At 48.5% G+C, this 287,205-nt stretch overlaps 3 protein-coding genes, 3 long non-coding RNA genes and 2 pseudogenes across 13 annotated transcripts in view; 5 read left to right on the plus strand and 3 right to left on the minus strand.

The window, feature by feature from the left end:
• Positions 1 to 799: 799 nt before the first annotated feature.
• Positions 800 to 25,012, minus strand: SLC35B4 (solute carrier family 35 member B4). Of its 2 annotated transcripts, XM_002712001.5 has the most exons (10): positions 24,638 to 25,012; positions 18,812 to 18,925; positions 14,827 to 14,929; positions 13,702 to 13,751; positions 10,827 to 10,908; positions 10,550 to 10,613; positions 9,025 to 9,134; positions 7,682 to 7,757; positions 5,462 to 5,537; positions 800 to 4,703 (listed from the first exon to the last, which is right to left on the minus strand). In XM_002712001.5, the coding sequence occupies exons 1-10, from the start codon at positions 24,712 to 24,714 to the stop codon at positions 4,457 to 4,459; spliced, it is 999 nt and encodes a 332-aa protein (XP_002712047.1). In that variant the 5' UTR covers positions 24,715 to 25,012; the 3' UTR covers positions 800 to 4,456. The 2 variants fall into 2 exon arrangements, with proteins under 2 accessions (XP_002712047.1, XP_017198174.1); XM_017342685.3 differs by lacking the exons at positions 13,702 to 13,751; positions 14,827 to 14,929 and having other exon boundaries at positions 24,638 to 24,917.
• On the plus strand, positions 25,004 to 141,984 carry LOC127491822 (uncharacterized). The gene is made up of 4 exons (XR_011387461.1): positions 25,004 to 25,110; positions 52,759 to 52,925; positions 138,316 to 138,578; positions 141,719 to 141,984. It is a non-coding gene; the product is annotated as an uncharacterized lncRNA (long non-coding RNA).
• Positions 42,442 to 45,318, plus strand: LOC138849072 (uncharacterized). Its single transcript, XR_011387462.1, has 2 exons — positions 42,442 to 42,642; positions 43,747 to 45,318. It is a non-coding gene; the product is annotated as an uncharacterized lncRNA (long non-coding RNA).
• On the minus strand, positions 138,705 to 153,003 carry AKR1B1 (aldo-keto reductase family 1 member B; the record flags this gene model as incomplete). Its single annotated transcript, NM_001082287.1, is given in 10 exon segments — positions 138,705 to 139,070; positions 141,078 to 141,160; positions 143,369 to 143,452; positions 144,013 to 144,094; positions 144,414 to 144,520; positions 144,998 to 145,120; positions 145,334 to 145,411; positions 146,212 to 146,328; positions 146,926 to 147,093; positions 152,908 to 153,003. Coding segments are annotated over 10 exon segments (951 nt in total). The 3' UTR covers positions 138,705 to 139,027.
• Positions 153,004 to 159,551: 6,548 nt separating this feature from the next.
• Positions 159,552 to 160,979, plus strand: LOC138849117 (protein lin-28 homolog A pseudogene; annotated as a pseudogene).
• Positions 160,980 to 164,525: 3,546 nt separating this feature from the next.
• LOC100341004 (protein lin-28 homolog A pseudogene) lies at positions 164,526 to 166,088 on the plus strand (annotated as a pseudogene).
• A 26,819-nt stretch (positions 166,089 to 192,907) lies between these two features.
• Positions 192,908 to 287,205, minus strand: part of LOC103348646 (uncharacterized) — a 105,799-nt gene continuing 11,501 nt past the window's right edge. Inside the window, exons 3-7 of one of the 7 annotated variants that reach the window (XR_011387472.1) lie at positions 243,162 to 243,342; positions 239,814 to 240,417; positions 238,353 to 238,506; positions 195,068 to 195,200; positions 192,908 to 193,167 (exon numbers count right to left, since the gene is read on the minus strand). This is a non-coding gene — a long non-coding RNA (uncharacterized lncRNA). Of the gene's footprint in view, positions 193,168 to 194,379; positions 194,685 to 195,067; positions 195,201 to 221,762; positions 222,325 to 238,352; positions 238,507 to 239,813; positions 240,418 to 243,161; positions 243,343 to 287,205 lie in introns of those variants that run through there. The other 6 variants (XR_011387463.1, XR_011387465.1, XR_011387464.1 and 3 more) reach the window with 6 other exon arrangements.
• Positions 223,131 to 234,029, plus strand: AKR1B10 (aldo-keto reductase family 1 member B10). Its single transcript, NM_001267588.1, is given in 10 exon segments — positions 223,131 to 223,247; positions 225,794 to 225,961; positions 227,949 to 228,065; positions 228,966 to 229,043; positions 231,212 to 231,334; positions 231,573 to 231,679; positions 232,079 to 232,160; positions 232,760 to 232,843; positions 233,381 to 233,463; positions 233,715 to 234,029. Coding segments are annotated over 10 exon segments (951 nt in total). The 5' UTR covers positions 223,131 to 223,181; the 3' UTR covers positions 233,758 to 234,029.

Here is a 287,205-nt window from a genome sequence, read left to right on the forward strand (position 1 = left end):
AAGGGCTTCCGGTAGGATGGTTAGCAATTTTGGTAGCTCCAGCTCAGGGAAGGAGTCTCAGCAGGACAAGGAGACCAGACAAGGCAACAGCAGTCCGCAGGCAGAGGCACGGTAAAGTAATTGCGCCGGCCACGGTGGGGCGGTCACTCGGGAGGCTTACTTCACACACTTTTAAGGAAGCTTTCATGCTCTGACGGGCATCTCCTTGGACTTTCTTCCTGAGCAGCAAACCTGCAAGGTGCTAAATCTATAACGCCTTTGCCTCCTACCACTAGCCAATCAAGAGAGCAAAGACCCCGGCGGCATGGAGTTCTGGTACCCAGCCCAGTAACCCTCCATTCCTTCTCTTGCTTGCAAGCCTAGCAGGGTCTCCTCTCACTTGCTTTTGTTTTTTGTTTTTTTGTAAATTTCTTTGAAAGGCAGTTAGTGAATGAGGGCGAGAGCAAGAACGAGAGGGAGGATATCTTTCATCTGCTAGCTCACTCCCCAAATGGCAACAACAGCTGCAACTGGGCCAGGCCAAAGCCAGGAGCCAAGAGCTACAGCTGTGTCTCCCACGTGGGTACGGAGGCCCAAGCACTTCGCTGTCCCAGTTGCATTAGGAGACAGCTGCATTGCAAGTGGAGCAGCAGGGACACGAACTGGGGCCCGTATGGGATGCCAGCATCGCGGGCGGTGGCTTTACCTGCTACACCACGACGCCCACCCCATCCCTTGCTTTCTTGCCAACCACAACAGTGGGGACAGGTACCAGGAAACATTATCAGACAGTTTCTCAGAAAGTTGAGGGAAGACGAGATCTTGGTCAAGCATTTGTTTATTCATATAAGATAAATCAGACACTGTGCCAAGGGCTGGCAACCCAGAAAGGAGCAGGCTGGGAGCGCTGTCCCCTGCAGCCCCTGGAATGTGTGTTGTGAGCAGGCTGCAGGAGACAGAGCACAGAGAGGGGCGTCTCCACCGCCCCGCTGGGACCTTTATTTGCACACGGTGTTTGCACTCACTTTCAGAAGTCACATCCAGGATTCCATCACAGTTCTCTTCAGGACAAAGACCAACATGCTTTAGCTATCTGCTAAGGTCAAAATTACTCAGAATTCTATTTCGAGTCAAAGAGAAACAAAACACAGCAGATGTAGGGTCTTGGCGTCAGCTCTCTGCAACGTGGTTCTTCTCCAGGTGTATTTGTGTGCCTGCTGCGGTCATTGTCGCCAGCGGGCACAGGGCGGACTCGCCAGTTTAGAATTCTTTCTGACCTGATGTTTTTTTCCTTCCTGTCTCCACTCTCTCCATAAGTATCTGGCACCACGGAATGAAGCCAGCCAGAGGTAGGGTAAAAACAGCAAAATAAACAAACTCTTTTCCAAATACAGAGGGAAATGGCGGCACACACACGCAGCCCCCACTTGGAGCTGCACCGGAACAGGCAGCATTTCTTCCTGCTCACACGCACCCACTCACACACTGCCCCCTACTCTTACCCGCGGAGTTGCATGCTTCTAACAGCTTCTAACAGCAACGTTTATAAGAATTTGTAACAAAATACATGGTGCACAGATATAAATACCCTATAAAAATCTACAAAAACACCCAGGCGCCCCAAAGAACAGAGGCAGACACAGGTCCAAGGTTAATTACAGGTCCTGCTCAGGAACAAACGCAGGTGCAGGGAAGCCAATGGAAGGTCAGTAGGGGTGAGGAGGAGGGGGAGAAGGAAGTAAGGGCATCAGAGAGGAGAGGCGCTCAGGCCATGACCTAAGTTGGTCCTTTACAAGTATCCGGGAAACACAAGAGGTCTGTTATGGGTTGGCACCCACCAACTCAGCTTACAGCACTGACCGATTCCAAATGCTGCAGCATTTCCTCTGGCTAGCTGGGCGGTTAGAGGGAAACAGCTCTCTGAAATGTGTCCACATCTACAGAACTTGGTATCAGCTCAGCCAGTGCCTAACGGGTGTTCTGGCTGGATGAAAAATAAGCCTCCAAGAAAGAATTATTGGTTAAAAAAAATGAAAAATCACTTATAACGTGCCAACAGAATTTCAGTAAGGACACGTGGATTCAGACATCCGCCGTCTTCTCCTGCCACCTCCCCGGTCGCTTAGCCAAGCTGTTGAGCGCACACAGAGTGGCACGCGCCTTGCACTTCCTGGCCAGGGCCTGTCCTTTGCCATTTGATCTTTGCTCCGGAGAGGAGTGTTGGGCATCTCAACCACCACACTCTTTTGTAAGCAAACCCTCTGCTGTGTCTCTGCAGCACAAAGCACATGGTCCTGACCCAGGCAAAGAGGAGGAGCCACTCGTAGACATTTCTCCTGCAGGTGAGAATGGTCCTCTCACAAATGACTTATTTGCCCTTTGAAGAAAGGCCGAAAACAATTTCAACTTGCCTTTAAAAATCAGTTAGCCAAAGGGAATGTGGGCATGTGTGTGTGTGATAAATGGTTAAGAGAAATATAGTAACTGGTGCCAGGCATACTCCCTTCTATCTAGCCAGTGCCAGGGCCGCGCAGGCACCTGTCCCACAGCAGCTGGACTGTCTCTCCTGTCCACACATGTTCCCTCTGTTACAAAGTGCAGAGTCCCACTGACAAGCTCTAAATCCAGCACCTAAAGCCTCACGGGCCCAGTTAAATGCTGTCTGTGTGCATTCACCTGTCTCAAGCAAAAAACCCAATTCTCCGCTTTAACACGGAAAGGGTGACTGGAGCTGCACAGCAGTCAGCCAGCCGCTCGGGGCGGGCTCCTCTGTGACTGCTGCCTACAGGAGGGGGTTCCCGGGCTCCTCTGTGACCGCTGCCTATGGGAGGGGGTTCAGCACTTGGCATTCGCGACACCATGTCTGAGGAGGGACCCACACGTAGCTCAAAGTGAGGAGGTTTGATTCCAGGAGATGGACTCCCACCTATCCTGCATTCGAGGAGAGACCGCCAGTGGCCCTGGCGAGTGCTCAATGTCCAGGACAAACAGGCCTGCCAGCCCAGGGAGCGGGGTGCAGAAACAGCACCCACATTTTATGTAACAGAGACACACCTGCGGCAGGGCTGGGCCCCTCGCCTGCTGCCACAGCTTCTCAGCCCACAGAGCAAGGCTCCAGTCAGTGGGATACACACCCAGGCGACCCCCAGGCCACCCAGCAAGCATCCGGATCTCAGAACACAGCCTGCACCCGGCCGGAAACGCAAGGCCTTTGTCTGCAGGTGAACGCTAGGAGGCCTAGCTGCTTCCGGTGCTTCCGGGAGAGGATGCGCTTGGCTGAGGTTAACAAAGGTCTGGGGTAGGAGAAGAAAGGGGAGATGCGAGAACACTGACTCACTGACTTCCTGCACTGTGCTGACGGCATTCCGCTCCCAGGATCCCTCGCTGGGAGGAAACCAGGCCCCTGAAATGATCAACGAGAGAGAGAGAGAGAGAGAGAGAGAGAGAGAGAGGGAGGCAGGCAGGCAGGTAGGTTTCTCCTAACAGCAAACCCTTCCCCCAACACCCAGTGACCATATAAAGGACCTTAAACAAGAGAGTGCCTCTCGGCGTCCTTGGGATTTGACCTGATTGACACCCGCATGCCCGCCCACCGCACAGCCTAGCCTCTTCAGTAGCCTGACAGGTCAGGGCTCTGGGTGACAAAGTCTTCCAGAGCCTAACCCTCCCACGTGGCTGCCCTGGGAGCACCTGGTTGGGCCCACAGGGGGGCCGAGCAGGGCCAGCTGTCCCGGGGCCACGCTGCCCTCCCCACCTCAGCCCCAGGCTAAACAGCTGCACAGCAAGGCTGGGGGCCTCTCCCTGGCGATCCGTACACAACTCTCCTCTCCTCTGAGCGCTGTCCACTGCAGGACTCCCCGAGCACAAAAAGCAAGAGGCAGCTGATTTCTGCAGGGGAAATAAAGCAAATGGGGGCAGGGCAAAGAAGCCCCCCTGCTCGGCTCACAGGGACACCACTGCTCTCCAACACGTGGGAGGAGGCCGGGCCGGGGGCCTGGCGCTGCCGCTTGCTCGGGCACTCAGCTCGCCCCGCTGACCATGGTGTGTGCAGCGTGACTGACTGTGCGGGGCTGCGTCGGGAGAAAAAAGCCATGGATGACAATGACGATGATCATGACGGCAGGGAATCACCAGGATGGCAACGGAAGGCGTAGCTGTGTCCCAAGACTGTGCATATAAAACTAGTAGCTCTGGGGGTGTGGAAGTCCATAAACAAGTATAGCACTGAATTTTTTTTTTTTGTAAACAAAACAGACATAACCAATGAAAGGGCTGTCCAAAAGTACAGAACTGGCCTTTTTTTCTACTTTGGGATTCACGGATTTCTACTCAGAGTCTACGGATGTCGTCTGTACGGCCAGGAGACACTGAGGCGTCGTCTCCTGAGGACCTCTGGTCCCGTGCTGGGGGGAACGCGATGACCTGGTGGCCAGACCGTCACCAGGACCCCTCTCACGGCGACACTCCCGGGCAGACCTCAGTTCTCCTTGTGGCCTTTCTGGGGCTGACTCTCTGCGGCCCCCAGACTGTTCCACACCTCCGTGTACAGCAGGGTCCCGATGAAGACAAGCGAGGTGCCCAGCCAGTGCCAGGCGGTGAAGGGGTTCTGGAAGTACAAGATGGAAAAGATGAGGCTCACAAACTTGCGCAGAGTCACGACGAGTGTGACCGTGAGCGAGGCACATTCCGTCGTGAGGATGAACACGCCCCGGATGCACACGTACCTGGGGGGAAGGAGTTAAGGCGGCGGCTTGCACCTGGGAGATCAGGGCGGGAAGCCTGAGGGTCTGCGAGGGTGGCCCCGAGGCTCCTCCTCGGTGGACGTCCTGCAGGATTCCTGCTCTGCCACTCCACCCACAGAGCCCCACCCACCCACCCAAACCGGCCAGAGACCTCCTCTTATCCTGGAGTCTCTGAGCACTTGGCCCCCTCCCAGCTAACGACAGGTGCCACTCTCAGTAAGGCGGACCCCAGCCACCTTCGTCTGATCTGGTCCCCACCCTTCCACAGCTCTTCTTCCTACAAGGGACTCACAGCGCCCTGTGAGGTGGCTTCAAGGGTGGGGTTGATCTCAATCTGTTTCACTGTTTCAAAGCCTTAGCGACTTCTACAAGGTCGTTCAAAATAACCATTTAAAAAAAAAATCAAGCGTTGATGTGTTTGAGATTTCAGAACTTTGTGGCAGCCTGTGGTAACTGGAAATTATTGTAGGATACTGGAAAACTCCGGGTAGAAATCAGTTTGTAATCAGTCCGTGGGCTCCTACATATCTACCTGGGGGAGCTTCTCCCCATCGCTCCCCGTCTGACCGACTAGCACATCACTAGTATCTCTTCTGCCCTCCACGAGACAGCGCCCTTTCCTGCTCTAAGCACGTGAAAGCAAGGCAAACCCCACACTCATGGTAAGGAGAAAATAACACATCCCTCCGCCAAAGTCACGTGGAGGAGACACAAAGACAGCAGAAGAGTGCGAAGGATACTGAGTGATGACGTTCATGAGGAGGTAGAACCACATGATGGGCATGGTCACGCCGACGACTGGGATCTGATAGGATTCTGCGAGGGTTGAGAGGGGACAAGGTTATGTCACTTGCGGATAGCTTCACCATTCTTCCGAACAAGGCAGGGCAGCAGCCTGCACGTGAACAGGACAGCAACCCCCTCCTGCTCACAAACGGCTGTGGGTTAGGGATCGCGTTACTCGCCGCGGTTCCCGTCCACCACAGCCACAAGGGTCATGGCTATGTGCGGACAGACAGAGAGCTTCAGGACCGTCCTGCTGACCGCCGGAAAGGGTTCTGAGCAATTCAGAGCCTCACACACTTCCTTACGTGCTGTGAATCTTTATCACACACACACACACCCCTTTTTTTAATGCCAGATGGGAGAAGCAACACAGCAAAGGCAAACCGCTGTTGTAACTTCACAACTCACGTTCAGGTAGCAAACAAATATCTGCTGACTCCCTACCGTCATTCTCAAAATGCAGTTACCGTGGGATGAATGTGCAATGGAAAGCCTCGATAATTAAAAATTAAGTGGGGGCTGGCGCTGTGGTGCAGCAGGTTAAAGCCCTGGCCTGAAGCACTGGCATCCCATATGGGCGCCGGTTCGAGTCCCGGCTGATCTACTTCTGATCCAGCTCTCTGCTATGGCCTGGGAAAGCAGCAGAAGATGGCCCAAGTGCTTGGGCCCCTGAACCCATGTGGGAGACTCAGAGGAAGCTCCTGGCTCCTGGCTTTGGGTAGGCCCAGCTCCAGTCATTGTGGCCATCTGGGGAGGGAGCCAGCAGATGGAAGACCTCTCTCTCTCTCTCTCTCTGCCTCTGCCCCTCTGTAACTGTCTTCAAATAAATAAATAAATCTTAAAAAAAAAATTAGTGACCGGCGCTGTGGCATAGCAGGGTAAGCTGCCCTGTGTGATGCCACCATCCCATATGGGGAGTGGTTCCAATCCTGGCTACTCTACTTCCAATCCAGCTCCCTGTAAATGCCACCCGGGAAAGCAGAAGATGGCTCAAGTGCTTGGCCCCTGTACCCACGTGGGAGACCCGGAAGAAGCTCCTGGCTCCTGGCTTCAGCGTGACCCAGCCGTGGCAACTGAGGCCATGTGGGAAGTGAACCAGAAGAAGGGATATTTTTGTCTCTGTCTCTCCCTCTCTCTCTGTAACTCTGCCTTTCAAATACATAAAATAAATCTTTAAAAAAAATGTTTATTTGGTCCTTGTGTGTTCATCTGTCTTCCAACACACCACATCTATGACTAGATAATTGAGTTCTTTCGAGTTAACTGACAATCTATAGTGACTTTCTCCAACAGCCACTTTAAAAAGCCATCGCTTACACTGCAGATGCCTGAAGCCATTCTGCTTCCTCCTGCTGCCTCTCTCCTCTGCATCACTCTGCTCCCCTCCTGCTCTCTCCAAGGCAGCTGGAGTGCGTGTGTGGGCAGCTCTGCCTCTCACAGAGGGGTGGGGTGAGCAGCAGCAGTGGGAGCCGGACTGCAGCCCAACTCGGCCAAGCTCTGCTCTCCGCACTGGGCCACGACCATGGGCTTTCATTTTCTAAACGTCGCATACCCCACTCCAGTGCAAACCCCAATACCAAAGCAATACAGAAAATCTGAAGGTGCTTGCTTCCTCCATTTCTTTTTCTTTTTTTTGACAGGAAGAGTGGACAGTGAGAGAGAGAGACAGAGAGAAAGGTCTTCCTTTTGCCGTTGGTTCACCCTCCAATGGCCGCCACGGCTGGAGCGCTGCAGCCGGCGCACCGCGCTGATCCGATGGCAGGAGCCAGGTGCTTCTCCTGGTCTCCCATGGGGTGCAGGGCCCAAGCACTTGGGCCATCCTCCACTGCCTTCCAGGGCCACAGCAGAGAGCTGGCCTGGAAGAGGGGCAACCGGGAAAGAACCCAGTGCCCCGACCGGGACTAGAACCCGGTGTGCCGGCGCCGCTAGGTGGAGGATTAGCCTATTGAGCTGCGGCGCCGGCCTGCTTCCTCTATTTCAATAGCTGAGATGCACCTGTAAGAGGTTCTCCTCGCGCGACTGCTGACTAATGCCCTGTCCTCCTGGAAAGTGGAACGGGGACGGTTTCAAGAGGATTTGGGTAAGATCATGAAAACGTCCTGGTCAAGTCGAGTAAAACGGAGACTCTGCTTCAGAAACCGTCAGGCAGTTCTACCAAACGATCCCCAACTCACCAGACTTATTAAACAGAACCGCGTGGTCATAGATATCAGAGGCCAAGAAGATGAAGCCAGGAAGCGGAAGGGCATGCTGTGGGGAAAGAAAAACAGTTCATATACATTTAGATGCGAAAACATCGTGGAATAATCAGAACAGGCTTACAGTGACTCCGAGTGGTCAAAGTCATCTGGCAAGCGATATGAAGAGGCGCGAGGGAGACTGACGCCCCAGACGTCCAGTCCCTGCCCTGTGCAATCTGACAGCCACTGCAGACAGAGCACGAACTGGAGCCAGTGTCCTGTCCTCGGTGAAAAAGGCGGAGAAATTTAAACACGGATCATTCTGCTCGAAGGGATTCCCTACATTCTACTATTTTTGAGAAAAGTGAAGCCAACAAAATACACCCTAAAACGATCAAGAATGCAGCAGCCATTTCTAAGAGTTCAGAAAACTAGTGGTGAAAGACGGAGAACAATCCGAGGTCAGGGACAACGAAATGAAGACAGGAATAAAGAGATGGACGAGGAAGAGGAGACAGTGGGGGAGCCAAGACAAAGGGCCTGACCCCACTCCCCAAAGTAATAAGAGCCCACGGCTCACAGCCACGGAGCTCTACCACGTGGCACGCATTGTGCTGAACAAAACATGTGAACAAAGTAAAATGTTTAACGTTTTCAATTATCAGCCACAGACTCCAGCTCCAGTTAACTCTCACACTGCTTGCCTGCACCTTCAGTGCAAACAGTTGGCAGTGAAGAATCCCGGGTGGATACAGAGCACAGAGCTGACCCCCTCGCCCTGGCCTTGGGGCACTGGACTCGGGTGCATCTCAGTAGGAGAGGGGTGAGCGGGGAGAGAGGCGGGGCAGGCGGTGTCAGGTGCACATCTTCAAACAAAGAGGCTCAAACACACCTCATTCATACACCAAACTTTCTGTCAAATGCAGACGGCCCACCTGGCAGGCCTCTGCCTTTCCACCGCCGCCGCCGCCTCCCCCAACGATCGCTCCGCTGCCGGCCTGCACGCATGCGCCGCCCGTGGCATGTGGCTTCTGGGACTTGCTTTCAGTCATTTCTAGGTGTGCATGTTGGTCTTGGCCTGATTTCAGCTATAGGAACACTGTGGGCCAGGGTTCCTAGTCCCTGGGGGTTGCCCCTGGCTAAGGGACAGGTTCGACTCACACCAGCTGTTGTGACCATCCTGTGGGAGAACACTGGGCCCCGCGTGGACACTATCACTGTGTCCCAAAGCTGTGCACCAGCAATAAACGGACTTTCAGAAGGACAGCACGTGTCGCTTGGAGTAACCCGTTACAGCTTGGGGGTTTCCATCCTCCCATGTTCGGGGAGTTGCTTACGTTATAGAACAAGGCCTCCTTGGAGTGTTTCCCAAACTGTTTGTAGAGGGTCTCCTGAAATATACCCATCCTTGCTGACATCAAAAGGGCAAAAGTCAGTGCACCGATACCTGAAAAAATAAACACTGGGTTACAAGAACTAACACTTCCAGATGTTTTCTTAAAGAATACTTATTGCTTAAAGTTCTACAAATTTTGTATACTAATTATAGAACAGGTACAAAATATTAAAAACAAAATCAGTCACAATATTACCATCCAGTCCTCTATAATTTTGTACAACTCTATATACATATGTACATATTTTTTGCACTGGGACAGGATCAAATTATACACATAATATTATAACTCATTTTTCTCACCATTTTTCCCTTGAAGTCATTAAGGTTTTTTCAAAAGTGTGGGTTAATGATTGCTTATCACTCTATCAAGTGGCCGTACCATACGTCAGTGTCTTACAGTAAGAGAATCATTTCCAGTTATTTTATCATTAACATCAATGTATCCTGTACACAAATCTTTAAATAGGATGTTGATTATTTCCTTAGGATAAGCTTTCACAGATGCAATTACGGAGTGGAAAGGCTGCGGACATTTTAAAAACTCACCCCCCGGTACTTTTCTGGAAAAGCTGTGTCAGCTGATACCCTAAACAGTTCATACGGAGTGGCCCTCTTACTGCGCCCTTGGCTGCACTATGACCATCATTATCATCTTGCCAATGTGACAGACCAACAACGAAAAGGTTTTGTATTTTGCCTTCAATTTGCATTTCTTTTGTTAATGTACTAGTGAGGCTGAACCTAAAATTACTGAACAAAATTTTTCCCCATGAACTGTAGTTCACAGCCTTTGCAAATTTTTCTCATCACGCAAATCATTTTCCAAATAGCCCATAAAGACCTTCCTGTGCCAAGAAACAAGGAGGACACAGTTCTTTCACGGCTGTTTCTCTTTCGTTGGTCAGTCTCTGTCTGTTACCACTACCTCCAAAAGCCCCTGGAGAAAGGTTCCTATCTGGATGATGCAGCGGGTCAGCACATCTCTACAGGAGTTGTCTAATTCCACAGAGATACTTGTCTTTTCAGAAGTCCCCAGGAGATTCAGTCCAGTTGGGAACACTGCCATATGGAACAGCTAACCTAAGAAATCCAAGATTTTGAAATGGGTCCCTCGGAAATCGAGTCAGTCGCTCTCATGTGCATCATGAAGACACATCATGAAGAAACGGGCAACACTCCAAGCACCGCATTCTAAGAATGCGATGAGCGTGCAGACACACAGCTCCCTCTCCATGCCGGTGGCAACCAAGGAGAACGTGGGTCCGTGCTGCGGGACACACTGCCTTGACACTCGTTTTCCATTCCTTAGACGCCAAGCTACAGGGGTGTGTGATCCCATGTGCCCCCTCTTCCGTGGGTCATTTGTTTAGCAGCAGCTTTTGCCAAGAAACATGTCCCTTAGGAGAAGACTCGGCAAACACAGCGGCAGAGGCAATTAGCTTTACCGTAATTACTGTACTTGCCTAGTAACCACCATGCAAATGCCTGGAATCCATCATTCTCACTCACGCTGGACTGGTGGGAAGTCTAGGGAATAAGAAAATAGACTAGGTACAGAGACCAGAACTACAAGGAAGATGCCAAAATAGGAGGGAAATATTTATGCTATTCATTTCCCTCTCCTCTTCTCTTTCAGAGATTTGAATCCTTCTATTACATAATTTATTTTATTAATAAGTGCCTGGTAGCTGGCCCCCACGGCAAGTAGTAAACATAAATGATTTTTGAGCTGATTCTTACCACCTGCTTTGCTGACATGAATGTGCAAATAAAAATCCCCACGGACACCAGGGCAATGGAGGTGTATTTGAAAATACTGTACCTGCAAAAATAAGAATAAAAACACTTTAGGAAAACACAGATGCAAATGCGAATTTCCCGTGCTATTTATAGTCGGATGGTCCACGTCGGTATGTACACACACGAAGGAAGCCGGGTGCTGACTGCTTTCCAGACATCTCACCTTAGTGTTGTTTGCTCGTTTCCAACAGTTTACTGACCAACAGATGGCTTCTCAGAAAACAAAAACAGATAGAGACCAGACCCCACACTGCACTCTTCCCTCAAGAGGGGCCAGCGCTGCGGCATACTGGGTAGAGCTGCCGCCTGCAGTACAGGCATCCCCCACAGGGCGCTGATTTAATTCCCAGCTGCTCCACTTCTGATCCAGTTCCCTGCTAATGTGTCTGGGAAAGCAGCAGCAGATGGCCCAAGTGCACGGGCTCCTGCAACCATGTGAGAGACCAGGAAGAAGCTCCTGGTTTCGGATCAGCACAGCTTCTGGCTGTCTGGGGAGAGAACCAGCGGATAGAAGATCTGTCTCTCTCCCTCTCTCTCTTTCTCTGTAATCCTGCCTTTCAAATAAATGAATAATTTTTTTTTAAAGAGGCCAAATGAAAGGTTGACCCCATCTAGACTGAGATCATTTGTCACTTCTCCTATCTCTGGGGGGCCCATACCTGAGTCAAGAGACATCTATGCCACTCAAGAGATTATCAGAAAATGATCCCATTATCCATTCTCTGGGAAGGATATTTTGGTCCTAATCTCTGAATGACTTAAATGTTATTTCTAAATGCTGGCCTAGTTGGAAGAAATGCAGTTTCTAGAGCTATGAGCAATAGTCACAGTGGCGTGTCACATTAACTAAAATAGCACCATTAGTATCCCTCTCGGATTCCTGCTGATCAAGCAAAAGGCTCCTGGCAAAAATTAAAATAAATTAAACTCATAAGAAGAACCATCTGAGATTTCTATTTCTAAGATTTATTTATTTATTTGAAAGGTAGAGCGACACAGAGAGAGAAAGATAGAGCTTCATGTTCCATCCACTGGTTCATTCCCCAGATGATGACCACACTAGCTGGGGTTGGGCCAGGCTAAAGCCAGGAGCACAGAACTCCATCCAGGTCTCCCACGCAGGTGCAGGGGCCCCAGGACTTGGGCCATCTGCTGCTGCTTTCCCAGGTGCATTAGCAGGGAGCTGGATTGGAAGTGGAGCAGCTGGGACTTGAACTGGTGCTCATGTGGGATGTCAGCACTGCAGGTGGCGGCTTAACCCACCGGACCACACCACCAGTCCCACGTGTGAGCTTGTTACCCACGCCATTGTACTGTTCTGGTTACAGGAACTCCTAAAAGGCCAACAGGAGTATCTAAGAAGCTGAAAAAGAGACAATAGCTGTGAGCGCTCAGAGGACTGTGCAGGAGGAGAAGGCTGGGTGGGGCAGCAGAAACCACCAGGGGCAGACCCAGAAACAAAGAGACTTCAGTGTGGAAAGAGCAAGATGAGGAGGTTTGCAGTTCAGACCAAACAGTGAAGGAGCTGGGGAGGTGAATACAGATTTGCTCTCCGAATCCTGCAGGGAGCAACATACTATGAACTCTGGCTAACATAAGTCATTAGTTCACTCTTTTAGGTAACTTAGGGAAATTTGTAGCTCTATGTGTGATATGCACAGAAAAATCTAAAGGGGTTAAATGGATAGATTTAAGATGACAGACTCAAAAAAGTTCTTAAAGGAAACCAAGATTTTAAGAAAGGCCTCCAAATTTAAAAAAAAAACATTTATTTATTTGGTGGTGGGGAGGAAGGGGAGAGACAGACAGACAGACAGATCTCCTATCTGCTGGTTCACTCCTCAAATGCTCCCACTAGTCAGGGCTGGGCCAAAGCTGGAAACTGAAAACTCAAGCCAGGTCCACATGGGTGGCAAAACCCCAAGGACTTGAGCCATCCTCTGCTGCCCTCCAAGGTCTACAGTGACAGGACACTGGAGTCAGGAGCTAGAGGTGGGAATGGAACCCAGGCACTCCAGTGTGGGACACACGCATTGGAGTGGGCATCTTAACTGCTGGGCCGCACACCTACCCTGCCCCTGCCACTTTGAGGCAGTATCAGCAGAATACGATTCCTTTTATAACATGTTCTTTTGTATTCCTGTTATGACCCAAAATCAAAGGTTGGGAGGGATCCCAGGTGTGTCCCAAGGCGGAGCCTACGCTAACAAGCAGCTCAACAGTTACTTCAAACGTGACCATTACATATGCGTGCTTAAATGCAGATAACCTACAAGAAGTACCTTTTGGGAGACCACTGTTAGGAACAGTCGTTTTAATATCTCTGATGATTCTTCAATTCACTAAGCTGTTCTGATAAGCACCTCCTAGGCCAGCACTGTCCCACAGAACTTCTAGGACACTGGGAACTTTTGTCACCAGTCATTCGTGGCCAGTGAGACTGAGGACTAAATGTTTAATTTTATTTAAATTTAAATCAGTCACATATGGCTAGAGGCAACCATACCATATAGAAGTTCTACGTCAACCGGCTTTGTAGGTTAGTATGATATTAAAGATGCATTCACTAACAACAAGAGCTAACCAGCTTACACAGAGAGGGCGCCGCGCCAAAGCTACAGACAGGCCTTCTTACCTGGTCAACTGCCTGGGAAAAGTCCACCACTGGGGATCATTGTTAGAGAAAGAACTAAGGAAAAAGGTAGATTGCCAAGAGCAACCTCACCAGCACCGTGGGAAAAGGACTCCAGGTGACTAGTTTATGGATGTGGCTTAGAACATCATCCTCACATGCAGAATTCAAGGCGGTGTTTACCTTTTCTTCAGAATGATAATTCCTAGAATCATATTGGCAATCAGAGAGCCCTGTGAAGGGAGACAACCGTGCATTAGGGAAAGAAAGTTCCAGAGGGATACGAACATGGACAAAGGCAACAGCAAGAAGGCGCCTGGCAGGAACAGCTCATAAGGTTCAGTCGTTCTTATCACGGCAAAAAGCACAGCCCCTATATATCGAACACGTGAAATAATAAACAACTTAAGAAGGACAGTGAGCAGATGGTCACCCTCAATAACTGCTTACAGCCGACACTACAACTAGAAGGAATAAACCATCGTACACTTCTTTTTGTCAAGGTTCTCGGCTGTCTTGTTTGTAAGAACTTCTAATAAGTGTCTCCACAGCCCCAGTTTCAATACAAGAAGTCATGCAGGGCTGTCTTTCTTCCCTGGAAAGGTGTCAATCAACCAACACATGTTTACTACAAGTCTACTAGGAGTTCAGTGCTTTGAAGGTCACCAGAATTATAATCAGTTCTGGAAGGTCCCTTCGGAAATAGCACATCCAGTCTCACAAAAACCTCAGACTACAGGAAATGTTATGGCTCCAACGATCGCCCATTCTGCCTTCTTCTATAATCCCAAGTTCATCCCCCTGCAGGGGTGGTTGCTTTTCAGGGAACATTCTGTTCTCGTTTAGATCCACGTTGCACACACATCTTCCACCACACCGCAGCCAAAGAGGAAAGCCTCACTGCTCTGGGAGAAACCCTATCTTCATCAAGAATGTCCTTTTATTAACTCAAGTATCTGCTTTGTGCACAAGAAGTAAATGTCATTTTATGGAAGACCGAAACGAGAAGTGGCAAGAAACATGTTAAATCACATTCGCAGCAAGCATGAATATAAAATCAACCAGAGGAAAGAAACTGAAGGTAAACTGTCTCGGGGACATTTTCATCGTCTCTTCATCAGTCGCCCACGGAATCTGAGACGAATCCAAGGAAATCATCCCCTTTCAGGTTCTCCCTTCTCTGCCTCCTGCCTTCTCAGAGGAAAGTCGTGCCTGCTCCGCACGTGGCCGCCCATCCTGCTTCCCTAGACTTCTACTTCTGCCACATGTTCAGACTTTCCACTGAATGGAGGAGCACGCAGCACTTACAGATCTAAACACCATATGCAGGGGCATGGCAATGTTGAGGTTGAGGGCATAGTTGTTGACCACGCTGACGGTGAAGAACATGGTCACCATGATGGTGTAGTATCTGAAATGCAGACAGCAGCACATCACACAGAAGCCACAACTCCAAGAAAATCCAGCAGGGAGGCAACAGCTGATTTAAAACATATTAACCTTATTTAACATTAACCTTATTCCTGCTGCATTAAAGGACTGTATCATTATTATTGCATAAAGCCAAATACCGAGTATGTAGAAACATGGTAAAAGTGTGAATTGTAGAATTTTTAAAAGGAAATTGAACTTTAATAATTTTCAAGTATATGCAGCAACTCAAAACCAGGCTTTAACATTATGTTACCTAATAGGTATCGGTGGTTATTTTTGCCTAAGTGCACAGATGATTTTATTTTTATATTAATTCTTTGTATATCATTTTCAAATCCCACCAAAGAACTTGAAAATGGCAAATTCAAATATTTCCTCTTTGCGCAGGTTTATGCTATTTATTTTTACTATTTCTAAAGAAAAGATTTGCCATGTCAGAGCTTACTTTCAGTGTAGCAAATGTTAAAATTTTCCCATATTTTGAACCAGTGGCTTCCAAATTAATGAGGACACACAGGACCTACAACCTTATATTAAATAATTGAGGACCCTGTTTTTTGAGAATTTAGGGGTCTTAAAAATAATTAAAAGAAACATGTAAAACATCCAGTAACTGTAATAACCTGGAAAGATACAGGGGCCAATACAAATGGACAATTATGAAAAGATAAATAAGTAATTTCATATTTGTATGTCTCCATTTGATCTTGAAAATACTTAAGATGCCTTTTAAAACATACTAGGTTAAACCATTCAAAATCATCATTTTCTTTTTTTTTTTGGTAGATCAAAAAGGGCTGAATATCAGCAATTTCAAGATTTAATCTAATATATTCAATGTGAGAAAAAATAGTATTAAAAATAAATGGCCTGGCTGGCGCCACAGCTCACTAGGCTAATCCTCCGCCTGCAGCGCCGGCACCCCGGGTTCTAGTCCCGGTCAGGGCGCCAGTTCTGTCCCGGTTGCCCCTCTTCCAGGCCAGCCCTCTGCTGTGGCCAGGGAGTGCAGTGGAGGATGGCCCAAGTGCTTGGGCCCTGCACCCCATGGGAGACCAGGAGAAGCACCTGGCTCCTGCCATCAGATCGGTGCAGCGCGCCCACCACAGCAACCATTTGGGGGGTGAACCAACGGAAGGAAGACCTTTCTCTCTGTCTCTCTAACTCTGCCTGTCAAAAATACATAAATAAATAAATGGCCCAAGAATGCAGGGCCAGGGTATGTACGTGGTTCCATGTCCATCAGGGAATGTTGTTGCTTGAGCAGTAATCCCAATCGTTTTACACTTTTGCACATCTGCCAGCTACAGCAACACTGAGAACCCCAGCAATGCAGACCCATCACGACAGCAGTCCAGCAAGGCTGAAGTAGCAGAGTGCCAAGTCAGAGGAGCCTGACAAGGCTGAACCAGCAGAGTGCCAAGTCAGAGGAGCCTGACGAGGAGCGCAGAACACAGCGTTGCACACAGGCAAAGTCGTGGGCGTGCAAAACCGCCCCGACGGCTTCCTCACCACTCACAGGTAACTTGCTACTGGGGGCTGACGAGGCTTCCTGCCAAGTGTTCTCTGTTGTCTTGAGGAGAGGCATTTGGAGATCAAGGTCTTTCAGGAGAATTAACTCAACTATTCCACATTGCTGCCTACAGCGCACTGCCTGGACACTGCTTATGGGGACGAATGATATGCACGAGATTTTGATTAAGGTTTCACACACGGACAATAACAATAGCCATCCCAGACAGGACAGTATGGCTGGTAGGCAGGATCATGGGTAGCCTCGAAGAACAAGCTGCCTGGTTTGGTCTTCATGGCCAACAACATGGTAACTCCCAGGAGGAGGGTGACGCGCTATAAGGTGGAAACAGACGTGGAGGGATGAAAGAGGGGGCAGCCAGCTAGGTACAGCCATAAAAGTTACGGTGACAGTGAACGTGCCCCTGCCCTGTGCAAGTGACTGGGGGCATGGGCGGTGACAGAGCAGGGAGGCAGGAAAGCCCAGAGGACTCAGAGATGCGGGGCTTCCACTGGGACATAATCGCTGATCTACAGAACAGCAGGTTTTAGGCAGCTACCATAACCAATGAAAAGCAAACAAGAAAGTATTTAGAATGCTTGGCATCACCCTGGGAAATAGACTTCCAATCCAGCTCTGTGCTGTGGCCTGGGAAAGCAGTGGAAGATGGCCCAAGTCCTTGGGCCCCTGCACCCACGTGGGAGACCTGGAAGCTGCTCCAGGCTGCCGGCTTCGCATTGGCCCAGCTCCAGCCGTTGCAGCCATTTGGGGAGTGAACCAGCCGATGGAAAACCTCTCTCTCTCTGCCTCTCTGTAATTATGCCTTTCAAATAATTTTTTTTTTTTAAAGTATAGCATTAATAACAAGGTCGAGGCTGACTTTCCAAAGCAGGCTATTTAGGAATGCTGCACAAAGACCCCAGCAGGGATGAAGCTTCATGTTAGTACTTGATCTGTTCACTCCAGAGTCTCACTCTCTGGGCGGGCACCATGGCACAGTGGGTTTACCTGCCTCTCTGCCCCCGGACAACTGCATCACATATCCCAGTGCCTGAGATCGAGGCTGGCTCCTCCACTTCCAACCCAGCTTCCTGCTAATGCACCTAGGAGGCAGCAACTGCTGGCCCAAGTACTTTTATCTCCAGTCTCTCCCAACAAAAATGCTGAATTTCAATATCAATACACTGTTTGTTTATTTATTTATTTATTTATTTAACAGGCAGAGTGGACAGTGAGAGAGAGAGACAGAGAGAAAGGTCTTCCTTTGCCGTTGGTTCACCCTCCAGTGGCGGCCGTGGCTGGCACGCTGCGGCTGGCGCACCATGCTAATCCAAAGGCAGGAGCCAGGTGCTTCTCCTCGTCTCCCATGGGGTGCAGGGCCCAAGTACTTGGCCCATCCTCCACTGCACTCCCTGGCCACAGCAGAGAGCTGGCCTGGAAGAGGGGCAACCGGGACAGAATCCGGCGCCCCGACCGGGACTAGAACCCGGTGTGCCGGCGCCGCAAGGCGGAGGATTAGCCTAGTGAGCCGCGGTGCCGGCCTCAATACATTGTTTATGAGAAGAACCCCCCATTCTCTATTTGGCCCCATGAAGTATAAATATCTGTACAGCAAATTTGGACTCATAGGTGGAAGTCGACAATTTTTTAAAAATATATTTTTAAAAATTTATTTAAAAGGCAGAGTTACAGAGAGGGACAGACAGAGGTCTTCCATCTGCTGGTTCATTTCCAAAATGGCCACCACAGCCAGGGCTGGGCCAGGCTGAAGCTATGCACCCGGGTCTCCCACGTGGGTGCAGGTGTCCAACCACTTGGGCCATCCTCTGCTGCTTCCCCAAACACATTAGCAGGGAGCTAGATCAGAAGTGGAGCAGCCAGGTCTTGAACTAGCGCCTACATGGGATGCCGCCGTCACAGACGGAGGCTTAACCTACTACGCCACAATGCTGGCCTCGATGTCAACAATTTTGATTTGGCCTTTCATTTTCTTTTGAGGTGAAATTCAAAAATAGTGAACAACGCAGTGGCACTCAGTATACTCACAATGCTATGTAACACTCATTCATCACTCTTAGCATACTTGATAATATTATCAACACAGGAAAGCATCCAAGACTATTAAAAAGTTGTGGTCACACCAGGTCTTATGTCTGATCCTATCCGCTCTCTCTCTGAGAGTACTTCAAACTGTCAGTGGGAAATGGAATTAAAAGATACATTCGTGTTTGATGGGAAAAAAACAAATGAAACCTACACATACAGGGGTCTTCAAAAACTTCATGGAAAATGTATACTATGAAAACAGAGTTGAAACCCAATGTTTAGTGAGACTTCAGTGTGTCATACCGTAGTGGGATAGCTGGTGGCTTCCTTCCCAAATCAGCTTCAAAGAGGAAGCCTTCCACAGCAATAAATAAAAACTGTGCAAACGTCACAATGTTCCCACATCCTGGATGCTTCCTGTATAGGGAGGAACAAAAAGAAGACATTAGGCACAAAAGCTGACCTGAAGGGCACTCACATGGGTGACATCCGTGGTTCCAGCCAAAGAGGAGTAGGGATCTCTACCTTGGTGTTCCTAGCCCACGGATCTCGTGGATTCGGCACCGCACCCCAAGAGAGGATGTCAGGCTGTCCTTCATCACTCTTCACTAGGTGTGGCAGGTCACTCTGACATACTCCTGCCTCCTCAAGTGCGATCAAGCCACCTTAGTAAGTGGAAGGAAACTGTCATATATTCTTACTGGGAATCTCACTTAACAAAAAGCCCTCAGTCAGGGTTCTAGTTAGCATAGCCCGAGGACAAACGTGCTAAGGTCTTCAAGAGTGTCTTTATATCCCTCCTGAATAGGGATCAACTAGAATGCTGTCGAACAAAGAAATGTGTGTTGACTACATGGACACTGCTTTAGACAGGTGCCCTCAAAGGGGCAAAAACTGGTTCTTGAGGTGGGTGGAAAATCTTGATCTCATGTACAAGTATAAAACAGATATGCATTTCTCTGCATAAACCAGTGTGCACTATATCCATGGAGGGGTGTAAAAAAATGTCTAGGGCTGGGCATTGTCGCACAGTGGATTACGCTGCTGCTTGGGATGCCAACATCCCGTATCTGAGTGCTTGAGATCAACTCCTGCCTCCACTTGCAATCTGGTTTCCTGCTAAAGTGCACCTTGGGAGGAAGCAGCTGATAGCTCAAGTAGCTGGGCTCCTACCACTTACGTGGGAGACCCCCATGGAGTTCCTGGATCCTGGCTCTGGCCTGGTACAGCCGTGGCTGTTATAGGCATTTGGGGAGGGAACGAGTGGATGGGGATCTCTCTCTCTCTACCTTTCAATTAAACAAACTTTAAAAAAAAAAAAAAAAGAAAAAGAAAAACATGGCTACAAAGGGATCAGGGAGGCAACCATGGAAAAATATGGAGAAACATTCGTCTCCACAGCCATTCCTGCGGTGTCTCATACACATTAGGAACTTTTACGCTCATTGACCTGAACGGATTCTCTCTCGTCATCTAGGTAACAGTTGGAGAAATCTTCCAGTGAGTGTTAGGAGCAAGTTTACAGAGTAGAAGATGTCCTGCTGACATCCCTCTTGGGGCGCCTGGTAAACACGAGGCCCCCAAGGTGTGTGAGCGTCTCTTAAGCTTGCACTTTACCCCACTCGGCTCAGTCACTCCAAGAGGCATATAGAGAAAGCAGTTATCCTTGTTCACCTGACCCTCCCAGATTACCTATAATATCTCTCTTCCGACCTTCATTGTTTGTATTTTCAAGACATTTATTTACCTGAAGCTAGTGAAGAGAGAGATTTAGCTATATTATTACACATTAGCACAACGCTATGTATCAAAATCAACGCCATTCTCTATTGGTGGTATCGCTATTAAGCAGCAATGCCGAGATAAACAAATTCCTAAATACGCTATTCAGGCATAGAAGTCGACAACGGCAGGCGCCCACCAGTGTTGCAGTTAGGGTTCACCCTCGGAGGCAGAACTGCTGCCTGCGAAGGTTTTCTTACATACCACTGTTCTAGATGCAATTTCTCTGTTGGCCCTTAAGTTCAAGGGACAAGGCTAACCTTTGCAGGAATCCATAAAGAATCATGGGAGGTGTTTACCTCATTCAAAGAGCTGGTGTAAATCACTAGCCTAAATACGAGTGACCTGAGGAGGGACTTGCGTTCTGGACGGTTCCTCGCACAGTGCTTTGTCAACTCTGGCCAGAAGGCTCTTTGAAAAAAGACTCATTTGCTCAGCTGAGCTGGGGCCCTGGAATCTGCACTTTGAAGAGTTCCCCGCTTGACTGCAATGTGCAGCCAAGTTGAGAACTACCAGCCTTGGTCTGGGGAAGTGGCTGGGAGTGTACGTGGATGATGCGCAGGCAACCCTCGTGCTGCCTCAGGGCTGAGAATCAACGTGTCTCCCCATGGTCACAAGTACTCCCGGTGACATACAAGGTCACTTATCATGCAGCAGAAGTCAATCAACTCATCTCTTTTTTTTCTTTAAAATGGGATCAGTATTAGTAGTTATCTTAATGGTGCATTGTAGGATAAATCAGTCCCTAGAAAGTATTTAATACAGTGCCTGCCACAGAGTGAAAAAAGCAAACTGTAGTACCACATGATGACCAGTATTTAGGATTTTGCCATATTGAAAGGTCTTCAATCTCAGTATAATCACACTTGCAAAAGACATTCACTCAGATTGGCCATTTTCCCCCTCATTTATAAAAGCGGTATATGACTGTTGTAGTGAGGATTCCATGAGAAAATACACATGAAACGCAAAGCATAAGACTTAGCCCTAGAGACCCAAAAGTTCCCTTGTTTTGCCTTCCATTTTCTCTCTACCAAAAGCTTAGGCCAATTCAATGAAAGAACAATGACTGAGAATGTTTCATGAACAAAGTTAGGCGCCAGTTTGGAGGGAGCTTCCAACATGAACAAGATCACATCCCTGCCCTTGGAGAGATCACAACAGGATGAGGGAGCAAGCTTGAGACATGAGCCAGTAAGAGCCCAGCACCCTCACACCCTCATGGGATGGTCAGGGGCCAGATGCGCCCCATTCGTTTGTATGCCGCACACTCTGGTTTCCAGTGAATGGATGCGGATGCCTGACTTTAAGCAAAGGTGATGCGGATGATTAACATTTGCACACAAGATAAAAAGCAATCATTTATTTCCAAAAAACAATTGATGTATTCTCTATAGGACTTCTAAAAAGTTTTTTTCTGTTTTATCTTTTTTTATGGCGGTAGGTTTTATTACACCTCTATCATTGCTAAAGACACGAAGGCTGTGTCTTTAGCACTCAGTGAGGTCAGTCTCCCAGGGCCTCATGATAAAAAAATGATGTCTGCGCTTGCTCTTATCATTACTTTTACAATACAGTGGCTTTTAGTATGGGTTTTTAGTTGTGCAAATATCACCACTACAGAATCTTACAGCATCCCCGAAAGAAATCCCATGTCCACTGGGAGCCACCCTCTTATTTGCTCCCCGAAGGACATGTTAACAACTCTCCTCTCCCATCTCTTACTTCTACAGGATTTTAGACTCCCAGCTTTTTTTTTTTTTTACTTTAATCAGCCTTTAAGCATTTTAAGAACACATACCATTGTATAGCTTTATTTATTTTAATTTAAAAGATCCATTTGAGAACTTCAGAGTAAAAGCTTGCGCTGTCACCCTTCCATTTCTTTAAATAAAGTTTGCGTTGAACTTTACTCCTCAGAAGTTAATCAATGACTGCAAATAGTTCCACTTTGAATTGTCCTTGGGAAGAATTTTGCTTTCTTAATCCTCAAACACAAACTTTGAAGAGAATAAGTTGGGCAGATAGTTTATGGCTTTTCTTTTTCTAGAGAGAGAAAACTTTACCTAATTCACCATCACACACTTGACTGCAAAATCAACGGGAAAAAGAAAATGTCCCAGACGGTTTCCCTGACGTGAGACGGACACGCCACGTCATCAGCTAACGTGTTACACATGGGGTAGCGTGAGCTCCCCGAAGGAGAGGATCACACACTCATCCAAGCCTACGAATCTGCTCAGTAGGCTGCACTGTGTTTCACACATTTCCAATGGCTCCACATAACAATTCAGAAAGAAAAACCTAAATTTCTTTTTCAAGTTGGAGGAATGGGAGAAAATACACTAATCTTCCTACAACCCAGTCACTTTAGCTTTTATATTTAGTGCACTAAATATAACTGATTAAGGCACCTACTGGTTTTTAGGAAGCTGAATTAAAAAACACAGCTTCTGCTGTGAAAACTGACGGGTTTTTCAACAGCGATGTCCCAAGTTAAAGGCAAAATTCCACGGCCGTCTCGAGAAAGAGCCTTAAGGGCCATCTGGCCTACCCAGTTCTCATGGGACTGATCTGGAACAGAGGCTGTGACCTGCCCATGCAACTTTGGGAAGGGCTGCTGGCGTTATCACTGATTATATTAATAAATTAACCTCACTGTTTTATGGCAATCCATTATTGTATGCAAAAACGCAGATTTACAAAAAAAAAAAAAAGGTACACATGGGATGATGACCTATTAAAACAATTATCCAAAACCTGTAAACTGAAGCGCCCATCATGACAGGAAACATTTCGTAAAGTCATGTTTATCCAGACTTTGCAGGCTCAGCTCATAAAACGAGATCTGCCTACAGTGAAGCAACATCGTAAGACAGGCCAACTACCCTTGGTGTGCTTTAGGCTTTACCCGTGCATCTCATTTAATCCTTCACAACTACAGGGCTCACAGACCCAGCACACCTCAGACTCAGCTGCGTTCACCTAATTCATCCAAGAGCTCACAAATCAGAAACGGGGCACGTCGGCTGGCAGCATAGCCTACTGTCAGAAAGCCTTTGGCAAGATTTAATGCAATGGTGTATTCAACACAGAAATTACACTGTTCTTCTGTGACCTTCATTTCCACAGCTGGCCTGATTATATCATCTTATTATATGTTAAAATCAATTTCCAAATGGCCCTCCTGTGACATATATCGGACTGACAGCCAGTAGATTTTTTCATTTTCATTTCTCTCGTCCCCTGCTCTTAAGAGAAGTAACAGATCTTTATCAACACTCTCTGCCTTACAAAACAGCAGACTCTGTAACAGCAAAAATTAACCTTATACAGGTCACCTTAAGTGAACCGGTTGCTTGGGAGTGACTTAATCAATGGTATCAGAGTGACTTAATCAATGGTATTAGATAAGATAAAATGGATTTCTAGGAGGCACCCCGTGAAGACCTGGGTGATCAGAATCGACGGGCCGCTCACGTGCAAACCTAACAGGTGGTTGGGAAAAGGTACTGGAGTGAGGAGGTGGACATCCTGGGTTCCGGTTCTGACTCCGGCACTTACAGGTGCTAAAAGGCCCCCCAGCTTCTTTGGCCAACAGAGACAGTTCTCGATTTATCTAGATGATTCTCGACTTTGATGGTCAATGGAGATCAGGTAAGATGCAGCAACCCGGGCCGGACAGCACCACGGACGCTGCTCAGGGAGCCGAGACGGGGCTAGCCAAGACTTTAATCCCCCATCTGAGCCTGCCGGTCCTCAGCCTGCGGTCCCTTCTGTGACCGCTTCTAGCCACTGGCCTCTACACAACTCTAATGGCCAGCCTCCTCCACGAAGCCCACCTGGTTTCCCTTTTGGGAAAGGGTCAGAAAGTAGCACCTCAAAAATGCATGCTTCCCAAATTAGCCTGTAACACCCTAAAACCAGAAATGCTCTCTCGGGTCACCTGGACTGATTCCCTACACATCTACATCTTTGACAAGGGGGTATGTCTGGGCAAAGTAGTCACGACCCTAACGCCAATTTTAAAATAACGTTTTGCAGTTTTGCAGCCCACTGTAATACAAAATAACTTTTTTTTTTTTTTTTTTTTTTTGGCGGCGCGTCCCAATCAGACGTCTTGGCTCAAGAGAAAAGTCCAGGGACGAGCTCGGACGGGAAGTGGGCAGGCTCCCCGGGTGCCGTCAGCCCCCTTGGCCTTGGCCCCAGCCCCACAGGACCCCCCCGGACTCCAGTCCCCGGGGATGGCCGGCTTCGGGGGCGACAGTAACTGAGGGCCCCGGCCGTCCGCCCCCAGCACAGGGGGGGCTCCTCGCCTCCGGCACGGGAACGGGACGCGTCACTCACCGGGCCAAGAGCTCGAGGAACACCACGTTGCTGCAGCAGCCCGCGAACACCAGGCTCACGGCCAAGGCCGGGTGCATGGCCGCTGCGCGGGCAGGGGGCGAGCGCGCCTAAGACGCGCCGCCTAATCCTCGGCCCCAGGAAGCCGGCCTGAGGCCCCCGCCGCTGCACAGAGCATCGGCAACGTTCCTGAGCGCCGCTCTCCCCGGGGGCCGCCACGACGCTGCCGGCCGGGGAGCCGTAGTTCGCAGTCAGCCCGGCCCCATTCATCCCAGGGGGTGTCTAAGGCCAAGCTAGACTACATGTCCCAGGATGCCGCGCGCGCACGTCTGTCCGTGACGTGACCTCGTTGCCCGGCAGCTCCGCGGCCGCCGAGAGGGCGAGGTGCCCGGCATGCCTCACGCGACCGGCGACCGCGGGGCCTGCTGGGAAGTGAGGGCCGGCTTTCGGTGTTCGCGCGAGACCGAACGTGTTCGGTGAGTTCCGTACGGGGCTCCGGGCGTCTGCGCTGCTGTCTCGGAGCGAGCGTGATGGAGTCAAGGTGTGAGGTGAACCTGGACCGGTTTAGCCGACCTCCCCGAGTCCCGGTCTACCGTAGATGCCTGCTCCGTGGCTGCTGTGCGTGGTAAAACACTCGATACGTGGAGCGCCTCCTCGCTGACAAGTTCACAGTTACCGGTGGGGCGCCCTGCACACGGGTGCACCTGCTGGGGGCTGCAGGGTTAGGGCGTTCTTTAGTTAAGTGTGGCGGGGTCGCAGCCCCGTGCCGGGTGCTTCCAGACGCTGAACTGAGCCGATTCGGGCTTTCCACCCATGCTAATTCTTGTTCCCACTCTGCTTAAAGGAGAATGCATTAGAATTACTTAGGGTTACTGTTTAAAATACAGGATTCTCACTCAAACCCAGGGATTCTGATCCAGCTGGTCTGACCCGGGGCCCACAAGCCCCAGATGTTTCGGATATAGTCTCCAGGCCCCAAACCGCGGGGGAAAAAATTTCTATAAAAAGTATGTTGTGGGTCCTGAGAAAGATTTGGGACTGCTCACGTCTCCCAGGAAATAAGCCCAACACAGCGTTTTGGTCGCGTTCCAAAGCCCTGCTTAGCTCTGCGTTCGCGTTCTCTGCTGTTGGATGCAATTGCTACTTAAATGTGTGAAAGTGCTGAGCTGCAGAGCTAACGGGGAGTGGAAAGGAAGTGGAGACGTGTTGAGTCCGGCCGAAAGCGGCCTTGCAAAGTGGACAGGGCGTGCACGCGTATTTTACAGATGCAGACCAGGGGTGTCCTGTGCACGGAGCAGGTGCCTCCCAACATGGGTTGATTCTCTGAATTAGGGTTGCACTGAGTGCCCGGGAGTGGAAGTGCTCCGAGAATCCCATGGGAAGATAGGCAGTGGGCCTCGTCCCCACCTGACGGCTGGGCTGGCGGGGGCGTCTTTGACAGAAGGGCTGGGACCTCGGCCGTTTGCCAGGCTCTCCCAGTGACTTGACAGCAGCGAAGGCTGAGCACCGCTAACACAAAGCAAGGGAGTAGCTTAGAGGGCTGCGATTAGGGACAGCCCCTATAGGTCACCTGTGAGACTGTGCCTTAGCCCAGCTAAGTCAGCGTCCCTGGGGAGGGGCCCAGGAGATTCCAGTGTGCTGCCTCTGCTGAACTCTCTGGTTCTCAGTTCTGACTGCGCAGCAGAGCAACACAGGGAGTTTTATTTAAAAACAGAAGCAGGCCCACTGCAGACCAGCTATGGAGCAGACTGTCTGGGGGTGAGGCTCCAGCCGTGCCGCCCTCGCCACCTCCGCTGTGTGGGTGTATCCCTGCCCCCAGGAAAGCCGAGCAGAACACCTTCTTCTCTGATTTCGCTGGAGGGGATTCCGCATCGCAAAGACCTTCCTTCCCCCCTAGAGTTTAGTAGCGCTTAACGGGTGCGTGACATCTATAAACACCAAAACATACCAAGTGACTGAACCAAGACAAGGCCTGAGTGCTGCCCGCGTAGGTTCTGTTCCCTCCTCCCATCCTCCATGTTTGCTTCGACCTGCCGCAGTGCACACTGATTTAATGTGCGTATTACTTACGTGGGATCTGGTTACAATGCGCATCCTGGTTTACAGGCCTGGAGTGTGGCCCCAGCGTCTGCATTTCTAGCAAGTGCCCAGGGGGTGCTGACGCCATCTGTGGCCCACCCTTTAAAGAACACAGCCTATAATACCGTTCATTCCAGACACCTCACTACCTTTTTTTTTTTAAGATTGGTTTATTTTTTTGAAAGGCAGAGTTAGAAAGAGGAAGAGACAGGGAGAGAGAGAGAGAGAGCTTCCACCACTGGTCCCACCCCCACCCCCGAATGGCCACAACAGCTGGAGCTGGGCGAATCCAAAGCCAGGAGTTTCTTGAGGATCTCCCATCTGGGTGCTGGGGCCAAGCTCTTGGGCCATCTTCTGCTGCTTTCCCAGGTGCATGAGCTGGGAGCAGGATCGGGAGTGGAGCAGCTGGGAATCGAACCGGCGCCCACATGGGCCGCCGGTGCCGCCGGTGGTGGCTTTACCCACTGCGCCACAGCACCAGCCCCACCTCGCTACCTTTCCCTCCCAGTCAGCATACGTATGCTTACGCCTGTCCTTTCCCTCACCCCCTGTCATGCTCAGTGAAATGCACTTAGCTTTCTTCTACCTTCACTGTACTAGCAGACATCTCTGATTAGTAACCTTTAGTCACAGTCTGATTTTTAAGTTGCCCATCAGCTTCTTCAAATACTCTAATCAAGGTCAGATTATTGAAAGTAGCCTTATTAGGGTAGTTGTTTGGCCTGGTGGTTAAGACAGTGATTGGAGCACACGTGTACCCATCTGGGTTTGATACCTGCCTCTGGGTCCTGATGCCAGCTTCCTGCTAATGTGTACCCCAGGAATCAGTGATGGCTCAAGTCATTGGTTCCTGCCACTCGTGTGGGAGACTAGATTGACTTCCCAGCTCAGCTGTGGCCAGTACAGGATTTTTTTGGGGTTGTGAACCTGTCGATAGGGGTGTGCTTTCTCATCTGTCTCTCAAAGAATTAAATAAAAATAAGGAAATCATTCTCACGGAGAGCCCTAATGCCTTCTTGAGAGTCAAAGCCATATATATATGGCTATATATATATATATATATCACAGAAGAGCCTACAGTGGCTCCTGGTGAGCAAAGCCCCACCCTTCCTGACACTCCCTGGGCCTCTGATGATGAGACACGAGTCTCCTCCTCCCACTTCTCCTTTCTGGGCTGTTCCTCCTCTGCACACCGAGCTCTCCTTTCGAAGTTCCCTCATTTGGAGCTTCCTCGTCCTGACCACTTCCTGCCGGGGACTCGCCGCCCATCCAGCCTGCTTCACCGTGGGTAACTGTGATCTCGTGGGTGTGTGCACACGGACAGCCCATATCTCCACATCGTCAACATCAGTAACGAGCATTTCCTTAGCTACAACCTCTTCTAGGCCGCACTTCTGTTAATGGCCTCTTCTCTTTGGGCAAAAACTTGGAAGGTTTTCAGTCTTCCTCTCTTTCCTGCCACGCATTGCTTGCTCTTTATATCCTATCAGTTCCACCTTAACCTCTTGGAAGGTTCCAGGCTGTCTTTTTCCATTTCCCATTGATACCCACTTAGGCAAGGGCCTCCTAACCTCCTGGTACCTCCAGCCTCTGCCTTCTTTAACCCATTCTCCATGCTGTCTCCAAGCAGTTTTTCCAAAGACGAACCCCAAATCTGCAGGCCCCACTGCCATTCTGAGATGTCTGTTCCAGTTATCTCATGCTGTGTAACACACCACCCCCAAATGTAGTGACCTAAGGCAAACCAAGACCCCCAAGCTGCCTTTTTTCTGTCTCCCAGTTCTATGTTTTTCCAAGCTCAGCTCGGCTGGGGTCTGTCATGCAGTTTTGTGCCCTGGGGCTGGAGCCACCTGAGGCTTGGCCAGGCTGACATCCATGATGGCTGGGACGGCTGTCCTCCTGTGGTCCCTCTCGTCCTGTGCCTTGTCACCGTGTGGTAGACTCAGGATAGCTGGACTTCTTAACTACTGATGGGCTTTCTCTGGAACAGGTATTCTAAGATTATAGAAGATGCAGTGGCCTCAGAAGTCACACAGTGACACGGGCACCACAAAGGGCTGGCCCAGATCCACTGGGGAGGGGACTAGGAAGGACCTCCGTGGTGGGGAGGTGAGGTGCAGCTGTAGCATCGGCTGCACAGTGTTTGCCGGCTCCTTACTGTGTAAAACCCACATTCAGCAGAAGACACACAGCACATTCCTAACCAAGCCTCAGCTTCCCTCTCCTTCGCCTCCTGCCATTCCTCCCAGTGCTGCCTGCACCCCAGACACATTAAATGCCGTTCTCTGAGTGGACAGTGACTTTCAAAATTCCTGTCCGTGAACATGCTGTTCTGAGTGCTTGGAATACCCTTTTATCTCGGGCCAACTTCTTTTTATCCTTGTATAGCAGTGGGGCACAGAGGGAAGTAGCTATCATTACACTGTGGAGGGGGAGGGGTCCGTGGTCAGATGTTGCCTTTCTGTGTGTAACTTCAGCGTCCCATTCCTGACTGCCATCTCTGGATGTCCAGCCTTCTGTCCACTAATCCTTTAACCATGTCGCACTACAGTTGTTTGTTTTCATGTGGGTCTTGCCTGCTCGACTGCCCATTGTGGACAGAAACTACGCACAACTAATTAGCTAGATCTTCCACATCGTCCACGGTGACCAATACAGAGTATGTACATGTATTCCATGTTGAATGAATGAATGAGTGAGCTTGACTTAGTCAAATAATCGACACCTCATAAATATGTATTATTTTTTAGTCTAATTTAGTGTAAACATGACGGGGCTGCCATTGTGGTTTGGAAGGGTAAGCCATCGCCTGCAACACCGGCATCCCATATGGGTGCTGGCTGGAGTCCCAGCTACTCCCCTCCTGATCCAGCTCCCTGCTAATGGCCTGGGAAAGCAGTAGAAAATGGCCCACGTGCTTGGGCCCCTGCACGCATGTGGGAGACCAGGAAGAAACTCCTGGCTCCTGGCTCCGGCCTGGCCTTGTCCTGGCAGTTAGGGCCACTGGGGGAGTGAACCAGGATTGGAAGACCACTCTCTCTCTCTGTGTCTCTCCCTCTCCCTCTCTGTAACTCTGCTTTTCAAATAAATAAGTAAATTTAAAAAAAGAAAAGTAAACATGATAAATGTACTGCTCAATGAATTTGCATGCACAGTGATATAAAGTCAACACTCAGGTCAGGAGGCAGAGTATTACCAGCATTCTAGAAGCACTTTGTGCCCCTTTCACTGAACCCCTCCAAGAGTAACTACTATTCTGAGGTTCCAATACCAGAGATGAATTTTGCACATTTTTGGACTTAACACAAATGGAATCATACGATGTATTTTCTTCTGTTTTTGCTTCTTTCATTCATCAATATATTTGTCAGTTCATCCACGTTGTTGTGTATGTCTGTAGTTCATTTATTATTACTCTGTGGCATTCTCTTGTATGAATATATTACATTCATTATTCTCTTGGTGAGCATTTTGGCTTTTATGAATAGTGTGACTATAAAAGATCTGTTCATGTCTTGGTGAACACAGTGAGATATGGTTGACTCTCCACATGTAGTCAAGATCCAGGCAGGAGATAAACCATACAGCAGTTTGAACGAGATAGTTTAATATAAAGAATTCTTGGCTAGTATCAGAGGATTAGCTACTAGCAAGGGTTGAGAGAATTATGCCGGCATCTACGTGAGTGCAGGTTTGAGTCTTAGCTCCTCCTCTTCCAATCCAGTTCTCTGCTAGTGAGCCTGGGAAGGCAGTGGAAGATGGCCTGAGTGCTTGGGCCCTGCACCTATGTGGGAGAGCCAGATGGTGTTCCAGTTCCTGGCTCCATCCTGGCCCAGGGAGTCAGCCAGTGGATGGAAGGTGGATCTCTCTCACTCCCCATCACTCCCCGTCTCTGTAACTCTGCCATTCAAAGAAAAATAAAGTAGGTCTTTAAAACAAGAGACAGAGAACTCCCAAGATTATAGAAGCTGTTTCTCCTGAAGACCCAGACAGACCCCAGGAAGGGACCAGCGTGGAAGAGGGGTCTTTCTCCTCCCCTCCAAATAGGATTCAAGCCTCATTGAGGAGGATGTGGTGGTAGCCCTCTGGCCAGCAGAGAAGTTCAGCTGCTCCCTGGGGTACAGCTGGGGTACAGCTGGGGCACTGGCCAACTCATGAGGAAGCTGCTGATGGAAGTGAGGCACCTGCTAGGGAACTGGCTGGACTCAGGCCCAACTTGCCTGGCGCCACCTGTCAGGATCCTGATGAACTGACCAGGGTGAATGCTTCATAGAGCCCCGCATGCTGGCCGAGCCCTGCAGGCACAGGAAGAGGACGGCACAGCCAACCCAGGACGAGAAGTCACCTACGGCGGACCTGCAGCCCGTCCGTGACAAAGCTCCACGCCGTGCCCTGTGCAGAGGCAGATGTTCACAGGGTCCGGCCCCGGCGTCAGAAGCAGGGCCATCCAGGGAGGGTCTGGAGCTGAGAGGCTGGTTCAGGAGCTCCCGGCGTTTTCTTAGGGATCACGTCAACTTCACACTCTAATTATTTCATTAGTAAACCAGAGTCACAAAGTATAGTTGCGGCTTCTCACAGACACTTTTTTCCCTTCTCCCCCGAGTTCAGAATTTCCAACATGTTTGAGGGGATAGCAGCTTCTTAGGCAGCAGCTGGGCCCCGGGGGTTTAAGCCTGCTCACTGCCTCCTCACCTTGTGAGGCAGGACCCGTCACTTGGGGGATGTTCACCGTCTTTGCCCTAGCGTCAGCAGGAAGAGCACGCAAACTTGTTTTAAAAGCCATTCTTGCTTCTGGTCCCAGCATCTCAGACACCTTTTGAATCACTTATAAAATCCACTTAACTGAGTTGTTGACACAAAATTAAGTAGGATGCCTCCTGTGGGATACTGCTTGATAAATCTCAAGTTGCCAATGCTGCAGACATCTGCCATTTGGTTTTTTAAAACCTGCTTTCCATATCTATCCCAGGAGCATGATTTTTTCATCTCTACATCACATAAATCTGGAAATGCTTGGAGCTATGCGCAGGACAGGCATTCTTTATAAAATCAAAATAACCTTGTGGCTTATTTCATAGGTCATGTTCAAGCAATGCCCTGGTATATTGATAGGTGTAGATGCTTTAACTCCTTCAAGAGTGTTAAGAGATTTTCTAGGGCCGGCGCCGCGGCTCACTAGGCTAATCCTCCGCCTAGCGGCGCCGGCATACCGGGTTCTAGTCCCGGTTGGGGCGCCGGATTCTGTCCCGGTTGCCCCTCTTCCAGGCCAGCCCTCTGCTGTGGCCAGGGAGTGCAGTGGAGGATGGCCCAAGTGCTTGGGCCCTGCACCCCATGGGAGACCAGGAGAAGCACCTGGCTCCTGGCTCCTGCCATCGGATCAGTGCGGTGCGCCGGCCGCGGCGGCCATTGGAGGGTGAACCAACGGCAAAGGAAAGACCTTTCTCTCTGTCTCTCTCTCTCTCTCACTGTCCACTCTGCCTGTCAAAAAAAATAAAAAAAATAAAAAGATTTTCTGTTTGTCCTTTTTACGGAGTGTAGAGTTTTTGCTAGGAATAAAGTTTAACTGCATTGTGAATGGCACAAGGACAAATCGTCTTAATGGCCACCGTCTCCTCCACATCTGAATGGTGTCTGGTTTGCAGTAGATGCTCAGTAAGTCATGAATGGAAGGAAGGAAGGAAGGGAGAGAGGGAGGGAGGGAGGAAGGGAGGCAGGACAGGCCTTTCGAAAATCCAGCTTCTTTTTCAGAAATTCTTACATGCAAAACGCGTGCGGAGTTGACCGTGGCACCTGGTCTGGGAGGAGCCGAGTGAGGACAGTCACCTGAAGACACAGACCTTGGTGCCCTTGGCTGTGGACGGCTGCTGAGCACATAGTGATTATCAGTGCACCCCACCGCTCTTCCCTTCCTCGTCGCTGAACTGACAGTTGTTGAATTGTGTCATTGAGTCGCGGCAACAAATCCTACGCAAGGAAAACAGATCGTCCTGCAACCTTTAGACAAAGAGTGATCTCTGGGAACGGAGTGGTCTTGGTTTTTCACCCAGGACAAGTCTCAAAGTTCTGTACTGTGTTTCTACCTCCCCGCTGTGTACACAGCACGCCGCCTTTACCTGCAGGGGACTCCCACAGTGAGAAATTAACAACAATAATACTGAAGTAGAATGATTACAACAGTGCACTGCAGTCAAATCACCAGTGTCGCTGCCTGTGTGACTTGGGGCTGTTAGCAAGTCAAATAAGGCTTCTTTGGACCTTGAGAGCTTGTTTGGAGGTTCTAGCAGGGGAGCGCAGCTGCTCGTATACCCCTGACCGAAGACCGGTCCTCCTCTGGCGGGGAAGGTCAACCTCTTCGACCCAGCGCGCGGCTTCGGGAGGGACGCACGTGGAGCGGTGAGGGAGGATGGGGACACCCGCCTCGCCAGCCAGAGCAGCAGAATGAACCCTGGCGATCAACGGGGTGACAGATGTCGCAGCCAGATCGCCCTCATTCCAAATAAGGGTTCTTTGGACACAAACGCTGAGACTCAGTCAGACCGTCGACCGTCTAGGTGGCTGTCTTCATCAGTGAGGTGTGCAGCATGGAGATTCTGGACTCAAGGATGGTTCCCATCCCAGTGGGCTACGGTGGAACATCATGAGGTTACTTTACACTGCCTAGACGGAGCACAATTTAAAATTGTTGTTGTTGTTGTTGTTTATTTCTGGAATTCTCCATATATAATATTTTTTTGACTGTGATTGACTGCAGGTAACTGAAACCACGGAAAATAAACCTGTGGATAATGGAGAACTACTGTATACCTCATTTATTGTCTCAAAACTACAGCCTAACAGTGATGCCTCATAGGTCCAGTATCAATGGGGAATAATTAGTTCAAACTGAGCAAGAATTTCCAAATAATGTATCTAGGTTTTTTTTTTTTTAATGATTTGTTTATTTGAAGACAGAATAAAAGAGATTTTCCATCTTCTGTCTCACTCCCCACATGGCCGCAACAACCAGGGCTGGGCCAGGCAGGAGCCAGGTACTCCATCCGCATCTCCCACGTGGGTGACGGGGGCCCAAGCACTTGGGCCATCTTCTGCTTCCTTCCCGGGCTCATCAGCAGGGAGCTGGGAGAGCGGGGACTCAAACCGGCACTCCGATGTGAGATAGCCTTGCAGGTGTTGGTTTCACTTGCTTTGCTGCAATCCACGGCACCAATTTTAGAACTGAAGTTTGCTGTACTGAGAATTTTGAATGGAAATCTTCGTGTAATTCCCTGCTTTATCAGCTGTACAGTACTGAACAGTGGCTGTCCTTCCCTTGTGTACTCAAGGTCGTGGTGTTGGGCAGTCCCTACTGCAGTGTGCAGATTCCCACTGAGCCACTGGATGGTCCCAGGGCCCTGATAGCAAATGGCCCCTAGTTCTTACTGCAAACTGCTAATGGTTAAAGACTGATCAGTGCTCCTCCAGCGCCCTCTAGTGTCATATACTTGTTCCCAGCCTATCACTTAAGACTATTGAAATCATTCCCTGCAGCTGGTGTTTGGCACCTTAGTTATAATGCATTTTTTGACACCAGCATCTCATATTGGAGGGCCTGGGTTCAAGTCCCAGCTCTGCTTCCAATTCCAACATCCTGCTAATGTACACCCTGGGAGGCAGCAAGTGATAGCTCACGACCTGCTACCTACAGGGTCATGTTACTTGGCCAACACCATGCCAGGAAGGATGGCATTATTCATCACAGTTCTTGCATGAAGTAAGAGATTAATACGTGCTTCTTGATAAGCAAAATACAAGCAGAGAGCATGTTCGCAGTGCCCTTAGAACAGTAGATGGCATATGAAGCACAAATGCAATGCCATGCGTTTCACTCATTATCTCATTCATCTTTCTGAAAATCCACTAAGATAGATATTATTATGATACCCACTTTCTACAGGAGGAACTTGAGATTTAAAGAGAGTAAGAGACGTTCCAAAGTGGTAGGGAGTTGTGAACTTGCTGCTGGCACGAGACTCTTCCTCCCCTGACCCCTGGGGTCTCAGCTTCAGCAGAGAGGGAGATTAAACACACAAGAAGCTACCGAGATTCCCGCAAATGTTCCATGCTGGGGCCTGGGCCCTCGTACCTCTCGCATACTCCCCTGCTCCTCGCTGTACAGCCTGCCCTCTGGGAGACCTGGATTCTTTCTGTTGCTGCAGCACAGAGCCGCCCTTGCAGCAGAACAGCACTCTTTCCCCTGGTCTATCTGTGGCTTCCACCCCTCTCTTTCATTCGGTTCCCTGCTTACATGTTTCTTCCTAAGAGACTTCCTGACACCTTGTCTAACATAGCAACCCCCACCAGACACACTGTATCTGGCTTTATCCTGCTTTAATTTCCTTAATTCCCACCTCCTTATTTGACCATCTTGACCAGGGTTTTAATTATCTCTTTTTTTTTTAAAAAAAAAGATTTATTTATTTATTTGAGAGGCAGAGAGATCTTCCGTCTGCTGGTTCACTCCCCAAATGGCTGCAGTGGCCGGATCCGAAACGAGGAGCCAGGAGCTTCTTCCAGGTCTCCCACATGGGGGCAGGGGTCCAAGCACTTGGACCATCTTCCAGTGGTTTCCCAGGCCACTAACAGGAAAGTGGTACAGCCGGGACTCAAACAGGTGCCCCTATGGGATGCCAGTACCACGTTTGCAGGTTTAACCTACAAGGTGCTGGCCCCTTAAATGTCTTTTTTTTTTTTTTTTTTTTTTTGACAGGCAGAGTGGACAGAGAGAGAGACAGAGAGAAAGGTCTTCCTTTGCTATTGGTTCACCCTCCAATGGCCGCTGCGGCTGGCGCGCTGCAGCCGGCACACTGCGATGATCCGATGGCAGGAGCCAGGTGCTTCTGGTCCCCGTGGGGTGCAGGGCCCAAGCACTTGGACCATCCTCCACTGCACTCCCTGGCCACAGCAGAGAGCTGGCCTGGAAGAGGGGCAACCGAGACAGAATCTGGCGCCCCGACCGGGACTAGAACCCGGTGTGCCGGCGCCGCAAGGCAGAGGATTAGCCTAGTGAGCCGCGGCGCCGGCTCCTTAAATGTCTTTTTATACATTTAGTTTTTATGGCCAGTCTCTTCCATTCAAGAGGAAACTCCAGGAAGTAAGGGCAAAGTGTGTACCCCCAGCACCCAAAGCAGTGCCTAGCATATGGTGGCATTCAGTATATACCCACTGACCAGTAGCACTCGATATACACCCTTTGCTGTCTGTCAGTGCTATTGAAGATAACTGACATGTATTGAACAGCAGTTCTGAGCTGGGCATTTTCCCACGTGGTTTATAGTACAGGGCTCACTTTGCCACAATTCTCTGAGAGATATGTTTTGTTTTATTTCTACACTATACACACAGATAAGAGCAAACCAAGTTCAGGGAGGTTGAACAGTGTGATCCCGGGCAGTTAGCATCTGGGCTGGGATCTGAGCCTCAGAGTCTGACCTGCACACCGTGAGTGCCCTTTCCCACTATAAATTGTGCCCTACAGGTTCGTTCTCCCAGGGTTAGTTTTCTTACGGGCCTGCAGCCTGTATCTCCAAGGCTTTTAGCAGCAAGTAGTTTCCCTTCCATTTTGCACTGGTAGTATTTCTTTTTCTCTTTCAAAAAGATTTGTTTATTTATTTGAAAGGCAGCATTAGAGAGGGAGAAACAGGAAGAGATTCTCCATCTACTGGTTCACGTCCCCAGATGGCCAAAACCACCTGGGCTGGGCTAGGCCAAAGCCAGGAGCCATGTCCAGGTCTCCCATGTGGATGCAGGGGCCCAACCACTTGGGCCATTCCCTGCTGCTTTCCCAGGTGCATTAGCTGGGAGCTGGATCAGAAGTGGAATGGCACCTGTCATGCCGCAGTGCCTGCCCCACACTGGTGGTATTTCAGCAAGTTCCATCAGGCAGAGCAGAGACTGCGTTACGAGCTCTTCAAACTCGGGTATGGGTGGGGACTCAGGACAGCTGCTTGTCCGGGGTTGGGTTTCATCTGGGGTTCTTCAGAGCCTGCCTTATTTTCAGCCAAGGCATGTGGCTTATATGGAGCAGATAGCTTTGTGAGCAGCAGTGGGGAGAGAGCTGAGCGGAAGGTCAAGGCAGAGCAGGTTTGTTCTTGTCCTCATGGGCACAAGGAGCCGGCGATGTGTCTGCTGGTTTGGCTCAACACAGTTTGCACAGGCAGTGCCCTTGCCCTGCTCTGGTTGCTGGCCACTACATCACGCCCCTGAAAATGCAGCAGTGTAGAACCTGGAGCAGGCTGGGACACACCTACCCCATTTACTTGAGCTTGCTCCTGCGGGGAGGGCAGAGGGAAGGTGGCTCTTTCATGCAAGATGGAAGCAACTCACTTAATATCAACTCTGAGTCCTGTGAGACATCTACATGATGGTCTGGGCTTGTGCTAAAAATGAAAGGATTTTTTTGAAAGATTTATTTATTTATTTGAAAAGCAGAGAGAGAGAGAGAGAGAGCGGACCAGGCCAAAGCCAGGAGCTTCTTCCCAGTCTCCCATGTGGGTGCAAGGCCCAAGCACTTGGACTATCTTTGGCTGCTTTCCTAGGTGTATTAGCAGGGAGCTGAATCAGAAGTGGGTCAGGCCGGCGCCGCGGCTCACTAGGCTAATCCTCTGCCTAACGGCGCCGGCATACCGGGTTCTAGTCCCGGTCGGGGCGCCGGATTCTGTCCCGGTTGCCCCTCTTCCAGGCCAGCCCTCTGCTGTGGCCAGGGAGTGCAGTGGAGGATGGCCCAGGTGCTTGGGCCCTGCACCCCATGGGAGACCAGGAAAAGCACCTGGCTCCTGGCTCCTGCCATCGGATCAGCGCGGTGCGCCGGCCGCAGCGCGCCGGCCACGGCGGCCATTGGGGGGTGAACCATCGGCAAAAGGAAGACCTTTCTCTCTGTCTCTCTCTCTCACTGTCCACTCCGCCTGTCAAAAAAAAAAAAAAAAAAGTGGGTCAACTGGGCCTGAACCCTGTGCCCATATGGCATGCCGGTGTCACAGGTGGTGGCTTAACTGCTGCACCGCAGTGCCAATTCCTAAAAATAAAAGCATGGGCATTTCTTTCATTGGCAAAGCCTCTGGCAATAAAGATGACCCCTTGGTTGTCATAGGGTCAGCTCTTCCTCAGACACCCACAGTTTCATGAAATGGAGTGGGGGTGTTGCAGAGACTGGGTGGGTTTGAGAACAGGAACTTGGGGTTTGTGTTGCATGGAGCCTGTGGTGCTGATCGCCCAGGGTGCCTCCAGGACTATCGGGCACTAACACTGACTGTGCAGTGACCCTGCTGTGGGTCAAGTGGGCAGCCCTCACAAGGACATCCGGTCTGCAGTTCTCAGTTCTCAAAAAATGAAAGGCAAGCTCAGAGAGGCTGGTGGTTAATGCACTCAGAGAGCCTAGTGGTTAACACGCCTGTGATTCATGGTCTGTTTAGAAGCTGTCAGCCATCCCTTATATCTTCATGAATAAAAAATCCACACTTCCTTCCATTGCCCCTCCATACCTACATTTCAGCCCTGCTCCACACATCCCCAAGCATGAAACCCTCCCACACTCAACATCGGCAGTTGATCATTTTCCATTTCCAGCATCTTATTTTTCATAGCATTGTTAACTCTCAGTGTTCATTGAGTCGGTGTTCATTGTTGAGGTTTTTTTTTTTTCAAGATTTATTTATTTGAAGGCGAGAGTCAGTCTCTCTCTCTCTCTCTCTCTCTCTCTCTCTCACACACACACACACACACACACACACATACACAGAGTGAGCTCTGGCATCTGCTGATTCATTCCACAAATGGCTGCAACAGCTAGGACTGAGCTGGCTGAAGCCAGGGCCAGGAACTCTATCAGGTCTCCTATGTGAGTGGCAGGTGCACAAGCACTTGAACCATCCTCTGCTGTTTTACCAGGCACATTAGCAGCGAGCTGGATCAGAAGTGGAGCAGCTCGAAAACAAACCAGAGCTCCAATAAGGGATGCCGGCATTGCAGTTTCTATTTGATAGGAAGTGGGCGTAAGTTTCTCTCAGCAGAGGGGACAAGGGACAGTTGCGTGACTGTGAATGAAGGGAGCCAGCTTCATTGCAGAGACTGATTAAGTTCAATTGGGAACTACATGGTATGGCCCGAGCCCTCCCAACCCACCCCCCTGCTCCTTTGTAGACCCCCAAGTCTGTGCCTGTGGTCCTAGCTGTGTTAATTGCAGCACCTCATGTCTGGGGAAATGACCTTCATTGTGACCACTGCCCCTGTGTCCATTGGTGGTGGCCCTGCTGTGTTGAAGGTGACTTGTGCTTTATTTGGAGGGCATCACTCCAAGGCCAGCCAGCTGTATAGTTCAAGTGAGGAGATGCAGCTATTGGGCATTATCTTCCGCTTCTGTCTGCCTCACTGAGCTGGGATCTCGTGGTTCGTCTGCAATGGCATCTCCCGGATCACATCATCAAAAAGATTTCTACATACTTATTGGCATTCTGTAGCAGCCTTAGTGACAATACCGGGCTGATGGAAGGGTCTTATGCATCATGAATATGAATATCATTATTCAAATCACTCTGGTAGATGTTGAAGATAAAAGGAAATGTTTTATTTTGTGTTCATTAAGCACTTGAGGGGATGTTTCCCCGGCTGCCGACTCATTATGCCTGTTATGGTTAATGGGAGTTAAATTCCAACATCACATCAAGGGGGAGAAATGATCCCTCAAGTATTTGGAAACTTTTCCCTCCAAATTGCAGATCAAAGCTAGGTTATGAACTTCTACGCTATCTTGCTAATGGATTAGACTAACTGCATTCTTTGAATTTTTTTCCTCCAAACACTAACTTTCTCTAAGTAGAGATGATTACAGAAACGTAAGCGTGAGAGACTGTGAGATCTGAGAGAGCCAGACGCCATTGTGGATTTCCTCTGCAGGAGAGAAAAAATGACATCGCATCAGTGAAATGTCTTGGGTAGGAGCAGGGAGGACATTCCAGGACATTCTGCAGGTGCCCAAAACCCTGGATTGTACCAGACCCTAAACTGTTATGCATATATTTCTATGATAAAGTTTAATGTATAACTTAGACACAGTAAGAGATTCAGAACAACGAATAGTAAAATAGATCAATCATATCAATATACTGGAATGAAAGTTATTTATAAATTATGAATTGTTTATTTCTGGAATTTTCCATTAAATATATTTGGACATCGGTTGACTACAGGTAACTGAAACCGTGGGAAGCAAAACTGCAAATAAGGAGGACCAATGAATGAGTCCATGAGGAGATTGAGGCCTGAGATGGTTAAGCAGCCAACCTGCGATCCTGCAGCTGTCAGGAGCACAAGGCACAAGCCCAGAGCATTCTGGTTGTAAGACATGTGAATCCAGGGAGGGCACTGGCTGCAGTGGTTAAGACTGCTTTGGACTCCTGCCTCCCATATCTCAGTGCCTGGTTTGAGACCTGGCTTCTGATTGCAGCTTTTGCTGATGCACACCCTGGGAGGCAGCAAGTGAGGGCTCAAGTACCTGGGTCCCTGCCATCCATGTGGGAACCCTGGTTGAGTTCTGGCTCTCGCCTGGCCTATTCCCAGCTATTGTGGACATTTGGGGAGTGAACCAGTAGATGGAAGTTCTCTCTGGCTCTTTATCCGTGTCTTTCTGTCTCAACATGAAAACAAATAAGTAAAAATTTAAAAACATGCAAATACACTGTTGTAGACCACCTCTGTGGTGTGTGTCAGATGCATGCTCCGTGATAGTATTGAGTAGATATGGCCTGGAGTAGGCAAACGAGAGGAAAAACTTAGCCAATAAACTTGCCAGAGAGGGTGACTGAGTCACATGAACTCATACAAGCTATCTGCACGTGCGCTTTTCTCCCTTTCCATAAACCTGGGGTAGGAAAATGAGTTAACTCCAGGCCACTGGGGGTGGTAGCCAGGGAAGTGTGCTTTATGTGGCTTGGTGCAGGGGTGAGGCAGTGTAGACATGAAAGAGCATGTGGCTGGGCTGGGGCCTCGGCTTGCTCATGGGAGAGGAGGCTGTGCCATCCCTACCACCTGATTATAGAGGAGGCTTCCAGTGACTTCCAGGAGAAAAATCCTAGAAAGCTCAGCCTCCTTCAGGTTTTTATAACATTTAACAAAATACCTCTACTGCAACATAAAACCTGTTCTCTTGTTGCCCCTAAAGATGGAGGAGGAAGTCCCTGCCCTCCTCCTGCTGCGTCTCCCAGGGACTGCATTTGGGCTCCAAGCAACACAGCCCAGCGCTGTGTTTTCCTCCCAGGCCCCATCTGCGGGGCCTGGGATATATTTGCGTTGTCGTGCTCTGTGCTGTCTGTGGCTGGCTTCTGTGTGGAGTGAAATGTGGGGCCCACGAGGAAACGGAAATGGATCTGCTCACAACACTTGGAGCAGCAGATGACGCCGCCGAGAGCCCACCTGCGAAGCTGTGCTCAGCAATAAGCACCTGATTACCGGCAGGCACAGACAAATGGGGTGGGTGTTCAGGGAGTGATGGAGAAGGACAACTTGATTTATGGAGGAAGATTAAAAGAGCTGAATTGATAGTGCTCAGTAAATGACCATCTCGGGAGCCAGGGACTTATATCTGGAGGCTGTAAACAGTCCGCAGAGTGAGAATTATTTTGGCTAAAGCTCAGAAACATAACACAGAGTAATGAAAAGAAATTCGTGACAAGGATAGACTGCCATTTTATACCTATTCCCAGCCCACGAAACCTCAAAACATCTTGTGGCTAAGTATAATAGACCCACCCCAACAGGGTGTCTTCAGACTGTAAATGGTTTATAATTTAGCTAAAACCTTTGCGAGAAATAATATTTAGTGAGAGGGTGGTGGGTGCTTTATGTGTGAAGTGCAGGGCCCTGGCTTGGTTTTGCCTGCTGCCCACTTGCAGGTGCAGTGCAAGTGGAGAACGGTGCTGCATTGTAGAAAACTTCCAGAGTTTTCTGTTACCCACACAATTAAATCCCCCATTTTACAGAAAAAGAGTAGGCATTTCCCCCCCTGAAATTCCTCTGTTGAAGTTCTGTCGTCCAAGGTGGCGGGATAGGAGGTGATGGGAAGATGGGGGCTGAGCCCTCGGGAGTGGGCTCAGTGCCTGTGCGGAAGAGGTCCTTCAAGTCCTGGCACAGAAGGAGTAGTGCGGACTGTGGCCAAACCTGCTGAGTCGTCACCCTCTCCCTTTGCTTTCTCTACCTCCACCTGAGGAGGCAAATCTTTGTCTCTTTTCTGATTATGAGCCTGAGAGATGCCTGGCTCTTTGCTTTTTGGTCTTCCCTGCACGCCGGGTGCTCTGTCCTCAGATACCTACTCTGCTCACTTTATTCAGATGCTGCTCAGGGGCCTTGTGTCAGAGCTGCCAAGACTGCAGCATCCCCACTCCTCCCCTCTCCAGCCCTTTACTCTTCACTGGTATTTCAAGTCTCCTTAGCAACACCTGAAGTTATTGTATTTGTATTACGTTCCTGTTCATTTCATTCTCCGCTGACTTGCACACAGACACCTAAGGACAGAAACTGGATCTGTTTTGTCCACTGCTGCTGCGTCACCAGTGCCCGTGATGCTTCCTGTCTGTCCAGTACACATGCTCAGTGAATAGCAGCAAAGGGCACGGCCTTGCTGTAAAACTTACACATCGCATGGGTTACGCATATCTGCAGTGATTATTTATCTTTGTATACTTGAAAGGCAGAATGATGAGACAGAGAATGAGGGAGATCTTCCATCTGCTGGTTCACTTCCCAAATGCCCACAACAGTCAGGGCTGGGCACACTGAATGCAGAGTTCTTTTTGGTCCCTGGGTGCCTCCTACTATAGCCCAGGTTTTATGTCTATAAACTCCTTGTGAACTTGTAGAAAGTCGTAATGGGATTTTTAAAGAAACTCATCATGCAGAATTAGGTAAGTGTCTAAAGTAATGATCTCATTAAAGGAAAATCTATAAATCCAGGCCATCTCCCCTCAGCCACTAATGACAGGAGCCTGAAGTCTCTGGCATGGCTGCTCTGCACGCGATGGACTTCAGCGGCCGTGGCCTTGCCGTTCCAAGTAGCTGGGAGCGTGGAGGAGGTGCTTTGCTGCTGTGCGTTTCCTGCCTTCCCTCTGGTTACAAATCTTAATGGCCGTGTACAGGGCTGGCAGCGTGTTCTGCAGCCTAAGTTTGCACTGATAGACTTGAACTTGCAGTTCGCTGATGCAGTGAGAGGATTCTGAGGTTCCCATTCCCGTTCCTTTATTGGCTTGAGTCAGCATTACTTTTACTTTTGTCATTAATATGTCACCAGCGGTACACCAGAGAGCCACCTGGAGACCCAGAAGAGGCAGGGACCGCCCTTGGCTGGAGACCTCACCAGAGAGTTCTAGCAGGAGATTGGGAAGCAGCGTGCCCTGGGAGATGAGGTCATTGTGTGGACCACTGCGGAGGGGGCCTTGGCAGACACCTTGCTCAGGAGCAGGGAGCTGCAGGGGAGGGAAGGCTGGAGATCATTTGGCTAAGGGGAGTCTGAGCAGAAGCAGCCCCAGAAGCAGCCTCCAGGGCACCTGTGTGATGGGACCCTGGAGCCTGGCCTTTCCCCTCCCATGAACTGAACGGTGCTCTGCACATTCCAAGAGCTGATGCTTTCCTTCGTGTTTGCAGCTCAGCAAGGCCAGCCCTCTTAGCCCTACTTAGGCCTATGTGTGGCAGAACAAAAATGATAAACAGAGATGCTGGAACCCATTGACTTCTCTCAGTTTGCAACTGATCCTTCTCTTTGAAGCACCCCCACCCCCCGCCACCCCTGATGTTCTTTTAGACCCAGATACCATTTGGGAAGTTCAGATGAGAAACATAAGAACAAAAATGTCAGGTGCCAGCTACGAACTCCCTTTTTAGAAAGAAAGCATGAATAGAGCCCACCTCAGATACTCTGTGCAGGCTTCCCAGAGTAGTGATGAAGTCACCCTCCACTTTCTTGTTAATCAAAGATTTTTTGGTTTCTTTTTGGCCCTTTATCCATCCCCTAGGAGATTTCATTAACTCCGTGAACAAACAGAACACATCTGGACGATGTGCCTAGAAGGGCAGGGATTAGGTTCATTGGCTGTGCGTCTGCTTTTGGGGAAAGACTTCCATGGGTAGATTTGCTCTGGCTCCTGACACAATGCATGACAGCTTTTGGGTGCACAAGCCTGCCATGTGATTTGGGCATCTCAGCCTCCGAGAATGTTCTTCAACTTGTTTGAGCCCATGTGGAGGTGGGCTTGGACCACCATGTTCCTGGGAAGAATTACCATCTCCATTGGTAGAAGAAGTAGATTTGACTTGGATGTCTGAGGCCACAGTCATTTTCCCACCTGTACATGCCCAGGAAAGAAAGAAAGGAGAGGTTGAAGCTGGCTGACCACGTGCAAGTTTTTGAACAATGAGTGAATTGATGATTTTAGATGAATTGGGTGTGAGCAGTTTTTTTCCACGAACTTTCAGTTTATTTTTAAAAGATTTATTTATTTATTTATTTGCAAGAATTACAGGGGCCAGCACTGTGGTGTAGCAGATAAAGCCACTGCCCACGGTGCCAGCATCCCATATGGGCACCAGTTCGAGTCCCAGCTGCTCCACTTCCAATCCAGCTCTCTGCTATGGCCTGGGAAAGCAGTAGAAGATGGCCCAAGTGCTTGGGCCCCTGCACCCACGTGGGAGACCCGGAAGAAGCTCCTGGCTCCTGGCTTCAGATCAGCACAGCTCCATCTGTTGTGGCCCTCTGGGGAGTGAACCATTGGGTGGAAGACTTCTCTCTTTCTCTGCCTCTCCTTCTCTCTCTGTGTAATTCTAACTTTCAAATAAATAAATAAATATTTAAAAAGAGTTACAGAGAGAGAGGGAAATAAAGAGAGAGGGAGAGACATGCATAAAACCATGAAGATTGGGAGAGACTGAGGTTACAGGAATCAGATGGATCTGACTTTAAATCCTGACTCTGCGTGTGCTTAGCAGTTGAGACCACACAAGTTGCTTTTAAAATCTTCAGCTTCAGTTTCTCTATCTATAAAAAGGGAATGACAGCACCTGTCCAACCCTGAGAGTTCATTCAGGTGGCCTAAGGTGAGCTCCACACATGTGGCACGCACCCGGTTGACTTCAGTCTCCTCCCACTCTGTGTCCATGTCCAGGAGCATTGATGTAGTGCACAGCAGGCTTAGAGAGGTGGCCCCACTAACTAGAGAGCTGTTGCTGACCGCAGCTCTCTTAGCTGCCAGACCCTCTCGCAGATGCCAGACCAAACCCAGAGGCGCATGAGGCTTTGTGGGCTCTGTGGGAGTCTGGGCGGTTGCTCACTGCACACCAGCTTTGTTTTGAATCCAGGCCCTTGAATGCTTTGTTCTGCCCCCCTGACCTGATGTGAAGGCAGGAGGAGCAGTTGCAAGCCCTGCATGTGGCTCTTCTGTGCCACCACCTGTGTGCCCGGGTAGAGGGAAGTGCAGGGAGCTCCATTACGTTCTCAGGACTGCACACAGCCCTGCTTTTGTGGTGATGGTGAAGAGACCCAGGGACCTGAGGGGGTCGGTGAATAAAGTGTGTGTGATTAGTGACCCTTCTTTCCTCCCAGTGTGGTTGTGCTGAGCTGTTGTTCCCTCCCTGCTTTGGAAGGACAAGAACCGATTCAGTCTTGCAAAGAGGAGAACCTGGCCTGTCGTCATCTTCTGCTGCTTCCTCAAACTTTCAGAGTCTCCTGTGATTTTTTTTCCTTTAAATTCAAGTTTTTTTTTTTTTAAATACAAGTAGGAAATATCACTTCCCCCAAGCTAACTGCCTCTAGCATCCTTAGAATTTTGAGAAATGCCTTGCGTGACTTATAAACAATTAGGGAAGCTGCCCCTGTAGGAGGCTTTCTGGTTGTGGGCAGGCTGGAGGCGGTGAGGAATAGGGATGGTGGGAGCCAGGGGCTGACACAGGGCATTTAGGCAGAGTGGCGAGGTGGGGCTCCAGCATGAGGTGGGGGCATTGCTTGAGGAGGAAAGAGAAAGGCTGGGGAGCTCACTGGCTGTCAGATGGACCGTAGTCCCCCTCTATCAGTGGAGGAGATGTCCCAAGACTCCCAGCAGAAGCCTGAAACCATGGATTTTATCAACCTTATATGTATTAGCTCATTTTCTGTTGTTCTTACAAAAAAATGCTTTATAATGAAAAGTTTATTGAGAGCACAGTTTTGGAAACTGAAAGTCTAAGGGTGACCCCATCTGTTTGGCCTGTGGCGAGGGCCTCCTGGAAGATGGCATTGCATGATGGGAGTGTGTGTGAGCTGCATACGTGCAAGGGAGCCGTCACCTGGGAGATTCAAGGACGTGGCCTGCTCTTTTTATAACAACTCACTTTTGTGGGAACTCTTTGGGGTCCAGTGAGTACTACACTGATCCCTTCTGAGCAGCACCCTCTGTGTATGACAGTTTCCACGAGGCCTCACCTCTTAAAGTTTCTACCAGTGTCAATGTGTTGGGGACCAGCCTTCCTTAGACACACGCTCAAGCCATACTCAACCACAGCACGACATATGCTTTGGTTTTTCCCATATAGACCTAGGCTAAAGTTTAATTTTTTTTTAAAAGAGAGAAAAAGTCTTCCATTTTTCAATTCACTCCCCAAATGACTGTAACAGTTGGGGCTGGGCCAGGCTGAAGCTGGGAGTCTGGAACTCCATTTGGATGTCCCACAAGCATGGCAGGGGCCAAGCACTTTGGTAATTTTCCACTGCCTTCCCAGGCGCATTAGCAGGGAGATGGATCAGAAGTGGAGCAGCTGGGACTCGAATTTGCACTCATGGGTTGCTAGCGTCACAGGTAGCAGCTTAACCCATTCTGCCACAATGCTAGCCAAAAATTTAATTTATAAGTTAGGCACATTGAGAGATTAACACATTAAACCAGGACAATTATAACAATATACTGTAATTAAAGTCATGTGACTGATCTCTCTCTCTCTAAAAGACTGCATTTTCATCTTTTCACTTAAAGGAAGCATTTTATATTTCATTTTGGCATATCCAAATTGCCAGCGTCATTACTGTTGGGCTTTTGGGGTCATTACTAAGTAAAATCAGGTTTATTTGAACACAAGTACTGCAGTACCACAATAGTCCACCTGCTACTGACAAGGCCACTGAGTGACCGACAGGAGGGTAGCTTATATGGCATGGATACACTGGGCAAAGGGGTGATTCCCATTTGGAGCAGGATGGAGTGGAATAATGAGAGGTTTCATCACACTACTCAGAATGCATTGCAATTTAAAATGTATGACTTGTTTATTTCTGGAATTTTCTATTTAATATTTTCAGACAATGATGGATTCAGGTAACTGAAACCTAAAAAGTGAAACTGTGGACAGAGCGGGAATACTGTCATGCGATTTCTTCTCCACCTCCTTATGACACCTTCAGACATTTGTTGCAAAGCTTTCTGTGAAAGAAATTGTAAAAAAAAATACCAAACAAACTTGTGTTTCCTTTAAATGCTTCCTTGTCCTAAAACAAGCTTTAAACGAAACAACACAGCCAGTCTCAGGGACCTGGAGTAGTGCATTTTATGTTTAATACACTACAAGGAAAAAAAATACCTGACACTAGTAAACACTTCATGTTCTCTCACTCACTTAACCCTTGCAGCAGTCTTACATTTATCTCCATTTCACAGAGGAAGAACCAAGGCTTAGTAGGGATTGGCAATGTGTGAGGTCACATGGGTGAGCAGTGGTGCTGGGGTTGGCTAGAAGCCCAGGTATGTCTGGGCTCAGAGGCCGGGCTCCCTCCTTTGTGACAGAATGTGTCATGCCTTTGGAAGGCAGCTAGATCCACCACGTTGCCACCAACACTGTGCTGTGGCTTCAGGTGTCTCCCTGGTTCCAGACTTACTACACTGTGGGAAGAGCAAGTGCGTTGCTTGAGTAACACACACCGCATTCATCTGCAAGTACATCTGTTCCGAGCAGGGGGTTAGGGTCAGTCCTCTTTGGACTTTAAGTTCAGGAGGATCACAGGAATACCCCCTCTCAAGCAGAGAATTCTATGGGAGCAGGTGCATCCTGTTTTCGGTATAAAAATAGTAGAATATCAGACTATTAGACTGAATATGTGTATAGACTCCAAAATATGCTTCAGGTGTCTTTTTGGGAGTATACAAAAAGTCTAGCTCACCCCATCAATAAACTCAGGGCAACCAAGAGGGAGGGTGGACGTGGTCCAGCACGACTGTATTCCAAGTGCCTGAAGTCATAGAGCAGAGTGGGGAGAGATGAATGGCAGAACTCAGCCCTGGAAGAGATTTTGAAAACTCATCTAATGTGTTCTCCTAAATCATCTGAGGCAGGTTGGTTTTGTTCTGAAATAGTCCAAGGGAAAGCCGCTATTTGGGTGTAGACATTGCAGTATAAACAACTCCCACTTGCTGGAAGTCAGATCTCTCTACTTCATCACCTGCCACAGCAAACACAGGCAGATGGACTCTGTTTACTGAGATTTATGCCTCTGGCTACTTCCTGGGTGGTTGGGAGGCAATCTGCAGGTGGGGTTGGCTTAGAGCTTAGGGAAAAGAGAAGTGAAAAAAATACCCCAGCACTCTGTGATATGTTCCCCTACAGAGAGATCAGGGATGGCCTCAGGTCATGGAAAATTTGGGCTGGACTGTACAGGACTGGGAAGGGGTAAGTGCCTGAGAATAGAAGCTGACGGGCTGTGACTGGTGCAGAGCCGAAGATTGCTTTGTAAGTGGCTCTGACCCAGTCTAGGGAAGCAGACAAGAAAGTGCTGGTTGGTGAGTTCTGACACAGCAGATTTGAGGAAGGACTGATGGCAGGGAGGGTCGTTTGGGAATGTGTGTCAAGGGAGATGAACTGCTTGCTGTTCCTAATGAGGGTGAATAAATGACATGTGAAAGGCAAGCCCAACAGGTAGACCCCACTGGAGAGTGAGGAGCTTGTGGCGCCAGTGGTGGCAAGAGGGAGGGAGGGAGGAAGCCATGGGCAGGCATGTCTGTTAGGCCAGGACGTGCAGGAAGAGAACAAGGCACGCTCTCAAGTGCAGCACGACAGATCTGTCTCTGGAGAAAACAGCCTCATCAGTCTTTGTGAAGCTACTGCATTGACCTTTAAGGCATCACTACCTAAGGGCTTTTCATGCTGACAGGCCGGAAGAAAATGCAAATGTTGAAAGAAACTGAGTTAACTGGATAAAGTAGGCTTAGATGGGTTAAAGGCAATCAGGCTGTTGAAAACACAGCATGGTTAATTTGGAAGCTAGAAATATTCCTCCTGTTCATTAAAATTCAGATTGTTCCATTCGTAGTGTTAGTATTCTTGCTGTTATTGCAATACTACTAACAACACAACTAAGCTGGGACTTGAGATACTTCCCCAAGACCAAATAACACTATGGGTATTGTCGTATGTGCACGAAGCAAATCTTGCACATTTCTTCCAGAAGCAGAAAAGAAAAACCAGTAGGGAAGGGCAAGTGAAAGAAAAAGAACCGAGGTAGTCTTGTTTTGCACTCTTGTAAGCCTCGAACTTTACTGGGAAGTCTGGGAGTTGAATGGATACATGGGTAGGTAGATGGGTAGGTGAGTGGGTAGGTGGATGGATGGATGAATGCATAGGTGGATGGGTGGACGAGTAGGTGAGTGGATGGATGAATGGGTGGATGGGTAGGTGGATAGGTAGGATATAAATAGATATGTATGTTTATAGTTTATATATAAATAATATAAATATATATATATTTAGAATAAAATGGTCACCTGGAATAATTATTTATTTTTAAAGATTTATTTGTTATTTGAAAGTCAGAGTTGCACAGAGAGAGGAAAGGCAGAGAGAGAGAGGTCTTCTATCTGATGGTTCACTCAACAGATGGCCGCAACAGCCGGAACTGCACCGATCCGAAGCTAGAAGCCAGGAGCTTCCTCCAGTCTCCCAAGTGGGTGCAGGGGCCCATGGACCTGGGCCATCTTCTACTGCTTTCCCAGGCCATAGCAGAGAGCTGGATAGGAAGTGGAGCAGCCGGGTTGAACTGGCGCCAATTGGGATGCCGGCACTTCAGGCAAGGGCATTAACCCACTGTGCCACAGCGCCGGCCCCCTTGGAATAATTATAAGACCTGAAGCAATTGGAAGGAAAAAAGGGATAACGCTACCACTCTCTGTGTGTAATAGATACCTTTTAATGCTCTGCCAGTCCCACACCTCCACAAATGGTTAAGTGTAGGTCAGTGTTGGCTGGCATGACCAAATCTCCTGGCTCCTCCTCTCCCTGTGTGTGACAGCCTGCTTGCCCTGTTTTCCTAATTCTCTGACCATTCTCTCTCACACTTTCTAGTTGGTTTTCCTCTACCTAAGTTCTAAACATTGCTGTTTTCCAGGCTCGATCATATCCCCTGTTTGCATTTCAATCTGTACTTTTTCCCTGCATGACTCCACCCACGCCCAAGATTAAAAAAAAAAAAAATCTCTTGTCCTGCTGGCTCCCAAGTGTATCACTCTTGGTCCAGACTTCTCTTCTGAGCACTGAGTTCTTGGGTCAGTGACCTGCTCTTCAGCTCCACTTTGCGGTCTCAGAGGCAGCTGAAACAGTGTCTCCAAAAGGGAGCGCTTCTCTCCTGCCCACCTGCTGCTGCCCAGGGGCTACCTTCATGGTACGGGCACTGTGTCATCCAGTGGTGCAGTCCAGAGGCCGAGGGAGCATTCTTGGTTCTGCCCTTTACCTCGGCCGCAAACACACGCAATCCTTCCCCAACACCTGTCATTTCTGGGCTCGCAGACTTGTTTTGAATCCTCCCCATCTCTGCTCTCGTGACCTGTGACTTAGACCAAGAAGCCAGCGTGATTTCCCCTCCCTGACGTGGACTCCTCATGAAGCTCCCTGCTTCTGTCACTGCTTCCCCATTATATCGTTCACACTGGGTACGGAATGACCTTTTGAAAGAAACAAAATGACGCACCTGCTTGCAGTTCTCTCATAGCTTCCCACTGTACTTTGAATAAAAATCGGATCCTTAACCTGACTTACAGGTCCTTGCTTGGTCCTGCTTTTTAGAGCAATTCACTGTCTGCCTCATTCACTTCACTCTGGCCACACTGGCGTGGAAAGTCTTCAGATAGGCTCAGCTTTTCCCTAACTCTGACTGCTTTTTCAGGGTTCAACTGAGATGTCACTCCCCAAGGATAACATTTCCCAACATCCCCCCACCCTGCCCACAGCATCACCGTCTACCATGGCGGTCTGCACTGTGGCACGCTACCTCCTGTCACCTCGCGATTTGTCTCTCTGTGTCTACTAAACGATCACTCCACAAAGGCAAGGCTGTGTTCTTCACGTTCACAAGTTTCTATCCTCCTGGATTCCGGTGTTGAGAATCCGAGATGGATCAGTCTCTGCTGATGGAAACTGTGCTGGAGACAAGTCCACCCAGAGCCATGGCATCTAGTCTCCTGCCCAAGAGGAGAACCCGGAGAAGACACCCACGTCGGGGGAGACACAGGCACAGAGAAAGGCACAGACACATACACAGAGCCAGGGGTGGCAACTAGGTCCTGTTCACGCTGTGTATGTTCCCCAAGAAAACAAACACAAGGGGCCAGCGCCTTGGCTCACTTTGTTAATCTTCCGCCTGTGGCGCCGGCATCCCATATGGGCACTGGGTTCTAGTCCTGGTTGCTCCTCTTCCAGGCCAGCTCTCTGCTGTGGCCTGGGAGGGCAGTGGAGGATGGCCCAAGTGCTTGGGCCCTGCACCCGCATGGGAGACTAGGAGAAGCACCTGGCTCCTGGCTTTGGATCGGCGCAGCGCCGGCCGTAGTGGCCATTTGGGGAGTGAACCAATGGAAGGAAGACCTTTTTCTCTGTCTCTCTCTCTCTCACTGTCTATAACTCTGCCTGTCAAAACACACACACACACACACACACACACACACACACACACCGCACAGGTGCCTTTTTGGCTTGGGTGATGCTGAGCACATCTCTGTAACCTGAAACCAGCATGGCCTGGTTAAAGATGGAGAAGGAGCAACTGAAAGACATTCCTCCAGCAACTTCAGCAAAAGAGATACACCCTGAATAAATGCTTGCTATTGGTCCAGGGACACATTTCAGAGCCCTGAGCTCTCCCCACGCCACTTCATGTGGCTGCTGCCTGTCTTCGACTTTGGAAGACGCTTCTCTGGTCTACCATTCCTCAAACAGTTTTTGCGCTGGAGTGAGGCTGTGGGCTAGAGGAAGGCCCAGGCTCTCACAGCCCCAGACACCTGTCACCTCGCAGCAGAGTTAGATGTAAGCCCCGGAGCCTGTTCTCTGTGCAGCCACTGCACCGTGGCAGGAGCTGTCCAGGGCAATGATGGATTTTGCGTTTCTTCCTTTGAAGGACGGGGCCTGCCTAATGCAACACATCCTTCCTGAAAATGATGCATTTCTAAGTTTCTGGCTTGAGGGTATGTGATTTCTGAAGGGTAAACATGGCCTTAAAGGGGGAAAATTGTTCTGCTTAACTATGCAGAGAATTCCCAGCAGTTCCCTTAATTTGGTTTTCGGAATAGGGCACATTTGCATTCATGGACTTGTGGCTTTTTAGAATAGCAAATGCATCGCTCTCTTCTCTATTCCATTAAGTGACTGGGTGGTCTGCAAGCTACACTGCCATTAGCCGGCACCCCGAGATGTGGAGGTCCATCCAGCTAGCCAGCTTGCTTCTTTTTCTCTCTTCTCCCAACCCCATCTTTTTTTCATTTTAAATCCTTTCTGTTAGGTGAGGACTGGGTCTCAGATATATGTGTGTGAGCGTGCAGGTGCATGTGTGTGCAACACACACTTGGAGTAGGGGAGGAGGAGGAGAGGAGAGAAGGGAAAATATATAAAATCTTGCTTAGCATTGAAAATATTGCACTGGTTTACAGCTGAAGTTAACAAAGGGAAGAAGATGGATGTTTTTGTTGTTTCACAGTTTAATATTTTATTATTAGCACATGACCACATGGCGCTTTGTATTTGGTGTAGTACAGGCTACCCAGTGGTGACTCCTCCGTGAGTCATTGAGGATGAGGACGTTTGAGAAAGGAATCTGTCACTCCACGGTTCCAAGGCCCATGGACTCCTGTCTCAGTCTGGATGGAGGAGGCCGGAGACTGCACCCAGCACTGCTTGGGAACTCACCGTCCAGAGGGCTCAGGTGAGTGAACGGGAAGACAGAGGAACTGTCTGTACTCCAGTAGAGAAGCCAGCATACTTAGGATGCTCCCATACACCCTCTGTGGTTGGCCAGTAACTTGTCAGTTACTATGTTCTCCCAACTACAAGTAAGGCAGCCCAGAGATCACTGGTTGAGAATGAAGTGTAAGTAAACTGTGAAGGAATTGAGACTGCCTCCCCCAAACTCTGGAGTTACATACTTCCCTAAACGTGGTAAATGTGCAGGAACAGTCCTCTGACGCTCTACATGCTAATACACTGATTCCTGATATAGCGGGTTTACTTGAGCTGCATTTATATCCACATTGTCCTTTTGGTCTGTTTAGGTAAGTTTCTTAGGCTCAGATGGTCTAAAGCTGTGGATGACACAGCAGGGGAGAGCTAGCCTGGGAGTTAGAAATTCTGATTTTGAGACACAGTTTGCCCCCCCAGCCCAGGCGAGTGGGAATATTCCTGAGCCTCCTTTACTGAAATATCTACCTTATCTGATTGTCGGAGGAATTTGATCATACGATGATCTTTGTGGAAGTGTTTTGGAATCTGTGAGCCATGGAGATACTACTGTTTTTTGATAATCATAATAGGGAAAAATTGGACATGGTGTAAATGCCGGCATTAAGGGTTTCTCTGCAGAGTGTGGCACCTCCATAGGGAAGAATGATCTGCAGGCATCAAATGTGATGGCTTCATTCATCCGCTGACATGGGCAGCTGACCCAAATGAACTCCTGAGTACAAAGTGTATTTTTCTAAAATGAAATAATGTAATATATGTGCTAAAAGACATCTGGGAGGATTTACCTAGTGCCTTCTTCTAGAATAGCATGTGTTATTAAGGAAATATGTAAGTAACACTAAAAGGATGGTTGGAATTTAGATGTACCCATTGTTGAAAAAAGGGACAGGAATTTGCTGTATACAGGGACAGGAAAGGGGTCACACCTATTTTGGATCATAAAGGGTTATGGTCAACACTCCTGTTAGAAAAGACAAGTTCATAAGAGCAAGGCGTAACAAATTTACTTGATCACCGTTTTGCATAACACAGCAGCCTTCAGACTGAAGGCTCAAAGATCCAAGGTGAATGATCCATCTTTATGCTTAGGTTCCGTGAAGTGCACAGCCTGTGTGGAAATGTGATTATACCATAGGGGTGTATGACCTAAAAGTGCCAGACTGAGGGAGGAAACCCAGCCAGGTCCATGTGTCTGATTGACTTCTGGCCCCTCAGTTGGCAGTCTTTCTTCCTTTTTCCATTTTTTGGCTGGCTTTGGGGAAAGGGCAGGAGGGCCCCTCTCTGGTCCACCCTGAGGAATTCTGGTATCTGTGGCTCCCCTTGGTGGGGAGATGAGGGGCGGGAGACAGGTGGACTGGAGAAGGACAGGGAGAATCTACTTCTGGGCTGTCACACTGGGGGATCGTTTGCTAACCCCCAACTGGGGACTTACAATCCCCAATTCTAATCTCTGCTAGCCACAGAGGTGCAGAGATATTGGTAGCCATGGAGGCTGAAGGCAGAGTCATCTTGTTAGAACCAAACCAGAGCTCCCTTTAGTCGGTGGCTGCCCTATAGTCCATACACATCCCCCTACGTAGAGGAAGTCAGAGTTGGGACACTTGTGTACAGCATGCCCCCTGTGTCCAGGCCTAAGACCAGGCCAGGTGTCCTGGATCCACTCTGGACCACGTGAACTCAGTAGATCAGCTGAGCAGATTCCTCCTGTGGGTTTCAGACAAGCTGTTGCAGGGTCATCTTCAGACCTGCTGAAATGTCTCAGCACCCTGCTAAGTGCTGTTGACATTAAAGGGACCATGTAACTGTGGCTCCTTTGGTAGAACTGTGTGTCCCTTGCTCCAGGCCTGGCTGCCGTATATTTATCCTGGAGCCTGAACCCTCACTGTTTAGCCACTTTTTTTTTCTATGTCGTCTTTTCCTTGAATGATTGTAAACCTACCAGGCACAAAACCTGTGCATGCACTGGGATCTGGAGTGGGGAAGGGGGGCAGATGTGAAAATGAGCCCAAGTCTCTCCGGCCCCAAGGACTTTATGGTCTAATGGAGGAGAGAGGTACACAAGCAATGAACCAGAAGGCAAAGCAAAATGAAATCAATGCTGAATCGGGCTCAGATAGATTGCTGTGAACTATTGAAGTGACACAAGGCAGCATCTTTGACCTCAGACTCTGGACCAAATCCAAGGATAAGGAGTAGCCCGGTCTCTCCATGCTAATTCACTATGCAGGTCTGGAGCTATAGACAGAAGGTTAGGGTATCACAGACCATGAGATCTGTAACTTTTTTTTAAAGATTTTATTATTTATTTATTTGAGAGGTAGAGTTACAGACAGTGAGAGGGGTCTTCCATCTGATGGTTCACTCCCCAAATGACCACAAAGGCTGGAGCTGAGCTGATGCAAAGTCAAGAGCTAGGAGCTTCTTCCGGGTCTCCCATGCAGGAGCAGGGGTCCAAGCACTTGGGCCATCTTCTGCTGCTTTCTCAGGCCATAGCAGAGAGCTGGATTGGAAAAGGAGCAGCCGGGACTAGAACCAGTGCCCATATGGGATGCTGCTGCCACAGGCGGAGGATTAGCCTACTGTGCCACGGCGCCAGCCCCTGGATCCTTAACATTTTACTCTGCACCAGCATTTCTGCTGCTTTATGAGTATTTTGTGGACCAACACGGAGACCCCTTTTCTTTTTTTTTTTTTTTGACAGGCAGAGTGGACAGTGAGAGAGAGAAACAGAGAGAAAGGTCTTCCTTTGCCGTTGGTTCACCCTCCAATGGCCGCCGCGGCCGGCCGGCGCACCGCGCCGGAGACCCCTTTTCAAGAACATGTGATCCAATCGACACTCTTTTCAAATAGCTGTTGTGACATTTGCTAGAAGGTCCACCTGGCATGATACTAGGTCTCTGTGTCAGAGTGGTGAGCCCTTTTCCGTGTCTGCTGCTTGGGTGGGGTGGGGGGCAGAATCTTGGGTCCAGCTCCTGGAAGCTGGTCATTGATGCCAAGAACTAACATGGGCAATCCCTTTCCTTAGTGTGAGCTGCCCCCTTCTCATCGGCAAAGTGTATTAAAATGTCCACATCCGTTGACCCCTCCACACCAAGGTCCATCCATGGGAAGTTGGGGATGGCACCAAAACAGAACCATCTACAAGGGCTTCTGTTGTGCGTTTCAAGTTTGCATTCTCGCTGCACCCCCGCAGCGAAGAACTGGTGCCCCCAGGAACTCCGTCCAGGGGAGGTGCCGGTTCAGGGTTTCTTTAAGCTGCTAGATGCAGGGAGCGTCACGGCTCCGGCCTGGGCTCTCCGAAAGCAGATGTTCCGATGTTCAGATGTTTGTTAGGGATCAACACCTGTAGAAGCAAAGGGGAAGATGAGGCAGAGGGAGACGCTGGACTCATAAAGCCCAGGCAACTCAGGGGAGAGTGACGGAGCCAGTGCTGCCCCCAGCCAGCCCAGCCTTTGTGTATGGGCCTCACACAGTCAGCAGGTGTAGGCTGCTGTAACAGTGTCCGGCAGCTGAGGCTGACGTTGAAGTTGCTGACAGCTGGCGGCTGCCTGCTGCCCACACTCTCCACGGCTGGGCTGCAAGCCCTTCCTTTACGTGGCTCCCACATCATCGTGTCTGCTGCCTTGGAGGTCTGTGTTCCCTGAGCATTAGCCACTTGCACAGCCCCTTGCGGGCACCCGACACCCAGTGTTTCTGTGCTTGTTTCTGTAGCGGCTCTGTTGCCTTCTCCGGATTCACCCTGAAGCCAGAATTCAGCTTGTGCCAGGGTATTCCTGGGCCAGGCATGTCCCTGCGCCTAGGAGTACGGATCTGGGATTGTGAAGTAGAATTCCAGTGATTTGATTCCTTTCACCATATGAATCTCCTCTGATCACCTTCTTATTCTCTCTTGTAGGCTTAAGTGGAGGGCTGTTAACTCAAGGGCACTACATCAGTAAGATTTCCTACACAGTAGATGCCGCGAGAAATTTCCCTCAAGGAGTCTGCCCCAAAGGAGAATTCACCCACATTCAGGAATGTCAACGGGCTGTATTCAAACCCATCTGCAGTGTAATGCAACATTTGTTACAAACCCGCATTCTGTTGTGTAGGGGCCGGTGTTAGGTCCTGTGGAATATAGAACACAAGTACTTATCCTGTCCCAGACGGAGGGGTGCATACCATTTCCCTCCTGATAGGGCTGTTGTGCTACCGAAGGGCTGGGAGGCCCAGTTTTGGGGAAGGGGTCAGGGAGGGAATTCTCTTCCAGTAAGAGCTGGAATGGCACTGTGTGAGAGCGAGCTGGGATCTGTCCTGGTGCTGCTTTTTTGTTTTCTTCTAGGACCCAGCTCTTGGCTTCCTGATGAGAGCTCTAGAGAGAGCAAGTGAGGGCTTCCCTCTCTCTCTCTTTTCTTATATTTATTTGATTTATTGGAAAGAGTGACACAGAGGAAGACAGAGAGAGAGAGAGAGAGAGAGAGATCTTCCATCCACTGGTTCTTTCCCTAAAATGGCCATAATGGCTGGGGCTGGGCCAGGCTGAAGCAGGAGCCCGGAGCGCCATCCTGGTCTCCCACCTGGGTAGCAGGGGCTCAAGCACTTGGGGCATCTTCTGCTGCCTTGCCAGGTGCATTATCAGGGAGCTGGGTCGGAAGCAGAGCTGCTGGGACTAGAACCGGTGCTCTGATGAGGGGTGCTGGCTTTGCAGGAAGCAGCTTAACCTGCTGCACCGCTGTGCCAACCCCTCCGTCTCTCTCTGTGTCTCTCCCTCTCTCAGTGCCTCTGCCTCTCAAATACTGAATAAATCTTAACAAACAATAATAATGGAAGGAGGTGCCTGCAGCAGTGCCAGTTGAGGCAGGCTGGATCCTCCTCCTCTACTAGCAGTGCCGTGCTCCTGCCTACTTGCCCGGGGCTCCTGGCCCCTGACTCTGTCTCCTCCTGCTGCTGCTTGCCCTGTCAGTGCAGTGGACCCATACCTACCCCTTTGCACCTCCTGAGTTTCTCCGTTCTGCTCAGACCTTGGCTTTGGCTCCATTCCCCCCACCCACCAACGCACTGCAGTCTTCCAGATATTCAGGGTGAAACATCGCACCGCACCATGCAGGAGCCCCCCACTGCCTGGCTGACCTCTGCCCCTCCCTGGGGCGGGTATACTGGTACAGTTGATGCTGTTCAGGATTAGCCCCAGGAAGGGCGGTGACTGGCAGAGCAATACCTGGAGGCAGGAAGGGAGCGCTGAGAGCCTGAGATGATCTCGTGTGGAGTAGGGAAGGCCTCACGCGCCATGTCCTTGTCCCTGGAGTCCCACAGAACCGCTGCCACTCTACAGTCCTCTAGCTCTTCTCTGAGTCTCCTCTCTACTTTCTCTGTCCTGGACTGACACAGTCACCTCCCTGGGGCTGTGCTCCCAGAAGCCCTTAGAGTCTTAGCAAACCCTCCCTGACCTCTTCTACTGCTCTCTGCACCTGCTCTTTTCTCAGCACCTCCTTGGCCCTCAGAGTGGTGGGCCCCAGGGAAGTTGGGGGGTTCCTGGTGGGTCTCCAGGTCCCCTGGGGCCTGGCCCCCTCTCCTCCTCACTGAGGGGTATCTGGCTGCTCCTGTCCCCATGGCTGAAGTTCAGGAAGCACCACGCTGAAAGAGCTCCTGCCGGCCAAACCCACAATTGCATTCAGCCCTCACACTGGGCGGCTCTCGCCTCGAGTGTCAAGGAGGTTCAGAACCTGGGCATCCACGGGACATGGCCTTGGCTGAGGGCTGACTCAGCATCCACGGGACACGGCCTTGGCTGAGGGCTGACTCAGCATCCACGGGACACGGCCTTGGCTGAGGGCTGACTCAGCATCCACGGGACACGGCCTTGGCTGAGGGCTGACTCAGCATCCACGGGACACGGCCTTGGCTGAGGGCTGACTCAGCATCCACGGGACACGGCCTTGGCTGAGGGCTGACTCAGCATCCACGGGACACGGCCTTGGCTGAGGGCTGACTCAGCATCCACGGGACACGGCCTTGGCTGAGGGCTGACTCAGCATCCACGGGACACGGCCTTGGCTGAGGGCTGACTCAGCATCCACGGGACACGGCCTTGGCTGAGGGCTGACTCAGCATCCACGGGACACGGCCTTGGCTGAGGGCTGACTCAGCTGTGCATTAAATCAGAAGAAAAGGCAGCACACAGGGGCTCTTCAGGAATCTCCCCCGTGGGAACAATGAGGGTTTTTTACACTGCCAGACCCGGGCCTAAAACTCTAGTTCTACCTCTTAGGCATGGTGTGCTCTTGAGCTCGTCACTTAGCCTCTCTGAGCTTCTCTCTCCCCATCTGTAAACCATGGAAGTTAAGGCTGAGGTCACTATAGGAGGAAATGAGTTCGTGGAGGGATGGCTCCCAGTGCCCAGTGAAGTTCTTGGAGGTGGAGTGGGAGCCACGGTTGAGACTGACTCTCATGTGCCACTGCCACCTGGTGGGCAAAATTTTAAATTGCAGACAAAAAGCTCCAAAAACAGTTTTCAAGATTCTGTGCTGTATAAACTCAACCTGATTAAGTAGCAGCGAGTATAAAGATAGGTAGAAACTTGGGAAATTGAATAAGGAAGAGAGGGTGAGGAGACCTATCCACGGGGGATGATACGGTGAATATGCTGAATTTCAGGTCGGAGCTTACAGTAGGAAGACGTTTAATAGGGGACTCAGGGGTTCTCACCTTGTCATAAACCCTGCAGAAGTAGCCAGTGTGCAAGGGCACTGCTGGACCCAAGAGCGGGGTCTTGTTTAACATTTCTCCTACTATCGAAACCCCTGGATTTTCTAACCCGACATCCTGTTCCAAGGAGGGTGCTGTAGTGGTTCTAGCACCAGTGGTTGATAGTCAGGGGCTAGGCTTGGAGTTATCTCCAGATCCGACAACCAAGCAATCACAGTCTCCCATTCCTGCCCTCCCTGACAACTGTGGTCACTGACTTTGATTACTGGAAACCCAGAGAGTCACTGGGAAAGTCTGAGTGGATGCAGGGGAGCTGGGAGCGTGCTGTTAGGGTCTGGTTGGTGGGAAGTGGCCGCTGCTGGGGCATTTCTGGCTCCATGGCATACTCTGAGTTCCCATCACAGAAGCTCCCTCCACAGTGCTCAGTGCTGTGCACGGCTTCTGTGTCCCTGGAGAACTTGGACAGCCCTGAAGATGGATGGCTGGGCTGTGCCAGCTGAGGCGAGGGCACTGTGTGGCATCACTGTTTGCAGTTGGACTCAGCACCCCTGTGTTCTAAAGACTGAGATCATCAACTTAGAGGCAAACGTTAAACACCCTCATGCGTGCACGAGGACCTTGGAATGCCAAGGAGAAATGGAGCAAGCTCATGACGAGCAGAGTCGGGGACAGCTGGAAGGACGTGGCCGCTGCCTCTCTCCCCCCGCAAGGCTCAGACCCTTTTTCTTCTCCCAACGGAAAGGCAGTCCTGCTGACTTCGCAGCGAAAGCCACGGGGCCTAGAGAAGCTCCCTCCTGCACAGAAAGCGTCAGACCTGTAAGTGATGCCCTCTCGGGAAGCGAGAGAGGCAGCCACATGTGCTGCCAGCTGTCCTCAGTCCCATTAAATCCACTCTGAGCCTGGGGAAATCAAGGCCATGTGTGGCAAATCCTCTGCTAATGTGTCACGACCTGACACAGGTCCTGGCAAAGACACTTCGGGGCTTCTATCGGAGGATCTTGGCAAGTCGGGGTCCCTGCTGACCATAGCTGCTGTTTGGTCTAAAGTAGCTGAGAACCACATGTTCATGGGATTTAAAAAATCATGGTAGGGATTGGCATTGTGGTACAGCAGGTTAAGCCACCACATGGGACACTGGCATCCAATATCAGAGTGCTAATTCCAGTCCCAGCTGCTCCCCTTCTGATCCAGCTCCATGATTATGTGCTTTGAGCCGCTGCTACCCACATGGGAGACCAAGATGGAATTCCTGGATCCTGACTTGGGCTTGGCCAAATCTCGGCCATTGCAGCCATTTGGGAAGTGAACCATGGATAGAAGATCTCTCTCTCTCTCTCTCTCTCTCTCTCTTTCTCTCTCTCTCTCTTACTCTGCATTTCAAATAAACAGATCTTTAAAAAAAAAACTTATAGTAACATATGCATAACAGAAAATGTATCTTTTTAGCCATTCTAAATTCAGTGGCATTGGGTATATTCACAATGTGTGTGGCCATCACCACTCTCCATTTCCGGAGCTATTTCATATTCCTCAACTGAAACTCTGTCCACTCACATACACATATCCACATCCTTGCCTGGCCCAGCACACTCCTGCCTGCCCTCCATGCTGCTGATAGAAATCTGGGAAGTATCTGTTTATCGTCTGCGGAGTGCCAAGTGCTGCTGTGTTTTGACATCCCAAGAACTCTTCTGTTGATCTGTTGATCTTGTCTTAGGAAAATAGACTCTGGAACTCAGGGCCTGACTGCAGAGCAATCCAAAGTCAGTAAGCAAATACGTACTCGGCCGTGTAGCTTTGGACACCACCAAGGGCTCCTGGCAATGGGAGTGGGTGGGATCGGTGGAGTTACTGCGTTCATACAGGCTTAACCCAGACTTGAAGGCCAGGGGCCCCTGAGCAGCTGAGGGGAAAGGGATTGGTAGGCAAATATGAAAAGAAACAGGCATCTGTGAGAATCGAAGTCCTGGACTGATGTCCTTGTGCTGTCATCTCTTCTGGTGAGGTCAGTGATTTGGTGAGAACCCAAGTTACCTTGGAGTCCTGCAGGGGAATCATAAGGATCAGGAGAGATTTTAAATCCTTCTGTATCTATGCATCTGTCTCTCCACTCATAGAGATAGGTGTCTATTCTTTGGACGTCATAGCATACAACACAAATGTAGACTCCATCTTCCTTATTCACCCCTGCAGACCCAGTGCCTCACTACCCTGCCCTGCCCCTGACTCCAGTGGGTAACATCCAGGGACCCCCTTGTTCCGTCTCACCCCTGATTGGGTTCAGCCAATGGGAGGCTTCCAGCGAGAAACTGGAGGGTGAAGAGAGAAAGGTCAGGGTTAATTTTCCGGCTCCCTCTGTGCCTGGCGCACTGCAGCTTTCCAGTGCTGAAGGCCACAGCTTCCGGATGGCAGCCACGTATCCCCTGGAGCCCGAGCTCCGTTCAGGTCGCCGTCAGGGCTCCAGGTTTGGGGCAGTAGCCCGAGGTCCTGCACCAGCCCTGCTAGCTTCCCTGTACGCTGCCCACATCGTCACGGATAGTCCCTTCAGTGGACCTCCCTTGAACACCCTTCTAGGATGCGCCATCTGTTCTCTGCCATGATTCTTGCTGTCAGAGAGTGTAAGCTGCTGTATTCCAGTTCCCTTCTCCACTAAGAACCTGTATGTGTTCCCTGGTACTTCATTAGCCCAAGTCCAGATTCGTTCCAGTAGCACGTGGAAGATACATTTAAGGGAGGAAACCCACAGGACATGATTTACAGATTGCACGGCTGCCCGAGGGGCCTGAAGCCTAGGGGTGGCCGTGGCCGTCAGCGGGGTCGGTGGCACACAGCTGTTTTTCCGTTGGTTTTGTTTCAGTCGTCTGCTTCCAAGCCAGTTCCAGAGAGCCTTTCTGCCCTTCTCTGTCCCCTGGCTTCCTTTCCCCCATTTCTGTGCCCTCCCTCACTCTTTCCATCCTGAAGTCCACAGGTGGGCGCCAGGAGGCGGGCGTGGTCTCACGTGAACCTTTGGAGAATGTCTTAGCTGATGGATCCCAGGGGCTTTTTGGGGCAGCTGACCTAGCAGGTGAGGGCTGCCTCCACAGACAGGAAGCCACGTGGTGAGGAGGGTGGGGAGAGGGACAGAGCCCAGGAGCTGTGTGTTCGAAGCCTGACTCAGGGCTTGTCTGGCTGGGGCGCACTCTCCTTTCCTGCAAGGAGAAAGGTCAGAAATTTGGACTCCCTGCTCATGAAGTAATGGTGAAACTTTTTGCCGATAGAGCAGTTGCCCCTATGCCTATGGTGACTCAAAGCGTAGAAGAGTTATTAGCGATTACCTCTCAGAGGAAGGAGCTCAGAGACGTAGTGTCTGAATCAGGAGAGGCAGCAAGATACAGTGGTGAAGGTGGATTGGACGTGAATGCCAGGCTGTCTGTCCCATCCCATCTCACCCCACAGTTCATGGAGCACCTGCCCTCACAGGGGCCCTCGCTAGGGCTCTGGCTCTGGCCTGGGGAATAAATTTTACACAAAGCCTGCACTTCGGCCGTGGCTCACAACAGGAAATGTTGCTTGCCAGGGGCCTTTGCTGGGTGGTTTACTTCAAGGATCAGCAGAAATCTCGCCTCTTCCTGGCTGTCTCTCCCTTATCTCTGGCTGGATACGGTGGTGACCCCTCATGTGCAGGAATGGGAGACCAGTCCACGGTGTCTTTTCTTACCTCCAAAGGTGCCGAAGGATGGAGATTATGGTTTATTTTTAGACAGTTTCCAACGGTGCCAAGCACAGGGCGTTGTCATTCCACATACGACTGGGATTAGACAACCACAGGAGTTGGAAGGGAACTCAGCAGTAGCCTGGCCCCAAGCACTTCAGTTTCCAGGTCAGCAAATACAACCAGGAAGAGACAGAGACAATCAAGTTAATTACAAAACCTGTACAAGAATCCAGGTCATCTGGTGTTCTGTTCTGTATTCTTCCACTGCACTGCAAAGCCTCTGGCAACTTGGAAGCTGGCTGGCCCCAAGGCATTTATGCCCATACCTCAGCTCAGAGGGTGGGGACAGATCACAGGGGGATGAGTTACCGTGAACCTGTCCCCTCTAAAGATTCCAGAACATACTTGGCCTAGTAGGTCAACTTGGAAAGATACCGGGGCAAAGTAGGGGCTGATTCACAAAGTGCTGGGAAAAACATGTGGGGGAATGTTCCTCTAGTGAGTGTCTGGTAAGAGACGGATCTGAGATGTCACCTCCCTGGACATGGTTCCTTTTGCTCCCCAAGCTCTGATGCGATTCCAGTCTCCAGATGTTGCTGGGCCTCAAAAGCCGGCACCCTCACCCGCTCTTCCACGGCTAATCCGTGGGCGTGGGAAGGACCTGCTGGAGGCGGGCATTTCCGTCTTCCATTTGAACGTGCTGTCTAGCGAGGGGTGCATTCCCCTCCTCCCTCTGGGTTCTCTCACTAACCAGAGCCCTATGCATTTGACCTTGATGTTCTTGCCACTTGGGCTGAGGTGTATCATCATCATCGTCAAATCAGGAAAAGTAGTTCAACGAAGTGGCAGCTCCTCCTGGATCCACAGCTGCTCGTTTCTTGGGTGCTTTGGTTTGTTCACATCGGAGCAGCAAGTCATATAGTATAACCATAGATTGTGTTTGTTTTTTCCAGATTTATTTGTTTATTTGAAAGAGAGCCAGAGAGAGAGAGAGAGAGAGAATGAGAGAGAGATTGCCCATCTGCTGGTTCACTTCCCAAATGGCCACAACAGCCAGGGCTGGGCCAGGCTCTAGTCAGGAGCCAGCAACTCCATGCAGGTCTCCCATGTGAGTGGCAGGAACTTGATGTACGTGAGCCACCATCTCCTGCTTCCCGACCACATGAGCAGGATTGGACGTGGAGGTGGGACTTTATCCCAGGCATTCTGGATGCTCTGCTGGCGTCCCGAGCAGCTTAACCTGCTGCGCCACGACGCCCACCCCCTAGGCAGTATTCTGTTCCGTCAACAAACATTTATTCCCTACTTCCCATGCGCCAGACTCGGGTATGCAGGAAGTGGCAGGGTGTTTAAAGTTGTTAGAGCCTGAAGCTCAAGGGCAGAATAGCAGGAGATGAGACCCAACGGGTAGGGTCAGGCGAGGGAATGCACAGCCCTGCAAACCCCAGGGAAGAGACTGCAAATTATTCAAATGACAGTGGTGGAAGCAGTGGGGGTGTGGCAGGGTTCCAGGTGAGAAGTCCTGCACAGCTAAAAGCCTTGTAATGGTGATCACGATAATCATCAGTGGTGGTGGTACCAGTACTGAGTGGCAGGATAATTTCCCTGATTGTGCAGGTGAGTTGAGACAATCAACTTTAATCCAGTTCTCTGTGACCATTTTCATCAGTAACTGTTCTAGGAATTTTCCTAAGGAGAAGAGGCAAACAGAGCTTCTGGCAAAGATATATATCAAAGCATTATTTATATTTTAAAATGAAGAACATTCAGAATTTACAAAAAGATTTAAGTCAATTACATTATACTTCTAAAATGAACTGTCAAGCAGCCATTCACATCAAGTCCTCAGAGGTTTTTTTTTTTTTAAGACAAAGGAGATGTTAATAAGTTGGGAAGGCAAGATCTTATGTATGGCACGAGTGTGTGTGAGTTACATCTAGTTTCTGCTTTTTAATATTTTGTAATTTTATATTATACATTTTTCTTATTATTTAAAATATTATATAGAATGAAAAATGTTGGTGGCAGCGAGTGTCCCAGTAGGGGAGTCCCGAATCCCCAGTCTGGGGTGATAGGCAGTTGCACACAATGATAACTGCTGGCCTCCCGTGGACCGGTCCACCCCCTGCCACACTGGCGGCTGTAGATTCTGAACACACCCCTGGAGAAGAATTTGTAGCACTGGAAGCTTCATTTCCAAAATAGCATCCTCGTTGGGCTGTATATGGAGTTGCAGTGGGAAAGTCACAGGCTCTACTGCTGGTCCTCACCCTCTGGAGGCTCTTAAGCGGATTACTTTAACCTAAGGTCCAGCTGTAAAATGGGAATAAAAACACCCACCCCAGAACCTCTGCGAGGTGGGCGTGAGAATAAATGAAGTACAGCCTCGGCCCCAGGGAGTGCTCCTAGGCCTCATCCTCCCTGTGTGGATCAGCGGTGCCATATTCCTTGCTGGTGGCTCATCTTGTAGTCCTGGTGCCTTCGGGCGGGCCTTGCTCCAACCCTGAATTCACAAAGGGTCTGTTCTGTGTGCATATGCGTTCAGGCGTCCCCCGGAAGCTGCTGAGTAATTCTCCAAGAATCAGTGTCATTCTGCAGGGTCGCCTTGGCTTGGGCTATGGTTGGCATGCGGCATTACTCAGCGACAGAAAGTTCTTCCGGCACTCTCCCCAGCATGCCTGCAGCATGAGCCTCGCCACTTGTCCTGGCTGGGCACGAACAATGTCTGAAATACGCAGGAAAGCCAGCTTTCCTGGGATTTTCCATCACAGTAGAATCAAAGCTACTCCTTGGTTCTCCTTCAGCCCCAGCGAGCTTCTCTGGTGGTTTTAATACTTTAGGAAGGGATATGTGTAGGAAATGTTGTGATGACTCAAATCTATTGACATGGAAAATTCCACTGCTCCCTAATGATCTACCTCAGATTTCCCAAGATCCTGTGTTACAAGCAGGATTTGTTGTTTAGTTACGATAGAGCTCTTTGTGTGTGTGTAAAATGCATGATGTCTATATTAACTAATAGAATCAATTTGTAGAAAAGAAATAGATTGCAAAGATTTTTAAGTTTATTTTTATGTATTTGAAAGGGAAAGAGGAGAGAGAGAGAGAGATCTTTCATCTGCTTCTTCACTGCTCAAATGCCTATAATAACTGAGGCTGGGCCAGGTCGAAGTCAGGAGTCCAATAATGCATCCAGATCTCCCATATGGATGGCAAGGGCCCAGGTACTTGAGCCATCATCTGTTGTCTTCCATACACTCAGCAGTAGGAAGTTGGATTGAAAGTGGAGCTGGGGTCTGGCGCTGTGGCTCACTAGGCTAATCCTCCGCCTGCGGCGCCAGCACCCCGGGTTCTAGTCCCGGTTGGGGCGCTGGATTCTGTCCCGGTTGTTCCTCTTCCAGTCCAGCTCTCTGCTGTGGCCTGGGAAGGCAGTGGAGGATGGCCCAAGTGCTTGGGCCCTGCACCCACATGGGAGACTAGAAGGAAGCACCTGGCTCCTGGCTTCGGATCGGCACAGCACGCCGGCAGTAGTGGCCACTTGGGGGGTGAATCAACAGAAAAAGGAAGACTTTTCTCTCTGTCTCTCTGTCTCTCTCTCTCTCACTGTCTAACTCTGCCTGTCAAAAAAAAAAAAAAAAAAAAAAAAAAAAGTAGAGGCGGGGCTCAACCCCAGGCACTCAGATACGGGGTGTAGGCATCCCAAGTGGTGGCTTGACCCACTGTGCCACAGTGCCCACCCAGACTGTAAATACTTAAAAAGCATTTTGTATCCTGAAAAGTCAGCATGTGAACTTTAATGCTACCTCTATGAGAACACAGTTGCAGTGCGCTTCCCTGCTGGGCCCAGGATGGTGATCTGAAGTTGTCCGTGAAGGATGAGGTTTTGTGGCTGTTGTACAAGCCAGGGTAGCTGTTAGAGGGAGGAAGGTTGTCCTGGCCAGGGAAACCTGCTGCTGGTCAGTAGGAATTTCTGAATTCTGGGGGAAGGAGCTGCCTCATTTTTCTCAGTTCTGAATCACAGGGAACCAGGGCCGGAGTAGTCGCCTGAATCACAGCAGGCACGCTAAGTCTTCATGCTGGCCTTTGGGTGTCAGTGGTTTCTTTCTCTGCATCATTTAACATGCCCACACACTGCTCAGACCTGGCCAAGACCCTGTGGATGGAGGGATGTTGTTCCCTTGCACCCTACAGCTCTCAACTTGGAGATGTAAGGGGTTTGGTCCCTGGGTGTAGGCCATGGTCATCTTGTAGCAGCTACACAGAGGGAGCACTCCAAGCTAAATCACTGCTGGGGCTTTGGATTTCTTGCTTGCAATAGACTCTAATCTGGAAACTGGAGAGAGGCTTGTAGAGAGGAAAGCATTTGATGTGGGTGTCTTGGGACTGGAAGAACCAGCGAGAAGTCTGACAACTAAAGGCGGCAAGAAATCTGCACTCAGCACAGAGCCGTGATGTTGCTTGTGCAATCACTGATACGCACCTCTACCAGCTTTTCTCTGCAAAAAGGCAGAGGGTTTTATACATTTCAGAAGGATGTCAACATTGTCATCAGTAACAAGGAGAAATTATTTTTCTATTTTTAGAAGATGGGCAGTTATCAGATAGTGGGAGAAATAGAAGGCAAGATGCCTGCCAAGGGAAGGTAGGCATTTGGTAGGTAGAAGAAGGAACTTAAAATGCAGGCTGGCTACTACCAAGTGACAAATAAATGATTTAGGGGGTAAGTGCCTTGGAATTGAAAGAAATGAAAATAATCAGGGCTCCTGCGCCATCTGCTCCTAATGCCATATGACCAAACTTCCCAAGGAGGGAAAAGATATTTATTGGAAACATGATAGAGCTGTCAAAAATCCAAGAAATCAATTACATAAATTGCAAAGCAGAAGCCACAATTCCATTTGTTCTGCAAGAGGGTAAAATTTGCAATTTTTCATTAAGATGGAAAATAAGACTCCCCCACAGCTTCTGCCCAGACTCAGGCGCCCTCACGGTCCCTTTGGTTTTAATCAGGCGGTGTCTGGCAGGTGTTTCCACTGCTCTCATTTGTCATGCGAGGTATAGGAGAAGCCGTGGGTCAATAGGTTAACCCAAGGGTAAATTTCACTTTTGCATCTTCTGATCAGATCTTTGGCCCAGACTTGTATTTAATGAGGCAATTAAACAGAGAGAACGACGCAGGGTAGGGTCAATGGCGCAACACCTGGAGTGTATGACGTTGGCAGATTACTTGTCAGACGTGTCAAAGACTGGCCTCCTGACTCTTGAAGGACTTAGGCAGGGACAGAGGCTGGGCGGCTCTTCCAGGAGGAGAGACTGTTAGGAAACACGCGGAGGCGGGATTAGGCAGCCTTGGAGGACGGTTGGGGCAAGGCTACGACTCAGGCGGAGGTTTCACTCCAGGGGTTGGGAGAAATGGATTTGGGGGTGGGTAGGACGCCAGTGATTTTGAGGAGACATGCCATCTTGGTTTGGGTTCCTTCTCAAGCTAACCTTGACCTAGGAGTTGGGTACAAGGAGTCATCTCAGGGGAGGGGTTGATCCTAGGGAGGCTGGTGAGCAGGGGGAGGGTGAAACGGGAGGTGGGGACATGGGCAAAGGGAGGAGGGAGGGTTGTCACTGTGGGCGAAGGTGACTCGGTTTCCCTGGGGTCCTCTGCGAGGAGCACTCCCAGGATCACTCCACTGAGGCCCGAGGAAGCCGGGGTTTTGAATCCATCTCCATCTCTTACTGGGGTGACGGTTGCTGCTGCAGCTCTGTGGCCCTGGTGTTTCCTGCCTCTGCATGAGTAAGCTGAGAGTGCTCCTAGAAGGAGGCCAGAGAAGGGCTCCAGCAGAGAGGAGCAGGTGTGAGAGGGAGCTCCGTGCCTCTCTGTGTGTGAACTGTGCAACAGGCCGCAGGTGGGCCACCACCAGCCTGGGCCGTGCGTTCTCCCCACCTGCAAGGAAGAGTGGGGGAAGGGGTGCTGCTGCTGGGGTCCCCTGCTGCCCCCCCCTCCTCCTCTTCATGTCCTTGCAGTTCTTTTCCCATCCCTCCTCCAACCGGGGTCCCTGCTCCCTGCGTCTTCCCAGGCGATTGGGTGGGGGGTGAGGGAGGGGGCTCCAGGGAAGCTCTTGTCATGAGCGAATGACCAAGTGAAGAATGTTGAACTGTGACATTTCAGCTGATTGACAAAATTGCTCAGAGAAAGAGAGAGAGAGGAGGAGAGAGAGAGAGAGAGAGAGAGAGATCAACCGAGAGCCATGGGTCAGCAGTTATCCTCTAGGATTTTGCTGGTCACATCCCTAGGGAAGTGTGTGTGTGTGTGTGTGTGTGTGTGTGTGTTTCCATGAGTGCTTTGGAACCAGAGATGATCTCCTGTCATTTGGGATAGTCCCAACTGTATAATGACCGTGACTTTAGGCGCCATTTCGGTGAACCAAGAATAAGAATGAAATAATTTTTAAAAAATATGAATCTTAAGAATTCTTTTTGCTCTTAAAAAGAGCAGCAAAAGAACCCAAACTATCACAGAAGCCACCAGCCACGGATGGAGTCAATCACCAAACACCTGAAATTATGAAATTCTCTATTCTTGACACATGCATTCATCTCCACAGCGACTGACTGATCAGACAAGAATGCAAACACAAAGAAGAACGGCCTGAGTGCACACACTGCGAGTCTGCTTCGATGCAAATCCTCCAAGTCAGAAAAAGGAAGAAAAATCTCTTCACATGAAAGCAGAATTACCTAGGAAGGGTTTTTTTTTTTTTTAAACCTCAGGTAGCATCTTTTTTACATAGATTATTTTTCAAGTTGATTTTTAAATTTTTTATTTATTTATTTTTTGGGTGGTATGGGGGGAGGGCAAGCTTGTTAGAGAGACCAGAATACTAAAACCCATCAATCTGGAATGAGCTCACGGGGTCACCTTGCTCGGCTTCTGGTTCAGGTGGAGATGGTGAGTAACAAGGCATTCTGAAAGAGCCTGCAGGAAGAGTGATGCTCGCACAGTCTTTTTCAGCATCTCCGCTTGCACGTTTTAACCTCTCCAATACGACAATCCCTTCTATCAGTCGTGTGTCTCTGTCCTGAATTTTAAGTCCGTACTTTGCATTCCGTTCTCACTGGCACGGTGAGAACAGCTGGGCACCACGCATGCGCCCCTCTGCATTGACGTCCTTTCTCCCACTGGGGTGCTCTGCGTTCCTGCATGAGAGGGAGCAGGGGATATCCGGTTGGGGTGGGGGTGGCAGGCTGCAAGTTGTCTCCCTAAGTTTGTGAGCTTCCTGCGCCTCAGGCTGGAACCCCCCTCTTCTCTCCCAGCCTGGAGGTCATGGCGATGGCAAGAGAGAGTGAAGCCCACACTCAAGTATTACAAATTTTGGATCATTCACAAACCCCTGTGGGTGAAGCCACACTGTCGGGAGCGCTTTCCCTCGGCAGGTGTCGCAGATTCAGGGCCTTGAGCAAAGCTCTAAGAAAAGGAGGAGGCAGGCCATGGAGCAGTACTGTCCATCGAGTTCTCATTTTTGTTCTAGAGTAATACTTCCACCACTTTCCAGACCCTGCCACACTGTATCTGCTCTGATTCTCATTGCTGGCTGAGTCTTAGAGAAAGACAAGGAACTAAGATCCCAGGGCCCCAGCAGAGGGCACCACCAGTCCTCGGGCCTTCCTTGCAAGGGGTGCTGCCCGTGATGTGGACCCTAGGAAGCATTAACCACCCCCTCTGCATGGTCTTCTTCCCCGGTGAGCTGGCCTGGGCCAGGATCCTTGTTAATGAGCCCATCTGTCCCCTGGCTTAGGCCTGGTCCGGAGCCTAGGGAAGGGCTGTCTTTGTCCTGTTTCCGTGAGGCTCACACCATGATCTGGCCGTCCGGTTATGGCACTCGGAGTCTTTCTTCCTAAGCCCCAGACATCGCATGAGGCCTCCCCTCCATGGGACACCAGCCTGATCCTCTGTGGCTCCCAAAGGCGGCGTCCCTCTAGGTAGGAACAGCCTTAGATCCTGTGCCTGGGAGAGAGAAGAAAATAAAGCCTTTTTAAAAAAAAAAAAAAAAAAAAAAAAAAAAAAAAAAAAAAAAAAAAAAGAAGAAGAAACCGTTAAAAACATCCAGGTGAGAACAGTTCTACACCAGCAAGGCCCCCTAAGGAAAAGGCTTGCCACTTAGAAAACAGGAATTTGACCCTTTTTGATCTTCCTCCTCAGAGTTCCACCCTACAGCTCCAGGTCCAAGGGTTAGCTTTGGGCCCAGTTCTTCTCCCCACAGGGTGGCTGGGCTGGGTGTTGGAAAGAGAATACCTTGGGATCCTAGTGGAGGTAGAAAGGGAGAACACTCCTAACAGCCGTTAGGTAGCAGGGAATATTTATTATCCCCATTCTACATGCACAGGGAACTGAGGCCTGGAGAAGGGAAATGATTTGCGCAAGATTGCATGATGATTCAGAGGCAAAACCACAAATAGTTCAACTTACCTGACTCCTGGTCATTTTCCACTGTCCTGGGAAGGTCACAGCTTCCCCCAGAGACTTGCTTTTTACTATACATTTAGATGTGTGCCCCAATAATTATCTGCATTAATTAACTCACCTGTCTCCATATGCAGACCATCATTTTTTTTTTAAAATAATTATGTATTCATTCGAAAGGAAGAGTTACAGACAAAAGGGAGAGACCAGAGATAGAAAGATCTTCCATCCGCTGGGTCACTCCCCAAATGACTACAACAGCCAGGGAGGGGCCAGGCTGAAGCCAGGAGCCATAAACTTCATCAAGGTCTTCCCATGTGGATGGCAAGGGCCCAAGCACTTGGGCCATGTTCCGCTGCCTTCCCAGTCACATTAGCAGGGAGGTGGGTCAGAAGCAGAGCAGCCAAGACTCAAACCCACGCTCATATGGGATGTCAGTGGTGGCTTAACTCTCTGTGGTGCAATACCGGTCCCATGCACTCAAACTGAAGTCCACCTTCCTTGGTTGAAATTGTCCTGGAAGCAGAGTTAGACAAGGTCTTCAGTGTGGACGGTCTTTGAGGGGAGACCCCAGGAAGCAGAAGTGAGGGGGTACCTGGGAGGAGGAAAAGCCCATCAGGGTGTCACGGGACTGGTGACAGCTGGGAGCAGCTGGGCTCAGTCCCACTGGCATCTCTGAGGACCTTGGAGAATGCACCATACATTTCCTCTCCAAAATGGCAGCGGGCCATCTATCCTGCACCTCTGCCCCCTGTTGGTGGCAGTGCATGATGCGAGCTTTGATGCCTCCCACCTGCACTTTCTGGCTGAGCAAGAACCAGTGGCTTCAGAAGAGGCCTCAGGGTGGACAAGAGACGTGCTGGGTGCCTGAAGCAGGATGTGAGTCAGTGACTGCCCAGTCAGGCCGTGGCTGAAGTCAGGAGTGGGCTGTGTGCAAGGCTCCCCGGGCATCACAGGGTTGGCTTTACAACCTGAGAGGGAGCTGAGGTCAAGAAAGGGTGCCGTGAACCTCGAGCGAATGGCTGGATGAGAAGATGCACGCAGGTGGCAGGGGCGACCTGCTGATGAGGAGAGGTGGGAGTAGTTGGCATCCTGCCAGCCACTGTTCCCGGAGAGAGCTCAGGCTCTGGCATTAGGTGGAGGCCTAAGCCCCAGCACTTCCCCTTAGATGAGGCTCTTGACCTGTCTGTAAGCAGGACAAGTTATCGTGTTTCCCCCAAGTACTTCATGTGATGTGGAGAAGCTCAACTGAGCTGATGCACACACACACAGGGCCTCCTGGGTGCTGATGTGCCTAACACAGTGAGCCAGGGGATGCACCTCGGGCTGCGTGGTCTGGAAATCTCAAGTTCTAGTGCAGCCAGCACGCAGCCTCTCCATTTCTAACAAGTAATGCAACTTTAACCCACAGCATGCCAGTGTGCCTTACCCATGGCTCTGCCCACTCTCATTCTTTATCCTCCTTTGTCCTTTGTTCAGTTGCTGTCAACCCACTTGTTTCACCCTCTCAGCCTTTGCTGTTGGGAATAGAAAAATGGTAGGATTCTTATGAAGACCAAGCTGACAGTATCTACCCAAATGATAAGTACATTCGCCCTTTGGTGAATGGTAAAATCACTGAGAAGTCCTTCTCCCGACTCTCTGCACACAATATGAAATGCTTAAGTACAAAATCATGGATTCAGTATTGCAGAAGATCGGAAAGAGCGTAAGCCAGTAAGATATTGGCTGAATAAACCCAGGGCATGTGCACAGTTTAATTCTATGCAACTGTTTTCAAACAAATAGAAACAATCCTAGAAATTCTGTATGTTTTAATTTGGAAGGAGCCCTTTGACATGTGGTTAGGAGATAAAAGCAGTGTTTATAGTGCTATAGATGGCATGCTACCTCTTGTATATAGAAAGAAATAAACCAAATATGTAAGAAAATAATAAAACTGATTCTGAGTGAGGGCTGGAGACTGAGGAATAGGGTGGTGAGGGTGAGATGAGAGTGAGCAGCCTGTTCAATGTGTGACTAGTTATTCATTTTGATATTTGATATTGGAATGTATTTCATATGTGTTGCCTACCCAACAATAATAATAAAAGTTGGAAAAATAAGAACAGTCCCGTTCCTGGGACTCTGTTGTTGAATGGAAACAAGCTAGGAGGTAGATGCTGACCTGGTTTACCAGATGACTGATGGCAGATGAAGGGCTTGGGGAAACTCATGGTCACCCATGTGACTCAAGTGCTGAACTAGTGCTCAGAATTTGAAGTTAGTGACCAAAACATGCTCCAGTCAAATCCATGACATATGTAAAGATTATGGTGAGAAATATGAAGCCTTAATAACATTATTATCATGGTGGTGGTATGATTTTTAACAAGATTGTATTTATTTATTTCAAAGTCAGAGTTACAGAGTTGGAGGGAGATCTTCCATCTGCTGATTCACTCCCCATCCAGGCCAGGGCTAGCCCAGGCTGAAGCCAGGAGCCTGAAACTCCATTTGGGTCTCTCATGTGGGTGGCAGAGGCCCAAGCACTTGGGCAGTCGGCTGCTCCCTTCCCAGGTGCATTAGCAGGGAGCTGGATTGAAATTAGAGTGACCAGGACTCTAACTGGTGCTCAAATGGGATGCTGGTGTCACAGGCAGAGGTCTAACCTACTGTGTCACAGTGCTAGTCCCTATTATTATTGATAGGAGCTTTGACATACTTTACCTCATTGGGTCCTCAGTGGTGCTGTGAGGTTGTCATTGCTGACATCATCATCATCCTCATTTTATAGATGAGATAACGAAGCTCAGATAGGCCACAAAACTTGCCCAGGCCACAAAGCAAGTTGGCAGTGTTTCTTGGACTCGAAACCAGGCCTGTTTTGTCTCTGAGAGAAAAAAATGTCCGATGGAAATCTAAACTAGCTCACACAGCTATTTGTCCAAAAAAATACTTAATGAACACCTATTAAGTGGCAGGCACTGTGTTAGAATCTTGCCACATATCCAGTTATTAACTTTTTAAAAAAAAAATACAGAAAAAATGCCTTTTAGAGCTTGCTTCCTGAATTCTCTGTCTACCTCCTGTTCTGCTTGCAGTAGGGGAAGAGATCCAGGCAGCCCCTTCCTCCTTCCCTCCCACCTTCTTACTTTATTCATGGTTGGTTAAGCCCCTCAAGAATACAGAGGAGAAAAGGGGGCGCCCAGGATACTGAGAGCCCCATCTGTGCTAATATGTGGCTCAGTGAAGGTCCTGTATTCTGATCAGTCAACCCGTGGGGAGGCGGAGCTAACCAGAGGAGTGAGAGGAGTCAGGAGTAGAAATATGGAGGAAGGGCAGAGTTTTCTCCCCCTCCCCCATGCACGGACTCATGTCTGAGCCGCATTTCCCTTCAACTCCTGGAGGAGAAGTGTAAATCTTTGGTGAAATCCCCGACAGCTCAGAGAGAGACATCATTTTATGTTTTCACTAACAATCTAAAAGAGGGATTGCCAGAGAAATGAGAAGATTTTGGTAAAATGTGATGCTGATAAGTATTTGGGGTCTAAATGAAATTTTTTTTCAGAGATATTTCTTAGGCGGTGCCTAAAATATCTGGTTATGGGTGTTCTCCTACTTGGGTGAAGCTTGTAGGGCTGGAGGGCTACTTTCCCCAACAGCCCCTGTGTTCCAGAAGTGGAAAGAAGCATTGAGAAGTCCGGGGGAAATGGGCCACATCCCATGACGTTCACCCCAGAGCAGCTGACAGCACTTCCTAGTTTGCCAGTGGGAAGATCTGGAGCAGAGCCTGCTCTTAAGGACTTTTCCCAGCAAACCTCCATATGGCAGAGCTTTCGCAAGTCTGAGACGTCTGATCTGCCTGGGTATCTTATTCCCAGTACCTCTCCCACACAAGCTACATCCGGTCCCTCCTATCTTAACCAAGTCCCTGATTCAGTTTTCCTTGCAAGGCACTGAGCTCAGGGAATCAGTAGTCACAGGAAAGACCGTGGAAAGCTGGCCAACCCAGGAGACTTAACCATTCGTGAAAGGCAACTCTTTGAAGGTCCACTAGGACTAGAGCCATGGCTGTGTGAGTCAGTTTCCAACTCATATTCATTTTATTCAAGGCCTCCTAGTTCTTTTCAGCAGGAGTAGGTAATGCCCCTCACAGCTTTGCCACTTAAAGAGAACGCTGGGTGCTTTCTCTGTTGGCGTATGTGGCCGAGACTCTGGTGCTCACCTGGGCACAGACTTCCTCTCCTTGGGACATGTTGGGTTATATGGCCCTGCTCCCCTTGCAGTAGGCAAACTCTGTGACCAGTGCGGGTCAATGAGTGGTCTGTGAGGGGGTTGTTGATGTCAGGAACGATTGTCCAGTTTTTGAGGTGAGAACATCTAACTCCTTCTGTTGTCATGGTGGTCATGAAAGCCTGCATTGAAAGGCGGCACAGAACAAAGTATCTGGGACCCTTGAGCCTCTACCGAGAGGACAGCTACCCTGAGCACTCAAAGTGGATTTTGTGCAACTAAGAAGGAACCATTGACGCCCCTGAGATGCAGCAGCACCCACCTTGCCTTAGCAGATCACACATGCTCTCCTCGCTGGACACAGCCATTGTCGACCCTCAACATGAACAGGAACCACACATAACATTACACATCAGAGGCTCAGCTCCCAGCAGCATTCTCAGGGAATAACCAAAACACCTGTGGCCATCATTTTTAACTATTCCGACAAGAAAAAGGGGAAGCCACTAATCCCCATTGGGGTTAGTGGCATCCCTGCTGGTGGAAATTAAAGATACAAATTTTAGCAACTCTGGGAATAAAGAATTCGGTTGTGGCAAAAATTTAAAATTTTGTGTAGCAATAGATTTGTGAAATACTTTATAAGTCTAAACGTTTTAGAGCGTGTTGTAACACATGACCCACCCCGACCCCGCTACTGCCATTTCTTCTACCTCCTTTTTGTGTCATGTGCTGCTAAGATCTCTGTCCCCAACTGAAGAAGACAGGACTGAGAGTCAGGATGTTTGGGCTGCCAGTGCAAGCCTCCGCAACTCATTGATTGTAAGCAGTCAACACATGACTGATTTGACGTTACTGCAGTCCCAGGACTTCACGTGCCCAGACCAGCTCATCTCAGGGGCTCTTACAGGCTGACAGCCACATGGTACAGCAGTTCCAAATGTCACGTGCAGACAGATGGGGCACTGTCCCCAGGAAGAAGAGGGACTGTCCCACCTGGTGTTTCTCGCTTAAGGGAAGGAGATCTTTTCCAGAAGCCATTTTGTCATCGGCCAGAAGGGGCCACAGGCCCACTCTCACCGCGATCGCTGGTGAGGACAATGAAATGGCTCAGTGAGTTTACACCCATTCACCTGCGTGTAAGGGAAGAGTGTTTGGGGGGCTTGGGTGCTGGGAGCACACTCGAGGCTTTGTCCCTGTTTCCTTCTGCATAGTCAGAATGCTTCCCTCTGCGTCCCCAGGCCACGCAGTCACTCCTCTGCCTGCTCTGGCACCTGCGGTCCTTCTCCAGCCCACTCCTAGACCCCTTCAGACAAGGGTTCCTGAAGCCCTCTTGTCGTGGTCGCATCCCTGTCCAATAATGTGAATTTGCCCTTGGTTTGGGTTCTTCTAGATGCATTCTATCACGGTGATCCAATCCCTCGTCAGTACACTACCTGCACTCTATCAGCTGCTCTAACCTCTGCTGCCCTCACCCAATACAGTACTTCCTGTTGTTTTCCCCTTCTCCAACATCCTGCCCCATTTCCTTTGCCTACTCAGGTTCTTCCCTCTCAAACATTCTTCTCCAGCACACTTGCGTCTTGAAGACTTTCTAACTCCGGTCGACACCAGTCTCTCTCCTCATGGAATTGCTTCCCGTTGAGCCACTGCTGTAACTGTAATCTTTCACTTGTGTTAAGTTGCTCTCCCAAAATAAATGGGATGTGTCTGAAGGAAGAGAGAGCGTGGAATGGGCTTCCTTTCTGTCCCATACCATCCCTAGCCAACGTTTAGCACATCTGATTGATGTGTTCATCATTCAGCAAACAATGACTGAAACCCACCCCACCCCCCACCCTCCTACACTACCCCCACACCCCCACCCCCATCATGGTTACACTGTGACTTCACCACAGATGGAGGCAAGCCTCTTGATCCTGTAGGGGAAAACTCTACCCACTGTGCACATTTTGACACTCCTGTGAGACAGACCGACAGGCAGACAGAGGAAAAAATGAGGGAGAATGGCAACGACAGTGTTAACGATTGGTAATTCTGGTTAAAGATTATATGAGAGTCCTTTGTATTGCAAATTTTTTAAAAGTGTGAAAGTGCATAAAAATAGTTTTTTTTAACCATCAGGGTTTCATGAATCTTGGTCCACACAGTGTTCTTAGAGTATAGGAAAAGATCTTTTTTTTCACTTAAAAGTTATTCCAGATAAGAAACACATCAATAAATCCTATACTTCCCTACCCACCGATTAATCATTGGAGAGGCCTCTCGTCTAAACTGCAGCCATTTTCCTTTCCTGCTTGGAATTTTCCACTGGCCCCTGAACTCAGGCTCCAAGCCTCAGCTGTTCTGCAAGGCCCTCTGGGACGGAGCCCTTGGCCAATCCCAACTGTGGCTGCTCTTTGCCTTTCATTTCAAAGCATCAACTGCTTATGGCTTCCTTTGAACACCTTGTTACTCTACTCTTCTGTGACACTGCCAGGTTAGTTACTTTATCCAAACTGTCAGTCCCTAAACCCTCTCCTCACACCAGACTTCTTGAATCCTACCAGGCGAAGAATCCATTTTGGGCTCCTGAAGTCCCCACGGAACCCTTCATCACTGTCCTGCTGCTGCTGCCTGTGTCTCTCCTGGCCCTGTGAGCTCCAGTAAGGCAGAGACATCTGCTCGAGCATGCGCTTTCTCTCTCTCTCTCTCTCTCTCTCTCCCTCTCTCCTCCATCCCAAGCAGTGATGAGGAGCTAACAGGATGTTTGTAGACAGCTTAGTTGTGGTCCCATGGGCAGGGCCCCGACACACGACACACACACGTCGGCAGAGGATGTGACTGTTTTGTAAGGGTTGAGCTGGAAAATTCCAGACCTGCACCCTTTAGATGCCTGCTGCACTCCTCTGCCACCACGTTTGAAATGTCCCCACCAGTGTCCTTTGTTCATAGGGCTTGTTCTAGAGAGCCAGCATTTAGTCCAGCAGTTAAGATGCGCACATCCCTTGGCCAGCACTGCGGCTCACTAGGCTAATCCTCTGCCTGCGGCGCCGGTACCTCGGGTTCTAATCCTGGTTGGGGCGCCGGATTCTGTCCCAGCTGCCCCTCTTCCAGGTCAGCTCTCTGCTGTGGCCCGGGAGTGCAGTGGAGGATGGCCCAAGTGCTTGGACCCTGCACCCCATGGGAGACCAGGATAAGCACCTGGCTCCTGGCTTCGGATCAGTGCGGCGCGCCGGCCGTAGCGGCCATTTGGGGGGGTGAACCAATGGAAGGAAGACCTTTCTCTCTGTCTGTCTCTCTCACTAACTCTGCCTGTCAAAAAAAAAAAAAAAAAAAAAGATGCACACATCCCACATCAGAGTGCCGGGCTTCAGTTTCTGGCTCCAGCTGTTTTCCTGCCAATACAGACCCTGGGAAACACAGCCGTGGCTCAGGTACTTGGGTTCCTGCCACCCTAAGTTCTTGGTTCCTGGCTTCAGCCCCCAGCCCTGGCCATTGCAGACATTTGGGGAGTAGACTAGTGGATCAGGGTTCTGTCTGTCTCTCTCTTAAATAAACAGATTTTTTAGAAGTAACTGGTTGTAGAAGGAGACTGTTTAATTGCACTCATGTTTTCTGGTGTTGGTAACCTATTAACATGCATTGTTATAACAGCATACATTATTGTCACTAGTGAGTACACTCTGTCACTTTTTTATGGTTTATAAGTGGTGTAGATTCTTGAGAGTCTCAACAGTCTTTACATATAATTTATAAATTTTTCCGAGTCCCATGAAGCTCCTGAGCGTAATAAATGCTCAATAAAACTGTGTTGAATAATTAAAGGGATGAACTACTTTCACTCAAGTTCTCTAATTCAAGGCTCACATATGAAACCTGAAAGCTGACGAGACCCAGACTGCAAACTTCCTGATGTCATTTACCAAGGGGTAGGCTGTGGGGAGTCAGGGCGGCAGTGACCCTAGGTGACACAAGCGTCTCGTGGGTGTCCATGTTCCCTCCCGATATGGAGCAAGCTATGTGAACACTGGTGGTTTTCCTGAGCCCAGAACAGTTGCTGAGATCCAGCTTTTGAGTCCTGTCCATTCAGCAAGGGGTTAATGGAAGCTTTCAAGCGGGCTAGATAATTAACGGGATTAAATCTCTACCTGTCAATTAAGCCAATATATTTGAGTATAATGCTATTTAATTCTGTACCAGGAACAGTGCAATAAATCACAGTTTACAGATGTCTTCAGCAAACCCTTGATGGATGAAACACTGTAACTCAGAGGTGCATAGAAAATCTCAAATAAGATAACCTCCCATGTGATTAATATAGCTGTCTGCACCGGTATCGGCTCCAGAAGGTTCCAATCCAAACATGTTTAACATCACATACTTTATTGTGACAGATTTAGACACCTGAACTAACTAACCAGGCAAATGGTGCTTAATTATACTGACTCATTATGGACTTAAGCAGTAAAGCTGGACACAGAATTATGTGTTCATTCCCATCATAGTTGCATACAACAAAAGCTTTCCAGTGTCCAGAGGGTCTTCTGGGGTCTGGTGCGCAAAGCACAGGACAAAATCTGATTCTCCCAAGGACTGCGTTCCTCCTCTCAGTGGTGCTCGTGAGACCAACTGGCCAGCAGATGCATATCACTGACCCTAAGGAGAAAAAGGCATGTGAACAGAATGTCTCCCTGATCTGCAAAAAGAACTGCAGATCAAGTCTTCCTTGCCTGCAAGGGTAGTGGCTCTCTAAGAACTTGGGCAAGACCAGAACTCTGTTGTTTTAAAGAGGCTAAATGCAAAGCTTATCAACCTTCTGCATTTTCTAGGATACAGTTCCAGAAGTGAGGGCCTCTGAACAGGTATACAGATTAGAGTTATTAGACGTGTGCTAGAAACTTCCAGACCCAAAATTCAACTCCCAGTCCATTGATACACTTTATTGAACTAATTGAGAGGAATTTGCGGATGGAATACCTTTGTTCATATTCATAAATATTCCGATGCCTGTTTCCTAAGAACAAGAACTTTCTCTTGCATAACAACAAACATCAAAATCAGGAAATGTAACATTGATACTATTCTCCTATCCAATTTTGCTAATTAGGGTAATAGCCATCATGATGTTTTTAATAGCCGTGATTTAAACAAAATCTGATTCAACGCAAATATCTTTTAGCTGTCAATTATTACTATAACAGAGGTTAATCTGTACAGTAATAATATTTTTGGCTATCATAAAAGCAATAGCACAGAATTGAAAAATTCTCATAGAACTCCTGGATCCACACATTTGAGAAAACTGGTTAGAAACCAAGGTGGAGAAAGGAGGAACTCTATGCATGGTGCCACGTTGATTGCCATTCTCTGGTCACAGAAAGGCAGGGAATGGGGAAAACAACGGCTTCGTCTCTGTTCAGCAGAGTTGAATGCAAGATGCCCGATAGAATCAACACAGGGGTCCTATGTTGATGCACAAGCCAAACACAGGGCCGAAAAGGGGCTGTGACCAGTAGCGACTAGTAAGGATAAGGGGGAGGAGACTTGAATTTCCTGCATTATAGCAAGCACCACAATGGGAATAAGTTTAAAACAGAGAGAAATAAGGGTGGGGGGAGGGACAGAAAGGACACAATTTCCATGACTCTGTAGGAAAGCAGAGCTCTGGAAGCAGAGGCAAATTGTGGAGGTGAGTCTGACATTGTAGTGCACAAGGAGCCAAGATGTCCACTGTGAAACAGCAAAGCAGTGGGAGGAGACGCTGAGACATTTAAAAGGCAATGGATGAGGTACACACGGAGCTGGTAGACATAGAGGGCCTTGCACAGAAACCAGGAGGCGGCGGGCGCCGCGGCTCACTAGGCTAATCCTCCGCCTTGTGGCGCCAGCACACTGGGTTCTAGTCCCTGTCGGGGCGCCGGATTCTGTCCCGGTTGCTCCTCTTCCAGGCCAGCTCTCTGCTGTGGCCAGGGAGTGCAGTGAAGGATGGCCCAGGTGCTTGGGCCCTGCACCCCATGGGAGACCAGGAGAAGTACCTAGTTCCTGACATTGGTCCGGGCACCGGCCATTAGAGGGTGAACCAACGGCAAAAGGAAGACCTTTCTCTCTGTCTCTCTCTCTCACTGTCCACTCTGCCTGTCAAAAAAAAAAAAAAAAAAAGAAAAAAAAAGAAACCAGGAGGCAAGGGGATTTTTAAAAACTCACTTGGGAGGCAGCAAAGGATGGAATGGGAGCTGTGGAAAATGAGCTCAATGATGGGCACATTTCCACGATATATGAAGGCCTTCTTGTTGGCAGACACAAGCAGGAGAAATTGCTAGGGACACAACCACTGGACTTTTACCAAGCACGTAATAGGAGCATTACCATTATTTTGGGGGTCACATTATCCTCAATAATAAAAATTTAAAGAAGTAAACTCCCCATCAGTTAAGACACAATAAAACAATTCTCAAACTACTATTGAGTGAAATAGAATATCACCACTATAATTACAAGTCAAGGAGAAAATATGACCACATATGAAGCCTAATGAAAGACAATCAAAGCTCTACTGATAGATAAACTCAGAAAAACACTTTTCTTATGTGGGAAGAAAAAGAATAGTAAAAATATAACAAATCTTAGGAAAACAGAAGGAATGAAAACAAAAGGAATTTTCTTCTTTATTTTGAAGGTACAAAATCAACATAATTTGGGAGATAAAACCACAAAACATGTTCAATATTTACAAATTAAAGTTTTCAAAAGATGGAGACATATGCCGTGCTTCTAGATAGCAAGAATAAATGCTGTAAAAATATTCCTTCCAACTTAGGCTATTCATTTCCCCAAATTCAATCAATATTCTGATGGGATATTTTTTGGAACTTGACAGTAATTATATAGTTCACCTGGAGAACAGGTGAGGATGGCTAAGAACATTTCGAGAACATTCTAATGAAATTAGTCTGAACAGCCTAGATTTGGAAGAAAAGTTATTTTGAGAGCAGACTGACATCAACATGAAAAGAATCTTAGGCAACCTGAGGCCTTATTGAATCACTAATTGCCTCAGACTGGGATGCACCGGTCCTCAGCCCCAGCCGCAGGGTGTGTTTGCCTCTGTGGTAAACAGACATTAAATCCAGTAAGGGACAGAGGCTGACAATGGACCGCTCTTGTGCCCTCCAGGTGAGCCCAGGAAAACAATAAGACCCTGAGACAAGATATCTTTGAGTCTTACTCTAATGAGACCATGTGTGTGTTTTGTTATTGATCTTGCAGATTTTAATCATAAAGGGAATTTGGTGGGCATTAGCCACTAGAAATCCTCTTGACTTCTTTTTTAAAAAAACAAGGTCTACTTATTTTTAATTATTTGAGCGAGATTTTTCACTGACTAGTTCACTCCCCCAAATGCCCACAGCAGCCAGGGCTGGGCCAGGCTGAATAAAGCCAGGAGCCAGGAACTCCATCCAGGTCTCCCATGTGGGTGGTAGGGACCCAAATACTGGAGCCGTCGTCTGCTGCCTCCCAGGCATGTTAGCAGGAAGCTGGAGTGGAAGTGGAGCTGGGCCTGTATCCCAGGCCCTCCTATATGGGACGTGGAGTGCCACGTTGGGCTTAACCTGCTGTGCCACCACACCTGCCCTTTTCCACTATTTTCAATCCACTATTTTTGTGATTTTCAGGCTTGGAAATTTTGAGAGGTCATATTAAAATTTTAACTTTGTTGGTGGAGGACAAACACCACTACCATTCATGAACTGTTTCTAAGTAACTGTTTGGAATGATTCTTAAAAAAAAGATTTATTTTGTTTATTTGAAAGAGTTACAGAGAGAGGTAGAGACAAAGAGAGAGGTTTTCCATCCGCTGGTTCACTCCCCAGATGGCTGCAATGGCTGGAAGCCAGGAGTCAGGAGCTTCTGGGTCTCCCACATGGGTTCAGGGGCCCAAGGACTTGGGCCATCTTCTACTGCTTTCCCAGGCCATCGCAGAGAGCTGGATGAGAAGAGGAGCAGCTGGGACCAGAACCGGCACCCATATGGGATGCTGGCGCTTCAGACCAGGGCTTTAACCCACTGTGCCACAGTGCCGGCCCCTAGAATGATTCTAAATGTGGGCTTGGTTTATAGTTTGGGTCTAAAAATAAAGCAGGTTGCCTGCTTCTGATGTCTGAAGGAAGAAATGGATGATGGGGACTGAGAGGCAAGTAGGGTGAAGGTAGAACAGAGTACACACGGTTGCCTACCCTACCCACAAATAAGCAATCAGCAAATCAAGGAGCAGAGTAGTGGGTTGGAGGGTGGACAGTCTGGACACATAGGAGGCAGAAGACAACAAGCAACTGTAGGTGTCAGGACTGATCCCATGTGCTTGGTAGCCTCCTCAGGCCGTGGGCTAACAGAACATGTTCTAGAGTCAGGACGACCGTGAATTAAATCCTATCTCTGCCCCTCACCAGCAATCAAGTGTTAGGCAAATTCCATCAGCACTCAGATTCCCTGTTTCCTCAACTCTGCATTAGGAATGACACGGATTTCAACAGCTGGCATCCAGTCTTACTTGGTATAAGAGAGCATAGTTACTCTAAGGTTCTCACCCCAGTAGAAAGTGAGACCGGAAATACAGGTAAAAGGAACCCTAACAGGTGAAATATTGGGTAGAGATATTTTTATTGTGTGTGTGTGAAAGAGAGAATTTAAGAATAAAAAGATTGGCCGGCGCCGCGGCTCAGTAGGCTAACCCTCCGCCTTGCGGCGCCGGCACACCGGGTTCTAGTCCCGGTCGGGGCGCCGGATTCTGTCCTGGTTGCCCCTCTTCCAGGCCAGCTCTCTGCTGTGGCCAGGGAGTGCAGTGGAGGATGGCCCAAGTACTTGGGCCCTGCACCCCATGGGAGACCAGGATAAGTACCTGGCTCCTGCCATCGGATCAGTGCGGTGCGCTGGCCGCAGCACGCCGACCGCGGCGGCCATTGGAGGGTGAACCAACGGCAAAGGAAGACCTTTCTCTCTGTCTTTCTCTCTCACTGTCCACTCTGCCTGTCAAAAAAAAAAAAAAAGAATAAAAAGATTAAAAATTGTGTGGTGCACACTAGAAGGGAAAGCTAGAAATATTGATGCCGGTTAAAAGTACTGAAGAAATCCACTGCCAAGAAAAGCCACAGAAGTTTGGTGTGGAGAAGAGGAGGCAGGTGGCATGGATGGTCCGGACAAGAGCTTGCAATTCTGTTTTGGGACAAAGAAAAGAGGCTGGAGCCCAAAGACGCTGTCTTTGAGGACCTGATTGGAACTTCATTCCTGCATGTGTGGGAGGAGGCAGGAGATGGCCTGAGGACTGAGGGTCTCTGGCTGCATATGGAAGCTTCTGGCACCATGAACTCAGTACAAGAGTGATCGCCACAGACTTACCTTTACTCCACGCTTGCTCCCACGCACAGCGTGAGAAAACAAATTAACATTGACACCAGCCACAGCTTCCAAGGACGCTGAACTCTCAGCTGCTTTCCAGTGTCCTTACCTGTCCCATGTGGGGCTCATCTATTTGCAACTTCAGGTTTTTAGGGTATTGATGCCAACGCAATGAGTGTGGTGCAGATAGGAGAGTGGGTTTCTAGCTTGCGCGCTGTAAAAATGATTAAACTAATTCAGCAGGCCCCAAAGCCACTGGCTTGCTCTAAGTTTTATTGGAACTGGACTAACAGAAGCAGCACCTAAAATGCCTTACCTCTGTGCACCAAGGTCTTGGGTCTGGTGGATCAGCCAAGTCGTGTGGGGCATCTGGGAAAGAAGGAGGGGTGCAGATGTTGTTATGGAGATATGGGAGTATGTTAACTCAGAGATGGAACTGTCCCTCAACCGTTAAAGAACATTTGTAATGTTGTCCCCATATCTGTCCCCTGGAGAGGAAGGAGAGAGGGAGATCAGAGAGCAGTAGAGAGGGAAGAGAGGGCCAGACTAGCCAAGGCTGTCTTTGCCCCACACTTCCAAGTTCGTGTGAAATAACCTTGAGCAAGACAAGCCACGCTGCTGTGTGCTGTGAAGACAAATTGACCAAGCACATGTTTCACGGTATGGATTATTTCCCATTCGTTATAGAAGTCTGCCATGGAGACCTCCATTAGATCAGCTGGCGCTCCCCTACTGAGAATGTGGGGTAGTTCATCTTTTTAATGCTCAGATTCCTCTCAGAGCATTCCAGGCACGTTGGAGGTGAGGGTCCCTTGTGAATTCCATGCATTAGTCCTCTTGGTCATGCAGAGGTACCTGTGGTTTTCCTGTGTACTCAGTTCTTTTGAAGCATAGCTCTTCTCTGGTGTCAGGTTTCCACGAAAGAGCCGCAATTATTCTGTGTAAGAAAAGAGGAGAAAACACGTCTGTATGTTTTTATTTTGTCTTGGGGAAAGGAAAGAAAGAGTAAAAAGGAGGAAGAAGAAGGGAACAAGGCGGTGGGAGGCCGTGTGTTGCTCCATGTCATTCATGCTCACTAATGTCTTTAGAAACCACAAATGCCTGATTTGATTGGATTTCCTATGGAAAGCCGTGAATGAGGGCTGACTTCGCATGTAAGCTGACTCTGGAAAAGACACATGCAAAGAAGGGGAAACAGAGACCCCACTTGCCATCAGTACAGCTGGACCAGGCCTCTTGTCCCGGATCTGACCTGGGCAGTCCACCTGGACCTTGAATATGCAAATTGATCTCAAGGATATGTGCCCCATCGGGGCCCAGGATGAGCTCAGATTGGTCTGTAGCCCAGCGTGGATGCAGCTTAAGATCCACAGAACTAGGGCTGGCCCTGTGGCATAGCAGGTAAAGCCGCCGCCTACAGTGCCGGCATCTCATTCTCATATAAGTGCTGGTTCGAGTCCCAGCTGCTTGCCGGCATCTCATATAAGTGCTGGTTCGAGTCCCAGCTGCTCTACTTCCAATCCAGCTCCCTACTAATGCACCTGCGAAAGTAGCGGACGATGGCCCAAATGCTTGGTCCCCTGCACCCAAGTGGGAGGCCCAGAAGAAGCTCCTGGCTCCTGGCTTTGGATTAACCCAGCTCTGGCTCTTGCAGCCATTTGGGAAGTGGACCAGCAGATGGAAGATATTCTCTCTCTCTCTCTCTCTCTCTCTCTCTCTCTCTCTCTCTGCCTTTCAAATAAATAAGTCTAAAAAACAAGACCACAAAACTGTTGAGAACCTATGGAGAATGGAAACAAAATTGACCCTAGTGACGACTTCCTGTTTGTAATACCATTGCCTTTCCTCTGTGAAGAGGAGCGTTTCCAGGATCAAAAGAACCTCAGCACCTGCCAACTGCAAGGAACCAAATCAGTGCAGGTTTCCGTATATGCTTTGTTTCTGTCTCATCATCTTATCCCATGCGATCCCACCCATCCTACTCTATCCTGTCTCATCCTATTCGCATGCCATGCCATCCCATTGCATTCCATTCTGTTCCATCCTTTTCCATCCCACCCCATCCCATCCTGTGTCACTTCGCCCACTCCGCAGGCATGCACTCAGCACCTAATCTCTGCCTAATTCTTCACTGGCCCCTGAACATACAAAGTGAAACATCCACAGTCTATGAGAAAGGAGTGCTTACTTTTTCTGTACTGTTACCAATCCCAGGTTCATTGGCTGCCTTGTAAACAGAAATTGAAGAGAGACCAATGCGCAGCTCAAAGTTCACTGGGCTCATGCTGGAACACAAGGGAGACAGCTTGGCAGGAAGAGTCCCACTAACTGGCTCCGTCATGGGAACTGAACAGCTTCTCGTTTTGGGTTGGGAAGGCTTGCCACTTTCCCCTCAGCACATGCATTCTGGCTTGCACGTGACTCGGTGCTGTGCTCAGGTGCTGTTTTACACGTGTGACACACTAAATGGTGGTGTTGCTCGTTATCGCTACTCCAGGAGAGTCGTATGTCGCTCACATGGACTGTTCCGGGCATGCACGCAGGTCAGGAACGTCTGCATTAGCAGGGAGTCTTTTGCACTTAGGGTTCAGACACTCCTTGTGCCTGATTGGTTTGGAGCTGGAGATGGGCGAATGTCAAGTCGGGAGGGGCCTGATTCGGGGAGTGCTGTGTCCTTGCTGTCTCAGCGCCACTGTAGCCTGAGTTCCAGGAACTGTAATTTGAAGTAACAATGAGATACCACTACAGTCCTATTGGAATGGCCAAAACCCCCAATACCGACAACACCAGATGTTGGCAAAATATGGAGCAACAGGGACTCCCATTAATTGCTGGTCAGAATGTAGAATGATGCCACCGCTTTGGAAGACAGTTTAACCATCTCTTACAAAGCTGTCCATAGTCTTAGCACACGATTCAGCAAGCGTGCTCCTTGATGTTTACCCAAATGTGTTGAAAACTCATGTCTACACAAAAATCTGCACATGAATTTTTTAAAAAGATTTATTTATTTGAGAGGTAGAGTTATAGACAGTGAAAAGGAGAGAGAGAAAGGTCTTCCATCTGCTGGTTCACTCCCTAAATGGCTGCAACGGCCGGGGGTGTACCAATCAGAAGCCAGGAGCCAGGAGCTTCTTCCGGTCTCCTACATGGGTGCAGGGGCCCAAGCACTTGGGCCATATTCTACTGCTTTCCCAGGCCACAGCAGAGAGCTGGATTGGAAGAAGAGCAGCTGGGACTAGAAGCGGTGCCCAGATGGGATGCCGGCACCGCAGGCGGAGGATTAACCTACTACACCGCAGCGCCGGCCCCATGAATGTTTATAATTACCAAAAATTAGAAGCAACCAAGATGTTCTTGAGTAGGTGAATGGATAAAACCCCTGCCATATATCAGACAGTGGAAACTGTTTAGCATTAAAAAGAGATGGAGAAATCTTAAAGGCATACTACTCAGTGAAAGAAGCCAATCTGGAAAGCCTATGTGCTGTATGAGTCCAACTCTGTGACATTATGGAAAAGGCAAAACTATACCAGGGGAAGATCAGTGGTTGCCAAAGGTTTGAGGAGAGGAAGAGGAATCCTGGATCCTGAATTTTCCTAGAAACCCTAGATTTCTAAGGCAGTGAAAGCATTCTGTATGATGGTGCATGGTAGTCGCATGATAGTATGCATTTGACAAAACCCATGGAAGTACACAGCGCACAGAGTGAGTCCTCACGTAAACTGTGGACTTTGGTTAATAACAGTGTGTCAGTATTGGTTCATCAGCTGTAGTGAATGTGCCACACTAGTGCAAGATTGTCAGGAACAGAGAATCCATATATCTGTGGGGCAAGAGGGTACGTGGGAACTTTCTGGACTTCTGGCTAATTTTTCTATAAACCTAAAACTCATGCAACATTAAAATCTACTACTGTAACAATACATAGTATTTCAGGTGGTGATGTGTTCTGTGAAGAAAAATAAAGCAACATAAAGTCATAGTGCCATGCGCTGTGTATGTATACATATGCGTGTATATGTATTGCAAACTTTTATTACATGTGTGCATGTGTGAACATGTGTGTGTATATGTATGTATGTGTGTGCATACAAACTATTTTTTGGTGGTTAGGGATGGCTTCATTGATGCCATGATGTTGAGAAGAGCTTTAAAAGGGTGACTAAGAAAATTATATGAACTTGTGGTGGGAGAGAAAACTTCCAGGCCAAGAAAGTTGGTGCAAGGGCCCTGCGGCTGGCTTAAGAACTAATGTAGGAGTGGGTTTGTCAGAGTGCCTTGTGGTTCACTTTGAAGACTTGACATTCTACCCTGAGTGGGCTGGGAGCCCCTGGAGCTTGTGAGCAGAGGAGTGATACCATCTGACTCGTCCTTTAAAGCATTCCTCTCACTGCTGTGAGAGGAAGAGATGTGGCAAGAGGCAGCGTGAAGCCAGCACTGGTCTAAGTCCTGTGGACCTGGTGGACAAACTCTCACAGCTAAGCCGAGAATAGGCTCATGTCCTCATGTTGGAGTCTGATCCATCTATAGGAAGAAATTGGCTCCAAGAGCAGCTGGGTGGACTGAAACTCTGGGGACAAAATTGTGCCTAAGAGAACTGTCTGGAAACTCGTATTTAAATGATGCCACTTCAGCTGTTTCTGTTTCCAGCCAGGAGTTGCCCTTTTGATCAGACCTACAACTTCAGTCTCCAAAGCGGGCACTTACCTATCAGTTTCCAAAGAAAACGTAAATTGTGCGTCCTCGTATTGGCCAGCAGATGTCTCATCTCTTTGGTTGACTGAAGACCTGATCTATTCCAAGTTCTTCTAGAAGTTACTTTACATTCATCACTTAACTTAATCCTCGCTATTATCTCCTTAGTAGGCTCTATAATTGTCCCTCTTGACAAAGGAGAGAGAGGGGTTAAATAACAGCTGGAAGTCACCCATCACTCTCTGATGTGCTGGAGATGGTGGGGTAGGCAGGAGCCGCAGGCATGGAGGTGACCTCTACAGACACCCACAGTACAGGCCTAGCTGCCGAGGGCCAGAGACACAGTGTGGAAGGCAAGATGTCCACATCAAACTCTGCTACCCCAGATTCCCAAGTGTTGAGGGCAGTGCGGAGGTGACGGAAGGAAGGGGGTGTTGAAGGCAGGATGCTGACTTGAGTCCAGAGCAGCACATTTCTTTACTTTTATCTTTTCTTTCTGGCCAGCTCCCAAGGGAAGAGATTGATGGCTAAGGTGGGAAAAGAGAAGCCACTTTCCTCTGCAAAGCTGAGGGGACAGGGTGGGTGTTTAGGTTTTGTCTTCTCTTCTAAGCCAGGAATGTGGAAAGGTAGATGGGATGTGCCAGGTGGGGAGTGAGGCCAGGTGGAAGTGACAGGCCAGGGGGGCATGAGACGAGAAGGAAGTCAGGGCAGGTGGAGGCACAGGCCTGGCGGGGGACCCTGCTGGCCTGGTGCCCAGGTCCCTGTGGTCCTCAGTGGAAGGGTTTAGCAAGCAGGACGCTGACTTGAGTGTCAAAGGGGCAAATTGCTTCTCTTTTCACCGATCTTCCTGGAGTCCCAGAGACCCCCAGCTTTGCCCCAGGCTACTTGGAATAGAAAATCCTTCTCTAGCCAGCGCCACAGCTCACTAGGCCTGCAGCACCGGCACACTGGGTTCTAGTCCCGGTTGGAGTGCCGGGTTCTGTCCCGGTTGCTCCTCTTCCAGGCCAGCTCTCTGCTGTGGCCCGGGAAGGCAGTGGAGGATGGCCCAAGTGTTTGGGCCCTGCACCCCATGGGAGACCAGGAGGAGGCACCTGGCACCTGGCTCCTGGCTTCGGATCGGTGCAGCATGCCAGCCGTAGCGGCCATTGGGGGGTGAACCAATGGAAGGAGGATCTTTCTCTCTGTCTCTCTTTCTCTCTGTAACAAAAAGAAAGAGAGAAAGAGAGAAAGAGAGAAAGAGAGAAAGAGAGGAAGGAAGGAAGGAAGGAAGGAAGGAAGGAAGGAAGGAAGGAAGGAAGGAAGGAAGGAAGGAAGGAAGGAAGGAAGGAAGGAAGGGAAAGGAAAAGAAAGGAAAAGAAAGGAAAAGAAAGGAAAAAGAAAAGAAAAGAAAAGAAAAGAAAAGAAAAGAAAAGAAAAGAAAAGAAAGCCCTTCTCCAGTGACCTAAACTGAACACAGCTTCCTAGAGGGATGGGGGAAGACTTGAAAGGGCCCCAGCTGACAGATGTCTCTGGGGTCGGGGATCTTCCCATCTGTTCGCCTTGAACTAGCTGGGTTACAAAGCCCCCAAGCAGAAATGCTGGCTGGTGACAGAGAGCGGGAGGCCCCGACTTTCTCACCGCCCTCCTAACCCTGAAGGCTGTTTTAATTAGCTTTCAAATTGCTTTGGTACTTCTTGGTCTTTGAGTTTGTACTTGTGGCTACACATACCCACCCATACATAATCCCATTTTAATGAAATCAGGGGAACATCAAAATCACTACATTGTATCAATGTCTCATTAAAATGGACAGCTCTTACCATAGCCGAGTGAAAGGGCTGCTGTATAGTTTATTTTTAAATTATTTAAAGCAAATGTCCACGTGCTGTTGTGAGGATGAACAGAGGTCACCTTTTTATTTTACTTATTTTTATCAACAAGAAGGGCTGCTTTCTGTCTTTCAAAGCAAGCTGCCAAAGAAGGAAAGGCTGAGACTAGCTTTGAATAGGCTATCAGATTCCTGGTAAGGTTGGACACGTTTTGGAAAATGTACTGCTAATATTTGGAATGCAGTTATAAATATTTATGGGACAAAGAGGGGCAGGAGCCACACTAGGGGACCAGGCAGGAAATGAAAGGACACAAGGATTAGGGTGGGTGGGAGTAAACGGTGTAGAGTTGCAGACGGCCATGCTTGTGAATGCCCACATCTACAGAAGGGATGATAGCAATTTAAATAACCAAAGTAAACGTTTTGCTTGTGTGCGCGAGGGAGGGTGAGCAGGGAGCTGCTGGCGGAGATGGAGCTGGCTTCCGAGGGCCGTGGGTGCCAGTCCCCGCCAAGGGCATCAGGCACAGAGCACCAGGGAGGAGGGCACAGGTTGGTGGCACAGAAAGGAGGAGACGACAGGGACCATGGAGAAGTGGTGGTGAGGGTAAAGGGAGACTTGGGGGAGCTGAGTCCAGCACCCTCGCCTTCAGGAGAGGAGGGGGATTTGCTGGGTTTCCCAGAGGGCTGGAGAGCTTGGAATGCGATCGCCTGGGGGTCTGGGAGATGTGATGCAGGCAAGCCCTTGATGCTTTCCTAATACAAGTTTCAGGACAGCCACCAAGTGCAGATTCTCTGTTAAGCTGTGTTCTCTAGCTCCTGTGTCACAGAGTCCCAGTAGGAGACTCAAACTGGCACGAAATCTGCGTAACCAAAGGGAGTTGAGTGAAGGGACAAAGATAGGAAGACCACATGGTATGAGGAAGCTACAAGGGCCAGGGAGAACTTAGGGGAGCGCCATCACCCCACTGCCTGGGTTGGGGCTAAGCAGTAGAGAGGCCCACCTCGGGGGACAGGCACAGGAGCGGGGGGCTTTCTACCAGGAGAGAGCCAGGAATGTACACCCTCCACCCTCCACCCTCCAGTCACCTGCTGACGCGCGCTGGCCAGTCCCAGCTTGAAGCCAGATGCTGTTGTTGGGGCCGGCGCATCCCAGGTCTGAGGGGACCTCGCAGGCTTGGAGATGCAGGCAAGAGCGGAAAGGCTGGGAACTCCGGTCTGGGGTTAGGGCTCCTTCTTCTGCAGAAAATCTTTGTCTTGAAAATCTTCAGCTAATTGGATGAGGTCCCCTCTTACTATGGAAGCTAACCTGCTTTACTTACGGTCTTCTGGCTATGCAGGTTAATCACAGCAGGTGTATTTGGCACAGTGGGTAAGCACCTCGTACATACAACACTGGCATCCCATGTTGGAGTGCTACTTTGAGTCCTGGCTGCTCTACTTCTGATCCAGCTTCCTGATGATGAGCCTGCAAAGGCAAGGAGGGTGACCCAAGTGCTGGGCCTCTACCATCCATATGGGAGACTAGGCTAGAGTTCCTGGTCCTGGCTTCAGCTTGGCCCAGACCTGGCTGTTGTAGCCATGTGGGAAGTGAAGCAGCAGATGGAAGATCTCTGCCCCTCTTTCACTGTCACTCTGCCTTTCAAATAAATAAGTAAATATTTAATAAAATAAGATAAAAATATCTTTTTTTTGACAGAGTGGACAGTGAGAGAGAGAGAGAAAGGTCTTCCTTTTCCATTGGTTCACCCCCCAGTGGCCACCGCGGCCGGAGCACTGTGGCCGGTGCACTGCGCTGATCTGAAGCCAGGAGCCGGGTGCCTCTCCTGGTCTCCCATGCAGGACCCAAGGACTTGGGCCATCCTCCACTGCATTCCTGGGCCACAGCAGAGAGCTGGACAGGAAGAGGAGTGACCGGGACAGAATCCGGCACCCCGACCGGGACTAGAACCCGGCGCCCCGACCGGGATTAGAACCCGGGGTGCCAGCGCTGCAGGTGGAGGATTAGCCTATTGAGCCACAGCGCCAGCAATAAAAATACCTTTACAGCAACAACTAGACTAGTGCTTGGCTAAACTGGTCTCAGTAGTCTAAGTAAGTTGATAAACGAAGTGAACCCTACAGTCCCTGTGGTGGGGTGAGATGGCAGCTGGACATGCAGAGCTCCAGCTGAGACCTTGTAGTTTAAATGCCACACTCACATGCAGTGACTTACCCAACCCTCACCAGCACATGTTGCAGTAGGTATTACTACCCCTAAATGCACAGGTATTACACCTGAGGCTTAGCATTTGTTGCCCAAGGAAACAGAATTGGATAATTATAAAAGTGAGACTCAAATTCAAGTTTCCTGATTTCAATTCTAGAGAGTGTCTAAGCGGATCATATAAAATTTTTAAATCCCTTTATGAAGTCATGTGACATCAGGAGTTTAGTTAAAAAAAATCAATAAATTAACTGGGGGAATGAGTGAGAGTGTGAGTGAAAATGATGGACCGTGTGCGGTTACTTGTAGGCCCGTTATCTTTTCCTCTCTGGTTTTGAATATGAGTATTTCCACCATAAAATATTGGGTATATTCTCTTGCCTTTTGTGAGCAGTTTGCTGTCCTGTAGAGCTATATCCACACAAGCCCTATCATTTGTAGCCTTGTAACACCACACCCTTGGAATCTAACCCTATGCTTCATCTCTGCTTTTGAAGGGCACTCTTTGCGAAAGGGGTGAGGGAGGTCATGACGAGTGTCTTTGCTGTCAGGTTCCAGACCTGAGCATCCTCTGATGACGCCAGCCCTTTCGCCCTGGGAGCTGACATGCAGGTCTTGCCACTGTGCTGTGTGTGCAGCCAGGCTGTCTGCCTTTGACTTCTGTCTGCTGCTTCCCAAGTCACTCAGCTCCTCGGCACCTCGCCTTTGCTGACTGAAGAACAGGACATTGGTAGTGTCTGCCTCTCAGGAGAACTGAATGACTTGTGTCTGGTGTAGAGGAAGTGTGGTCTGTGTTTTGAACAAAACCATAGAACTCTCCCCCTGAAAGAGAACTAATCCTTAGCTATACCTGGTTTCTTTGTCTTCCAATGCTGGAAGAGAAAGCAACAGACAAACCATACCTTCGTTCAACAGTTACAGAAGCCCTGTTTCAGACCTGTTAGGTTGAGGATCATAAAGATGAGATTCCATGACAGTGACAGTGGAAGCACAACTTTCAGTAGTTCTGCCCTTATCTGCAGGACTCACCTTCTAGGACTCCCAGTGGAGCTGTAGACAGTGCTGCATCCTACACACACACACACACACACACACACGCAGGCACCTCTATGATGTTTAATTTGTACATCAGGCACAGTAAGGGGGCTAATAATAAAATAGAACAACTGCATCCATATGCTGTATTAAAAGTTATTTAAGGGGCTGGCGCCGTGGCTCACTTGGTTAATCCTCCACCTGCAGCGCCGGCATCCCATATGGGCGCCGGGTTCTAGTCCCGGTTCCTCCTCTTCCAGTCCAGCTCTCTGCTGTGGCCTGGAAGGGCACTGGAGGCTTGGCCCAAGTGCTTGGGCTCCTGCACCCGCATGGGAGACCAGGAGGAAGCACCTAGAACCTGGCTTCGGATTGGTGCAGCGCCGGCCATAGCGGCCATTTGGGGAGTGAACCAACGGAAGGAAGACCTTTCTCTCTGTCTCTCTCTCTCTCACTGTCTATGGCTCTACCTGTCAAATAACAACAACAACAAAAAAGTTATTTAAAATGCATGAGTTGTATATTTCTGGAGCTTTCACTTAATATTTAGGTTGGCAGTTGACCACAGATAACCAAAACCACAGACAGTGAAGCCATGGGTAAGAGGGAACCACTAAAGTTGGGAGACCCAGGCCATTAACTCAATCACTAGCTCTTGACATTTATTAAGACATAGACCTATAGAGAATTGGATGAAGATTGTGAATCTTCTCCATAAAACACTCAGACCTGTAAATTCTTGTATGTAATTGAGCCCTGGACAGCAGGTTAAGAACCTCTAAAATAAACAGTGTGAGATGTGCTCTAATAGGGACCAGTGTAGCGGACTTATCTGCCCCTTCTAATTTCCCGGCACTTCCCTCTGCTGTTCCCCGGTTCTACTGTATTGAACATCATTCAGTTTTTAAAGCAGTGGTATCCACAATCTTGCATGCATACCTTGATGAAAAAACAACAAATAAATAAACAAAAACCTTGTAGGCACCAGAGGATATCTACTCACTATGCCAAGGCATTTAGGTTTATTTCTAAATTGTCCCTGTTCACTAATATATCAAGATGAGAAAAGCTGTAAGCAGAGCAAGGGTCAATACCAACAACAGAGGATACTAATCAGTATTTCAAAAGATCGTGGTGATAACTTGGTATTATTTTGGAAAGCTTGTCTGGTCTGATCAGGCGTTGTTTTTCTCATACTGTGTCTGACAAGGAGCTTGTCTGAGGCAGGCACAGTGTCCGTTCCCTTGTAGTTGCATCATCGTGTTTTCTTCAATCTGTGACGCCTTTGCCAGAAACCCTTTAAGCCAATTTTCACTTTGTGAGGGTCAGTTTAGACTAAGCAATATAATCTACCAGCTCACATAGTAGACACTCCCAAGCCACCCAATGGGGCATGGCTTTTCTGGTTTTAATCTATTTGTTAGACAATAATAGTGTTTAATTTATTAATCAGACTAAAAACTCAGCATCAAAATAACTAATTTTTCTTGATTCCTACTGGATCATCTTGGGGAACACGTACCCTACCTTGGAGACCTCTGATTGAAAACACTGGGCAGGGGTGGGTGTTTGGTGCAGTGGTTAATACACTGCTTAGGATGCCTGCTCCCATACTGGAGTGCCTGCTTTGAGTTCTGGCTCCGCTTCCATTCCAGCTCCCTGCTAATGCACAGCCTGGGAAGAGGCAGAGAATGGCTCAAGTACTTGGGTTCCTGTCACCCACCTGAGCGACACAGATGGAGTTTCTAGCTCCTGGCTTTGGTCTTGCCCAGCCCTGGCTATCGGGGAATGAAGCAGGGGATGGAAGATCTCTCTCTGTCTCTGTCTCTCTGCCTTTCAAATAAATCAATGGAAGGAAGAGGAGGGAAACCGTGGGGGGAGAAGGAGAGACGGAGAAGGAAACACTGGGCCTTCTGGTTACAGAGCCTTTGGAAAGCTGGGTTTGTTCCTTGGACCACTGGTGCCCACTTGCTCTTGGCCTGGTTCCTACACTTTCTCTGGGCAGCTCCACCCCAACCCCACTCCCACCTACCCCCTTAGGCTGCAGTGAGTTCTGTTGTTCACTTCCTGCCAGTCTTAGCAGGTAAGCCACCTGGACAGCCTGGCTCTGCACTCAGGAAGTTTGCAGTCTAGAGGACTTAGTTGTCCTTAGTTAAGTAATGGTGCAAATAAATATAAAACTGCAATTGTGTTAAATGCTTCAGGAGATAAGTGCAAAATATGACAAAAACATAAAACAGGGGTATTTGATCTAGCCTGGGGAACTAATTGTGTCTCAATCCGAAGGAGTCCTAGACAAGGGGGAGAGTTTTTTGGGGGGGATGGGGCACAGCATATGTCAAGGCCCTGTGGCAGAAGGGATGCATTTATTTTGATAAATATTTTTATAGAAAACTTTTATTTAATAAATATAAATTTCATATGTACAACTTTTGGATTATAGCAGTTATTCCTCCTATACCTACCCTCCCACCCCAAAACCGTCCCATCTCCTACTCCCTCTCCCATCCCATTATTCATTAAGATTCATTTTTAATTATCTTTATATACAGAAGATCAACTCTATACTAAGTAAAGATTTTAACAGTTTGCACCCACACAGACCACAAAGCATAAAGTACTGTTTGAAGACTAGTTTTACCATTAATTCTTATAGTACAGCTCATTAAGGACAGAGGTTCTACTTGGGGAGCAAGTGCACAGTGACTTCTGTTGTTGATTTAACAATTGACTCTTATTTATGGCGTCAGTGATCACCCGAGGCTCTTGACATGAGCTGCCAAGGCTATGGAGTCCACAAACTGCAACATTAATTACACAGGGTCATAATCAAAATGGAAGTTCTCTCCTCCCTTCAGAGAAAGGTACCTCCTTCTTTGATGGCCCCTTCTTTCTCCTGGGATCTCACTCATAAAGATCTTTCATTTAGGTTATTTTTTGCCATAGTGTCTTGGCTTTCCATGCCTGAAATGCTCTCATGGGCTCTTCAGCCAGATCCGAATGCCTTAAGGGCTGATTCTGAGGCCAGAGTGCTGTTTAGAACATTTGTCATCCTATGAGTCTGCTATGTGGCCTGCTTTCCATGATGGATCATTCTCTCCTTTTTAATTCTATCTATTATTATTAACAGACACTTGGTCTTATTTATGTGATCCCTTTGACACTTATTCCTATCTTTATGATCAGTTATGAACTTAAACTGATCACTTTAATTAGTAAGAGGGCATTGGTACCTGCTAACTTAATGGGATTTGGAGTCTCATGGCACGTTTTTAGCTTTACCCTTAGGGGTAAGTCCGAGGGAACTTGTGCCAAACTGTACGTATCCTCCCTCTCTTATTCTCCCTCTTATTATTAACAGAGATCAATTTTCAGTTGGATTTAAATACCTAAGAATAATTCTGTGTTAAGTAAAGAGTTAAACCAATGGAATTAAGTAGAAAAAGAAAATACTGAAAAGAATAAAATAGTAAGCTGTTCCTCAACAGTCAGGACAAGGATTGATCAAGTCATTGTTTCTCGTAGTGTCAGTTTCATTTCTACAGGTTTCCTTTTAGGTGTTCAGTTAGTTGTCACAGACCAGGGAAAACATGATATTTGTTCCTTTGGGACTGGCTTATTTCACTCAGTATGATGTTTTCCAGATTCCTTCATTTTATTGCAAATGACCAGATTTCATTTTTTTATCACTGTGTAGTATTCCATAGAGTACATATCCCATAATTTCTTTATCCAGTCTTCTGTTGATGGGCATTTAGGCTGATTCCATGTCTTAGCTATTGTTAATGGGGCTGCAATAAACATGGAGGTACAGTTAGCTCTTTAATTTGCCAATTTAATTTCTCTTGGGTAAATTCCGAGGAGTGGGATGGTTGGGTCTTGTGGTAGGGCTATATTTGGGTTTCTGAGGAATCTCCAAACTGTCTTCCGTAGTGGATTTACTAGTTTGCATTTCCACCAACAGTGGATTAGGGTACCTTTTTCCCCACATCCTTGTCAGCATTTGTTACTTGTTGATTTCTGTATGAAAGCCATTCTAACTGGGGTGAGGTAAAACTTCACTGTGGCTTTGATTTGCATTTCCCTGACAACTAGTGATACAGAACATTTTTTTCATGTATTTGTTGGCCATTTGGATTTCCTCTTCTGAAAAATGTCTGTATAACTCCTTGTCCTATCTCTTAAATGGGTTGTTTGTTTTGTTGTTGTGGAGTTTCTTGATCTCTCTGTAGATTCTGGTTATTAATCCTTTATTAGTTGCATAATTTGCAAATAATTTCTCCCATTCTGTCGATTGCCTCTTCACTTTCCTGACTCTTTCTTTTGCAGTTCAGAAACTTCTCAGTTTGATGTAATCCCAGTTGTTAATTTTGGCTTTGGCTGCCTGTGCCTCTGGGATCTTTTCCAAGAAATCTTTGCCTGTGCCAATATCTTGCGGGGTTTCTCCAATGTTCTCTAATAATTTGATGGTGTCGGGTCATAGATGTAGATCTTTAATCCATGTTGAGTGGATTTTTGTGTAAGGTGTAAGGTAGGGGTCTTGCTTCATACTTCTACATGTGGAAATCCAGTTTTTCCAGCACCATTTGTTGAATAGACTGTCCTTGCTCCAGGAATTGGGTTTAATATTATATATATATATGTACACATATATATTTAAAGATACAGATATTTATTTGAAAGGCAGGGAGAGAGAGAGAGAGAGAGAGATCTTCCATCTGCTGGTTCACTCCCCAAATGGCTACAATGGCCAGGGATGGGCCAGGCTGAAGTCAGGAGCTGGGAACTCCACCCAAGTCTCCCACGTGGGTGCAGGGGACCAAGCACTTGGGCCATTTTCCACTGCTTTTCCAAGAATATTAGCAGGGAGCTGGATCGGAAGTGGAGCCCCCAGGACTTAAACTGGCAGGATGCCGGCATTGCAGGCAGTGGCTTAACATGCTGTGCCACAATGCTGGCCCTGAAAACTATTATACTTTTTATAATTCCGTATAAACTCATCTGTGCCTCTCATTGGGTGCTCAGCTCCATGAGAGCAGAGATTCTGCCCGTTTTACCCACCCTAGCTCGCTAACACCTGCCACATAGTAAGCTCAATAAAGGCTTGTTAAATGAATGAATGAGCATATAGGAACAACAAACAGGCTGGGGGTATAGAGAAATCCTCTCAGAGAAGAGACAGAACGGGTAGCATTTCACTATAAGAAGAGGAGAGAAGGGCGGGAGGTAGCAGGAGCCACGGGGACTTCTATCAGGAGAGCAGGCTGTCCTCGAGGGACTGCGGCACTTCCTTGGAACCAAGGCTAGGATCCAACTGGAACTGGAGATCACGGCAAGGACTTGACCAAATGGAACAAGGTAACGGGAATTATCGCAACCAAGCCTGATAGGGACTAATGCCCAAGTGCGCCTTGACCCTTGCTACTGGCTATAGGCTCTTAAATTTCTCTGACTGGGTAAAGAATGGAAATGGATAGATATAAAATTCTGGTTCTGTGGCCTAGTTGGGAAAAAAAGAAGTGAAAGTTTTAGTTACTTATTAAGGTTAATTTTTGCAGGAAGAACTTTACAAGTACGGAGGGGGGAGAGAGAATGGAGTCTCTGAGGACATCTGCACAGAGAGCAGAGCCAGCAGAGTGACATTCAGGGCTGGCTGTGTGTCTGTATCTGGAATCGTCCTCGGAGAACACGCAAGTGAGACTTTTCACACAGCAGCACAATGAAGGAAGTGCTTAGCTGGCCACACCTGAGAGGCTTATCAGAACTTTACACAGATGCCAAAGATGTGCCATCAACCGGGAGGAATGAAGGACAACTCAGCGATTCACGAGCAGAGACATTCACACCTACCAGTGTGTCTGTGGCCCTCATTTTGCAGGAAATAGAGAGCGTTTGTATCAGTGCTGAGCAAAATCAGACAGCTGCCTCTTTGGAGTGCGAAGCAGGACAGGCACGGGGCTTCCCCAGAAGATCCTGTTATTCCTTTCCTGGTCCACTCACTCTGCTGCATCACTGCTTCCCAAGGGAGGCTTCAGCAAGAACTCAACAGGGGTTTGGATCCCCAACCAGTGTCTCCTGGATCAGCTGTGTGTGGTCTCCACTTCTGATTGCACGCTGTTCAAACTGTACAGACACCACTTTGGGGGAGGGGTATCTAGGCCAGCAGTGAAGACGCCCACGTCTCACATTAAAATCCCTGGATTCAGTTCCCATCTCAGTCTCCTGACTCCAGTTTTCTGCTAACGTGCACCCTGGGAGGCAGCAGGAGATGCTGACACCCATGGAAGACTTGGATTGAGTTCCAGGCTCCTGGCTGCAACCTGGCCCAGCCCCAGGCCATTGTGTGCCTTTGGGGAGTGAACCAGATAATGAGAGCTCTTTCTTACCTTTCTCTGTTTCTGTCTCTCTCTATGTCTGTTACTCCACCTCTCCCTGTGTGCGTCTCTGCTTCTTGAATTAAAAAAACATAGTCTGGCATTCCTGTTTGAGTGCCATCCTCTTTATCTTGCTTACTTGGTTAGAGCACCATTTCCCGACATGTGCATGAGTGTGTGTGTGCATGTGCGTGTGTGTGTGTGTGCACAGGTTCACACATGAACCCACCAGCTTAGTGGATGTGGAGGCAGAGGCTATCTCAAATGGTAGATAGCCGAATTCTTTTTGTTTTCCCTTCCTTCTGATGCATGCTCAGAGAATGCAGTAGTGCATGAGTTGGGACCACACCAAAGGATCACACCAAAGCACCAGAGACGCCTCGTTCACACCGGGACCTGATTTGGGTGATGGGATTTTGAGTTGTCATGAGCTGAGACTCTGGGGACCCCAGGGAAGACTGAGTGCATTTGCAGGTGAAATGGATGTGGATCAGTGGGGTCAGGAGAAGACTGGGAGGGGCAGCCTCGAAGAAGGACCCAATGAGCCCCACCTCCTGGTATTTGCCCTACATGGATCATACCATATTGTATCACCACTTTCCCATGTAGTTCCTGACCTACGGAAAGTGTGTGATAATAAATGTTTGCTTAAAGCTTCCAAGGTTTGGGGAAATTTTTAGTGCAGCACTAGGTACTGAATATACCCAGCACATGGACAACCTGTTGGTCACCAGCCCCTTGGCCCTGTTCCAGGAAGGAGATAAAGAAGGTAACAACAGGGAAGTGTGGAAATGCCTTCATGAGGGAAGTGGTGACTTTCTGATAGTATGCATTGTCCATGAGCTGTTGGAAGACCCCCTCATATGTGTTAAAACTCATTTGTGTTTGAGGGTACTACACATTACACGTGGGCTTTCCAACCCTCAGCTCATCATGGCACATGTGGGGCTGGCTGGGGTGAATGCCGCTTGCAGCCAAGGCAACTGGCTTGGGGACATGGACTGACCCAAGGGCTGAGGGCATCAGTGTCAGTCCAGGTAACAACCAGACCCTGACTCCCCAAAGAATAGTGGCATTTACTTGGGAATAGCAGGGCATTGCAGTGGGAATATGTGTTCCCAGTAGGCTATGAGTATATTCCGAAGAACCTGAGGCCAAGGTAAATCGTTAAAGGCAAAATGAGGAGGATTACACGATTTGTTTCGGAACAGTAATCCTTGGCCACAAAGATGAATTACCAAGGGTGGCGCTGGCCCAAGGCTGGGCAGTGGCTGGGCTGGTGTTTGTGCGGGAGTATTCTTAGAGTAAGGCTGTGGTTCCGGCTGTCTTTGGTGGTGGTGACTGCCAGGAAATTGTGCACAAGGACACTTCCTTCACAACCTCCCAGCTTTGTGTATTTACTTTTCTTGTTAGGGTTAACCCCAGCAACTCTGTTTTGAGCCTGGCAACCTTCAGAGCAGTAACCCATTCACAGTAAAGTAGGAGGAGGGATCCCAGGTGGTACTTCTCAGAGAGTGACTGAAGCAGGGGCTTTGTTAAGCGGGGTTCACGGGGAGAGCACCTGTGACAGAGTGGACATGGCACAAAGGAGGACATTGGGCAGCAATAAAATTGCTCCATGGCTCTCTGAGGCTTCTTAGAGGATGCTGGAGCTGAGAGTCCTCCCACCTGGAGATAAGCTGGACCTGGGCCACCCCTCCGGCCACTGCCCAGGCACTGGGTATAGGAGGGGCTTGTCTTTGGGCGAGGAGCTTCCTTAGTTTGAGGCAAGGCCCACAGGGAGCCTCAGATGAAAGCCATCAGCCACCCTTATTCCCAGAACCCCAGGGGCACGGGTACCTCAGCCCCCGAGAGCTGAGAAGGTTTGAGAAGAGGGGCCCTGGTCAGCTTCTGTAGCCTTTGATTTTGCACCAGCCCAGGGGACAGACAGTCGCAGCCCCACAGAATGGGCCTTGCTGTGACCCAAGAAGAGCAGAGAACTTGGATACATGAAATCAAGGTCAAACTCCAACTGGCATTGGTGGTGCTCTTAGGCCAGAGAATTCCGCAGGCCTGAAGGACAGTTCTGCCTGTTGTTAGCAGCCTTAGAGAGCTGACAAATGTAGTTCACGCTGCTGCCTGTTTGGATTCTGCCAGCCTCTTCTGCAGCATTTAATTGTCATGGACATCATGTAGCACGAGGCAGCTGAGAGACTGAAATGAGCTCCCAATTTGTATTTGGAAAATTTTCTCCATTATGAGACTAGAAAGATTAAAGGGATAATAATACCTTCTACCCATATCATGCTTTTCCTGCTAGCTAAGAGCTTTCATATGCACATTATCTTATTTAAGCCTCATGATGGTCTTGTGAGGTAGTCAGAATGGGAATTAGTATTCATTTTAGGGATAAAAAATTGTAACTTTGGAAATTTGTGCCTCTACCCTACATATCTCTTGACTTTTCAAAATCAACCATGATCCTCTCCATTGTCTCAAGATCCAAGAAAGCAAATGAGGAAAAGAATTTGCCTTCCTCTGGTTTATTTTTTAAGATTTATTTATTTATTTGAAAGTCAGAGTTACACTGAGGAGAGGCAGAGAGAGAAAGTCTTCCATCCGCTGGTTCACTACCCAGTTGGCCACAACTGCCGGAGCTGTGCTGATTCGAAGCCAGGAGCCAGGAGCCTCCTCTGGCTCTCCCACACAGGTGCAGGGGCCCAAGGACTTGGGCCATCTTCTGCTTTCCCAGGCCATAGCAGAGAGCTGGATCGGAAATGGAGCAGCCAGGACTCAAACTGGCACCCATATGGGATGCTGGCACTGCAGGCCACGGCTTTACCTGCTACACCACAGTGCTGGCCCCATTCCCCTGGTTCATAACATCTTCCTCCAGTCTCTAAATTTACAATTCAAGGGTCATTACATTGACATTAAACTCTCAACAAACAAAAACAGACGGTATCCAGCAGCTTCTGGGATTAAATCACTTATTCATTGTGCCCCTACTAGATGCAACAGATATAAGCCACCGTGTGAGTCAATGCTTGGAGGTAGATAGAAATCGTGGTTCTTGGGGCTAGCGTTTGACACAGCAGTTAAGACACTGCTTGGGACACCCACATCCCATTTCGGGGTGTGTGGGTTTGAGGCCTGGTTCCACTCCCCGCTCCAGCTTCCTGCTAATGCACACCCTGGGAGGCAGCAGGTGATGGTTCTCGTATGTAAGTCCCTGCCACGCATGTGAGAAATCTAGATTTTGAGTTCCTGGATCCTGGCTTTTGCACGGCTTAGCCCTGGATGTGGTGGCCCTTTGGGGAAGTGAACTAGTGGATGCTAGACCTCTCCCTGTCTCTGTCTCTACACCTCTCAAATAAATAAAAAGTGGAGCCACTGCTGTGGCACAGTGGGTTAAGCCGCTGTCTGTAGCACTGGCATCCCATAAGGGTGCCAGTTTGAGTCCCTGCTGATGTGCCTGGGAAAGCAGCTGAGGATGGCCCAACTTCTTAGACCCCTGCAACCATGTGGGAGACTCGGATGAAGCTTCTGGCTCCTGGCTTTGCCCTGGCCCAGCCCTGGTCTCTCTGTCTTTCCCTGTCTTGCTGTAACTCTTTCAAGTAATAAATAAATCTTAAAAAAAATAAAAAAGAGGGGCCGGCGCTGTGGCACAGCGGGTTAACGCCCTGGCCTGCAGTGTTGGCATCCCATATGGGCACCAGTTCTAGTCCTGGCTGCTGCACTTCTGATCCAGCTCTCTGCTATGGCCTGGGAAGGCAGTAGAACATGGCCCAAGTCCTTGGGCCCCTGCACCCGTGTGGGGTATCTGGAAGAAGCTCCTGGCTCCTGGCTTTTGGATCGGCGCAGCTCCTGCCGTTGCAGCCATCTGGGGAGTGAACCAGTGGATGGAAGACCTCTCTCTCTATCTCTACCTCTCTCTGTAACTCTGTCTTTCAAGCAAATAAAATAAATCTTTAAAAAAATAAAAAAGAAAAGAAAGAAAAGCATAGGTCTTGTGGAGCCAACAATCCAGTAAGGAACATGATAGACATAGGACTAACATCAGGGAAAAGAAGTGTGGCCAATTTTATAGGAGTTCAGAGAAGGCACGGGTGCTCGAAGCCTTTGTCAGAAGCAGTAGCATTAGAACTGGTCCCCGATGAGACAGCAGTGATGATCTCACGGCCTAGCACAAACCCTGGGCTCCCTGTGTGCCAGGCATTGGGCTAACACAAGGGCTGTGGCATTCACCTAGCTGCTAATGCATCCAGACCAATATCCAGTCCACTGGACAATCATAACCAGTTGGCCAACTAATCAGCCCATGCCTGCTTGCTCTTCCATTGGCCTGTTCTCTTACCATGTTTAGTGTTCTCAACTATTTTGTTGAATTTCGCATTAGTAGGTTAAACAACAACAACATTTGGTTCTGCTTTTCCTAAAGGAAGAGATTCCTCAGGCTGGGTTCTTGTGGGATCCTTGGAAGAATTCAAAAGACCACGGATACAGCAGATGCTCTCCTGCCCGCACCAGGTCAGGCATCCTGTGTGCACCCAGGTGATGGGTAAGCTGTGCCCGAGAGACACAGTGGGCCTTTGAACGAGGTGGTATTTATTGTTCAGATCTCCTCCTTGTCTTGCTTTTCTGTTCCACCTTTCTTCTTCTCCTGGAGAGAATATTCCTAATGGGATTAATAAATGAAAAATGTAAATAATGTGATGTCTGAAATGTATCTTTTCCAGGAATGCAATTTATTACTGGCCTTGTAGAGGCTAGGTCACGTGATGCCATCTGTTAAATGGCCACTCCGCATGCCGTCAAGAGGAGAGGATTTCACAAATTAAGGGTCAGAGCTTTCAGCTGCTGGCCTGGTCAGCCATTTGTGGCTTCCAAGTGTCAGTCATCCTAGGGGAAGAGGTGAGGGGGAGGTGCTGATCCTGGGAGCAGAAGAACCTCCAGTTCTGACACCAGTGGCTCACAGCACAAGGACCCCCGTAGCCTGGACTGCACCACGTGATTTTTCTCTTTATTCTAGAATAATTTTATTTGCCCTGCTATTGAGGAGAGCACTGCTGAAATGTTTCACAAGTCTTGGACTGGTGTGGCCAAGAACCTTGTTCCCTGAACTCTAAATAGTCACTTGAGAGCTTGAAAATGTTGGATAAAAAAAAAAAAAGTGTTTTCACTTTACTTGAGAGGCAGAGAGAGCATCTATCCACGGGTTCACTCCCCAGATGCCTGTAGGAGCTGGAACAGGGCAAGACAGAAGCCAGGAACCTGGCAGTCAACCTGTGTCCCCACATGGGCGCAGGGATCTGAGTACTTGATCCATTATCTGCTGCCTGCTGGGGTGCATAAGAGCTGGAAACTGGTTTGGAAGTGGAGCCAGGATCTGAACTAGGTACACCAAAAAGTGGTGGAGATGCCCCAGGCTGGGTCTTAACGAGTGAGTCAATGCTTGCCCTGAGATGTTGGATTTGAAAAGAGCAGGAGTAGGGAAGGAAAGGGAGAGAAGAGGATGATCATTTGGGGTAAATATGGCAGGTCATTAGGTGACAATTCTAGGATCCTGGGGTATGTTGCAGGATATATGCCATTCGGGGGAATTATTCGCAAGACTGAATGAACCCATGTATACTTTGGGAACTGCACTTCCTACCGGAGTGAATCTTGGTGTCCCAGTGGAGCTGTGCTGGACAGCAGCTCGGGAGACTTCAAGATCTGGCTTTGCCTCTCCCAGCTCTGTGACCACAGCCAAGTAACTTAGGGTCTCTGCCCCTTTGTCTCCCCATTGACCAAGTGAGAACACAGGTGATCTGGTCTGATAATCATTTGCTATTTTGTTTAGGGATCAAACACTTTGTCAAATACTCCTTTGCTAGATGCATTCAATGTCACCTTCGGTGCCACCTGAAGGAAGGGACGGAACCTGTGAGGACCCTAACGCCTCTCACAATTCACCTTCCATCTTCTTCTCACAGCGGGGACTTGGAGACTCAAACAGGCCACCTGGAGAGCTGGGGACAGAACGGGGAAGCCATGCCTCCCCCAGGGAGGGCGGGAAGACGGGACTCCAGTGTCCTGGCTGGAGAGGGGAGAAGTCCCCAGAGGCGGCCGAGGCCTGCCAGCTTCAACAGGACCACTCCCCGGCCCCCTCTGCCCTTTCGCCCTTTTCGCCTGTGGCGCTGTGAGCTGGGGGGGGGGGGCAGCTCGGTTGTTCAGGGCGGCGGTGGGGTGGGGAGGGGAGGGAGGATGCAGTGAGAGGTGGCCGAAGCTGGGGAGGCTTCAGAGGAGTGAGACGGCCGCGGGACGAGGCTGTTTTGGTGGAGGTTCGGAGGAGAGGAATGAGGCCGTGAGCACAGGTCTGCCACGGCGGCCAGTGGGGGCACAGTGTGCCAAAGGCTCTCGTTTCTTCAGAACCCGCTGAATTCCATGCTTCTGTCCCTCATTCATTCGTCCGACAAGCAGTTACCGCGAGTCTACAGGTTCCAGGCTCCGGGTGTCCTCAGGAATCTGGTGTGGGCAAAAAAGATCGTAAAAGCCCTGCCTTCAGGGTGTGGTGTTACAGTAGAAGAGACAGGTGCTCAATGGAGCAGGGAAAAACGGTACCGTGATATCAAGGGGTGAAAATGCTAGGAAGAAAAGCAGGCAGGGAGTGCTGCCTCCGTCCCGTGGTGAGAGCAGGCCCCTCTGCAGAGGTGGCCCTGGGGCTGGGAGTGAGATAGGTGCAGTGAGAGAGTGGGGCCTGTTTCTGTCTCTGGGGGGTGGGAACACATCTCCAGTGCAGGCGTGTGGATCAGGAATCACACCTGTGTGACTCCAGCCAGGAAGAGAGCAAGAGTAGTGGGGAATGACTTCCTGGGCGTGACCAGCCCAGCCCTTGGGCTGCACAGGAGGGCTCTGTGCTGGGAGCTGTGGACATTTGGGAGTGGATGCCAGGCTGGCGAGGGCAGCAGTGAGGGGCAGGCTAGTACAGCAGAGATAACAGACATGGTGCGTCCTGGAGCCATTCAGACGGTCAAGCCTCCTGGCTCACTGGTGAATGGGCTCTGCGTTGTGCAGAAAGAGAGGAGTTGAGCACAACCCAGAAGTTGGGTCTGAACAACTGGAGACATGGAGGGACCATCCAACAGAGGGAGAACTGGGCAGAGTGGGTGGACTCCTGAGGCCCTAGATGCCAGCAGGCCTGCAGGTGCACACAAACAGCAGGCAGGTGCGGTGGGAAGTTCCTTATTTCTCTCTGCAGGAGTGGCAGGGGCAGAATTGCCCAGAATGGACCCTAGTTGATCCAGATCAAGACATGTAGATGATGATCTTGGGGTAAAAAGAAGCATTTTCATTTTCCTTGTACTTACTTATTTGAGAGAGAGAGAGAGCGCGCGAGCTCGTCCATCTACTGGTTTACTCTCTGAACACCCCAAAAGAACCATGGCTGGACCAAGACTAAGGCCAGGAGTGGGGAACTCCATCCAGGTCTCCCACATGAGTGTCAGCGACCCTGCTACTTGAACCATCACTGCTGCCCCCCAGGGTGTGCACCATCAGGAAGCTGGCACTGGGAGCAGAGCCAGCACTCTGATAGGGGATGCAGGTATCCCAACCACCATGTTAAATGCCAGCCCCAGGAACATTTTCATTTCCAGGCTTTCCAGGTGCACGCAGCCTGGAGCTCACGGCAGCGTCTGTCTAGGGACAGCTGTGGGGTAGGCACCTCATGTGTAGCACAGCTGTGGTCCTCAACAGCTGCCTGCATCTCTGGGGGCAGCTCTGTGGCTGCAGGCTCCAGCCAGGCTCTGGAAGCTTCTTCCACTGAACAGACTCTGGCGTCCCCACCCAGAACGTCCAGCCGTTTTCCCTGGTGTGAAGAGCCCCGCACTCCCCGTGGCCCCTCGCCACAGGCCCACCAGGTCACACTTCCTCCCTCCCACCTGGGCTGCAGCTTCACGGGGGGGGGGGGGGGGGGCTCTGAGCTCATGCAGCCGGCAGGTTCACTCCCAGCAAGCAGCTGGTTTCTTCTTTGACACAGCTCTTGGCTACTCTGGTCACTTTTAGACCAGCTGCCCATCTTCGCTGGTCCGCTCCCTGCTGCTCCCCTGTGGTCTTTCCTGTTTTCCCAGATACCTTATTTCCGCCTGCTAATAGCTTGGCTTATTTTCGGCAGAAGATCTTTCATGAACTAATTCTCAGCTTCTCCTTGAGAAGGCAATGATCACCCCCCAAAAACACCCAGTGATGATCAATGACTTGATAATCAGCCACAAAATCCACTGTGTTTTCTGGAGGTCTCTATTGATCTGCTATTGTCCAAAAGACAAGGACAATGACTCTTTGAGGGGTGACTTACCCATTTTTGCACCCCACTTATAAGAAGATAGCTTTTCCCATCCAGGCCCATAACTTTGGTTACCAAGCCACATCTGCAGCTCTTCAGTTGGTCTTCAATGAACCTGTGTGAATTTTCAGTCCTGTTGTTTAGAGAGACTTTTCAGTCCACATGTTCTGGTCAGTTTGCCTATTGTTAGGGTTTTTGTTTTTTAAAGACTTGATTTGCTATCTTCGGTTGTTCCAGCCCTGTGCCCACCATTCTGTGGAAGCCAATGGCAAACAATGGTCTGGGCTGAGTGGCACGAGCCATGCAGGGTTGAGCGGAAAACGCAAAGCTTTGAGCTACAAGGATCTGTTTCCTTGTCTGCAGGTGCAAGCCAAGGTACCTCTGCAGTGCTCTGCTGAGCGCTGGAGAGGGGATGCAAGTACGCAAGCCTGTACAACAGAAGAAGCAGAAATCCAGTACATCAGCTAATAGGCCAAGTGGGGACTTACCTACTGAACTCTAAGATGATTAGCCATCTTAGTATAATATGGTCTAGTGAAAACCTACGTTTTACCACATCAGTGATTTGAACCCTATGACAGAGTCCCATCATTTATGGGTTTCCATTTTCCTCATTTTCTGTAGACCAAGTTTTGGGTATGCACCTTGTACCTAGGTGGACAAGGCTTTGGGACACGCCCTCACGGAGGCTGGCTGGCCTTGCAGATGCCTTCCCTCTGCTGCAACTGAAAATGGACTGAGAACCACAGCTCAGCTCTTAGATTCCCCAGTCCCATCTTTGGCCATTGTTAGGGGTGTGGATTTGCTCTGTGTCGCTCCCCCTCTTCGTGGAGGAACGACACAGGACCCTGCGCTGTTCTTTTGTCTGCTTGGCCCTCCCCGGGTTTGCTGCTGGTTCTTCCCGGGTTGGCTACCGTCCCTTCCACCTCCGTGGAAGGGCAGTTCCCCCTGCCACTTTCCCCACTTCCGCGGGGGAGCGGCACACCGCCGGCCGGCTCTCTCGGGGGCTGCACAGGTGTTATTCGGATAGATGTTCCCGGTGCATGTTGTCTCTCTCCTCCTTTATAGTCCTCTTCCACCAATCCCAACTCTGCTACCCACACGCCGAGTACGCTGCTCTCCTCCAATCAGGAGCAGGTCCTGCAGCTTGTTGGTTGAACTGGAGGCAGCTGTGTAGAAGCTGTTTCCTCCTCTCCCAGCGCCATATTGTGGGAGAGCAGATGCATAGAATAAGTCTTAATTCGAGTAACTTAGTCTAGTCCGAGTTGCTCCCCACACTCTGTATGAAGACTTCTGGGCCAAAATCCTTGCTTGGCTAAGCTTTTGTGGTCAAGGCTGATGGATGGTTGATAACTTCTACATCTACTCCCTCTCCTCTTCTCAATGTCCTGTCATACCAGGCATCTCTTAGGGACCATATATCCATATGGTCTATGTCCCTTTGTTTCGCCCACAGATGAAAAATCCAGCCTCCTACTCATCTTTTTATAACACCTATTGAAGTCCAGAGGCCTCCTCGGAGCCTTATAAGCCAGCTAGCTCAGACTTCCAATACTGTGAGTACCTTCTGCATTTGCATCTTATACCCCTGTGCGAAACCAAGTTGGCAATTTGACTTCTGCTCTTCACCGGGTATGAGGATGAATTATGATCCTCAATAAGTATTTGACTAGTTGATTGATCAGGTGATCAGTCCCAGGCCTTTGCCCCAATTGAGGGACCATGTGGTAAAATGAAGGGGAAAAAGACAAGCTAGGGTCTGGTCCGGGTCTGACTGCTAGCCTGCTGGTGTCAGAGCCAGTGTCGTGGCGTGTGTGCAGCTGCCATCTGCAATACCAGTTCATGTTCTGGCTGTTCTGCTTCCTGTCCAGCTCCCTGCTAATGCACCTGGGAAGGCAGCAGAAGGTGGCCCAGGTGCTCGGGCCCCTGCACCCACGTGCCAGCCCAGATGATTCCTGATTTCCGGCTTCTGCCTGGCCCAGCTGTGGCCATTGTGGCCATTTGCAGAGTGAACCAGTGGAAGATTCTCTCTCTCTCTTTCTTATCTCTCTCACTTTAGCTCTGCCTGTCAAATAAATAAATCTTAAAAAAAAAAAAAAAAAAAAAAAAAAAGCTTGCTAGTGTCCTTGGGCAGGCCATTTAATTTTTCTGGCTCTCAGTTCTACAATTACAAAATGAATCATGATCCTAAAGGTCCCTCCAGCCTTAAATCAACATGAAATGTTTTTCCTTCTATTCTCTGCTCCCACCATGGGAACTGAAGGCTACTGCAGGGTTCACTGCCTCCATCTTGGCCAGTGTGCTACTACTTAATGTATACAGAGCACAATTAAATAAATCTGGGTACAGAACATACTGGTGGCCCTGCAGGGCAAGGTCAGAGACAGGCGGATGCACCCGAGACAGCCCCTGCGCTCCCAGGACAGAAATCCTCCTCCAAATGAGCTCTGGCGGCCTTTGTAAGCTATTGGGTTGTCCGTTTGCTAATAGAGTAGAGAGAGAGTTTTGGAATCTTCTGTTTCAAGAGCAGCCATTTACGGGGAAACCTGAAATCTAGAAATTCAATTGAAGTTACTGTCAATTTTCCCTTTTCGTTCCTCCTTTTTTTTTTTTTTTTTTTTTTCCTCCCAGAAAATAAGAGTGCCCAGGAGGGAATGAAAACAGATTTTTTTTTTGGTCTTCAGGGAAATACCTCGTTCCTCTCTCCCCCCACGTTTCCTAATCTCTCATCCCCTTTTCCGTCTCTTTTCTTCCCTTCATTTCTTCATTACTCAATCACCAGATATTTACTGTGGCTTACTGAGGGCAAGAGGCCGTGGTGAGGCTGTGCGGTTCACAAGGATGGATGAGAAACGGCTTCGAGCATGACATCCGTCACAGCTGTCAAGATGCCGCCTGCGATGCCCACAGCCCGTTCCAGGGTGCCCGGGGTTCGAGTCCCGGCTCTGCTTCCCATGAAGCAGTGATGGATCAAGCACTCGCATCCTGCCACCCACGTGGGAGACCTCCATTGAGATCCCTGCTTCCGGCTTGGCCCAGCAGTGGCTGCTGCGAGCATCTGGAGAATGAACCAGAAAACAGAAAACCTCTCTTTGTCTGTCTGTCGCTCTGACCTTCAAATAAACAAAAATACAGATTTTTTTTTTTTAAAGAAATGCCTCCTGGTGACAGATACTACTCAGAGCTGCAGACATTTTAGGTTAGTTCCTTACCCTCACGGTGACGCACAAGGGAACTCCCAGCTTGAAGGGTGTGTGGAGGAGTGTGGGCTGATGCAAGTCTCTGTCATGGAGGAGGTGTTCAGTAGCAGTGGCAGTGATCTTGCTACCTTCTGTTGGTTGCATAAAAATTCATGGAGTACAGGAGGCGGCTGTGCGGTGTGGTGGTTAAGATGTAGGTTAAGACACGTGGCACGACAGCCACGTGCCGGGGCGGAGTGTCTCAGTCTGGATGACAGGCACGTGCCAGGGCGGAGTGTCTCAGTCTGGTACCTGACTCCAGCATCTTGCTGCTGTGTGTCCTGGGAGACAGGAGTGATGACTCAATTAGCCAACTGGGTTCCTGCCACCCTGTGGGAGACCTGGACTGAGTGTCCAGCTCCTGGCTGTGGCATAGCCCCATCCTGGCTGTTGCAAGGGGTGGTATTTGGGGGAGTAAACTAGCAGATGGGATCTGTGTGTGTGTGTGTGTGTGTGTGTGTGTCTGTCTTTTTGCCTCTCAAATAAATAAAATAAAAAATTAAAGCAGTTAGGACATCTCTCTCCCAAAGTGATTTGTGCACAGCCATGAATGGAACCAGGAACCCAGAGAGTCGGCTGAAGTTATTGTCAAGGTTTCCCATAGCCTTCTTCCCTTTTCCAGAAAGGGGGGGGCGGGGTGAGGAGGTGCAGCAGGGGAGTAGAAGGCTGTCGTTTGACAGCCAACAGTGTGACGTCAGAGTAACTCGCGCAGCTGCCCAGCCTCAGCCCTTTCATCCTGGTTCTTTACAGCCAGGACCATCTGTGACTGTGAGCTCAGATGATTCCCCGTCTCCGGCTACCTCTGCACACCAACTGTGGCTGCAGTGGCGCTGCCTCAGGGCCCCCTTCTCCCCGAGAAGACAGTGCCAGCACCCACTTTCCCTGGTGCCTGTCTCTTGGGAAGGGGTGTAGCCGGGGGAAGATGTGCGTGGTACCCAGGGACAGATGTGACTCCTTCTAAACTAAGCCCTGATCACATTGGGTCACTTCACATTTCTTTTTTATTTTTAAAGATTTATTTTTACTTATTTGCAAGGTAGAGTTACAGAGAGAGAGGTAGACAGGGAGAGAGATCTTCCATCTCTGATTCATTCTCCAAATGGCTGCAATGACCAGGGCTAGGCTAGGCCAAAGCCAGGAGCCAGGAGCTTCTTCCAGGTCTCCCACATGGGCTCAGGGGCCCAAGCACTTGGGGCATCCTGTGCTACTTTCCTAGGTGCATTAGCAGGGAGCTGGATCGGAAGTGGAGCAGCCAGGACTCAAACTGGCGCACACATGGGACGCTGGCACTGCAGGCCAGGGCTGTAACCCGCTGTGCCACAGCACTGGCCCCTCACCTCACATTTCTGTGCTGCCACCTGACTCTCATCTCCGTGTGATTTGCTTGTTTGTTTATTGTTTGTCTCCTTCACCTGCGCAGAGGAGCTCAGTGTCGCCCCTGCCAGTGGGGCCTCCTGTGCCGAGCAGCAGCCGAGCACAGAGCAGGCCCGGTGTGAGCCTGTGAATGGGCGGTGTCAGCCGGCACATCCAGGCTGGGCCACAGGGTGCCGACGCAGGTGCAGGCGGGGGCAGACGCCTAACACAGGAGCAGCCATGGGGAGCCCCAGCAGCGCAGCCTCCTTCCGGGGGTGCTGAAATGACTTTGGCAGGCAGTTTAGAATCAGGTAAATCCAACGAACCAGTCTCTCCGTGCCATGTCACCCGAACGGGTTTTGGTTAGTTGGTGTCTTCTCCCTCCCCTGGTGTAGGTGGACTTGGGCTTCTGCACAGAGCTGTGTAGGCAGAGGAAGGAGGTACAGATACTGGAGGCTGACCTCAGGAAAGGCAATGCTGTGGGCTCAGCTGCTGCCCATGCGGGGGACCCCGGTCTGGTAAGGGGATGGGAGGCTTGTGGAAGAAGACCAGTAAGGCAGACGGCCCCTCTCCCCCTCCACACACACACTGAAGATAAGAAATAGGGGCAGGCCCGGGGCTTGGCAGCTAAGACAGTGCTTGGCGCGCCCAGGTCCCGTGTCCGAGCACTTGCGTTCAGGTCCCGCTTCTGACCACAGCGCCCTGCTCATGGGCGTCCTGGGAGAAAGTAGGTGATGGCCCAAGCACGTGGGTTCTTGCCACTCATATGGGAAACCCAGTGGAGTTCCTGGCCCCCAGCGTCAGCCTGGCCCAGCCCTGGCTGTCATGGGCATTTGGGGAGTGAACCAGTGGATGGGAGATTCTCTCTCTGTCTCTCTGTCTCTCTCTCCCTCTAAACCTTTCACATAAAATGAGAATAAATAAATAATTTAAAATAAAATAAGAACATATGTGCTCACCTAAATGGCAGGGGCGCGACTGCCTCACTCACCCATCTCTATGTCTCCTTCCTCTGGTTCTGCTCAGAGGTGGCCCCTTCCCACCCTGCCGTCTCCCACCTGCTTTTAGTTGCTCCTTCAATGTCATCGTGTTGTCCCTAAGCATAGCCTTCTCAGTTCTATTTGTGGTTTACCCTGTGCCCTCGCCGGACAGCAGGGACCAAGCAGAGACTAAGGGCGGCCGTGTTTCTCGTTGCAGGTGATCCTGCTTCTTCAATCCAGATTGTATCCCCAAAACCCATGGTGAGGGTGAGAGGGAATGCAACCCCCTTTCCAGGAAAGCTACTCCCCACTGTGCAATTGAAAGAAGCAGATCTAAGTAAAATTCCTCCTAAAAACCATCAACAGTGAAAGCAAAGTGGAGCAATGGCTCCCCCAAGTGGTGTGACTGTGAATTGCAAGGCTGGCTCTTCATTAACTCCGTCCTCCGCGCCACCTGATCCGAAGACTTGAGTTTAGGGTCAACTGGGCCGGCTAACACCAAGGAAACTTCCAGCAACTGTGCTTGCAAAAATAAGCAGACAGAAGTGGGTCCTCTCTGGTGGGAGAATAATGATCATCTTTCTGTTTAGTCAGTGGCCCATGTTGGTGTTCTGAGGCCATGTGTGTGAGAAGTGACAGAGGTGCAGATCCCTGGGCCCACCTCGGCCCTGATTGGCTCCTCTGCGAATGGTGGCTGGGAGCTTCTGTGGTAGCCTCTGTCCCCGCTGAGTGAGGCAGGCTCAAGTTTGGGACCCGAAGCCAGGGATGAGACGCCGTGGAGTCCGTCGTCGGTTCCTTCTGTAGACAGAAAAAGTGAGAACAAGAGACAGGAAGGAGGAGATCACATTTACAAGAGACAGACCCGGGGAGGGAGAGGAGCCCTTCGTGCTGGGTTGGGGCATGCACACATGCTCGCGTGTGCGTGCTCTCCCCCTCCCTCCCCCACCTCACATGCAGGCTTCCTTTATGTCAGGTGCCAGTGGCCATGGCTGTCTCTCCAAGCCCTGCCTGGGTGTCCCCTGGAACGAGGAGACTCGGCCCTGTGAGCACACGGTGCAGTCCTGGGTCCTTTGTGGTGGGTGAATGTTTACTGCTGCAGTCATGGGTGAGTCTCCGTCAGGCACTGGCCCAGGAGCCGGAGGAGCTGGGTTCTGGTCTTGTTCTGCTGTTGCCGGGTTGTGTGACTGGTGCCCAGTGCCCAGCACTCTTCTTCCTGCCCTGAGGCCCTGACTTGGCACTGACCTAGTCAGCTCACCCTCAGGGGTCAGAGGTCACAGATGGGGAAGGGAGCCTCTGGCCCTGGGGCCACTGATGGAAAACTTTACCCAAGAACTCAGCTGCCCCACTGGGGGCAGGATTTCCCCCAGAAATTCCAGAAAGGGGTGTGGCTGTGCCCATGGGCCGGGGCAGGCCTTTCGGCCCCTGGCCTCGGGTGGGCTCAGAAACATGGCAGGGCCGCGTCCAGCGCAGCCCCTCCTCGGCCCCCAGGGGAGATGCAGCTGTGACCGGAAGCCACAGGGACCTCACAGCAAGTGAACGAGGGGAATCCTACTTCATCTGAAGACTTCCCAAAGCAAGGGAAGCAGAAAGAAGTCCCAGGCAGGCTCTCGGGGCAGAGACGGGGGAAGGATTCTCCAGGATTCCTGGAAAAGTCCTGTCAGACAGGAACTCAAGCTGAACGCGTTCATGCCATGACTCGACTTACCATGTGGGATAATTAGGATTCCCAAGGACTGAGTCCTAGAAGAGAGGCCAGACAGAGGACGAGAAGCCCAGCCCAGCCCCGCTGGGTGAGGGGACGGCCCCACCCTCCCAGACAGCCCTTTCCCTCGGCCTCAGCTCCCAGCTGAGTGGCAGCTGGGGGCGCTGGGCCCCCTCCCAACCAGAACCCCTGTGGAAAAGTCCCTTTCCCTTTGATGCAGCTGGAAGTGAGCTGGAAATTTCCAGAAGGAACTTCTGAGAAACCCAGAGGGGAAAGCGAGTGGAAGGTCTTGGGAGAAAGCAAAGCACCACGTCCACCACGGCCGGCCAAGCCAGACTGAGGCTGGCCACCGGGACCCCTCCCCTGTGCCCTGGCCTTCCCCGAAATCCTGCACCGGAGTCTGGAGCAGCCACACCCCCTGGGGCTCGGGCAGAGCTGCCCTGGTGCGGCCGTGCACAGGCCGCGAGGGCTCGGACAGGGCAGGTGTGGTGGGAAGCCAGCCTCCGCCCTCACTCTCTCCTGATGCAGTCCCTTGGCCCAGTCTCCTGCCCGAGATGGCCCTGGAGTCAGGGCTGGAGGGTGCTGCGTCACCTTGGAGCCAGGCCGTTCCCGGTCCTTCCATGGCTTCTCAGGGACTGGGGCTTCAGAGGGCAGAAGTCATTGCCACGAGACGGGCGGTGACCTTGAGGCTGGTGGGAGGGGAAGGGTGCCCATGCTAGCCGTCCTTGGGACTCTGCTTATCAGAGCTCCAGCCTGGGATCTGGAGGGAGATTGGTGGTTGGCAGAGCCCAGGAGCCTGTGTGCTGGCCACTCCCCCAACTTACAGCCACTGAGTCTGAGATCCCAGACCAGCAGAGGCCGCCCTTGCAACCCGCACCCCAACTCCCAGGCCACCTTCCGACGACCCGGCCACAGGGCTCTCTTGCCAAAGGTGCTCCGAGATATATGTGACTCGGTCTGGTGGCCACTTGCTCCCTGTTTCTCCAGCGCCTGGCAGCCCTGCTCTGAGCAGGTGCTCCCTGGGCGGGCCTGTGCCCCTCCTGTGTGCCTCCCCTACTCCCATGGACGATAGTTCCCCCGCCCCAGTGCTGCGTTCTGAGTAAGGTCTGTCTGCCTGTCTCCGTCTCGGTCTCGGTCGCTCGCTCTCTCTCTCTCTTTCACACACACACACACACACACACACACGTATACACGCTGCCATTTCTCTGGAGGTACTGCATCAGAGCCACCAGGCCTGGGGCAGCTAGCACGCCCCTCCTCGGCCCCTGCTTGGATCTGGCTCATCAGGCCATGGACTGTACTCAGGTTTAACAATATGCCCTGTGGTCTTTTCCAGGGGCCTTTTTAAAATGTGGCTCTGTGTGGGGCTACCTCATTTTTGGGACTTTCTAAGGATTGCTTTGTTTGAAAGGCAGAGCAGTGGGGTGAAGAGTGAGAGGGGAGAGACCTTGCATCCACTGATTCACGCCCCAGATGGCCATAGCAGGCGGGCCTGGGCCAGGCCCAAGCCAGGAGCCAGGAACTCTATCCTGGTCTCCCACGTGGGTGGCAGGGCCCAGGAACTTGGGCCATCATTTGCAGTATCTCCAGGAGCGTTATCCGGAAGCCGAGTTGGAAGCAGAGCAACCAGGACTTGAACCAGCCCTCTGGTATGGGACGCTGATGTCGCAGTTGGTGGCATCACAATGAGGGGCCCCGTGGGAGTTTTTTCTCGTTCTTGAAACACAGTAATGAGTTATACTTCAGATCCCTTTTTCTCCAGGGGACATTTTTTTTTTCATCCAGTTGATGGATTGAAATAGGCAGGTAGGACAGAACCCTTGGCTCAGCTGTATGCCCAGGGGAGGTACATCCCCACCTGGGATGCTGAAGACCAGTGGGCAGTGCACCCAGCCGAGGCAGCTGCTTTGGCTCCGCTCACCAGGCTGTTTCTGGAACACGAGGTGGAGCGGGAGAGAACTGGGGGAGTGAGGTCTGTCCTGTCCCCAGCAGCGTGTGTCTCTGCTCACAAGCCACTTTGCTCAGAATTCTTTGATTGTTGAAACTGTTTGGGATTGGGCCTGTGCCGCGGCTCACTAGGCTAATCCTCCACCTGCGGCGCTGGCACCCCGGGTTCTAGTCCTGGTTGGGGCGCTGGTTCTGTCCCGGCTGCTCCTCTTCCAGTCCAGCTCTCTGCTGTGGCCCAGGAGTGCAGTGGACTTGGGCCCTGCACCAGCATGGGAGACCAGGAGGAGGCACCTGGCTCCTGGCTTCGGATCAGCGCAGCGCGCAAGCCGTGGTGGCCATTTGGGGAGTGAACCAACAGAAAAGGAAGACCTTTCTCTCTTCTCTCTCACTCACTGTCTAACTCTGCCTGTCAAAAAAAAAAAAAAAAAAAAAAAAAAAAAAAAAAAAGTTTGGGATTGGTCTGAGGCTCCTGGGGCAAAGGTATTTGTGGAAAGCACTGTGGAGCCATGGTGCTGTCTGCCTGTGGAACCCTTCTCAGAGCCTTACAAACCATAGCCTGAAGCAGGCGGGGCGGGGCAGGACTGCAGAGCAGATGGATGCTCTGGTGGGTGACCCCTGTCAAGCCAGCGCAGGCACTGAGCCCTCTGGAGAGACCCACCTGCTAGAGGTCATGGCTCCTGCGCCCACGTGCAGCTGGTGTCCATGAGCCGGCTCTGCTCCGAGAGCCGAGGGTGCATAGAGCTGAGCGGGGCCTGACTCTGGGATGGATCAGGATGGCCTGGCAGAACCTGCTTCTTCCGGCTCAAAGTCCTCATCAGGTGGGGCCCGTGCACGGCTGGGACAATCTAGCTCCCCTTGGAGCTGCCTGAAGCTTGCTCAGAACTTGGTTTGCAAGGTGTCTGGGTGCTAGGCCTCTCTGGTGTCATGACTCCCTCCAGGCCAGACCATCTGTGGCGGTTATCGTTGGCTTGGCCCCAAGCCTGCAGGAGCCCGGGGTCTTGGTGATATCATTTAGCTTTGTGCATAGAGCTGTCGTGTGCTTGTCAAGGCAGACTTGCGCAGTGTAAGCCTAGAGAGAAAGGCCTGCTGTGGTCTGAGCTACGGGGCAGCATGGTGGGAGAGAAAGGGCAGCACTTACAGGGGGCAGAAAGGGAGCAGGGGAGTTACTCCAGGTGCAGGGCACAGGTCAGCCACCAGGCCACGCTGTAACCATCTGCACATCTGTAAAGACCAATAAAACTCTCCCAGGAGACTCGAACTAGAGGAGTACACAAAGAGTGCACAAAAAGTGAATGAGAAGTGGGCATTGTGCAGAGGGTAGGCGTGGGGACTGGTGCAGGGTCACGCAGCTCCCCGGGGGACCTGACCCCGTATTGGAGTACCCGGCTTTGAGTCCTCCTGTCCAGCTTCCTGCCAGGCACACCCTTGGGGGCAGCAGGTGACGGCTCAAGCAGTTGTGCCCCTGCCATGCGTGTGGAAGACCTGGACGGAGCTGGGCTCTTGGCTTTGGCCTGGCCCAGCCTGGCTGTTGCTGGCACTTAGGGAGTAAACCTGTCTCTGCCTCTCTGTGCGTCTCTCTACCTTTCAAATAAATAGTAGAAATAAATAATCTTTTTAGAAACTATGTATGGATTTAAAATTTTCTGGGAATCCGAACAAACTTACCCTTTAATTCCTTTTCCCAGGAACTTTTTTTTTTTTAACTTTTATTTAAAGAATATAAATTTCCAAAGTACAGCTTATGGATTACAATGGCTTCCCCCCCCACAACTTCCCTCCCACCCTCAACCCTCCCCTTTCCCGCTCCCTCTCCCCTTCCATTCACATCAAGATTCATTTTCAATTCTCTTTATATACAGAAGATCAGTTTAGTATATATTAAGTAAAGATTTCAACAGTTTGCTCCCACACTGAAACACAAAGTGAAAAATACTGTTTGAGTACTGGTTATAGCATTAAATCACAATGTACAGCACATTAAGGACAGAGATCCTACATGAGGAGTATGTGCACAGTGACTCCTGTTGTTGACTTAACAAATTGACACTCCTGTTTATGGCATCAGTAATCCCCCTAGGCTCTTGTCATGAGTTGCCAAGGCTATGGAAGCCTTTTGAGTTCACCGACTCTGATCATATTTAGACAAGGTCATAGTCAGAGTGGAAGTTCTCTCCTCCCTTCAGAGAAAGGTACCTCCTTCTTTGATGAATTCCCAGGAACTTTTTGAGGCCCCTGTGGCATCTGGGATTCACCGTGGTACTGCACAGAGTATGACGTACTATGTTCTGATTTTTTTTTTTTTTTTTGACAGGCAGAGTTAGACAGTGAGACAGAGAGAAAAGTCTTCCTTCCATTGGTTCACTCCCCAAATGGCCGCTATGGCCAGCACTGTGCTGATCCGAAGCCAGGAGCCAGATGCTTCTCCTGGTCTCCCATGGGGTGCAGGGCCCAAGCACTTGGGCCATCCTCCACTGCACTCCTGGGCCACAGCAGAGAGCTGGCCTGGAAGAGGGGCAACCGGGACAGAATCTGGCACCCCAACCAGGACTAGAACCCGGGGTACCAACGCTGCAGGCGGAGGATTAGCCTAGTAAGCCGCGGCGCCAGCATGACGTACTGTGTTCTAGCAATACCAATAGACAGGGGCATCGTGGCTAGGCATGAACCAGGGCGAAGCTGTCACAGCCTGACGGGAGCCAGGCTGGCATACATAGGACCTCCAGCTGACCAGAACACCAGGTCAGAGGGCCCGGCAGAGGGCATAGCGTGGCCGAAGCACACAGAATAACAGGCCCTGGCATGGCAGAGAATTCACAGTGAGGCTGGGGTCTGGGGAGGCTATGGGAGTGATGAGGCTCAGCTGGCCTCAGGGGTGAAGAATTGGGACCCCAGGAAGCAGCAGTCACCATGGGCTTTTTTTTTTTTTTTTTTTTGACAGGCAGAGTGGACAGTGAGAGAGACAGAGAGAAAGGTCTTCCTTTGCCGTTGGTTCACCCTCCAATGGCTGGCGCGCTGCGGCCGGCGCACCGCACTGATCCAATGGCAGGAGCCAGGTACTTATCCTGGTCTCCCATGGGGTGCAGGGCCCAAGCACTTTGGCCATCCTCCACTGCACTCCCTGGCCATAGCAGAGAGCTGGCCTGGAAGAGGGGCAACTGGGACAGAATCTGGCACCCCGACTGGGACTAGAACCTGGTGTGCCGGCGCCACAAGGCGGAGGATTAGCCCAGTGAGCCGTGGCACCTGCTTCCATGGGCTTTTAAGTGGATGTGATGTAAGCAAGGGGAGCCAGGTCAGTGGGCGGGTTGGGCTGGGGTGTTCCAGCCATCATGGCCGCCCACCCATAGGGCAGTGCAGCCGTCTGGCGAGGGTGACACAGACGTTCTGCAGGTGGTGGGAGAGGGCATCAGGGGAGGCTGTGAGTGCTGGACCGCCTGGGAGACAGAGGTGTCAGCAGGTGGTGCTGGGAGAGCAGTGAGGAAGGAGGAGGAGCCCAGGAGGGTGACTGGGCAGAGCACACGGCGGGAGACGGGGAGTCCATGGCCGAGGGTCTCTCTCCACCCTGGTCTGCTCCCAGCCTGGCAGCGTGGGGAGCAGGTTTTCCATCAGGAGAGCCCGCGTCAGAATCATCTGGTCTGGCTGCTGTGGGGGCAGCTTCCCGAGCCCCACTCAGACCTCTGGGGAGGAAAGGTGACCTGGGCTTAGCGATGCACGGCTGCTCTCCTCCTCCCCTCCCCGACTTCCTCCCCTTGAACTTGAGAACTGAAGCAGAAGGAGAGGCCATGGGGGCAGGAGGAGGATTGGTGTTAGAGACTTCTGCAGGTCTAGCAGGCAATGAGAGGTTAAAAACCAGAGCTCAGAAAGTTGTTCGGATCAGGGTGCTGAGACAGTGCAGAACATAACCAAGGCCTGATTAGTAACTGTATGTAGTTGTCTCATTCGTCTTCGTGAGTCTGTGAACTTTCCACCCGGTCCGCCCTGGGCAGCCATATCTGTGCGAAGAGATTAGAACTTGTCATAGAAAGACGGCATAGAAAAAGCCCAAGTCCATGTTCAGCTTTTGCCGTTTAGAATAGGATTGTGTGGCTGGCAGCCGACTTCCAGCCCGGTTAGGATCCTGAGAAAGGAGTCATTAACCTTAACCTTGACCTCCCTCTGCCTTTATTGCTCATCAGAAGGAGGTGTCCTGTGCTGTTTGAAGGCCCAGCTGGAAGCTGGAAGATACTGCAGTAACATTAAGGAGGTAGACAGCCTGCTCCTTTCAAGGCAGAAAAAGAAGTTAGGGCAGGGGGCTACGGCTCTGCTGCTGGTTCTGGTTAAGATGGGGCTTAAGGCTGGCGCTGCAGCTCCTAGGCTAATCCTGGGTTCTAGTCCCGGTTGGGGCGCCGGATTCTGTCCTGGCTGCTCCTCTTCCAGTCCAGCTCTCTGCTGTGGCCCGGGAAGGCAGTGGAGGATGGTCCACTTTGCTAGACCCCGAGCGAGCAGAACACAAGCTGGGCAGCATGGGAGCCAGATCAGAGGCCATAAAGGCTCAGTGACAGGCTGGGCAGAGATCACCCGGAGAGCAGGAGAGGCCCCAGAGGACTGGACCAGCATCTCCAGGCCACAGAGGCTGGAAGGTTGAGCACTGGGTTCTAAGAAGGACTGATACCTAAAGGACTTTTGCAGTTATCCAACCTGACTAGTCCTTGCTTGTTAGAGGCCTCTTGTAACAAAGGCACTTTTTGCTGCTGTACATCCAAGATGCATTGTAAATTGAGTTTGTGATTTCCTGGAGGAGCCATGTGGCAGTAGGAGATGTGGGAGGAATTGGGTTTAGCTGAGCAGAGTTGTGGGCCACAGGACAAGTGAATGGAAGAGAGGAAGGCAGAGGGGGCCAAGGCTGTAGGAACAGGAGAGACGGTGCTGGTGAGACTGAGTGCAGAGGTTTAGGAACATGATGGAGTGCAATATGACTCAACTGAGAAGTTAATTCATTGAGAGGATGAAGATGAAGAAAGGATCACTCAGTCTGACAAACAAGAGATCAAAATGACATCCAAGAAGCCAGATGAGGGCAGCGGTGAGACACCTTGGGAACATCACTTGGGTAACCAATGGAAACAGCAGAGCAAGCGTGTCCTTAGAAGGTTGTGAGTGGAATAGGTGAGTCCTAGTAAGACAGTCTCAGTGACAATTGGAGTGGATTGCACGACTGTGAGTAAGGAGGACCTGGGCTTGTCTGGGACACAGATCAAGGAGGCTTGGACAGAGAGGGGCTTTGGAGTGTGATGGTTAAGTGGGATGTCTTACAGAGAGGGCAGAGGGACCTCTCTGTCTAAGAAAGGGGCAAACGAGGACACGGCTCTGCCCAGGTGGAGGTTTGCTGATGGAAGACACCAGCGATATGCCCCCTTCCTCTGTTCCCTTCGGTAGCTAAAAAGCGGGGTTGAGGCTGCTCAGGTGGGGAGGGGAGCTGGGACCGCGAGGGCGGAGGGCAGGGTCATGAGCACACCCACTGGGCTGGTGAAGGGGAGGGCTGGTGCTGACTTAGCAGACTGAGCACTGTTGGCTGGACGTGAGGGCTGACATTTCATTAACGAAGGAGCCCTGGAAATGATTCCTCATTGGTGTGATTTTATTGGTAATTTTCTACCCAATCAAAGAACATGGTCAGAATGATAAAGCAGGATTGTTCTCTATGAGGTTAGAAGCGGATTGCAGAGCGTTGAAGGCTGTATTTTCTAAAACTGGCCACTGCCCCAGTTGGTAGTCCTGCTCACCCCTCCAAGACACATGTCCCTCTTCCATCACAAGGTGGCGTCCTGGCCCTTGCCCTTGAAAACGCCCAGTGGCTGGAGATGGAAGTGGATTCCGGATTAGATCATACACAGTGAACGACTTCTGCCTGGCTCACACACTTTAGCCCTGGGGCCCCTGGCACCACGTCCTGAGGAAGCCACCACGTGTCCTGGCCAGCAGAGCCAGCCAAGGTCTCAGCAGACGGCCAGACACAGGTGAAAAGACGCTCCGGTGACTGGGCCCAGGTGACCGTGCTGCTGTGACGTGTGTGAATTTCTGGCCCTTGTTTCTTGCTTCTGAGGTTCAGAGCAGTTTCTGTGTGCAGCCATAGTAACTGGAACACATGTAGAGTTTTGTTTTATAACTTTTGCATTTATTAGCATGAACAGTTTCTCATGTTGCTTTATAGTCATCATCATTATTTTATTGGCTGTGAAATATTTTGAGCTGGTGTCACATAGCTTATTTAAATATTATGCCATTCTTGGCTATTTAGACTGCTTCTCATTTTTCACTATTTAAGTAATGATGTAAAAGAAAGTTATGTATAGAGATTTTTCTTTTTCTTCAAACTGTTTCATTGGGACAAATTCCCAGAAGTGGAATTACTTTTGAGTCTGAGCATTTTTACGACTCCCCAAATGTCTACTAAATTACTTCTCAAAAAATTGTAGCCATGGATTCTGCCTTCAACTGTGTTTGGTCATTTTGATAATAAAACCAGCTCAAATTTGTTTTGACTTGAAGTGAAGCATAAATAAGTAAATGCATTACCAAAAAGTCTTCATTGTATTGTCATTAGCATGAGACAGCAATCGATAGCAAATTGCTAATTTAATGAATGGATGTTGTAGTTTATCATTATAATGTGTAGCTCTTGAGTGGGGACTGAGGAGTTTCCCCCATGTTTTAGCTGTTGTTTTTACTCCATCAGAAGTATCTATAGGGGCCAGAGTTGTGGCATATTGGGTAAAGCCACCACCTTCAATGCCGGCATCCCATATGGGCACTGGTTTGTGTCCTGGCTGTTCCACTTCCCATTCAGCTCCCTGCTATTGGCTTGGGAAGAGCAACAGAAAATGGCCCAAGTGCCTGGACCCCTGTAACTCATGGAGGAGACCTGGAAGAAGTTCCTGGCTCCTGGCTTCAGCCTGGCCTGGTACTGGCCATTGCAGCCATCTGGGGAGTGAACCAGCAGATGGAAGCTCGCTTGCTCTCTCTCTCTCTCTCTGTTTCTCCCTCTCTCTGTAATTCTGACTTTCAAATAAATAAATAAATCTTTTAAAAGAAATATCTATACCTATATAATCATGTCTCTATCAGAGCTCTTGATATCACTGCATTCTAAACTTGAAGTAGTAATTCATTAGTAGATGATGAAATTGACTAAGTGGCTAATGACCGGCATGAAAGAAAAAGCCGAAATAGACTAGAATACAACAGAAATACCAGAGCAGGTTGCACATAGTAGGTTTTTTATGTGACGTTTCTGTTTCCATCTAAGTATTTGTTGTGTCTTGATGTACAATGGTCTTTTAGTGGAAGATGCAACAACAATGTTTTTTAAAAGATTGGCCTTATCGGGCATATTTATTAACTGCTTTTCATACTGATGCAAAAATTTCCCAAGCAGTGGTTTCCTTTTTGGTACTGAATTATCTTCCTTTTGCACCATTTTAATTTTTCATGCGGTCAGGCCCAGCAGTCCTTTGTAATTTCTTATTTCAGTTGAAAACAGAAATTCATCTTGTTTCCACAAAGGTGATAAATGATCCATCCTATTTTTTGTCAACTCAATTCTTACCGAGGCATTCTCTGGACACCCTCAAACTTATAAAAATTCACGTGGGCTCAGCAAAATGCAAATGAAGCGCTCTGGCGCAAATGCTATTATGGAGCGGGTAAATCGAGAGCGCACGATAATCAGGAGAGCACGTGTCCCCGTTCCCACTTCCAGTGGTCGGTTTCTGCTGCATCAGCAGAGAGCTCTGGTGCAAATGCTGTACAAGCAACTATGCTAATAGTTACCCAGAGATAGCCACAGAATGATCAGAAAAGTCGAAGAGGAAGGAAAGTTGGAAATTAGAGCGCACACGAAAATACTCAGAACACGAAGAGAGACGGATGTGCAGACGAAACGGGGTAGAGCGGTAACATGATAGCGATCGCCGTTCCCTTCCATCGCGTGTGTTCCTGGCTCTCTGACTGCTTACCACCGTCTGTGAAGGTCATCATTCGTTCCATTTTACAGATAAGGAAACTGCAGCCCAAAAAGCCCGTGTGACTCACCCAAGGTCACCTAGCTCTCAGGTGCCTGGAATCTGGACTTGCCGTCCCTCCTTGAAGCATGGCCCTAGGTGCCTGTGGGACAGGCAGGTGGCCTGCAGCCCAAAGCAGGTGGCGAATGCCTGGAGAGAAAGGTGCTCACCACTGTAGCTGCAGGGGATATGGCCACCGCTTTCTGGCAACCCTCCAGTCTGGGGCGTTTCCTTCAAGGAACGAAGTCTAGCCCTCTAGAACAAAAGCCGTGTCTGCCTTGAGTAGGGCGAAGGATGAAGATCAATGGCTTGTACCTGTTCATCATTTTCCTGTACTCCATCCAGATCATGAGCATTCCCCTTTTTAAAAAAGATTTATTGGCCAGCGCCACGGCTCACTAGGCTAATCCTCTGCCTGCGGCACCGGCACCCCGGGTTCTAGACCCAGTTGGGGCGCTGGATTCTGTCCCGGTTGCTCCTCTTCCAGGCCAGCTCTCTGCTGTGGCCCTGGAAGGCAGTGGAGGATGGCCCAAGTGCTTGGGCCCTGCACCCACATGGGAGACCAGGAGAAGCACCTGGCTCCTGGCTTCGGATCGGCGAACCAACGGAAGGAAGACCTGTCTCTCTGTCTCTGTCTCTGTCTCTCTCACTAACTCTGCCTGTAAAAAAAAAAAAAAATTTTTTTTAAGATTTATTTATTTGTTTATTTGAAAGTCAGAATTACAGAGAGCAAGAGACAGAAAGAGAGAGGTCTTCCATCTGCTGGTTCACTCTCCAGATGGCCAGATGGCTGCAACCAACCAGGGCTGGGCCAGGCTGAATCCAGGAGCCGCATGGGTGCAGAGGCCTAAGCACTTAGGCCATCTTCTGCTGTTTTCCTAGGCACATTAGCAGGGAGCTGAATTGGAAGTGGAGCAGCCAGGACTCAAACCAGTGCCCATGTGGGATGCCGGCACTGCAGGCTGGGGCTTTAGCCCACTGCGCCACAACGTTGGCCCTGTGCAAGTTACTTTTTTTTTTTTATTTATTTATTTTTTTTGACAGGCAGAGTGGACCGTGAGAGAGAGAGACAGAGAGAAAGGTCTTCCTTTTGCCGTTGGTTCATCCTCCAATGGCCGCCGCAGCCAGCACGCTGCAGCCGGCGCACCGCGCTGATCCGAAGGCAGGAGCCAGATGCTTCTCTTGGTCTCCCATGGGGTGCAGGGCCAAGCACTTGGGCCATCCTCCACTGCACTCCCTGGCCACAGCAGAGAGCTGGCCTGGAAGAGGGGCAACCGGGACAGAATCCGGCGCCCCGACCAGGACTAGAACCCGGTGTGCCGGCATCGCAAGGCGGAGGATTAGGCTAGTGAGCCGCAGCGCCGGCTGCAAGTTACTTTTAATCGGCTGGCATTTTGTCATCTAATCCTTCAGTTCCCAGAACACAAGCTATTTGGGTGTGGTGGCCATGTGCCTCAATTTACTTCTTTTACCCAAGCATCATCATTAATGATGCCCGTTCATACTCCCAAGTGTGCTGGCTTAGAAGCCAGACCCGGGTCAGCCTGCTTGTACAACTGCAGGCCCTCCCACTGTGGTCACTGTCACATTCTGTGAGCTGCCGGAGGCCCAAAGATGGCCAGCATCAGGGACTGTGCATTTGTTACCTCTCATGCCAGGACCAGGCCCCTTGGAAAGCCCAGATGCCTTTGGAGGCCTGCTTAGAACGTTTTCAGGTGTGTAAAATCGAATATACAGGATGGCAGGGACATTCCATAATTTTGGAAGATTGCTTTCAAAATATTGAAATACACCAAATTGGCGATACAGTCTTATTTGCCTTTTATTAATGATGAAATAACAGGTCTAGTGACAGTTTAATCGCTATTGTAATTTCAAGGTGGTGATGAGCGTAAATTGCACTCTGAGATACTTGTGACTACAGCAATGGGACTTAGAGCTGTGATTTTTCTCTCCGCGAGAAAGCCACAGGCAACTTTTTTGTCTGCTTTCTACACTCACAGTAGAATGCAATTTTGTCCCTGTCCGAGTTCACGGAGCTCTTGAACCCTTTCCAGATCTCGGCTGGAGCCCAGTTTCAGAGCCACTGTGTGAGGACGAACATCGGAGGCCAGGAAGAGGGTGGGAACTTGCACAGAGGTCCGGAGAAAAGATAGCTACTGGGAAGGTGCCGGGCTTCCTGTCGGGCAGGTGGCGGGGACGTGCGCAGATGGGAATGGGAAGGCGGCCCTTGCGCCCGCCAGGCGTCTCTGCCAGCCCTGAGGCTGTGGGATAGGACGTCCCATCCAGGACCTCGCCCATCAGGAACGTGAACTTCCCCCTGTTGGAGCCCCAGTGCCTGTGGCTTCCAGCACGTGTCTTGCCTGGGGCATGGCAGCATTCGGTCAGTTGCTCTTCTGTCTATGGGCAGCGATAATCCCTCCCTCGCACAGTCGGCGTGAGGATTGGGTGGTGGGGTGTGGGAAGGCTTGGGAGGTGGCCAGGACCTCCACAGCAGCTCTGGCAATAGTATTCCCGTTACTTGGATGGACCACTGCCCTCTAGCCACCGCATTGGTAAGCTTTACGTGGACACCTGTGTTGACCCACGCGTGGCCAGCAGGGGAGAGCAGACACCACACTCAGCTTAGGAGGCCAAGAGAAGGCAGTGGGGGTGAGTGGATGGAGACTTCCTCTGCTCACACAGCAAGATGAGTGAGGCTTCCTCCCCCACTCCCCCCGCCCTCCCCCCTTCCCCATGCTTGGCTTACAGCGCCCAAAAGGACACACAGTCCTTGCTCTTGGTTAGAGCCCACTGAACCCGCTGAGGCTCTGTCCGGAGTGTGCTGGTGAGGCAGGCAGCCAGGTGCCAGCAAAGACCAGCCGAGTATCTGAGTACTTAGAGGGACATCCAGGAAACAGGATGCAGCTGCAAAGGATGATGGCAACATCGACAGGCTAGGCAAGGTATCATTAAACAAATTTTTAAAGATTTATTTATTTATTTATTTTTAGACAGGCAGAGTGGACAGTGAGAGAGAGAGAGAAAAAAAGGTCTTCCTTTGCCGTTGGTTCACCCTCCAATGGGAGGCAGAGGGAGAGACAGAGAGAAAGAGATCTTCCAACCACTGGTTCACTCCCCAAATGACCACAACGACCAGAGCTGGGCCGATCTGCAGCTAGGAGCCAGGAGCTCCTTCCAGATCTCCCATATGGGTGCAGAGGCCCAAGCACTTGGGCCATCTTCTGCTACTTTCCCAAGCCATTAGCAAAGAGCTGGATCGGATGAGGAGCAGCCAGGACATAAACTAGGGCCCATATGGGATGGCGGTGCCACAGGTAGAGGCTTAGCCCACAGCACCAGCCCCCAAAGTATCATTTTTAAAACTAGGGGAATTCTGCCCTCCTGAAGATAACTGCACTGGCATTCTGTAGATCTGTACCTTGGACACAGAGGCACCTCTGTGTACAAACCTCTTACTTGTGCCATGGATACAGGCATGTGACTTGATTTACAGAATACTTACTGAGTGCTGTTCAAATCTGGGAAACGAATATAGAGCCCCAAGAGATCCAAATCGGTTCTTCATTGGGAAATTTTAATTTCTTAATCCTTTAAAAAAAAAGGGGGATCAGAACCATTTTCACAAATGAAATCATACAAAGAATTCCAACAAACGAAGCAGATAAGCAGGTATTGACTCTGGGTGAGGCAGGGAGGAGAGGGGGAGTGGAGACCTACACCACCCCTTCCTGGCTCCTCAGGAGAGCCAGCCCGTGTGAACTGGGTGGCTTCCCATCAGGAGACAAAAGCAACCTAGTCCCTCATCCAGGGAGGGCCAGATTGTTGGCTTTGGATTTCCAAAAATGATGTGCCCAGACCAAGACAGCAGCCATGCAGGTGATGAACAGCCGCAGACACCGGTTCTGGTCCTGGCAGCTGGCTGAGCTTGACAAAGCCACCTGCTCCCTCCTGTACCAGGAAGGCCTGTGGGACCCGACGCCAGGCCAATACAGTCTTCCAAATCTGCTGATTCATGGTGACTAGACGGGGAAGCCAGGAAGTCCTCTGGGTGCCCAAGTCCAGGCTGGGAGGCCTCTGCTGCAGGATGTGGGGTCACGTGGACCTGGACAGTAGCACTGTGCTCCTGGCCGTCCTCTGCTCCGCCCACCAGTCCCATGGCCCTCTGGCCCTCCTGGCGAGGCCAAGGCAACTTCGGCTGGCTGACAAGGTCACAGCAGAAGGTCTGTCTCAGCAAGGCGTGGGGAAGACAGCTGCGGTCCTCTTGGTGGTTTTAGGTTTGTTGGGAACTACACTCTGCATAAGAAAGCAGAACTTCCTGGTGGTCCCGCTACTGATTGCTGTATTTCTAATTTTAAGGAAGAGCGCCTAGTCTCAAAATCCCCAAAACGTCCATTGCTTTGTAGAATTTTAATGAAGCAGAACGTTAGTGTAGGAGAAGGGGTTGATGCTTCATGCAAGGTTGAGTTGTTTGTGGGGAAAAAGTAAAAGGCAACAGGCTCCCTGGTGTATACTTCCCACTAAAAAAAAAAAAGATAAATGTTATTAAAGCTTTAATTCAATATGTGCTACAAATGCAACAATGGTTAAGATGTCGAAACTGGAAACAGATCTCAGTGAACCTTTAGATAAGTACAATAAAGAAATGAAAGAGTTGCAGAAAGAACTGCAGAGGGGATACATTTAAAAAGGGGCCTGCTTTGGACTTGGGGCTTCTAGTAAAGATTGGATTAGGAAGGTACTGTTCTAGCTTGTGTAGCCAATTTCTGCATAGCTCGACAGCACTCCAGGTCTTGGCTTGTGTGGGCAGCCCGTTATCTTGCACCTGTCTGTGACAGTAACCCATGCTCTGAATATGCCCTTGAAAATCACAGAAATTGTAACAAGATGTAGACATAGAGTCTAAAGGCAACATAAAATACAAGGTGATGGTTCTAAGAAAATGGACAGCAGACTTGTTACTGTGAGAAAAAAGAATCATTATGTGACAAGTCTGGTGCTTGAGAGCCAGAGCCACGCCATCAGCCTTGCAGTGAGGGTGTCTCTCATTTCTTCCTGCGCCGACGCCTCCCACACCTTCTGGAACCCCAGGACCTGCTGGAGCTGGACTCCGGCACCCTCCCCACTGTGCTGAGCCCTGGGAGCCTGTTGCCTGTAGCCAGTGTCCCGTTTTCCTGTCCGTTTGTCACCGTGTGCTCCAATTCCACCAAAATGAACCTTTTATCCTGGGCCCTGTGGCTGGCCTTCCCTTCCCTGGCTCCCAGATATCTGCTAGGTTGGGGTATCCATTATTCACCCATAATTCCCTTCCCAAAATCTGTTGTCTCAACTCTCACTGAATTTATGACTGGCTGTGATTCTGGGAAACTGTCACTGGTGGCTTTCCATCTTATCTACACAGACTAGAAACCAAGGAGAGGAAACCTCACTCCACCCCCACCCCGCCCAGTGACGTGCAGTCGGGCCCTCTGATTGTTCTGTGTCTGGAATTAAAATAGCCAAAATAGTCATAAAAATTAGCCTCTGTGTGATACCGTAGAAAGGTCAGAGTTGGGAAGTGGAGCCATTAAGATATTGGCATTTATCTCCTACTTGTTCAGCCTATCAGTATATTTTTCTTGTTTGAAGTTTATCATCTGTTAAAGGAGAATTATGATTCCCAGAGTCTTCCAGGATTACTGTAAGGATCAAACGGGATTATTTACGCAGCATTTATTTGACACACACACTATATATATGAAAGTGTGCATAAAATCTCTGCATACCACAGTATTCAAAATGAAACACACACACGTGCTCTCAGACCCAGGCTGATAAGTAAGAAGCACCTGACACCTAGCAGACCAAGATGGGGCTCCTGGCTCCTGGCTTTGGTTTGGCCCAGCTCTGGTCATTGTGGCCATTTGGGCAGTGAACCAGCAGTTGGAAGATCTCTCTCTCTCTCTCTCTCTCTCTCTGCCTCTCCCTCTCTGTAACTCTGCCTTTCAAATAAAGAAATATATCTTTAAAAAAAAAAAAAAAAAGAAGCACTTGACAGGCCTTTTGGATCTACCTCCCTGAAAACCAAGACTCACTCTCAATCCTTGAATTTTGAATAAATTGTTCTCTTGCTCTTTTGTGTATTTTTATGACTCATAAATGCCTCCTTAAAATACATTTTTTGCCTATTTTTAAACTTTATATAATGGGATTTTTTTGTATAATTTTTCTGTGGCTTACTTTTTTTGTCCAATAATCTGTTTCTGAGATTCACGTGTGTGGGGAGCAACTTGGACTAGACTAAGTTACTCGAATTAAGACTTATTCTATGCATCTGCTCTCCCACAATATGGCGCTGAGAAGGGAGTAACAACTTCTACGCAGCTGCCTCTCGCCAACTTGAGTGATGACCTGCAGGAGCTGATCCTGCTCCTGATTAGAGGAGAGCAGCGTACTCGGCGTGTGGGTAGCAGAGTTGGGATTGGTGGAAGAGGACTATAAAGGAGGAGAGAGACAACATGCACCAGGAACATCTATCTGAAGGAACACCTGAGCAGCCCTCGAGAGAGCCGGCCGGCGGTGTGCCGCTCCCCCGCGGAAGTGGGGAAAGTGGCAGGGGGAACCGCCCTTCCACAGAGGTGGAAGGGTCGGTAGCCAACCCGGGAAGAACCAGCAGCAAACCCGGGGAGGGCCGAGCAGACAAAAGAACAGCGCAGGGTCCTATGTTGTTCCTCCACGAAGAGGGGGAGCGACAAGATGGTGCCATGACTCGGATATGAAGCTTAGGAGGCATAATGGTGCCGTGACTCGGATAGGAAGCCTAGGCAGGGTTTAGTGTCGTTCCTCCGCGAAGAGGGGGAGCGACACACATGTGTACAACTTGAGACGTTACCATGACAGATTTACCTGGATAACGTAAGTAGATGACTTTTGTAGGAAAAGAAACTTACTGCTATTCCTTGTTGCCAAGAGATTTTCATCAGAAAATGTTTTAAATTTTATGAAAGATTTTTATATTTGAGTACATGTGTGTCCATATTCCTTTCATTTGTTTGTATAATGATTATATGAATTATTTTATAATGTATCAACATTGCAGTTCCTGAGCTAAAACCTCATCAATCATTTCTTTATATATTATTGGTTATGGCTAATCATTTTGGTTACATCTATGTTCTTTGGCGAGATTGGTCTTTAATTTTTCTTCCTTGGACTGTCCTAGTCTGATCAAAACCGTGTGGCTCTGTAAAATGACTTTGAAAATATTCCCTCTTATTGTTTTTCACAAGAGTTTGTGTAGGATTGGCATTGTCTGTACCAGGATGCTATGCCCAATAATCCCGTAGGCCCATCTTGGTCTGGTATTTTCTTTGTGGGAAGATTGTCTGCACCCCTGGAGAGAAGTTTCCTTCCACTTACTGCTTCAGCTGCATCCCACTCGCCATCCTACAGGTTCTCTACTGCACAGGAGATGGCCCAGCAGAACTGAGTCCAAACTCCAGGGCCAGCCACCCTCACGGAAACCGGGGCCCCACCATTTCTCATCTCTAAGGCCTGGCCAGGTTGTTCATCCTGTTTGGGCCTCAGTTTCAACCAATCCAAGTGTGGAAAACGTCACATGGAGCTGTTGGGAGGATTAAAAATACACAGTGTTTGGGACACTGGGTGATCACAAAGTGCCATCCACAGTGTTTCTTGTTAGATTTTATTCTTTGGCCTTCTTTCAACTTGGGAGTGGTTGCATATCTGTTCCACAATTTCTAAATGTGTGCATGTGTTGGTGGGGGAGCAGTCTCAAGTTCATTTTTCTTGCTCTTGTTTTATGTAACTGAGGCCATGAGTGTGATCCATACAATATCCGTTTGTTGAGGCCAGCACTGTGGCCTAGCAGAATATTAATTTCATAAATGCCCCACAGGTGCTTAGAAATATATTTTTTCTCAGAACATGATTAGGAATTGTGCCTTTCTAAACTATATCCTAGCTAATAATTTGCCCACTTAATCCAAGAAAAGTGTGCACAGTCGTAAAGCAGGTGAGTGATCTACGTAGACACTCTTTCTGTTTAGCATCGCCACTCTTCCCGAGTGTCTTATAAAGTCTTCCTTTAGGGAACAGTTTATTCTAGAACAGTTTTAGATTTAGAGAAAAGCTGTGAGGGTGGTACGGAGAGTTTCCATGGAAGCCACACCTGCTTTCCTATGCTGACATCTTACCTCCCTGTGGCACCATGGCACAATTAGTGCACCAATATTGCCAAGTTAAGAGCTCGAGTCTGTGCTTTGAGATGGCCTTGGTTGTTGCCTGAAGTTCTTTGCCCAGCCCAGGATCCCACTCACGTTGCGCTGTGTCCTCTTGTCTCCCCGGTTGGGACAGTTTCTCAGACTTCCCTTGTTTCGATGGCCTTGACAGTTTTGAAGAGCGCTGGTCAGATACTTTCTAGCAAAGCCCTCGGTTGCGACTGTCTGATATTTTTCTGGTTATTAGACTAGGGTTTTGAGTTTAAAAGATTTTGAAAATTTTTTCTTGTCTATTTGAATGACAGAAAGAGAGTTGGAGATATATGTATATATTTGACTCAGGGAGCGTCAGCCACCTTATCTTGAACACTCAGCAGCCTCAGGGAAGGGTACACTCGGTGAAGAACCGAGGCCTCTAACTGTACCCGGGACCGACTTGCCAGTGATCGCGGGCACCATCTTGGAGTCCGATCCACTGGTCTCAGTCAAGCCTTCGGATGACTGCAGTCCCGTGAGCGACCCTAATCCAGATGCACGCAGCTGCGTCACTCTGGAATCCCTCGGCAGCAGCAACTGTGTGGCGTAAATATTCACCGTCATTAAAGGCAAACAAAAGCAAAGGATGGGTCTCAAGCTTTGCAGCCGGGTTCTGGGCTTCCCGAGATGGGTTTGTGGGAAGGAGTGCAGACTGGATTGGCCCCCGGATTTCCTCCCCTTAACCCACAGCAGTCTGCCTTTCTCTGCTGTATTTATTGAGGATCAGTGTAGGATTTTTGTTGAAGAAGGAAGCCTACTGCTAAAAATAAAGTTGAAAATTCTGGCTTAGAGAAACTCTGGCTAACTCTGGATGACATGTATGGTCCTTTCTGTCTCTTCCAGTGGTTCCACCTGTCAGTATGGAAGAGAGAAGTTTTCTAAAAATCACAGGCTGCCGTTCACTTCAAGGCTTGCTCTTCTTAGAGTGAAACGCAATCCTAGAGGTTGGAGCTGCCCCTGCTGGCTGAGGCTGGGCAGAGCTCAGAGCACTGATTTTTACTCACGAGCTCATTTCTCCTGGTCTCCTGTCCTGTTTCCTCACTTAATCCTCATGACCACCCCGAGTGAGGCAGTTCACAGGCTGCAGAGAAGGCTGATCGGTTACATGATTGACCAGAATCCTGGATGGACAAACATCTGTAGTTACAAAGCCCTGCCCACCACCTGGCGAATCACGGGCCGGGATGAGAACTGAGCTGCTTCTCTTTGGGGCTGACACACACTGATCTCACACCAGCGAGTTTTAACCATCTTTATAAAGAAACTCTTCTTCGTGCACTGACTGACACCCTCTGAGAGCTTGCTGTGTGCTTAGGTTCTAGTCTAGAAACTGGATAGAAGAGAGAGGAAAACAGAAACCAGCACTTCCTCTGGTTATGCTGGGCTGCAAGAGGACCTGGGAAGCCATCAGCTGCTTCCACAGCTCCACAGCCAAACCCAGGACAGGAAACCAGGGAAGGGTCCCTTCAAGGGTCCCCAAAGATCAAGGCCTTACCTTGGAATACGGCTAGAAAACACCTTCAGGGGACAGGGAGTGCTGGATCCCAGCCAGCCTAGAATTCCTCCCTCCACCCAGGGAGTCGGGTGGGGCCCAACACTGACAGTGCTCCTCCAAGCTGGGCATGCTCTCCAGGGGCCTACCCATGAGCACCACGAAAGGCCCATCGGGCTGCTTCTGTAGTGAGCAGCCAGGGCATTGCACTAGAACAGTTTTTTTTTGTGGCATCACACCAATGTGGAGGATCTAGTGTTGAGAAACCACGTTTTAAGTCTGTGCAGGCATCGTTCAGAGATTGTGCCGGTACAGGTCTCACTCGCCCATGTCATGTGATATAGGTCCACCTTCCAGGCCCGTGATCGTGTTAGCGATTCTGCACTGCAGCTGGAGCCTTGTTTCTGTAAGACTCCCACTGTTCGATCAGCATGTTCTGTCCAAGCTCCTCAGAGGTGGAGCCAGCACTGCTCGGTCACTGACTTGGCCCCCTGCTGGGGGGAGGGGGTTCATGTCTGGAAGGTGTGGGGGTTTTAGTGCCATGAAGGGAAGAGAGAATGGGATCTCGTCAGCAAAGCAGCACTTGTCTTGGTCCGTGGATGAGTCGCTCATGGAACGAAGCTGGCCCCACTGCTGCTCCCACAGGCACCTGCCAGCCATCAAGCAGCCCTGCCTCCCCCAGCCTCCCGCACCAGAGCCACCACGTGCTGGAAATTCATTTTGAACTTCGAAATGCAGAAGTAACTGTTCTGACAGTTCCTGCTTCCTCTTCTCCCCCTGCCGTCCAGGCTCCGTCTAGGGACAAGTCCTTAAAACCTGAAGGTTCCTCCAGTGTGTGCCAGCCCACCTTTTACCTTGTGCTTGCGCCCAAGTTAATTTCTAAGTTGTCTTGATGGGCTCTAGGAAGCAGGTAACTGACTTAACAACTAGTGATGGCTGCAGAGGCTTTTCACAGTGTGCGCAAGCTGCCTCTACCTACCCACAGTGACAGAGGTGGCACCTGGGTCAGACGCTGTGCCAGAACTGATAGTCGCCTTGGAGGGCGACTTCACAGGCTGACAGCTTGCTGGGGGTCATGTGGCAGCTGCCTGCTCACACAGGGAAAGTGGACCACGGTGATGGGCTCTGCGTGGCAGGAGAGGGCACAGGACCGGAGCTCCAGGGTGGGAGGGGTGGCCTGTGCAGGTGGGACTCGGGGTCTCCCGTGAGGCTCAACCCAGCTGTTCAGGAACTCGGGGTTCTCCTGCACCACTGGAGCCCAGCCACCCCTGCTGGATTAACCACACCTCCCAGGGTGCACCTCAGACAGGAATAACCTGCAGTTTCTGTGGCAACAAAGCAACCTGACTTGGTGAGGTTTCAGGGTAACACCTTTCCACCCACCCCTTTTCTGAATGTGGGAACGCTGGCAGTGGAAGCAAGCAAGAGCATCAGCAATGCAAAGCCCTTACTTCCAAGACCCTACTGAGACCTCGCGTCCTTTGTTTCCTCCCCTCTCTCTAGACAGCGGGCTTCCGGAAAGCACTTGCTCACGTCCCGCTGCGTGGTCGACCTGGGCTTTGGCCGTCGTGGGAAGGAGGACCAGCCAAGTCATCTGTGGAACTGACAATGGAAGACCGTCTCGGCTGGGGTCTCAGCCATGGCTGCGCTTCAGGACGCCCTTGGCCACAGCCCAGACAGATCTGATCAGACTCCGGGGGCCAGGGCCAGACACCAGCAGTACGGCAAGCTCCCCAGGTGACTGCCGCTGGCGCAGAGCTGAGCGGGTAAGTGCTGGGGTGAGGGGTCCCCAGCTGAGGGGACTGGCCTGCCGTGGGTATCCGGGAATGAAGGTTGGGGGTGGGAGAGCAGGTGGTTTATTGCTTCCAACACCAAAACAGAATGGAGCAGCTTCAGGCTCACAAAAGCACTTTTTATTGGAGGCAAAGTAAGTCTGGCTGAAAGGATTACAGTTCTAAGCAGTCAAAACTCAGCTGTTAGTGGCACTACTCTGACTTCGTAGATTTTGCTTCTCCTGGGTCGGAAGAATTGTACTTTTCCCAGCTGGGCGAGAAGAAAGGCAAAGAAAACACTGGCGGCGACTTCTAACCTACTGATGGTGCTGCCCACTCCCAGATCCCTGCGAGCAGGCCCTGGCTGGCTGGGCTGCACCGAGGATTCCTCAGGCAGGGAAAGCAGGCACACGTGACGTGGGGAAGAGCCGGCATCCGCAGCTTCAGAACTCGGCGTGGAAGGGGTAATCCTTGTGAGAGGCACAGCTGTCGGGGGAAAGAGGGCAGATTTGCTTTCAGAGAGACGAGCTGGGCTGTAGCGCGCGACCCCCACCCAGAAGTGGCGTCTCGTCACAGGCAGAAAGGGACGCCTCGAGGGTGACGAGCTGGTTAGGAGCTTCCCAGGGTGCTCAGCACTGCCTCTGGGGCATGCGGGTGCCAAGCCCCTCCCCAGGAGAAGGGACCCGGGGACCTCGTACTGTCTTAGGCAGCAAGAAGGTGGACAGAGCAGAAGCGTCTAGAAGCTCTGTGTGACTGAGTCCCAAAGGATGAGCGGAACAGCAAGTGCTCGCGGGACACGGGGAGAGAGGGCACCGCCACTTCCAGATGCCTCCTGGTTTCAGTGGGAGTGACAGCGCCCAATACAACAGCCGGGGACCTGCTACAGGAAACGCAGGAGGGGACACGAGCGGGAGGGGACACGAGCGGGAGGGGACAGGAACGTTTGCCAAGGCTCTGACCATCGGCGGGGCCCGTGGCTTGCAAGGGGCAAGTCGTGGCAAGAACGCTGGGAAGACTGGCCAGGCAGGGTGTGAGAGGCCCTGGTGAGCCTTGCTCTTACTTAGCTATTCACAGATACTCAAAGACCCCCTGCCAGCCTGTCTTTGTGGCGTATCTGAGGAATACAACACTGGCATCAGCAACACAAACTCAGTATAGCAACAGGTAGCAAAAAAAAAAAGGGCTGGCACACATGTGGCTAGAAAATCTTCGTTAGGAGACCTGGGAGTATCAGAGCAAGCCTCTTCCTCCTCATGCCACCCCTAATCCACCCCCTTCTCAGCGTGATGCTGCACAGGGTAACCTGACAGGTTTTCTAGAACAGCACTGGAGGGTGGGAGGAGCCGAAATGCAAAGGGACCCATTGTGTATCAGCCCCGCCGCCCCACCCGGCTTCAGAAGAAGCCATGGGAGGGGCAAGGAAAGAACAGACCTGACAGGTTCTCAAAGGACGGATGGAATCTGGTTGATCTGCTCCTCTCTCCCTTATCCACCAGATCCCAAGCTGATTTTTTTTAACATCGAAAGGTTAACAGCATTAACAAGCACAGGGATGTCAGGGGCTCGGCTGAGACGCCGGCGATGGCCCCGTCTGTGGTGGGCTGTGGACCCTGCTGGCTGCGCTTACACCTGAAGCCCAGAGGCTATCCTGGGTCCAAGACACAGACTTGGGCGGAGGCCAAGGCTGCCAGAGGTGCAAACTGGGAACCCAAATGGAAGGGAGCGCGCAGACAGACTGGGCAGAGAAGGGTAGCCGCTCCCTGGCCCCGGGGAATGTTCCCATGCTGCTTAGAAGATTCTAAAGGAGACGGAGAACAAGGCAGCTCGGACAGGAGGGAGGCAGCGGGAGAGGGAGGGAGGGAGCGGGAGAGGTAGGGAGGGAGGGGGAGAGGAGAGGAGAGAGAAGTGGGAAGTTGCTTCTTGAAGGTAAAAGAACTGTCAACTGTATTAGTTACTGTCCATCGCAAAAGCCTGACTAGCTACCTCTCCAATTCCACACCCCTCAGAGAGAAATAAGGCATCATGGGAATGCAGGGGGAGGGGCCCAGGGACCTCTGCCAGCTGGCTTATCACTGTCAGAGCCGGGACTGTCCCAAACTCCAGCACATGGTCTTCCCATAAAACCACTTTCACGAGGACCATTAAGACAAACAGTCATGTAGCAATTCTAGGAAGACAGGGCAGGGACATACGGGGTTATCAGTTTCAGATGAGCCAGATTTGAATGCTAAATGCCAAAATATGTAGCAGTTCAGGTTGGGCCAACAGTGCCCCTGGGGGAGGGGCTAGGAGGCCAGGGCCGGATCTCCTGGTGGTTTCCCCGCGACCCAGTGCGGGTCTGCTGATAGGGTTCCCCCGTCTCCTGCTGCACGGGGACGAGAGCCAGGGGAAACACACTGAGGAAGCACAGCTGTGGCAGGGGGGCCTGGCCATCGAGGGTCAGCACGGTTCTGCAGCCCCATCAGGGCCCCGAGCATCACACGAGACACTCACCTCACCAGGGCGCAGACCCTCCAGTTCCTGTTGTAGCTCAGTAAGGTAGTCATGTCCTCGCTGCTCAGTTCAAAGTCAAAGACCTAATAAAAAAATCTAGTGAGCTCTGTCCATAAAAATAAAACCAAAGAGTACCGCGCAGGCCTGATGAGTCATCCTCTGGTGCACTGAGTGGGGGGGGGGGGGGCTGACCTCAGACACAGTGAGTTACAGCGCCCGTCTAGAATGGGCCCAGGCCAGCTGGGCGCCACCTGGAACAATGCAGGCAGCACGTGCCTTCCCAAACCTCCATGCAGTGCCACCTTCCATCCAGTTCATCATGCCACCAGCACCCGGAGCACTCCCACGTCATGACGGGCAAGATGTGTCCTTGTCATCATTTACAATGGAGCCAAGGACAGCGAGTCAGTCGCACACCATACCAGACAGGAAACAAGGCACCCAGGGAGTCAGAGGCATCAGGAATGATGGACCCCAGCTGGGGAACCGAAGGACATGGCCAGAGGAGATGGAGTTCGAGGTGGGCTTCTTAAGACAACAAATACAGGGACATAGGGCGTTAAGCCACCACCTGCGATGCCAGCCTTCCATATAGGCGCCAGATGCTGGTTTAAGTCCTGCCCATTCTGCTTCCAATCCAGCTCCCTGCTAATGTGCTCGGAAAGCAGCAGAAGATGGCTCAAGTGCTTGCACCCCTGCACCTGCGTAGGAGACCTGGATGAAGCTCCTGGCTCCTGGCTTTGGCCTGGCCCAGCTCTGGCCACTGTAGCCATTTTGGGGAGTGAACCAGCAGATGGAAGATCTCTCTGTCTCTTCCTCCCTCTCTGTAACTCTGTCTTTCAAACCAATTAATCAGTCAATAATAATAATAATAATAATAATAATAAAGATGCATCCAGTTTTGACAGAGAGGGCAGGAGAAGCGAGCTGGGAGGAGAGAGCTGCTCTCACAGAAGCCACAGCCCACACGGGGGGTGCGGTCTGCCCGGGGGCCGGTAGGCAGGCCTGCAGCGGCAGCACAGGGCAAGACCCAGGCCCAGAGCCAAGCACAGCCCAGCTCAGATCCCAGAGTGTGCTGAAACAGCCTGCCACACGCTTTGTGGTTCCAACTGTGGGAAATGTGAGCGACCGTACAGTAAGATCCAAAAATGACTAGGTTAGCGGTTTGAGATTATCCATTTAAATTTTTTATGTTAACGCCTCAAAACATGAACTACAGAACAAAGGCCCTGCTCCAGAACAGCAGGCCCTTCCCACGGTGCCCACTGCTCTGCCACGCCCCCGGAACAGTCGAAACATCTACACCCAAGAAGCAACCGTCTGACTCCACAGGGCCCTCCCCAGGGCCCCTCCCCGGGGCCCACCTTGCCCCCGTCTTGGGTGTGACAGTGCCAGCTATCAGGGCCATAGGCTCTGGCCAGTGGCACCCGCAGACTCAGCTGTTTGCTATGGCAGCAGGGCCCTGTGAACCCACACTACAGCTGGCAGGAAGACCCTGTGGAGCTGCCTCCCAGAGCCCCCTGCCCGCAGCTGTGCCGTGCTCGGGACTCGATTCTAGGTGCGGAGTGCCCGGCAGTGCTCAGTGAGGCCAGAGGCTGCAGAATCCCGGCTCCGGCTCAGCCCCTTCCATCGGTGCGAGGAGGGTGGGGGAGGGAGGTCACGGCTGGCATCTGGGCAGCTCTCCAGGCCACCCTGCATGCCCACAGCACCTCACCGGTGCCCTGACGCAAGCCACGCTCTGTCCAGGATGTCCAGGCTCCCTGGGGGGTCTGGGGGCCTCTGCAGACCCTGGGCTTGCCACCAGCACAGCAGTGTTTCCTGAACACTTAGGAAGGCACCAAGAGCCGTCTGAAGCACTCTGTGTGCTGTCTTATGCAGCCTGCACAACACTCGAAACAGGACTGCTGTACAGATGGGGAAACCGAGGCACAGGGCAGTTAAGTGCCTCGCTTAAGGCCACTCAGCGAGCACCCCCTGGAGCTGCAGTGTACAGCAGTGCCGCTCAAGAGCACCAGTTTCCCAGGCAAGTGCGTGGTGTCGGCGAAAAGCCTGGACAAGGTGTACGCACCAGCGTGGGGCTGCTGAGGCGCCAGCCTGGCAGGCCCAGGGGATCCACGGAGGAGTCACTGCTCAAGTCCATGGCTCGCTCACTCCAGCTTACCAAGGTCAGCTTACTGGTCTGAGAGGACACGGTGGGGGCAGGAGGGACAGGGACGGGACAAGAGGCCTTGTGGAGAGTCTCCCCTGCCTAGCCCACCGAGGGAGGAAAGGGCCAGCCAGCCGGATCTCACCTGGAAGTTCTCAGCAATGCGTGCCGGCGTCACGGACTTGGGAATCACCACCAGGTTCCTCTGCATGGGGAACCGGATCAGAACCTGTGGACGCAGGGGGGTGCCGAGTGTGGACATGCAGCAGGCGCGCTGCTCAGTCACCACTCTCAGCGGTGCACACACAGAACCCGAAAAAGAGGGGGGCACACCAGAACTGCACAGGAAAGAACAGCAGCACTCAGAGACGTCCTGGCCACACCCATTCACGGCGGGGGGCGGGGGGCACCTGCAGGTCCGGCTCTGAGTCCGAGTCCTGCTCTTAGCCGCTGTCTGTGTAGTCATGAGACCACAACGAGACTGGTCACGCCCGGAGCTCATCCTGCCACGTTCTCACGCAACTGAAAAGGAGGGCTCGCTCATCTTTTCCCAGAGATGGGCTTCCACGTAAATTAACAAATGCTGACTCCCGTGGCAGCCTGCAGGGCAGGTGCTGCGTCTCTAAGACCGCATGGCAGAATCCTCTCAAGTCCTAACCGGTGCCCTTCCCCCGTGCACACTCCAGGACTGCAAAGCACACTTCCAGGGAGGGCTTGACGGAATGACAGGCACCACCAAGAATGTGGGGGGCTCCAGGCAGGCTCACAAGCACCTGGAGGCGGCTGTACCTGGGCGGTGGTTTTTTTGTGCTTGTCTGCAATTGCCTTGATCCTGGGGTCTTCCAGGAGGGAAGGGTCCTCGGGCTTGGCCCTGGAGCAGAGAGACGGTTCAAGTCCACAACGGTCATCGCCACCGCTGCGGGCAGCCAGCAGCCCTCACCCCAGCGTGCCCATTGGCTTCAGGACAGCCTGCCAGTCTCCTCCGGGCCTACGGCTAGATTATAAACGCCCAGCCCTTTGGAAAAAAGAGCAGGCATCTTGCTGTAAGAGACTCAGCCCTCCCAGGAAACCCAAGAGGCTCCACGGAAGGTCTGTAGATGCACCCCAGAAGCATCTTCCTCAACGCTAGGCTTTTCCTTTTAGCCATTTCTGATTTCACTGAGTGACAAGTGGCCCCAGGGAACACGCACCAGGGCCTGTCGGGAGAGCCGAGGGGACTGTAGGCAGTGACCACGATGCCTTTGGAGTGGCAGTACTGGATTAATTTCTCCTGAGTTAGGTACGGGTGGCACTCGATCTGCAAACAAAACAGCAGGGGCTGATGATGGCACCGTGGGTCTAAGTTATGTGACACAGGCAGCTTCCTCAGGCTGAGTCCCGCCCCTCCCCACCCAGACAACCTTGCCTAACAAAAGTCTGACGTCCCAGATAAGCTGTAACAACTTTATACATTTCCCAGCTAGTGTGCTGGACAAGAGAACAATAATCTCATTACCAATGTTCTATGGCCACAGGCCCCAAGGGCATTTCCTGGCTTTGGTCATTTTTCAACCGTCACAGGCTGGGGGATCTCAATGGCTGTGCACTGCTCATCTGTCAGAACCCTGGGTCAGCACAGGCCAGGCTCAAACCCCGTCTCTCTGCGCGTTCCCACTCTCCCACGCGGTGACACGCCGGGTCAGAACTCAGGACACTGCCGGAGCCCAGGAGCCGCTCCCGGCCACTCTCTGGGGGTGGGGGACATGAAGGAGCAGCCGCCCCGGGGGAGGTTTACCTGGTTAACTGCCGGCTTGTATTTTAAGCCCGGCTTGTTTAGGATCCTCTCGATCTGCAGATGGTTGAAATTGGAGACGCCGATAGACTTCACGAGCCCTTTGTCCACCAGCCCCTCCATGGCCTAAGGAGAACAGAGGGTCTGTCTGCTGCGGCAGTGAGCCCCAAAGGACAGGGGCAGAGCACCCTCCACACCAGTCGGTTCCACGGGTCCTGCCCTCCTTATCAGCAAAGTGCACTTTCCAGAAGGCAGGGGACAGGCCCGCTCACACCTGTGCCCTCCCAGGGACAGGCAACCAGCAAGGAAGGGCACACGACCCGCCTGCCAGGGTCTTACCTCCCACGTGTCCAGAAAGTCAGTGTCGCTGGGAATCACGTTGCCCGCCGCATCCAGGGGGAAATACTCACTGCCGTGCTGTGGTGACAGGCAGAAACAAAACAGTGAACAGCAGCCCTTCGCAGGAAACAGGCAGGCAAGCCCTGATGTCCTGAGGTCAAGCTGAGCCCGCTGGGCAGAGATGTGTCCAGGTCTCGATCACACAGACTAACCCCAGCATAGGCCGCAGTGTGGGGGAGGGGAAGGAGCCCAGAGCGGACCCACGGGGCCCAAGCCCTGGCAGGGTTCCTGGCTAATAAAAGTACTACCTTGCCAAGCCTCATGAGCTCAAGAAAAACAAAGGATGAAAGCCAAGTGCACTCAGACCCCAACAGGCCACAGTGCAGCAGCACAGAGCCACAGGATAGGACCCAGGCACTTTCAACGTGGCCGGCCAAGCAGAAAGCTGGGCCGGCCGTAGGAAGGAGGGGAAGGAGTCGGTCACTCTAGGGTCCTTCCTGAGCAGAGAAGCGGGCTGTGGACGTTTCCACCGGGTGGGGTGTGCGGGCAGTGCAGGACACACACACGTACTGTGTGAGCACAGGTGCACCTGTGTGCCGGGCCTGGGGCAGGGAAGGACAAGCGCTGATTGTCCTTTGCGGCCATGGGGATAGCAGCTGTTTGCTGTCAGGAAGGGCTGGGATTCGGATGGCTCGGTGGGGTCTGAGACTGATTTCTAACAAGCTCCTAGGTGATGCCATTGCTGCTGGTCCACGGGCCTCACCCTGAGCAGCAGGGACAGAGTCTGTGCATACATGACCTGCCGATGAGGGAGGCCAAAACACACCACAAGGCACACGGGAGCCACGGGGAGCTGGTCCGGGCACCGCGCTCCATACCTTAAAGCCCGTCGGCCAGTGGATAAGGTAGAGGTCCAGGTAGTCCAACTTCAGGTCGTTCAGTGTCTTCTGGCAGGCACCTTTTACCAGGCTCTTGTCGTGGGACGTGCACCACAGCTGAAGCCAGCAAGAGAGCAGGTCTCACAACCCACGTGAAGGACACTCGGGGCCGGGACAGGACTCGCTCTCCTCTCCCTGTAGCCCACCCGCCTCCCAGAGCGGCTGTGAATGGCTGTGAGGCAGTTTCCATTGAATACCTTGGATGCCAACTCTCTCAGGGGACGTACAATGACCTGGTCAAGGGAACTACCCACGAGGACCAGACAGAAGGCACAGGGCAGCCAGCCAGGCCGCCTCCCCACCGGCCCCGTGCTAAAGTTCTTAGGGCGGTTTTCCCAGCAGGCTGGTCTCTGCAGAGCCAGCCTCCCCTTCCTGCCCAGTATCCCTTGTGCACCAACAGCCTCCAGGTAAAAACCTGGCAGCAGTGGAGAGTCAGTCCATAGGTAGGAACCAGGGTCTGTCCTGGAAAGGGGGCGCAGCCCCGATCAGCCTCAGCAGCACGGGGCTGTCACCCACAGGTCCTGGCGCAGTAGCTACCCAGCAGAGCCAGGCAGGCAAGCTCTAGAGCCCTCCCCGGCCCCGAGTCCCCCGAGTCCCCGCCCCGGTGAGCGGTGAGCCGAGCTGTGTTAAGAGTGCGGCCCGGCAGAGCGGTACCTTGCTGACGATGAAGAGCTCCTCACGCTTCACCACCTGCTCCTTGAGCTTCTCCTGCAGGGCCACCCCGACCTCGTTCTCGTTCTGGTACACGTGGGCGCAGTCGATGTGGCGGTACCCGAGGTCGATGGCTGTCTTCACGGCCTCGGTCACCTGGCCCGGTGGTGACTGAAAGGGGAAGGAACGTAAAGTGACAGGGCGTTGCTGCAGGCGGGGCCGGGGCCGGGGTGGGGGCCGCGCTGCCGCTCTTGGCACTAGCACTGCGCTTAGCACCTCACTGTCAGACGGTGTCCCGAAGCCACCTCATTTCCTCGCTACTTCACAGCTGCCGGCTGACAGCCACCGTGTGACAGAGCCCCTGCGACAGACAGGAAACCGTGGGCTCCTGGGAGCTCACCGCATGTCGGAAATCGCTACGCTACAGGTGCTGGCCTGGGCTCAGCAGCTAACACCTGCCCTCCGCGTCACCCTGGCGCACACGGCCTCTGACATTGGCAATCCCTGGTCTTTAAGTGGTTCTGGGAGATGATCAGGAAGTAGAGCACACCAGTGGCTCTCAGTCACAGGCCCGGGCGTCAGATCCCGCTGCATGGGGCCTGTGTGTGAGGTGGAGACGAGATGGCCCCTTCAGAGATACCAGCAGACGGGAAGGGGCTGAAGGGAGCCGGGGATGGGAGTCCCGGGTCGCCAGGTGGCTGTGGCTGCGGCAGCGCAGGGACTGCAGGGGCGTCCGACCTCGCAGTCTCTGAGTGACCAGGACAGGTGCCGGAAGTGTGGCTGCTGGGGCGAGGGCGGCGGGGGAGGGGAGGGCGGCTTGCCCAGCCATTGAGCCTCGCAGCACCCAGACAGACCAGGGGCCCACCTCCTGGTGGCTGCCGCTCAGAGAGCTGACCACAGTCCGTGCGCAGCCGACTGTGGGGAGGACAGAGCGCATTCCTTTGGAGAGCTGGGCTAGAAACAAATGGAAAGGAAAACTCCCCAGGGCCATCAGCAGCTGCCGCCTGTCGTCGGCTGCTTTCCCAGCAGCTGCTGTGTGGGACAGGCTGGGGGAGGGACACAGACCCGGGGACCAAGTCCATCACCAGCGCCCGGCAGCTGCGGGGCTTGTCCCCCCCCCCCCCCCCCGCCACGGCCATGGAGACACCAGGGCAGCGGGGATGCTGACACCTGCTGTGAGTTCAGAGGAGAGCTTCAGATGATCTGGCAGCCTCCTGCTGCCTCAGAGGACCTACGGAGCTGCACCTGGAGCCTCTCCCTGCTTTGAGATTGAAGGAACAAAGCAGGAAGGGAATCTTGACCTACCTGTGGCATCCCAGGCACAGCCATGGCTGATGTGGGCAGACAGTGAGCACACCCTTGCCCCAGAAAGAGAAAAGCCACGGGCCCAGGCCTGGGGTTGGAGCAGTGTGCCCAGCACGCACAGAACTTCCTTCCCTTGTTGTCTGAACAGCTGCTGCTGCATGTCTGCTACTGGGCCTGCTAGTGCCTTGCAGCCCCTAGTCCCAGAGACAAGGGTGAGCGCGTCCCCAGGTCTGGCCTAGCCACACCCCTCCTGTCCCAGAACAGGCCCAGAGCCAGGCGCGGGACTTATCCTGGATGTGGGTTGAATTACTAACAGGAACTGCTTTCCTCCTGGCATCATCCTGCTGAAGAACACGGGTCTGGAGCTGCAGGAGGGAGCTGGAGTCCAGAAACACGGAATACTGGACCCTGGGGGCCCGAACTCAGCGACTCCCATCTGAAAGGTCAGTGAGTGAGTCCACATCCTGAACACACTGGGTTGGTTTTTTTTGTTTTTTCGTCTGCTTAAGATTTAGTTTTGCAGTTTCTTAGCCGAAAGAGTGGAGACAAGGTAGTCAAGGTTGCTGATCAACTGGCGCAAAACAAAACAAAAATTGTATGGCGTTTTTACAGAATGACTTGAGAGGTCACAAAGAAGCTGCTGTCCCCTGACGTTTCGTGGGACAGGGCTACACCCTGGAGATACTGTAGAAACAAGGCTGTCCTGGCGTTGTGGTGCAGTGGGTTAAGCTGTGGCATGCAACGCCAGCATCCCAGACCGGAGTCCTGGCTGCTCTGCATCTGACCCAGCTCCCTGCTAATGCACCTGGGAAAGCTGCGGAAGATGGCTCAAGTACTTGGGCCCTGGCCACCCAGTGGGAGACCCAGAGGGAGTTGCTGGCTCCAGGCTTCAGCCTGGCCCAGACCTGACTGTTGCAACCATTTGAGGAGTGAACTAGCAGATAGAAAATCTCTCTCTTTCTGACTTTCAAATAAATAAATATTTTTTTAAAAAAACATTTGTCATACCCACAAGACTCTAGCAGAATAGGCTGGAGGGAAAAACCCAGAAAAGTTCCAGTGCACCACCTTTCACGCACTGTCCACGTCAACACAGTGTGCTTGCTTTTCACTGGTGCAGATATACCAAGCTCGTTTGGCTTTATGTCCTAATGCATTTCAGAGCGCAGTAATGCAAACTACAATTTCAAATAACACAAGATCACAGAACAATCCTGTCTGCTACCTTATTGTGCTGAAATCAAGGTTAGTCTGGCTAGTATTTTATATCAAAGTTCATAATCCAGTTTGGCAGCAAACACCGACCAATAAAAGTGGGTTTCACTTCCTCCCGTTCTATGTCAATTCAACTGTCCTTAACTCAAGACACTGATGTCTCTGGTTGGTTGAGATGTAGATGGACCAGGACTGATCCTCCATGGGCAGGTGGATGGTAAACCAAGCTCCTGAGTTAGCACCAACACCCCAGGAGCTCAGGGCCCTCCTGGGGGAAGAGGCAGGAAGGCTTTCTTGGGACAATGTCTGCTGCCTCCTGTGTTCTCAAGGGGAGTGAGTGCCACCATCCCAAAGAGGCAGAACACTGGTCTTAGCTTAAAGAACAGCCTGAGGCCCTCTCAGAGGGTACAGGATATAAATATACTGTCTTAATGTGCTGTACATTGAGATTTAATGCTATAACGAGTACTCAAACAATATATTTCCCTTTGTGTTTCTATGGGGGTGCAAACTGTTGAAATCCTTACTTAATGCATACTAAACTGATCCTCTGTAAAAAAAAAAAAAAGAAAAAAGAAAAGAAATTATCAATTCCCAACTTGACTCTCACTGGGATTAAACATGACAATAGGTCTGCTCTGATTTCATCATCATTTAAAAAAATCATCTATTATTTTTCACTTTATGTTTCTGTGTGGGAGCAAACTGTTGAAATCCATACTTAATGTATACTAAGCTGATCTTCTGTATATTAAGATAATCGAAAATGAATCTTGATGTGAATGGAAGGGGAGAGGGAGTGGGAAAGGGGAGGGTTGTGGGTGGGAGGGACGGTATGGGGGGGAAGCCATTGTAATCCATAAGTCGTACTTTGGAAATTTATATGCATTAAATAAAAGTTTAAAAAAAATAAATAAATAAAAAAAAATATATACTGTCTTATCTGGAAAGTCAGAATCCTACTGGGGCTGGGCAGTTAGGGGGAAAATGTCTCCGAAGGCTCTGAGAGAGGTGTGGGCCGGTGACGGAGAAACATTGAGAAGCACTGCTCTGTCTCCAGTCCTAGGCGTGCTTCCGGTGTCCTTGTGAGAATGACAGTGACCAGACACTACCAATGGTTCTCCAGCTAGGGTACAAGCATCGTCTGCAACAGGGCACTGGCAGGCATCAGCTCCTCTCTGTGTGCGAGGCTTCCTGGTGTTGCCGAGCTACAGGTTTGTTTACGGTGCACTGGGGTCATGGCAGATCTGCCAGGAAGAAACTCCACATAAGGCACAAAGGGCCAGGGCTAGAGAGGGTCTCCCCCATGCCTGAAACCCTGACCGCTGAAGAGGGACAGGGGTCCGTGGCCCTGCAGGGCACAGCACGGCCACCAGGACATGGAAATATGCAGGAGGACAAGGAGCCACACCCACAGGTGGCCTCTTCCAGTTGTCACAGTGACAAGCAAATGACCACAGTGCTGGTCGGACATCTATGAAGGAGTTTGTACACATACACGGGGAAAGGTTTAAGTCATTAAAGGAATCGACCCCCGGGCCGTATCTACACACTTACTCCACCACTGCCCCACCCCACCCCACGTCTCCACACAATTCTACACCAGCGTCCTCTCAGCCCAGGCCTACTCATGCAAGCGGCCGTCTGCACCGTATGCCTAGGAGGGCACTTGGGAAGGTCATGGGTAAGTGCACTCGGAAGACCATGCACACGCCCATGAACTTGGGGAAGCGCCCCCGGTTTCTCAGATCTCACCTTCCTTCTCCCTGCTAATCCGGCACGTAACCTGGATACCCGCTATTTGCCAGGCACCTTGAGAACTGCTAGAAACAGCAGTGAACAAGGCAGAGGCTGTCCCAGCTCTCGATGAACTTCATCTGCCGGAATGAGCCACCCAAACGTAGAGACTTGGCCATTTTTGAACTACGCAGGTTCTTGGGGAGCTGAGTGAGCAGATGGTGTGACGCCCTCTTTCACAAACTTCCGCTCCTTGTTTACCTTCGAGGATCGAGATCCAAATGAAGGAGACTGAGTTTAATTTCTCAAGTTATGGCCGTAATTCCTGGGAACTGGACTAGAATGAAAATACAGGAATGCATCCCCCGTCCTAAGCTCAAGTACTGCACTGCCTTGTGAAACTGTGAGAGCAGTTAGAAATGTCTGTCTGTGTGCTGCAGGACGACAGAAGCTGTATTTACTGTTACTGTTTCCACGGCCATGCCAAGGGCACAAGCTGCAAGACAGGGGACTTGTCCTGGTGTCGGGGTTCTGATTCAATTACACGCTCAGGGCCAGCTCTGGACCTTTCGGGGGAAATACAAATTACGTATTTTGGCCAAGAAACACTCTCCACGTGAGGCAAGCCATCCTCTCGTTCCCCTTATCATGTACTCATCTTCAACTCTTTTCAGGGTACAAGTCAACATATCTGCTCTATTTGAACCCACTTATACTCAACTTTTAAATTTTTCTTTCCCTGTATGTAAATTTATTCTATTGATCGATCAATTGATCGATCAGTCGTCCCCATCTGCTGGTTCACTCCCCAGGAGCACACAAGGGCAGGGGCGGCTGGAACTCAATCCAGGTCTTCCATGTGGGTGGCAGGAGCCCAGCTACTCAGCCATCACCTGCTGCCTCCCAGGGTCTGCACGCCCGGAGCCGGCGCCAGGAGGTGAAGCGGGACGTGGGCATCCTAACGGCTGGCCACGGCCCGCCCAGCCTGTGTAGATGTTTCACAGCCAGACCCATGTTCAAAATTCCTTTAACCGGAGAACCCGGGCCATTAGCTATGGAATGCAATAAACAGGGGGCTGTCAAAAAATTAGTGGAAAATACATATCATGAAACGGCCTATGCATGTATTTCAACACTTTTTGCGCCAACCTAAACTTTGTCTTTTCCGTTTCCAAGTCCCCGCGTTCAATCCCCGATCCCGAAGCCGGCTTGCAAGCCACCTGAAAACACCAGCTCCTTCTCATCACATCTGCCCTAACCTATCGAAAACGTCCCCGTCCTGTGGTTCTCCCCGGGTTCGCGCTGCGGGTGCGGCGCCGGGATGCCCGCGGGGCCCCAGGCCCGGGACCCCGGGGGTCGGCCCGGCTCAGCGCGGCGCCGGGGACGGGGACCGGAACGCGGGGTCCTCCACCGCCGGCCGCCTCCGGGCTTCCCCGCGGCGCTCGCCCGAGTCTGGAAACGGAGACGACTGGGCCGGCGCGGAGCTCGGCTGGGGTCCGCTCCCCGGGCGCGTCCCGGGCCAGGCGCGGAGGTCGCAGCGGCCTCCCTCGGCCCCGTTCTCGGGCCAACACCTGCCCGAGCGGCGCGGCTCCCGACCTCCACCACACCCCACCCGGGGGACCCAGGCCCGGGGCCGGAGACCGCGGGTCCCTCCCCGCCCCTGGACTTCGCGGCGCCGAAGCGCACCAGGGGTCGGGGTGGAGGAGGACAGCGTCCCCGGGAACCTACCTTCCAGGTGCCCAGCCCCAGGATCGGCATCTTGGCGCCGTTGTAGAGCACAAGGTGGGTCGCCATGGCCGCCCCTCAGAGACCCAGGCCCAGAACCGTTGTAGCTTCGGCGCCGCGCCGCGCACCTTTAAATAGCCCGTGCGGCTGCAGAATCGGCGCCCGCGATTGGCGTGCGAATGTGCGAAAGCGCCATCTGATTGGCCGCACTCCCCGAGGTGGGCGTTGCCCCGGGGGCTTTCCCGGCGACCCCGCCCGGGTGGAGCTTCCGCCAGGTCCTAGCGGCACCGGATTCCGTCCTCTCCTACCGCTGGCTTTCGCACCACGTGGCAGGAGAGACCTTACCAGCTGCCGCGGGGCGTGGACTAGCGAATGCTCTAGCGAAAGTAACAGAATCCTGTAAATGGACTTGGAAAGAAGTTTTGGTTTCCTTTAAGGGGCTGGAAGAATGCGTTTGTTGTCCAACCTCAGTAGGATGCTCCGTGGGGATTTGCCAAACGCCCCGTCTGTGTCGATCCTAGAGACTACAGGTGTAGTTTAGCACACTTTATTCCTAGACTAAGGTCCATGTCGGAGAAATGGCTTGCCATCTTTTTGCAGACACCACTACATGTGTTTGCCACGACTGTGCTTAGTAGCCTCCCGGAGCCATCCCTGCACCCAGCCTAGGTGTCGGGGGCGGGGGGGGGGGTGTCAGCTGTGCCCCTACGTGTCGGGTGCCTTCAGCAAACCATGCAACACAAGCCAGCAACCCTGCAGCTTGGGAAGCCCTGGGGAGCTTGATGCAGAACACACTGAAGGCTCTGTTCAGTCTCTGTGAAACTGATTCCATTCTAAGGAAGTGACACTTAAAGTGGCAGGTTCCTGTACCGTACTCAGCCCAATTCTCCAGACATAGAAACAGCACCAATATTTAGCTTCTGGTAGTTCAGATTAGGTAACACGAAGTTAGTAATTTGATCAGCCTTGACTGGCAGGTAGGAAAACACATTATCTTTCCAAGACATCAGGGAAGTTGCTCCAGGAACCTTGAAGATAATTTTGCATTGTTTTTTCTCCCACAATCTCTCTTGATGATGCTGGACCTCACCCCGACTTGCTCTTTCTGCTCCATCACCCTCCAGTCTGTGCCCTACCAATGCAAGATTGGGAACCACATCTGCCCAGTAATGACTCAGACCTCTCTGACCTCCATCCTGGTGATTTTCCGTTGAGCGCTGTCTTTAAAAGTCCCCCTACCCCTGGAAAAATTTAAACAGAACAGGATAGTCCAGATATTTTTCCATTTGACTTTTGTACAAACTATTGTTACTGGGGAAATTCTGTTGCCATTTGTCACTTGATAATATAATCTGCGTTTGAGCCTAAAGCTGACACTTGGTTTGTGTACATCAGCAAATGGCTCACTACCCTTCACACAGAACCTCCTGTGTCTGAATCCAGTTGGTCAATCTCTCGTGAAAAGGATACACCTTGAAGGCAAGGTTGGTGGAGCCAGAGTGGTCATCTCTCAGGGCACGTGGACTTGGTATCAGAGGTTTTGCTGTTGTTTCGATAAAAACTGAATGTGAAGGTCAACTGCTTGTCTAAAAACAGTATTCTGAGCTGGCCTTGCAAATGTGGAGAGTCAGATCTGTGGAATTTGTACAGCATACTGTTTCTGTAACTGGGCTCTGCTGCTATTCTGACAGTCCCCTACAGCCCCAACTGCCTCTGTAATATTTATAAAATGACCATCTGCAAACATCAAAATTTTGATCAAAGAAGAAAAATCTCATCAATGGAATCTTTCTGAGAAACACTCTAGTAATTGGATTCTTACTATACTCTGAAACAGTAATCTCTCATCAAGGGAATTTTACAAGGAAGTAATTTAGAAGGCACACACACAGTCTCTCTCGCACACACACGTACTCTAAGTGTGTGCTAATGAGGTACAGAGATGCAAGATTTCACATTGGCAGGTCGGTGCCTCCTTAAACTTCATGCCCTCAACCCTTCACTTGCCTCCTGGCAGCCCCCACCAGTGTTTGTGTGAATGTGTGTATTTACAGCTCCATCTACGTGCTACACAACTGGAAAGGCCCAACAATAGCAGGCAGTGAGGTATAGTCATTAAAAAAGAGGACATGAACACAGAGAAAAGTATATTTCAGGTAATGCCAAGGTGAACATAGAAAACAAAATCATACAGTTCTGATGTGATGATAAGTATGAAAAACAGCATACCGCATTTGGAAAAAGTTAAGCAGAAGCCAACGGCAATGAGGAAAAGTACTTGTCGGATCATTTCCTTAATACACTTTACAATTAAAAGGCAACCTCCAACATCCTTAGGATAAAACTTAAACTATCTCTCGCTCTCACTCTCTCTTTCACTTTCTCTTTAAAGATTTTATTTATTTATTTGAGAGGTAGAGTTACAGACAGAGGGAATGATAGAGAGAGAGGGAGAGAGAGAGAGAGAGAGAGAGAGAGAGAGAGAGATCTTCCATTCACTCCCCAAATGGCTGCAATGGCTAGATCTGGGCCGATCCAAAGCCAGGAGCCTGGAGCTTCTTCCCAGTTTCCCACATGGGTGCAGGGTCTCAAGCACTTAGGCCATCTGCTGCTGCTTTCCTAGGCCATAGCAGAGAGCAGGATCGGAAGAGAAGCAGCCAGGACACAAACCGGTGCCCAGATGGAATGCCAGTGCCGCAGGTGGAGCCTTAGCCTACTACACCACAGCACCAGCCTCAAAACGTAAACTCTTTACCCCAGGCTTTTTTTTTTTTCAAAAGCCCTGAAAAATCTGTTCTGAAAATACCAAAAACCACTGAGTTGTATACAGTTGTCCCTCTGTAACTGCATGGTTGTGCCTCTGCAGATTCAACCAACAATGAAGCAATAATGTTATTTTTTAACAAAAACTGTGTATTGAAAATAGAGACTTTTTTCTTATCATTATCCCCTGAACAATACAGTATAGCAACTAATTGCATTTGCAGTGAGTGAAGTGTTATAAGTAATCTAGAGTCCATTGAAAATGTATGGGAGGCCGGCGCCGCGGCTCACTAGGCTAATCCTCCGCCTTGTGGTGCCGGCACACCGGGTTCTAGTCCCGGTCGGGGCGCCGGATTCTGTCCCGGTTGCCCCTCTTCCAGGCCAGCTCTCTGCTGTGGCCCGGGAGTGCAGTGGAGGATGGCCCAAGTGCTTGGGCCCTGCACCCGCATGGGAGACCAGGAGAAGCACCTGGCTCCTGCCTTCGGATCAGCGCGGTGCGCTGGTTGCGGCGGCCATTGGAGGGTGAACCAACGGCAAAGGAAGACCTTTCTCTGTCTCTCTCTCTCTCTCACTGTCCACTCTGCCTGTCAAAAAAAAAAAAAAAAAGAAAATGTATGGGAGGATGTGAGCAGGTTCTGTGAGAATCCCACGCCATGGCACAGAGACAACTTGAGCATCTGCACACTGGCGTGTCCTTGCGGAATCCGGGAACCAACCCCCATCTGAGCACCAAGGGGTGATGGGATGACCGTGCTCTAAGAGGGCGACTCGTGCCTCAACGTGCCGCATGCTGGCCGATAATGTTGGACATCAAGCTGCAGGTCCAACACAGGTTGGTGGAGGTGAGGCTGGCAGTAAATTCTGCTCCACTTGGTCACCCAGGACGCAGGCTGTGGGGGTACCAGCATGTTGTCTAAATGCTACCCCAACCCAGGTCTTCAGGTTTGCCCCAGGAGAGACAAAGAGCACTGCTTCAAGTGGATAATCCATTGCTCAGGCCTGGAAGTGGTACTCGTCAGCACTTCCGCCTGCTGTCTGTTGGCCAGGCTACAGCGCCTCGGTGATGTTTCCGGCACCGTATTAAGGCACTGAAGGTGCTGCTGTGGCTGTTAGCACCCACTTAACCACCGTCAGTGCCTTTCAGATTTCTGTGCTGTGACTCACAGCAAGAGCTAGGCTACCCTACAACACAATAGGCGTAAGAGTTAGAAAACAATTCTCGTCCTTATTATGTGTTGTGCACGCTTGCATTTCATTTTTTTTTATTGTTTTATTTTCTTGACAGGCAGAGTTAGACAGTGAGAGAGAGACAGAGAGAAAGGTCTTCCTTCTGTTGGTTCACTCCTCAAATGGCTGTTACAGCTGGCACACTGCTCCGATCTGAAGCCAGGAGCCAGGTGCTTCTCCTGGTCTCCCATGGGGTGCAGGGTCCAAGGACTTGGGCCATCCTCCACTGCACTCCTGGGCCACAGCAGAGAGCTGGACTGGAAGAGGAGCAACTGGGACAGAATCCGGCGCCTCAACCGGCACTAGAACCCGGAGTGCTGGTGCCACAGGCGGAGGATTAGCCTAGTGAGCCGCAGCGCCGGCCTCGTTGTTGGTTTTTTTTTTTTTTTTTTTTTTTTTTTAATGGTTGAGTTGCATGTCTTCATTCACCATCCCATGGCAAATGATTTCATTTACTTATATGATTCTGGTGGGACCTTGTCTTCCATTCACTCTGTGGCCTTGCCGCTACCCCCACTCAGGTGTCAGGAAAACTACAGCCCTCAAACAAGGCACAAGACATTAGACCGGAGACAACGCAGGGCAGGCTTTTCTATCCTGTCTTTCTTCCCACCTCTGCCCATCCCATTCGAATTTTTGAGTGAGAAAGCTGTGATTGGTCCTTTGGAAGAAGGAAGCAAGGCATGGGGGTGAGGCAGGCGAGAGAGAGAGAGAGAGAGAGAGAGAGAGAGAGAGAAAGAGAGAAAGAGAGTGAGCGAGCCAAAGCAGAAGACACAGGCTCCTGCAGGCTGAGATGTGTCTTACAGATACAGGGAACCGGTCTCTGGGAAGCTTGCTCCAGTATGTCAATATTTATCCCTCTTTATTGGTGCAGTGACATAGAGCTGACAAACACTATTGAGGACACTGCCAATATTAACTTTTCTAATAGAGGCCAGAGAACAGCGCAAAGAAGAGAGGATGTGACCTTGAGCATGGCTCTTAGTAAATGCCCGTGGAGTAATATCTGCTCTTTTCCCAGTGTCTCCCAGCAACAGAGCTTTTTCACATGTAACAGACTTGGACCTGCTCACAGAGACTACTCGCTACGTCCCTTCTTCTAGTCTGCAGTTTGAAGAAACTCAGATTTGGTGTTATTAATGTGCCCAACACCAAGAAGTTACTCAGTGGCCTTTCTTTCAAATTTTCAAATTTTTGATTTTTTTGCATTAAGATGGTTTTTTTAAAAAAAATGCATTACACTATTGTTTACCTTGATGCTTGAGAAGTTCGGTGACTTCTCCATCCTTACATTTTGCCCTGAGGTGAATGTCTGAGTTCATTCCCCCTGCTGCCCAAGATCACCAACATGGAAAGCAATCCACCTGCCTACCGCGTGACCGCCCTGCTGGTAGCAGTGTCCCCAAGAGCGTGTCTGCACCACTCCCAGATCCCCCTGCGGTAACTGCCTCCCCCTTTTGCTTTCAGCCAAGCAAGCCTGGGCGAGAAAGCAGGCGAGGGCGGGAGGCGTTGCAACCTTGATGACCTTGAGGCCACTGTCACCCGCTCGGAGATGCCCAAGGCATTGAGCAAGTCTTTACCACTGGGAACCAGTGACTGCTCCCACAGCCAGTTGTGGGGTACACCGAGTCTCCTGGCTCTGTGGCTGAGAGCCTCTGGCTTCCTGGTTCCCGAGGGCGGGGACTGAGGGTACCTGGGGTGGGAGGAGAGACTTGAGCAACAAGGCAGGGGAAGGGGCTTTGCAGGTGGGTCAGTAAGTGCCTGGTGCTCTTAGATTGAGGGACCCCCCATATGTGGGGTTCTGGTGTTTTGGTGGGAGCAGGGGTGGTAGAGGTCAGCGAGCCGTGTGCGAACCCAGAATGCTGTCGACTACAGAACTGCCGACGCGTGTGCTGGGGTTCCCGGCGGGCTCCGGGGCAGCTGCTCATTGCCCCGCAGCGTGCACTTGGAGGAGATGGCTGACATCTTCCTGGCTACCATCTCCTGTTTTCCTCCACAGTGCCAGATCCATACGTTTAATGGGACATTCTAGTTCATCTTGAGAGCACCTTTTGGAAACCGCAAGAGCCGTGGGGACCTCTGAGATGATGAACATGTGCTGAGCAAATCTAGTAGCAGACAAGCGGTCTGTGCATAGGTGAATCACATGTGACATTAGCAAGGGAGCACCTTTGTAAAAGAGATTTATTTATTTGTTTGAAAGAGTTAGAGAGAGAGATTCCATCTACTGGGTCACTCCTCCGATGATCGCAAAGGCTGGGAGAGGGCCAGGCTGAAGCCGGGAGCCAGAAGCTTCATCTGGGTCTCCCACATGTGTGTCAGGGGCCCAAGCGCTTGGGCCATCTTCTGCTGCTTTCCCAGACCCATTAGCATGGAACTGGATCAGAAGTGAGGCAGCTGGGACACAAACCGGCGCCCATATGGGATGCTGGTGTCACAGGTGGTGGCTTTACCCTGTGCTTCACAATGCTGTCCCTGACAAGGTGGCACGTTTATGGAAGAGGTACATCCATTCCTTTATTCAACAAGTATTCAATGAATACTTAATGACACCAGGAACTGATTTAGGGCTTAGTATCACAGAGAAGACCAGGAACGATTCTTTGACCATGTGAAAATAATAAACTGATTTAAAAATCAACAAAGGCGCCCTTTGCCTCCGGACTTCTCTGGGGCCAGCAGCCGCCCGACTAGGGGCCCGGGGCCGCGGGCTCTGCCGACGACCATGGGCTCCGTGTCCAACCAGCAGTTTGCAGGTGGCTGCACCAAGGCGGCGGAGAAGGCGCCCGAGGAGGCGCCGGAGGACGCGGCCCGGGCGGCGGACGAGCCGCAGCTGCTGCACGGGGCCGGCATCTGTAAGTGGTTCAACGTGCGCATGGGGTTCGGCTTCCTGTCCATGACCGCCCGCGCCGGGGTCGCGCTCGACCCCCCGGTGGACGTCTTTGTGCACCAGAGTAAGCTGCACATGGAGGGCTTCCGGAGCCTGAAGGAGGGTGAAGCAGTGGAATTCACCTTCAAGAAGTCCTCCAAGGGCCTGGAATCCATCCGTGTCACCGGGCCTGGTGGGGTGTTCTGTATTGGCAGCGAATGGCAGCCAAAGGGGAAGAGCATGCAAAAGCGCAGATCTAAACGAGACGGGTGCTACAACTGTGGAGGTCTAGACCATCATGCCAAGGAGTGCAAGCTGCCACCCCAACCCAAGAAGTGCCACTTCTGCCAGAGCATCACCATATGGTGGCCTCGTGCCCCCTAAAGGCCCAGCAGGCCCCCAGCGCCCAGGGAAAGCCAGCCTACTTCCGGGACGATGAAGAGGAGATCCACAGCCCTGCCATGCTCCCCGAGGCCCAGAATTGAGCCGCAGGGGGTGGGGGCTGGTTTTTTGGCTATCAGGAAGTTTCAAGGAGCAGGCATCAACTGCAGAGTGGAGAAAGTGGGGACAGGGTGGGTTGGGGGGAGCTGGCATTGCCACGTATCCCAGGCTGGGGTTCACAGCATCACCCCTTTTTCCCTCATGCTGGGAGGAAGGGTTGAGGCAGGGAATTCCAACCATGCTATATCCAAATGCAATTAAGGGGTTTGGGGGGGTATCACCCTATAGCCTGCATGCTTTATCTGAGGCCCCGTGTGCCAAATCTCTAGCTTTGCAAAGTCACCTGGATGGGGGAAGTTTTCCTTTGAAGGAAGGATATGGAATAATACTTCCCTAGCCAGGGTGAGAACACTGGTTGTGGGACCAGATTCCTGGACCCAACCCTCAAACCACTACGTCCTGTGGGAGGGACTTGGGAGTAAGGCAGGGTTTTCCACATCTTGTTTCCTCATAACTCGATCCTGGGACAGGGTGCTGGGAATTGTCCCAAGCAGTGGGTTGTGACGATCGGCAAAAAGGGTGGCTGGGGGCCGGCGCCGCGGCTCACCGGGTTCTAGTCCCGGCCGGGGCGCCGGATTCTGTCCCGGTTGCCCCTCTTCCAGGCCAGCCCTCTGCTGTGGCCAGGGAGTGCAGTGGAGGATGGCCCAAGTGCTTGGGCCCTGCACCCCATGGGAGACCAGGAGAAGCACCTGGCTCCTGCCTTCGGATCAGCGCGGTGCGCCGGTTGCGGCGGCCATTGGAAGGTGAACCAATGGAAAAGGAAGACCTTTCTCTCTGTCTCTCTCTCTCTCACTGTCCACTCTGCCTGTCAAAAGAAAAAAAAAGAAAATGTATGGGAGGATGTGAGCAGGTTCTGTGAGAATCCCACGCCATGGCACAGAGACAACTTGAGCATCTGCACACTGGTGTGTCCTTGCGGAATCCGGGAACCAATCCCCATCTGAGCACCAAGGGGTGATGGGATGACCGTGCTCCAAGACGGCGACTCGTGCCTCAACATGCTGCATGCTGGCCGATGATGTTGGACGTCAAGCTGCAGGTCCAACACAGGTTGGTGGAGGTGAGGCTGGCAGTAAATTCTGCTCCACTTGGTCACCCAGGACGCAGGCTGTGGGGGTACCAGCATGTTGTCTAAATGCTACCCCAACTCAGGTCTTCAGGTTTGCCCCAGGAGAGACAAAGAGCACTGTTTCAAGTGGATAATCCATTGCTCAGGCCTGGAAGTGGTACTGGTCAGCACTTCCGCCTGCTGTCTGTTGGCCAGGCTACAGCGCCTCGGTGATGTTTCCGGCACCGTATTAAGGCACTGAAGGTGCTGCTGCGGCTGTTAGCACCCACTTAACCACCATCAGTGGCTTTCAGATTTCTGTGCTGTGACTCACAGCAAGAGCTAGGCTACCCTACAACACAATAGACGTAAGAGTTAGAAAACAATTCTCATCATTATGTGTTGTGCACGCTTGCATTTCATTTTCTTTTTTCTTTATTGTTTTATTTTCTTGACCGGCAGAGTTAGACAGTGAGAGAGAGAGAGACAGAGAGAAGGGTCTTCCTTCTGTTGGTTCACTCCTCAAATGGCTGCTACAGCCGGCTCACTGCGCCAATCTGAAGCCAGGAGCCAGGTGCTTCCTCCTGGTCTCCCATGTGGGTACAGGGACCCAAGCACCTGGGCCATCCTCCACTGTCTTCCTGGGCCACAGCAGAGAGCTGGCCTGGAAGAGGAGCAACCGGGACAGAATCCGACGCCCCAACTGGGACTAGAACCCGGAGTGCCGGTGCCATAGGCGGAGGATTAGCCTAGTGAGCCGCGGCGCCGGCCTCGTTTTTTTTTTTTTTTTTTTTTTTTTTTTTAATGGTTGAGTTGCACGTCTTCATTCACCATCCCATGGCAAATGATTTCATTTACTTATATGATTCTGGTGGGACCTTGTCTTCCATTCACTCTGTGGCCTTGCCGCTACCCCTCACCCAGGTGTCAGGAAAACTACAGCCCTCAAACAAGGCACAAGACGTTAGCACCGGAGACAACTGCAGGGCAAGCTTTTCTTTTATTTTTTAACTTTTATTTAATGGATATAAATTTCCAAAGTACGATTTATGGATTACAATGGTTTCCCCCCCCATAACGTCCCTCCCACCCGCAACCCTCCCCTTTCCACTCCCTCTCCCCTTCCATTCACATCAAGATTCATTTTCGATTATCTTAATATACAGAAGATCGTGTCTTTCTTCCCACGTCTGCCCATCCCATTCGAATTTTTGAGTGAGAAAGCTGTGATTGGTCCTTTGGAAGAAGGAAGCAAGGCATGGGGGTGAGGCAGGTGAGAGAGAGAGAGTGAGAGAGAGAGAGAGAGAGAGAGCCAAAGCAGAAGACACAGGCTCCTGCAGGCTGAGATGTGTCTTACAGATACAGGGAACCGGTCTCTGGGAAGCTTGCTCCAGTATGTCAATATTTATCCCTCTTTATTGGTGCAGTGACACAGAGCTGACAAACACTATTGAGGACACTGCCAATATTAACTTTTCTAATAGAGGCCAGAGAACAGCGCAAAGAAGAGGATGTGACCTTGAGCATGGCTCTTAGTAAATGCCCGTGGAGTAATATCTGCTCTTTTCCCAGTGTCTCCCAGCAACAGAGCTTTTTCACATGTAACAGACTTGGACCTGCTCACAGAGACTACTCGCTACGTCCCTTCTTCTAGTCTGCAGTTTGAAGAAACTCAGATTTGGTGTTATTAATGTGCCCAACACCAAGAAGTTACTCAGTGGCCTTTCTTTCAAATTTTCAAATTTTTGATTTTTTTGCATTAAGATGGTTTTTTTTTTTTTTAAAAAATGCATTACACTATTGTTTATCTTGATGCTTGGGAAGTTCGGTGACTTCTCCATCCTTACATTTTGCCCTGAGGTGAATGTCTGAGTTCATTCCCCCTGCTGCCCAAGATCACCAACATGGAAAGCAATCCACCTGCCTACCGCGTGACCGCCCTGCTGGTAGCAGTGTCCCCAAGAGCGTGTCTGCACCACTCCCAGATCCCCCTGCGGTAACTGCCTCCCCCTTTTGCTTTCAGCCAAGCAAGCCTGGGCGAGAAAGCAGGCGAGGGCGGGAGGCGTTGCAACCTTGATGACCTTGAGGCCACTGTCACCCGCTCGGAGATGCCCAAGGCATTGAGCAAGTCTTTACCACTGGGAACCAGTGACTGCTCCCACAGCCAGTTGTGGGGTACACCGAGTCTCCTGGCTCTGTGGCTGAGAGCCTCTGGCTTCCTGGTTCCCGAGGGCGGGGACTGAGGGTACCTGGGGTGGGAGGAGAGACTTGAGCAACAAGGCAGGGGAAGGGGCTTTGCAGGTGGGTCAGTAAGTGCCTGGTGCTCTTAGATTGAGGGACCCCCCATATGTGGGGTTCTGGTGTTTTGGTGGGAGCAGGGGTGGTAGAGGTCAGCGAGCCGTGTGCGAACCCAGAATGCTGTCGACTACAGAACTGCCGACGCGTGTGCTGGGGTTCCCGGCGGGCTCCGGGGCAGCTGCTCATTGCCCCGCAGCGTGCACTTGGAGGAGATGGCTGACATCTTCCTGGCTACCATCTCCTGTTTTCCTCCACAGTGCCAGATCCATACGTTTAATGGGACATTCTAGTTCATCTTGAGAGCACCTTTTGGAAACCGCAAGAGCCGTGGGGACCTCTGAGATGATGAACATGTGCTGAGCAAATCTAGTAGCAGACAAGCGGTCTGTGCATAGGTGAATCACATGTGACATTAGCAAGGGAGCACCTTTGTAAAAGAGATTTATTTATTTGTTTGAAAGAGTTAGAGAGAGAGATTCCATCTACTGGGTCACTCCTCCGATGATCGCAAAGGCTGGGAGAGGGCCAGGCTGAAGCCGGGAGCCAGAAGCTTCATCTGGGTCTCCCACATGTGTGTCAGGGGCCCAAGCGCTTGGGCCATCTTCTGCTGCTTTCCCAGACCCATTAGCATGGAACTGGATCAGAAGTGAGGCAGCTGGGACACAAACCGGCGCCCATATGGGATGCTGGTGTCACAGGTGGTGGCTTTACCCTGTGCTTCACAATGCTGTCCCTGACAAGGTGGCACGTTTATGGAAGAGGTACATCCATTCCTTTATTCAACAAGTATTCAATGAATACTTAATGACACCAGGAACTGATTTAGGGCTTAGTATCACAGAGAAGACCAGGAACGATTCTTTGACCATGTGAAAATAATAAACTGATTTAAAAATCAACAAAGGCGCCCTTTGCCTCCGGACTTCTCTGGGGCCAGCAGCCGCCCGACTAGGGGCCCGGGGCCGCGGGCTCTGCCGACGACCATGGGCTCCGTGTCCAACCAGCAGTTTGCAGGTGGCTGCACCAAGGCGGCGGAGAAGGCGCCCGAGGAGGCGCCGGAGGACGCGGCCCGGGCGGCGGACGAGCCGCAGCTGCTGCACGGGGCCGGCATCTGTAAGTGGTTCAACGTGCGCATGGGGTTCGGCTTCCTGTCCATGACCGCCCGCGCCGGGGTCGCGCTCGACCCCCCGGTGGACGTCTTTGTGCACCAGAGTAAGCTGCACATGGAGGGCTTCCGGAGCCTGAAGGAGGGTGAAGCAGTGGAATTCACCTTCAAGAAGTCCTCCAAGGGCCTGGAATCCATCCGTGTCACCGGGCCTGGTGGGGTGTTCTGTATTGGCAGCGAATGGCAGCCAAAGGGGAAGAGCATGCAAAAGCGCAGATCTAAACGAGACGGGTGCTACAACTGTGGAGGTCTAGACCATCATGCCAAGGAGTGCAAGCTGCCACCCCAACCCAAGAAGTGCCACTTCTGCCAGAGCATCACCATATGGTGGCCTCGTGCCCCCTAAAGGCCCAGCAGGCCCCCAGCGCCCAGGGAAAGCCAGCCTACTTCCGGGACGATGAAGAGGAGATCCACAGCCCTGCCATGCTCCCCGAGGCCCAGAATTGAGCCGCAGGGGGTGGGGGCTGGTTTTTTGGCTATCAGGAAGTTTCAAGGAGCAGGCATCAACTGCAGAGTGGAGAAAGTGGGGACAGGGTGGGTTGGGGGGAGCTGGCATTGCCACGTATCCCAGGCTGGGGTTCACAGCATCACCCCTTTTTCCCTCATGCTGGGAGGAAGGGTTGAGGCAGGGAATTCCAACCATGCTATATCCAAATGCAATTAAGGGGTTTGGGGGGGTATCACCCTATAGCCTGCATGCTTTATCTGAGGCCCCGTGTGCCAAATCTCTAGCTTTGCAAAGTCACCTGGATGGGGGAAGTTTTCCTTTGAAGGAAGGATATGGAATAATACTTCCCTAGCCAGGGTGAGAACACTGGTTGTGGGACCAGATTCCTGGACCCAACCCTCAAACCACTACGTCCTGTGGGAGGGACTTGGGAGTAAGGCAGGGTTTTCCACATCTTGTTTCCTCATAACTCGATCCTGGGACAGGGTGCTGGGAATTGTCCCAAGCAGTGGGTTGTGACGATCGGCAAAAAGGGTGGCTGGGGGCCGGCGCCGCGGCTCACCGGGTTCTAGTCCCGGCCGGGGCGCCGGATTCTGTCCCGGTTGCCCCTCTTCCAGGCCAGCCCTCTGCTGTGGCCAGGGAGTGCAGTGGAGGATGGCCCAAGTGCTTGGGCCCTGCACCCCATGGGAGACCAGGAAAAGCACCTGGCTCCTGGCTCCTGCCATCGGATCAGCGCGGTGCGCCGGCCGCAGCGCGCCGGCCGCGGCGGCCATTGGAGGGTGAACCAATGGCAAAGGAAGACCTTTCTCTCTGTCTCTCTCTCTCACTGTCCACTCTGCCTGTCAAAAAAAAAAAAAAAAAAAAAAAAAAAAAAAAAAAAAAAAAAGACCTTTCTCTCTGTCTCTCTCTCTCACTGTCCACTCTTGCCTGTCAAAAAAAAATAATGAATAAAATAAATAAATAAATTAAAAAAAAAGGTGGCTGGGGAACAGTCACAGAACCGCTGCTCCTGAGCTCATTCCTGACCCCATTCTGGGCCAATGCGATTTATTTATTTGCTCCCTTGGATAACTGCACCTTGGGTCCCACTTTCTCCAGGATGCCAACTGCACTAACTATGTGCGAACAATGTATCTTGTGCATTTGAACTTTTTTTTTTTAATATAAATAGTCTGGGTTTGTGTTTTTGTATATTTTAATCAAAGGCCCTCATCCCTGCACTGTGTTCTCAGGTACATGAGCAATCTCAGGGATAAGTCCGCAGCAGCTCCAGGTCTGCACAGCAGGAAGGCTTTTTGTTGTTTTTATCACCATGGAGAGCAACTATTTGGAGTGCACAGCCTATTGAACTACCTCATTTTGCCAACTGGAGCTGGCTTTTTTGCCACAGTGTCCTCTTGAAACCCCCTCCACCTTGAAAATGTTTCAGGGAGATGAAGTGTTAATGGGGTTGTCCCATGATTGAGCTCCTCCTCCCGGAAGATTGAAAATTAGTCTGGACAGGAAAATGCAGAGAAGTCAGGCCATGCCAGCTGAAAGGCCCAGAGAGGAAGCCATGGTCAAGGTTGCCTGATCCTAGGACACAGGTCTTTTGCTTCACTTAACAGAGCCATCCTTCACTAACCAGATTTAGGCGAGGCCCACTATGCACAACAGGGTGTGTGTGTTTGTGTGCACACATGCGTGTGTGAAAAATGGGAGCTGGTAAGGATGAGTTGAAGACCAATACCCCTGTACCCATCCTGTGCTGTCCAGGGGTGAACATGAAGCAAGGACTAAAAAATCCTTAACCTTCCCAAATTCTTGGCTTCCAGGGAGACCCATAAGTGAGGACCTCGGTGGTGGTGTCCGGAGCCAGTGTCCTGCCCTGTGACTGTAGTGATGACTGTGTCATGGTAACTAAAGGAGAAGGGGGTTTCATGTACATGCTGAGAGATCACCGCAACCTACCTCACTGTGTTGAAACGGGACAAATGCAATAGAACGCACTGGGCGATGTGTGTCTGGTCCTGGGTTCCTGTCTCCCCCAAATGCTGCCCCCCTTTAGTTATTGTATTGTCTGGGCTTTGTAGGACTTCACTACGTCTCTGAGTTGGTGATTGCTAGGTGGCCTAGTTTGTGTAAATATAATGTGTTGGTCTTTCTCCATGTTCTTTTGGGGTTTTATTGTTTACAAACTTCTTTTTGTATTGAGAGAAAAATAGCCAAAGCATCTTTGACAGAAGGTTCTGCACCAGGCAGAAGGATCTGAAACACAGGAGGCTCTCTTCTTGAAGCGGGGATCTTAAGCTGTCTTTGGTGTTCCCCTTCCCCTATCCTATTCTGGATCTCTGTCCTTAAAATTTGACTCCTAACCTACCCTCTTCTCCATTCCCCCACCCACATGTAAACATTGAATCCTGGGTGTCTCCACACATCTAAAGGATTCATGCAAAAATCCTGAACAAAATAGGAAGCTCCACCCCTTGTTCCCAACCTCCTGAGTCAAGACCATTTCCTGATGGGACTCATGCCAAAGACTTAAGACACTGATGCATTTGGATGGGTCAGACCTCAATTTATCCGAAAGAAGAGAAGCTATTGGGCACCTTCTGTGTAGAAAAGGGGTTTGGAGACCAAGAACGGTACTATGAATGTACATCCAAGTCACTCAGGAACTTTTATGCAGGTGCAAGAAACTTATATCAAAGTGGCCATAAGATTGTTTGATAGGAGACGGACAAATGTAACTCCATGTTTACTGCTAGAAACCAAACCTTTATGTGAAATCTTGAATTTATGGGCGGGAGGGAAGGAGGGTAGGAAAGCTTGCGTCTGTTCTTTGGCTGACCTCCCCCCCATTCCTGAACTGCAGGAGAATAAGCCCCCTTGGGTTTGGTGACCCCATCACCGGGGAGTGTGTATTTGAAGGTTGATTTTTGCTGTACTGGGTTCCTCCTTTCCCATTTTCTAATTGCTTTGTAACACATATGCTGACTCTCCCCATCCCTTCTCCTTTCCCTGGGGAAATACAATGAATAAATCAAGACTTATTGGTACTGGAAAAAAAATCAACAAAGGCAATAGCAGACCAGATATTGATCAGTGATATTAAGAAAAGCAGAGAGGCTGGCACCACGGCTCACTAGGCTAATCCTCCACCTGCGGCGCCGGCACACCGGGTTCTAGTCCCGGTCGGGGCGCCGGATTCTGTCCCAGTTGCCCCTCTTCCAGGCCAGCTCTCTGCTGTGGCTCGGGAGTGCAGTGGAGGATGGCCCAAGTGCTTGGGCCCTGCACCCCATGGGAGACCAGGAGAAGTACCTGGCTCCTGGCTTTGGATCAGCGCGGTGCGCCGGCCACAGTGCGCCAGCCGTGGTGGCCATTGGAGGGTGAGCCAACGGCAAAAGGAAGACCTTTCTCTCTCTCTCTCTCTCACTGTCCACTCTGCCTGTCAAAAAATAAATAAATAAATAAATAAATAAATAAATAAATAAAAAATAAAAGAAAAGTAGAGGAGGTGATTAGAGGTGAGAAAGATGAAGGTAGGGCTGGTTGTTTTGACAAGGTGACCTTTGAGCCGAGACCTGGGTGGAGTAGGAGGATGTCCCTGACCAGATATAGGGTACTTTCCAGGGTAAGAGGAAGGCCCTGCGAACACCTTCAGGTGGGCTCTGTTGGTCTGAGTGTGTTGATGGTGAGGGACGGGGAGAGAGCCCCTGTGGGTGAAGCAGACAGAGTGAGCTGCAAGTTAGCAGGCATGGGTCAGACTACGTGGAGCCTTGAGGAGCCATCTCAGAAGGCTGGGTTTTATTCTGAATGGAATGGGAAGCCACAGGGAGGGTTTTAACAGTGGGCGTGATATCTGTGTGATGATCTGATACTGCTAGAGTGTTCTCTCAGGTTCCCATGTGTCCACTGGATTCAGGAGTATAAGAAGCAGCGTCACCACTGGTGGCTATTGTGGCGGTTGGTCCAGGGTGCTGGTGCAGGTTCGGTTCCCTGGGAAGCAGATCTCAAGTGGAACTGAGCAGACACTGTGTCTGTTCCAGGGGAGCCTTAGGATTAACATTTGCAAAAGGAAGGGGCTGGAGCAGCAGTGGGGAGGAGGAGAAGTCAGGCCATGGCGCAGGCACAACCTCAGCCTTGGCCGGTCTACAGGGAGTTCTGGTGTCGCGATGGTCCTCTAAGATGTCTCTGGTTGCACCAAGATAAACAGGTATTAGACCATTAATGCCAAAATGACCAGGCATTGGGTGCAGGCCATCCCCAGAAAGGCTGTGACACTGGGTAGGGTGGTTCCCTGCAGCGTAGGCCGTGTTGGAGGTCTGGCATGGAAGGGTCTGAAGGTGGTGAGCCAAGGCCTCCACTGAGGGATGCATTGCAGCCATAGTGCTGCTGGTGGGTCCAGGGCCACAGCAGGTGCTCATCCTCTCCCACTTTCCAGTCTGCCTTCCCCTCATGCGGAGCCATGACTGTAGCTGACCTGGGGGGATTGCCTGGTGGTGTGACGCACACCTTGGTCGTCGTCTTCTCATTCCGTGAGTGGCTGCCTCTATCCACTCGAAGTGCCCCATCCAGCCCCACTGGTCTGTCTGCCAGGCTGGTGACCCCTTTGTCTTGCTTGTTGATTCTTTGGCGCAGAGAGCCCCACAGATCTGGGGAGGAGTCAGAGTTTGTAATCCCATGGGACTCTAGCTGTGTCCGCTGGTGCAGTTCCCCTTTGGAGAAACAGACTCTGAACCTGCTGGGTACTGAGTTGCAGAAGTGGGAAGCACAGGTTTCCCAAGGGCATCACTGAGAGTCGTGATAATTCTACACCCTGGTTCCTGGTCCCGTGTAACCTGTTGGAGACTCAGTGCTACATAAAGGTCTTTGATTAAGTGTCTATCTTTCATCTCGATGATGCCCTATCTTTGTAAACACTGCCTCTAACATGCTGTTTCTTGCTCCTGGGTAGCGTGGTGCATGGTACAACCAATGGACTTCATGTGCTCATCTCACACCTCCTTTGTTGTAAAATGAGTCCCCTGGTCTGACTTCTGTGATGTGGGATCCTGGATGAGTGAGCCAGACATGCAGAAAGGCCTCTTCTGGGAGTGCTGGCTGCGGCCCCATGAGCAGGAGAAGAAAGTCTATATGTGAAAGATGTGTCTGTTCCTATCTCAATAATCCGTGTCTTGCTCAGTAAGTTATTAAGCAGATCATTTGCACGTTAAGGTGTATAATTTGATACTTTATTTATGGTTGGCCTATCCACTGAGGGAATGGTATCTCATGAGGTCTTGGTGTTCTCTTGCTGACAGATAGGACATGGGCTGATGGAAGTACAAGCATGCATTTTAATGATGGGGGCACACTCTGAGGAACGTGTTGGTAGCAATTTCATCATTGTGCGAACATCATAGAATGCAGTTACACACATCTAGATAGGTCAGTCCCTTGATGTGGCCTCTTGTGGCAATCAAGAGACACAGTGAATACGAGATGTATGAGTCTGTTCTTTAGAGTAAACTTTCTTTTATAAGTAGGAGTACATTCTAAAGTAATGATAAGAAGCGCACTACAGTAAATGTTTACGCCAGTAGCAGTCACTGGCTGTCATCATTGAGGATCACGTGCTGGACATACTTGTGCATACTTTCACATGACTGGCAGTGCAGTAGGTTTGCTTACACCACATCACCACGCACACATGAGTCACACGTTAGGTAGTGGTGTTATGTTAGCTATCGTGTCACCAAGTGGTAGGTATTTTTCAGCTCCATCACAGTCTTATAGGAACATTGTTGATTGTGTGGCCTGACATTGACTGAAACACCGTGTGACACATGACCGCAGTGATTTCTGTCTCACTAGTCCATGCAGCTGGGCCTGTGCATAGCTTCTGTTACAGCTTTACCCCTGTGCTCATCACAGCTCTAGGGTGGATGCTGACTGGGCCATTCTGTCTGCTTGGTTGTATACTAGGTCTTCCATGGTCTCTCTTGGGCTTTGACGTGTGATATGAAGACTCTTGTGCGTTGCACTCCATCCTATATGCCTACGCAGGTGTCCTTCCCCAGACTTCCTGATCGCTGACACTCTAATCATTCTTCTTCCAGGCCCTGCCACTTGGCCAAGGCACTCATCACTGCCTATGCGTTGACGACGCAGAGCACACTGGGAAGATTTTCCCTTAGCATTGTCTTCCAAGGCCATTCCTCAGTGGGCTATGCTGTAACTGTTGCCCACCTTGTCTTGCCCCCACATACTGAATGAACACACCCACAGACTAAGCTCAGGGGTTCCCTCCTGTAATTCTGAATCATAAGTTATCCCTTGTGCAATCTTCGGGGTGAACCGATACCGTGGAGCTGGCATCACCATGGTGAGTGACGGGAGTTTGAGTCGCCTGCACACACAGTATATGTGCACCTGCCAGCTTTGCTCGCGTTTGACCTTGGCTGTATTCACGCTGTGGATGGATTGTCACTGGGCCCACTCAGCTCGGTGACTTGGGGTGTCTGATAGAAGCCAGGTGTGTGGGTGACCAGACTATGCCTTTCTAAAATGTGAAAAATTGCTGAACTGAAAACAAAATACAGCAGGGACAGGAGAGCTCTTGCTTTCTCTCTCTCTCTCTCTCTCACTCTCTCTCGCTCACTCTCTCTCTCTCCCTCCCTCCCTCCCTCGCTATCTCTCTCATTCTCACTCTCTCGCTCTGCTCTCTCTGCCTAAAAGTAGGGCATAGATTTTCAAAGACAAAAGGTATTCTGCTCTGCACCAACTAGGGAGAATAAAGTTAACTACGGATCAACCTAAACCTAGAGGTGATACCACAGGCATTTATATTACCAAGTTTTACTAACTAGCTTTTAAGTCTGCCATTTCTTTGCCTCCCACTGAGTTGCTGCCAGTAGAGATTCAAAATCTTTTTCCTTTATCTTGTCACCTCTCAAAAACTTTGTAGTATTTGTTGCAGATGTGACAGAAGCCAGAGTTCTAGGCCACTGCTTTGAGTTCCCGTTCGCTCTGGTTTCTCCCTGGAGATGTGATAACCACAGTGAAAGAGTTAAGACAGGATAATGCCTGGGGCCGGGGGAGGGACTATTCAGCCTCATTATAAATTTTGAGTGCTTTGCGGAAATTTTGAATGAAGTCTTGTTCACTGTTGTAGCAGTCATCAGTTTCATGAGAATCGGGGCTCTGAATCACCATTTTCCAAGGACTTTTTGTCAAGAAGTGAGATAGACTTCCAAGAAACAACCAGACTGTGCAGAGGCCATAGGGAAGCCAACAAGGGACCTTGAGGCACTTTCTCTTCTGTTGGGAGGAGAGGAAAGTTGTGGTCAAGATACTCTGGCAAACCTGAAGTGTTAGGAGAGTTTTTTAATTTTTAATTTTTTAAAGATTTATTTATCTATTTGAAAGGCAGGGTTCCAGAGTGGCAGAGAGAGGGAGAGAGAGAGAGAGAGAGAGAGAGAGAGTCAGTCTTCTATCTGCTGGTTCACTCCCCAAATGGCTGTTATGGCTGGAGCTTGACCAATCCGAAGCCAGGAGCCAGGAGCTTCCTCCGGATCTCCCATGTGGGTGCAGGGGCCCAAGGACTTGGACCATCTTCCACTGCTTTCCCAGGCCATAGCAGAGAGCTGGATCGGAAATAGCATCTAGAACTTGAATGGCACCCTTATGGGATGCTGGCACTGCATGTGGTGGCTTTACCCGTTATGCCACAGTGCCAGACCCTAATTTTATTTTTAAAAATTTTAGTCCAACGCAAGAAAAATCTGTGACAGGAACAATTTGGGCACATGGTTTGATGTGTGTTCTTCCAGGGAAGAGTTCAGAGCTTTCTTTCAGAACCTCATATGGGGTTCTGAACCCAAATAGGTTAAAATGACCAGAGAGCACCTCCCATAAAATGTCCTATGCTCTAAGCCCATGGACTACAATAGACACATACACGTATATGCTTAAGTAACCTCTTTTTCGAAAAGTTGAGAAGTAAGACTGTCAGTGAATCTCTAATTTTCTTGGCTGTAAATACTTTGTGATGCAATGTGATTTTTTTCCTGATAGTGCAGGAAAATCTCTAGTAGGTTTTGTAAGAAGCAAAATTATAGTTGAGAAAGCAGTTCAATGCAAAACCAAGCAAAGAGAATTGAGTTTTCTAAGAGCTCATTTCTTGGTAAACCTACAGACCATAACAGATTGCTCCTGCCTTTCTTTGTCCCTCTTTTCCATGGCTTAGAATGTGGTTATGATGGCTGGAGTTCAAGCAGCCAGCTGGGAACATGAGACAACATGGATAAGGCAGCAGAACAAGAAGAGCTGGTTTTGTTTTAATGATTTATTTATTTATTTGAAAGGCAGAGTGATGGAGACAGAGGGAGAGACAGAGAGAGAAAGAGATCTTCATCCTCTGGGTCACTCCTCAGATGGCTGCTACAAGCTGGGACTGTGCAGCCTGAAGACAGGAGCCAGGAACTCTATCCAAGTCTCCTTGGTGGGTGGCAGTGAGCCAAGCACTTGCGCTGTCTTCCGCTACTTTCCCCGGGCACGTCGGCGGAGAGCTGGATAAGAAGCGGAGTAGCCGGGACTCAAATCAGCGCTCCAGTATAGGATGCCAGCACCGCAAGTGGCAGCTTGACCCACGGCCCCTCAGCACTGGCGCCAGGGCCTAGATTTTTTTTTTTTTTTTTTTGACAGGCAGAGTGGACAGTGAGAGAGAGAGATAGAGAGAAAGGTCTTCCTTTGCCGTTGGTTCACCCTCCAATGGCCGCCATGTGCACCGCGCTGATGCGATGGCAGGAGCCAGGTGCTTCTCCTGGTCTCCCATGGGGTGCAGGGCCCAAGCACTTGGGCCATCCTCCACTGCACTCCCTGGCCACAGCAGAGAGCTAGCCTGGAAGAGGGGCTACCGGGACAGAATCCGACGCCCCGACCGGGACTAGAACCCGGTGTGCCGGCACCGCAGGTGGAGGATTAGCCTAGTGAGCTGCGGCGCCAGCCCAGGGTCTAGATTCTTGAAATGGTGCAGCTGTCATGTCAGACTTGGAGACTTGGACTGAATTCTCTCAATTTTCTTTGTCATGATTGAGGGAAAAAAAAGGTTTCCTCAAGAACAGAATTTCTTGTTTTATGCAGGGGGAATAGATTCTAGTGTAAGGAAGACGTCCCACCAGAAGGAGTTAAGTGAAAGGGAGTGGCTGTGAGGCGACAGGTAGCGAGGCTGTCTGATGCCCAGGGCTCCATGGAGAACCCCATGAGCATGGCCATTTCCAGGCCAGGAGGGGGAGCAGTCACAGGGGTCGGCTTGGATCAGGACCCGTCTCCTCACAGGAGCGTCACACACCCGTCATTGTTCAGACCTAAATGCACACCATCCTCGCTGCCCTCCAGGCGGGGTCTGGGCAGAGATGTTCTAAAAGGAGCCGAGGGTGGGGAATCGTCTCCCTGGGCAGGGTTTCCTTAGCCCTCTGGATTTCCTGGGAGGTGGGCTTGTGGCTGTCTCACAGGCTGCACCACTTGCCCAAGACCATATAGAGTTACTAAAGGGACCAAGCTAGGACTGAATAGCCAGAAAGCCTCTTTGCTTTTCACATTCTGTCTATACCAAGGGGGGAATGATCTCCCAAGGGCTTGAACCAGACTGGGGAATGAGACAACACTAATGTATCTAAAGGTTTGTCAGCAGGAGGCGTTATACGATCTCTAAGTCAGAAAGGACCACGGTGAGGGGGCTGTGAATATCTGATGGCCAATGTCTAAGTGTCCAGAACAAGCAAGATCAAGTAACCCGAGCACACAGCTCTAAAGGCCACATCCTCTCAACGTCAGTACACTGCAGGAGCCAATACTCTTCCATCACTAGAGCTACAATGGGCAGTCATGTCCACTGTCTTCTTCAGTCTTCACCAGACCCCTCCGAGTTAGGTTTTATTTTGCTCACTTTGCAAATGCAAAAAGCGGAAGCTGAAAACCGTCGCTTCTCGCGACCAGAAAGTAGCGGACTGGAGTCCAGACGCGGGTCTCCTGACGGCAGTGCCGGGCTTGGCCCTGCTAGTGGGCAGTCCCGCTGAATCTGGAACGCATTCCTTCTCACCCACAGGAAGCTTGTTATTTGAGTCATGACTTCCACACAGAACAAAGCTGGCTGCCTGATGACAGATCAGCGAGTTCCTGAACTTAGACCTTGACTATCCGAATCGACACAGTGAGGCCAAGATCGTCATCTCTAAGAACCCCTTTGAGTCCGGCTATGGGCGGCAGCTCCAGAGCACAGTAGTGCAGGGAACCAGAACTTTGGCATCCATCCCTCACTGGTGGTGGTCTTGACACTGAGGGGGAGAATCGGGATCTTCTTTTTTTTTTTTTTTTTTTTTTTTTTTTTTTTTGACAGGCAGAGTGGACAGTGAGAGAGAGAGACAGAGAGAAAGGTCTTCCTTTGCCGTTGGTTCACCCTCCAATGGCCGCCGCGGCCAGCGCACCGCGCTGATCCGATGGCAGGAGCCAGCAGCCAGGTGCTTTTCCTGGTCTCCCATGGGGTGCAGGGCCCAAGCACCTGGGCCATCCTCCACTGCACTCCCGGGCCACAGCAGAGAGCTGGCCTGGAAGAGGGGCAACCGGGACAGAATCTGGCGCCCCAACCGGGACTAGAACCCGGTGTGCTGGCGCCGCTAGGCGGAGGATTAGCCTAGAGAGCCGCGGCGCCGGCCGAGAATCGGGATCTTCTTCCACACGTGCTCCGCGGCTCTTACGAGAGACACACCAGACAGTTGTTAGATTTGCAAAGTCTTAGGTGCTTGAATCATTTTACAGCTTCTTTCCCTCTCCCCCAACACTTGGTTCTCTTCACACATTTCCTGCGTTGAAGATGCTTGCTGATTGCACTTGATGGCCCTGGTCCAGCGAGAGTGAACTTCCGCTGATAACCAAGGCAGCGCGGTGGGGAAGGGCAGAGGGCTGGGGTCCTGAAGACTTCGTGTGGATTTCAGCTTTGCTCTTACCGGCTAAGATTAATGTAAATGTGCAGTGTTAAGCACTTTAAATAAGAATGGCAATGTTGTGTTGTTTCATCTAATAATTTGGCAAGCAATCACATGACATGTGCTATCCTGTGTACTTCAAGGCCATTGTGAAATGGGGTTCTTTTTTTTTTTTAATTGTTAAACATGTATCTATTTATTTGAAAGTTAGAGTTACACAGAGAGAGGAGAGGCAGAGAAAGGGTGAGGTCTTCCATCTGCTGGTTCACTCCCCAACTGACTGCAACAGGCGGAGCTTCGCCGATCCGAAGCCAGGAGCCAAGAGCTTCTTCCAGGTTTCCCACACGGGTGCAGGAGCCCAAACACTTGGGCCATCTTCTACTGCTTACCCAGGCCATAGCAGAGAGCTGGATCAGAAGGGGAGCAGCCGGGTCTCGAACCGGCACCCACATGGGATGCCGGCGCTGCAGGCGGCAGCTTTTACCTGATATGCCACAGCCCCGGCCCCAGTGGAATGGGTTTCTTATTACCTGTTTTATTGAGGAACGAATATAGGCTCAGAGAATTTGCTAGTGTGTGAGCAACCTAAGATCCTAACCAAGTTTGCCTGACCCCATAGCCTGCACTCTGAAGGCCTCACTTCCCATTTATGACATAAATAAGTTACTTAATCCTTGTGGGTATCATACATCATCTCTTCTGTTTATCCTGTGGAAGAAGAAACTCAGACTTTGCTTTTTTCACAGAAAACTTAAAAATGGGCTAATTCATAACAATTAATGGAATAATACTAAAGAAAGACAAACTGACAACTAAAAGAATACAATTAAAGAGTAAAAATCTGGAAAAGTGCAACAATGGTAGAGCATTACCATAAAGTAGTAATGGTTAATATTAATTATTAATTAATTATTATTAATGTTAATAATGTAATGCCTTTTGCACTTAACTCCACTAAGTTCCATTTTGTCTCTTAGTAAAAAGAAGTGTTGATCAGCTACTCCAAGATGTAAATTCCTTTAGCCTCTACAGACAAGTGACGGATTTCTTTCTAGATTGTTACTTAGCGCCTTGCTTCATCCAGTTGCAAGCTTCATGTACATTAAGGAAGTGGGGCTGAGGACAAAGCTTCTCCTCCACCCCCTATCTTTGAGGAAGGACTTGTAGAAAACAATGGGTATACAACTTGACTCTCACTGGGATTAAACATGACAATAGGTCTGATCTGATTTCATCATCATTTAAAAAAATCATCTATTATTTTTCACTTTATGTTTCTGTGTGGGAACAAACTGTTGAAATCCTTACTTAAGGTATACTAAGCTGATCTTCTGTATATTAAGATAATTGAAAATGAATCTTGATGTGAATGGAAGGGGAGAGGGAGTGGGAAAGGGGAGGGTTGTGGGTGGGAGGGACGGTATGGGGGGGGGAAGCCATTGTAACCCATGAGTCGTACTTTGGAAATTTATATTCATTAAATAAAAGATAAAAAAAAAAAGAATACACAGAAAAGAAAAAAAAATAAATGTAACTGATACTGTAACCAAGATAATAAAACTATCTAATTCTTAAAAAAAAAAAAAAGAAAGAAAAAAGAAAACAATGGGTATAGGCCTGCGCCGCGGCTCACTAGGCTAATCCTCCGCCTTGCGGCGCCGGCACACCGGGTTCTAGTCCCGGTCGGGGCGCCAGATTCTGTCCCGGTTGCCCCTCTTCCAGGCCAGCTCTCTGCTGTGGCCAGGGAGTGCAGTGGAGGATGGCCCAGGTGCTTGGGCCCTGCACCCCATGGGAGACCAGGAGAAGCACCTGGCTCCTGCCATTGGATCAGCGCTGTGCGCCGGCCATAGTGCACCAGCCGCGGCGGCCATTGGAGGGTGAACCAACGGCAAAGGAAGACCTTTCTCTCTGTCTCTCTCTCTCACTGTCCGCTCTGCCTGTCAAAAGAAAGAAAGAAAGAAAGAAAGAAAGAAAGAAAGAAAAGAAAGAAAGAAAACAATGGGTATAACATGTGATGGGGTCCCTCAACCTCAATGGGAGAGGGTCCCTGAGATCCAAGGTGTAGGCTGGTTCCAATAAAGACTCGCTATTGCCTTGTCCAATCTATGGGTCCTTTTACTTTTGGGTTGTTGGCAGGTCAAAGGGTAATTCTCTTTCCCCAGACCTGTGTCTGCCATAGTGGAGACAAACCACAATGAAAATAAATATAATATATAAAATATAATATATAATATATATCTCCTCCCCTCATTATACCCCCTTCCAGGGCTGCCTGGCCCATGTGGTATTCACACTAGCACAGGCATGTGGTACACTTAAAGTTGAGGCGAGCCAGGGCCTGTAGCTGTCGTAAGCTCTAGGGTTAAGAGCCCAGGAAGGCAGAGAGGGGTTCCTGGAAGAAGATGGCCAGTGTGGGAGGGCTCTTTCTTGTCTGATACGCCTTCCCAATCTCTGTTAGTTTTCTGGAAGCAAGGGGAAGAGGGCTATCCTGGGAATCTGTCCATGGAATCTGCTCTCCTTCCTTGGATTAATTCAGAACCAGGGCCTGTGCTTTATTAGGTGAAAAAAGGAATAATACTTAAAACTGTTTATTTTTAAAGTAAGCTTCTGTTTGTCTCATGTCTGGAAACTAGAAGCATGGTAGGGAGTTGTTATGGAGTTCAGCTTCATGGGTGTTATTCTTCTACCTTTCTTGTGTATCTCCTCTCCTCTGTAATGCAACAAGGAAACTGCCACAGGGGTTAAAAATGTGATAGTACCTTTGAGGTGTGCCAAGTGGCAGGCTTACCTAAAGTGAAATCAAACAGAACGAGTCAAGCCAACCTAGTTCAACCAGTGTGGACTGCACTGCATACTAGCCACCCCGGCCTCAGGAGCTCACGACCTGTGTTACAGGATTAACCATATGCATTTGTTAGCTCGGGCTGTCCTAACAGAATCCCATAGACAGGTGGCTTAAATGAGAGAAACTTGTTTCTCCCAGTTCTGGAGGCTGAAATTGTAAGAACGGAAGCCAGCCCGGTGAGGTTCTGATGCGGGCTCTCTCCCTGACTTGCACATGGTCACCTCATCTCGTCCCATGAGGGCAGCAAGCTAATCATGACAGACTCACCCTCATCTAAGTCCAGTCCCCCCCCCCCCAACCCCTGCTAAAATAATTACTTGGGAGGGCGTTCACTGACATAGCTCCAGGATCTTGAGTTCCTACATAACTCAGAGTAAACTGTGAAACAAAACTGAAGGTTAACCAATCAGAAACCACCACCCATCTCTCACTATGGACTTGCCACTTTAACCAATCACACAGTTGCCTTGTCTTGCTCCAGCTAATGTCTTAGAGAAGTCTCCCTTTGCGCTCCCTCGGTGGAACGCTGAACTACTAGTGGTCTGGTGCCGCCTGATTCATGAATCACTGTTTGCTTAAATAAGCTCTTCAAAGTGTAGATGTGCCTAAGTTATCTTCTAACATCTCAAATACCCACACCGCTAAATACCATCACTTTGGGTCTTACGGCTTCAATGTATGCTCTTCGGGGGGAAGATACAACTTGATCCACAGCGTGGTGACCTGGTAGGATAGGGGTGACAAGAACGCAGAGGAAGGAAAAGCGTAGAGAGTTCCAAAGGGCATCTAAGAAGGCCCTGGGGAAAGAGGGGGCAGAAGGGAAGTCTGAGGAGCTGACAAGGATTCTCTGCTTGGCCAAACTTTAGTCCCGCTTCTGAACCTTCTTCTAAACCCATCAGTGTGCCTCATCGTAAAACCCAGTTTTAACAAAGAGCCCTGCCGGCGTCAGTTTAGCAAGAACCCCTTCTCTGTTTCTGGTCACTCTCAGTATCTAACCAGGCTCCCCCTCATCCACAAGCCCCCAGGTGATGTCTGATCCCCTGGCCTGTCTTCCACAAGAAGCCTGTAGGGGCAGTTCAGCCACAATCACCCTTACCTCTGTGGTTTCCTCTCAGTAATTTTCCATCCACTGATTCTCACCCAAGGCCTGGCCCTAACTTCCCACTTGTGGGTACTGTGTTCATAGCTGAGCCCAGTCTCTCTCCAGCACTGCGACATTATTGCTCTGGCCTTCATACCTATTGTGGTTGGCCTGGGTAAAGTCGACCTTTAATAAGTATCATCATTTTTTTTTTTTTTTAACAGAGTTCCAGCTTCATCTTGTGAATGTGGACTCTTACGGGAATTATCTCAGGAAATCAGAGTGTGAGCATTGCTGAGTAGTGGTTAAAGCAGAATCAACAGTGTCGCCTTATAGAAACAGCACTGGAATTCTCACTAAGTGAGCGGCTGGTTCTGTTTGTTTACTCAGCCCTGACTGATGGGAGCAGACAATCACCGGTTACTGCAGCTGTCTTTCTCTTTGTTAGAACATCAGGGTTATTTCTTTGTTCAGTTCCCGCCATGTTTTCTTAGTAGCTACCAATAATTTCTAAAATTCTTGCCTCGTTTAGCTATGCTGAGGGAATCCAAAAGGAAGGATATTTTTGGTCCCAACTCAGGCTGGAATTGTAAATGGTTCTCAGGGAAATCTAGGCCTGTGTGGTGCTGGAGACTTTAAATCTCAGAACTCAGACAGGAAGGAAAATTCTAGAGGATGGAATCAGCCTTTTGGTCGGCTTCTCTTCCCTCGCCGGAGTCTCTGTCCATTCAGTCTCTCACGCAATAAATACATGTAAATGTATTTCTTTTTATTAATAACTTATATTGTCTATATATTAGATAAACTCAAAGAAGTTTATAAACACATTTATGTACAAACCATATTTTCTCCATGAGAAATTGTGTGGCTCTGTTTTCTTTTAATGAGAATTCCACCAAGAATGGAAGTCATGGATATCACACAGCTGTCTACGTACACACGAATGATCTTTTCTTCCTGGCAAACTCCTTCAGGGAATGTATGCCCAGGAAAATAAGTGTTGCAGATAACTTTATAGCTCACTCCAGGAGCTTCCTAAAAGACACATTAACTAATTCAACAGGAAGCATCAAATGATATGTTACACTCTGAGTCTTTGAATCCTGGCCTCAAAAATCCTTGCCTTGCTGAGGCTACTAATCCAGATTGATCATGTCATGATGATTATCCAATTCAAAGCAAGCGCCGACCCTCTCTCCCGCTGCCATTGAGGTATATGCTTTAACTATACCTCTCAGTGAATTTCCTAATTGCTCTTTCCCCCTCTAAAGTTCTAGTAGGACACTCCCCACATCACAGGGGTAGGGTTCACTCTCAGCAGGATGGGCAGATTGTTTGGGGAGTTATTTGGGGGACACAGCATTCTACAGAAGTCTCTCTCTCAGGATTTATTTATACATTTGAAGGCAAAGAGAGAAAGAGACAGCACTACCTGCCATCTGCTGGTTCATTCCCAAATCCCTGTAACAGCGAGGGGTTGGGCCAGGCAAAGCCAGGAGCTAGGAACTCCACCTGGGGCTCCCACATGGGTGGCAGGGACTCAGATACCCAGCTGATCACCTGAAGTGGGACTAGACCCGAGGCACTCTGATATGGGATGTGTGTGTGTGTAGCATGACACCCACCCCAGAAACCCTTCTCCTAAAGTACTAGGAATATGAAGCCTTTAGTAGGAGCACTTTATGTAGGAAAGATTTTTGGAAAGAACTGAAATTGTTGAAGTGCAGCTTTACTCGGGACTCAGGTGTCAGTAGCTGGAAAAGTTAGATGACTCGGTAAGAACAGAATGTGAGGGACCCGCCTAGAGGTGCTGCTTGCGATGCTGGAGTCCCGTATGGGCACAAGTTCAAGTTCTGGCTGCTCTATTTCTTATCCAACTCCCTACTAGGGAAGCAGTGGAAGATGGCCCAAGTCCTTGGGCCCCTGCACCCACGTGGGAGACCCGGAAGAAGCTCCTGGCTCCTGGCTTCGGATTGGCCCAGCCCCAGCCAATGCAACCATTTGAGAAGTAAACCAGCAGATGGAAGATTTCTCTGTCTCTCTCTAACTCTTTCAAATAAATAAGTAAATCATAAAAAAAAAAGCATATGAGGCAGATATAGAAACTGGCAAAGCAGGAAGTTGTTAGCAACAAATGAGGAAAAGCAAAAAGAACTTAGGAAGTTAGATTATTTGGGAAAGTGATTATACAGATTCATCTTTTGCTAAACAAATAATATAATTGTTATATTTGATTATAAGTTGTGGACTTGGTCATAAACTTGGCCTGTTTATGAGATTAGTCAAAATGTTATAGCAGTACTAAAAACTAGAGAAATGGATCTTTTTGGTTATTTGCCCTTTGTGAAATAACACCAAAAAGCAAATATTTAAACTTGTCGATTATAGTTGTTTCAGTTGTAGAAGCTTTTTTTTGACAGGCAGAGTGGACAGTGAGAGAGAGAGAGACAGAGAGAAAGGTCTTCCTTTGCCGTTGGTTCACCTTCCAATGGCCGCCGCGGCTGGCGCGCTGCGGCCAGTGCACCGCGCTGATCCGATGGCAGGAGCCAGGAGCCAGGTACTTCTCCTGGTCTCCCATGGGGTGCAGGGCCCAAGCACCTGGGCCATCCTCCACTGTACTCCCTGGCCACAGCAGAGAGCTGGCCTGGAAGAGGGGCAACCGGGACAGAATCCGGCGCCCCGACCGGGACTAGAACCCGGTGTGCCGGTGCCGCAAGGTGAAGGATTAGCCTATTGAGCCATAGCACCGGCCATGTAGAAGCTTTTATTGTTTATAAATTACTACAACATTTTGGTCTCAATCTATCAAAGATTTAACACTTAACAAGTAAATTTATAAAAATACTACTCTGGATATAATAAGCAAATGCCTTCTCATAAGCCTGATATAAAAAACAGTAGTGCTGTGAAGCCATGCAAGTTTTTAAATTTTTGTTCAAGTTGGAGGGTTCTTCTTCCTTAATTGCAATTTACGTTGCATTTATTTTGAATGTGTTGGCGGCATAATTATGCTAAAATTTGTGTGGAGCTGAGAAAAAAGTGTGTTATTTATAAATTGAAAATATGCTTTGCTTCTAGACTTACGGATCAAAGAGTTAGTTTTAGGACAACTTAAAATTTAAATTTCCTTGTAGATATATCAACTTCGACATGACCCAGTTATGGCATTTTCAAGATAGTTTCTTAACAGCTGAATCATTTACATGTATAATAGTCAACGAGACGATACTGTCAAGAGTATTGAGCTTCTAGCTGAAGGGTAATAAATCTTGATTATGGCCCAAAAATAGACCCATCTTGCTGGATGTTGATGAATTTTCACGTCTACGCTTTCTTCCTACGTGGGATCCTTTCGGCAGTGCAGCGAAAGGGGAGAGCATGGCTTGCTCATAAAATCTTTTTAGTTCAATAAACCGGGTTAATGTGACTAGTTTACAAAGGATGACCATGCATCTGAGATCTGTGAGATGCCTTTGGTTGGGCAGGGGGGCAGGGGTTACGAAGCCAAAACTACTTTTGTAATAACACTATCACAGCATTTCCTTTCATACTCTCATTCGTTCACAAGTGTGTAGCTGGGAGTTTCCAGAGGCTATAAAGCATGTGTGATAGCCGCAGAGTGACTGCAGATGTGGGAATCCAGTGGCATTCTATTAAACTTTACATTAAAAGGCTTTGTAAAAATGCAAGGTAATGCCACTCTTCTCACTAAGCTTTTGTTTTTGGAAAATGGTCTCTTTTGCATTAAGATATTTGTATCATGTGGAATGGGTTTATTTGTATTAGCATATAAACATTATCTAAAATTTCTCAATTTTAATTCCTAATACGGTAAGTAATGATCAGCGTAGCCCACATTAAACAAAAGTTCTTTGGGATCCTCAGTAGCTTTTAAGGATGAAAAGAGAGTGTGAGAACAAAAGGTTTGACCGTTTCTAAAAGGCTCTACAGCTACTCCCCATTCAAGGAGGAATCACCTGTAGCACCCCTAAGAGTCACGTACCCCAGAAACAAATCATTCCATTCTTAACGAGCCCAGGGACTTGGGAGGCGGCTTGTCAGTCCGCCAGGTCAACTTCATGGCCGTCATGTCTTGCTTTTGTGTCCCATGGAACTCACCGAGCCCCCTTCTTTCTGGGCTTAGAGTTGTCGTAAAACTCTGATGACGGTCCTTCAGATTCTAACATAGGATCCCGCCTTGCCCAGCTGTTTATGCTTCAAATAAATCATCCTCAGTTCTTTCGAGTGCTTTCCTGCTGATGCGATTTCTAATCTTAGTCTGCACTCCGAGCAAGGAGAGAGTGTTCCTCTGAGAATGATCTCACCAGAACCAAGGGCAATGGGGCTGTCAGCTCTCTTGATTTGTCTTTCAGGGTTTCATCCTGTTGTTGCTTGCTGAATGACTAGCACCAAACCATATGCCCTTTGATTAGGAGCTTCTCCAAGAATTAGGTCTGCACGTTGAACCCCAGCCATCATCCAAACCTTGGATTGATTCCCAAATTTCCGCCTGTCGCATTTTAGATCTTTCTTAAATTAAAAGTGGCAAAAACTTCCTCCCATTATTCTTTTTTTTTTTTTTTTGACAGGCAGAATGGACAGTGAGAGAGAAAGAGAGAGAGAGAGAGAAAGGTCTTCCTTTTTGCCGTTGGGTCACCCTCCAATGGCAGCCGTGGCCGGCTCACTGTGGCTGGTGCACCGCGCTGATCCAATGGCAGGAGCCAGGTGCTTCTCCTGGTCTCCCATGGGGTGCAGGGCCCAAGCACTTGGGCCATCCTCCACTGCACTCCCGGGCCATAGCAGAGAGCTGGCCTGGAAGAGGGGCAACTGGGACAGAATCTGGCGCCCCGACCGGGACTAGAACCCGGTGTGCCAGTGCTGCAAGGCGGAGGATTAGCCTAGTGAGCCGTGGTGGCGGCCCTCCCATTATTCTTATTCCTTATCCATTCCTGGAATAAGGAGGTGGTATATGAAATTTTAAAGCAAGTAATTAGCAAAAACTTAATGCTATATTACAGAAGAACAGCTAGTTAATAATAATGATAGGGGCCCAGTGTGGTGCGAAGAGGGTAAAGCTGCTGACTGTGGGGCCGGCATCCCATATGGGCTCTGGTTGTGTCCCAGCTACTCCGTTTCTGATCCAGCTCCCTTCTAATGGCCTAGGAAAAGCAGCAGATTATGGCCCAAGTGCTTGGGCTCCTGCTACCCACAAGGGAGACCCATATGAGTCTCCTGGCTCCTGGCCTCTGCTTGGCTCATCCCTTCCCATTGTGGCCATCTGGGGAATGAACCAGTAGATGGAAGACCTCTCTCTCTCTCTGTGTGTGTGTCTCTCCCTCTCTCTGTAACTCTGACTTTCAAGTAAATAAATAAGTCTTAAAATAATAATGAGAATAATAATAATAATAATAATGGCCTTCCTACGCATTGCTTATGGAAAGAATAGGAAGGGGACTCACTTCTTTTCGGGATGAAATGACACAATCTTTATTATCTTTTAGGCAAACTGCCTGAAATGACTGTCCATTTTTAAAAAAAAGTCTCTTACTGGCCTTTACCTCCAAAGCAAATATGACCCAAACTGCTCTTCTCAATACTTTACTTCTTTTAATGTTGAGCACTGAGTGTAGCCAGTACATAAGGTTATCTTGGCCCACGGAGGAGTTCCTCTCACATGAATTATTGAATTAACCTTTGGGTCTCGTTGGCTTTGTTGTAGGCCTAGAGAAAGTTATTTCATGCACTCACCCATAGAAGGTAAAAAGCAACTATTCAGAGTGTCTCACAAGTTGAGACAGGAAGGCACAGACACGCTTGTTCCATGCAAGGGATTTTAATGACTTAATGTTTTAAACTGAAAACCCCAAACCAAAATATATAGTAGTATACAGTCCAACCATGTTAAAAAGCCTCGCTTGTGTGCAGAACTCTCTGAAAAATTATCTCAAAGAATGAAAGATGTAAAGATGTTGGTAAGTTTAAGAGCAGGGAAGACAGCATGAAGCAAGACCCCTACCTTACACCTTACACAAAAATCCACTCAACATGGATTAAAGATCTAAATCTACGACCCAACACCATCAAATTATTAGAGAACATTGGAGAAACCCTTCAAGATATTGGCACCAGCAAAGACTTCTTGGAAAAGACCCCAGAAGCACAGGCAGTCAAAGCCAAAATTAACTATTGGGATTGCATCAAATTGCGAAGTTTCTGTATGGCAGAAGAAACACTCAGGAAAGTGAAGAGGCAACCGACAGAATGGGAAAAAATATTTGCAAACTATGCAACAGATAAAGGGTTAATAACCAGAATCTACAAAGAGATCAATAAACTCCACAACATCAAAACAAACAACCCACTTAAGAGATGGGCCAAGGACCTCAATAGACATTTTTCAAAAGAGGAAATCCAAATGGCCAACAGGCACATGAACAAATGTTCAGGATCACTAGCAATCAGGGAAATGCAAATCAAAACCACAATGAGGTTCCACCTCACCCCAGTTAGAATGGCTCACATACAGAAATCTACCAACAACAGATGCTGGCGAGGATGTGGGGAAAAAGGGACACTAACCCACTGTTGGTGGGAATGCAAACTGGTTAAGCCAATATGGAAGTCAGTCTGGAGATTCCTCAGAAGCCTGAATATAACCCTACCATACAACCCAGCCATCCCACTCCTTGGAATTTACCCAAAGGAAATTAAATTGGCAAACAAAAGAGCCATCTGCACCTCAATGTTTATTGCATCTCAATTCACAATAGCTAAGACAGGGAATCAACCCATATGCTCATCAACAGTAGACTGTATAAAGAAATTATGGGACATGTACTCTATAGAATACTATACAGCAGTTAAAAAAAAAACAATGAAATCCGGTCATTTACAACAAAATGGAAGAATCTGGAACACATCATGCTGAGTGAAATAAGCCAGTCCCAAAGGGACAGATATCATATGTTCTCCCTGATTGGTGACAACTAACCAAGAAACAGTGACTTGAGCAGCCCTTGTCCTGACTGTTGATGTACAATTTAATACTTTATCCCTTTTAGTATTTTTTTGTTCTACTTAATACTATTGGTTGAACTCTGTAATTAACACACAATTATTCTTAGGTGTTTAAATTTAACTGAAAAGTGATCTCTGTTAAATATAAGAGTGGGAATAAGAGAGGGAGGAGATGTACAATTTGGGACATGCTCAAGCTGACTTGCCCAAAATGGTAGAATTAGAAACGTGCCAGGGGATTCCAATTCAGTCCCATCAAGGTGGCATGTATCAATGCCATCTCACTGGTCATAATGATCAATTTCATTTCATAATTGATCATACTGATAGGTCTAAGAGTCAAAGGGATCACATAACTAAGAGTAGTGTCTGCTAACACTAACTGATAGAATTAAGAATGAGAGAACGATCCAACATGGGAAGCAGTACAGCTTATGGATGACAATGGCTTTTCCCCCCATAACTTCCCTCCCACCCACAACCCTCCCATCTCACGCTCCCTCTCCCATTCCATTCACATCAAGATTCATTTTATATTTAACAGAGATCACTTTTCAGTTAAATTTAAACACCTAAGAATAATTGTGTGTTAATTACAGAGTTTATATACAGAAGATCAATTTAGTATATACAAAGTAAAGATTTCAACAGTTTGCACCCACACTGAAACACAAAGTGTAAAGTACTGTTTGAGTACTAGTTATAGCATTAATTCATATTGAACAACACATTAAGGACAGAGATCCTACATGAGGAGTAAGTGCACAGTGACTCCTGTTGTTGACTTAACAAATTGACACTCTTGTTTATGGTGTCAGTAATCCCCCTAGGCTCTTGTCATGAGTTGCCAAGGCTATGGAAGCCTTTTGAGTTTGCAGACTCCAATCTTATTTAGACAAGGTCATAGTCAAAGTGGAAGTTTTCTCCTCCCTTCAGAGATCCACTGGGATCTCACTCACAGAGATCTTTCATTTAGGTTGTTGTTTGTTTGTTGTGTGTGTGTGTGTGTTTTTTTTTTCCAGAGTGTGTTGGCTTTCCATGGCTGAAATATTCTCATGGGCTCTTCAGCCAGATCCGAATGCCTTAAGGGCTGATTCTGAGGCCAGAGTGCTGTTTAGGACATCTGCCATTGAATGAGTCTGCTGTGTATTCAGCTTCCCATGTTGGATCATTCTCTCCTTTTCGATTCTATCAGTTAGTATTAGCAGACACTAGTCTTGTTTGTTTGATCCCTTTGACTCTTAGACCTATCAGTGTGATCAACTGTGAACAGAAATTGATCACTTGGACTAGTGAGATGGCATTAGTGCATGCCACCTTGATGGGATTGAATTGGAATCCCCTGGCACGTTTCTAACTCTACCATTTGGGGCAAGTCAGCTTGAGCATGTCCCAAATTGTACATCTCCTCCCTCTCTTATTCCCACTCTTATATTTAACAGAGATCACTTTTCAGTTAAATAATTTAAATACCTAAGAATAATTGTGTGTTAATTACATAGTTCAACCAATAGTATTAAGTAGAACAAAAAAATACTAAAAGGGATAAAGTATTAAATTGTACATCAACAGTCAGGACAAGGGCTGCTCAAGTCACTGTCTCGTAGTGTCCATCTCACTTCAACAGGTTTCCTTTTTGGTGCTCGATTAGTTGTCACCGATCAAGGAGAACATATGATATTTGTCTCAAATTGATTTACTTTTGGATAGCATAATGTTCCAAAAGAGATGTCTTTAATGCCTGTTCCTATGACACTCCTAGTTTTAAATAATCAGATACAGCAGGATACTTACCTTCTTTTCTTTTAAAAGTAAACTTGGCCAAGAGTAGAGTCCCGTGCACTCCACTAGAGACCTCCTTGAATGGTGACACATGAACTGACACTCTGAGACTCTATCTTGTAGCGCATGGCACTGCTGGCCTTTCACTCGTGTGTTTCCAACCCTCTACTGCCAAGCAGCCATGGCCTTCTGTTCCTTGGAGATCTTACGGCCCCTCCTGGCCGTCAAGTCTGCAGGGTATGTTCATGTGAAGGAGCTTTTAGCAACACAGTTGGTGTGCACAATTTCAATGACACCATGCTCCATGTGCCAGCCTCTTTTTTTTTAAGATTTATTTATTTGAAAGACAGAGAGAGGGAGAGAGAGGGAGGGAGAGAGAGAGAGAAAGAAAGAGATCTTCTACCTGCTGGTTCACTTCCCAAATGACTGCAAAGTCTGGGGCTGGACCAGGGTGAAGCCAGGAGCTCCATCTGGGTCTCTCACGTGGGTGCAGGGGCCCAGGTACTTGGGCCATCTTCCACTGCTTTCCCAGGCACGTTAGCCAGCGAGTTGGATTGGAAGTGGAGTAGTTGGGACTGTAATCTGCACTCCTATGGGATGCTGGCTTCGCAAGCAGCAGTTTAACACATTGCACCACAATGCCCAGTCCACGTGCCAAGCTCAGTGATGGTACGGGGTCACATTTTGTCTTAGGAAAAGGAAGAGTTACCTTTGGGGGAGTCTAGAAAGCTTTTGGCAAGGATGACCTTGCTGATGCAGAAGATGCCACAGAACAGAGGCCCAGAGAGCAGAGGGTCAGAGGGAAAACTCTGAGGCTAAGAGAACGCCCCACACTGTGCAAACCGAAGAAAGCACAAGACTTGCACTTGTTGATGAGGCCCCCATTTTACCGAGTGTGATGTCTGGGATGGCGACAGAAGAATGGCAACATCACAGAAGCATTAGGGAAAGATTTGCTATGGGCGTTCTTCAAATCAGGGCATCAGAAACCTTTGTATCAAGTATGCGTGATGAAGATAAGGCTGGTAACAGATACAGAAGACAAGCAGGTTGCTCACGATCAATTTAAAATCCACTCTTAGCCGGCGCCGTGGCTCAATAGGCTAATCCTCCACCTTGCGGCGCCGGCACACCGGGTTCTAGTCCCGGTTGGGGCGCCGGATTCTGTCCCAGTTGCCCCTCTTCCAGGCCAGCTCTCTGCTATGGCCAGGGAGTGCAGTGGAGGATGGCCCAGGTGCTTGGGCCCTGCACCCCATGGGAGACCAGGAAAAGCACCTGGCTCCTGGCTCCTGCCAGGATCAGCACGGTGCGCCGGCTGCAGCGGCGGCCATTGGAGGGTGAACCAACGGCAAAAGGAAGACCTTTCTCTCTCTGTCTCTCTCTCTCACTGTCCACTCTGCCTGTAAAAAAAAAAAAAAAAATCCACTCTTGACAATTGCACTTAAGGTTGTATTGGTGAAAACATGGAGGTTAAGGGATGGTGTTGTGGTGCAGTGAGTTAAGCCGGTGCCTGTGACGCCAGCATCCTATATGGGTGCCAGTCCGAGTCCGAGCTGCTCCACTTCTGATCCAGCTCCCTGCTCATGCACCTGGGAAAGCAGAAGATGGCTCAGGTCATTGGGCCCTTGCAACCCACATGGAGACTAGCGTGATGCTTCTGGCTCCTTGCTTTGTCCTGGCCCAGCTCTAACTGTTGAGATCATTTGGATAGTGAGCCAGTGGATGGAAATGCTCTCTCCCTCTCTCTCTCTCTCCTTCTCCCTCTCTCTCCCTTTCAAATAAACAAAGAAAGCAAGCAAGCGAGCTAGAGATCATCCATCTGCAGGTCTGCTCCCCACATGGCTGCACCCGGGCCAGGAGCAGGCTGAAGCCTGGAGCCAGGAACTCCATCCGGCTCTCCCACATGGATGGCAGAGGCCCAAGCACTTGGGCCATCTTCTGCTTCCTTCGCAGGTGCAGTGGCAGGAAGCCAGATCAGAAGCAGGGCAGTGGGGACTCACAGCCGTGCTCCAATATGGGATGCCGCAAGGGGTGGCCTAACCCACTGTACCACACGCCAATCCTGAGAAAGAAGACTTGAGAATATCGGAATAGTAGTCACTACTATTTTTATAGATACTATTATTGCAAACTTGAGAATATCGGAATAGTAGTCACTACTATTTTTATGGATACTATTATTGCAAAGTGTAACAACTTCTGGATTGAAGATGTATAAATCTAGCTGGTTATTTCTCTCTAAGCCTCAATTTGAGTAGCTATAGACCAGCGAATTTAAGCAGATGTTATTTACGGTTCCTTGCAGCTATAATGAATCATGATCCTTAGAATCTGGAAATGAAGGGGGAAATTTATGGGAAAAAAACAGTAAAATTGGATACAATAAAGATAATAAAACTGACAAGCAGCAGGAAAGGGAAGATGAGCTTAAATTTTTTGATTAAATGGGATAGGTCTGGGGCTGGCACTGTGGCGTAGCAGGTAAAGCCACAGCCTGCAGTGCCGGCCTCCCATATGGGCACTGGTTTGAGTCCCGGCCGCTCCACTTCTGATCCAGCTCTCTGCTATGTCCTGGGAAAGCAGCAGAAGACGGCCCAACTCCTTGGGCCCGTGTGGGAGACCCGGATGAGCCTCCTGGCTCCTGGCTTCAGATTGGTGCAGCTTCAGCTGTTGCGGCCAATTGGGAGTGAACCAGCGGATGGAAGACCTCTTCTCTATTTCCCTGCCTCTCCTTCTCTCTGTGTAACTCTGACTTTCGAGTAAATAAATAAATCTTTTTAAAAAATCCTTTAAAAATGTGATAGGGGTCTCTTGTCAGGAATAACTTTTTTAAAAATATTTATTTGTGGGGCCAGTGCTGTGTCCAGCAGGTTAAGCCACCCTTTGGGACATCCTATATGGGTATCCATTTGAGTCCCTACTGTCCTGCTTCTGATCCAGTTCCTGCTAATGGCCTGGGCAGGCAGTGGAAGATGGCCCAAGTGCCTGGGTCTCTGCCACCCATGTGGGAGACCAGGATGGAGTCCCTGACTCCTGGCTTCAGCCTGGCCCAGCCCCAGCTGCAGCCATTTGGGGAGTGCCCCTGTGAGTGGGTGATCTCTCTCTCTCCTCTCCCCCTCTCTCTGTAACTCTTCCTTTCAAATAAATTAAAATAGACCCTTCTTGCTTGCTGGGAACAAACTGTCCTTGAAGATCACAAAAAGGTTTCTTCGGCCCCTGATTCTGTCTGTGATAAGCGAGATGGCTGGCCCCTAACTTCCCTGGGATTCCTGGTGTTCTCCCAGCCTTGCTGGTTCCTCGGGCCTCAGGCCCTGGGCGTCACAGATTTGCTGATGTCCGACCTGCTTAAATGTCCAGCGTGTGCTCTTTGCCACGTCATAGGCTGGAGCCCTGCTGCTTGGGATCTTAGCAGCTGCAGCCTTACTTTCCCTCCCAGCGTCCCGCCTCCCAAAGGGGTCATCACCATGGTCGAACAGGCCACTGGAAGGCTGTGCTCAGGAAAGCCCTCTCCCAACCATAGCGAAAATTCTTTTTATTGCAGCACGAGCTGTCTGGAGTGGCCCTGTTAGTTCCTGGAAGCGATCTTGAATTCGTCTTTCAGTGTCACATAGGCACTTCATTCCTGAAACTCGGAACTGTTCTCGCTGGCCTAGGGAGGAGAACGACTTGGGAGGCCCCTTCCCTTGGGAGCCAGGCCCCTGCGTCTTTGCTTCAGAGACACAGTCGGGACAGTGCTCCCTGCTTCTCTCGCAGGGAGATTCCCCACCTGCAGAAACAAGGAGTCACCTCTCCTTCTCGTTTTATCCCTGGATCAGAAGTCTGGATTATGGGACTGACTGTTGATCCCAGATGTCCCATCATGCCTCTGTCCAGGGGATGGATGATATCCACATGCAAGGAGGCTCCCGGGGCTGCCCGGAACTACCTTGTCCCCCTGTACATGCGACAGCCTCTCAGGATTCTTGCTAGATTCGCTATCTATATAATAGGTATAGTAATTCTCAAGACCGCAGCTGGGTCGCTCATTCACCTGATACCATCTTCATGGTTATCAGTATAAAGACCCAGCAATGTCTCTTCCAAACCAAAATGGAGGTGCACTTATGATTTGAACGTATCTGTCATCTCATTCTCACCCGTCCCTGCCACTGGAACTGTACCTGTACTTCCCCATTCATTCATTTCTTCACGAACCAATCCTGTCTTCGTTGTGACAGGAACTGTGCTGGGAGATGTGACCACGTTTGGTTCCTGCTCGCAGGAAGCCTCCAGCCTACAGAAGAGGAGAAAAGCGTGTACGGCTCATCACGGTACGGATGCCCTGAGTGAGATGCTGCGAAGCACAGAGAGGGGTAGTGGTTAACTTCTCGGGAACACCGGACACGGCTGAGCAGGGCCTCACGTGAGCAAGAACACGGAAGCTGGAGCTCGATCGAGGAAAGACCCGGATGGGCAGAAAGGCAAAGTCGGCCATGAACGTGGAGAACCTCAGCAATGGCAGAGCGGTCACTATGCGCGGTCCAGGCCGTGTCCGACCTCCAAACCAACAGCGATGATGGGAGCACACTGTGGTGCCCAGTGACAGAGGCTGCTTCCTCTCCCCACACCTGTTGCTGGCCAGCATTTCCTGTCCTTAGCGCGCCCAAGTGATGCTTCTGGGAGAACTCAGAAAGCAGCAGACTCTGGCTGCATTCATCCCACAAGGACCTGCACTTCCCATCCACACTGCATTTTCCCAGCCCCTGGTGGAAACAAGGCAGCTCAGGGCCTGGTCCCTGGGCAAGAGTTTATCGTTTTACCAGGGGCTGCTCAGTTCCTAGGCAGATTTGCAAGTGTGAGTCACAGACACAAAGGCCACGGCTTGGGTTCACCATGCATGTGGGGGGGGGGCCCTCCGTATTTCATGGGATATAATATCAAATGTCATCAACACTAAACCTAAACTCTCTAAACTTTTCTCCAATTTTCATTAGGAAATTAAGCTTAACTTGTTTACAAGAAATGTGCTGAAGCCAACCAAAGCTTGCAAATTCAGCGGCCACTGTGGTGAAGCTGATGGCAATGCCTCCCAAGGTCAAGTAAGCAACCATCCTTGATGTCGTGTAATTCAGTGTCAATGGCATCCGTCCTTTGTCTTGTATTCCTAAGAACCCACCATTACCACCATGACCATGGTTTTGATGACACTCAATATTCCAAATTGTTTCTCATTTGAAATACTGGTTGAGTGTTTATCCGAGGGCCAGCACTTTTCTTGGTGGTAAAATCCAAAGCAAGAAGACACAGGAAGAAACAAATCCCCTTGAAATGGGCGGCCCACTTAGCATCCTCCTCCTCGGAATATGGTCTACCTTGTAATCTAGGCATTCTTGTAGATGGAATAATAAAACCTCTTCACCCCTCAACCTTCTCCCTCAACCAATTCCCTCTCACAATTTCAGCTCAACTCTGGGATTTTATGCGCAAATCTCCTGAAAGTGGGAGCTGCTGGATCCACTGATCACTCGACTCAACGCGAATCATGTTAAAGGAAAGATTATCGAAGGATACTTGTTAAAGTGCGGCGAGGAAGCTTTTATTCAGGACTATTGCTGCAGATATGGGGACAGCAGCAACAGGGTCTCGCAGAGGGGGACAGAGACTGGGCTCAAGTGGGATTGATGGCCCAGGGGCAGGGTGAGTCAGTGAACGGCAAAGTTCTAAGAGGAAGGATCCAGGGGTGAGGGGGTCTCTGGCCCAACCCGCCCAACAGGATTCTTGCTAAAGACAGGTTGGGTGATCAGATGTCACCTAGGAGAGAGGGGTGAATAACAAGTCTGATTAGATATTGAGAATGTCAGATAGTGAGAATAGGGAGTTTTTACCAAACTGATTTAGCAGGTTTCTTTAATAACACTGGATTTTACAAGGCAGGGTTTTACAGATGGGCCTAGCAGAAGATTTAGAGGACTGACCAAAGTCTGGCCAAGCAAAGAATCTTTGTCAGTAAGGTTTCAGTGGTTTTAATTATGAAGAAGGGAGCGGAGAACCCATGGGGACTGGGACCAGGGAGGAGGCCCTGGGGGAGTGACAGGGTAATAGGCCCTGTGGATACAACGAGTTCTTGCTCTAATAGAGATCAGAGGGGATAAGAAGCACCTAGGGAGAGGAAGCAGGGACCAAGAGCTCCATACCTCCAGGGCACAGCTGGAGCCGGGCAGGCCCTGGGTCTGGGCTCCTCACGGCCTCCCGGTCGCTCACCCGCTCACCCGGAGGAAGGAAATTCAGCCAGTGCATGTCTTTCTCTTAGGCTCTGTTTCCTTTCATCTGAAAAAAAAAGGGGGGGGGGGGGAGGCAAAGCCTGAGAGCAGGACTGAGGGAGGAGGGGAGAGACGGCAGCAGACCCTGCCTCTGCCATCAGTCTCAGCGTGTCTCACAGCGCTCGGTGCTCCATCCCACGGCACCTTCGAGAAGGCTGTGTGGCCTCCAGGTCAGTGCTGTCGACACACACAGCATCATGACAGGCTCCCACGGTGACAGCCATTCTGCCCACAGGGCCTCTGCCACCACACTGGGCCTGGGAGCCACTCACAACCACTCACAAGGACCCAGGGGAAGGTACTGGGAAGCCTGGTCTCACCAAAACAACTCTGGGTCTACTACTCACAAACCCCAAGGCTGCAGAAGGACAAATATTCCTGGGGCAGCTCAGAGCAGTGGTCTTTCCCCAGCCATGTTTGCTTAATCTTTGCTTACTCACCCGTCAATGGCAAGCTAACAGCAGCTTCCCAGAGAGAACACAAAGACGTGGACCTGGAGTGGAATCAGCTGGACAAGGCCCTTCCTCGAAGATCCTTGGACCCCCAGGAAGAAGCCTGCAAGGTGCTCCCTGTTCTGACAGTGACCCAAACAAGTGCTGATATTTCTTTCCACTGCCTCCCCAGTGCAAATAAGTAACACAGAAGCCTTAGACTGGAAAGCCATATATTTATATGTTTATGCAAACCAGCGAACAGGTTTTTAATCCCTTTTGGGCCATCTTGCCCTAGCGTTCCCTTGCTCAGTCATCACTTGAAGACAAAAGGCGCTGTGAGGTCACCCAGTTGCCCGAAGAGGCGACCTCAGGCCTCACTAAGTGCCCTCCTCTCGCAAAGCTGAGAACCAGGGGTGTTTTAGGGTTGGCTTCTGGGTGCCACGTGTATGTTGGGAAGGGGCGGTTCTGCCACTGCTCCCGACGTCAAGGTGAAGAGGAACCCCTGGGACCGCCATGACCCTGCAGATTCTGAGTCAGTGCATCTGGGGAGGGGCCCAACACTGCCAGACCCCTAACATTTCAAAAAGCAACAGATGGACACAGACTGGGAAGTGGTGAGGAGGCAAAGAGATTTTCCTGTACCCCAAACATTGCCTTGGTTTCCCTCTGGACTTGAGCTTGCGTTCCAGAGTGTGTTCTAAACGGCCTTCACTGTTGATGTGGCCGAGCAGGCTTGGTTAAAGCTAGCTCCCTTTAACAAGTCTGGTAGATAGACATGTGCTGCCCTCTGCCGGTCACAGTATGACCTGCACCTAATAGCATGACCTGCACCTAGTCGGCTGGGCCCTGCTCGCGGTGCGGGATGGGGTTTTCAGATCACACCTCAAATCGGTAGGCGGTTTCCAAGGCCAGGAAAGGGATGAGACCACCCTCCCGCCTTGTAAGTCTGTTCTGTAACAACTTTCAGATGCCGCAGTTCCTGAGCTAGTTTATCAGATTATGTGTTTGCCTGGGACATTTGCAATCCTTTAGGACTGGGTGATTGCAATCATTTAGGATTGGGTGATGGGTGTTACAGAATTACTTTGGATTTTTTTCCCAAAGAGATCAGAAAGTATAAGCATGCTGAAAAGAATCCCAAGCTCTTCTGACGTGGAGCCCCTTCTCTGCTGAGAAACGTCCGTGATTCCAGCTTACCCGTGAGGAAATCAGACCCAGACGGGTCCTCGCGGCCGGAGAGGCTTTCTCTTGCAAGAGTCCCTGGGCTATTTAGAACATCTCTCGTGGGCCATACGAAGTTACCACCATCGATTCTCAGATGCTCCTGGCATTCAGGCTGAGTCCTCCCACCTGCTCTTGCAGACATAACCAGCCGCGGCGTCAGGCTTCCCTGGGGTCTTGCCAATAGCAGGTGCAAATAACATAAATAAAATAGCCTGCTGTGGATTGACTGAATTCCCGGTCCTGCCTGTGGCTGCCTTGGCAGGGCCAGATCAGATGATTCTGTGGGCCTTCTGTGGCCCTCGGGGAGGAAGCCCCCTGTCCCTGGTAAGCAGTGAGCCACACGGGGGCCGCAGACGCTGGCACTAGAACCTAAGTCGTGCAGTGCGGCACCTTGCAGGGTTCCTAAGTCAAGGCCAACGCTGCCCCACTCTGGGGGGTGTGGGTGAATCTCTTTCAAGACCAGGATGGCTAACTGTAGCCTCTGCACCCCCGTCACTCAGCTTGGCAAAGGCAGCTCCCTGGCTGGCAGGAGGGAGAGGAAGGGCAGCAGGGCAGCCCTACCAATTACTGTTATTTGTGAGATGAGTTTACTCGTTTATTTTAAAGGCAGTCCTGGCTGTGGCAGGCACTGGGGAAGTGAAGCAGCAGATGGAAGATCTGTGTCTGTGTCTGTGTTTTTTTTTTTTTTTCCCAAATACAGTGGAGTTAAATAAGTTAAAATATATATATTTTAAAAAACCCACAAGACAATTCAGCTACCAGAAGCCAAAGAAGAAAGCAGGGAGGAGTAAAACCACACCCCACAGGGCCAAGAAGCTGGAAGCCGGTCAAAACCTGAAGCTTGTCTTGCAAAATAGTAGGAAACACTGTTGAAATTTCCCTACAAAACCAGTCAATTTCACTCCAGTACATTACATTTGAGGTACCTGGGTTCAGGGAAAACCTATGATGTCTATCTTTTTGAGACTGACTTATTTAAGTATAATGGAGTAGACATTTGAGATTCAATGATTATTTACAGCCCTTGTCTCTTCCACTGAGGAATGGTGTTTTCTCTCTCGCTCTCTCTCGCTCTCTCTCGCTCTCTCTCGCTCTCTCTCTTCGTAGTACTGTTGAACCCTTTTAATTAGGGTAGGGTCTATACGATCATTAAGGACACTGAAAGTAGATCTTTGTAAAAATTAACAGTGGGGAATGTGAGAGGGAGGAGGAGATAGGGTTGGAGAGCGGGCAGGGTGGGATGCGGGGGCAGTATCACTATGTTCCTAAATCTGTATATATATGAAATACATGAAATTTGTATGAAAAATAAAATTAAAATAAAAAACAGTCAAAACCGGTCAGCACATTGTGCCTGTGCCACCACCAGGGTGCAGCTTGGGGCCAAGGCCGCCATTTTCTGAGCATGGGGCAGACCTGCCCCAACACGTGGGAAAGGACAGAGACTGTGTCTCTTGATGGACTCACGAGCTCCCTGCCTCGACCCCTCGCTGCCTTCCCCAAACTGCCTCTAGCAAAGGCTGAGCAGGAGGTCAGAGGTCAGCATCCCTCCCAACTCCTTGCTCAGCTGCCTCTTAATAAGCTTTCTCTCTGCAAGACCATGGCTTCTGTGTTTGATTTCCACGCATGCTGTCAAACTTGGGGTGTTCAGATAGATTCGTTGGGGGCAAATCTCCAAGAGACCAGCTTGCCCTCTGTCCTTTACCACCCAGCTGCCTTCAGAACTGTTTTATGCCTCTCCCTTCTGCATGGCCAGTACTTTCCTTGCAGGGTTAGCCAAGGATATTTACATATCTCAAAAGTTCAGGTGCACAGAGAAAGCAGTCAATGCCACCGTTCTCCCATTGTCCATCCCACACCTCCCTTATTCTATACCTACATGAGCACTGTATGGGATGAGTATGTATGGGATGCCGGTGCTTCTGAGGGGTGGGGGAGCGAGAGTGGAGGGAGGTGTCGATTCTCGGATGCTCCTGGCATCCAGGCTGCGTCCTCCTACCTGCTGGTCTTGCAGACATAACCAGCCGCGGCGTCAGGCTTCCCTGGGGTCTTGCCAATAGCAGGTGCAAATAACATATATCATCATGGAGTTACCATGCTGATGGCAGTAATTCTGGGCCTGCTGGAATGAACTGTAATAGCCCAGTCCATCCTAGGCTTCCAAGGGCAAAGTCTTCCACAAAAAAGCATCCCTCCTGGTTTGACAGCAAAGCCTAGTCTTATAGCACTGCAGAATCAGACCAAAATGTACATGCAGATACCAGTCGTTTTCAGTATCCAATGAGCAACTGATTTTTCTTTTAAGATTTATTTTATTTTAAAGGCAGAGTTACAGAGAAAGAAGGAGAGAGAGAGCGAGCGAGAGAGAGATCTTCCATCCATTGGTTCACTCCCCAAATGTCCACAATGGCTAGGGCTAGGCCAGACCGAAGCCAGGAGCCAGGAGCTTTATCCAGGTTTCCCTTGTGGGTGCAGGGGCCCAGCCACTTGGGCATCTTCTACTGCTTTCCCAGGTGCATTAGCAGGGATCTGGATCAGAAGTAGAGCAGCCAGGACTCGAACTGGTGCCTAATTGGGATGCCAGCATTGGAGACAGCGGCTTTACCTGCTATGCCACAGTGCTGGCCCCAGAAGTTGATTTAAACAGACAGCTGGATCACCTAAAAACTCCACACAAGCTTCATATTTTTGAAAGAACTTTATAAGCCTTTTGCCTCCCTGATCTGCGGCCATGACCTTTATCTGACGTCTTTGCTGAGTCATTGAGAAACATCGTCAATCTTATCATTTATGGCATCTAAGTCTTCTTTAGACCAATTCTCCATAGAAAGAATGTCTTCCAAGGGCTTTAATTCAATGTCTCCAGAATTTGAGCATGGACGTCTTTATCTTCACAAGTACTGCAGTGCAATTAGTAGTAGTTCAGTAATTACTATAGTACAGTAAGGAGTACTCTGGACTCGCGATTACAGTATGAATCAGACATGATTGCAGTATAATTATTGTGTGCCTCCCTTTGTACATACTGTATTAGCTTCCTGCTGCGGCTGCACTCAATCACCACACACTTAATGGCTTAGAAGACTGCAGACTCGTCTCGCTCCTCTGTAGGTTCAGAGTCGACACGTTTCTCCCAGGCTAAAATCGAGGTGCTGGCAAGGCCACATTCTATTTTTTTTTTAAGATTTATTTATTTATTTGAAAGTCAGAGTTACACAGAGAGCAGAGAGGCAGAGAGAGAGAGAGAGAGAGAGAGAGAGGTCTTCCATCTGCTGGTTCACTCCCCAATTGGCTGCAATGGCCAGAGCTGTGCCAATCCAAAGCCAGGAGCCAGGAACTTCCTCCAGGTCTCCCACTTGGGTGCAGGGGCCCAGGGACTTGGGCCATGTCCTGCTGCTTTCCCAGGCCACAGCAGAGAGCTGGATCGGAAGTGGAGCAGCTGGGTCTCGAACCAGCACCTGTATGGGATGCCGGTGCTTCAGGCCAGGGCTTTAACCTGCTGTGCCACAGTGCCAAAGGCCACATTCTTACTGGGATGGAGAGGAGTCTACTTCCTTGCCTCTTCCTGCCTCTGGAGCCCACCTGCTTGCACCCCTGAGCTCCTGACCCTCTTCCATCTGCAAGGCGGCGACGTCTGACTGAGTCCTCCTCGTGCGCTCATTCCCTCTCCTCTCCCTCCCTCTTCCGTGCATAAGGACCTAAGTGATGGCACTGGGCCTACTCGGACCACGCGGGACAATCCCCCCATCTCACATCAGAAGATGGCAGTGCCTGTGCCACCTGCAACCTTACTTCCCCTTGGCTATGGAACCTAACTTATTTGCAGGTGCCCAGGGTGAGGGCGTGAACAGCTTTGGGGAAGCCTTATTTTGCCTACCCACCCCATATTATTTCTTAGAGGAGTATAAATTTTTTTAAAATTTATTTATTTGACAGATAGAGTTATAGACAGTGAGAGAGAGAGAGACAGAGAGAAAGGTCTTCCTTCCGTTGGGTCACCCCCCCACATGGCCGCTATGGCCGCAGCTATGCCGATCCGAAGCCAGGAGCCAGGTGTTTCTTCCTGGTCTCCCATGCGGGTGCAGGGCCCAAGCACTTGGGCCATCCTCCACTGATTTCCCGGGCCACAGCAGAGAGCTGGCCTGGAAGAGGAGCAACTGGGACTAGAACCCAGCGCCCATATGGGATGCTGGCACCACAGGCGGAGGATTAACCAAGGGAGCCACGGCGCCGGCCCCAGAGGAGTATAAATTTGAGGCCTTATCTTTGTTATCTCAGGTTTGAAAATGTCTGGCATACGCATCCAGATTCCTTTTCTCTGGGTGAGATGGCTTCAATAAATATTATTTCTCAAATGAGAGAGCCCCTACAACCATGCCCATCCATTCCCCGAGGGAAGTGTTCTAGTTCTTTTTAAAAATTTATCCAGTGGCTGGCGCTGCGGCTCACTAGGCTAATCCTCTGCCTTGCGGCGCCGGCACACCAGGTTCTAGTCCTGGTCGGGGCGCCGGATTCTGTCCCGGTTGCCCCTCTTCCAGGCCAGCTCTCTGCTGTGGCCAGGGAGTGCAGTGGAGGATGGCCCAAGTGCTTGGGCCCTGCACCCCATGGGAGACCAGGAGAAGCACCTGGCTCCTGCCATCGGATCAGTGTGCTGCGCCGGCTGCAGCGCGCCAACCGCGGAGGCCATTGGAGAGTGAACCAACGGCAAAGGAAGACCTTTCTCTCTGTCTCTCTCTCTCACTGTCCACTCTGCCTGTCAAAAAAATATATGTATATAAAATAAAAATAAAAATTTATCCAGTAACCCTGAGTTGCATTCTTAAGGGAAAGCAATGGTTAGCACCCATCTCTGTGCTTAACCTGTGGAGCATCTCAATAGGTTGCAGTTTTGAATTAAACATTTTCATTGGCTGGGTGGTCTACAAGTCTCCCATAAGTAGATACCTCGCACCTCTGTGGTGACAAGCCCTGGTCTTCATGTCAATCATACCTAAGACTCCATTTAAGCTGTCTAATTACCCAGTTTGTGTTGCCATAAGGCTCATCCTGGTTGCTGGATTTGGGCATGTTGTTTCAATAGCTGCTCCAATCATAGGGCCCATTTTGTCAGCACTCTGCTGTCACTCCAGGTAACTTGCCATCTTTGTCCCTCCCCTTGGTCAGTTTCCTACTTACATTACAAGTTCTGTTCCTCAATATGTCTCTCTGCACTAAAAATGAGTTCTGTCTGGTCAACTTCTAGGCCAGTTGCAAAATCCCAAAGCTTCCCTTCATTTGAATGGAGCAGTGCTGTCTGATCCACCAGACACGTTGGGCCATTGAGTATTAATTGTGTTAGTACAATTGGGAAATAAAGTGGCGATCTTCTGAATGTTGAGTTCCCCAGGCTAACAACATAGGAGTTGCAGTCACTCCTAAGTGAACTGTGGTTTTGAATACTGTAGTGCTTCTAACAGTTATCCATGTCCAACGATGGGTTTTCATTCTTAGAAATACAGGCCCACCAAGTTACACATAATGAGTTTCCTGTGTCGGTGATGCAGGTGGCTGACTGTTCCTCCATCTGTTCATGGATGTCTTACCACACCCGTTATGTTCACACACAGTGCTATAGTAGTTGGGAAATTCAAGGGTTACCTTTCTACCACTGTATCCTAATCTCTTTCTTAAATCATGAATGCTCATTCAGATGATTGTGGATCCATGTTCTGTGGGGGAAATATTCCCACAGGTTGCTTGCTAACATAAGTCCTTAGCACATTTGTCAGTTAGACCTGAAGGCTTCTTAATTCTTTTAAAGAGGAAAAGGTATCAGCAGATAATCTTTCCTCCCAAGGGACGTCTGGCTCAAAGCTATGCTGCATGCCTTTCAAAGGCATCAAAATTCAAAATCAAAATGTATTTCACAATATCATTTATTGACTTTAAAAAAAAGATTTATTTATTAGAAAGGCAGAGTGACAGAGAGAGTGAGCTAAAGACAGAGAGTGAAAGAGCTCTTCCATCCACGGGTTCACTCAGCAGATGGCCACAATGGCCAGGACAGGGCCAGGCTGAAGTCAGGAGCCTGGAACTCCATCCAGGTCTCCTGCGTGGATGGCAGGAGTCCAGGCACTTGAGCCATCTTCTGCTTTCTTCCTGGGTGTGTTGACACAGACCCAGATCAGAAGTGGAGCAGCCAGGACTCAAATCAGCACTCCAAAATGGGGGTGAAGAAGGACGGGGGGGAGAGAGAGAGAGAGCTATCTTCCAGCCTTTGGTTCACTCCCCACATGGCCACAATGACGAGAGCTGGGCCAGGCAGAAGCCAGGAGCCTGGAACTCCGCCTGGGTCTCCCATGTGGGTGGTAGAGACCCAAGTACTTGGGCCATCTTCTGCTGGTTTCCTAGAAGCATTAGCAGGGAGATGGGTCAGAAGTGGAGCAGTGGGACTTGAATTGGTACTCATATGGGAGGCTGGTGTCACAGACGGGGAGTGTGTCACAATCCCAGTGGGACTTGTGTGGGTGCTGCCTCTTAATGGAGTGCTTTTCTTCCACCACCCATGATGTAATGGGTATTTTTGGTCTTTATTTTCTCCAGTTATTTGGACTATCTCAGTGCTCCAAAACAAACAGAAACTTTTCCAAAATGAGTACAGCAGAGAGCGGCACGTGGAGATGTCCTAGTCCCAGAGCTGAGCTGGTGAGTAGCAGCTATGGAATCTTCACGAGACTCCATGAGCTTGAGTGTGCTTTGACAGCAGACTCGTCATTTCGGTATTACAGTCATAGGCTGGCAATGGAACTTCAGCCTTCTGCGGTTATCAGAAGACTCACCGTGGGGATCCAAATCAAATATAGCCTTTTCCCCAGTGATATTATGTATTGAGATTATCAGTATTTGTGATTTTGAGGCACCAGGCATTAAGCCTCTTAGTGTGAGGGTTGGGAAGTGATAATTTATTATCTCATGGGTCACTCCAGAACAAGTCTCCCACAGGCTTCATAGTCTGTGTGAGGACCCTAGGTTTTAGGAATCATTACCAATTAGAGATATGATTTATGAACTTTGTTATATTGCAGTTAGCTCGATCTTTGCTTTCAGAGATAATCATATCATAACTATAATATATTAGAATGTTGCCTAATTGTATTAGATTTAGGTCCCACCTGAATAGCTTGTGAAAACAGTTGGGAGAGTTGAAATGTTTTTGAAGTAATACAGTAAATGTAAAAGGATGATCATTCCACAGGAGTGAAAATGGTTGGCTCTTTTTGGTGACTGATGCCGAGAGAGATGAATTAGATAGATCGATTACAGAATACCTCACCTTTTGCTTATTGTAACGATTGAATAGTCTGAGTCATGTTGGCTACTGGTAGGGCAGCTGAGAACTCTGGTCTGCTGTTCCCCAACAACCATCAGCCTTCCTTACTGACCACACTGAGCCATCACACACTGAGCTTGTGGGTGCTCACAGCTAAGTCCTCATTACGGCTGCAACTTCTTATTGGTCTTTGATTGTGTTTCACATTTACTACCTGAGTTGGCTTAGGCAACCCTAAAGGCTCCCAGTTTGCATGCCCAATTAATACTGCATGGAAAACAAATCTACCATGTATTTTTCCCACTTTACCCAGTAGGGGGATAACTTCCATTGAGATATTATATGCATACCAATTACGTGTTCAGATAATAGAAATGCCATCACTGCATGCACCTGTATCATACATTCAAGTTTTTTTTTTTTTTTTTTTTTTTTTGACAGGCAGAGTGGACAGTGAGAGAGAGAGACAGAGAGAGAAAGGTCTTCCTTTTTTGCCGTTGGTTCACCCTCCAATGGCTGCCGCTGCAGCCGGCGCACCGCGCTGATCCGATGGCAGGAGCCAGGATCCAGGTGCTTTTCCTGGTCTCCCACGGGGTGCAGGGCCCAAGCACCTGGACCATCCTCCACTGCACTCCCTGGCCATAGCAGAGAGCTGGCCTGGAAGAGGGGCAACCGGGACAGAATCCGGCGCCCCAACCGGGACTAGAACCCGGTGTGCCGGCGCCGCAAGGTGGAGGATTAGCCTAGTGAGCCACGGCGCCGGCCAATACATTCAAGTTTTAACCAGAGTTATTCTTATTCCTTCCACAGTAGCATCCCTGTCTTCTTAAACTAATTCTGTTAGCCCAAGCAGTGTGTTACCAGGCTTAGGCAGTAACACAAAGTGTGCCTTTGCACACAACAGAAGTTCATGGATCTCCACAGCTAAATGGGGTTCAAATGCAAAATACAACTCACAGAAGAATCCAAAATGACAATGCTTACACGTCCACAGGTTTTTACAGGAAAAGAACACAATTTAGAAAGAGCACTAAAATAGGACTGTAAATCAGTCAAAGTCTTTGTCCAGCCCAAAAGTGGCTCGTTTTTCTTCCTCTGCTAGGGTTGTCCCAAGATACTTTCTCCCTTGGACCAGGAACCGCCCATACAGGTACAGATTCCCCAGGTACCAGGAGTCTCGACAGAGTCTCAGCCAGTTTCTCTTTGATCTTTCTGGCAGCATCAGCATTTTTTTCCACATAATCAACAATAAAGGCAAAGCCCTCTGCGCGTCTCTCCTGAGCTGCAAATCTTCAGTTTCACTGGTGTCAATAAACAATACTGGTGAACTGGTATAAACCGCCTGCCATTCTTCCAACAGAAAGTCACAAAGCAGCACTATTAATTGCTGTTTTGAACCTTGTGCTCTATCAAGTACATTTGTTATTTTAGCCAAATGCCTCCACATAATTCTAAGCCTGCTGGAGTTAACACTCACAGCACAGGTAAAAATATAAACTAATTTTTTAAAAGCTCCATTTATCTTAGAGGTGGATTTCCAATGAAACTGTTCAGATATTTAATAATTTATCTATAATTTAAATTTTGATGTATACAATCATTCTATACTCATACAACATTAATTCCAATGATAACTTGATTCAGAAAAAAACTTGCCCAAGCCTCAGAAACTTATGGTAACAGGAAGTAAAGCATATTAAAGTTTTGTATATATGTTTGTTGCAGGGAAATATGATAGAGTGAAAAGTAAAAATACTTAAAGCAGGAGCAGGCGTTTGCTGTAGCAGGTGGGGTGTCCACATTTCACATCAGAGTGCCTAGGTTGGAGTCTGGGGTCCACTTCTAATTATAGCTTCTTGCTAATACATACCCCTGGAAGCAACAGGTTATGGCTCAAATGCTTGATTTTTCTGCCACTGATACGGGAGACCTGGATGGAGTTCTAGGCTCTTGGCTTCAGCCCTAGCTGTTGCAGGAATTTGGGGGAATGAACCAGAGGATGGGAGTTCTGTCTGTTTGCCTTTCAAATATTATATGTAAATAAACAAGTTTATAAAATGCTCCAGTCATAAACATGTACTACATAATGAGGATGCCCCGCCCACTTCCCGCGGCTGGCATCATGACGCCCGGCATCTCTTGCACTTGCCCGGCAGCACCTGGGAGCAGTTCTCTCTGCCTCCTGCAGGACAAGGACCCTGGTGGCTGCCATCACAACCCCCTGTGCTGACAGACTGGGCTCTGCGGGACCAGCCCCACCCACCATAAGTTGCACCACTACATCCATGAATTGCGCAAGTCTCGACAATTGAAACACTCGTCGATACTGCTGACGCTGACAACTGCTGAAGAACCCCCCAGAGGTTAGACTTCTAAGCGCACCGAAAGCAAAGCCAAAACACCTACCCAACTGACACCCTCCACCCCTGCTAAACAAGCGTGTCTTTCCCAATGGAGGCCACTCCACAAACTGGGAGAAGGAATTGTTACACCAAAAGTGCTGGGGCACACAGAACACGAAGAAGAAAGGAGGCATGACACCTCCAAAGGATCAGAATAATTCTCCAGGAAAGATCCCAGTTTAAGTGTGAAATGCCTGAAAAGGGCTTAGAATAATTATAGAATAATGTCCTCATCCTAAGGAAACTTAATGAGATGCAAAATAACGCAGATAGACAGGGGCCAGCGTGGTGGCACAGCAGGTCTAGCCACTGCTTGTGATATCGGCACCGCGAATGGGACTGCTCCTTCAGATCCTGGCTGCTGTGCGGAATTCCGCTCTAGCTCTCTCCTGATACACCTGGAAGGTGACCTAAGTACTTGGGCCCCTGCCCCCATGTGGGAGATCTATACAGAACTCCTGCTTCCTGGCTCTGGCCCAGCCCGGCCCTAGCTCTTGTGGCTATTTGGAAAGTGAACAAGTGGATAGAAGTTCTCTCTCTCTCTCTCTCTCGCTCTTTTTTCTCTGCCCCACACCCACCCCAGTCCCATCAGTGTTTCAAATAAATAAGTAAATGATATTTTTAAAAATAAAGAGAATTCAAAGGAACGAGGAAAACAATGCATGGCATGTCAGATAAAATGAATTTTAGGGCCGGCGCTGTGGCTCAATAGGCTAATCTTCTGCCTAGTGGCGCCGGCACACCGGGTTCTAGTCCTGGTTGGGGCGCCGGATTCTGTCCTGGTTGCCCCTCTTCCAGGCCAGCTCTCTGCTGTGGCCAGGGAGTGCAGTGAAGGATAGCCCAAGTCCTTGGGCCCTGCACCCCATGGGAGACCAGGGGGAGCACCTGGCTCCTGCCTTCGTATCAGCGCGGTGCGCCGGCCGCGGCGGCCATTGGAGGGTGAACCAACAGCAAAAGAAGACCTTTCTCTCTGTTTCTCTCTCTTTCACTGTCCACTCTGCCTGTAAAAAAATGAATTTTAAATCACAAACTGTACAAGGGGCAAATATTTAGCCTACTGGTTAAAGCACCGGGTAAGACGCTTGTGTCCTATATTGGAGTACATGGATTCGACTCCCAGCTTTGTCTCCTGATTCCAGCTTCCTAGCAATGTTGGGAGACACCTGTGGTGGCTCAAGTAATTGGGTCCCTGCCACTCGTGTGGAAGCTAGAAAGTACCTAATGAAAGCTCTGATTAAGTCTGCTGGGGTTGATGGAGGAGAGCCAGATTGCTTGCTACCACTCCCATGAAAGGGTGGAGTCCGTTTCACCACTCCTGGGCTCTGTGCTGACCTGTAACTTGTTTTATCAAGAAAATGGGGTAAAGTAGCACTGTACTACGTATTCCAAGATATGTGCCTTTCTTGCTGACTCACAGTCTTGGTGGTCTTAGAAGAAATGTCACCAGGGATAATACACCTTTCTTTACTCTTTGAGTCACAAACTACTTACCAAATCCACGATACTTACATAGCCAGTATCGCTGGGACAACAAGCTGATCCAAGTGTAGATTCATAAAACCTAATGGCCACCCAATTACGAGACATGCGTGTGATGTCAAAGCTCAAGTAGGCACTTTAACAAACATTAATGAAACGTCAAGATTTTTCCTCTTCATAGGTGCAAAATATCATGCCAATTGATCTTCAGGAGCTAATGTCAAAATCCACAGCCTGGAGCTTACTATCCACTTTAAAATTTATCCCAAACCAACTTGTGAGCAAGGGAGAACTCACAAAAATGCAGGAAAACCCACTTCCTGCAGCTTGAGTGGTGCCAGGCCAGTGGCCTGTGTTCTGTCTGTTGGCGCGCTGGCTACGCAACTCGTCACAGCTGACTCTAACCAGGGCAGGGTCGACTCTAAAAGGAATCCATCGTTGAACTCTTGAACTGAGATGCTACTGGTCGCCTCTCTTCCCTGGACCCCCCCTTCACAGAGGAAACAGGCACGGGGAAGAACGCCCACCCCCACCCCTTCCTTTTTCCCCCTAGCAGGGCTCTTTCTTTCCACCAAAAGACACTCAGTTTTCCAACTTCTCGTTGTGTCAAGTTTTCTGACTCATGATGACCAAGCAGAAAATTGTATAGTTCTGCTCATGACTGCAAAAACTTGGAGGCAACCTAGATGCCCCTGGGTTCTTGGATACATAAACTGTGGTAAGGCCAGGCAGTGGAATACCAGCTGGTGACAAGGGAATGAGCTATCAAGCAATAAGCAGAATTGGGCCAGCGCCGTGGCTCACTAGGCTAATCCTCCACCTAGCGGCGCCGGCACCCCAGGTTCTAGTCCCAGTTGGGCGCCGGATTCTGTCCCAGTTGCCCCTCTTCCAGGCCAGCTCTCTGCTGTGGCCAGGGAGTGCAGTGGAGGATGGCCCAGGTGCTTGGGCCCTGCACCCCATGGGAGACCAGGAGAAGCACCTGGCTCCTGCCATCAGATCAGCATGGTGCGCCGGCCACAGCGCGCCGGCCGCGGCGGCCATTGGAGGGTGAACCAACAGCAAAGGAAGACCTTTCTCTCTGTCTCTCTCTCTCACTGTCCACTCTGCCTGTGGGGGAAAAAAAAAAAAGAAAGAAAGAAAGAAAAGAGAATTGGGTGCACCTGAAATACACGTTGTTAAGTGTGGGAAGTCAACACGGAGAGGCTGTCTGCTCTCTGGTTCCAGCTATACAACACACTGGGGAAGCTACAGCGTCAGAGATAGGAAACGGGTTAGTGCTCGCCAGGGGCTCAGTGGCAACTGGGGAGCATGAGCAGCTGGTGAAGGGGGAGTTTTAGGGCACTGAAGCTGTGCCGTTTGATACCATAATGGTGGATGGTGTCACTGTACATTTGTCAAATCCCATAGAATGTGCAACACAGGGAGTCAGACCTGGTGTGGACTTTAATAATGACGCGTCAATATTTTCTGTAAATCTACAACTGTGCCCCAGGATACAGCCTGTTAATATGTTGTAAGAAAAGAACGAGGCTGCACGTCTGGAGAAGGGGCTGTGTTCCGGACCACTGACCGCGTCTAAAGCCTGTGATACTCAGGCACCCATGGAAATGTTTTGATTCCTTTAAACTCAGAAGAAAAACATGATCAATAGCAAATATATAATAAACTCCAGTTTTTATATCAAATATATTTAAATTTTTTTTAATGAAAAGGGGCAACCGTCACAAGGGTTGACAGATGTCACAGGTGGCCCTGGGATGTGGCAGTGGAACACAACACCAGGCAAAGCTGCGTGAGGGCCTGCCGCAGGCCAAGCCCGGCTAGGAGGGCCTCCCTGCTTGCAGAGCACTGCGCCTGGGGGAGGGTTTCCCAGGAAGCCTGGGGCTCCAGCCTGTGGGAGAAGGGTCAGGAAGTGAATTGGAAACTGCGCAAGCAGGAGCAGGCCTGGGGGCGTGCCCTGATTTGGAGGGCAAGCTGGCTCAGTGGACCGAAGGCCCTGAGGATCCACTGCCCAGTGAGCAGCCAGACAGGGACACGTGGGCTGCTGCAGGCCAGGGCCAGAGGAGCAGCAGAAGGGGCCTTTCCTGCAGTTAGGAGGGCTCCTCTGGCTGGGTAAGGACGGACAGGACTGGGGAGCTGCTTGTTCGTGTTGCACAAAGCAGCGGGGAATTCGTCCGAGCACTTTCCATGTCCCTGGTTAGAACGCCGTGGCCTTGACTTCATCCACACTCTGCTCCTCCTTCCGTATGAGTAAAGGAAACAGCTGCGATCAACCCCAGAGATAAACATCTATAGCACGCTTGCATGAGTCAGCACATTTTATGAAAATCTATCTCCATTCTTATCGCAAGCTTTCTTTTTGTTTTTTTTTTTTTTTTTTTAAGTTTTATTTACTTATTTATTTGAAAGCAGAGAGAGAGTCAGAGAAACAGAGACCTTCCTTCTGCTGGTTCACTCCCCAAAACAGCTAGGGCTGTTCACTCTACAACAGCTAAGGCTGAGCCAGGCTGAAGCCAGGAGCCCTGAAGACCGGGTCTTCCACACGGATGGCAGGGGCCCAAGCACGTGGGCCATTGTCTGCTGCCTCACTGGGAGCGGATGGGGACAAAGCAGCTGGGACTTGTGCCTGCACTGCAGTATGGGAGGGTGCCACGGGCTCACTCCCGCAGCAGGCTTTCAAAAGGACGCATGCCTGAAAGGAGGACTTGTTACCCAGAAATCCTCAGCGAAGGCAAAACAAAACACAAAGGCCCACCCTCATGCCCTTCATAGTTGCACTTTCATCAGCTCCAAAAGATCTTGGGTCAAAAAAACATTCTTGGTTCTGGATTTCCTTCTTTGCAATATGGCAAATGCAATCATTGTCCAAATGTGATAGGTGTAACGATAGTTTTGTTTTTTTGTTAAAATGGGTAGATCCCCAAGGATCATCCACTCTCCCCTCCCCCTAGTCTGGTTCCATAGACACAGGAAAATATGTGTTTAACAATGACTGCAGCTGATTCCGGGGCCACATTCAGCTGGTAGACCACACCATTGGCATGGTGCTTAGAATACACTCTCCAGCTGAGGAGGCAAAATGGCGGAATAGGAAGGGAGCACACTGATAGTCCGGGGAGAGACAGTTTAATAACAGTGGAGATACTGCAGGTTCAAGGAAGAGTAGGGGAGGAAACAGCAGAAGAAACTCTTCCGGAACGTGTGATTCACAGTGGACCTGCGTGGAGAGTGTGGGAGCCCACAGTTCGGGATACCAGCGGCAGACTCAACACACCAGCGCTGGAACGCGAGGTGAGCCGAACCTCAATAGCCCGAGACACCGGCAGGCAAGCGGAGAGAGGAGACTAGAGGGAACGACCCCCAGGGCAGGGAAAGTTCACCAGGCTAACTGGAAGAGAGAGAGAGAAAAAAAAAGGTGACTGGTACGGACACAGGTTTCTCTCTCTCCGCTCACCTCTCAAGGGCGAGCAAGACAAAGAGCAGGTGCCATCTTGGACATACGTCATAAGCAGAGTGATCTCAGGTCTGCACCGGCCCTGAGCCTAGCAGAAAAACCTGACTCTGGGAAGGGCAAATTAACAGGAGATTAGGACCTAGTAAATTTGTGGTGCTACTGAACTGAGACTGTGAAAAAAGAGACGGTGGGGGAGAGAACTCACAGAATTCACGTGAGTACTCTCCAGAGACGCTACAATTCCGTAACTTTGGCAACCCAGTGGGAGACTGAAGGAGAATTTGAGCCCACTCTGAGGGCAGAACAGATTCCCTGTGTGGTCCTTGGGAAAGAGCTTCCGATCTCTGGCTCCTGTGGGTATATCATTTGCCTGCTAACTACCTCCAACTTCGTTCAGCTGTGCGGAATTACTTCCCTTTTGAATCAAAAAAAGAAAGAAAGAGAGAGAGAGAGATCTATCATGCCTAACCTGGGAGTGTCACCTTTGGCACACCAAACAGAGCTCTCAGGCCACACCCATCTCAAGCCTCTAAGGCTCCATCAAAAACAGACAGTCCACTTAATCTAGAGTCATAGTATAACAAGAAAAAGCACCACAGTGAAGAAACCAAATATCTCCAATATGCCAAATAACAAACGCAAAAACCGAGATAATAGAAACAAGGAAGTCACCATGATGCTCCCAAATGAAAAAGACACCCCAATTCAAGATTATGAAGATGATGAGATAGAAGAAATGCAAGAAGCAGATCTCAAAAAATTGATAAGAACATTAAGAAGTTCTCAAAAACAAATTCTGGAACTACACAAATCCTTAATGGACAAGGTAGAAAATCTCTCTCGTGAAAATGAAATATTAAGGAGGAATCAAAATGAAACAAAACAACTAGTACAACAGGAAACTGTGATAGTGACGAGAAATCATAATGAAGTGAAGAATTCAATAGATCAAATGAAAAACACAATAGAGAGCCTTACAAACAGAATGGGTGAAGCAGAAGAGAGAATATCGGACTTAGAAGACAGAGAACAGGAAAGGATACAGTCAGACCAAAGAAAAGAAGAGGAAATTAGAAATCTAAAACATATTGTCAGGAATCTTCAGGATACTATTAAAAAAACTAACATTCGGGTTCTAGGAGTTCCTGAAGGCATGGAGAGGGAGAAAGGATTAGAAGGCCTTTTTAGTGACATATTAGCAGAAAATTTCCCAGGTTTGGAGAAGGACAGAGACATCCTAGTACAGGAAGCTCACAGAACCCCTAATAAACACGACCAAAAGAGATCCTCACTACAACACGTTGTAATTAAACTCTCCACAGTGAAACATAAAGATCCTAAAATGTGGAAGAGAGAAACGTCAGATTACTCTCAGAGGATCTCCAATCAGACTCACAGCTGACTTCTCATCAGAAACCCTACAAGCTAGGAGGGAATGGCGAGATATAGCCCAGGTACTAAGAGAGAACAACTGCCAGCCCAGAATATTATATCCTGCAAAGCTATCATTTGTGAATGATGGTGAAATAAAGACTTTTCATAGCAAACAGAAATTTAAAGAATTTGTTGCCACTCGTCCAGCCCTGCAAAAGATGCTTAAAGATGTGTTACACACAGAAACACAGAAACACGGTCATCAATATGAAAGAAGGTAAAGGAAGGAAACCTCACAGCAAAAGATCACAGGGAATTCAAAGCATATATTAGAACTTATCTTTGGCAAATGGCAGGGCAAAGTTACCACTTATCATTAGTCACATTGAACGTTAATGGCCTGAACTGTCCAGTTAAAAGACACAGATTGGCTGATTGGGTTAAGGAACAAAACCCATCTATTTGCTGCTTACAAGAAATGCATCTTTCCAACAAAGATCCATACAGACTGAAAGTGAAAGGCTGGAAAAAGATACACCATGCCAACAGAAATGAAAAAAGAGCGGGTGTAGCCATCTTAATATCGGACAACATAAACTTTACCACAAAAACTGTTAAGAGTGACAAAGAGGGACACTATATAATGATTAAGGGATCAATACAACAAGAAGATATAACAATTATCAATGTATATGCACCTAACTACAGGGCACTGGTTTATCTAAAAGATTTGTTAACAGACTTAAAGGGAGACTTAGACCCCAATACAATAGTACTGGGGGACTTCAATACTCCACTCTCAGAAATAGACAGATCAACAGGACAGAAGATCAACAAGGATACAGTAGATTTAAACGACACTATAGCCCAAATGGATCTAACAGATATATACAGAACTTTCAATCCTACAGCTAAAGATTTTACATTCTTCTCAGCAGTACATGGAACCTTCTCTAGGATTGACCAAATACTAGGCCATAAAGCAAGTCTCAGCAAATTCAAAAGAATTAGAATCATACCATGCAGCTTCTCAGACCATAAAGGAATGAAGTTGGAAATTAGCAACTCAGGAATCCCTAGAGCATACGCAAACACATGGAGATTGAACAACATGCTCCTGAATGAACAATGGGTCATAGAAGAACTCAAAAGAGAAATCAAAAACTTTCTGGAAGTAAATGAGGATAACAGCACAACATACCAAAACTTATGGGACGCAGCAAAAGCAGTGTTAAGAGGAAAGTTTATATCAATAGGTGCCTACATTAAGAAATTGGAAAGGCACCAAATAGATGAGCTTTCAATTCACCTCAAGGATCTAGAAAACCTACAGCAAACCAGACCCAAATCTAGTAGGAGAAGAGAAATAATTAAAATCAGAGAAGAAATTAACAGGATTGAATCCAAAAAAACATTACAAAAAATCAGCCAAACGAGGAGCTGGTTTTTTGAAAAAATAAACAAAATTGACACCCCATTGGCCCAACTAACTAAAAAAAGAAGAGAAAAGACCCAAATCAATAAAATCAGAGATGAAAAATGAAACATAACAACAGACACCACAGAAATAAAAAGAATCATCAGAAATTACTACAAGGACTTGTATGCCAGCAAACAGGGAAACCTATCAGAAATGGATAGATTCCTGGACACATGCAACCTACTAAATTGAACCAGGAAGACATAGAAAACCTAAACAGACCCATAACTGAGACAGAAATTGAAACAGTAATAAAGGCCCTCCCAACAAAGAAAAGCCCAGGACCAGATGGATTCACTCCTGAATTCTACCAGACATTTAAAGAAGAACTGACTCCAATTCTTCTCAAACTATTCAGAACAATCGAAAAAGAGGGAGTCCTCCCAAATTCTTTCTATGAAGCCAGCATCACCTTAATTCCTAAGCCGGAGAAAGATGCAGCATTGAAAGAGAATTACAGACCAATATCCCTGATGAACATAGATGCAAAAATCCTCAATAAAATTCTCTCCAATAGAATGCAACAACACATCAGAAAGATCATCCACCCAGACCAAGTGGGATTTATCCCTGGTATGCAGGGATGGTTTAATGTGCGCAAAACAATCAATGTGATACATCACATTAACAGACTGCAGAAGAAAAACCATACGATTATCTCAATAGACGCCGAGAAAGCATTTGATAAAATACAACACCTGTTCATGATGAAAACTCTAAGCAAACTGGGTTTGGAAGGAACATTCCTCAATACAATCAAAGCAATCTATGAAAAACCCACAGCCAACATCCTATTGAATGGGGAAAAGTTGGAAGCATTTCCACTGAGATCTGGTACCAGACAGGGATGCCCACTCTCATCACTGCTATTCAATATAGTTCTGGAAGTTCTAGCCAGAGCTATTAGGCAAGAAAAAGAAATTAAAGGGATATAAATTGGGAAGGAAGAACATAAACTATCCCTCTTTGCAGATGATATGATTCTTTATTTAGGGGACCCAAAGAACTCTACTAAGAGACTATTGGAACTCATAGAAGATTTTGGCAAAGTAGCAGGGTATAAAATCAATGCACAAAAATCAACAGCCTTTGTATACACAGACAATGCCATGGCTGAGGAAGAACTTCTAAGATCAATCCCATTCACAATAGCTACAAAAACAATCAAATACCTTGGAATAAACTTAACCAAGGACGTTAAAGATCTCTACGATGAAAATTACAAAACCTTAAAGAAAGAAATAGAAGAGGATACCAAAAAATGGAAAAATCTTCCATGCTCATGGATTGGAAGAATCAATATCATCAAAATGTCCATTCTCCCAAAAGCAATTTATAGATTCAATGCAATACCAATCAAGATACCGAAGACCTTCTTCTCAGATCTGGAAAAAATGGTGCTGAAATTTATATGGAGGCACAAGAGACCTCGAATAGCTAAAGCAATCTTGTACAACAAAAACAAAGCCGGAGGCATCACAATACCAGATTTCAGGACATACTACAGGGCAGTTGTAATCAAAACAGCATGGTACTGGTACAGAAACAGATGGATAGACCAATGGAACAGAATTGAAACACCAGAAATCAACCCAAACATCTACAGCCAACTTATATTTGATCAAGGATCTAAAACCAATTCCTGGAGCAAGGAACGTCTATTCAATAAATGGTGCTGGGAAAACTGGATTTCCACGTGCAGAAGCATGAAGCAAGACCCCTACCTTACACCTTACACAAAAATCCACTCAACATGGATTAAAGACCTAAATCTACGACCTGACACCATCAAGTTATTAGAGAACATTGGAGAAACCCTTCAAGATATTGGCACAGGCAAAGAATTTCTGGAAAAGACCCGGGACGCACAGGCAGTCAAAGCCAAATCAACTATTGGGATTGCATCAAATTGAGAAGTTTCTTTTTTTTTTTTTTAATTTTTGACAGGCAGAGTGGACAGTGAGAGAGAGAGACAGAGAGAAAGTTCTTCCTTTGCCGTTGGTTCACCCTCCAATGGCCGCCGCGGCCGGCGCACCGCGCTGATCCGATGGCAGGAGCCAGGTACTTATCCTGGTCTCCCATGGGGTGCAGGGCCCAAGCACCTGGGCCATCCTCCATTGCACTCCCTGGCCACAGCAGAGGGCTGGCCTGGAAGAGGGGCAACCGGGACAGAATCTGGCACCCCGACCGGGACTAGAACCCGGTGTGCCGGCGCCGCTAGGCGGAGGATTAGCCTAGTGTGCCGCGGTGCCGGCCAAATTGAGAAGTTTCTGTACTGCAAAAGAAACAGTCAGGAGAGTGAAGAGACAACCGACAGAATGGGAAAAAATATTTGCAAACTATGCAACAGATAAAGGGTTAATAACCAGAATCTACAAAGAGATCAAGAAACTCCACAACATCAAAACAAACAACCCACTTAAGAGATGGGCCAAGGACCTCAATAGACATTTTTCAAAAGAGGACATCCAAATGGCCAACAGGCACATGAAAAAATGTTCAAGGTCACTAGCAATCAGGGAAATGCAAATCAAAACCACAATGAGGTTCCACCTCACCCCGGTTAGAATGGCTCACATACAGAAATCTACCAACAACAGATGCTGGTGAGGATGTGGGGAAAAAGGGACACTAACCCACTGTTGGTGGGAATGCAAACTGGTAAAGCCACTATGGAAGTCAGTCTGGAGATTCCTCAGAAACCTGAGTATAACCCTACCGTTCGACCCAGCCATCCCACTCCTTGGAATTTACCCAAAGGAAATGAAATTGGCAAACAAAAAAGCGGTCTGCACCCTAATGTTTATTGCAGCACAATTCACAATAGCCAAGACCTGGAACCAACCTAAATGCCCATCAACAGTAGACTGGATAAAGAAATTATGGGATATTTACTCTTTAGAATACTATACTGCAGTAAGAAACAACGAAATCCAGTCATTTGCAACAAAATGGAGGAATCTGGAACACATCCTGCTGAGTGAAATAAGCCAGTCCCAAAGGGACAAATACCATATGTTCTCCCTGATTGGTGACAACTGACTGAACACCAAAAAGGAAACCTGTTGAAGTGAAATGGACACTATGAGAAACGGTGACTGTCGCTCCCCCTCTTCGTGGAGGAACGACACAGGACCCTGCGCTGTTCTTTCGTCTGCTCGGCCCTCCCCGGGTTTGCTGCTGGTTCTTCCCGGGTTGGCTACTGTCCCTTCCACCTCCGTGGAAGGGCGGTTCCCCCTGGCCACTTTCCCCACTTCCGCAGGGGAGCGGCACACCGCCGGCCGGCTCTCTCGGGGGCTGCACAGGTGTTCCTTCAGATAGATGTTCCCCTTAGATGTTCCTGGTGCATGCCGTCTCCCTCCTCCCCCATAGTCCTCCTCCGCCAATCCCAACTCCGCCGCCCACACGCCGAGCACGCTGCTCTCCTCCAATCAGGAGCAGGATCAGCTCCTGGAGGTCATCACTCAAGTTGGCAAGAGGCAGCTGCGTAGAAGCTGTTTTCTCCTCTCCCAGCGCCATATTGTGGGAGAGCAGATGCATAGAATAAGTCTTAATTCCAGTAACTTAGTCCAGTCCGGGTTGCTCCCCACAGTGACTTGATCAGCATAGCCCTGACTGTTAATGAACAACTTAATACATTATCCCTCTTAGTAGTTTTTTTTTTTTGTCTGTTCTACTTAATATGACTGGTTTAATTCTGTAAATAATATACAGTTATTCTTAAGTGTTGAAATTTAACTGAAATGTGATCCCTGTTAAACATAAGAGTGGGAATAAGAGAGGGAAGAGATGTACAATTTGGGACATGCTCAAGCTGACTTGCCCCAAATGGGAGAGTTAGAAACATACCAGGGGACTCCAATTTAATCCCATCAAGGTGGCATGTATCAATGCCATCTCACTAGTCCAAGTGATCAATTTCAGTTCACAATTGATCATAATGAAAGGACTAAGAGTCAAAGGGAGCACATAAACAAGTCTAGTACCTGCTAATACTAACCGATAGAATAAATAAAGGGGAGAGTGATCCAACATGGGAAGCGAGATACTCAGCAGACTCATAGAATGGCAGATGTCCTAAACAGCACTCTGGCCTCAGAATCAGCCCTTAAGGCATTCGGATCTGGCTGAAAAGCCCATGAGAGTATTTCAGGCATGGAAAGCCAAGACACTCTGGCAAAAAAAAAAAAAAAAAAAAAAAAAAAAACCATTAAATGAAAGATCTCTGTGAGTGAGATCCCAGTGGAAAGAACAGGTCTTCAAAGAAGGAGGTACCTTTCTCTGAAGGGAGGAGAGAACCTCCACTTTGACTATGACCTTGTCTAAACAAGATAAGAGTCGGAGAACTCAAGGGGCTTCCATAGCCTTGGAAACTCATGACTGGTGCATAGGGAGATTACTGATGCCATAAACAGGAGTGTCAATTTGTAAAGTCAACAACAGGAGTCACTGTGCACTTACTCCTCATGTAGGATCTCTGTCCTTAATGTGCTGTACATTGAGGCTTAATGCTATAACGAGTACTCAAACAGTATATTTCACTTTGTGTTTCTATGGGGGTGCAAACTGTTGAAATCTTTACTTAATGTATACTAAACTGATCTCTGTTAAAAAAAAAAAGAAGAAATTAGCAATTCCCAACTTGACTCTTGCTGGGATTAAACATGACAATAGGTCTGATCTGATTTCATCATCATTTAAAAAATCATCTATTATTTTTCACTTTATGTTTCTGTGTGGGAGCAAACTGTTGAAATCTTTACTTAATGTATGCTAAACTGATCTTCTGTAGATAAAGAGAATCGAAAATGAATCTTGATGTGAATGGAAGGGGAGTGGGAGTGGGAAAGGGGAGGGTTGCGGGTGGGAGGGACGTTATGGGGGGGAAGCCATTGTAATCCATAAGCCGTACTTTGGAAATTTATATTCATTAAATAAAAGTTAAAAAAAATGAAAAAAAAAAGAACACACTCTCCAGTCTAGAAAAGGCTTTCTTAACCTGGGAAGTACCTTAGAGTCCCCTAGGGAGCTTGTTACAATGCAGGCGATTCCATTCCCACGGAATGGAAACATAAATTCACCAAAAGATATATATATATATATATCATATATATATGTTTAAATATGTACAGTATCGCGTCTTCATAATAGCCCTAAACTGGATACATCCCTAGTGCTCATCAATAATAGGATGAAACAAACTATTGTGAGCTTTTCATGGAACACATGTGGTTTTTCCCCCCAGTGGAATACAATACAACCATATCAATAACCAATTAAAAATAAAACTACATCTTCATTTCCCTCTTCACCTTCTACTAGTTTGCTACACTTGTGACTAATCAGAATGTTTGTTCAGCAGATGAAGAATTGGAGGAGGTAACGGCAGGGTGATGTCTAGAATGGCAGCCCTCAGATAAGGGAGGAATTTATGACCACCAGCCACAAACCCCCAAGCCTCATACCAAAGAGACTTTCACCTAATTGGCATCAGGATGACTATCAAAACCCACCCTGGAAAACTGCCCGTCCTTCGTCAATCAGTCGACTACACCCATTTCCCTCCCCAGCTGCCCTCTGGGACCTTCCTGCTTTGACTGTCCTCCTGCTGACCTGCTGATTGGGAAGACCATGTTTGGGACCACAGAGCTGGGGGCACGATCAGCTCTCCTCTCTGGCCCACTGTCAGCCCAGTGTCAAGCAGCCTGAGCCTGATTTTGTTCCCGTAACACGCTGAGCCAAGGGGGTGAGTATCGCAAGCACTCTTGCCAGGGAAAGCAGCGACACAAAATGACACACTAAAGACAGGGTTCCATGGACGCATCTGGCTAAGACTCACGACCAACAACCACTGCTGTGTGGGGTTAGAAGCCAGGGCACTGGGGTAGCCCAAAGTGTGCTGGGAGATGAGTGGGCGGGGGTGCGAAGGGGATTTTGTGTCTGTATCATTGAGTTTCTTCTGGATACGGCTAGGAGAGTGTGAAATTGATAAGCCAATGCTCGCTTTCTAAGCGCTTGTGTGGGTCTCTGTTATATTTCAATAAAGCATCCACTTAGCTAAAAAACAAGTCCGCGACTCGGTGCCAGGCCAGTGTGAAGCCCTTGTGCGTGGGTGTCAGGAGTTGAGAGCTCCCCAGGGGACTGTGAGGTGCGTGCGTCTAGAACCCGTCCACACGTTCTCTGATTCCCCTGCCCTGGAGTGTGGGCTGTTCTCGGAAACCCACCGCTAATTCAGCCTTGTGGGCTCCCCCTGGGTCCCTCCCTGTCTGATCACCTGCTTTGGGGGCAGCCGGCTGCCATGTTGCCAGGATGCTCAGGCAGCCCTGTGGAGAGATGCAGGTGGCGAGGAGCCGAGGCCACCCGCAAACTTCCTCGCGAGCGACTGTTTTCAAGTGGAGCCTTCAAGCGGCTGACAGTTTGACTGAACCGGAGAGAACAGGCGCTGGAACCCCCACCCCCACCCCCAGCGGCCTCTGAATTCTGAGCCACAGACACTGTGAGCTAATCGATGTTGTTTTCAGCCGTTTAGGTTTTGGGCTGATTTGTTATGCAGCACTAGGTACTAATAGAGCAGAGAACTCCCTTCTCACGTCTCCAGCACCGTGGAATCCCTAGCCACAGGACCCACCCGTACCGCTCCCCCAGCTCCCAGGCACGCAATGCGCAGGCTGTGCATAGTCATACAAGATGCGCGTGGGCTCACCTTTTGGCCGGTTTCCACGGGGCTGCCCTCGCTGCACTGTCCCGGGGCTCAGGGGTCATCCGGTGAGTGGGCTCCCCTTGGCCTCACTCACCTAGACGCCCTGAATTCCCTGCAGCTCCCCTGGAGTCTGGGTGTCCATCCTAGACCGTGGCGGGTGGACACAGCTCTGGTGGGAATGGGACTGCCCGACTCAGCTGGGTGTCCCCAGATACGCCCCCTACTGTTAACAATAGTCATCTCTAACCGTGGCAGTGTGGATGCTTTGTTATTTTCTTAATACTTTCTTTTCTGTGTTCTCTCTCTTTTTTTCTCAAAGAGCATCTGTTACTTTGACAACATTAAAAATGAGAATACAAAATCTTAAATCTAAGGAGATTCAGAAAGTTCTCAGCACTTTATAAATGACTACCGAGACATCACACACAGCAGAGCAGGAACGTGTATTCTACTAAGTGGCACTGGGGGAACTTCCCATTGAGGGGAAAAAGACAATTTTGATCCATTTCTCACGTGAAAAACTAAGAGATCTTGCTCAAGAGAATTAGCCACCATGTGTCCAGAGCTTTATTTACAATGAAATTCCTTAAGATGTTATTTATTTATAACAGAAACTGGAAAATACCTAAATCACTAAGATGGGCGAAGTTATAGAATGAATGAGAGATTCATGAAACAGCATCATTAATAACGATTAAAAAGGTCTGATGTAAAAGCAATTTTAAAGTTTTAATTAATGTATGAAAATATGTGTTAACTTTAAAACTGTAATGCCGCATAGTAAAATTATATGTGTAATATAGAGAGCAATATACATATACATGCAGATAAAGCAGAAAAGTGCCTGGGGAAATGGCATTGCGGCACTGAACTCTTGAGCAGCGGGAAAACACGTGATTCATGTTTTACCTTGTTTATAATCTCCATTACTTGCATTTTCTTTTTATTTTAAAGACTTATTTATTTGAAAGAGTTACACAGAGAGAGAAGGAGAGGCAGAGAAAGAGAGAGGTCTTCCATATGATGGTTCACTCCCCAGTTGGCCACAACAGCTGGAACTGCGCTGATCCGAAGCCAGGAGTTTCTTCCGGGTCTCCCACATGGGTGCAGGGGCCCAAGGACTTGCGCCATCTTCTACTGCTTTCCCAGGCCACAGCAGAGAGCTGGATTGGAAGTGGAGCAGCCGGGACTAGAACCAGCGCCCATGTGGGATGCTGGCGCTTCAGGCCAGGGCTTTAACCTGCTGCACCACAGCGCCAGCCCCACTTGCATTTTCTATAATGAGTATACAGCATCTTATAAGCAAAGTTTTTTTTTTTAAGGCACAAGATTTTTAAAAGTAATTACAAACACAACTGATATGGCCCCCAAATCCTAAATAAACAAATGAAAGACACGAGCAGAAAAAGATCCTGTCCGAGTGGTCAACAGGAAATTAATTCTCACGCTGGGGAATCTGTTAGGTACAAATAAAAGTATTTGCACTTCTATTTTCTATTTATGTAATTAGCAAACGCAAACGATAGGTGAGGCTCACGAAAGCTGTCAGACTCACTTGGCGTCACTCGTGTCAAGCCCTCGCCAAAAATAATGATCAGTGGAGCCCGGAGGTCTTCATCGAAGACAAGAACCGTTCACCAAGATCCTGCTGGAATCTCAAACCTGCTCAAGGCCACTGCTCAGAACTGTTTGTGTAATCTCTAATGACCCTTCCACGTACGTCTGTTATGGTCCTCACTTTGTTTGAAATACTTCCCCTTATCTCAGCCTCCTCCCTGTGAAAGGGGCTGACTACAGCGCACATAGCCCAGCGCCTGCTGAACAAGTTGCGAGTACCGGGAGAATTCTGCTCTGTAGGTCGTTTAAATTAACAATCCCCTAAGTGTCACTCATAAAGTAATTCATGGCTTGGTGCCAGGGAGACTTTGCCCAAGGCTGCCCTTGTTCAAAACTCATTTCCCTGTAATCTCTTTTACAGAAGGCTGGATGGAACCCACTTCCTGTGCATGCGCTTGCCCAGGGCTGGGCTGGCTCCTCCCACCCCTCCCACCCCCTTCCCACCCCTGGCAGGCAGGCTGCTTAAACAGGACGGAGGCCGCCCAGCAGCAGGCGAGGAGGACTCCGCACCAGCCATGGCCACCTTCGTGGAGCTCAGCACCAAAGCCAAAATGCCCATTGTGGGCCTGGGCACCTGGAAGGTAAAGTGCACGCCTCGGGCCGTCTTCCTCCCTCGGCCTTGGGCTCCCTCTCCTCTCTGTTCAGTGGGAAGGCCCCCCTGGGGGTGGCCGGGCGCTTTGCGTGGGCGAGATCCATTCTAGGAGCCAGGAGCAGGAGTTCCCGGCTGGCTTTTTCCAGCAGTTTGCTAGCAAGTATCGAATTTCAAGCAGCTGGACTTGAAATACACACACGCACACACTCACACGCACACGCACACACACACACACACGCACACAGGGGCACAGTTGTTTTCTAGAGCATTTTCTCTTTTGTAGCGGCATCTGCTAAAACGTTCCCTGGCTCTGTGGCACTTAAAGGGGCCCAGCATTTTATGAGTTTGCTGCTCCAGGGCAGTTGAGAGAAGAGAAGACATCCCATGCTGTCCCCTCCTCTGCTGTGGGCTTGGGACCCGCAGACGCAGTGTGGCCCAGTGCAGAAACTCAGACCCCTTCCCAGGCTACTGACTTGGCACCTGCACTTGAACACGGCCTCCAGGTGGTTCCCGTGCACAACAGTCACCGCGGGGCTCAGGCCCCGGAGCCTAGGCTGGAGGTCAAGAGCCCAGCTCGCTCCCTGGCCCCTGCCCCCAGGAGCTGTGTTAATTTCAGCCTGCCCTAAGGCCCACCCAGTGCTCCCTGACTTGCAGCCGACTTCTGCCCTCTTGGGGTACGTTTGACGTGGCATTTTCTAATGCTGGCTCCCCACCCCCCCCATTTCTCTCAATGAGGCCCTAACCTAACCAGGTACTGGGTGTTCCTCCGCTGACTTCAAGGCACAGCTCCCTGATGGCTCTTTGTCCTGCGGCCCTCTTTGCTTCTTCACACCCCACCTTGCCGTCTCTTGGGTTGGAGGCTGGGGTCCCTCTTGGCTTCAGCACGAGTTTGCTGTCTGCATGCATTCTCGGTGTACATGGGTGAGCACCAGGCCCGTCTGATGGAGGCTGAGGCTCTCTTGTTTGAACAGCAGAACTGGCCTCACATCGGAGCTTCGACCTTTGATGAACATGATCTTTGATCTTTTCCGCATCTCCAGGGGCTCTGCTCGCCCCCAGGGACATGGACCAGACGTGAATTTTCAGGATAGGATGTGAGGATTATGATGGGAGCTGTTTTCAAGCCGTGGGGATGAGTTCGGTTTCCAAGCTTGTGTGCTCATCGGCGGAGGTGGAGGGGGAGTTGGAAGGGGACCCAGGGTTGCCGCGGAGTTGCTGGTAGCAATTCCTTGTCCCAGCAGTGCGGTGGCTGTGCGTCTCTGTTTTGTGTGCTTGTCGTGTGTTTGTTCTTTCTTGTGGAAGAGGTTTAAAGAAGGTTTTATCAGAGGTTGTAAATACTTTATTCCCCCCTTCACTGTCTTGGTTAAGCTAGAACTGATGGTGGTGTTTCCAGGTCTGTCTTTTTGCCTTGAACGTGGAAAAGAGACGTCATTCTTACAAAGGCTTCCATCTGCCCCCTTCCTGACACGGGTTATATAACGGCTGCATCTGCTGAGCCCACCTTTGGGACAGGCGATGGGCTAAAGAACTTTCTCCACATTTTTTTTTAAAGATTTTATTTATTTATTTGACAGGTAGAGTTACAGACAGTGAGAGGGAGAGAAAGAAAGGTCTTCCATCCCCTGGTTCACTCCCCCAATGGCCACAACCACCTGAACTGAGCTGATCAGAAGCCAGGAGCCTCCTTTGGGGCTCCTATGCAGGTGCAGGGGCCCAAGGACTTGGGCCATCTTCCACTGCTTTCCCAGGCCAGAGCAGAGAGCTGGATCAGAAGTAGAGCAGCCAGGACTCGAACTGGCGCCCCTATGGGATGCCGGTGCCGTAGGTGGAGGATTAACCTACTGTACCGCAGTGCCGGCCCTCTCCACATTTTGGTACACAATCATCGCACCGCAATGGTGCTAGGAGGCAGGGGTTTGATCATTGCCATTTTGCAGGCAGGGTTTAGAGAGAATAATCTGCAAGGCCCACATACCTGCTATGTGTTGGGGTGTGGATTTATCTTGTAGGGACCGTTTTCCAGATCCTAATCACCCCTGGAGGAACTCTGGGCAAATTCCCCTGAAATAGCCTGGAGTCTCGTTGTCAGCTGGGTCTTTAGTAATTGGCAGGTGGGGTGGGGGCATTTCAGGATGATCCTGCATTATACGGGAATAACTTTATTTAGGATAGAACATGAGGTCATCGTCTTAAAATTAATTCGCTGTTAATCTTTTTTATTTTGGAAAGTTTTCTGCAGTGTGTTTCCCTCCTACGTGTCCCACGGAAAAACGGGAGCCCAGTGGGGCCTAGTTTGGAGACAGTGGGCCACGTGGAGCCCAGTGGGGCCTGGTTTGGAGACAGTGGGCCACGTGGAGCCCAGTGAGGCCTGGTTTGGAGACAGTGGGCCACGTGGAGCCCAGTGGGGCCTGGTTTGGAGACAATGGGCCACCCGGAGCCCAGTGGGGCCTGGTTTGGAGACAGTGGGCCACCCGGAGCCTGCTGGAGATGGCCCTGGGACACGAGCACCCAATGGTCTTCTCTGTTGCTGTTCAGTCTCCTCCAGGCCAAGTCAAGGATGCAGTGAAGGCAGCCATTGACGCCGGCTATCGCCACATCGACTGCGCCTACGTCTATCAGAATGAGAACGAGGTGGGAGAAGCCATCCAGGAGAAGATCAGAGAGAAGGCCGTGAAGCGGGAGGACCTCTTCATTGTCAGCAAGGCACGTGTGGCCTGTGGGGGGAGGCTCAGCTTCAGGGCACGAGGCGTGGGGATTTGGGCAGCACCGTGAACTCCGCCAGCCTTCCCTGTACGTGCTCACACCCCAACCCTCTCACCTCAGCCTTTCTCCTGGCCCTGCACACACAGCTCCCCATCCACACCAGCACCGGAATCCTAGAGATGCCGCTGCCACCCGCTCTCTGAGCTGCTTTTCCCACAGTGGGGGTGGGGGGTGTGGCGCCAGTGAGCCTTGGGCTGCCCCTGGCCTCCTTGTCCCCTGTCAGTGGAGTCCACCTTCCCAGTGGCAGTCAGAGGCCAAGGCCACGGTCAGGGGCTGGTACTGACACCCACCTTTTGGTACTGTGCTGTCAGGGACTATGGCCCTGAGGTCCTAGGCCAGTGGGTGTTTTGGAAACAGTGAGAACATTTTTTGCTACATACAGATTTCTTTTTATTTCAGTCTAGTCAAAAATGAGATAGAAAAATGTTATAAAAAAAGAAAGAGGGAATGTTAGATGTAAGGGGGTTAAGAATCATTGGCGCCATATTATACATACATAACTTGTTAGAAAAGCACTAATTCCAAGTACTTGGAAAGTGCAGATAGATACTACTGTGTCCCTGGCCAAGTCTGGATAAACTCCTTGTAAAGTCATCACCTGGGGTCTGCTAGGTTTGGAGATATGGAAGTGCAAAAAAGGGTCCACCTGCCCCCAAAGATGTAAGACTGTTTAAAATACATTTCCAATTGTTTATTTAGATAAATGGAACACGTTTCATCTATATAGTTTTAAGAACGTAGTCTTCTCCATCCTACCCTCCTTCCCTCGCCTCCACCCTTCCTCCTCACTCTTATCTTGTGTTTGTGTTAATCTTTGCAATGATGTTCTTTCTCCTTCCTTCCTTCCTTCCTTCCTTGCTCTAGAAGATCCTAGTTTAGTGGTAATGTAGACAATGGTTATAAACAACAGTTAAATGTAGAAATGACCATCTCACCCATATATAGTAAAGTTGAAAGTAATCACAGGTCATTAAAAGGAGTGTTTAAAATTTAAAAGCTAGACACAATTCTGTCCTCAGAGTCACCAGCCAAGGAAGGAAACAACACAGAAAAATAAACATTGAATGAGTGACTCAATATGCTAAACAATGTAAGAAGCATAAAGAATGCCAAGAGTTGAAAAAAATTGCCCTCGACCTTTAAGAGATGTGATTGACTTGCTGAGTCATGATGACTTAGCATACTAAATCCTTCATCTTAATCGGTTTTATTAAACATGGCCCATCCCTAGGTTAGATCAAGCTGCAAATCCACAAGCAGGGAGCATGAGTGTGATGGGCGCTTTCCCACTCTAGTCCTGCTGAAACTGAGCCCTGTCCCTGATGTCTTTAATGTAGACTTTGTCAGACCCTAATCCTCCCTTATCGTGTGGTTCCTCTCTCTTCAGTGTGGTGATTACAAGTCAACACCTTGCTAAAGATTAACTCATTCATTTAGGGATTGGTACAAAGATCAGGCCATCCTTGTAGGACTCCAGATTGTTAGAATTCAATGATTACCTCTTTGGTCACCATCCTACCGCTAAACTCCATTTTGAGATGTTTTATTGATCGAACCAAGTCACAACCAGCCTACCTATAGACCCCAAGTGGGCTGGAGCTCACTTTACCATCACAGCCTCCGGTCGCTGACCAGTCCAAGGAAGGCTGTGTGCACTGTGGAGTGTCACATAGTACTCAGAGCTTTCGGCTGTAAAATTCATTCACCGCCCTTCGTCCCTTGGGGGAGTCTAGAAATGAAGCCATAGCTACTGAACTCCTTGCTGTGTGCGCTAAAAAATAAACTCCTTCTTTCTTCCACCGCCTGGGGTCAGTGATTGGCTGTTGTGGGCTGGGTCATCAGAGCTGGTTGTGGAGGTCTAGAACAGTGCCTTCAGCCAGGTTGGGGGTGTTCTCTGACACCAGTGCCTTGTCATTGCCCTCTGCAGCTGTGGCCTGCCTTCTTTGAGAAAAAACTTATGAGGGAAGCCTTCAAGAAGACCCTCACGGATCTGAAGCTGGAGTATCTGGACCTGTATCTCATCCACTGGCCACAGGGCCTTCAGGTGAGCGCTGTTCGCTGCGCCCACCTTTAATCTGGAGCAGACGCGGGGAAAGAGCAGCCAGAGCCGTGTCAAGACTTGGAGTGGAGTGGGCGCCTCTGTGCTGAGCAGAAGGGCAGGGCCCGGAAGAGAGGCTGAAGCCATGCGTGCTGCTGACGTGCCTGGTTTTCTTGCAGCTGTGCCTGAGAGAGGCCAGGATTCCTGGCAGCCCGAGAAAGCTGCCGCTGCCATACCCCCGGTTTCCTTCCCAGGACTCCTGTTAGGACACTGTTGCTCAGGGATGCCTCCGGTTCAGTCCTTTTGTTTATCAAAGCACACCCTGGGAGGGGCCTCTCAGGAAAAGCCCCAGGATGCAGAAACTGGAAGGTCCAGCTTGCACCTGTGAGGCAGCCTTCCTTGCCTAAGGCTCCACTCCTGAGGGGTGGGAGGGCCAGGAATCCCCCTCCTCTCCCGCTTTGGGCCAGCCTGGACGATGAAGGCCCCGCCCTAACTCTGGGCTTCTCGGGGCTGCAAGCACAGAGACGCACCAACGTCTTCCCCCAGAAAACCACATCCTTGAGCTCTGCCTCCCGACTACTGACGGCCAAGTTTAAGTTTACCTCCAAGTATGTACTTGTGATCTGGGGGTCTGAGGTTCATGTCCATGGCACGGTGGTGGCTTCTGGAATGTGCTAACCATGGATGTTCAGGTCAGCCCGGCAGTTTCTGAAATATCAGCACTTAGACGCCACAGTAGACGGATAGCGACATTTTACTTAAACGCACGCGCTTGCAGTGTGCACTCTGAGCTTGGGAAGCTGTTATGGAGATGTGCACCTGAGCACCAGCCGGATCCTGAAACCTGTTTCAGAGGACCAGGTACCCAGATGTGGACTCTAATAAGCTTTTGTTCTGCATTTACAGCCTGGGAAGGAAATATTCCCCAAAGACGAAAAAGGCAACTACCTCACCAGTAAACTCACGTTCCTGGATGCCTGGGTGGTAGGTTCCAGCTTCTTACTATATTTGCAGACAACTCCACTCTGCGGTGCCACAGTCCGTGTCCCAGATGCTATCGAATTTCCTCACTGTTTTTCTTTAGTTTTTCTAACTCCTTCCTTAATACATTTGGCTTTTGGGTCCACTTGCCTCTATTTACGTTGTCAAGACTAACATGGAGTCCCCAGATGAAACTGGCAGTGCAGTGAGCCCCAGTTTGGGAACTCTGCATGCTGTTTTCACACTGCGGAGAGGGGCTTGGGACAGGGCCTGTGGCCTGGTCTATGTGTTTTAGCGGAGTCATCTGCAGTAAGCTAGTTAACTCCTAGAAGCCTCAGTTTGCTCACCTTAAACAAACCTTGCAATACATTCTAATGACATGTGTCTTTCAGGATGTGGTAAAGACTAAAACAGATAAGATATCAGGAAGTTTAGCATAGAGCCCATTTAATCATTCAACCCCATAAGCTAGGGTTGTTTTCTCTACATAAAAATGATGACATTGAGACCGAGAAAGGTTGGTTGGCTCAGGTTATAGGCCAAGCATGTGAAAGAGTTGCGATAAGACCCCATTCTCTGTGACTCCCAAGTTCAACTCCAAGGCCCCTAGCAAAGTGCCTGGCACACAGTGAATGTGTATGCGAACTTCCGAGGACAGGAGTGCATGCTTCTCAGATCACATCATGGCCTATTTCACATAATTCATATTCAACATGGAAGTAAGTGAAGAAAAGTTTCTCTCTGAGAATTTCCTCTTAAGCCACTCTATCTTCTTGCAGCTGGGAGTAGAAAACAAAGCAAAGGGGCAAACTGTAGATGAACAGTGACAGAGAGACATCAAGAAGTGACTGTGTTGTTTTATCAGCTGTCTGTGCGGGGGCATGTGCACATGGGAGGTGGTGCTGTACTTCATAGCTTGAAGATGTATCCCGCCCAGTCTTTCTGAAGAGTGTCGTGTAGACATGATTACGTTAACTGTCACTGTGCTGAGGGCCATTTATTCAGAAGTCCCCACAAGCACAGCATACGCTGTTCTTGCTGCCTTGAACTTCAGCAGCCAGCAGTAATAAAATGTAGATGGCCAAACTGATGTGGTAACTGAGGGAGGGGTAATGAAGCAAAGAAATCACCTCACAGGGTTAACAGCCTTGTAAGTGGACTTAAAGGGATTATCATTAAATGTATCTAATGGTAGAAAGTCTATTAAAGGGAAGTAAGAAAAAATTACAAACATTTCTGTAGACTGGTTTTAAAGATGTTCTGAAGCTCTCTGAATCTTATCTAAAAGAAAAAAACAAAACACACAGAAAACTACCAGTCACAATAAAGAGCCACCTGTGCTAAAACCTTTAGGTTTGCTCATCAAGGCTGTGTCATTTGTAGTTGAATTTGGCAAGTCAAAACTAGCAGTTAAAAAACCCCAATGATTTATATCATGCAGAGTCATACTAAATAGATTATTAGAAATACTGTATGTCACGAGCAAAAAGTGAATCCAGTACTCTTGGGAAAATTTCAGAAAGACAACAATTTGTGATGCATATCCACTACCTTCCTCATATAACCAACTACAAATCCATGTAAGCTGTGAACTGGTTGAATCCTACAAAGAGGGCGCAAAGCACAGGTTGAAAAATTCTGTGTGTGTGTGTGTTTTACATAAGTTCTTTTGCCTTAATGATCATACAGATCATTATCCAACTACATGGTCTCAAATACTTCTTTGATATATTCACTAAAAGAAATCTATTAAGTGGACAGGGGCCAGACTTCAGCCCCGTTCAGCCCCTTTGCTGGGTACCCCTGCAGGCACAGTCAGCCTGCATGGACCTCCCCCTACTGCAAACCAAACCGTGGCTGGGGTGGGAGACAAGCGACCCAGAACTCAGACAAGTGATGCGTCTGCACAGGCGACAGCCTCTTCCCCAGCTAGCCCAGGCCGCACGGGCTTGGGTGAGGCAAGAGTGGCAGACATGTAGACCTTTCATCTTCACTTCCGCTTTCACTCAGGCTGGGAAGGGCCAGTGGGGCTGGAAGCAAGCCTTGATGGGCACTTGTGGCCTGGGCTTCGCTAGCCCTGCTGCAGTGGGTCCTTTCTCCTACTTCAGAGAGGGCTAAGCCAAGCCTGGGTCCCCTTAGAACTGCCTGAAAGCTGTTCCCTTCTGTGACAGGCCCTGGAGGAGCTGGTGGATGAAGGGCTGGTGAAAGCTCTTGGAGTGTCCAACTTCAACCATTTTCAGATCGAACAGATCCTGAACAAGCCTGGGCTGAAGCATAAGCCAGTGACTAACCAGGTAAATTCTGCTGACTACAAGGGGGAGGGTCTTGCCCTCTTACTCCTTAAACCGCGGGAGGCAAGGCCAGTGCTTTGTGCCATATCTCAGCTCAGGGGTCAGGGACCGGGATGCTTTGGGGAGGTGGGAGACAGATCTCAGGGTGTGGTTCGGCAAGTCCCACAGTGTGTGGAACCCCGTATGAGCAGCTCAGAAGCAGGCCAACTTCCCGAGTGATGAGGATCGTGTGCTTTTTCAGGTCGAGTGTCACCCGTACCTCACGCAGGAGAAACTGATCCAGTACTGCCACTCCAAGGGCATCACTGTCACAGCCTACAGCCCCCTGGGCTCTCCGGACAGACCTTGGTGAGGCTTCTGAGCACTGCATCTTTTGCTTGATACGCTTGAGAATATGATTGGCTAATGGCTGGGTGAGACTAAGTCGCTGAAAAGAAAAATGTGTCCACGGCAATGTGTTGGGCATATCTAAATGGCATGATAGTTGGGGAAGAAGAAAGGGAATTAAGAGAAGCATGGCGACATGCCTGTGGGTCTAAGACCACGCTGGTTCAGCCACCTGGAGTTGCACCACCTGTGTGCAATGCTGTGCCTGCAGAGCCCGCGGCGCCCACGGGAAAGACCTGGAGGCCTCAGGCCCTCGAGCTAGCCTTGCAGGTGCAGAAGGCCGAGAGGGCACTGGAGTGGTGCTCATCTGCATATGGTCGCCATGGTGATGCCTCACCCCCACCATCTTTCTGCTTCTAGGGCGAAGCCTGAGGACCCTTCCCTGCTGGAGGATCCCAAGATTAAGGCGATTGCTGCAAAACACAAGAAAACCGCAGCCCAGGTACAGTGTGGGCTTTTAATTTTCTATTCCGAAACCTATTCTTCCAGTCTTGTGTTGTCTTCATTTAACTCGGTGAAGGGGAGGAAAAGAGGAGAAAAGTCCCCTCCAGTGTCTCCTTGGAAGTCTGCGGGGACCTCCGGGAGACCCGGGGGCACTGGAACATGGCCCGCCTCCCTTGACGGCTTCCCGGCAGCAGCGAGCGCGCAGCCTTGGTCTCGCGCCTGTGTTCCATCCCAGCTCTGCTGCTTCTCAGCCTGATCGCCCCACGCCTCTGTCCTTCTCCTTTTTTTTTTTTTTTAATAATGATTTATTTCATTTATTTGAAAGGCTGGGAGAGAGAGAGAGAGAGAGAGAGACATACACAGAGAGAGGTCTTCCATGTACTGGTTCACTCCCCAAATGGCTGTAGTGGCCGAAGTTGGGCCAGGCCAAAGCCAGGAGCCAGGAGCTTATTCTGGGTCTCCCCTGTGGGTCGCTGCCCACAGTTCAGGAGCCCACTGTCGAAGTCTGCAGTGCTGTGGGATAGAGAGGTGGCTTTCCCTTTCAGCATAAGGAGGTCTCCTTGTAGGGAAGAGGAACATGGGGTTCCCTCTGCACAGGTTCTGATTCGCTTCCAAGTCCAGAGGAACGTGATTGTGATTCCCAAGTCTGTGACACCGGCCCGCATCATCGAGAACTTTCAGGTAAGACCCCGGCAGGTGTCTTGATTAAGTTCACTTGAACTTAACCAAACGGGAACAAACAAGTATCAATCTCACACTGCGGAGATTGCTGACCCATGGCCACGGCCGTGCTGGGGGTGGTGACTGGTCAAGCCCTGTGAGGTCTGGACATGGCTGCACCTCACACCACAGAGAGGACCCTTGTTGGCCCTGAGCAGGTGGGCCATGGGCCACGCACAAGAACAGGCTGTTCTGGCCTAAATGTCCACCTCCTAGCACAGAGGAGGTAGGGACTGAACTTGAAAGACTATCTCGGAAGAACCCGTTGATCCATCAGGGAGCGCAGACATGGCACACACGTGTGCTTTATGCCTGTAAGTCGGGGCTCCCTCCCTTAGGATCACTAAACCCTACAGACACTCCAGTCTCTGAGTACAGAAAAACCTGTCTTCAGTGGCCATGATGGGAGAGACTCCTGAGGCCAGTTTATGCTATGGGAGTGAGCTGGATCGGATATTCTACCAGAACTGGTGATGTCTTGCAACTCTCACCTTCCAGGTCTTTGACTTTAAGCTGAGTGACGAGGAGATGGCCACCATCCTCAGCTTCAACAGAAACTGGAGGGCCTGTCACGTGGAGTTGTAAGTAGCACAGACTGAGCTAGGAGGGCCCCCAGGAGTTTTCGGGAACTGGGAGAGGCTCCCTGAGTGTGAGCTGTCCTTGCGAGTGCCTCTAGTGCCCCAGGGACTGCCTGCCTGCCCTTCCTGACCACTCACAGCCCGCAGGTGCTTGTCTGTGAGCAGAGAGGTGACAGGTGCACCAGAGAATGCCTTGGAGACCAGTTGCTGCTTTTGTGGAATACACCCTTCTTTTTGTCTTTCTTTCTCTGTAGCATGTCTCATTTGGAGGGCTATCCCTTCCATGCCGAGTACTGAAGCTGTGTCCCCCGATGAGGCCACCTGGTGGATTCTGTCTTCACTCAAGTGTAACTCCACCTGAGTCCTCACTTCTCTGCATCTGTTGTAGCCGGCTCAAGGCAGTGCTGTGTCTACAGCTGTCTGTTCAAGCAGGCACAGACTGCCAGTGAAGTACGACTAGGATAAGCAAATGGTAAACTTTTTTATCTGATCCGATGCTTGTCCAATGCCAGAAACGCTCCTAATGCTGATCATATGTACATAAGAAAATAAATAATCATAGTAACCAACATGCATTGTGAGTTTACTATGCGCCAATATTTTCTTATGGGTGAAGTCACTGACTCCTTGATGCAACCCCTTTGAGGAAGGCATTCTCATCATTCACGTTTTCCCAGAGAGGGAAGGCCAAGGACCTTCTCAAGGCCGCTCATGTGGTTAGGAACTGAACCAAATTTCAAAGGCGGACAGGCTCCAGGAGAGCTCAGTGCAATTTGTTAACCTCTTCCTGTCTCCTCCTGACACCCACCTACCTACCTAACTTTGCAGGCCTCTCTCTCTTCCTTTCTTTCTTCCTTCCTTTCTTCCTTCCTCTACTCATTCCCTTTTTTGCCCTCTCACCTTGCCTCTAACACACTGCATGCTCAAGAGTCCATGCCAGTGGTGGCGGAGCCTGTGAAATCCACAGAGGTGCCATGTTCCCTGAGAGAAAGGTACGGCACATCCCAGGGAGTCAGCTGGGACACAGGCGAACCTGAACAGACATGCTTCCCATGGGCATCCACCTGGAACATTTCATTTTTTCTGTATTAATTTCTCTCTAGGAAACGTTACCTATACATAGAAATGTATAGAGAACAGCAACTGGCCACCCGCCTTGCAAATTCAACAGATATTAACATGTTTCTATAGTTGCTCCAATACCTTTAAAATATACCTATTAAAGAAATTAAGTGGTTACCGACTTAGTTGAGGACTTCTGTGTACCTCTCCCTCTCCCCATTCCTGCCTCGCTCTGCAGGAGTAAATCCCCATCCTTGAACTGCTAAGTCACCTCATCCTCTGCTGGTCATTTGTCTCCTGGCTCTCAGATCCATTTCCTGCCCTTACATTCCATTATCCTGCCGTGGGGGAGTGTGGTGGAATGAGAAGGCCATGCCAAGATGGCCACTGGCAACAGAAACTGCCTGGCAATAGGCTGTGATTGGATGGTTTTGGAAACCACATGACTGTGGAGCCTGCCTGGCAACAGGCTGTGATTGGATGGCTTTGGAAACTGCCTGGTAACAGGCTGTGATTGGTTAGGGCATAGACTGCCCCTTGACCAGATTGGCTGTCTTGACTATATAAGCTGCTGTACCAACTGAAATAAATGAGTCTGCAGGCTGTTCACCTCAGGCCTGCTTTCGCCCGACTCCCGGGGTCTGTGTGGTGACTCCACGCCTCTTCCCCCCACCACGCTTTTCCTCTCAGGAATGAATCCACAGCAACAGGGGAGGGGCTTCCTAGCCAACTGGCTGCTTCTGGGTGTATTCAGTGAGAGGCCTGTTGGGAGATGGAAGGACGGGAGGCAGGGGAAAGCCAGGGGTACAGTCGCCTTGTGTGGCATCTCCAGCTGACGTCTCCTTTCCCCCGGGTCTCAGCTCTTGCCAGCCAGATAGACAGCCCACCTCCTGTCTATCTCTGGCCAATGTGTGGCTTCTGGAATTCAGAAACATCACCTCCCCGTGTCCTCCGTTCCTAGGCATGGTCACCCCCTCCCTTTTGAGATCCCAGCTCTTTCATCACGTGTGTCATCAGCTGTTTGAATTAAACATCCGCTGTTCATACACCTCAGTTTCTGTTCTCCTGGCTGAGTCCTCTGATACACTTCCTGTTCACACGTTTACATTTTGCCGTTTTTATCCACATCCATAAATCACCTGTAGGTTTGTTTTGGGTTCTTCCCAAATGTATGAAAGTGAAATACAGGAAGCAGTTTCAAACCAGGGCCCAGTGATGTCTCTTTGTGTGCATTTTGTGAAAATTTTCTCCTGTATGTGATTATGATTTACTCGATAAGAAGCTTACATGGTGTAGGATTAAAAAGGATGAGTATCATTCTTAATATGGCTTTTTGGGTGGTTTGTTTCACTTGAACTTAGCCAACTGGGAACAGATAAACAAGCTGATATGGAGACATGATGCATTTAATAAAGAGAAACTTCCTCATTATAATTGATTGTACTTTCAGCATTTACATCTCGGGTAATAAGAACTTTGCAGGCCTCAGGATCTTCAATCTCACAATTCTTACAAATACAACGAATCTATTCTAAAATTTGTTCATTGTTTTTGGAAAACTGGGAATAAAACCACAGCAATGGGGGGAGAATACAAGGTGTGAACTAAATGAACACTGTCTACTCTGTTCACATACTTACAGAGCGGAAGAAGCCGAGGCCAGGCATGGGGAGGGAGGGAGGCATCCAAGTATTTTTCTACCCATCGTCTGTGCTTGGGCTGGATAAATGAGTGCTAACTTCCCAGGAGATCCTGGGATCACTCTTGCTGTCCTGTAGGTCCCAGGGAAGCCAAGAACTAGACTCACTCTGATGGTCTGGAAGTGAGTTGCGGCAGAATGGCAGCCGGGTCATGCTGAACTACAACTGGGGCCCAGACGGATTTGAATTTCACTGAGGAACCACAATGCACCAATCACCAGGCTGCTGCTGTGGTGCAGTGGGTTTACCTATGCCGCTTCCTGCTAATCTCATGTGCCTGGGGAGGCACTGGATGATGGCCCAAGTACTGGGGTTCCTGCCACCATGTGGAAGACCAGGCTGTAATTCTAGGCTCCTGGTTTCAGTGTGGCCCAGCTCCGGTTGTTGTGGGCATTTAAGGAGTGAATGAACAGATGGAAGATCGCTCTCTCTTTCTCTCTCTCTTCCTCTCTCTATCTTTCCCTCCATCCCTCTCGGATGCTCTGTCTTTAAGTCAATAAATCTTTATAAAAAATAAATTGCCAGACCTGCTTCAGTCATTTCAATAGCCTTGCAATAACTGCATTTTGCATGATTAAAAACTTGAACCTTACCTACTAAGTTATGAGATGTCACTGTACATTATAGACTTGAGAAAGTATATAGGTTAGAGAGAGTTTCCTGTTGAAAATAATTTTCAGTTAAATTTGAGAGAACTCCCAACAGTGAATACAGGGCTCCAGTGTGACAAGACTGCAGCCATCCTGGTCACAATCGTTATCTCTGTCTAGGTGACCTTGACAGTCACCTCAAACCCTATGGTAGACCAAAGATATTAAATTAACCAACTACTCTTATCTGATGCCTGCAATATCTTATCTGACACTAGGATTGCTACCATTTCTTATAAAAGTTCAGGTGCTGTCTGGTTAGCCAGAGGACGCCTTTTCCTATAAAACACTTTTTCTCCTGCCTTGGGGCACCAGCAGCCATTGTGTTGTGGTGGCCCAAGACCACATTTGTCTGTGAGTCCTTAATAAATTGCAGTTTGTGTAATCCTGGATTTTTCCACTTATTTCTATTTTTATTTTTACTTAGTTCACTCCCTAAATGCCTACAACGACCAGGGATGAGCCAAGCTGAAGCCAGGGGTCAGAAACTCCATCTGGGTATACCATGTGAAAGACAGGGACCCAAGTACTGAGCCATCCGCTGCTGCCTCCCAGGCACACCCGATTACCTTTTATTTAAAATCCCACCCACTTCATTTATTTTGCCTCACTTTTTGTGAGAGGAGGGAGAGGTGAGAAGGACCAAAAAGGCCTTGATCACCTGTACTGTGTCAGGATTGGTTTGGTTGCACTGCTGTGCTAGTGCCCAGGGCTTTAGCTGCTGCTGTTCTCGGCGTCTCGAAGGCTCTGCCCTTAGATGCCTGGGTGAGTCTCTGGCTCATATTCGTCTTCGTCTTTTCTTTTTCCCATCCTCACCTTCTTTACAATGAATGCACTCCTCTGACGCTCCCTCCTGCCCTTCTCGGCTTGCTTTCCCTGCATGGCATTTGTTTATCTAACACGTTTTATGTTTACATGGTCGTAACCTGCTTGCTTGTTTATTCCACTTCTGCCCCCTATAACGTAAGTTGTATAGGTAAAGGAATTTTTGTGTTTATTTTATTTGCAGTATGCCCTGTGCCTCAATAACACTGTGGAATAAATCGATGGATGTTTGGATGTTTGGCTGGCTGGCTGGCTGGATGGATGGAAAGTGTTTATGGTTCAGTTTCCCACATGGGAGAACTGAGATTTGATCTCTTGCTTGCTACAACACATGATGCTAACTCACGCAGAGCTGAAGTAATTTAAACGGGACTGCACAAGCAACTGTAACTTTCAAAGCTGGAATTGTGGTGATTTGGGGGTCAGGGATGATAATGTGGAGAATGTAAGTCTTTAGTTCAGGATCAAATTTACTTCTGAAGTCTAATGGTGGGGGGTAGAGCAGAAACTGAGGTGCCATTACATTCTCTCCTTTGATTCTGTTTGGGGTACTCCATTCAAAAACCAGGCTCATTAGCCCTTTTAACAGCTGTTTCCTAAGTATGAGCTGGACCAGGTTTGGTGACAGCACACAGTCCCACAATCTCACAATTACCTGGCCCCGGATTCCAGAAGACCAGAGAAGCAGCGAGCAGAGGAGAACGGCCACAGCGCTGCTGTCAGGAGCCGGGAGATGCTGGTGACGCAGATGACAAGCGAGGGCAGAGACAGCTCGTACGTCAGCCTCCCAGATCCGTGAGCTGTGCTAACTGGAAGGGAAACAAAACAAAACAAAACTGTCCCCAGCACTCAACCTTGGGCTACTAATGAGAATCAGAGACAGACAGCGGCTCCTCTGTGTTACTGATAAGCACAACTGCACAACCTTACTCTCTTCCCAGCAACAGCAACATTCCAGTGATTGCAGGTTTTATCTTTTCCTCAGTGTCGTAAAACACCAGCGACCTGTTCCTTCACATTTCTGGAGGCCAGAGTCCAAAATGAAGCAGTGGGCTGGACCGTGAACCCTCGCGGGGTTTTGAGACTAATTCTCCTCGCCCCTTCCTAGCTTCTGGAGGCTGCCAGTGACCTCTGGCATTCCTTGCCTTGTAGATACCTCACTCCCCTCTCTGCCTGTGCCTTCACACAGCCTTCTTATAAGGACACCGGTCCTCGTATGTATGGTCACCTCATCCGGTATACCCTTATCTCATGTAACTAACCACAGCACATCTACAAGGGCCCTGCTTTCAAATAAGATCACACTCTGAGGCTCTGGGCAGGCATGGACTTCAGAGGAATCTGTTGCATCCAGTGCAGCGCCTGGCACACTGCCACAGTCACAGATGCTCAGTGTATTTAAGGCTGCTTTTGATCAGAATGCTTGTAGTCATTTGGAACCTAAGTAGCTAACGCCGCATCTCTTGACATGGTCTGATTTCTATCTAGGCCCACTTCTCTCAGCTGCCTGTTTGTTTCTGTGTCCTATTCATGCCCCTCCTGGACTCTCTCTGGTTCCTACAAGGCAAAGCATTTTCAGTTGTGTCTGCCAGTGTTGGCAGCTCCCCCAGCACCATGACTTTGCAGTTTTGCTCGCTGTACTTCGATATGTGAATTATGTCTCATGCGCTCTCATCCCACGATTCACGTTTGTTGCCACTGTGGGAGAACCCAGATTGCTTGTCATGACAGGAGTGGTTCCTGGGCCTTTATCCATCTGACCAGGTGCACACTGTTCAACAGAGCCAGGCCCAGGGAAGGCCTAGACAGCACACTTCCTAAGGTCCTTAATCATCCTCCATCCTGAGACAGATGCGGTAGGTAGGATTCTAAGATAACCTCCACTAATCCTCACCGTTTTGTAATCTCCATCCCTAGAGTACCAGCAGACCAAATGAACATGAACAAGATAGGACTTGCTCGATTATGTCATATGATATGGTTTTAAAAGGGATTTTGCAAATATCATTAATTCCCAGATCTGTTGACTTTAAGATAGGGAGATCATTGGGGTGAGGTTGACTTAATCACACGAGTCATTACTTTTGTTAATTTTACCTAATAGGCAGGTACTTACGCTGAAAATGGCATAAAAGACAGGAAAAAGGTGGGGGCAAGGCCTAGTTTCTTCTCCTTTCAATGCATCCTGACTCATCAGTAACCCCAAAGTAGAGATCAAGTAGTAGAATGAAAATCTCTGAGTTAGTTTTGTGCGCCATTTCCACTGTTGTGGTAAGAACACTGTACGTTGCATGTAAGAGCTCCAAAACGTCAGTTCTACAAAGCTGGAGATTCCGCTTGGTATTAACTTGGGTTAATGGTTTCATATTTTCATTTATAAAATGACATTGTACAGGCTGGCGCCGCGGCTCACTAGGCTAATCCTCCACCTTGCAGCACCGGCACACCGGGTTCTAGTCCCGGTCGGGGTGCCGGATTCTGTCCCGGTTGCCCCTCTTCCAGGCCAGCTCTCTGCTGTGGCCAGGGAGTGCAGTGGAGGATGGCCCAAGTGCTTGGGCCCTGCACCCCATGGGAGACCAGGAGAAGCACCTGGCTCCTTCTGCCTTCAGATCAGCGAGGTGCGCCGGCTGCAGTGCGCCAGCCGCGGCGGCCATTGGAGGGTGAACCAACGGCAAAGGAAGACCTTTCTCTCTGTCTCTCTCTGTCACTGTCCACGCTGCCTGTCAAAAAAAAAAAATGACATTGTACAATATAAGGGTGAACAGCTTAGCTTATACTAATAATTGGAATCTGAAGTTTTTCTTTACCTAAAATGACATTCAATAACAAGCATGCAAAGAAATACATGACAACCACCCTGACAACTCGAGGGAAAACTCAGGGGAAAAAGGGAAGGCTTCAAGTTGGATACTTCAACAGCACTTTTTCTGTTTTGTATTTTGTTTTTGCTTTTTTTTTGTTTGTTTTACAAGAGCCCTGTATTTTCATTTTCCAGTGGGTTATGAAAATTATGGAGCCAGAATTCTCACTGTAAGAGAAATTTACGCTATGAAAAGCTACAGAAACCAGAATGAACCCTGTGAAACTGGATAAAAATTAGTATGGAACTCTCGCTTTGAAATACAGACGAATCGACACAGCCACGCACGCATAGATGTAAAGATCCACGTGCCTACAGCTATGAATGTGCCAGACTCGTAAACAGCAATGGGGCTTTCCTGGGGAAATGGCTGGCTCTAGGGTTGGAGCAGGGTCAGATAGTGGTTGAAATTTTTCTACCAGGAAGTAGGGAGTGCCCAGTGAGTGATGGATGCCTGCCAACATGGCGGGGAGCCAGCTCAATTAGAGCATAAACATTTACAGTGACATTAATGGGCGATAACTCATTGAATAGAGAAAGGAATTCATGAGCCCATGCAGAAATGAATGAATAAATAAATGAGGAGCACAGAGAACTTTTCCTCAACATACTGTCAACTAATAAATGCAGAAGAAATGGTGGTATTAGAGAATCACCTTTTTGACAACCCTGTCACTAATTAATCCATCCCAGAAACACCAATAGGTGCTTAAATTGGTGGGTAAATATTTGCTGAAAAATGGGCTATTTTCCTAGTCTCAAAGTATCTCTTTATAAAATGCTCATTAATTTCTAAAGAGAAAAGAGCTGCTTTACAGTGGAGGAACCTGGCAGGCACCACTTGTGTGAATTCTCCATTGCTGCAGAACAAATGGCCACATGCATTCACAGTCTCACTTCCTGCAAGTCCCAAGTCTGGGTGGGTTCACCTGGGCTCTGCGCTTGGGGCCTCCCAAGGCTGAAGTCAATGCGTGAGCAGGCCAGGCCTTGGGAAGAACCCACCTCATCATCACCCTGTGAGTTCAGCTCCTTGCTGCTGCAGCACCCGGGACCCAGCTTCTTGCTGCCTGTCAGCTGGTGGCTGCGCCCCAGACCTGGAGGCCAATTACATTCTTTGCCCCAGGTTGTCTCCAGCTCAGCAAGGCTGAACCTTGCCAGAACTGAGTCTCAGCCACACGTCAGATCTTTTTTTTTCTGCTAACAGCCAAAGAAAACAGTATCGTAAAGAACTTATTGGGCCACTGCAGCTCACTAGGCTAATCCTCCGCCTGTAGCACCAGCACCCATGGTTCTAGTCCCGATTGGGGCGCCGGATTCTGTCCCGGTTGCTCCTCTTCGAGGCCAGCTCTCTGCTGTGACCCGGGAAGGCAGTGGAGGATGGCCCAAGTGCTTGGGCCCTGCACTCGCATGGGAGACGAGGAGGAAGCACCTGGCTCCTGGCTTCAGATCGGCACAACGCGCCGGCCATAGCAGCCATTTGGGGGGTGACCCAACGGAAGGAAGACCTTTCTCTCTGTCTCTCTCTCTCACTGTCTAACTCTATCTGTCAAATTAAAAAAAAAGAAGAAGAACTGATTGGGTTAGATTAAGCCTGTCCCAATAATCACTTTTTTTAAATTTATTTATTCACTTATTTTCTTTTTGGCCATTTAATAGTAAAAATTTTGCCTACCAGTGCTGGCATTGTGGCACAGTGGGTTAAGCAGTCTTCTGCAATGCCATCATGCCATATGGCTGCTGGTCTGTGTCCTGGCTGCCCTACTTCCAATCCAACTCTGCTAATGTGCCAGGGAAAGCAGTGGAAGGTGGCCCAAGTGCTTAGGCCCCTGTCATCCTTATGGGAGACCTGGAGGAAGCTCCTGTGTCCTGGCTTTGGCCTGGCCCAGCCCTGGTTTTTATGGCATTTGGGGGATGAACCAGTGGATGGAAGATCTCTCTCTCTCTCTCTCTCTCACCCTCTTGGTGTATCTCCTTCTTTCTCTTTAACTCTTTCAAATAATTAAAAAAGAAAATCTTCTAAAAAATTCTGCCTATCACACCACCTGAATCATTACCAATTTAATTACCAGTAAAAGGACAAGTTGAGGTTGCATACCGCTTGATCCGATGCAACAAGAAGAACCCAGCCTCATATCTGTGAGAGCCCGGCTAAAGATACAGTTTAAATCTAAACATTACAGAATGTCAGATAAACCCACGAGAGACACTAGATGAGTGTTATGCAATCTTTTTTATGTTAAATTTGTATTTTACTTATTTGAAAGGCAGACTGACACAGAAAGAGAAGGAGACACAGAGACATATCTTCCTTCCTTGGTTCACTCCCACAATGGCCAAGGCTGGACCAGGCCACAGGGAGGGGCCAGGAACTCCATCTGGGTCTCCCTTGTGGGTGCAGGGGCCTGACTACTTGGGCCATCCTGCTGCCTTCCCAGACGCATTAGCAGGGAGCTGGATCAGAGCAGAGCAGCCAGGATTCACAGTATCGTCCTGATGTGGGCTGCTGGTGTCACAGTGGTGGCTTAGACTGCTGTGCCACAATGCCGGCCATGTTCTGTAAGGTTTTTAAAATTTATTTGCAAGAGAGAGAATTAAAACTTCTACCTGCCGTTTCACTCTCCAAATGCCTGAGCCAGGAGCCAGGAGATTCAATCCCTGTGGTGGCAAGGACTTAAGTAGTTGAGCACCAGGCGCTGGCTCCCCAGGTGCACATTAGCAGAGCCTGAAGCACAGGCACTCTGATACGGGGGATGTGGACGTCTTAACTGCAGGCCAAAGGCCAAGTCTGTAGAAAAGCAATCGAAATCAGGAAAGTCAGAGAAACACCAGCGGGTATTTAAAAGACTGCATAAGTAAATGCAATATGTGAACTCTAAAACGGATCCTCTGACTAGAAAGACATATTGGGGCAACTGGTAAAACTTGAATGGGCCTGCAAGTAAAGGATAATAATGTATTATAATTAATTTCCTCATTTTGATGGTTGTAATACAATAATGGGTAGGAATCCTCTTAAGAATTATAAAAAAAAAAAAAAAAAAAAAAAGGCTGGCGCCGCGGCTCAATAGGCTAATCCTCCACCTGCGGCGCCAGCACACCGGGTTCTAGTCCCGGTCGGGGTGCCGGATTCTGTCCCAGTTGCCCCTCTTCCAGGCCAGCTCTCTGCTGTGGCCAGGGAGTGCAGTGGAGGATGGCCCAAGTGCTTGGGCCCTGCACCCCATGGGAGACCAGGAAAAGCACCTGGCTCCTGGCTTCGGATCAGCGCCATGCGCCGGCCGCAGCAGCCACTGGGGGGTGAACCAACAGAAAAGGAAGACATTTCTCTCTGTCTCTCTCTCTCACTGTCCACTCTGCCTGTCAAAAAAAAAAAAAAAAAAAAAAAAAAAAAAAAAAAAAAGAACTATGTATTGAAGTATTCAAGGGTGATGTGGTATTACATCACCATATTACTCCCAAAGTGCTCAGTAAAAAAAAAAAAAAAAAAAAAAAAAAAAGCCCTTTATACTCTTCCTGCAACTTTTTCCATGAAATTATCTCAAAGGTGTGAGGTGTGTGTGGGGGGGGATAATTAGTTAGCTAATCAAAAATATGAGAAAAACAAACTATATTTGCAACAGAATTGAAAATAAATGATCTGGAGAAGAATCTCACATTTTCTTTTTAAAAATTCATCTTTTTGTTGAATATTTAAAAATCACCAAGTAAAAAGGTCCACTCCCTTTATAATATCAGCTTGTAATACAAGGGAAAAGGCTAAGTAGGAGGAACTGTGGCTGAATTCGAATGAGTTGGAAAACCAGTCTGAGTAATTCTCAGATGATTAGTGTATCTATGGGCAAAGCTGAAGCTCAGAGGGACAAAAACCAGATTATTAGATCCGGTGGTGTGTTAAGGTAATGAAGGTTTACGGAAACCTCAAGAGCTTGCCAAATTGCGAGGGTGGTCTCTGTGGTCACAGAAAGACAACGTCCTTCCTTAAAACAACAATAAAAGTGGGGCTATGCTGTGGTATAGAAGGCTAAGCCTCTGCCTGATGCTGGCACCTCATATGGGCACCATGCAGATCCCAGCTGCTCCACTTCCGATCCAGCTCCCTGCTAATATGCCCAGGGAAGCAGCAGAGGATGGCCCAAGGGCTTGGGCCCCTGTAGCCCCGTGGCCCCTGGCTTCTGCCTGGCCCAGCCCTGGCCATTGTGGCCATTTGGGAAGTGAACCAGCAGATAGAAGATCTCTCTCCCTCCTTCTCTATCTGTATTTCTGCCTTGCAAATAAATAATCTTTTCTTTAAAAAAGGGTTTGTAGTAATTTTCTTTTTTTTAAATTTATAAGCACTGAATATTTACTGGTTATTTTTACTTGTTTGTGTCCTAAAGCTCAACACTCACTAAATACATGGGGCTACCTTTGTTTCTTTAAAAACAAACATCACCAGACTTGGGTTTTTTATGGTCTTGGCGATACTGTAAACCCAAGGCCTGAGTCGTGGTGAGGCTGCGTTTTTGTGAATCAGCTCTGCTGGCTTCCATGTGGGCGGGCCCTCTGCCCTTTGATCACCACATCCAACACAATTTCACCAGTTGTTAAGTTGTTGGCTGATCCCAGTGTTGTGACGCTGCATGTACACCTCCCTCCATGTTCACATTGCGGCTTCTGCCTTCTGTTTGTACAAGGTGTGTTGTCACTTTCTCCGGCAACAAGGCAAAGGCTGTGGAGTTTTAGAAGGAAGAAGGCTAGGGCCAGCGCTGTGGCGCAGCGGGTTAAAGTCCCCGTCTGTAGTGCTGGCATCCCAGTTGGGCGCTGGTTCTGTCCCAGCTGCTCCTCTTCCGATCCAGCTCTCTGTTATGGCCTGGGAAAGCAGTAGAAGATGGCCCAAGTCCTTGGGTCCCTGAGCCCATGTGGGAGACCCGGAAGAGGCTCCTAGCTCCTGGCTTTTTTTTTTTTAACTTTTATTTAGTAAATATAAATTTCCAAAGTACAGCTTATGGATGACAATGGCTTCCCCCTCTGTAACTTCCCTCCCACCCGCAACCCTCCCCTTTCCCACTCCCTCTCCCCTTCCATTCACATCAAGATTCATTTTCAATTATCTTTATATACAGAAGATCAATTTAGTATATATTAAGCAAAGATTTCAACAGTTTGCAACCACACAGAACATAAAGTGAAAAATACTGTTTGAGTACTAGTTACAGCATTAATTCACATTGAACAACACATTAAGGACAGAGATCCTACATGAGGAGTAAGTGCACAATGACTCCTATTGTTGACTTAACAAATTGACACTCTTGTTTATGTCATGAGTTGCCAAGACTATGGAAGCCTTTTGAGTTCGCTGATTTCGATCTTATTTAGACAAGGTCATAGTCAAAGTGGAAGTTCTCTCCTCCCTTCAGAGAAAGGTACCTCCTTCTTTGATGGCCCCTTTTTTCCACTGGGATCTCACTCACAGAGATCTTTCATTTAGGTTTTTTTTTTTTTTTTTTTTTTTTTTTTTTTGCCAGAGTGTCTTGGCTTTCCATGCCTAAAATACTCTCATGGGCTCTTCAGCCAGAACCAAATGCCTTAAGGGCTGATTCTGAGGCCAGAGTGCTGTTTAGGACATCTGCCATTCAATGAGTCTGCTGTGTATCTTGCTTCCCATGTTGGGTCGTTCTTTCCCTTTTTAATTCTATCAGTTAGTATTAGCAGACACAAGTCTTGTTTATGTGATCTCTGACTCTTAGACCTATCAGTATGATCAACTGTGAACTGAGATTGATCACTTGGACTAGTGAGATGGCATTGGTACATGCAACCTTGATGGGATTGAATTGGAATCCCCTGGCACATTTCTAACTACCATTTGGGGCAAATCAGCTTGAGCATGTACCAAATTGTACATCTCCTCCCTCTCTTATTCCCACTCTTATATTTAACAGAGATCACTTTTCAGTTAAATTTAAATACCTAAGAATAATTGTGTGTTAATTACAGAGTTCAACCAATAGTATTAAGTAGAACAAAAAAAAATACTAAAAGGGTTAAAGTATTAAGTTGTACATCAACAGTCAGGACAAGGGCCGATCAAGTCACTGTTTCTCATAGTGTCCAATTCATTTCAACAGGTTTCCCTTTTGGTGCTCAGTTAGTTCTCACCGATCAGGGAGAACATATGACATTTGTCCCTTTGGGACTGGCTTATTTCACTCAGCATAATGTGTTCCAGATTCCTCCCTTTGTTGCAAATATCTGGATTTCATTGTTTTTGACTGCTGTGTAGTATTCTATAGAGTACATGTCCCATAATTTCTTTATACAGTCTACCTTTGATGGGCATTTGGGTTGGTTCCAGGTCTTAGCTATTGTGAATTGAGCTGCAATAAACATTAAGGCGCAGACAGCTTTTTTGTTTGACAATTTAATTTCCTTTGGGTAAATTCCAAGGAGTGGGACGGCTGGGTTGAATGGTAGGGTTATATTCAGGTTTCTGAGGAATTTCCAGACTGACTTCCATAGTGGCTTTACTAGTTTGCATTCCCACCAACAGTGGGTTAGTGTCCCTTTTCCCCCACATCATTGCCAGCATCTGTTGTTGGTAGATTTCTGTATGTGAGGCTCCTGGCTTTGGATCGGTGCAGCTCTGGCTGTTGCGGCCATCTGGGGAGTGAACCAGCACATGGAAGACTTCTCTCTCTGTCTTTACCTCTCTCTGTGACTCTGTCTTATAATAAATAAATAAAAAATAAATCTTAAAAAAGAAGAAAGAAAGCTTGGGACAACCCAAAATATCCATAGACACCAGCTCATTCTTTCTCTTAGGAACCTCTTTTCCTAGTGTTAAGTATTGGAAAACATTAAGATACAAATAACCCATATATAGTCTTCAGAAATAATCGCACACCAGGTGTTTTCTTAAAAGTACCAAGAGAGGCCGGCACCACGGCTCAATGGGCTAATCCTCTGCCTAGCGGCACTGGCACACCAGGTTCTAGTCCCAGTCAGGGCACCGGATTCTGTCCCGGTTGCCCCTCTTCCAGGCCAGCTCTCTGCTGTGGCCCGGGAGTGCAGTGGAGGATGGCCCAAGTGCTTGGGCCCTGCACCCCATGGGAGACCAGGAGAAGCACCTGGCTCCTGCCTTTGGATCAGCGCGGTGCGCCGGCCGCAGCGCACCAGCCACAGCAGCCATTGGAGGGTGAACCAACAGCAAAGGAAGACCTTTCTCTCTGTCTCTCTCTCTCACTGTCCACTCTGCCTGTCAAAAAAAAAAAAAAAAAGTACAAAGAGAGAAAACATTAATGAACTGATAGAAACCAAAACTCTTCTTAAAACACTGAGATCTCAAGTCTGCCAAAATCAAGTTCCCTCTCTCGTGCTTGCTTCTCAGGGTATGCAGCTCCACCGGATGCCTTCTGGATCCCACACTCTCCTCGACAACAATTTGGAGCTAGTCCTGAAAGCTCTGGAACTCTTAAGCCTGTTTCCTTAATTTCTGCCTGAGCTCTCAGAAGAAAAGAGTGATCCAAGGACAAGAACCATTTCTGCTCCTTTCTTCTGTTCCTGATTACGACACTAAGCGTGCGATTTCCTTCCGCTTAGCTTGATTTATTTACAATTGAGTAGTTACTAGGCTTTTTAAAATTTATTTGACAGGTAGAGTTACAGACAGTGAGAGAGAGAGAGAGAGACAGAACAGTCTTCCTTTCGTTGGTTCACCCCCCAATGGCCGCCACGGGCGGCGCACTGTGCTGATCCGAAGCCAGGAGCCAGGTGCTTCTCCTGGTCTCCCATGGGGTGCAGGGCCCAAGCAGCTGGGCCATCCTCCACTGCACTCCCGGGCCACAGCAGAGAGCTGGCCTGGAAGAGGGGCAACCGGGACAGAATCCGGTGCTCATATGTGATGCCGGCGCCACAGGTGGAGGATCAACCAAGTGAGCCACGGCGCCAGCCCCTAGTCCTTTTTTTAAAAAAATGTATTTGAAAGGCAGAGTTACAGAGAGGCAGAGGCAGAGAGAGAAAATCTTCCATCCGTTGGTTCACTCCCCAAATGGCCTCAACAGCCAGAGCTGAGCCGACCCAGGGGCCTCCTCCAGGTCTTCCACGTGAGTACAGGAGCCCAAGGACTTGGGCCATGTCCTGCTGCTTTCCCAGGCCACAGCAGAGAGCTGGATCGGAAGTGAAGCAGCTGGGACTTGAACCAGTCAGTGCCCATATGGGATGCCGGCACTGCAGGCGGTGGCTTTACTCGCTACGCCACAGCGCCAGCCCAAAACAGTTAATATTCTTTAAGCAGAACAATCCTTCTGTAACTGCTGTGTTTCAAAGTTATGTAATTTAATTCCATTCTACCTGTAAGCTAGAAACCAAACACTCAGACAAGGATGTTAAACTTGCTTCATCCTCACTTGCAGCTGCGCCGCGCGATCTAGTACAAATTCGCCTGATCAAGAGTAGCACATTCACAGCACAGGCTCTATGCAGTGAAGGGTTGGCCTCACGGGAACCCCAACTCACCTCAAAGCAAGAGGGAGCCAGGGCCGGCGCCAGGCTGACACATAGTCTGAGCTTTGAGCTGCAGCAGAAAGGATGCGGCTGGTTAAGGAAATGCAGCCAGGCGAGAACCACGGATTCCCAAGGTCGTAGGGCCAGACAGTGAAGTTCTTCTAGGTCTCCGACATCACAGTCTAGCTCACAAACACATCAGTGGACCAGGAATTCACTTCCCCACTAATATATAGAAAAGTCTTGTTTATCAAGGTCTTTCTTATAGTGAGCTAAAATGAATATTCCTATGTTTTCCACTTGTAGAACTCATTTCTGTATTCCATGACAGTACAGGACTGGTCTTATCCTCTTCCTCATGAAAGCCCTCCAAATATTTAATACAGCTGTCTAGCTCTGTGTTATGCCCAATTGACTTTGGTATATATCCCCAAAGAATGAATAAAGTTTAAATTTAATAGGTTAATTTATTCATGTTAAATTGATAAAACAACTGGGTTAATTAAATTCAATTAATACAACTTAAAATGGAGATGTCTTGAAGTTAATATTGATAAACCCGAGAGAGGGACAGAAGGCTCAAGTTTAATTTTGTGAGATGTCAGCACAGTGACAGTGTCATTCTTTTTTTTTTTTTTTTTTTTGATAGATAGAGCTGGACAGTGAGAGAGAGAGACAGAGAGAAAGGTCTTCCTTCCGTTGGTTCAACCCCCAAATGGCCGCCACGGCCGGAGCTACGCCAATCTGAAGCCAGGAGCCAGGTACTTCTTCTTGGTCTCTGACGCGGGTGCAGGCGCCCAAGCACTTGGCCATCCTCCACTGCCCTCCCGGGCCATAGCAGAGAGCTGGACTGGAAAAGAAGCAACCAGGACTAGAACCCAGCACCCATATGGGATGCCGGCGTCGCAGGCGGAGGATTAACCAAGTAAGCCACGGTGCTGGCCCGACAGCGTCATTGTAAGACTAAGGTCCAGGGGCAGATGCCATGACATAGTGAGCGGGTAAAGTTGCCGCCTGCAGTGTCGGCATCCCATATGGGCCCCGGTTTGAGTCCTGGCTGTTCCACTTCCAATCCAGCTCTCTGCTATGGTCTGCCTGGGAAAGCAGTAGAAGATGGCCCAACTCCCTAGGCCTCTGCACCCTTATGGGAGACCCAGAAGAAGTTCCTAGTTCTTGGCTTCAGACCTGTGGAGCTCTGGTCGTTGCAGCCATCTGGGGCATAAACCAGTGGATGGAAGACCTCTCTCTCTCTCTGCCTCTCTGTAACTCTGCCTTTCAAATAAATCTTTAAAAAAAATACTAAGGTCCAGTCTACAGTGTTGAAAACTTAAAAATTTATTTTTTTCAGTCTACTTGAGAATGTTCTTTAGTATGACCCATTAAAATGTAGTTCATAGGGGCTGGTATCATGGCAGGCGAAGCAGGTTAAGCTGTCACCTGCGATGCCAACATCCCATACGGGCTCCAGGTCAATACCAGGCTGCTCCACTTTCTATCCAGCCTTCTGCTAATGGCCTGGGAAAGGCAGTGTGTGGGCCCCTGTCACCCATGTGGGAGACCTGGAGGAAGCTCCTGGCTCCTTACTTTGGCCCATCTCTGCCCTGTCTATTGTGGCCACGTTAGGGGTGAACCAGTGGATCAAAGACCTCTCTCTCTCTATCTCTCTCTCTGTCTCTCCCTATATATATATAAAACACTGCCTTTCAAAAATATATAATTATTTTTTCAAAATGTAGTTTACACAAAACCTAATGACTATGGTTGATTTCTAATTTACATCACCATTCTGAAAGAATACGGGTACACAGGTAGACTGGAACATACGTGTCTTCTGGTCATACATTGTGTTTTTAGCAGACAGAAAGCTTGTGAAGACAATCTGAATATTCCATGAGTGAGTATCACACAAAACTTAAGCCTGAAGCATGTGCCATCCCCATAACAGTTACAGCTGGCTATGCCCACTGGCCACTGAGTAGACCCTTTCTCAATAGTGCTGGAGGGAGATTCTGACAAATTCTGGATGGTTTGTTAATTATTGCACTTAGTGAACAGTTTGAAAAGCATTGTATTTCCAGATGAAGTCTGTAAAGCCTTCCCCACAGACGTCTTCCTGTGACTTGGAAACTACCACAGCTGTTAACACTCGTAACTTGCCTCCCAGAGGAGTAACTGGCTTCAGAGATGTGATATAGGACACTAACTTATACCTTTCTATTGCAAAGGGCAGCATTTCGGATGTCTTTCCCATCCAACGCCATGAACACACCATGTAGGACTTGAGCCCTACTCTGTGTGTGTGTGGTGGTGGTGGGGCTTCAGAGGAGGGCAGCGTGGATGGTCCCAGCCCTCCAGGTAGAGGAAGATGTACCAGTATCTGCTATGGCTGAAGGAAGGGAAATTGAGCAGCTTTGTGGTTACCACAGCAATTATTTATTATGAACTTAGAGTTGAGTTGACGTACAAACATTTCTAACTTTCCACTGGGGCCCCTGGCTACCTGGAAGAAGAGACAAGAAGGTTGACTTAATCTAGCACTGGGGACAAGCAGTTAAGAGCAAAGGATTCCTGGAGGCTTATTGGCGGTAAGTGATCTATAGATAGAAAATTCTTCAGGGTCATTGGGCAGGAAGTATTTCAAAGCAAGGGGAACTATTTCCCACATGTATAGTTTTGAAATGGTCAATGAACCTGACAGTACCCCGCCATCTCTCTCATTGCTAAGGTCTAGCCACTTCTCTGGCTTACAGTCATTTGGGGATCAAGTTCTTCTTGTTATCAGCCAACTGATCTCCCTGTATTCTCTGTCCTTTATTCGTTTACAACTGTTCCTTCAAACACAAGGCTCCCATTGTCTCAATTACTTCACCTGACTTGGTGCCCAAAGGCCCAGACAACCTAGTTGGGCCTCTGCTGCCACCTAGTGGTCATTGGTCACTTCGCATGTTCGTGGTCTCCAGGTTAGGAAGGAGGGAAGAGAAACCAAGGCAAAGCGGGAAGCTTTGGATTATAAACCTTCAAGTGGTCTCGAGTATGTGATGAGGGTGAAGAAAAAACTAAGCACAGAAAGAGGATAAGAATGTGTGGTCTAAGGAATTTCATAGCCTGAGATCTTGATGATGGAGAAGAGGAGAGTATTATGTGAGGACAACACTAAAGGAGGGCTACGGTCCTGTGTAGGGTGTGCAAGTCGAAGGTGAAAGAGTGCAGGGCCAACTGACAATCTGCACCCAGAGGTGAGTGTCCCTGTGTTAGGGTCCATGTTTCAGTACCATTTTTTTTTTAATGTCTCAAACTTCCTAGAACATTGTCTATAAAAGGTTGGTTGAGTTGACTTGAATGCTGAAAAATCACTAGTGGTGATTGTAGGGTATAGAGAGTGAAGATTGCAATTGTGAACTACCTCATCTATACTTTTAGATGATTTGTGGTTTAAAATACTTGGCTGGAGCTGCTGCTGTGGTGTAGTGGTCTAGGCCTCCACCTGTGGCACCAGCATCCCATATGGGCACCGGTTTGTGTCCTGGCTGATCTTCTACTGATCCAGCTCTCCGCCATGGCCTGGGAAAGCAGCAGCAGATGGCCCAAGTGCTTGAGTGCCTGCACCAACATGGGAGACCCAGAAGAAGCTCCTGACTCCTGGCTTTGGACTGGCACAGTTCCAGCCATTGCAGCCATCTGGGGAGTGAACCATTGGATGGAAAACCTTTCTCTCTGTCTCTCCCTCTCTCTGTCTGTAACTCTACCTCTCAAATAAATAAATAAAATATTTAAATAAAATACTTGGCTTATTCAAGCAAAGCAGTTGTTTTTAACCTTTCAGCTGCAACATCCCCCCTCTAGGCAAATCTCCCCACTACTACAATTTCATGTATATGTTCCTAGGGCAGGAAAATATTATGGACATGGCTGGGTTCAAACTGCCTGACACACTCAGCAATGCCCTTCTCACCTTCCATGCCATTTATTCTACATGTGAATTTTCTACAGGCAAGATCATCACTCGGCAGTTCATAATTTGGGGTTCATGGGTCCCAGGCCTCAAAGATTCACTGAAATCAAATGCAAAACGTTGAATTTGTGAACATTAAATTTCTCTGCTTTTTAAAAAAATTAAATTCAAAGGGGATCGTGTGACCCAAAATAAAACAAGCCCTTGGCTTAGGCAATTTGAGTTTGATCTCAGGCAAGGTTCTATCTCCTCCATTGCCTATGTCCTTTTCCCACCTTTCTGAGTTTGTAGAAGTTGGGTATTAGTTACTCCACTTTCTTATACTGTCTCCAGGAAGTTTGGAATTCCTGCACAATCTGCTGCTGGTTCACTCCCCAAAATGGCCACACCAGCCAGGTTGTGGCCACACAGAAGCTGGGGCCTGGAACTCCACCTGGGTCTCCAGTGCAGGTGGCGGGGGCCCAAGTACTGGGCCACCTTCCACTGTCTTCCCAGTTGCATCAGCAGGGAAGTGGATCATGAACAGCTGGACTTAAATCAGTGCTCACACGGGATGCTGGTGTTGTGGGCAGAGGCTTACCCCTGTGGTGCCATAATGCTGGCCCCCCGTAACTTGGTTCTTGACCACCGTATTTTCAGTCACCTGGGTCTTTGGGTCAACCTAGAGGGATCCCCTTCTTCACTCCCCGAAGGCGAGAGGGTTTCTAGAGATTTCCAAAACATTCCTTATTCAGTGGACTGTTTATTTCTGCCAGCTGAGAGCTCGCCCCAGGTCGTCTGCTTGACTCACTTCTTTTTTTTTTTTTATAGAAAGCTTTTATTTAATAAATATAAATTTCCTAAGTACAACTTTTGGATTATAGCTGTTCTTCCCCCCATACTTGCCCTCCTACCCCCAATCCATCCCACCTCCTACTCCGTCTCCCATCCCATTCTTCATTAAGATTCATTTTTTTTTTTCTTTTTCAATAGGCAGAGTTATACAGTAAGAGAGAGACAGAGAGAAAGGTCTTCCTTCTACATTGGTTCACCCCCCAAGTGGCCACTACGGCTGGTGTGTTGCGGCCTGCGCACTGCACCGATCCGAAGCCAGGATCCAGGTGCTTCTCCTGGTCTCCCATGCAGGTGCAGAGCCCAAGCACCTGGGCCATTCTCCACTGCACTCTCGGGCCACAGCAGAGAGCTGGACTGGAAGAGGAGCAACCGGGACAGAATCCAGCGCCCCAACTAGGACTAGAATCCAGTGTGCTGGCGCCGCAGGCAGAGGATTAGCCTAGTGAGCTGCAGCGCCGGCCAAGATTCATTTTTAATTAACTTTATATACAGAAGATCAACTCTATACTAAGTAAAGATTTCAACAGTTTGTACCCACACAGACATACAAAGTATAAAGTACTGTTTGAAGACTAGTTTTACCGTTAAATCTCATAGTACAACACATTAAGGACAGAGATCCTACATGGGGAGCGAGTGCATAGTGACTCCTGTTGTTGATTTAACAATTGACACTCTTATTTATGATGCTAGTGATCACCCGAGGCTCTTGTCATGAGCTGCCAAGGCTATGGAAGCCTCTTGAGTTCACAAACTCTGACCTTATTTAGACAAAGCCATAGTCAAAGTGGAAGTTCTCTCCTCCCTTCAGAGAAAGGTACCTCCTTTGATGGCCCCTTCTTTCCACTGGGATCTCACTCACAGAGATCTTTCGTTTAAGTGATTTTTGCTAGAGTGTCTTGGCTTTCCATGCCTGAAATGCTGTCATGGGCTCTTCAGCCAGATCCGAGTGCCTTAAGGGCTGATTCTGAGGCTGTTCAGGGCATTTGTCATTCTATGTTGACTCACTTCTGTAGACACTACAATTTACCTCTCCTGGGGCCCACTAGCTCTAGAGATAAAGTTTGCAGTGACTTCCCAAGGCTGCTGCCTGAAGCACTGGCTGCCGCTTTGGAACCTTTGATCACTGCTTTGGTTTTCTCTTGATTTGTAAGATGTCTTTGCAAGCCAATCTATCTATAAGGTCATTTCTTTTCTTTCTTTCTTTCTTTTTTTTTTTTTTTAAGATTTATTTATTCACTTGAAAGGTGGAGTTACACAGAGAGAGGGAGATAGAGGCAGAGAGAGAGAGGTGTTCCATCCATTGTTTCACTACCCAATTGGCTGTGATGGCTGGAGCTGGGCCAGTCCAAGGCAGGGGCCAGGAGCTTCCTCTGGGTCTCCCATATGGGGTATGGGTGTAAGGGCCCAAGCACTTGGGCCATCCTCCACTGCTTTCCCAGGCACATTAGAAGGCAGCTGGATCAAAAGTGGAGCATCCGTGTCTCAAACCGGTGCCCATATGGCATGATGGCGCTTCAGGAGGCGGCTTTACCAGCTGAGCCACAGTGCTGGCCCCAAGGTACTTATTCATTAGCTATAATAGGAGATATTGGTGTTTCTTTTTTTTTTTAATTAAAGAAACTTTCAAACATATGTGAAATCAGAGAATAGTATATTGAATGTACCACATACAACACTGAGCTTTAGTATCATTTTGCTTCATCTGTACCCTTCCACTTCCTAGTCTTCCTCCTAATTATTTTGAAACAAATCCTCAACATCATATTCCTTCACCTAGAAATATATTTGTCTGAGAACTCCTGGGGTAGACACTGAGGTGCAGTGGGTTAAGCCACTACTTGGGACACCTGTACTCTATATCAGTGTCTGGGATGCAGTCCCACCTCCATTTCTGACCCCGCTTCTTGCGAATGTGCCTGAGAGGTGGCAGAGGATGGCCCAGGTCGTTGGGTCTTGCCATCATGTGGGAAACCTGGATGGCGTTCCAGGTTCCTGGTTTCAGCCTGACCGAGACCTGGCTGTTGCAGGCGTTTAGGGAGTGAACTAGTGGAGCTCTCTCTCTTCCTCTCTCTCTGTCTTCACTTTGCTTTCACATAAATAAATAAACAGGCCTTTAAAAAGATGAGTATTCTTAATACCATATCACACCTACAAATTAGCAAAATTTAGCCAAAAATATTTCAAACTCATTTAGTGTTGAATAATAGTGGTTGAAAGTGATTCCTGCTCAAAACAACATTGATTTTAGCTTTGAACTAAACTTTAACAACTTTTAAAGTAAAGCTTTAAACAACTAAGCTTTTCCACTGCTAACTATTAAACTGATGTTTAATGGGGTATTCAGGATGTTCGGTTTCTGTTTCTGACAAAAATTGATAGAACTGACGATGGTTGAAGTCCACAAGAGTTAGTCAAACTCATTCTCAGTGCTACTTATTTATTAACACATACATAATAGAAACAAATGTTTTCCTCAAAGAATCCACTGATGAATAACACAATGACTGGTCACAGGTTTCAGCATCTTACTTTTCCACATGCTTTATAAATTTGTCCAACCAAATCTCTGGGGGGCTCCATCCCAGATTTTACTACCATGCGTTGTGACACGTCTTAGCAGATTCCATTTCAGGCTATACTGAATTAGAGATTTTTTCAAACTTCTGTGAGATTATTATTCCTGCTTGCAGTTGTTCTACACAGACTACTCACAGGACCTAATTCTCAGTCACTGCAAACTCAGCATTGACGCCGCAAGTGGAAACCACTAAGTCGCATGAGCAGCACCCATGTGCTCATCAAAAGACAAAGAAAGATGCTCGGAACCATTAGCTTTATTTCTAAACTTTTAATGCTTCTCCCAAGGTCCTCGGCTCTTCAGCTAACTGTTTTTACCAAAAGTCTGACAGTTTTAAATAAGTTAACTTTCTCTGGGCGCACTTCCTTGGTTTCTGCAATCAAACACAGTTTAATTAACTTACCACTTTAAATGGCTTTCTTGGCTAGGTAACAAATAAGCCACTTAGAAACTCACTTTGGGTGTATTTTCATTTGCACTTATAATTCTTATGAAGAAATTCTGTTAAAACGAGGAATTCCTTTTACATTTACTAATTTTCCCTCTTAATGCTTTTCTGTGCACTGGGAATATTGTGATGAGTACTTAGTCGGGTAATGTTCACATATATTGTATTGTTTTAGCACAGTTGCAGTGCTGGCACAAATTAAACACATACTTCCCCATCTAATTCAACAACAAAACAGACCACATGCTATAGTGACTTAAAAGTGCAACATTTGAAGTTTACTTTTCTTGTTTTGACATGAAGGATATGTACTGGTAATATAAAATAAAACAAAAATAAAATCAATATGCCTGGCACTTGGAACACCATTGAGTTATGACTCACTGAGCGCAGCACGAAGTGATGAGAGTCCCACATATGGTCTCTTGCAATTCTTCAACTCTGCTGTTGAAAACTCAAATGTAGCCTTGGGCAGCACATAAATGAACAAGTACAGCCATGTTACCATAAGACTTCACTTATAACACTACATTTTAAAATAATTTTCACATGTCACAAAATATGGTTCTTTTGATTTTTTCCACTGTTTAAAATCAATTAGTTTGTAGTTAGTTTAGCCATGTGCTGTGGAGGTCAAGAAAGGAAAAAAAATCTCATCTGTTGGGGGAGGGAGTTGCTAGTCAGAGAAGGTTTCATGGAAGAATACAGAAAAAAAAAAAAAAAGAAGAAAGAAAGAAAGAAAGAAAGAAAGAAAGAAAGAAAGAAAGAAAGAAAGAAAGAAAGAAAGAAAGAAAGAAAGAAAGAAACTTGACCTGCTGGGTAGGCATTTGGAAGACAGTAAGAATTCTGCCCAAGTAGAGGGACATAAGAAAAGGCATGACAACATAATGCTAAGAATGAGAAATCCAGTTTTGATGGAACAAAGAACCCATGTAGGGATGCAATAGAAAACAAGGGCTGAAAAACGTACTTGGCCTGTAGCTGGAGAGTCTTGTTCACCAGGTGGCATGCTTTTGATCCCCTTGGTTGGCATATGCTATGGCTCAAATGCACGTATGGGGTCCTCCAACATTCCCCATTTTGACTATGTTAAGAGGCGAGGCTTTTAGTAAGTGAATAGGCAATGAAGCCTCCACCCTTATAAATGAGTAAGTGTCCTTGTGGAGGGCTCCAGGGAATGTTGGCTGCTTCTGCCTTTCCACCATGTAAGGATACTACAAGAAGACACCCTCACCAGACTCTGAACTTGCTAATACCTTGACCTTGGACTTCAGAACTGGTAGAAATAAATTTCTATGTTTATAAATTACTGTTTCATTATAGTAGCAGGAATGGACTAAGATGATATGAGAGATTGCTTGAAATTCTAACATTTGCTCTAGTGTTGTACATTAGATCTCAAGATAGAGTAAGTGGGAATAAGACTCTGCTGAGGACCCCGTGAGCAGGGCCTTGCAGAAGCAGAGCAGCAAACCAGAGGCAGCAGGACCGCACTGCTCTGAAGGGAAGCACACTGACAGGGCCCTGAAGTTCCTTCTGTGGACCAGCCAGCAGCAGCCGAGGTGGAAGATGGCAGGGACCTGCTACTGGGGCGCCACTTCTGGGTTTGGCAGCCTCCCATATATCCCCTTTTCTTTAAAGTTCAGCTACTATGCCATCCCAGCCTGATCCTGGTCTGAGTACAGCAAGTGAATGGGATCCCTCTGTATTGGAAGCTGAATGCACAAGTCCTTTCCCTCTGAAGCTCACTGCTTAACCTTGAAGTTGAGTACTGAAATCCACCGTGAAAACACTGTGTTTATACTAACAAGCATATACTCTCCCCTTGCTTGGTCATCATAAGGGAGTTGTTAGAATGTTGCTAGGGTGCTAGAAACACATCAATAATTGTCTCAGAGAGTCCATGTAAAGATGCAATGTAACAACACATGTAAAATAGTTATCACCTCTGGCCATAGAGTAGACATTCAATAGTAAGATTCCTTTCTGTTCTTTTCCCGCAGAAGGGAGTGGCACAGAATAAATTCTGTTCTATAAATTCTCTCTGATTAAAAAAAAAAAGACATTTCCCTACCAATTTCTTTCCCCATTCCGGCAGACATTTTTCATGTGAGGTGGTTTTATGCTTGTCCCTCCTGTCCCCTCCTCCTGGAGCCCTTCCATGAGACGGTATCTAAAACAGGACTCACTCCCCAGGAACAGGCTGACCAGTGAAGGAGAAACACGAGGATTCTTTCACACTGGCTTAGATACCGCAGTGCTGGTTTTCCAGACTGGGTTTCTGTAGGGTTTTGTTTTGCTTTGTTTGGTTTGGTTTGGTTTAGCAGCCACAGCTTGCTGTTGACTCATATTTAGCTTCTAGCCAAAGGAAACCCTTGAACTTGTTTTCCCATGTGATATTCAACCATCTCTACCTCCACCCAGATCTTGGACAGCTGTTTGTTTTTCTAGACCTGAGTATAGGACTTCTCATACTCATTAAATTCCATCTGCTAAGATTCATTTTCTCCATCCTGGCCTCTAGTATATTAACTATCCTGTCCCATTGCCATGCCACCTATCTTCAAATTAGATTGATTTTCCAGTAATGTGTTTTATTGAAGATATTGCTAAAAGGTGTTAATAGGACAGGTAGCAACACAAAGCCCTCTGGCCTGCCACAAGAAGTCTCTGAACAGGTTTAAGTGGAAATTCACTAAGCAACACTCTGAGTATGGTCATTCGCCTGGATATGAATTCACCTAACTGCTCTAGAATCCAGTTCACATTATGACACATTTTCTGATGGGAGATCTTGCTCATTTTCTAATGAGGGGTCTTGCACAAATGCCTTGTTCAATTTCACATGCACATTCTGCCTTCATTCCATCTTCCAGGCTGAAACCCCTATCGAAAATGAAAATATATGTACTGTGGAATGCTTAGTCTTTGTGAATACGGTATTTATCAACATGTGGGATGAGCTTCCCTTTTCTATCCCCTGCACTTACAAAACAAAATCAAACACAATGGTTTCTGAACTGTACTCATTTTTCCACGGAGGTAGTGTAGCACTGCTATTGGAGGTGTGGCACCCAGGCTTGAATCCTGGCTCCTGCATCTCTGGCTACGTCAATGAAAGGAGGTTTTCCACCAGTCTGTTCCTCAGGTCCTTCATCAGTAAAATGGTAATAATAAAATAAAAATTATATAGGAACTGAAGAATTTAATGCTTCTGAAGCGTTTAGAAGCATTTCTTACACCTTAGCAATTTGCGATTCTGGAAGATGTTTGGGCTGAAGATAAAAACATGGGAGTACTCAGCATATAAATAGTATTTGTCTTAGTCTAGGGACCCGTAGAAGCAAACTGCAACAAGGATGTAGGTGTAAATAGTTCACTGGGAGGAAAGTCCAGGGAGAGCCCAAGTGGAGGCGTAGGGAAATGAGACAAGAAGGAAAAAAGTCAATAACAGGTATATCATGAAGTTGGTTACTCTTGCAGGCGGCTGAAATTTAGTTCCATTGTGGGGCCTGGGAGAGAGCAAAGAACAGTCCAGAAAGTTATGCTAATTGGGATCAGAAAGCTAGGATAATTATCTAACAAACTGCTGCCCATTCATGGCTGAGGACTGCTCTGGGAGCAATACCTTTATAGGAGAGTCCAGTGCTCCCCAGGTCAGCAAAAGGACCCCAGGAAGAGAATCACAAGTACTCCCAGCAGTCTTCCCTGGGTAGAGGTGTCTCGAGGGAATATGATGGGGCACCAAACATGAGGTTATCAGACATTACTTAAGGGTAGAATTAAAGAGAGAAGGTGTCCAGTCACCAAAGCTCTACAGCACCCCAACATTCAGATGTAAGGGAGAGGAGAAAGAATCTGCAAAGGACGCTGAGGAAAGAGAATGGAATCCTGGAATCCAAGTTAGGAAAGTGTGGCAAGCAAAAGAAAGAGCTCATTCACGTCAAATGCCGCAGAGAGGTCGAATAAGGTGAGGACTGAGAATTGATCATGAGGGGCTGGCACCGTGGTACCGGGGTGAAGCAGCTGCTTGCAATGCCAGTATCCTACACTGGAGTGTTGCTTTGAGTCTCACTGCTCTGCTTCTATCCAGTTTCCCACTGATGCACCTGGGAAAACAGCAGAAGATGGCCCAAGTGCTTGGGCCCCTAAAGCCCATATGGGAGACCTGGATGGAGTTCCTAGCTCCTGGGCCATTCTGGCCATTTAGGGAGTGAGTCAGTGGATGGAACCCTCAACCCTAATTCTTCCTTTCATATAAATAAGTAATCTTTAATTTTTTTTTACAGAGAAATCAGAACTTTTGTGTATTGCTGTTGGAAAGGTAAAATGGTAAAGATAGAATTATGTTTTCTCACAAAATATAGAATTAGCATGTGACCTACAATTCTACTTATGTATATATGCACAAAAGAGTCAAAAGCAAGGACTGCAAGAGATACTTGTACAGCAGTGTGTACAGCACCACTGGTCACAACAGCCAAAAGGTGGAAACAATTCAAAAGTCCATCAATAGATGAGTGGATAAACAAAAATGTGGTCCGCACATACATTGAAATATTATTTAGTTTTAAAAATGAATGGATTTACATTTTGTTATTTACAAATTTGTATTAATGCATTATTTATACATCTTTATGGGGTACAGTGCAATATTTTACCATATTTATACAGCATAAACCAAGTAAACCAAGCAACTGAATTTACTTCCTTATCTTTTCTTCCTGTTTGGAGTTAACCAGCGCCTCTCTTCCATTTCTTCATAGAGTATATAAGTCATTATTGTGAACTGTAGTCACCCCACTGTACCATGGAACACTAAAACAAACCAACACCAGAGTAAGGGAAAAGGCCTACTGACAGGTGGGGGAAACCCGACAGGCTCCCTCCCGCACCAAGCACGAGAGAACAGCGGCCTGTACTGAGAGAACAGGTCTCACGCAGCTTGCCAGAGGAACCTTTAAATCTGAAAATAAATAAATAAATAAGAAGCAGCAGCTTTCCCTTGTGCCTCAGGCAAAACCTAGTAATCTTTGTCTCAGAAGTATTTTTAACAAAATAATAAAAAAATAAAAAGGAGAACTGACCACTAGATTTTGCAACTTGGAAGCCATCAGTGACCTTGACAGGGGTAGTTTTATAAGCTGTGGTCCAGGACACTGGGTAAGTTGAAAAGAGAAGAGAAACTGAAGACAACCTTCATAGGCAACTTTAAAAAATAGTTTTGTTGTAGAGAAATAGAATGGTAGCCGGGGTAGAAGGGTGTGCCTGTTGAAACAGAGGTTTTGTGCATGTGTGTGTTTAAGCATGTCCATGGGACTGATCTAGTCATACGGGAAAAACTCACATGCAGGAAAAGTACAAAGATGCTAATATCCTTAGTAGGTGAGGGAATGGAGTATGGCGCACAGCTGGAGGAGGCTTCCTTAGGGGCACAGACCATTTATCACTAGTAACAAGGGCACGACCACAGATGCAGACAGGTGGTGGCATGTGTGGAAATTCTCTTATGAGCTGTGGTAATGTTGACACAAGTGAGGACATTAACTGATACATTGTGATGAGGGACTGTTTGAAGATTGAGAAAAAAGCAGAAAGTGTGAAGACTGGACATAGAAGAGGGAAACAGAGGCTGGCCAAGCAGCACCTAAGGTCCATTTGAAATAAGAGACCATATACTTAGATAAGAGCAGTCAGCACGGTTGGGTTTTCTCCGGCCACGTTCAGCTGCTTGGGCACAGGCATGGAATGAGGCAGAACTTAAGTGAATGGACATTGTGTATGCTCTGCTTACCACTCCCAACATGTCATTTTGTTCTAGGAAGATAAATAGTAATTAGTTAATTTTCTTGGGAAATCCAATTTTCTTGGGGGAAAAATCCAAAATTCCAAGGCTTTTGAGACTATATTATAAACAGAGTGAGATTACAAAGGGAAATTTATGGGAAAGGGAAGTAGAAGCTGTTTTCCTCAATCCATTTTGAAAGGATTTCCCTGGAAAAAACAGATGGGGAATTTGGAAGGAAACAATTAATTTCTGTACCCCTCAATAGTGCTGTGAGCTGGGTTTCTTCTCTGAGTCTCTTGACTCTGGTGGGCTCTCCAGTTTCTATTAACTTGGGAATCAGAACTCAACACGTCATTTAACTATTAGAGCTGTAAATAATCTGTTGCAGCTTACAAGAAGCTGGGTTACAATAACAGGAGAGTAACAAGCCACAAAGCTGTGCATCAAGTAGCCCTTCCCTTCTCCAGTACAGATGTCTTAACTCAGATACTTGGCAGGTAGAACTCACAGCCTTTGATGAGCTTCTGCTTAAAGATTCTAGCAAGGAAATTCCTTTTTTTTAAAAAATTATTTTTATTTTACTTGAAAGGCAGAGTTACAGAGAGAGAGAGAGAGAGATCTTCCATCAGTTGGTTCACTCTCCAAATGGCTGCAATGGCCAGGGCTGGACCAGGCCAAAGTAAGGAGCTGGAGCTTCATCCAAGTCTCCCACGTGAGTTCAGGAACCCAAGGACTTGGGCCATCTTCTGCTGCTTTCCCAGGTGCATTAGCAGGGAGCTGAATCAGAAGTGGAACAGCTGGGACATAAACCATTGCCCATATGGGATGCTATGGCTTAACCAGCCATACCACAGCACCAGACCCAACCAAGGAAACTCTTGGAGATATGAAGTTAGGTGGTCAAGACTCTATTTAATACTTAGCAAATGGGAGTTTAGATACTGTGTATTGCTGCCTCTAGGATCCAGTTTCTGGACAAAGGCAAAAAGCCCTTTTTCAAGTGCTCAGGGTGTGTGCAAGAAGGGGTTGAAGTAGATTGAACAGTGTGCCCCCAAAAGATCTATCCAAGTTCCCAGTTCCCAGAACTTGTGAATATGAACTCATTTTCAAACAAGGTCTTGGCAGATGTAATGAAGTTAAACAATTTGGAATGAGATCATCCTAGACTTAGGGTGGGCCCTAAATCCAATGACTGGTGTTCTTGTAAGAGGCGAGAGTAGGTGGTTTGAGATACAGAGAGACACAGAGATGGAAGCAATGGAGTCATGGGTTATGGCGGCCCCAGGAAACTGGTACAGGAAGTGAACTCGTATTTTAGAAAAGTGAGTGATCAGGGAAAGGACAATGGAGCAGGAGGCAGATTGCAGTACAGCTCATACAGGTGCCGAGGACTACGACCTCCAGAACTGGGAGGGAGCCGCGGGACAGGCTGTCTCAACAACCCTGATGCCACTTTGATTTCAGACTCCTGGTGGACTGAACTGTGAGAGGACACATTTCTGTTGTTTTAAACCACCTAGTTTGAGATGCAGCCTGAGGAAACCGACACAGAAAATGAGCTCACTTTCAATAAAGTGAATGACCAGGAAAAACTCAGCGTTCTCAGTATTAAAGGGAAGGAGACTGGGACCACCTGTCGTTCCTGAAATTTCATGACTTTTCCTGTAGGTTCCCTCCAAAAGAACGTGACTCCTTCAGAAAACGCACATCCTGAGAATCTGGAAACCCACAGTTCTTTGGAGTCCATCGCTTCATGTCCGTGAAGGTTCTGCAAATGGCTTGTTCCCCAGAAAGCCTTCCCCTTACCATCTGGTCTCCCTGATGCTGCAGCTCTGAAGTCTCGGCTGTGCAGGTCTGTGCTTGAGGAGCCTCTGTCCCTGGACTCCTGATGCGGTTTGTCAGGAATGAAAAGTGTGACAATCGCCACACTGTGCTGCTTCTCTCACGCCTTCCTTTCTCTGCGTAAGTGCCTGCATCCTGCTTAGAGAACCTACTTGTCCCTTGAGACACATGAATGCAGGAAGCCCTCCTTGAAACCACAGACTCAATTATGGTTTCTTCTACGTTCCCACAGAGCTCTGCTCCTCTATTAAAGACTTGTTAAATTCCATTAGAGTGCCTTCTTTATGTGTCTGCCTTACTCGAAACACTAAAGAAGAGGCCTCATCACTTATTCATGTTGGAATCACCGGCACTTAGTTTATAACCTAGCTCAATAAATACTTCTTTATAAATCCAGGAAAGTAATACATCTTATAAAACCCACAGTACCCAAATTTGAAGTTTTTCTACAGTATGCCACTTCTATGATTTTTTAAAAAGATGCATTTATTTGAGAGTCAGAGTTGCAGAGAGGGAGAGATCAGGAGGGAGAGAGAGAATAAGAGATTGTCCATCTGCAGGTTCACTTCTCAAGTGGCAGCAATGCCGACAGGTGAGCCAGGCAGAAGCCAGGAGCCAGTAGCTCCACCCGGGCCTTCCACTTGGGTAGCAGGGTCCCAAGCACGTGGGCCATCTTCCACTTCTTTTTCCAGGCCATCATCAGGGATCTGGATTAGAAGTGGAGCAGCTGAGACACAAACTGGTGCTCATATGGGATGCTGGTGATGCAGGTGGCAGCTTTACTGGCTACATCACAGTGCCTGTCCTCTACTTCTATGATTTAACTACATCTATTTTGAATTTCAGTTTGCCAAAGGAATAAAATGATACTGAAATTAGTGTGTCTTGTGTGAGCAAAAAGCTCAGTGCAGAGTTATGGAGGGAGGTAAGTGCAGGATCCGGGAGAACGTGTTTCCTGGGTATGACAGGGCAAGGCCATTCCCAGGGCCACCAGCTCCATGCACATGTGGGAGGTGAGGTCTTGCTATTTTGGATTAGAGCTCAGCCAAGCTTTACAAGATTCATCACTGAAGAAGCACAGAGCCTTGTTTTCTTCACATGCCGATGGCAGAAAGCTGCTGTGTTTGCACCAGGTGGTGCTCAGTGTGATAGTACGGTTCCATGGTTTGTCTGTTTGCCCCAATGCCTCTTTTCATCATACTTTGCTTGAAGTTACACCTGAAGTGTTTTGTATTTGGAAACATTCAGAATGAGTCCTCAGCTGTAGAAGAAAAATAGACTGCGCTCCAAGCTTATAAACATAAATATGCTCCATAGAAAAGATGAAACATTTCAGGGAACAGAAACTGAGAGTAGAAATAGAAAAGGAAGGTATGGGTGGGGAGGTGGTGAATGTTCCCATGGGAACATGGAGCTGCTGCCAACAGAAACCATGGGAAAAGGCTGCAGACTCTTTGTATGATTCAGGCTCAAGTCAAACTTGCAAAGGAGTCAAAATACACATGAATCATCCCCTCTTGTCCACTGTGATCGTTATTATCTCCAAGTCAAAAGCTGGGCAAGAAGAATCACCATGAAAACCAGCTTGTTGTGACAACTACAGATGTTTGTGCTAAATAATCTTCCCAGCAAGAAATTCCAACAGCTTCTACTGTAACACATAACATCTGGATTTCCAGCCAATAAAGGGCCTCATAAACTCACACCTTCATCTCTGTCCCACCGAATTTCTGACCACCTCTCCATTTTGGTCCAAGTAGGCTTCTTACTACCCCACATTCAGGTTAATTTATTTCTTTTCAACTCCTGATGTCCCATTTCCCTTTGAGAACTGGGAGTGCACAGAGGGAGATGCGATGTTGCTGTGTACGGAGGTACTGATTTGATCCCAGGTTCAGAGGAATCTGTGATCCTTAGCTCTGTCTGCATCATGCACAGCTGAGAATTTGAAGGAGAGAGGTTCTATCAGCCAATGGTTCAGCAAGAAACTGAGAGCACACTCTGCTGTGATGTGTAACGGTTTCTTCATCAAGGAACTGTGGAGAGGTCTGACCCTGTGGGGAGCAACTCGGACTAGACTAAGTTACTGGAATTAAGACTTATTCTATGCATCTGCTCTCCCACAATATGGTGCTGGGAGAGGAGGAAACAGCTTCTACGCAGCTGCCTCTTGCCAACTTGAGTGATGACCTCCAGGAGCTGATCCTGCTCCTGATTGGAGGAGAGCAGCGTACTCGGCGTGTGGGCAGCAGAGTTGGGATTGGCGGAAGAGGACTATAAAGGAGGAGAGAGACAACATGCACCAGGAACATCTAAGGGGAACATCTACCTGAAGGAACACCTGTGCAGCCCCCGAGAGAGCCCGCCGGCTGTGTGCCGCTCCCCCGCGGAAGTGGGGAAAGTGGCTAGGGGGAACCGCCCTTCCACGGAGGTGGAAGGGACGGTAGCCAACCCGGGAAGAACCAGCAGCAAACCCGGGGAGGGCCGAGCAGACAAAAGAACAGCGCAGGGTCCTGTGTCGTTCCTCCACGAAGACGGGGAACGACATGACCCCTCGGATTAAACAGCAGCAAGGGTAAGACTTTAGGTAGCAACTGGAGTCAAGGGTGGTACTCAGCGGTATGTAGCTTTGGTGCTAAGGCCATTCGCAGAGCCATAGGCAGTGAAGTCAGAGCCAGTGGGAGGGGATATCCTGACATCCCTCTCTTCCCACTGGCCAGAGGGCAAGAGAACCGGGGTGACGCAGTCCAGAGACGTCAGGATCTCAGGACAAAGTGCACGGCAGAAGAGAGAACGGATCTGCAGACAATCAAAGAGCAACCAGAACAGACGTTTATTAACACTTTTTCTGACTTCCTTAGGAAAGAAAGCATGAGGGGTGGATGGTGAGGGGAGAAAGGCATTTTGTTTACAGGAAGTTTGTTACAGAGAGTTTACAAAGTCTTAGGTTTGGAGTCCAGTAATAAAAAGGTGGAGAACTAGACAATCCTGACTGGACCAGGTATCTGTGTGTTTCAGTAGGTACAGTTCCAGCATTTCTCTAAAAGTATTATGAGAGAAGCTTGTGACAGCAGACGGCATCAGTGAACTTTAAGTGACAGTTCAGGGGATTATTTTGAGAAGGGCTGTGCAACTAAGCTTCAAGCCTACAACTCTGGATTTGGAGTTGGGATTTAAGAAGAGATATTTAAATGAGAAGGGAAGCAAAAGTATCTTGGTGCCAGCAGATCCCCGAGCTACAGAATCTTGACATCACTTCAGTTTTGTGCTATTCTTGATTCTTGACCTATAAACCCAAACTTGTGAGAACATTTTACTGGCTGCTGTGTTAATGTTTTTGAAGGAGAGTGTGGAGGGCAACAATGCAGAGGAATCCTTGGTCTACACATACGTGGATGCACATACATACACCAGCATCAGCCATCTCACTTTTTTCAGCAAAATCATGCTGGCCTTCCATTGGTATTGCCCAACGTGGGCAAAGGTAAGTGAGTAAGTAAGGTCAAAATATCAATACATTTAAGACTTTTTAGGGATAATTCCAGCTGAACTTAAAGGAAGTGAATTCTAGGTCTTAAGAAATGTATATGTTGGGGCCAGCACTGTGGCACAGCAGGTTAACGCCTTGGCCTAAAGTGCCGGCATCCCATATGGGCAGCAGTTCAAGACCCGGCTGCTCCACTTCCAGTCCAGCTCTCTGCTATGACCTGGGAAAGCGGTAGAGGATGGCCCAAATTCGTGGGCCACTGCACCCGTGTGGGAGACCCGGAAGAAGCTCCTGGCTCCTGGCTTTGGAACAGCACAGCTTCGGCCATTGCAGTCAATTGAGGAGTGAACCATTGGATGGAAGACCTCTTTCTCTCTCTTCCTCTCCTTCTCTCTCTGTGTAACTTTGACTTTCAAATAAATGAATAAATCTTTAAAAAAAAAATGTTGTATGTGAGGAGTCAGTGCTGTGGCATAGTGAGTTAAACGGCTGTCTGTGGTGCTGGCATCTCATATGGATGGCAATTTGAGTCCTGGCTGCTCTACTTCTGATCCAGCTGCCTGCTAAAGTGCCTAGGAAAGCAGAGGAAGAAGGCCCAAGGGCTTGGGCCCGTGTACCCACATGGGAGACCTGGAAGAAGCTCCAGGCTCCTGGCTTTGGCCTGGCTCAGCCCCAGCCATTGTGGTCATTTGGGGAGTGAACCAGCAGATGAAGATCTGTTTGTCACTCCTTCTCTCTCTGTAACTCTGCCTTTCAAATAAATAAGTATAGCTTTTTTAAAAAAAACGCTGTATGTGAAGTAAAACACAAGAGTTTCAGGAGATTTCCACTGTGTATCTTAATATTAGCAGTAAGTTTGCTTGGTAGTAAGTCAGCTTGTACTGGGTTCTCCAGGACAGACCCTGAGCCTGGGCTTGAGTGCTTGTTGGACAGTGAGAAGGTGGCTCCTAGGAAGCGCTAGGAGAGGTGAGGGGCAATGAGAGAAGAAAGCCAACAGAGGGTGCATCAATTAATTAAGTTACTGTAAGGGAACTGGGCTTGTTTCTGTTGAGCAACTCTGCGAGGGAGTGTGGAGTCTTCAGGCTTGTCCTGAGAAAGCTGGAGAATTTAGCTCACTGCTGTCAGTAGTTTGAAGGCTGTTCCCAGGAACGTTAATGTGGACACTTCCAGCTGGTCTGGCACCCAGCAGCGCCTGTGGTGAGAGTGCTCTCAGGCTAAGGGATATGGTCACTGCAGGAGAAAAGGGATTAGCACGTACAGTAATGCTGAGTGCTGTGGAGAGACACACGCGTGGGGTACTAGAAGCTGGAAGCACCTCAGCCTCAGAGGCATACTGATGTAAACACACCACGAAAGCTTCTTCAGGGCTGGAAACCAAAAGCTGGGCACCCCAGGGCGATGGGGTAAGGAAAGCATACCCACACAAGCTCCTTGCCTGCAGTCCCTGAAGGTCGGTTAAGGCAGGCCTGAGGAAGACTTCTGCTACCTCCTCTGAATACACTGGGCCTGGGGTGGGGCAGGAAGGGGCGGGGGAGCAGGAGAGGTGCAGGAAGGGAGAGTTTCTCGTCTCAAGGCTCCAGAGCTAGCAGGAGACGGGGTCCAAGCTGAGCGTAGAGACCTGGCTCTCAGCTAGCTTTAAAGCTGATTACATGATTACTTCCATGCCTCCACAGATAAATCAAATACAGAGCTACGTTCACGTGTTTATGAGAAATATGTAACTAAATGTGTTTCTGTTTAACAGCACTTATTAGACTGATGGGTGATTAGAATGAGTGATTTTCAGTCTTGCTCCATGGGGTTCCATCTAATTCATTACCTGAATTTGTCTTCCACACCTAACTTTCCAAGAGGAAGGCACTGTCATGACAAGGAAGTAATTTAAGAGTACTAAGTGTTATTTCCCAGCCTGACCTTTTTCATTTTGTATTTATACATAGAGAACCATGTGTATGTTGCGCCTCTTGTACTTCAACTTTTGTCATTCTAAATAACACCCTGCATGGATCAACGTCACCTTAATAAGCCCTCTCAATTACACTGTCTCCTTTAACTTCTAAGTTTCATTGTTCTATTTTGTAGATGGAAAAATTGAATCTAAAGGGAGTCCAAATTGAGTCTTATGTGGAGATTTTCTTAATTTTACACTACCTCATGCCCACCAGAATAGATAAAATTTAAGACTGACAATATCAAGCATTGGTAAGAATGTGGAACAATTACAGCTCACAAAAATTGCATATGGGAGTATAAAATAGTCTCATAAAGTTAAACATGCATTCACCCTTGGATCCAACAATTGCGGTCTAAGGCAATTACCTAAAGTAAATGAAAAAAAAAAAAGCAAGCACAAAAGGATTTGTGCAAAAATATTCACACCAATTTTATTTACAGTAGTCAAAAACTGAAAACAATCCAAATTTCCATCAATAAGAAAGTGTTAAGCAAGGCATGGTATATTAGCACACTCAGCAATAAAAAGGAATGGATTACTGTACCAACACATGCAAAAACATGAATGAATGGAACATAATGCTGATAAAATAAGCCAGATACATGAGAATATATACTATATGTTTCCATTTAAATGAAATTCTGGCACAGGTAAAGCTAATCTAAGGTGAAAAAAATTAGTAGCTACCTTTGAGGGATTGGGGGCTGACCCCCAAATTAGAATTATTTTCTCATGAGGTGGAAATGTGGTAAGGGTATAGGTACACAGGTGTATCAGTTTTTCAATTAAGATTTGTGCGTTTCAAGGTAAGGAAATTTTACCCCAAAAACTGTAAAAATAATATTAAGATGGAAGGGTCAGGGAGTGGGTGGTAGAGATGAAGCAAAGAGTGGCAGGTACCGCTAACAGCTGAAGTTGAATGATTGGTAGGTAGGGTTGATTTTATTATTCTATTTATCTATATTTGAAAATTTCCACAAAATCTAAGAAAAACAATAAGGAAGAATGATCAGGAGATCTTCCGAAAAGTGAAAATAGTTCAGTATGGCTGGAACAGAGAGTGTCTTTTCCACTCTTTCATCTCACAGGAATCTTCTCAGACAGCTGTGGACTGAAAATACCAACTATTGTAGTCACATCTGGTTCTAGAGATGAATGGTTACAGTGACTAGCTAACATAAATGAATAACTGTGATGGGAAAAACAGACCTTTATATCTCAAGTCTAAACACAACTGACCCAGTGTTGTTCCTTGAGGTACAAGACAGCAGCTGCAACAAGAAATTAAACAGGAGCCATGTAGCTACCATAGAACATGGACAAATTTACTGGTGCAGGATCAGACCAGCATAATCCCTCTCCTCCCTTTTGAAGATTTATTTATTTATTTATTTTTGAAAGGCAGAATTACAGAGGCAAGTGAGGAGACAGAAAGAGATCTTCCATCTGGTTCACTCTCCAAATGGCCACAATGGCCAGGCTGAAGCCAGGAGCCTGGAATTTCACCTGAGTCTCTCCCATGTGTGTGGCAAGGGCCCAGGCACTCGGGCCATCTTCCATTGCTTTCCCAAGCACATTAGCAGGGAGCTGGACCAGAGTTGAAGTAGCTGGGACTTGAACAGAGTATGCATATGGGATGCTAGCATCGCAGGTAGTGGCTTAATCCAGTGCACCACAACACTGGCCACATTATCCTTTTAACTTAGTAAAACTCCAAGTTGCAATACCCAAACTACACCACAGCCAATCAACAAGCAATAAAAAACACAACATAAATGTCTTTTAAATAAATAAAAATATAGAATATGTTGAATAAATTGTCCCACTCATCACTCTTATTATTTTTTAAAGTTTTATTTGCAAGGCAGAGAGAGACAAGAGAGAATGTTATGAGTGTGTGTGTGTGTGTGTGTGAACTTGGAGCTTGGTGCAGACTTGTTAGAATGAATTACAGATTTCTTTCTTAAGAAGGGAACTAAAAGTTTCCTTTAAGTTTACAGATGGAGAACTGGAATCACGAGAAATGAATTGAGTCTGGGTTAAAACCGCAACCCAGATCTTCTGGTTTCTTTAAACTGATATGGACTACTTTACAAGGTACATGAATCTGAAATGCTTTCCACTAGCTGCATCCATATTGAATAACTCAAGAGATTTTTATTTTGGTAATTCATAAAACAGCACACGGATCAGAATTGTTTAAAAGTTTTCCAGTGCACTAGTAGAAATGTTCTTTTTTGCCTTATGGAAACTACAATACTGAACAGGACAGTATCTTGAAAAGATTTTGGAAAACACAGTTCATTTGCCATTTGCCTATGCTTTCTTGCATACTATCCAAGTAGATATTGAACTGCTAAGACCTGTCTTAATTTTTCTTCTTGTTCACCTCTTCACTCGGGTGCCATATGCTCTTTACACTAGTATTTTTCAAGCTATGGTTATAATTCATTAGTGAGTTATGAAATCAACTTAATGGCCACAATCAACATTTTACAAAAATAAATTCATTAGAAAATGCCAGTGGATAACACATTTAGTGCAATAATTATTTTGTGAAATTTTAGCTTCAGTCATATACATAAGTGTCCACTAGGCAGCAATGTATTTTTTTTACTGTGGATCAGTGAAGAGCATTTTAGATATATATATATATATATATATATTTTTTTTTTTTGACAGGCAGACTGGACAGTGAGAGAAAGAGAGGCAGAGAGAAAGGTCTTCCTTTGCCATTGGTTCACCCTCCAACGGCCGCCGCGGCCAGCGCACTGCGGCCAGCGCACTGCGCTGATCCAGAGCCAGGAGCCAGGTACTTCTCCTGGTCTCCCATGGGGTGCAGGGCCCAAGCACTTGGCCCATCCTCCACTGCACTCCCTGGCCACAGCAGAGAGCTGGCCTGGAAGAGGAGCAACCAGGACAGAATCCGGCACCCTGACTGGGACTAGAACCCGGTGTGCCGGCGCCGCAAGGAGGAGGATTAGCCTAGTGAGCCACGGCGCCAATTAACCTTTCGTTAACTCCAATGTTTGTGACATTCACGATTTTAATTCTCATTTTTAAAACCACATAAATAAGACATTATCACCATTATTTATCATAATAATAAGATTTCTGTATTTATATATACATATATACTTGCTAATTTTTTTGCATGTGAGTCACATGAAATAAAATTCATTAACCATTTTAAGGCAGATAATTCAGTGGCATTCATTATATTTACTGAAGGCAATGGTGTGCAATCCTCACCACTGTTTGGTTCTAGAACACTTTCATCACCCCAAAAGGAAACTTCATGTCTGTTAAGCATTCCTTCCCCCATTCTTCCCTCCCCTAAGCCTCTGAAGCCAGTAGTCTCTAATCTGTCTGTACAGACTTGTCTGTTCTGGGTTCTTCATATAAATGGAACCAGACTGCATGTGACCTTTTGTGTCTGGTTTATTTTACTTCACATAATGTTTTCGAGGTCCATCCAAGCTGTAGCATGTATCTGGACTTCATCCCATTTTGTGGCCAAATAATAAATACACTTATCAATTCATCCACTCACTGGGTGTTTCTATCTTTTGACTATGGTGAGTAGTGCTGTGATGAACATTTGTGCACAAGTATTTGTTTCAATACTTGTTTTAAATTATTTAGGGTATAGATCTAGGAATACAATTGACAGTTCATATGGTAACTCTACATTTTACTTTTGAAGAAAAATCAAACTATTTTCCACTAAGGGTTACAATTTTTCTACATCTTTGCCAATATTTATTATTTCCCATATAGAAATATTGCAGTCATCCTAGTGAGTGTAAAGTGGTATTTCATTGAGGTTTTTATTTGCAATTCCTTAATGACTAAGATGTTGAACATTTTTAGTGTACTTCTTGACAATTTCTTTTTTTTTTTGTTATTATGACAGTATAAGTGCCTTTATTTAAAGAGTAAAAATGTATGCAAAAATTTTTCTCCCTTTTACAAAAGACTGAGAATGTTTTTTCCTGGAAAGTGAGATATTGAAGTTTTAGTATTCTTTACACTCTTTAGGTCTGAAGACATTAAGTTATTCACAGGTTTCTTTTGTAATTGTGAACTTTAAGATGTTTTTGTGCTATCCCAAGATACATATACATTAGTCCTTTTTAAGAGGCAGTAGCATAAAATGATGAACAAGGAAAACAGACCTCACTCACTATCAAAGCAGAACCTTTTGAAGAAATATACTTTGTATCACCTTTAGTCTTGGGAGAAAACAATAAATTTTTCCTAATTAAACGATGTGGATGATAAAAAATGAATGTTATCAGTTGACCCACGTGAAGATCAACCACACTCAGAAATTTTGCCTAATTAGCTTGATTTTCTGATACCAACTCACATTTCAGAATTCAGGCTAGCAAGGTATATTTAAAAATTGGCTCAAAGAAAACCTCACAGGGAAAAACAGTTCTAACACAGAAGTGAAAATTTCATTATTCTTGTAAGATACAAAGGCCCATCAATGATTTTATCTTTCTTCCTTTGGAATAGCATGAATTTTATTTTCTTACAACACGTTATCTTTTAATAGAAGACTACCTGGCTTTCTGATACCTGTAACCTCAATAAGGACAACGGAAATACTTGACACAAAGTACTGACAGTTTCTTTAGTCAGTTAGTCACATTACTTATGTCAGGGTACAGAAGATGACAGCATGACAGAGGTGAAGAAAAGAAACAGCATCTGATCATGTGTGAAAGTCTCTGTTCATATTATGAGGAATGAAACAAAAACTGCAAAGGAAAAAAAAGCATTTGAGTAATGGCTAAAGGAGAAAAAGAAACAACAGTTTGATTTTGGAGATCTTAAAGAAATCTGTTATTCTTTGCCTTAAAAACCTAAATACATGTAAGTGAGACATAAAGGAAGTTTGTTATCTTGGCTAAAATTTTAGTATGTCTTCCCAAAAACATTTTAAATCTAAAAGTCAATATTCTTATACTCCTGATAATATACCAAAAGAGTATACTTTATTATGTTTTTTGTTTTTTTGTTTGTTTGTTTTTTGACAGGCAGAGTGGATAGTGAGAGAGAGAGACAGAGAGAAAGGTCTTCCTTTGCCGTTGGTTCACCCTCCAATGGCCACCACGGCTGGCGCGCTGCGGCCAGCGCATCGCACTGATCCAAAGCCAGGAGCCAGGTACTTCTCCTGGTCTCCCATGGGGTGCAGGGCCCAAGCACTTGGGCCATTCTCCTCTGCACTCCTGGGCCATAGCAGAGAGCTGGCCTGGAAGAGGGGCAACCGGGACAGAATCCGGCGCCCTGACCGGGACTAGAACCCTGTGTGCCTGTGCCACAAGGCCGGAGGATTAGCCTATTGAGCCGTGGCGCCGGCCTTTATTATGTTTTTAAATTGATTAATCAACTCCATAGGTCATAAGCAGATCCTGTTTAGCTATTTGTTATCCGAAGCTGGGGCTTCAATATATTATTTAATATTATTCTATTGAGATATTCTTGCAACCAAAGTGCCCAATTTTACTAACAATTTGTCAGTCTATTCTTTATGTGCTTATAAAGAAGTAACAATGGAAATTATAAATTTTACTCTTTTAGAACTACTGCAGAATCTTGAATTTAAGATAGCAATATAAATGGACAATATAACCACAGTCCAATAACACAGCACTTAAAATTATGATTTAAGATTAGCAGAAAAGATCAGAGCTCTCTGCCTAGTATTGGTACCAGCAACTTCTAACAACATCATCGCCATTTCCTCCTAATTAGTGAAAAGCATTAACTAAGCTTCTCTAAAGCTGTTCTGGGCGATGGATTTAATGAAATGATGAAGATGCATAAAGTAATATTTGAGAATCAATCTTATTCTTCGTAAGAGGATTAAAAGTTATTTGCAGTCTTTCTTGTCTTTATTTATATTAATACCTGGAAACAAACACACAATAGTAAAAAGAAATGAAAAGAAAAAAATTTTCTAGCTGTTTGTGTTTAGTATGTTAGCTCATTTATATAGGAGCCAGTTAAAGAGTTTTCAAAATGATTTAATGATTTTCTTTTTGGGTATCGTTATGTCTTCATATAAATGTGTTTAAATGCACATACAATGTGGGGCTCCATGGGATGTGCAGCCATGGAGCCCCCACGTCAAGGTCGGTCTGATAGCTGTTGCTGTGTCTTTATCACAAGATGAATGTTGCTAGTTTCGGTTAGGGCAATGCTTTCCCACGGTCGGGACTTTCCAGAGGAGTTGAGAATGTTGTAAACAACAAGATGGCACTGAGGACCGCGCAGTGAGCCTGCCTGCTGCATGACACCTCATCTAATTGGCCCCAGGACGCGTGCACACTGTGTAAACAGACAGCGGATTGGAGTGTTCCGTGCATGGACTTGAGCCCGCTTGTAATTGGCCGGATTTTGTATATAAGCTGAGGAAGGAGGGGGCTTTTCTGTCCACTCTCCTCCCTTCATTCTTTCTCTGTCGCTGTTAGTTTCTCATTAAAAGTCTACTAAAGACCGATAAGCTGCGAACAGTGTCGTTCCTTTGCGGACAAGGGAGCAGCAATACAAAGTGGCAAACTGCACATGTACATAGATATTTGTACAAACATATGTAATACTCAAAAGAAAAAAAAATAAATGGGAAGTTGTAAAGAGAAGACTACCTATAATGGAGGTCCAATTTTCCTATTGTAATTACTAGTATCTTGAAAGGTTAAGTCTTCACTTTATCAGAAACATGGAATATATAAGCTGTTCTGCCTAATAAGCTGCTACTATAGAGTAATCAAAAAAGAAAGAAAGAAAGAAAAAGGAAGCCATGCTAAACCAAACCAAATGTATTTTCTGGCTGAGGTATATACCTTTTCAGTTTTTAAAATCTCTGATAGAAAAACAGAGATCATTTTAGAATTTTTGAATGGCTGCTTTATTAGAATTAAATGTCTCTTTCAAAATAATTTAAATTCTTGGCTTGACAATATGAATAATCTATACAGAAAAATCTGTCACTGGCTGAGTTAAGCCACATTTAAACCTGGATCTCCATCAGAACTGCTCTTTGCCAGTCAACTTTGCTTGCAAATATATAAATTACTTTAATAACCTGATACTTAGTTTAGTAATTTAGAGAAATATGTATCCAATCCTATACTCATTTTTTAAGAAATGGGTTATCATTTGTTGGAGGACTATAAAAGTTATTTTTATATTCTGAATCTTAGAGTCACACCATTTATATGATTTTCATGATTTCTCCCATCTTGTGAGCTGTCTTGTCAATTTATTCCTTTTACTTTCTTTCTTTTTTTTTTTTTTAAGATTTATTTATTTACTTGAAAGGCAGAGTAACAGAGAGACGGAAGGGTAGACAGAATCTTCCATCTGCTGGTTCACTCTTCAAATGGCTGCAACGACCAGGGGTGGGCCAGGCCCAAGCCAGGAGCTTCTTCCAGGTCTCCAAAGTGGGTGCAGTAACCCAAGCACTTGGGCCATCTTCTGCTGCTTTCCCAGGCCTTTTGAAAGTTCCTTTAGGGGCTGGCACCGCAGCTCACTAGGCTAATCCTCTACCTGTGGCTTCTAGCCCTGGTTGGGGCGCCGGATTCTGTCCCGGTTGCTCCTCTTCCAGTCCAGCTCTCTGCTGTGGCCCGGGAGTGCAGTGGAGGATGGCCCAAATGCTTGGGCCCTGCACCCGCATGGGAGACCAGGAGGAAGCACTTGGCTCCTGGCTTCGGGCCATCAAGCTGCAGCCATTTAGGGAGTGAACCAACGGAAGGAAGACCTTTCTCTGTCTCTCTCTCACTCTCACTATCTCTGCCTGTCAAAAAAAAAAAAAAAAGTTCCTTTAGGTTTCTTGGTAGTAAATTAAACATGTTTTTCTGAAAATGTCTTTATTACCCTTGTACTTGAAAAAACAGCTAAATCTATAAGGCTAGGTGGCTGGTCATTTTCTCTCAGAACTTTGAGGACATTATTTCACTGTGTTCTGGCTTCCAATGCCGCTACTGAGAAACTTGATCTGTTTGTCCTCCTTTGTAAAGTATCTACCTCTTCTCTCTGCCTGCTTTTAAGATCTTTTCTTCGCCTCTGCTATTCTTTTGTTTTGTTAAAATACAGCTGGGTACAGGTGTTTTTTCACTGATTGATTCTACTTTGGACTCTTGTTTCTGTGGATTCATGTCCTTTCCTCAGTTCTGGAAAATTATCCATGCATTTTGTCTTTCCTTTATTTCCACGATTCTTTGTTTCCAGAACTCTAATTAGAGGTGCTCTACTTACTTATCTATTGTCTGTAGCTTAAGCACTCTTTCATATTAATGTTTCTCTCTGTATTATGTTTTGAGTTTTTCCCTCAGATTTCTTTTCACTTACATATATTTTGCTGCTTAATTCATCTACAGAATTATTATTTCAATAATTATATCCTAATTTCTAAATATTCTAATTGTTTTTTTTTCTCAAATATGCCTGGTACTTTCATTAGATTTATATTTTGATCTTTTCCAGTTTTTATTAAATCTTTGATTTCTTAGAACATTTGATTCATAATTATCTCTGATAATTCCTATATCTTAAATTTTAAAAAATTTAAATGAGTCATTTCCTGAATTTCATTCATTTGATGTTTGTTAATTTCTTTTTATAAGTTTTATTTGGCTGAATTTATTCTTTCCAAATCAGAATGCCTTAATTGGGGATTTACATTTGCTTCTTCATGGATCTAGGGGGCACTATTGATCTGGGACCACATTAGCTCCCTTCAAAGACACAGGCTTAATGAAGATCTCATTCTCCTCTTTGTAGAAACCCCTAGGCTTAATCTTCTAATCCCAGGACTGTCATTGGCAATTTCCCCAAAGCAATCCTAGGCTTTTCACTAATTTACATTGCTCATCATTCCAGTTTTAGCAGTTTTTCATTTTACATATTTGACACAGGAGGCTATCTCACTTCTTTTAAGTCAATGTGAAACAATACAAAGATGCTTAGTTTTTGTCCTTGGCTTCTGGTTTGAAGTTCATAAAACTCTTAGAATGTCCTGAGAGAAGAGCCGGCGCCGTGGCTCAATAGGCTAATCCTCCACCTTGCGGCGCCGGCACACCGGGTTCTAGTCCCGGTCGGGGCGTCGGATTCTGTCCCGGTTGCCCCTCTTCCAGGCCAGCTCTTTGCTATGGCCAGGGAGTGCAGTGGAGGATGGCCCAGGTGCTTGGGCCCTGCACCCCATGGGAGACCAGGAAAAGCACCTGGATCCTGGCTCCTGCCATCGGATCAGCGCGGTGCGCCGGCTGCAGCGGCGGCCATTGGAGGGTGAACCAACGGCAAAGGAAGACCTTTCTCTCTCTGTCTCTCTCTCTCACTGTCCACTCTGCCTATCAAATAAATAAATAAATAAATAAATAAAAAAGAATGTCCTGAGAGATAGAAATGACTTGAATATTAGTTCATTTAGTCAATGGGACTCAGGGAGAAGTATGTGAGAACTCTTTGTATTACTATCTCACATTCTTTGTTTTGGGAAATGAAAACTTTTCTGAAATAAAATGTTACAAAGAAAAATAAATAAAAATGATAGCAGAATCTTTAGTTGTAATGAGGTAACTGTTGGTGGCCTCCAGATAGTTCAGGATGGTGGCTGGTTGCCAGAAAGACCAAAGCTTGATTAGGAGCTTGGAACGTTCAGCCCCTTCTCCACCAAGACCTCCAGGGAGGGGAGAGGAGCTAGAAAAGAGATTAATTGTCCCTGTCCAGTAATCTAATCAATGATGCCTGCAAATGAAATCACCTAACTCAGAGTTTGCAGGTGGGTGAACAAATCAAGATGCTGAGAGTACGGCATGCAGACAGAATAAAAGTTCCATTCCCACCACTTCCCCCTCAACATTGCCCTATGCATTTCTTCCATTTGTTCCTGAGTTGCAGCCTTGATGACAAACCAGTAAGTAAAGTGTGTTCCTGAGTTTGTGAGCTGTTCCAACAAATCCTCGAACCCAGGAAGGAGACCTTGGCAACCTCTGATTTACATAGTGAAAACTATGCAAGGCCTACTTGTGACTGTCATGTGAAATGTGTGTGGGGAATAGCCTGTAGAACTGAGCCCTTAACCTGTGGGGTCTGCACTAACTCTCTGTTGTTAGTGTCACAACTGAGTTGAATTGTTGAACATCCAGTTGGTGTCCAGAGACTTGGAGAAATGTTGTTAGAAAAAACACCAAAAAATTCGGTGTCATGAGGGGAAAAAATCTTTTTTTTTTTAAATTTTTTGCCAGGCAGAGTTAGACAGTGAGAGAGACAGAGACAGAGAGTTATAGACAGTAAGAGAGAGAGAGAGAGAGAAAGGTCTTCCTTCCATTGGTTCACCCTCCAAATGGCCGCTATGGCTGGCACTGCGTTGATCCGAAGCCAGGAGCTGGGTACTTCCTCCCGGTCTCTCATGTGGGTGCAGGGACCCCAAGCACTTGGGCCATCCTCCTCTGCCCTCCCGGGCCACAGCACAGAGCTGGACTGGAAGAACAGCAACTGGGACTATAACCTGGGGTGCCAGTGCCGCAGGCAAAGGATTAGCCAAGTGAGCCACGGCACTGGCCCGAAAAAAATCTCTTAACCAGCAATGCATTAAAAATTGTATTTGAAAATCACCCAGGCCCTAGTTACATTAGGGCTAGTCACTATATTTAGTTCATTGTAATGCTAGCAGTAAAAAGAATAAAAATGTTCTATCTGTATCAGTTGGAAGTTGTGACTTTGGAAGAAAAAAGGAGATAAAAATAAACAAAAAGCCATGAATAAGTGCTAAGTAACAGGATTTGGTGTTTTGAACAATGACTTACCATGCTTAATTTTCAGAGGGCTAGAAAGAGGGTTAGAAGAATAGAAGGAAAAGGTTAGTTATACCTGAGATTAGGACAGTTTGAACCAAGTTCATCCTAAATAGTGAAAGAGAGAAAATGTCTTATAGCTAGCTACTTAAAATGTCATATTTTAATGAAATGATGTTTCCTGAGAATAAGGATTACATTCCTTTCTTATTGTCCAGAGTCCCAATCAAAAACACCCAAGTACTTTTTGGGGGTCCTCAACTGCTTTGTTGAGAAGATTGTTAAAGGCCGTGTAGTTTAACAACTTCGGACAAATAACTTAGATTGCAGTTTAAGTGACTTTTCCTAAGGTCACATGATAAGTATAATAGACTGTGGGAGAGACCAGTCTTCCGACTCCGGCCATACTGTGTATTATGCCACACAAGACCACTGAGTTGAGCCACATGAACTGTTCTAGTATGTGACATTGCGTACCAAAAAGAAAGGGAAAAATGCTCTCTTTGGATTTTCTTCTTTCCCTTTTACAGAACAGTACTGATGACTTCATAATAACCAGTTTGTTACAAGAAGCACACATGCTCTGTGAATATAAGTCCTCAACCGTATATTTTTTAAAAATCACAATATAAGGATACATTTTTTGTGTGTTTACTTATTCAACTCCTAATCTCAATTGCTAAGGATAGATCCTGTCCAGGAGTAGACAACTAAAAACAATTTTGATTAGAGAGGCCAAGAAAGAATTAATTGTAACATCAAAATTAGGGAGTCTAAAATAGAGTTACGAATAGTAAATCTGGGGTGACAGAGGTTAACAGATAAAAAGAGAGCTATACATGTGTGAAATGGGTTAGGTGAGGGACAGACTGTTTAGCTGATTTGATTGTAAAGTCCTCCTGCTCCAGTATCAGAGGTGAGCCAGGGGGCAGGGGAGATAGGATACATGCAGCTAGGTTGGGTAGAGCAGCAGGGGAGATGGGCAGGTGTACACATACACTTAGATAAGGAGAGCAAGAGAAGTAAGTAACAATGACAACTCCAGGCACCCACATGTGGGCGCCAGAGACTACAACCATGTCACTACTTCAGTGGTCTGCTCCATGTGTGTGGAGTTTATCCATTAAGGTCTCACAGCTGTCTTTAAAGGCCCACTCATAGATGCAGTAAGAAATAGTAAAAGACGGGGTGCATACATGGAGAAAGGGTTAGAAAGGCATGGAAAGACTAATCAGAGGGGCTGGCGCTGTGGCACAGCAGGTAAAGCTGCTGCCTGCAGTGCCAGCATCCCATGTGGGTGCCGGTTCAAGTCTCGCTGCTCCACTTCCGATCCAGCTCTCTGCTGTGGCCTGGGAAAGCAGTAGAAGATGGCCCAAGTCCTTGGGCCCCTGCACCCTTGTGGGAGACCCAGAGGAAGCTCCTGGCTCCTGGCTTCTTGTAACACTGCCTCTCAAATAAATAAATAAATCTTTAAAAAGAAAAAATGGAGTTGTATCTACTAATCACATTGAATCTGTTACAAGCTAATTAAAAATAAAAAGTAAAAAATTTAAAAAAAGAATTTAAAATGGTAAAAGTCATAGAAAAAACAAATGATAGCAAATACTAAATATCTGTATGTACATATATTATAAATACCACATATTTACATACCATGAAGTGATAAAATAATGAATTTTAAAAATAGAATAAATTATGAAGAAAGTAAAAGATCAGTAGCCAGTAGTTAAAGTAGTAGTCAGGAGCTGGAGAAATAGCCAAGTTCCAGGTCCAACCAAAATATGGGGAAGACAATTATGCCAAGCAAAGAACAGGATGAGAAAATTAAAGTGCTCTGAGCTGTGAGGATCTCATAGTCCCAGCTGCCCAGTGGACATTCGGGAGCTCTGGGGAGGAGATCTGCCTGTCAGTCACTTGATGACTGTGTCATTCATGTCAACTCTCTGTGGTCCTGTTTTTTCACCTGAAAAATGGGCTGAGATGATATACCTCTCAGGGTTGTTGTGAGAATTAAAAAAGGCAATGGACAGGAAGTAGCACAGAGCCTGGCACATATAAGGCATGTCGGCCACCACGCTGACTATCATGATAGTTTCTGAGACTGAGATGAGAGTGACAACCCCTTCACGTGTGCTTTCTCCTCCGAGCAACACTGGCCTTCCGATTAGAAAAGCCCTCCAGTTCTGTAGCCTGAGACTGCAGTTGCTCTGGGAGAGCCACTCTCAGTTTTCTCAGAAGAGCAAACTAATCTTGAAGGCCGATCAGAACACCGGCTTTCTGCTTTACGTGCTGGCTGAGAAAAGAGAGACCAGGTCTGGCAATAGAAAGCTCAGTAATAATCTGAAGCATTAATTTCCATTTTGCTTCACGTTTTAGGACATGGCCACTTTCCAAAGAGATACTCCATACGTATAAATATGTCATGATATCCTCACAATAAAAATGAAATATACAGGGCAGACTACCACTTCAGTGGTATGAAAGGGGAGACTCAGAACAGTTAGCAGCTCCTCAAAAGCCACATGGATATCTGGTTTCAGAACCTGATCCTAGGGCATCGTGGACAGGAGTACTCGTCCCGCCCCCGACTCCCAGTGTCCTGTTCTCTCTTCCTTTCCTCTTCTCATTCGCTTTCCTCCCTCCTCCCACTTTTCTTCTCCTCCTTCTTTGTTGTGCAATATTTCACATATATGTGAAGAGTCTTCAAAATGTTTGTGGAAAATGAATCTTATGAAACAGGAAGCATAGATTTCAAGCCTTTTGCATGAAAATAAGCTTCTAATTCCATTTTCCCACGAACATTTTGAAGCACCCTTGTGTACGTGTGATCTACATAAAATGAATGGTCAATAACCCACCACTTAGCTAAGAAAATGAAATTACCAGTACTTCTCTTAACCCTACTCCCAACCTGGAACTACTATTCTGGATTTTACAGTTATTGTTTCCTTTCTTTCTAGTTTTATCATCTCATCACTTATGTATCTCTACAAATATATGATTTGTTTAATTTTGCATATTGGTGGGCATTATGTAAATAGCATCACTGTGTATTTTTTGCTTAAAATTATGTATCTGACATTCATCCATGTAGATGTGTATAGCTGTATGTAGTTCACTCATTTTAACTGCCTTTAAAGTATTTTGTGACTTTATCACACTTTATCCATCTGTTTTCTGACTGATGGGCAATTGGGTTATTGTCAGTTCTGTGCTAATATGAACAAACCCATGTATGACACCTGTTGCACATATGCAAATGTTCTCCAAAGTGTTCACCTAGGATTGAAATCACTGGTTCATGGAGTGTACTCACCTAAACTATTTCCCAAACTGATAGTACCTAGTAGCATGAGCTCATAACTCTGCATTTTCACTAATGTGACATTGTCATAAATCTTGGACAATTTCATACCTACTGCTCAGATCTTCTGGTTCACACCCAAATGGCAACACTCAGGGTTGGGCCAGGCCAAAGCCAGGAGCCAAGAGCTTTATTCGTGTCTCCCACATGGGTGCAGGGGCCCAAGTACTTATATTATCTTCCTTCTGCTTTCCCAGGCACAGTGGCAGTGAGCTGGACCAGAAGTAGAGCAGCGAAGACTTGAGCTGTGCCCGTAAGGGGTGCCGGTGCCACGGACAGCCGCTTTACCCGGTAGACCACAGAGCCAGCCTCTCAGTGATTTTTTCCCTGCACTTCATCTGTGTTTTCAAGTGTATTGGTACAGAAAACAACCTTTACTGCTCCTCCTCTGGAACTAGAGTGGCCTGTGAGCCCTGGGACATCTTCTCTTCTGCTTTTTCTTTGACCTCCTACAAAAGTACTGAAGACCCCACACTGGTGATAAGCTGTGGCTTAACATCATAGGTAAGAAGAAAGCCTATACTGAAGAGAGAGGCTTGGGGAAGTGGGAGCTCCCAGCATAGGAAGACTTTCCCTGAACACTCCTGATCCTGATCCTGCAGCACCTCACACCAGCAGAGAACGAGGGATGCCCCTTCAGCCTCCCCCTCTCAAAGAAGAAAGGGATCTGGAGGGGGAGAGAGCAGCTGTTAATCATCGAATGGTTAAAAAGTTCCAAGGAAAAGGATGAAAACAATTACCCAAAGAAAACTCAATTGACAGTGACTGAATTCTGAAATAAACACTAGTGATGAAGACGCAAAGGGAAAGCCAAAAACAAAAATCTATGAAAATCAGAAGGAAAAAGAAAAAAGAACGGTGGATCAAAGAACAGAAGTAAAAGAAGTCTAAGAGTGGAAAAGAGAGCAGTGACTCAAGCCCTAAAGTTTCCCAAAAGTCTCTGGAGGATTCCTGGAAAGATCAATCAAAGCCTGGAAACCATAACACCCACCAGAGCAGATGGCTCAAGTGCTTGGACCCCCCCGCCAGCCATGTGGGAGACTTGGATTGAGTTCCTGGCTCCTGGCTTTGGCATTTGGGGAGTAAAACAGTGGATGGAAGCTCTCTCTTTCTCTCCCTCTCTGCATTTCAAATAAAAAACAAAACAAAAAAGCCTGAAAACCCTCAGATTTGCCTTGCAACTGTGGTTATGTTGTGATCTGCTTGCATCCCAAGTTGGAGTGCCTGGGTTCAAGTCTCACTTCTGCTCCATTCCAGGTCCCTGCTCATGTTTATTCTAGGATGCAGCAGGCGATAGGCAGTTGGGTCCTTGCCACCTATGTGACAGACTGGGACTGAGTTCCTGGGTTTGCCCTGGCCCAACTCGGGCCACTGCAGGCATCTGGGGAATGAATCAGCAGATGGGAGATTTCTCTCTCTGGTTCTCCCCCTTCTCTGTCTCTCAAATAAAATAAATAAATAATAAAAATAAAATATCAAGTTGGGGCAGAAAACATTTGGTCTAGCAGTTAAGCCACCACTTGGGATGTCTGCATAGTGCCCAGGTTCAAGTCCTAACTCTGTTCCCAATTCCAGCTTCCTTCAAGTGTGCACCTGGGAAAACAGAGGTGATGGCAAACACAGCTGGGTCTCTGCCACCCATGTGAGACATCCGGATCAAGTTCCTGGCTTCCAGTTCTGGTCTGGCTCAGCCCCAGCTGTTACAGGCATTTTGGGAGTCAACCAGGGGATGGGAGCTCTATTTGTCTTCTTTCTGTCTGTGTCTCTGTTCCTTTTTTTGTGTTCTCCACACCCCCTCAAACAAATAACGAAATAGATAAATAAATTTAAAAAAATGGTCAAGGTGTGTAATGAATGCTGTCTGAATGGAGATCGGGTGACTCTGAAGAGAGAACCAGACACGTGGTGTTGAAGCCAAAAGCCCCCTGTGTCCTTTACACAAAAAGATAAAGAACAAAATGCTGAATGAACTAAAAGGTGACAAGGAAGTATTTTCTAATTGTCCAGTAGTCATTTTATTTTAATGACAACAACAAAAAATGTGGGACACACACTTAGAATCTGAAAAGTACTTACTATGTTATAGTGGCTTCTATTTTATTCTGTCAATCTTTCCAGAAAAAAAAAACCACATTAATTGATATATCTTTGGCAGGTTCTTTGTGTTATCTTAGATGCTTTGACCATAATAACTTTCTGTTTCAAAAATCAAAATCATGAATACAAGCAAGCCTGCTGTATTAGGGGAGGTGACATCGAGAATGCATCCCTAAGAAATTTAATCTCATGAGCGGGATGGTGCTTTACGTAATGCACCCATCTCTCACCTGTCAATGAACTTCTGGGAAACTCTCACTCCTTTACTAACATTTTATGAGTGAGATACAGGAATACATACAGAAGACCACTGTTAACAAAAATGAAGTTTTGTTGAACAAAGTAAATTTAAACACTGAGCTATATAATCTCATATGTAATCCACCACAGAAATTATACTGATTCTAGTCCATACCCCACCACTCCTCACACCTGAAAACAAAGAAGTAAACTCACTCACAGACTTGTCTAAATGAAACATTCTGAAGTATGTATGGCAGAATGTCAAGAGGTGAGAAAGTTATATTTTATATATTATTCTCTATTCTCTGTATGTTTGAAATATTACAGAATTTTAAAATACATATTAAAAAAAAAAAAACAAAGAATAGTTAAGAGTGTGTCCAAAGTGGAAGGAGAGATGCATGTGGCAGGGAAGAAGGGCATGTGCAAAGGGACAGAGAATGTCACTTGATGAAAATGCTTAGCAGGGACAGGAGGAGAGATGGGAGAGTAATCAGTGTGGGCAGCAGAGTCAGGTTGTTCTGAAAGGAGGTTAGAAGCCAGTACAGCTGCTCCCAAACTATTTCAATGCCACAGCAAACAAAGGCAAGTGGTGAACAGTGAATAATAAATATTCTTTACATATTCCTAGGTGTCGCTCCCCGTCTTCGTGGAGGAATGACACAGGACCCTGCGTTGTTCTTTCGTCTGCTCAGCCCTTCCCGGGTTTGCTGCTGGTTCTTCCCGGGTTGGCTACCGACCCTTCCACCTCTGTGGAAGGGCGGTTTCC

Source organism: Oryctolagus cuniculus, chromosome 3 (genome assembly GCF_964237555.1).
Source record: "Oryctolagus cuniculus chromosome 3, mOryCun1.1, whole genome shotgun sequence".
In the NCBI taxonomy this organism is placed as follows: Eukaryota; Metazoa; Chordata; class Mammalia; order Lagomorpha; family Leporidae; genus Oryctolagus; species Oryctolagus cuniculus.

What these genes read in the sequence shown, in the direction of transcription:
- SLC35B4 (XM_002712001.5), bottom strand. Translation starts at nt 24,714, where the DNA reads ATGCACCCGGCCTTGGCCGTGAGCCTGGTGTTCGCGGGCTGCTGCAGC. An exon ending in TTCCTCGAGCTCTTGGCCCG is followed by an intron (nt 18,926 to 24,637) that starts GTGAGTGACGCG and finishes CTCCCTATACAG; the next exon opens with GAAGCATCCAGGATGTGGGA. An exon ending in TCATGTCAGCAAAGCAGGTG is followed by an intron (nt 10,614 to 10,826) that starts GTAAGAATCAGC and finishes CTTATTCCCTAG; the next exon opens with ACTTCCCACCAGTCCAGCGT.